The 282,359-nt window shown below is 39.2% G+C and overlaps 5 protein-coding genes across 7 annotated transcripts; 3 read left to right on the top strand and 2 right to left on the bottom strand.

Annotated features, from left to right (window-relative positions):
- Positions 1 to 33,612: 33,612 nt before the first annotated feature.
- LOC139718308 (E3 ubiquitin-protein ligase SH3RF1-like) lies at positions 33,613 to 60,676 on the top strand. Of its 2 annotated transcripts, none has more exons than XM_071629792.1 (11): positions 33,613 to 34,197; positions 48,629 to 48,690; positions 51,174 to 51,387; positions 51,983 to 52,078; positions 52,590 to 52,732; positions 53,527 to 53,893; positions 54,498 to 54,616; positions 55,473 to 55,640; positions 56,181 to 56,811; positions 58,902 to 59,206; positions 59,661 to 60,676. In XM_071629792.1, exons 1-11 carry the CDS (start codon positions 33,814 to 33,816, stop codon positions 59,827 to 59,829), a joined length of 2,658 nt encoding a protein of 885 aa, XP_071485893.1. In that variant the 5' UTR covers positions 33,613 to 33,813; the 3' UTR covers positions 59,830 to 60,676. The 2 variants fall into 2 exon arrangements, with proteins under 2 accessions (XP_071485893.1, XP_071485892.1); XM_071629791.1 differs by having other exon boundaries at positions 53,524 to 53,893.
- Positions 60,677 to 71,186: 10,510 nt separating this feature from the next.
- LOC139718293 (4-hydroxybenzoate polyprenyltransferase, mitochondrial-like) lies at positions 71,187 to 80,486 on the bottom strand. The gene is made up of 6 exons (XM_071629777.1): positions 80,346 to 80,486; positions 79,445 to 79,566; positions 78,387 to 78,472; positions 77,548 to 77,681; positions 75,982 to 76,170; positions 71,187 to 71,348 (listed from the first exon to the last, which is right to left on the bottom strand). Exons 1-6 carry the CDS (start codon positions 80,469 to 80,471, stop codon positions 71,187 to 71,189), a joined length of 819 nt encoding a protein of 272 aa, XP_071485878.1. The 5' UTR covers positions 80,472 to 80,486.
- Positions 80,487 to 82,790: 2,304 nt separating this feature from the next.
- LOC139718292 (uncharacterized) lies at positions 82,791 to 84,623 on the top strand. The gene is made up of 3 exons (XM_071629776.1): positions 82,791 to 82,810; positions 83,556 to 83,712; positions 84,444 to 84,623. The coding sequence occupies exons 1-3, from the start codon at positions 82,791 to 82,793 to the stop codon at positions 84,621 to 84,623; spliced, it is 357 nt and encodes a 118-aa protein (XP_071485877.1).
- A 67,400-nt stretch (positions 84,624 to 152,023) lies between these two features.
- Positions 152,024 to 255,395, top strand: LOC139718273 (carbonic anhydrase-related protein 10-like). The gene is made up of 9 exons (XM_071629757.1): positions 152,024 to 152,402; positions 216,190 to 216,240; positions 230,224 to 230,363; positions 234,294 to 234,482; positions 250,052 to 250,147; positions 252,413 to 252,485; positions 253,574 to 253,728; positions 254,578 to 254,752; positions 255,217 to 255,395. The coding sequence occupies exons 1-9, from the start codon at positions 152,234 to 152,236 to the stop codon at positions 255,234 to 255,236; spliced, it is 1,068 nt and encodes a 355-aa protein (XP_071485858.1). The 5' UTR covers positions 152,024 to 152,233; the 3' UTR covers positions 255,237 to 255,395.
- Positions 255,396 to 263,906: 8,511 nt separating this feature from the next.
- On the bottom strand, positions 263,907 to 273,319 carry LOC139718272 (uncharacterized). 2 transcript variants are annotated; one of them, XM_071629756.1, is made up of 5 exons: positions 273,267 to 273,319; positions 272,360 to 272,473; positions 270,235 to 270,443; positions 267,902 to 268,132; positions 263,907 to 263,982 (listed from the first exon to the last, which is right to left on the bottom strand). In XM_071629756.1, the coding sequence occupies exons 2-4, from the start codon at positions 272,428 to 272,430 to the stop codon at positions 267,906 to 267,908; spliced, it is 507 nt and encodes a 168-aa protein (XP_071485857.1). In that variant the 5' UTR covers positions 272,431 to 272,473; positions 273,267 to 273,319; the 3' UTR covers positions 263,907 to 263,982; positions 267,902 to 267,905. The 2 variants fall into 2 exon arrangements, with proteins under 2 accessions (XP_071485857.1, XP_071485856.1); XM_071629755.1 differs by having other exon boundaries at positions 267,914 to 268,132.
- Between the last annotated feature and the right edge of the window lie 9,040 nt (positions 273,320 to 282,359).

Genomic DNA, 282,359 nt, shown 5'->3' with positions numbered 1-282,359 from the left:
ACAGATCTGTCATGCTCATAAGAAACGTAACTCACAGGAATATAATTTTATACAGTAAGTACTTGGTTTGGAGGACATTTAGATGCCAACTTTTCAAGAATAATACACCAGCACTGACATTAACTGATGAAAAAAAAAAGGAATGCTCAGCTTCTTTATCCAATTAGCTCATAGGTAATTCCTTGTAGTTGAAAAAAAAAAGAGTACACTTAAAAAAATAGACTTCCCGTAACATGTATCACAGGTCATGATCTCCACATTTGCTCCTCTTAACTTAAAAGAAATGAATATATATTTAAATTTGTTTTAAATGACCTTTAAACAATATGAAGAAAAAAATTCTGTGTCTGCAAAGGCTTGACACGTGTCTAATACTGGGTCACGCTCATATTAAACGTAGCTCACAGGAACAAGGAATTCACGTGTGTATAAAATAATACTGCAGAGAGGGTGCAAAGTTGAACCCTTTATTGAGGGTGCGAAAATGTTCCCTTGGTATAATCTTTCCACCCACACTAAGTGGTGCTAGATTGCGCCTCTTCTTGAGGGTGCATCTTTCCACCCACACTGAGTGGTGCTAAGTTGCACCTTTCTTGAGGGTGCGATCTTGCACCCTTTACCTTTCGGCGCACCTTTGCACCCCGTGTAGCCTTTACATCTTGGTGCAACTTTACATCCTTTCGTGAGGGTGCAAAGAAACACCCAAAGTTCCAAGATTGTGCCTTGTTTTGAGGGTGCAATCTTGGAACTTTGGGTGCTACTTCGTACCCGCAAGAAAGGGTGAAAGTTACACCCTCGGGAGCAACTTTGCCCCCTTGAAAAAGGCGCAACCTCGTACCTTTAGGTGCAACTTTATGCCCGAAGGATGCAAGAATGTACCCTCTCGTGAGGGTGCAATCTTGTGTTTTATTGGTATGATGTTGCACCTATGTGGTGCTTATTTGCTCCATAACTGCTGCAAAATTGCTCCTTTAAAGGAGCAAGTCAGTGTCACTGCCTGCTCCTTTATAGGGGCAATATTGCCCATCATCTCAAGGTGCAACTTATCTAGCATCAAATAATCGGGTACGATTTAGTTCCTTAACTACTCTAAACCTTGAATAGTGCGAACTGATGTAAGCCTATTTGCTCAGTATATAACTTATGCTGTTGTTGCACTCTGCAAAGTAAATAGGATTAGTGTAACTTGAATCTTGTAAATCATGAAATGTGTGAGTTGTGAAAATGTTAATGTAAAAGTTAACTTAGTTGTGTTTGAATAATATACTGAAACCCAAAATTTACCCAATTACCTTTTCAATAAGGTGAGCACTATATCTATCAAACAGTTAACCTTCTCGGCAAGAGTATACATCTGCATGAAGGAAGAGGTGAAAATATGATAATGCAGTTGTCTGGATACGTTTTATTCAAAACGTTCTTGAATGCGTACTTATTCACATAATCTATAAGAATAACATATGCTTCTTACCAGTACTCAAAGCCTCTAAAACAAGAGAATGCTTCTTACACTTCTAAAGTATACACCATATCTTAAAAACAAAATGTAAGAGGATTTAAGAAGCTGTTTGTATGCATTCAAACGAATCCATATTTCTATCTAAAATCTAAAACGTGTCTTGTAAAAGGGGAATTCGTTTTATAATGACGATGCCAAACCGTTTTTGTCTTAAAGTCCTTATCTCGACATGTCTTGGAGTTCACGCTTATTGAAAACATGAAATTCTTGGCACGTAGATTACAACTATGGTTTAAAGAGTTAACTGAGATACGCATATCGTATACGGGCATTTCGATGAAAACATTAAAATACAAGGTACTGTAAATAATATGAAAATCAAACTTGATACCAGCCCTTATCGGCAACCAATACAGACTATGGAGGACTGCAGTTATAATTGTGTTCAGATATTGTTTTGGGTGATATACGCATGCCGACTGATTTGGGATTTCGAGTCCCTCGAGCTGAGATTCCGGAACTGCGATGAGCAAACCATCATTATGCATAACAAAGTGACTGAGAATAATGCATGCACCAGTTTCTGTTTCGTTGTTCTATACACAGAAAGTTGTTTCGTTTTCCAATCCTGTGCAGGCACACAGAGATTTACAGAATTCAATCATCTTTGGCTATAACGCCATGGTCGCGTGCAAAATGAATGCAGCTTATCGAACTTAACCTGTAGTTACTGAATAGGGGACTATACTGTATATTCAATTTATGCATTATTAATCGGATGATAGAACCTGTCAAAGAGTAAATTGCGGATATCATATACCATTGTCAAATTCACTTTCTGTTCTATACATAGTATCAATGGAATGTTATGAACCACTTCAGCATTACCAATCATTATCATAATTATTTCCCTGAAACGGCTGCATTTATGAGCGGGAAGAGTTTGGCATCATACATAGCAAGAGTCGTGACTACAAAACTAAATACATGTATTATACAAGGTTTTAGGACACTTTGAATCATGCCCCCCCCCCCAAAAAAAAACAAACAAACAAACAAACAACAAAACACACACACACAAAACAAAACAAAAACAAAAACCAACAACTTAGTGAAATATTGTACAATGTATGCCCTACTTCCATTAACCTATGATCTTTGACCTTTGAATACACGGCCCGCATTTTTTCAACGAATAGGCATTTGGATGCAACGTAGGTATTATAAAAAAAAAAAATGTTGTAGGAAAATACCTTTAACCACTTCAGAAATAATTATGGAACAAATAGCAAAATATTGACACGTTCACTGCTTCCGTAATGACATGACAGAAAACTTTCCTCACCGAATCGTTCTGCCGTAATTCATGAGCAAGTCATGGATATATACTTAGTTCGATTAAAAGTATACATTGAGTCACTGCAAAAGCATCTAATGAAAAGTATGCTTCAGAACTACATCATTGTCATTTATTCTATAACACTAATAATATAGAGCTATTGGTCCGCCATATTGCCTAACAGGTCGTTGTCCTCCTACCACGTTTGTTTAGCAAATAAGGCACAGAATTTAATTTTGCACTTGTTGCCAAAGACTCTAATCTTCTTTACCGCTATTCTCAGACATGACTGTATGCTGGTGCTGTATGAATTAGAAACGGAAGCTTACAAATATTCACCATCTAACAAGGCAAAAGCGAAGTGATGTCTCGTCCACGTATCGACTTTGTGATTACAGAGATTTTCAAATGGTAAAGGCCTAGTTCATTGACTTTTTGACTGTTGACGTAGTCGGACTTCACCAATATTAACACTTGACAGCAATCATTAGATGATCTCAGGAGTGAATTTGGTGGTCATACAGCTCAAAAGTGTGGAAAGTTATTGAAAGAACACCATGCAGAATACTATGTAGACAGTGTTTATCAGGTGATATACCAACATAGAACAAGTTCCAGTGGGTTTCAGGAGGTTACTTTTCCAGCCAGGGCTATAGTCTAGCTGGTAAAATTGGGTCTTTGAGGGCATCTGCCGGCTACCCCCCCCCCCCCCACTTCTTAAAACGTCTGGCAACGGCCATGCATATATCCTGTACGTGTAAATAACAAGTTCCAGTGGGTTTCATTAGGTTATATTTTCAGCTAGGCTAGCCTAGCTGGAAAAAGTTGGGTCTTTAAGGGCGTCTGGCGGCTACCCCCACCACTTAAAACGTCTGGCAATGGCCATGCATTTATCCTGTAAGTGTAACGAACAAGTTCCAGTGGGTTTCATTAGGTTACTTTTTCAGCTAGGCTAGCCTAGCTGGAAAAATTTGGGTCTTTAAGGGCGTCTGGCGGCTACCCCCCACCACTTAAAACGTCTGGCAATGGTCATTCATTTATTCTGTAAGTGTAACGAACAAGTTCCAGTGGGTTTCATGAGGTTACTTTTTCAGCTAGGCTAGCCTAGCTGGAAAAATTTGGGTCTTTAAGGGCGTCTGGCGGCTACCCCCCACCACTTAAAACGTCTGGCAATGGTCATTCATTTATCCTGTAAGTGTAACGAACAAGTTCCGGTGGTTTTCATGAGGTTACTTTTTCAGCTAGGCTAGCCTAGCTGGAGTTGGGCCTTTAAGAGCGTCTGGCGGCTACTCCCCACCACTTAAAACGTCTGGCAATGGTCATTCATTTATCCTGTAAGTGTAACGAACAAGTTCCAATTGTTTTCATGGGGTTACTTTTCCAGCTAGGCTAGCCTAATTTTGAGGGGTCCTTTTTTTGGCCCTCCTGGCCACACCCACCACCGATGACCAGCCAGACGTGCATTTCCATACTTAGGGGCATATGTACTAAATTGCTATATACATAAAAATTGGTAACCTTTTCAGCTAGGCTGACCCCCGCTGGCTCCCGGACTATAAGGTCATGATGTTAGTTATTTAGTCACATTTAGTACACAAGTTATTTTTCATCACGAGCCTTTAATCCTTAAACAGATAAAACTCTGAGTGCACTAATCTTTAATTATTCATTCTCTAACTCTACAGAGAAGATGACGAAATAATGCAATTACTTGATGTAATGGTGTATCATCCAGCTACATTGGTATAGCACTACCTGCTATATGAACATTCCTGTGGATCTTTGAAATGGTGAACAAGTTCCATACATAAAGCAACAAATAAGAGTAAACACTGTTGTTGCTTCTTATAAAATATTTTTTTTCCCCTGGAGGGTGTGTGAGATCAGTTAACAAAAAGACTCAAATTGAACAAGGTACATTATGTAGTATATCACAGTCATCCAAGTGTGTAATTACATTTTCTCATGTTAATCTGGTTAACTTAGTCTACAAAAAGGGTGCTAAGGCACATGAAGCAGAAAGAACAAAATGAAATCCATTCATGAAAACTGATAAATCATTAGGATCTCCATGGAAGCAGCTCCATACCATTAAACAAGAAAACTTACTCCTCCCATTCATTCAGTGAGGGTACATGCTGGTATTGAGCAGAAACAAAATCTTGACTGGTCATGGCTGCATTCTTTTTTTTTTCTTCTAAAATGCCCAAATTCAGCACAAATGACACCAAAATTTTATTACAAGATATGACTCATACACCTGGATTGAATTGATATTGAGGCAGCAACAGGGGTAAAAAAAGTGGGAGAGAGGAGATGGAGAAGAAAGGAGACACAAAAGGAGCTGCCTGAGGGGTTATTTTCAACTAATAATACCAATGTCTCATATCCAAGACAGAGATATTCATTTGCCCACAACATCATCTCCGCGAGTTGGCCTGGCATTGTTTGATTCTTGGGTTGACTGGCGTCCAAGATTAAGCCATTTGAGTGCAAAGACGGAGGGGGAAATTGGAGGAAATGGGCTTATTGTGTAACTCGCCGTATAGCAATCTTGCCAATTTAGGGATGTACCTGATTTTAACAGACATGTGGGTAGGCTTATTTCCACACACACACACAAACACACACAAACACAACAAGCACACACACACACACTGTGCATGAGATTAGTTTTTAGTCATATAAATGCATTGGGATTGAGTAAATATGACACTGATGTATGACTGTAAAATGACTTGTACAAACATGAAGAGATCCCTTCTAAGACAGGATTCCACTTGTTAACCTACAAAAATGTACCACTGAATTGAGAAAAATGTATGTGCCTGCCACCCTTAGCTCCTCTCCCCCCCCCCCCACAAAAAAACACACCCATACATACACATACACACACACACACACACACACACACACACACACACACACACACACATTCTTTCTTATGACAGCTGGAATTATCATCATGCCAGTATTTAATAGTATGATTTCAGGAACCCCAAGATCTACATTGTACTGAAGCAAACTTGTTTACAACCACTCTGTTGACTGTTTTTTTTTTTTGTAGAGCTATTTGATGAATGGCAATTTTTACTGTACATCTTGTATGGGTTTTTTTTTTTCAAGCACAGTTAGGTATCTAATTTTGTTTTGGTTCACTTTTTCTGTCATTTAATGATGGTGAAAATTGCTTTGTTCATGCATATAAAGATCATTCGAAGAGTTTAAAAGCAAAAACTGATATATCCATTCTTACCAACTTGAGGTATTTGACATTGATGCTGCCGGAAAAAGAAAGAAAATAATGAAATTATATGTGAAAACTTATAAAGTTATAATTTGAAAAATATTAGTTATTTAATGAGTGCAGTACCACTGAAAAGATATAATTTGTTCTATTTGGTGATGTCCTTAAATTGAAAATGGTATCAATCTTCTTCGTGTTTTCCATCCAAACTCTTCATTTAAATGAATCCAGTGAATAACAAAGGACTGTGATTGCTCGATTATAACCCCTCTCCCTTCCTACCCCCCCCCCCCCCCCATACCATCCTGCAATCTGGTGGAGATGTCAATACATCAGCCATCAGCATCCTGTTGCTATTGTTGCATTGTTGCATTGTTGGGAAGAGTTACTACATGATGGAGACACCCGACACTCTCCACAGCCTGGACGTGTTGCAGTGCAGTCTCGTCATCGGAATCTCAACAATCCATGTCACGGCTGAGTGGGTCTGGGGATCTCCGCTGCTTGTGATTATGGCCCCTGCTCATTACCGACACATTACCGTGCCAACATGAAAGTGATTAGTGAGCTTTGCGTTACGCTGTGAAGAATTCTCTTTTTCACTGTCGGTTCCTCCTTCTCCTTTCGCACAGGCAACTGTTAGTGGTAAAGACACGTCTGGTAGAGGGGCTCATGTTTATCACAATGTGACCAAATGCCTGATAGAGTCACTGAACAACTTCTTAATTCTGGTATCTTTCATTCTGCAGATTACCTGGTACATGCTTTCCAACTAATGTAGAATTTGTGTCTCTTTATTTCCAAATATAATGTATTCCAAAAATGGTCATCATTTTGATGTTTTGTTTGGTAGTAAACATAAACTGGGCCTTGTTTTATCAAGATAGAGTTATTGTTGATTGTGAAATCGCCGATATCTCTGATCGACTTAAAAGCGGCTATAACGTTCAATAGGCTAAAAGTTTCCATTTTGCAAAGAGACTTTAAGTCGATTTAAAGCTATAGTTGATTTGGGAGGGAGTAAAAAATTGATTTTGGGTCTCTTGATAAAATAGACTCATATATAGTTGATTTGGAAGTAAATGTTGATTTATGGACTTGTAGTTGATCTAGGAGAGTTATCATGGATTTTCTGGACTTATACTGATAATTAATTTTATTTTTTGGTTAAACGCGTACTTTGAAAAGTAATCTATCATGATTTTTTTTTTTTAGCTCTGATTATTTTAGGGCAATATCACATTTATACTCTTTGATCTATCTATTTTGTCCAAGTATTTTTCCAGGGGTGGGATTGGGGTGGGGAGAGGGTCAATGAAAGCAAATTGGTCCGGAAAGTTGTAGTGAACTAAAGGTTAAACAGAATAATGTCACTCCGCTTATGAAATAGAATCAGAACAATGGATAAAGTCATGTTACGATTTGAACGCTTTATTTCCTTTGCAAAATGAACCCTAACATTTTGTGTGTCACACATGAATGTTTGCAGGAACCAGCAAAAGTTTAATGTTCACAAATTGAACATCTTTGTGGAACATGACCAAATGTTCCAGCTTCAAGCTGTACATCTGATGAATTAACAAGACTTTGTATTGCATAACAGCAAAGGTAATGAAATTTTAGTACACATGTATTTCAGTATTTATGATAAATAATTTAGCTTTATATGCCCAGGCACTTAGCTCAACTCGCCAAGCTTTTCAATGAACATTAAACCAACCAAACTTGACCTACATTATAGATTACCTATCCTACTTACGTGTAGGAACACATGGCCGTCACCACATTTTCAAAAGTGGGGTGGCCCACTTCCGGGTTTCTTCAGCTGACAAGTAAAAAAAGAAAAAGAAAAAGGTCTTCAGTGAAAAAACAAAGGTCTTGCTCACTCCCAGTGATGATAATAATCCCTATAGGTAGTCTGTAGCTATGATATAATGTATGTGCATGCAGCCAATGCTTAGAAGTACCACCTGTAACATTGTGCTGATCAAAATTAAACTAACTTGCTGCTATGAACACAGCTTTGAAAATATGCAATGCAGTCCATCATACTCCTCACTTGCTTGCTGGAAATCTGTTTGCATACAAGTAAAAAAAAAGCACTACACAAAACTTCAAAGCCTTTAAAGCCTTCAACTAGCATGCTGTAAGTATGATGTCAACCACTTATAAACAGGCTGAATATTTCCTCCATGTGCTGACAAGTGCAGCTTTATAGTTTTTCCACGCACCTTTCCATTTGCTCATTAGCATATCAATTGAAGCAATGAATACATGTCACTCTACTGTCCATCCAGAATCCATCTTCTTTTATGCATCCTTACCATCATCCCCCTGTGCACACGTGCCACAAAATGCCAGCCGCAGCCGACCCATCGGTGTGCACTTTCAAACGTGCGTATAATTGGTTAAAATGCAGTCCTTTTTTGTCCTCCAGGGCAAAACATGAGTCATACAAAGCACAGACCTCTCGAAACCTTCCTCTGTCATATTCCGTACTACCATGAATAAGGGTCGACTCCACTTTCAAGCCATGTATAGATGCTGCCAAAATTAAGTGTGTGTTCAACAGCTGTTGAATGGTGGTACAAATTCATATTATTTAAGTTTACAGTGATTGACTACAAGAAGCACTGTAAAGGGGGGAAAAAGTAACCATACTTACAACTGAGGATTTTATATAGTCACAATAAAGCGTAACATTACAGGACCGTAAAATTGTGAGATATGGCTGCTATGACGGTTTAAATTAAACTTGGTGCTAAGAATCTGTTGTTTTTTTTCTTTTCTGTATTTTGTTTAACCTGTTTGCTACAAGATTCTGAATCTCCACTCTGGATTCTGTGTGATTCACTGTGGACATTGCGCGCAATGCTATGGGGCTTTTATGGTCAGGAGAAGGGTCTGGGGTATTCGTCAAGGGGGTTATTGTCCTAGAACTGGCCCTTCATGTTCTCGATGAAAATTGGCCAAAACAGGTGGCTGCATTGATTTTGATACTAGTAGAAGTTAGGTTTACTTATTAGACTGACAATGACTGACAAAATCCCACATTTGATGAGTGTTACGAGGTCATGCTGAAGTTGGTGCTCTGGCATGTAATTTTCCTGAATTTGGTACCATAATTTGCAATCAGATTTTTTCAATGCCTTTTTTGAGAGCTGCATGTAGCAATGTGTAATTAAATAAGATATGGCCCTTTAAGTAGACACTTATTCTTCAGTTACAATTCTGCCATTGCTTGGAAAATGCATGAATTCATGATTGCATCTTTTCTTTCCCCCTTTTTTTTGTGTTCCTGCTGAGACCAACCCTTCAGCAGAGCGTGGGAGTGCACTCTACTGGAAATAAAAGACTCAGATACAACATGAGACATACTTGCTTCTTCATGGTGGAATTGGCTTTCAATAAACGTCATCCCCCTCTCCCCTCCCCTCCTCCTCCCACTGAACTTAAGAAAAAGCATGAAAAGCAAAGAAAAAAGCAATCCCCTCTGTATACCACATATCACACCATACACTGGAAGACTCTTCTGAGAAAGGCAGGTGTCTACCGTTCACACACCGGTGGGCAACGTGGACCGCCCGCTATCATCAACCCCTTTCACGCTAACCAGCTCCATCTTCACACCCCAGTGGGTGTGCGAATGAGATTAGAGGGGAGAAAATTAAGATGACAGAGGGGTAAGGGAGAAGGAAGTGGGGGAGGGGGGGGAGGGGAATGAGAGAATTATATTAAAGGGAAATATTGAGAAAAGGCTTGTTTGTGGGCAGATTGATTTAAGCCCGTTACATTTTCTGTTTCTGCTATTTAAAGGTGGAACAAACAGGATAGATTTCCATTGAGATGTGATTATTGTGCATACAGTGGTGCATCTTTATTTGCCCTTATGCATTTTCAAACAATTCTAGAGTAGCCTATCTACCTGGCATGTATAGACCAAGTACAGATATCAAGGAGCAGCAATGTCACTACTACTGAAATCTAGAGATTGAATCTCCAGCTTTCATATTGCTTCAACATTGATTGTAATATTTCAGAGCACTGAAATGTGTTAGAACAAGTACAGCATTCTTTCTCTGCGTTTTACATCAACAAACTATACATGCTTACGAAGACTGGTTGTTTGGAGCAAGATTTCACTAAGACAGCAAAAGAGAGAGGGGAAAAATAACCTACCTTTAAGAAGTTCTGAATATAATTTTAGGCTATCCAAATCAGCATTAGATATGAAGTTAGGCTTATCTTCTATGAAAACACTCTTCTCTCTTTTTATGATCCCCTGTTCCTCTGTTGTGAGTGTCCTAACACTTATTGTACAGTACTTTAAATTCTATGGCCATAGTCTCCATACATATTTATTTATGTCCATGTTGTTGTCGTATTTCTCTAAGTTTATTTAGGCCTCACTAGTTATTTGCAGATAAGGTGTATATTGTTACTCTTCATTTTCAAATTGGTTCAATCTTATCAGCACATCCTCTTTAAGTAGGCCTATACAGAAATTAATCTGTACAACTTGTACAATGATACTTGGCGAATTCCATTCCAAAGACTTGTTTGGTCAATGAGAATTCATTACGGATTTAAAAATGAAAAGTTGCACACAAACATACACACACACACACACACATGTACAAGGTATGTCTATGCATTGAAAAGTACACTGTCTGAATAAGATATGATTTTTCTGCATTACAATGACCTTAATGCAATTGAGATGTCCTATCAACTACCATTTGATTCACAAATGCCATCATATTGTGAAGTGGCCTATGTCTAGTTTAGATTTCCTATGTATTTTATAAACATAAATGCTTGCACTATCACATTGTTACGGTGATCTATCTATGTCTACTTGAGTCACCCATAATGTATATCATTAACAAATTATTATATACTGCTAATGTGACCTATGTCAAGTTGAGATGTCTTATGTACATCTGTACTATCAAAATATTGTTAATATGACTTATATCAAGTTGAGATGCCCTATGTACAGTCTGTAGTACATGCTATACATATAATATAAATGTGACTTATATCGAGCTGAGATGCCCTATATGTATGTCTTTCATACATGCATTAATGTCACCTACCTTATGCCTCTGTATGGATTGAGCAGCAATTTAATATGCACACACATCTTTTCTCCTGTTCCATCTACACTATATATACATATATATATAGGCCTACATACATTGTACAGAAGGCAGAAATTGCCTTTTTTGAGGGGGTGGGGTGGGGGTCAAAAAGGAGATGGGTAGGAAGGTGTTGGTGTTCTCTTGTTTTTCTCTGTGCGTGTGTGCGTGAGTGTGTTGTATGTGTGTGTTTGTATGTGTGTACGTGTGTGTGTGCAGCAGTCCATGAAATGCACTGGGCTATCCACTTATGAGCCCCAGGGAATGAGTTGTTATAAAGATCGATTGATTGGACTGCGCAAGCTCTACTACTAGTATACTGTTCCCTTCCACAACACTGTGTCATTTCAGTTTACATGATTTGTACCGTCAGTTATAGCATAAAAACATGCCTGGGATCTAATGATTGATAAATCATCTTGCATTTCTCACTATGCATTTTTGACTGAAAAAGGAAAATCATCTCTCATCTCCACCTTTATCTGAATTATGTTGAAAATATTTTCATAATAAAACTTTATGAAAGCTGGAGATTAAGTGAGAATTCATATCATAGATTCAAGATTCAAGATTCAAGATTCAAGATCAGCATCTGGGAATCTATCATATCAGCATCTGGGAATCTACATCTTATACAAGCAATGCTTTTGATGTAGATTCCTCATGTTTCACATGTTTTGTCTTAAATGCTGTATTTGACAATTTACCCATGAAATTTTTTGCTATGTTTATGGTTTATTTCTTGAAACATGGAATATGGAACAATAAAAACAAACAAGCGATCATTGTATGAGCATAAAGCATTTGATTACTTCAGAAAGATTTCCTGGTTCAATAAAACTAGCACAAACATCCATTTCTTTATTGATTAAAAAACAGCTAAGTAGGCCTAATAAAAGACGCCAGCACCGTGAATATAAAACGGGAACTGGTAATGGAGATGTCGATCTTACATCACGGAATTTTCTGCAGAATACCTCTGAGAGCAATAGCTGTTTCTGAAATGGCATTTTGCCTGATCAAAAACTTCCAACCAGTCAACCTTCAAGATAGCTGAGGTGCTTTGCATGCAACCATTTCCAATCATTCATATAATTATTTGAATTTATATTTCAATGTTTATCATTGCGAAAAGGGGTTCGAACAAAAGAACGCTTAATTTCAAACCCGCAACTCTTCTATTTAAAGAAAACGATAAACGAGCGTCTATCAATATAATTTATCTTACCTTTTGACAGGAATTTTACATCAATCAGCAGCAAAATCATCAATGTCCTCTCCACGAGTACTCCTATTTTGACATCCGTTGGAGACACAAAAAATGTATCAGAGCACTTGATCTTCCATCCCAAATCAATTCAGTTTATCACTTCCAATGCAAGTTTCCAAATTGTTCTCAGAGGAAGTATTACACATACCAGCAGCTCGCGGCAAAGCAGGCACGACGAAAGTGTGCGTGTGAAGTTCAACAATTCACCATCACAGTGCAGTTTCACAACAGCGGCGAAGAAATCTCGTTCGCGCCAAATGCGCGCCGTTTAGAGTTACAGAGACGCGATGCGTGTGAGCGGACAGGAGAAATGAGAGAAAAAGGAGAAAAATAGAGAGTGCAAGAGAGCGCGGGAGGGGGGGGGGGATTGACTAGAGAGAGAATCGGAGAGAGGAAACCCAAAACGTTGACTCACGTTGCTACCATCAAATATTGAAGCCTCCATGCGTGGCAAATGCCATGCAGCGCTTTGAAACTCAAAATTTCTGACAAGCGGCCAGTATGCATGCATGCGCCTGGTGAAAATTCGTCCACAGTTTCCCCAAGAGAGAGAAGCTTCACATCTAAAGGTGACCGTGTTCCGATTCTTCTCTCCTCACCACGGCGCGCTCGTGCAATCTTTTGAAGCTGGGAGGGCAGGACTATCAGCGACCTCCGCGACATCTAAATTAATTGCGGGGAATTATCGGGGGGGGGGGGGGGGGGGATGGGGAGGGTGAAAGAGAGGGCTGGAAGATTTATCCTGTTACCATTCAATTTGAGAGAGCTCATCAAAACACACATCCTCTCCGTTGGGGCTCGATACAATTCTGCTTCCGATCTTCCGCGCACACAATACTCATCTCGATAATTGCTTCCTAAATCAAAACAAATACGATTTGAAGCTCAAAGTCATTGGACCAATCAATAATCTTTGAGTATTTTTCTCCAGCTGGGGAAGATTTGGATACTTCGATCTCGCGAGAATATTTTGTATTCAAAAAATCACCCCCCCCCCAAAAAAAAAGAAAAAAAATGATGAATTTCAATTTCTTTGCAGGGTAATTTCCCATCAGTAAGTAATGAAGAAAGGGTACACACACACACACACACACACACACACACACACACACATACAAACACACACAAACACACACACACACACACACACACACATATATATATATATATAATTCCAAGAGATCGATCCAGACCGACACGTACGCGGTGTCTCATTGTGAAGCATAATAGTGGAAGAAGTCAAGGTTTGAAGGCGGAGTTGCTCTGTACTTCTCCCTTCAATCTAAAAGCTTGATTAAAAAGAAAAGTTGAGAGCAACCTCCTCTAACTAGATTAATTCAATATATATATATATATATATATATACATATATATTCATATTATATATACATATATATATATATATATATACATATATATTCATATTATATATATATATATATATATATACATATATATTCATATCATATATATATATACATATATATTCATATAATATATATTGTATATATCATATAAATTGTTTATGTTGTATATTACACACTGTATATATTTCAATTTAAATGATAAATCAAAACGGGAATCTGGATTGCGGAAAAAAATCATCAAAACGTGAAAATAATCAGGATGATTACAGTGACTACGTGGGGATAATATTAAGGCATCTTTGACACCTAAAGTATGAATTTATATCATAACCATCATCATAATGCTTACAATATAAATTTATGCTATGATATGTATAATAATTGTATCAATTGTCAAATGCTTTCACGGTACATAGACTAATTTTGCAGATATTGTATTATTGGTAAATACTGTTGTTGTTTTTTAGAGTGATCCACGTCTTACAAGCATCCAGTAGATCACTTTTTTCCAACGCTATAACTTTTGTCAACATAGCAAAGTGTACATTGTTTTCTCATTATGGATTATGATTATTGGTATATATATATATATATATATATATATAATTTATGACTTGTTTCTTCTTTCAACTGAATTGACAAATTTAAATGTATTCTTTGTAGGCCTTCTACACGTTTTGTTGGATAGAAATAAACTTCATAATTGAAATGAATCGAATGATGTGCTCGCTGAAGAGTTCTATCGGATCATTTTTATGTCGCTCACGTTCTCTCTTTAAATGCAGTCTTGATCAACGTGTATGGTCAGCAGAAGGATGGGGGATGGATCTCCCACCCCCCCCCCCCCCGATCAGACATGGTTGTTGAACAGGTTCAAATGGTCTCATTTCCATTTTCTTCTTCTTCTTCTTCTTCTTCTTCTTTTCATATTTTCTTTTCTCTCGCAGCTGCAGGCACCCACATTATTTTCTACTTAATGCTGTCCCTATGACTGTCTTGGTGGTGTTTTCTCCTTCTTTTCTCCTTGTTGTTGTTGTTGTTGTGTGTAGGTGTGCCAGCGTGCTTGTCCACGTGAACTTGCGTGCGTGCAGTGAATGTATGCGTTATTGTGTTTTTGCATTGTATTTTTTTCTGGGGACCTACACCCCCACAAGCATCTGCTTTTTTGTAGGCTCCCCTGTACATCTTAATTAATCTTAATTATCTAATATGAATTTAACGTATTCTAGACTGATTTAGATTCATTTTGTACCATGATTTATTATCTAAAGTCTGTATATATACACTGAATTTTCAAATGTTCGTTACTTTTCATTGCATGATCTCTGGTCCTTGGAAGTCTGTTACAATTAAAATTTGTGCGCAAACTTGACAGATTAAATGCATGAAAATGAAATGGCAAATGGCACAAAACATAGTCAGAGTGTCAGACAATATGTTATCAAGGTACATGAGGAAATATAAGAACACCTTTAAATAAGGTCAATTTCAAACAGCTGATGTCTTAGGCTCCGCGAATACTTGACGCGACAGAACCGCTACTCAAGGCAATTTAGATAAATCTAGAAAGCTTCACTCCTTTGCTTCCCTATTCTCCCTCCCTTTTAAAAGGCAGGTGATAAATTGCGTTTCCGTGTCCTGACATCTGAAAGGTGGTGTACGTCCCGTTACCTCTTGAAGAGTGTTATGTGTATACTCTTCATCTCCACCACAACTCAATGCCCCCCCCCCCTCCCGCTCATTCCGCCCACAATCTCCTCATTGGCAACTCACACGACTTGTGGAATGCATATTTGCACAAATATCCAATATTACGAATGCTGTTTTCCTCCCTGCCTTCAGTGAAGGCCCGCCAGACAGGAACAGCATAAACTGTCATCTCCCGCCTGAGTAAATACCTCGCATTGCTGATGTTTCGGGTCTACATCGCGAGAGACCGACCGAGGCGCGAGGCAGTTCACGAAGTGATGACACACGCTTAAACACACATAGCAAGTGGATGGGGTCTAACACGCCCTTTTCAGTCAGCATATTTGGACTAGCATCTAATATGCCTCTCAAATTTCATGCCCCACGCTCACGACCAACGTTGCTACCGTTTCCATCTCACTCTTTTATATACGCCCCCAGCCGAGCAAAGGGAAAAGCCATTATGGAGTTTAAGGAGCGCCCATCCCATACGCTTTCATCGTCACATGTGATCGCATCACACGTGACAATTACGAGGGCGACATTAAACGAACATAAACAATGGTGACAGTGAAAAAACAATTCCATGCGGCACTGTTATGGAGGAACACACCGCCATCTCCATTAAGAATGTCATCAATTTCGGGGCTGCCTACAACACACTGTATGATGAGGAAACAACACATTCATGAGAAACATATGGAATGATTTAAATGAGAATACAAAAGCATGTTCAACTTTGTCAAGTTTTAGAGTATTATTGTAAAAGGGAAATATTTAACAAAATGTGAATTTGGGAAGTGAAATTGTTAATGCTTTGTAATCATGTCGCTGATGTTTATACATTTTACTACATTTTTAAAATATAATCTGTTTCTCTATGAATTTTTTTCAGTTGTAACAAGGAGGTACGTACCTCCTTGGTTGTAAACTGCCGAAAAGTGCTTGTGTGTGAGTGGGTGGGTACGACTGTGTAAAACTTTTAAAATGTTTGTGTAATATGAAGTTTGATTTGTGTTAGAATAAGATTTTGTTACTGGGCCCCATCGATACAAGCCCTGCTTCAAAGGGGTCCATGACCTTTCAATGTCTTTCACATGTGTTCACTTTCCGATATAATTACATGCATATTTTTGCTTGCATGTGTATACGTATGTTTTTACTGAATGGTTGAATAAAATTGAATTGAATTGAATTGGACTGAAAATCATTCCTGCAGTAAGTGTACACCTAAAGTCGATTAATATGCTACAATGAAACAGATTGCGCGAAACATTCATTACGTCTCTAGCACGAAAGTTTTGATGAGACCAAGGAAATACACATTATATGTCATTCAAATTTTGTATATTATACGAGCATATCATTATGATAATTTCATGCTCGTATACAAAATTTGAAGATCTGTATAATTGATGGTAGGATACTGTAATGAGGCTGCTTCGTTGGTGGTGTTTCCCTAAAGATACCAAGATCATGTTTGGTGCAATGGCAACCACCACCCCACCCCCCTCCTCCCCCCCCCCAAAAAAAAGAACAACAACTCATAGTTAACTTGAGCAGCTTCCATGACTTCGTTTGTAATGTAGAATGGGTTGTACTTATGTTATATATAAGCTGCTTGCTTGTGTATACGTGCATCAGTTTTAAATGTACAGGTGTGCATACGTACATTTTATTCATACATTATGTTATACTATTGTATGCTTATTATTATTGTATTTCACGTAATGTAATTATATTTTGTATTTGTATTTACTTCATTGTGCTACACCAATATGCCACCCCTGCTTGTACAATAATCGTCGCTGTTATTTTGCAATAATTCCGGATTGTTTAGATAATGGACAATAAATATATGAAATGAAATAAAATATAAGAAGTGGTTTTAGATGAATTCGGGCCCGACTTCATTATATTTTCATACATGTGCGCGATGATTGTAAAGTTCACTGCGATGCAAAGAAGTTGGTTGTTGACCAGGTCTCATCCAATCTCGGTAGTTCATGTTCTATGCAGTAGAAAATTCTTTTGATCGTTCTACTGTATGCGATTGGGCAACGAAATGTATTCTGATTAACTCATGTTTTTTCGATGCCAGAGCGTTTGGAAATTCTGCATGCGTCAGGGGCCGATCCAGGATTGTGGGGGGGGGGGGGGGGGGGGGGGGGCTTTAAAAAAAGGGACACACGCACCCCCTCCCCCTCCATTTTTTCTTTTTGTAGTTGTTTTGAACAAAAAGCAAAGGTGTCGCGCGCCCGGTGAGCCCCCTCCTGGATCCGCCACTGTGCGTGGATACACTTTGCGAGTAGGCTTATGTTGATTCTTGATCATCACGGAAAGCTCCAGAATTGCATGGCCTAGTTTGATAATGCTTTCAAATTAATGGATGGTACTCAACACAATACCTGACGGCGAGCTTTGCATATACGTGTGTGTGTGTGTGTGTGTGTGTGTGTGTGTGTGTGTGCGTATGTGTGGGTGATTGTGTGTGTAGATGTGTATAGGTGTAGTGTGGACATATGCCTCTATCAATTTACTGTCTGTAGCTACAAAGCGTTTCTCTCTTTTTTTTGTCCTGTACACCGAATAAAGCACGAAAAAAATTGAGCAAAGATTTGTCTAGTCTGTTTTTTCCGTTAAAGGGATGGTACAGTATTGGTGGAGATGAAAACTGGGCTTTAACATTTTTGCGAGATACTAAGAAAACACTTATGAAATAGTACAGAGCATACCATTTTAAGAGGAATTCAAAGTTTATTTGATGAAAATCGGGTTTGGAGAAGCTGAAACATCCAAAAACAAAGTAACACAAAACGATCATGATAAAATGTTGGTCCCACACTTTATTAGAATCACTCTGTTTTGGATATCTCAGCCATTTCAAAATCAATTTTCATAAAATAAACGTTGAAATCCTCATGGAATTACATGCTCTTTCATATTTCATAAGAGGTTTCTCACTATCTCACCAAAAACTGATAAAAACCTGAAGTTGAGTCTCAACCAAAACTATACGATCCCTTTAACATAATAAAAACTCGTCCATAACTATGGCCCTGTCATATCAGCTCCCCCTTTCCTAGGTCTCGCACGTCATAAATCTATATGCATGCATGTGGTAAGCCTATATTTCAGTCGTGAATGTGAAATATCTAAAGCTACTATAGTTCATGTATGACAGAGATTAATATAAGCGACACAAGCATTAGATAGGTTTTGCCATATGGTAGGTATCTTCCTGGACTTCTTCAAGGCCTTCGACACTATCAATCATGAAATACTACTCAGCAAATTACATCATTATGGAACTCGTGGGAAGGCCTTGGAGTGGTTCGGGAGCTACCTATCTAACTGAAAACAATTTGTGACTTTTAACCATATAAACTCTCAGATGTTAGACATAAATTGTGGTGTTCCACAAGGTAGTTTATTAGGCCCACTGCTCTTTATAATTTATATTAATGATTTTCACAGATCTTCGAAATTATTATCGTTTATTCTGTTTGCAGATGATTCTAATCTTTTTTCGCCCACCCTGATCCTCATACTCTTCTCCATACCCTGAATTCAGAATTGATAGAAGTTTCACAATGGATTAAGGCTAACTTTCCCTTAATATTGTTAAATCTAAGTTTATGATTTTCAGTAATTCAATAGAAATACTGCCTGGGGACATACCCATCGATAATATTCCTCTTAGAACAAGTCAATAGTATAACATTTCTTGGTATTTGTGTTGACAATAAACTTACATGGAGAGATCATGTCAATGTTATCTGTAAAACAATTTCACGAAATATAGGTATGATAAATAGACTGAAATATATTTTACCAACTTCAACATTAAAGGTCCAGTTTACCTTTGGGAGCAGTGATTTTAAAAATGTTCAAGATATCACATTTGATGCATATGTGTAGGTCTGTTGTATCACAAAACATCCTACTATATAAACTCTTCGCAATGAAGCCGAAAATATATGGAGATATCAGTATTTTTCTGAATAAACCATAACTGTAGATGGTTTATTCTCGAAGCATTCTTATCATAAGTATTGTTCACATTTTGTGTATTTAACAATACTTAACATTGATTATACGGATTCAAATTTCTACATTGGTTGTTTCTATCCCTAACTCACATTCTAGAACTATTTTAAGGCATTAATGCTGGGTTTTTGTTTCATCTGCAAATGGTAAATTATGCCTTTAACTATGCTTTACTCCAGTTTTATTTTACCGTACTTGAATGATGGGATTTTAGTGTGGGGCAACACGCATCAATTCCTTTTGGGAAAAACAAATATTATTGCAAAAAAAGTCGTTAAGAGCAATCTCTAATTTAAATCCGTGTGCTCATACTGATATTTTGTTTTGAGACAGTAAATTATTAAAGATAAATGATTTATATTCATTTCATTTGGGTCAATTTATGTTCAAATATAATAATAAAAGTTTACCACAAATATTTGATCAAATCTTTCGACGCAATGATGCTGTACACAATTATCCTACTCGACGTTCCAGTGAATATCATATACCATTACTACGAACAATTCTCGCCCAAAATACATTCGTTTTCACTAGCCCGAGGTTCTGGAACAGCCTTGATAATACTCTAAAAGATGGTCTGACTTTTCCTTCCTTTAAATCAAAACTGAAAAAAAAAATCTTTTGTCATCCTCACGTGGACAAACAAACAAACAGATAAAAAATTATTTTCACAAAAATGAAATAATTAATCAATGATGAGTATTTTTAGAATAATCAAAAGTTTGTGTTTTAAGCCAAATTTGTATAGAATTTTAAGTTCTTCCTCATGCCTTGGTGACCTTTCCAGATAACTGAATAGACATTGTCTTATTTTGCTTCCCTCCATTTCTTTATGTTCTTTGTCATGTCTATCTTTAGTTTTATTTTCTGTATGTTCCGTCCCTGTTCTTGTCCTTGTCATTATAGTCTTTTTTTATTTTCTGATTATTTCGCCTGACATCAGGATATCAAAATTTTATACATGGAGTCCTTGACGGATCTTGAGATGCCCTCACCTTCTAGAGTAATTCACAAATTTTACAAGCTATGTCTTTCTTGTGAATTCCTCTTTTCCATGTAGAGTTATAAATTAAGATTATATTGCTTACTTGTTTATTTGTCCAAACCAGAGTTGATATCATTATGATAATTGTATTCATGTTTTGTTGAAAATTACATGATTCAAAGTTCCTTTTGATGTTATGTACTCATGTAAGCGTTAAGTATATTACTTTGTATTACTTCATTTGGAAATAAAACCATTTTGAATTGAAATTGAATTGAAAATATTACCCGTTCACAGGTACGTTTGCATTTTTGTTAATGCAATGTAAAATGTACTATTTATTTTGAATGTCCATGGAAAAACACTGCCATTTGCAGCTGCATTGTCAATAATCAATAATTTACAAAGGATCAGATTGGTTCCCCGCTGGCGTATATAACACGGAGGAAATTCATGGGGCTGGACTAAGATTTAAGAAATAATATATATATATATATATATATATATATATATATATATATATACATATATATTTATTCTTTGTTTATTAAAGCGTCGATGTCGTTAGTTTTCTTATAACACGCGGTGGTTCTACTGCATTGATCAATAAACTTTTTCCAATTTTCACCAGTGCTTGATTATGTAGATTATTTTTTATTAATTCCATCAAATGAGGGTTTTTCATTGCGTGATAGCTCATAATTGCTGAGTGATTTTCCAAGTATAATGAGCCATTTGCACAACTTCTTCTAAACAAACTATAACGCTGTTATGACAACCAATACAGGGAAAACTATTTTTTTAAAAAGTAATTCTATCAACATCATGATGAAAATCACCATCAGGTAGGGAAATGATTCATAGTACAACTGTCTGTATACCTACCAGACTGCAAAACTATATTGCAAAGTGTATCGATGTGGTTAATGATAGGGAGAAAGCAATTATTACAATGTATATTAATATACCTCTGTTATGACGTCAAGAATGGATGTCTCAAGGATGGTCCTTTGGAAATCCCAACAAACCACACACCGCAGACAAGGTAATCTCGCCGTGATTTCTGTCATAGTTTGCAAGTTATTCCTTTAGATGCATATGGATTTTTTTATTTATTTTGGTTACTGTACGCGGAGATGAACACAGAAATAAAACCAAAACCTCTTTGAGAATTGTAGTGATAAGTATATAGTCTGTACTGGACTTCACTCATCATCTTTTCCTTGGGACTTTTTGCTTTGTTTTGTTTTGTTTTGTTTGTTTGTTTGGTGTTTGTTTGTTTGTTTGTTTTTCATGGGGGGGGGGTCTCTATATGTTTTGTTTGTCTGTGCGTATGTTTTCTCCCACTTACTCTACTTGACTCCTACCATACAGATCGGAGACGATATAGAAAAGTCGCAAGCTGCTTTTACTCGCAAGCTTAACAGTGAGTGTGCAGAATCAAATTTCACGATCAAATAAACGAGACCCGTCGAAACTCAGGTGACATTATTTGCCCTACTTTTAGGCGACACCAATTGTGCAACATATATATTTTGATACTGTATACCTTTGCCAAACTGGTATGGGAGAAAGATATCAGCACATTGAGTAAAATTGCGGGATGGTCTACATAATACGAGAGGGGAAGCATGCACAACCTTCCCAGGCCCGCTCTGTTAAAGTGCCGTTCACATCGTACCTTGTGCTGCTGCAAATGGGTATATTGACCGACTTCGACGGAGGAGCAGCCGTAATCGAGGTATGCAAGCCCGCCTCGCTTTTGTCTTCCATGATTGGTTGCAATCCCAACTTCAGCGAGCAACAAGGTCAAATGAAATTGGTGGAAGCTCCTCTATACAATATATTGATTGACAGAGGAACTTCAGACCAATGAACCTTAAAGCAATAGGTGGCGGCTTTTGGCGCTACTAGTATTTCACTGGGGTTTTTTTTTTCTTTGATATGACTGCACTTGCTGGTATGCTGCTTATTTTGTCGTCATTGTTTCTGGTTTGCTTTTATTTAGAGAAAGTAGTGCATCTAATGGATTTTAGTCGTTATCACAGAAACAAAGAGAAACATTGTACTTTGCTATGAGATGATTTATCCATGCGGAGAACTTTCAATTTTTACAAATGCCAGAGCAATCAAAATGTTAATGATGATGACCGCATGCCCACATTTTATTGCGTAAGGCTCTCAGAATGGGTAATGTTCTTTATTCCAATGGTTCGTTAATCCGATAATAACAATAATGATAATAATAAAGTCTTCTTTATCCAGGGTATAGCCTTTTTAGTGTTGTCACTGCTCTACCAGAGGGCCCTGCCATTATCATTACCCTATAGCTTTGCCAGCTACCCATTTATACACCTGGGTCGAGAGTGAATTGATGGGTAAAAGCATCTTGTCCAAGGACGTCATCATCATCATCGTCGTCATCATCATTATCATCATCATCATCAACATCGTCATCAACAGCATCGTCATCATCGTCATCATCATCATCATCATCATCATCATCATCATCATCGTCATCATCATTATAATGTCTTTCTTTGTCCAGGGTAGCCTCTTCAGTGTTGCCTCTGTTCTACCAAAGGGCCCTGCCATGATTCCATCATCTTTTCAGTGTGGACTCCTTAAGTACCTGTCCCACTTCAATTCCCTGTAAGTTTCCCTGCTTTAGCAAAGCTATTCAAAAGTCTGTCGGTACTTGTAAGAACTCATGAAAGGGCTCAAAAAAGAATCGCATTCGATTGGAAATAAATTGTCATATACCGGCATCACAGAATTACAAGACAAATGTAATCCAAGCAGAAATATGTAGAAGATGAAATGACATGCTATTAGAATGAAAGTCTAAATGATTATCACAATATGCCAGCTCGTAATTGCCTCATGTGCACATTCGGACAAGTGACCTTTCTTTTTTTTTCTGTTGGTTAGGAACTTCACTCGCTGTCAAATAATGCATAACCTTATTGCCCGAAGTAACAATTGGAAATTATGTTTTAAAAAAATGACCCTGCGTATAATCATACCAGTCAAAAGCACAGTGTTGACCAGGTGACTAGAACGATCCTTCAAAGTAGTTTTATGGGAAAGCATCCATTTCATCGTTTTGCAATGAATGCATTAACAAACCTTTTCTATCAATATTGCCAAATGTCACGTTAATAAACCACATTGTGCCCGTCAGGTGGACGTGCTTGCAAGCACCATCTATCTGTTATCAACATTCCTGTTGTCACATTATCATAATGACCCTTTTCTGCTCATGCGCTAAGCGAACTACGAACTGGCTTATACAATATGCACAGTATTGATAATTCATAGCATCGCTATGGAAATTAATATATCGGAGGCCGGATTACAGTTTTCTTGATTGTGAATATTGTTTCGATATGATTTAGCTATACTACGTCTATAAAGCAACTGTCGCCTATATGCAAAGCGTTTTAAACTTGTACCTAAACACTTCATTATAGAAGGATGTCTATGCCAATAGAGAGAGATAGTGAGAGAAGGGGATGGGAGAGATTATATAATATGAAAATGGAATATGGAAATATGGAAAAAACTAATGCGAAGGCCAGCAGGGGAAAATTAATGCCTTGCCCAATTTCATACGAAGACAATATTTCTGATCAACGAGAGAGAGAGAGGGGGGGGGGTGGATACAGCAGGAATATGAATGTCCTATCATATAACAAAAGGGATTAAGAGATTGTGTTGTTTTAATGGCTAAGTGGGTCTTTGGAGAAACCAGAATAATCAATTGATGATCACTGTGAGTAATACATCTTGACAAAAAAAAAAATGCACCAGGATCTTGTGTTTCTTCTTAGGAAAGTGGACTGAGTTCGGTGGGAGAAAATAGTATACCAAAAATCAAATTGTCCTCTCCCACCCAACCACGTCACCTCCTCCCCCCCCCCCCCCCCCCCGTCTCTCCCTCTCTATCTTTATCTCTCCCTCTCTCTCTCTATCTCTATCTTTCTCTCTCTCTCTCTCTATCTCTATCTTTCTCTCTCTCTCTCTATCTCTATCTCTATCTCTCTCTCTCTCTCTCTCTCTCTCTATCTCTCTCTCTATCTCTATCTCTATCTCTATCTCTATCTCTATCTCTCTCTCTCTATCTCTATCTCGATCTCTATCTCTATGTCTATCTCTTCCTCTCTATAACTGTTTCATGCATTCTCTCTCTTTCCGTCTGTCTGTCTGTCTGTCAATATCTTACTAGAACAAAGCGGCAGAAATTCCCTAACACTGTCATGTAGAGTATCACACCAATAGACGACCTTTTTTTTTGCAGCAAATGTGATGCCAGTGTTCATAATTACCGTCTTCATGTATAACGACTTTGCTGATGTTAGCCAAGCTGCTCTATGTATATTTCTCATCGTAGTCAAGGATTCAGAGAAGTTTCAAATTTACTGCTTTACACATAATTACCAAGCTTGGACTGGAAGCAACTAACACGATGCAAATAGTATAGAATGAAAATCAATGCTTTCATGAATAAACGTTCGGATTTAATCATAATAGAGTGTTTCGCTCTGTCATGCAGTCTTGTCTACATTTCTGATATCATTAATAATTATGACTCTATATGTGGGGCAAACAGAAAACATAAGCTCCAACCCAACGCCATCTATTTTATGTACTTCTGAAGTAGGCCTATATAAAACAGAATACACCGAGTCGAGTTTTAAGTCGTCTGCGATGCGTGAGCGGACGTAAAGGGCGCTATCTGGGGAAGGTTCTGGCAAAATGTTGACACTTCTAAAGCTGTGTAACGCAGAACATGACGTGTGGAGTTCGCTGTAGTCAAATCTGATGAAACCCGGAAGTGGCACCACAAAACCAAAGTGCCCCCCCCCCCCCCCCACTTTTGAAAACGTGGCGCCGGCCATGATGAGTACCTGTCACTATTATGACTCTAACGTCAGCAAATTCCGCCGATGCCCCTCAAAGAGAAATCTGTATAATATGTACAGGTAACAGACGATTCAATGTCTTGGCATATTTGTCTAAGCAAACTAAGTTATCACTCTCCAGTCCTAGAATTTGCAACGGGGCTTTCCCCTTCTCAAACTCTCCTCAGTGGTTCTAAAGAGAGGACAAAGATTTGTGCACACAAAAATTGTATCGTATTGTATCTTCTGAAAGTACGCAAAAAAAAAATAAGTCCCCTTGAAACTGAAATAATGATGACTGCATTCTGCACAGGAAATCACCTTTATTAATAGCAAGCAATTATTACTATTTTTTTCTAGCTGCTTATTTTTCATTTTATGGTATATCATTCATTTATTTGTTTTATTTATTTCAGTGTCTCTCGTACCACTAAGCATGGGAATGGGGTTTGTCTATTACAGTTACGAGACCGTTAGTATCTTTCTTTTTAAATGAAGAGTGCGTGCAACTTATATAAATATACGTGATATATTCTGGTAAAAATCGATCATAATACTCAGTAATTGAGACGTTTTGAAGCCTTTGCCCGATCTTAATGCGGATACTAGTACAATGCTCGCTGTGTGTAGTAGTGTCCCTGTATGGACACTAGTGTGTAGTAACAAAGAGCGCCACCTTTTGTTAAAATGTTGCAACTTCCCTCTCCTTTTTGCGTACCGATTACGATAAAAGAAAAGGTATCAACAGGGAGATGCAATTCCTTGTATTACTTCCATTGTGAAATATATAGATTGTAATAATGAGAGACGAATTTGACATAGTTTGCCAGGAGGAGAGAAAAAACACGTGAACATGTTAGACCCATAACTTTCGCATTACATTCGAACTTTAAAGGGGATGGCTAGAAACCGATCAGTGGGAATCAGTGGGAATGCTAGAGGATGATTGTTCCAATCCTTGTGGGGTTCATTTTAGAGTACATTATACATCTATTGTTGTGTGAAAATCATTTGTTTCAGAATCGTCTCATATTCAAGTAATGTGCAGTTTAATTTTTCCAGGTTAGCGTGCCTGGTCAGTGACGGGGCATTTATCTGCACATTACTTGAATGTGAGACCGTTTTTCAGTAATTTTCACACAACAATAGATGTATAATGTATACTCTAAAATGAATCCCACAAGGATTGGAACAATCATCCTCCAGCATTCCCACTGATTCCCACTGATCAGTTACTAGCCATTCCCTTTAATAGAGCTCTTAAAAATGTGCTTGCTATAGATTTCATTCTATTTGAACAGTTACATAAAATGTGGAGTGTCGGGACAATTCCAGACACCATGATAAAAGTTAATTTGAGTGACCTATATTATAGACTACATGTATCAGACGAGCATGCAGAATGATAAGAATTTCATAAAAAGGCAATTGATTAAAATTTGTTTCCAACCCAATACAAGTAAATTGTAAGAGGCAATGACGTCATCACCTCACACATTTTCTATCTATTTTTGTAGACACTCAAAATTATTATGAAATCATGTTTTTTGGTAGATAATATAGCGAGTTCAAAATCTTTTCCCCGTTAACATACAGTAATTTGATGATAGATATTTCTTATTCACATAAAAGCAGTGAAAATCCGTGTACAATAATTTAAAAGTGGAAGATTTGTAAGGAGATAGAATCATTGTCTCTGTCATTTTGAATAATGAGGTTGCGAGTGATATTCATCTGCAAAACATTATTTCTATGAGACTTCTTAAAGCCAGATTTTGAAAATTATGTCATTCTGTTCATCTATTGTTATCCTGTGAATTTATTCAGGAGTATACTATTCATGAACCGAACTTGAGTTCACATGAAGAGTTTGATTGCAAAAGGAGTTAACTCCATTCTTGTTAATTTGAGATAATTATTTGCCATTAATTCTACTAAAAACAAGAAATTTATAGGAAATATGGGATATTCTTATTAATAACTTCAAGAATATTCCTTGTTATGTGACAAGTGAGGTAAATTCTTATTAATAACTTCAAGAATATTCCTTGTTATGTGACAAGTGAGGTATCACTTGAAAGGATTAAGTTTGCTCTATCTTAAAATTACGCCTACCTCGTTTTGTGATCAATGTTGAGATGTTGCGCTTTAAAAAAAAATCCACTTACAGGTATAGCCTATCACTAAATACGTAGTTTCACCTCATTTTTTTCCCATTCATTAAAGCAAACTTGAACATGTTTTGAAATTACATTTTGCAATACCACTTGTTTGGTGGTTGATGGTCGTTAATCAGAAAATGGGGGGAAAAGATAATAACATGGTGCATAACGAACCTTTGGATTTACGAACCTTATTTCGTTTTCGAATTCCTGAACCTTCGAAATAACGAGCCACTTTTTGTATTCTTTTCAGAAATAACGAACCGTCAGAATAATCTTTCGGAACAAAGAACTGTAACCATTTTAGTTGTAGGCCTATCACTGTTGTAATAGAAAATACCGTCAAACAAATCACACAACCTGCTTTGAGTTTTCCTTATTTCTTAAAGAAATCACAGAATTATTTCATATACTCTTGTTGTACCACAGTATCACAGTTTTACATACTTCCCCTTATTTCAAGTGAAAAAAGGTCTTCTCAATGCATATCGATCTCAAAATGTAATTGATAATTATTGTATGTCAACAGGTTGCAATTTGTATCAGATAAACTAAATCTACAATAAAATGAAGTGTGCTGCTAAAATCGAAGACAAATAAATGTCCTTGAATTGTTTCATCTTTATGGTTTCACGACAGGATCAAATTTTTGTTCTGTCAAGTTTAATGCATATGTAGTTTCTTATCACCCTTCTAATTTTGCTTTCCTCTACTACACATTACACACTGCAAAAACATCGGTGTTAGATTAATACCATGGGTGTTAAATCGAACACCGATCAAGTGTCAATAGAGGACCACACCCACAGGTGTCGAAAGTATGTTGTGATAGTGTTGAAAAGTGTTCACCTGGCAATTCGTGGTGTTAATTTGACACTGTATAGCTGGTGCTGCGCTGGTGTCAATTCAACGATGACATCGCATGGTGTTGATTTGATATTGCTGGTGTTAAAGGGATGGTACAGTATTGGTGGAGATGAGAATTGGGCTTTTAACTTTTTACAAGAAGCCAAGAAAACACTTACGAAATAGTACAGTGCATACCATTTTAGGAGGAATTCAAAGTTTATTCGATGAAACTCGGGTTTGGAATGACTGCAACATCCAAAAACAAAGTAAAACAAAGCGATCGTAATAAAGTGTGGGTCCCACACTTTACTAGAATCGCTTTGTTTTGGATATCTCAGCCATTTCTAAACCAATTTTCATCAAATAAACGTCGAATTCCTCGTGGAATTACACGCTCTTTCATATTTCACAAGAGGTTTCTCATTGTCTCACCAAAAAACGTCAGAAACCTGAAAATAGGTCTCAACCAAAACTATACGATCCCTTTAATATCAATGGTATAACATCCGTCCAGCTTCAATGAGACCACACCAACTGGTGTTACTATGGTGTAAATGTGTTCACACTTTTTTTTTTCAAAAATCAAGTACTTTATCGGAAAATTCTTGATCGTCTTGTTGAAGTTCAAAATCAACAAGAAGAATAGTAACTAATAAACTATTTAAAAAAAAAACAATTTTATATTTTTAAATGACACCCGGAGGTGTTAACACCATAAATGAGCACAGGAAATTTAACACAAGCTCGGTGTTTCATATTCAACACCGGACTTTTTGCAGTGCAGCAATGGAAGCCAGTCAAGGCAGATACGGCATAGTAAATTTATATGCCAGGGCACCTGGTTTTTATGTATTCGTCAGTTGGTATCCATTTTTGTATTCTTAATTGGGACAAACATACCGCTACACACATGGGATGATGCAAATCTGATTTCGTAGGCCTATATTTCCTGTTTAGGCAGGGACCCTATACCTGGGCTTCAGTTAAAACTTGCAATACTAACCCCATGATCAAATTTGCTTTGAAAAAACAGAGTAAAATTGAAACAAAAACAGTGGTATAAATAGCCGTTTCGTCAAAATCGGAATAAACAAACAAATGATGAAAACCCTACTTTTTAAAACTTTTCTTTAAACTTATATATTAAACAACCACAGCTGGCATAGGAGCAATGAATGCAGACGAAATGAAATCAAACGGAAACAAAAATTGTATCTTTCGCATTATTTGCTGTTGTTGTGTTGCGAGAAACCAAACGATTTCACGACCAGTTTAGAAAGAGATAGTTGCTATACATGATGAAAAAAGTGATAGGGCCTATTCATGTATATATATATATATATTTTTTTTTTTGGCGCACAAATCAATGTGCGAAATCTTGATCTCATTACTATTAAGATATGGTACCCCTTAGGCTGTCTGTGTACATGTGATCAATGTCACAATTCGGCAAAAACTAATTCAAATTCCATTCTAAATCTGCTTTTATTTCCAATTTTGATTAAACTACTGCCATCCAGCTCGTCTAATTTCACTTTATCTGTTGAAGTCGACTTTAGACACGGTGTGAATTAATGGCACTTCATGGAACGAAAGTTACCCCCCCCCCCGAAAAAAAAGCACACACACTTGGTAAAAACAACAACAACAACAACAACAGCACCTACAAAAAATATTCTGTATTGAGTCGAAGTACAGTACTTTGAACTCTTATAGTGATTTTGTTTTCCTTCTTTCTTTCATTCACGGGAGAAATCAAAGTATTGAAACTGAATTCGATTACACATGGTTATCATAGTCTGTCGGTATCGGTTTTTTTCTATCATTCCTAAAGTATTACTTGACCTTGAATGCTCTATTAACTTAATAACACTCAGTAGGTAAGTATGATTATGTACTTAATGGATGAATGACGAGATAGCGATCAGTAAATCTTTTCTACTTCCATGCATTATCAACAAGTTTTGGCCCACAGATCAGGCCTACGCATCTAATCATTATGTTTGAATTGTGATGCTATTCATGGTAAAACACGGTTGAAACGGAGCCATGTAAATGCAGAGAGACCGGTAAACAGGAGAAAGTACTATCTTTCACAAAGTTATACTTTTAGTTTATTCTACACACTCACTTCCTTCGTATTGGGCAAAATTCGTGTTTTTTCAGAGTTCAGTGAAAGTAACCCACACTATCATGTTTGCAGGGGTTCGATAAATCACTGGGGTTTTTTTTCGGCCGTCATGTTTTTCTCAGTATAGAAGGACGTGAACTTTGAGACATTATTTTGTCGTGATTCATCATTTTCTTTTTTCAGCTACCGTAATCTTCCACGGCCTAGCCGCACGTCGTCCGTCTCGCGATCTCGCTCTTTGATTCTCGTTCTCGCTTTTGTATGGGTCTGTGTGTATGTGTGAAGCTAGCTGACCATGCACAGTTCGTACAAACGCCTTCATCGTGTGTGTGCGTGTGATATTGAAGCCAGTGATATCGCAGCGAGAAGATGATCGGAGCAGACACATACATGTAAGTTGTCAAACCCGCCGTCATAAATCCGCAATTCTTCGGAGATTCTTGGCAAGTTTACATTGTAGGACTTACTTACTTTAAGTATTGAAAAGTCTTTGGTTAATGTCGTACGGTCGGGAAGTGTAGCTTGGCTGGAATATAGGGTGTATTTTGCATTCATCTTCGAACCAACATGGCGATTTCGGGGTATTAGTCTTGGGCGGCTGCACCGTTTCCGTGCTTGGCCAAGGGGAGAGGCGCGGGGCAAGGCACACGTACCGCATACGGCTTTAAGCGAAAGACCCGAGTGTCTCATCAGGAAAGTCTGAGGAACCAGCAGACCCTTTCTTATGCTCTATCTCTCTATCTGCGTCAACGAGGAGTAAACTAAAAGTCTGTCACATGCCTATATTCACACATTGCACAATGTTGTTTTGTCTTTACTTAGATTCAGGAGCTGTAGATCTAGGCTAGACTATGTGTATTTAGCCCCTATCATTACATCCCCATGTGGCTCATCACCTCACTCAATGGAAAAGTCAGGTAAATTTAAGCTATATCATGTACAAATGCAAAATGGTAGATGCCCTAACTGTTAAGCCCTACTTTACTCCCTACTGTTAGGCTCATTCAATAGAATTCAAATAGAATTCAAAAGAACACTCATTGCAAAGTAAAAAACCACAAAATCTTACCTTGTGCCTTGGGACTTCAAAAATATGCTTTTAATCAGTAAAACCTGACCCCGAAATTTGATTACAATATGCAAGAAATTTCGTGTTGATTTTTTTACCACAAACCATTGCCGATATCGCGCGATAGCTGTGATCGAACCTTTTGCGCATCCCTAATTCACAATATGTGTTTAAACATTGACAGTAATTATGTCTATTGTACTTGTTTGAATGCAAACTTCAACATATACAACTCCTATAGACGCACGCACGGGTTTGTTCCCGCGTGCGCAAAGAAAATGCAACAACACGCAAACTTTGACACGAGATCGTCTGAAAATGGTCTTGCAGTGCCCTACTTCCAGCTACCACAGACCTGTTGCACTGGCTGGGGCAGCTTATGTTGTGCATTAAAAAATCGTTCATCACCTAAGCTTTCCAAAAATGTCAAACAAAATAATGAAGTTTGCTTTTAATATAGGTAAATAGACAAACAAAGACAAAACTTAATGAACTTTAGCTGCAAATTTGGTACCAAGTACATAACGTTATGAATCATCACAATTTGCGCTGAAATTCCAGCTTTCCGTAGGCAACTGTCACCTTCGTTGGTAAGTGAAAATCCTGTATTCTCGATACATACCGAAAAATGCCTGTTTACACAAAGTGAAAACTAATATCCTTCCACATTTCCATTGACACATGCACTAAAAATTTGCAGCGATAGAACGATAGCTGGCATACAACATGTATGCCTATGGGGATACAGTGACGCACAGCGCACATTGAATTTCAGTGCACATGTATACGCGGCAGCACTAGCTAGTGCCATTGGCGGTGCCTACTATGGATCTCTACTGTACAGTTCTATAGTATACAAATAGTGAATGGTCACGAGTGCAATGTTACGAGATTTCGCATGAGGTGAAAGATCGAGGCGCTCTATTCAACGAGGCGAAGCCGAGTTGAATAGTGGGCCTCATTTTTCACCGAGTGCGAAATCTCGTTCCATTGCACGAGTAAAGATCATACACTAATGCACTATTTGTTTTATACGACACCTCGAACGTCAACGGATTTGGTACTCACAGATTCTTGAATTTGCACAGAAATGGCAACCATTTTCCGTGAAAGACGAATGAGTAGCCTCACAGTCGCAGTCACAGTGTATGTACAATGTACATGTGTATGTACGTACGTATGCGAAACGAAGTTGTTTACAAAAAATGAGTGACAAAAGTATGTGCTTGTAAGCGCACTTGTAATTGTTGAATGCGTGCAGCACATGTTTGTTTATTGTGACATCAGAGCGCGTGGAGTAGAACATTTTGGTCGAACCAAAATTGCACGCTGAGACAGCCAGAGCGTGCAGTAGAACCTTTCACTAAATGTCATGTGATGGGCAATCGACCAATCGGATAGTTACATTCTGAATAGGTGTTGTATAATTTACTCTAGTTTGAGACTGTCAGCAGCAATAGTAGAGTTTTCTAGATTTATGTAGTTGGAACTCTATGTTCTAGACATTGAATTAACGCTAGACTCTACCATTGAATGGCAAAGCATCTAAGATTTTAATCTTCATTGCCAAGCCCTGTACATTTGTAGAGGTGACTTGCGCAAGCTGTTGGTCATGTGGTTGTTATGGTGCTTCCTTAGTAGCCATGCAAAGTACATGTATGTAAAAGCTAAACTGAAGGTAGGACTACATTAATAAAGTAAAATTGAGTCAGGTTTGTACATTTTGTTTCTTAGCCACTACCAGACCCTGCATGACAAATGCTAAATTTTTGTGTCTTTTCTACACAACATTGAATTAGCAATAGAACATACACTATAAAGCAAGCCGCCCATAAATAGACCATAATGGCATCCAAAATTCTTGCATATGAATTCAGCCAGTTTGAATTTAATATGCTTGATCTGTAGTGTGTATTTCTACAGTTTTTGTTGTTTACCTTTCAGGTCAACCTGACTTTAAAAATGGCCAGGGAACAGTGATGTGAACATTTTGCAGCGTGCTCATGGTGGACGACTCTTTACGATGCAGCGGCCAGTTTTGCTTCCGGAAAAATTGCAGTTTGCGAGAACACAACCCCCGTATGGGGAGACTCTCCAGTGCTGATACATGCATGATGATGTTGGACTGCTGAACCTTGTCCAGGAAAGATGGACGAGCAGTCCATATTCGACATCTTGGAGTGCTCGGTGTGCCTGGAGCGGCTGGACGCCACCAGTCGCGTGCTCCCTTGCCAGCACACCTTCTGCATGAGATGCCTCCAGCAGATCCTCCACACGCGCGGCGAGCTCCGGTGCCCGGAGTGCCGGGAGCTGGTGCCGCGCCAGAAGGTCACCGACCTACCCACCAACATCCTGCTCGTTCGGCTGCTGGATGGGATGAAGAGGCCCCAGGGTATGTCTTCTTTGTCCTCATCCTCCCCTTCGTCAATGGCGGGCAAGGGGAGCGGGTCGTCGCCGGGCGGGTCTGGAGGAGGCACCAAGACCAACGGTGTGGGAGATTCCACGGGAGGAGGCAGGATCGGTGTCTCTAAGGTAAATGTCTTTAAGGAAAAAAAAAAAAAAGATGATGTGTGATGCTACTCGCACAAACTTGGCCACTTTTTGGTACAATTTGCGTGCATAAAGAGAATGCAACCTGCACTGTATATCAGGGTTCTCGCCAGGAATTTCTTCACGCTTGTCGGCATTTATGTGCGCTGTTGTGGGGGTGGGTAGGGGAGGGGGGGTTCCCCCTCCCGCGCGAAGCGCGGAAGCCTTCGCTAATGCTCAATACAACACAGATAAATCGCCGCTAAAATGCCACTAAATGCGACATTTTCACGGAGATGTAATGAACGTTGTGAGGGGCATATTCTCACAGAAACAATGCAGAAACTCCATACCTTTTGTTAGCGGCAGTTCCTAAATAATAAATGAAAGAGAAGTAGGTGCCGATGGTGGAGGTTCCGATTTCTTTTAGGCCTTTCCTGTTTCACTGTTGCAATAATTAGCCGCCTCTGCATGCATCGCAACAACGCGCGCCGTGTTGCTTTCTCGCCGTCTGCTCGACCACGTGGTAGGCCTATTGCATGCAGATGCGCGAGAAGCGATCGAGAACTTTCGGGACATCGTTGCACTTTCCTTTCTGGGTGTACTGCGGTAGTTTGGCCGTGACATCAAAGAGATATCATACAAAAATGTAATGATGGTCATTATTCCGAAGGTTTGTTTAATCATAAAATGAAACAATTCATTACTGAGTACTTCGAAGGTTTGTAATCGAAAACAACAACAACACCAAAGGTCGGTACTACAGATGAATGTTCAAAATAAAACTGATTTCGTTCGAAGATTAACAAGCATTTTTAGCTCACCTGAGCCAAAGGCTCAAGTGAGCTATTGCGATCGCCCTTCGTCCGGCGTCCGTCGTGCGTCGTGCGTCGTCCGTCGTCCGTCGTCCGTCGTCCGTCGTCCGTCGTGCGTCGTCCGTCGTGCGTCGTGCGTAAACTTTTTACATTTTCATCTTCTTCTTGAAAACCCCAGGACCGATTTTCATCAAACTTGGCAGGTAGCATCCCTAGGGAGTTAGGAACTCAATTTGTTAAAATGGGCACCATGCCCCACCCAGGGGGCCCCCAGGGGGGCCCAAACCCCCCAAAATTAAGGAATCTGTAAAAATCTTCTTCTCTAGAACCAGAAGTGATAGAGCTAAGTTAATGCTATGAGTTAGTACATTGATGACTGTAGTTTCAAGTTTGTTCATGGCAGAATCAGGGGTGCCCCCCTTTGGGACCCAGGGGAGGGGGGTGGGGAAGGGTTCTAATGGGGCCTAAATTGTACATTTTCATCTTCTTCTTGAGAACCCCATGACCCATTTTCACCAAACTTGGCAGGTAGCATCCCTAGGGGGTTAAGAAGTCAATTTGTTAAAATGGGCACCATGCCCCACCCAGGGGGCCCCAGGGGGGCCCAAACCCCCCAAAATGAAGGAATCCGCAAAAATCTTCTTCTCTAGAACCAGAAGTGATAGAGCTAAGTTAATACTATGAGTTAGTACATTGATGACTGTAGTTTCAAGTTTGCTCATGGCAGAATCAGGGGTGCCCCCTTGGGACCCAGGGGAGGGGGTGAGGAGGGGTCCTAATGGGGCCTAAATTGTACATTTTTATCTTCTTCTTGAGAACCCCATGACCCATTTTCACCAAACTTGGCAGGTAGCATCCCTAGGGGGTTAGGATCTCAATTTGTTAAAATGGGCACCATGCCACACCCAGGGGGTCCCCAGGGGTCCCAAACCCCCCAAATGAAGGAATCTTTATAAATCTTCTCTAGAATCAAAAGTTATAGAGCTGAGATAATACTACAAGTTTGTTCATAGGAGATCCAGGGGTGCCCCTCTTGGGTAGGGGGGGGGGAGGGGGGGTGGTTGGAAGGGTCCAAATGGGGGCCTGAATTGTACATTTTCATCTTCTTCCTGAAAACCTCATGATGGATTTATGTCAAACTTGGCAGGTAGCATCATCCCTAGGGGTCAATATCTCAATTTATCAAAATGGGCACCATGCCCCACCCAGAGGGCCCCAGGGGGCCCCAATCCCCCCAAATTAAGGAATCTTAAAAAAATGGGCCCTTGATATTGTACATTTTCATCTTCTACTTGAGAATGCCTGGTCAAATTTTGGTAGAGCTGTGAATGATTTAGATTAGTGACTGCGTGAAAGGTGAACTTGCGATACTCAGGTGAGCGCTAGACCCGCGGGTCTCTTGTTTCTTTATTATTTTCCGATCAACGAACCTTCAGAAAGGAATCTATCATCTATCATCGTTATTGCTTCAGAAAAACAAACCTTCTGAATAAGAAAACACCCTTTTGGGGCCGTTGTTGTATTCCGAAATTATACTGGCAGAACATTCGAAATAACAAAACTGATTTCGTTTGGATATAAACGAATATTTTCTCCTTTATAATTTTTCTATTAACGATCATTCAGAATTAAGAATGTAGAGTATTATTTTGCCATTATTCTTTCGGAGTAACGAACCCTGAGGGTAAGAAAACTGTAACCGTTTTCATTTCTTCTTTATCGTTTTCCGATTAACGATCGTTCAGAATTAAGAATCTAAAGTATATTATATCGTTATTCTTTCGCAGTAACGAACCTTCAGAGTAAAAGAAAACTGTAACCGTTTGGGGCCGTCGTTTTCTTCTGAAATTTCGAAATAACAAAACTGATTTCGTTGTGAAATGAACGGACATTTTTTTAAAATCATTTTTGGATTAACGAACCTTCAGAATAAGGAATAGAGCATTATTTTTTCATTAATCTGTCGGAGTAACGAACCCTAAGAGTAAGAAAAGTGCAACTGTTTTTGGGGCAGTTTTATTCCAAATTTCACCGGCAAAACGTTCGAAATGACGCACTGATTTCGTTTTGAAATTTACGGACATTTTTCTTTATTCAATTTTCGGTTAACGAACCTTCAGAATAAAGAATCTATTGTTATTACATCATTACTACTTCTGTCGGAATAACAGACCCTTATAGAGTACGAAAACACGCTGTTTTGTGCCGTCGTTTTATTCCGAAATTTCACTGACAGAAACGTTCGAAATAACAAAACTGATTTCGTTGTGAAATGAACGGACGTTTTTTCTTAATCATTTTTTGGATTAACAAACCTTCAGAATAGGGAATCTAGCATTATTTTATCATTAATCTGTCGGAGTAACAAACCCTCAGAGTAAGAAAACTGCAACTATTTTGGGGCAGTCGTTTTATTCCAAAATTTCACTGGCAAAACGTTTGAAATGACGCACTGATTTCGTTTTGAAATTTACGGACATTTTTCTTTATTCAATTTTCGGTTAACGAACCTTCAGAATAAAGAATCTACAATTTATTATTTCATCATTACTGCTTCTGTCGGAATAAGAGACCCTTAGAGTACGAAAACACGCTGTTTTGTACCGTCGTTTTATTCCGAAATTTCACTGGCAGAACGTTCGAAATAACAAAACTGACTTCGTCGTGAAATGAACGGACATTTTTTCTTAATCATTTTTGGATTAACGAACCTTCAGAATAAAGAATCTAGCATCATTTTTTCATTAATCTGTCGGAGTAACGAAAAAAAATGAATCTTGGTGGCGATAACTGATGCTGGTGTAGAGAAAAACAAAGACAGCTCGCTCAAAAGATGCTTCCTTCTTTCAGTTTATTTTCTCCCCAGTCATTCCTATCGTTCTCCTCCCATGAACCCCTGCCATGCAGGGACGATGAACAAAACAAAATGTTACCGATGCTGCAATGAAAAAAAAAAAAAAGAAAGAAAGAAACACGTCCTCAAAGCAAATTATCTATATACACTTTTCAAGTTGAACAAATTGATGTTCGTAATGGTGAATAAAAAAAAAGCACGACCTCAAGCAGTGGGGAAACTTGATATCATGGCTTGTGGAAATTTCCATGATATTTCCACGAAAGCCAGGTGTCAGATAAAGAATGTCGCGCGTACTGCCACCTTGCTTCAGTGGTCGTAAACAGCGTGTACATAGCATGTAAACCAACTGGGAACATTGATGAATGATCATCATTTATTTTCTGCCCGTGAAGGCCCCCTAACCCACCTTTTAACAAACCAAGCCAGAAGCACGTGGAGCATTACGTATACGTTGAACTTGAAAGACCATCATGACAGAATTACTATAAATTTCGGCCCGGAGAAGGAAAATGGAATATTCACGAATGACGTTTACAAATCCATAGAAATTGAAAAGGCTAAAATGGAACGCATGGCTTTTTAGATTAAAAAAAAATAACCCACTGAAACTACTAAAACCTAAATAACAATTTGCATTTGCTTACTCCATCGCACGTTCTTTTTTCTTTTCTTTTTTTAACGAAAAATGGAGTTAATTTTCTCTCTGCGGCAATGCTTTGAACGCATCTAATTTTGCGTCATTGCCGATGGCCAGCTTCCTAAAGAATTGATACGAATCCTTTCAAATATACGAAACAAAGTCTAAAGATCCTGGATCCTGGCGGTGAATTTCGGTGGTATTATAATTTAAATCCTGCTCACTATCAAAATTTAATCATCTGTTCCTTGCACCATTTTACCAACCAACTGTTCCTGAAAATTTCATCCTAATCTGTTCCCAAATTTTGACTTATTTTGCGAATAGAGAGACAGACAGGCAGACAAACTAACAAACAAACCAAAGCAGCCAAAAAAAAAAAATACAACCTTTGGCGGAGGGGGGCATGCATTTCATATCGTTTGTTTTTGCGTAACCCGACAACAAGCGTGACAACAAGCGAGCACGTGTCAGCCTTCCTCAGCCTCCCTCGGCCTCCGACCCTCTCTTCCCGTCCTCTCTCTCCCTCTCACAATACACTGTAGCGTTGTACACGCACGCGGCTGGATAAGTGGCCGGCTGGGTGCTTGTGCATGTGTGTGTGGATCCCAAATCAGAGCGCATGTGGTGAGCAAGTGTGTGATGTGGTGTGTATCAGCAGGGAGGTAGTACGTCGCTCTGTTGAGCCGCGTTGTTGTGATCGGTGCGGTGACTGCGTGGGTAAATTTTTGCGCTTGTATAAGTATGTAAACTGCTGCTGCTTTCAACATCTAGCTTCTTTTCTAGCCAGATAATAAAGACTGAAAAAGGCGAGAAATTGGTCCGAACTTAGCTCGTCAAGCAAGTTACCCTTGTCGGCAAGTTCACGCGTGGTGTTACCCTTGTCGGCAAGTTTTACCCTTGTCGGCAATTGCTTCATCAAACCGCACGCTTGTCGGGGCCGACAAGGGTGATATACGCTGGCGAGATCCCTGTATATAAGGGATTTTTTCTTTTCTTTTCTGTTAAATTCCTTTTTTTTTTTAAAATCATGTAATTTATTTCATCAGATTTCCTCAAATTCATATAATTCTCCAGGCCAAATGCATATTAAACTTGCATGTGTGCCTGTTCTTTGAAGACAGTCTGAAATGTTTGCATTTTCTTTTGAGAACTTCTGTGTCATAGGCAAACACTAGAAAATTAGAATTGTCTGAAATGCACTTTGACGCAGGAGAGAGTGCACAAAATTTGTGGAAACTTGGTAGAATTTGCTCTGTGTAAATACAGCTGTATAAACTTCCAAAATATGTGTGGTGCTTGTTGTACTGTACATACTACATGGTATTAGTTTTTCGTGAATGCTACACGTATATTGACTTTGTGTGGATATGTTATCTTGTTAAATGTCCATGATACATACCCAGTAGTACGTGTAGACTAGTGGAATCACATATTGACCTTTTGTGAAAATGTGATAGTGGATTTTTAACAAACTCTTTTTATATGCTTTTAGGAATCCAAAGCCCAAATTCTATCATGTGGATTGAGTGAAAACTGCAATATTACTGTAGTAGAAGACATGAGTGAAAGTTTAAGGAAAAGCAGACAATCAATTCAAAAGTAATGAATTTTTCGAAGTTTTGGTGCTGTCATTGCTGGATAAGGAGATTGTTACACTTCATGATGTCATTGTGGATAACAATATAGAGAAAATGTATAAAAGAAACTTCCCCATATTTTTGCTTTTCTAGCATAATGAAAGAGTACCTGACTTACCGCTTTCAGAAAGCAGGGGTCTGTTATGTCAGCAACAAGTGGATGGAATGTGTACTTTTCATGAAAAATTACATTTTGTAGAATTCTCCTTTATCTTACACTGTATTTTATTATCCAAAATGATGTCATGTCTGAGCTGTAGTACTGGTAATCTCCTTATCTAGCAGTGACAGCAGACAGCACTGAAACTTCAGAAATTCATAAATTTTGAATTGATTAGATACGATTTTCCTCAAACTTTCACTGATGCGTTCTACTACACGTATGAACATTGCTTGCTTTCACCCAATCCACATTTTTTTTTTTAACACTGTATAATAGGCTTTAGTTTCCTTGAACAGTTTGTGGTCAGCTCTTTGAATTACAGAACAGTTGCAAATATTGTGATTACAGTATGGTACAGACTGTACTGAACTACACTTTGTATGTGAGCCACATTCAAGTATGGTATCTTCTGTACTCTACAGTTGTAGCTACAGCTGTACAATGTATGTTTGGATGGAGTGATCGTTGTATGTTAACTGGTGAAATCACTCAAGAGCAGGCCTGTTCTGACCACGCTCCTTGGTTCAGACCATATTCAAAGAAGCTATTGCCCTCTGTGTGAACATTTGACATGCAAAGTAGTGTCTGTAGCCAAGAGGTGCGTTAAGGCAAAACCACTGATGTTTCCTTCTTTGTGCGTGTGTGTGCGAGTTAACAATCTGTGAAGGTGACTTGCGAAATGCATTGTGCTTTCTTAGACCCCGTGTCGGGGCTTCCAGGTAAATTGCGAAGGGATTAGGGTGAAACCCGAGTCGGGCAGAGTCAATATAATAATACATGGGGGAGAAACAAAGACTTCTTTCGTTTTCAATATTATGATGGATCAACAACCGCAGGGCACAGATTTGTCTTTGTTGGTGTTAATACTTTCTTTTTGTGTTAATACTTTCTCTTTCATTGTTGATACTTTCTTTTTCGTGAGTGGAAGGGGGGGGGGGGATGGGGATCAAGATGTTGAATGCATGAACAGGCCTTTGCAGAATTACTGTTTCAGTTAAACCAAGGGTTATGCCCAGGACACAGGACTATGAGGCTGCAAGTATCAAACTATTACAACATGTAAGTCAATCTTTGATACATCAGTCTTCTGAATTTAGATACTTCAGAGAACATAGCAAGAACAACAATAACAACAACCCCCCCCAAAAAAAAAAAAAGACAAACTTTTCTGCTGCAGTTGCAGTGTTCATCTTAAAAGGAGTTTTCATTTTTATTCTTTGTACCTCGTAGTTAGCAGTAAAAGGATGTAAGACACTTCACAATCATTACACTGGCCTTTGTTACTGTAGGTCATAGAGATTGTAATGCTAAACTGTTGGCAGTTGAATGGTTACTATTTGATGGTCAAGCTTGCTCTCACTGGGCACCTGACAGGAATATGCTACATAGGCCCCTATGTGTATGTTCATCAATAGTGTCATTTGTGATCTTTTCTACTGTACGTAGGTGTTTCTCATGTATGAAGCAAACATTCTTTACACTTGTCAGTGCCATGCTGTGGGTGTTGATTAATACTGTAAGTACATCTTGTATGTATGTAACATTAACCGTGGATAGTTTGTGATACATTTGTAGGCACTGGTGCTGCTAGAGCCAGTCTGACCTTTCTGGGGCTTACAGTGTACTGTGAAGAGAGATGAACTGTGCACAGTGGGCAAGAGCAATCAACATTTTTTTATGTCCGTGGGATTGACTGACAAGTTGACCCACTCCGAGAATTGAGAATTGAGTATCGTGGGCTACACGTGTATGTGTGAGACAAGAGTGTAAGGATGACTAGAAGGAGGTACAGTCTAAAAGGGGAAATTCAGTCCAAAAATAAGTTAGTCTGATAAAAAAGAGTATAATCTTAAGAGTTCAACGGTAAAAGATTTGACTGAAATCAGATGAAAAATAAGGAAGTTATGAAATTTTGAAGTTCTGTGAATTTCTGCAAAACAATTCTTGTACAGTGGATATGAATATATGAAAATGAGTGAGTTGACCATGTCATAACCTCACAATTTTCCATAGATCGTGTACAAGAAATGCGGAAAATTCAATGTTTCTGTCACTGAAGTCTAAAACATCTGGTTGAATAACTTCAGAATAGTGATCAGTTAGATACATACAATGTACATTGTATATCAGGATTTGAGTCTCTGACATAAAATTTTGCGTTTGAATGAAAAACTAGAAATTTCAAAAATTTTATATGTACAATGTACAAACTATAATGGCAAGTTATGAGGGGATGACATGCTCACTTTGTCATTTGCGTCAATTGACTGTTCAAGAATTATTTCCCGAAAAATAATGAAAACTTCAAAATGTCATAACTTCCTTATTTTTCATCCAATTTCAATCAAAATCATACCATTGAACTGGTATTATGTTACTCTATCTTATCAGGATAACTTACATCTGTATATTTGGACTGGATTTCCCCTTTAATTAACTTATGAAAATCCATCCTGACAATGCAACACATCCACTGTGTATGTAACTACACGTACAAGTATACAACTCTGTATGTAAACTGAAAATGCAAAGATCAGTGAGAAATTTGCCCCCCTCCCCCGAAAAAAATGAACATATTTTATACGAAAAAAATTACGAACTGTAAAATTGTAGAGATTTAGAGAAATGTGTCACTCTGTGATCTACGATGTACTGTATGTACATTGTAGGTGTTGAGCAGCCCTCCAAATAGTCACACAAAATGTCATGATTTCATTTTTTTCCCCAAATATTTGGGCACAGACAGAATTTATCGCTAAGGAGGATAACAATGCAAAAATGTATTAATCTTACAATTGTATTTCATACTACATTGTAAGAACAAGTCTGTTGGAATGTATGTCAGGTAAGAATTCTTCTTCGACTTCGCCTATTTTTCGATTTGCACAAGGCCGACTCCATCAGGGCTTACTGTATCTTCTCTAGTTTCAACATTCATCAGAATTTTCATGTGCATATTTTGTGGCCTTGTATTATTTGGGAAAGAAAAGTTTAAAGGCAGTTATAAACAACTTTGACGAGGAGATATTATTTGCTGGTATGACATAATTTGTTTCTTTTTCTTTTGAAAAGAATTTCAATTTGCTGTTTTTTTAAGCCTTCTGTTCTAATTCCTAACAGTGTTTAACATTTTTGTGTGAAGATGTTTTTGGTGACTAACCACTGTATTCCTTACAGAGACGGATGAATATAGAGAAAGTTTAGCCTTATGATACCTGAGACATGCAAAGTTCATAGAGAGGTGCTGAAACTATTATAGTGGATAGTCATTTGAGATTTAGCCTAAATAGTCCATGGCCACAGACTGATAAACAAGTGATTTGTATTACTTTTTTTTTTAATGTTTGAAAAGGAGGAATTTGCTTGTACACGTGTAAACCACAGTTTTGTGTGTGAAAACTCCAGTATGTTGTTGTGAGTGGAAATTCCTGTTCTTACCGCAGAAAAACAAGTAATTATCAGTCAACAATGTGCGCGACACATGAAGTGAAACACGTTCTTTGTGTTCTTCAGACATTGGGGAGACCTTGTAATGGGTGCATTTTGAGGGATTTTGGTCACACTTCAGAAAGCAGCTTCCAACTGCTCTGTGTGTGTGTGTGTATGTGTGTGTGTGTGCGCTTGTGTTGCATGCACTTAGGCTTCCCTCTTTGTCCTCCATCCAAACAGATAGACACACGCTTTTAGAAAGGCCACTCCCTTCCCCCTGCGCCTCCTCCTCCCATTCCGCTAATTGAGCTGACCCTAGCCTTCCCTCCTCGAAGTCCAATTAGGGAGGTGCGCAGAGTTCTTATCACTCGCCCGATGTCCATGTGCATCTTCGCCCAGTCACCCATAATAAACATTCCTGCAGATAACATCCATGTAATTATTTATGTGGAGATGGATGTGCGGTGGTGTGAGAGAGAGCATGACCTATTTGTTTGGTGTCACCTAGTCTTTTACTTCAGACCTTCTTTTGAAGGCTTCCGAGCATCTGAGTACGGACTGTTGTGAATTTGATGAATTGTGCGATAATTCTAACTCTTCTTTCATTGTGGCAACTTTAGTGTTGCAAATTATCATTACAGTGAGCCTCTTTATCCATTTCATCATAGGAAATACACAAAAGTTACATGACCTAGTCAGTAAAAGAATGGTACAAGCTGTACAGTGTAGGCCTACATGTATATAAAGTGAAGTTTATGCAGGGGTTATTAGTTAAATTTGCTGTTCAATAGGTCTTGTGAGGTTGCCACCTACGATACGGGTGTATGCTGTTGGGTTGTACGTGTAAATACATGCAACCTGCTCCCAGTTTCTACCCTAGTGTAATGTCAGGTAATTTGTACATTGTACGGAGGATGTCTATTACATTTAGAAGGATAAGTCATATTTAAAACACATTTTAATGAGGTCTATAACCACATTCTATATGAAAGCATCTTGCAGATGTTTTTGTTTGTCCATTTACTTATACACACAAGTACAAATGTAAACATATTTTGACAAGGCATGAATGGTTTTACACAATTAAAGATTTATGAATGCAATAGAAATGGTCTTGTAATTCTGCTGATATGTCAATGATGGAGTCATACCTACAGTGTAGAGTGGGGCAACAAAAATAAGCCATTTGGGTGAAGAGGATTTGGGTGATGTGTGGCACGCAAGGTTTCACAATGTATGTTTATGTAGCTTTTATTGTAGGAGTGCTTCAGAATATTTTTCATGATTGACATCTGTCTAGAGAGTGTAACCTCAAGTACCATGCGAACCCCAAAGTGTGATTTTTGTACAATTTCACACCTTGTTCATGTTGGCTGGAACAGCGAATCAAGTACAAAAGTCAAACGAATGGAATGATAGTGCCTACAGTGCACATTTTTAAAGAAAATTTTAGAATTTTAAGTTTGACAACCACCTACAGCGGTATACATGATGTGCACATTAAATGAGATGTCATTGCTTTCAATATTTTTTAAACATGCCTATCATTGACCTTTTTGTAAAGCATACACGTAAACTAAATTCTATTTTTGATTGGAAATCCAAAAGAAAGTTGTATTCTTGCTGTTTTGCTGTTCTTCTGTGACTACAGTAAACAACAATACAGGACCAGAATAGGGCTCACACGTATGAACAGAAGTGTGCATTCTACCGTATGAAATACTAGCAATGAATATGTATACAGTGTATGTAATATGATTATGGCATCGAACGACATGTGTGTGTGTTTGTGTGTTTAGCCTGATAAAGAGGCAGAAGTATCATGGTTGTAAACAGATTGCAGAAACCCCCAGTCAGTACTGACTCATCAAAACAGATATAACTGCTACCATCAAATAGTAAAAGGTTTTATCTAAACGGACTTGACTCAGGGGTTATTATTTGATCCGAAGTTCAACATTGCTAAGAAATGGTATGCACAACTGCACGTAACCGTAAAGTGCTGATTTGCACCGTAATATTAGAAAGCACTGCATACAGTAACTCCAGTGCCAAACAGCAAAATGATCTGAGTGTTTTATGACTAATATTACACACATTTTATTTCATCATGAGAATGATCGTGCTGGGCTGTGTGTCCTCTTTTGAAAACAGGCTTTGATTATGCATAAACGATTGTGACATCATTGTTGCTATGGTAACCCCCAAGCATCAACTAGAAAAGTTTGAGGAATGAGACACGTTGACCCCTTTGAGCAATGTATGACATACATACGCAAGACACAAGTGGATCACTGTAATAGAATGTGTTATGTAGACTATTCGTCCCTACTTGAATAATGTGACTTGCACAAAAGTGTTTACTTTCTTGCATACAACTGTATATGTACATTTGTACAGGGCAAATAGTACAGATATGGTACAATTGTATAAGAATGATATGATTTACAAGGGAAAACCAACCCAACCCTAACCAAGCTACAGTGTATTTTGAAACCAAACCAAAAAAAAAAAGTAATTCAAGTGATTAAATACAATACATTGAGTATTTTCAATGACTCTGCATTTGTATATGAATAATATCATCAGCCACAAAGTATTTTTGACATTTTATCTACCTTGCTAAGTTTCAACTTTATGTTTATTTTTTACATTTTATCCACTTTGCTACATTAAGTTCTAGCTGTATGAAACATTGAAAAGAATAAAATCTGACAGTTTTGACAGTAATCATCTTTACAATTGTAGGGAGGTTGTACATTGTACATTTAATGGATATTGGATGTGATGTGTTAAACACATTGACCTCCAGTGGCAAGTGATTTTTTTCCCCCTTGTATAACACATGTCTTCAAGGTTGAGAATTAAGAAAATATCTCAAATTGATTGACATGTTTTATGACCCAATAGTCTATTGTAGTTGGATTTGATTTTGTTTAGTTTTCATTTTAACTGAATGAGGTCATAGAAACGACCTCACTGTGAATTCAGCTATATGGATTTCTCTGAAAAAGTCAGATGTTCACAAGTTCTACTGTGTGGGGAAGAGGAGGGGTTCTACATTATATGTACAATATGTATTTAGTACAGTCTGTGGTTAGACGGTGCAGTGCTAAATACATGCAGTGGACATTGAATTAATAGACCAGTTTGTAATTCCACTTTGGGCATGAGCAGAAAAAGGTCATTTGTACCAACAGGCATTTTGGTTTGTAAATTCACAGAGATAAGCGTCTGTGATGGGATGATTATTCATGTGATCCTTACAGTGTATCTAAATGGTGCTTGCCAGCACATCCACCTGATAGCAAGAATGGTATTTTGCAATATTATTAAAAGGAAATAGGCTGTTATTGCATTCAATACAAAACAATGAAATGGATGCCTGCTAAATTGTCAACTGATGGAGTATTCTGATCACTTGATCTAAACGTAAGTTCATTCTTTGTTTGAACATGAATACCATAAATTGGAACGTCAGGCAAGCTTATGCATTATGCCGCTTTGAAAACGAGTGAAGTGCCTAACCGACTGAGAAAAAAGAAAGGTCATTCATACCAATGTGTACATGAGCTAATTACGAACTGGCTTATTCAAGTAAAACTAGTACACACAGTGTATAACAAATGTGCATTTGTACAGAAATATACATCTAGTTATTGTAAGACATTGCACTTTTTGTCAGGGTGTGTGTGTGGGGGGGGGGGGGGGGCGGTGCTTGCATGCATGTGTGTGGGAGAAGCATCAATGCAACATACAGGAAACTCCTACCGAAAGCTAAACATGTCGTGATGTACATGAATGCACTCTCTTCCCAGTCAGTGCCACGTGTGTAGGAGTGTCAATATTGCAGCCTGGTAACAATGGCATTGAAAAGTTACGTCAAAGCAGCCAGGCTTTGCATTCTTTTTAAAACCTTTTATTGTCCAGTTCCTGTTCTTGGTGGCTGTTTGCTCAGCAAAACGCACACACTGACTGCACCTGCTTGTCAGTATGAGCCTGACTAGCTGCAAACTCAAGATTGTCAAATTCACAGTTCAGTCAAAACACTGTATATTTGTATACGTGCCCTACTTGGCAGCAAGATGTAGAAGATGAGAAGTTGTGTGAAGTCACAGAACTTGTATAACTTCCTCTTTAGTTGAGAATACAAAACAGCCCATACCCCACCCCATACTTCCTCTTTCAGTAATTATATGTATGAGATTGCGAATAGCAATTAACAAGTGAGGAATTTATCAGATACGTACAAAACACAGAACAACAAATTTACATTTCTAAAGATAAAGTCACTTGTACACTATAAACATTGTGTCAGTTACAATTTGATAATCAAAGTACAGTACTTCTTGGTGGGTTTTAACTCTCTCTGTCTTTAGATGGAAACTTGTGCATTGTCTGATCCAATTGTTTCAAATCATTAACTTGATTCTTACATAATCTTGTTCATTTGGCCCATAATTCTGAAAATCAATGTAGTGCATGTTTGTATTTGTCACATAAACTTGAGAGTAATGGATATATTACCTGGAAATCATGTTACATTTTGAGCTGTAAAATGATGATATTACTTCAGTAACAGAAAATAGAAACTTAACAAAAAAGTTTTTTTTTTTAAATCTAAAAAATTCATATTGTATCATGTAGTAGTGCTTCTCATCCAGTGTGTTAAATATATACCAAAAGTATCATACCGTAGCCATAATACATGTACATGTACATAAGTCATAGATAGTAGAAATAATTAGGTCCTAATGATTTCTATGGAGTGTACCATAGAATTTATTTTCCATAATTTTCAGCCCAAATCTCAACCTTACAGCCTCAGAAATGCCACAGTCTGAATGATCTAACAGCAATATCTCTGATTTCCTCTCTTGATTTAAAATGCAGATTTCTGGCCAGAGCCAGGCCTGTGCAAGAGCTCTGTACAACTATGATGCACAGGAACCAAGGTGAGTGTCAGCTTGCCACTTTATGCATGCATGCAGCGTCATATGTAATGTGTCAACCATTAAGGAATTACGTGTGAGTCATGCAAAGTCATGTCCATGTAGACCCCCTTTCACATTAAAGTGAGTGTGAGTAAGAATCATCCTGAAGACACTTTAAAAAGAGTGTGCTGTCCACCTCAATGACATGAAGTAGTGTGCATCATTTTGTGTTTTGTTTTTATCGGTAGTGTTACAGTGCAGTTCACATCAATGTCCCCCTGTTCAGACACAAACCAGTTTGTACCAAAACTTGATTTCTAAAGAAACAGTGTATAAATAATTGTTGTATAGCTGACAGACTGTTAAGATGAATAATCTCAACCATTCTGGAAAACGTGGTATAGATGCGCAGTTTCCCACTGCACGTCTCGGGGGCCTCTGTTGTGCAATCTCGCTATAAAGATTGCTTATTTTATGAATCTGAATCGGGCCAAATGTACGTCATGCATGTGTAAAAGCACATTGCTGCCGGCTCAAATCTCCTCATCCTTCTTTTCCATGTCTGTCTTAGAGTGCTGCTGTAAATTTCAGACACTTTCCCCGTCTAGTTTGTGTGTATTTGTTAGTAGTTCACGTCCTCGGAGTCATACAGTAAAACTTGAATTACTGCAAAACTAGAGAGACGGTGGCAAGCCAAGGACGGACACAGTACTGATGTAGATCTTTCAGGTCTACTAGATATATGAATTGCCATTGAGTCTGGACGAACATACACGGTGTAAATGTCCCCGTTTTTCCCACCCATAAGAGGGCTTTATGACTCCAGCCTGATGGACATGCGTGACCTTTCAGACAGAAGACTTCACTCGCCATTGGGTGGGTGTGTTAGTCTTGTGTGGTGCTCTTGGCCTGTGGTTTACAGTATGATTCTCAGAATGCATGCATTGTTAAGTATGCACAATGTGACTCAAGGTGTTTTCACTATTCAGCTGTCAAAAGCTTGTATGTTATCTCAATTTTGAGCGTAGGATGTGTCATTTCATTTTTTTTCTCCTTTTTTTTAGTTGAACTATTTATTGAGTGAAATACATGTAAAGCAATTTCAAAGAAAGATTTGGCTATCCTGAGTTCAACATTGAAAATAAAACATATTTGCATATTGTCAGATGTCAAATGAAACTTGAAAGTGACTTTTCCACACTATGGCAACAGTAGTGAAGTTAGTTCCCATAGTAGAGAATTGTATGAGAATAGAAAGGGCCTTGTCAACTCTCAATACCGTACACTCCCATACAAATACTCTGTGTGGAACATGGTCCACCATTATTAAGTAAAGACTACTGTGCTGTCCTTTTTTTATTCTATATTATTTATGCAATATAAAAGTTATTGTTTGATCAAAATACACAAGTATGTAATGATAGTGCACTCATGTACAAATCAATTTGTACGAAATTAGCTTTTTTACCTATACATGCCCTGAATGTGCATTCCTACAATGTACATCATGTTTTGTGTTCAAAGTCTTCTTAATAAGGTTTTGCTGTTGTCCAACTGACATTGTAGTCATGATACAGTATCTGGCATGAATTGATGCCACAGTGATTTCATGAATTCTGCCCTCTATAGATGATGATTAAACATCTCTGTGGTCAATCCATGACCAGACAGGTGTGTATCAGGGCTCATATGATGAGGGAACATCATTCAATCTCCATTGATCATCTAATTAACACATGGAAGGTCAGCCTATCAAGAACGTTGAAGCCTTTCTGGGTGCCCTTAAATGGAAAATGCCAGTGAAAACAGCTCTTCTGGATTGAATTAAATATGAATTCATACAAATTCAGCCACGTCATTATGCAACCTTTGGCATGGGATACTACAAGCGTACCAGAAGAAGATATACGTGTACACTGTGTACAGAGAAGACAGTGTAATCATAGAGCTCTATTATTGCAAACAAACCTTACCATGGAGCTGCCTCCATGATCGTACACCGCTGCTACAATGTATGTCTATTGAAGGCCTACACAACAATCACGGATTGTATAAAGTGTGTGTGAAAACATTAATGATTGGCATGTGTCATATATATGTTATCTAGGATATATGACAAGGATGTTTCAAGTGTATATCATCTGCTGCTCACTTTCATCCTTTATCCACTTTCACTCAACTCTCACTGCATTATACTTCCTTTCCCCTCTAATCTTCACTCATGTGTAGCGATTTCGTCTACCTGTCAATCAAGATTCTATCACATCCCTGCTCACAAGATTGTTTAAAGCTCGTCTGGGAGTTGCCCTTCATGTATACCATATTGACAGTGGCTTGTGAAAACAGCCATTTCCTTCATATCTCTGCCTGTTTTTCCATGCAAGACATGATTTGTATTCGTTGGATGTACAAATCTTTACGATTACGTCACACATCTCACAAGGGATTTAACACCCTTTCCTTCCCCTTCTCTCTCCTCCTCCTCCTCCTCTCCCCGCACTCAGTGATTTGTCTTTCAGTAAAGGTGCTATCGTGACGCTGCTCAAGAGGATCGACGACAACTGGTACCACGGGGAGCTGGACGGCGGCCGGGGGTTCTTTCCCGCCAGCTACGTGGAGGTCCTGACGCCCCTCCCACCGGATCCGCCCCAGTGCAAGGCCCTCTACGACTTTGACGTCAATGAGCAGGAGGAGAAGGACTGCCTCACGTTTTTGAAGGTAGGCACGTTTTTGCAGTACAGCTGTAGGCAGCCATGTTGTCATTGGTTAATGCAATCAAGTAATCATCACATGTTCTCATGATTGTTAAGAGTATGGAAAGTATTTCTTTTTGTGAGAGGAATTATCTATGTTTTGCTGTGATCCTATTGAGCAGGGATTTGTCAAAATTTGCTTTTCAGATATCTTAAGAACACAAAATGCATCACAAATTCAATGTCAGCCTATTTTGTTAAAAGAGTTAAATGTTGACTGTGTTTTACTAGGGTAAACATTGTTTTTGATATTGGTATGTCCTACAAATAACGAAAATTTATTTCCAGCTAGAATTTTAATAGATTCTTGTAACTTCTTGGCTTTTGCAGCTCCATTCAATTTACTTGTATGTTTCCCTTAGAAGGTGGAAACATACTTCACAAGTTTCAATTCATCATTTTATTGAATGTTCCATTTTGCCAGGAATCTCCTATGTGATACAAGAAATGTGACCGAGACATCTTTGTTGATACATTTAAAATGGCATTGATCACACAAATTGTTTGCATGCCATTTAATGTGTCGTCTCGCCTCCCACTGTCTCACTGACTCTATACAGGATGAGGTACTGAACGTAATCCGGAGAGTGGATGAAAACTGGATCGAAGGGCAGAAGGGCGACAAGATTGGAATCTTTCCTCTCTCATTTGTTGAGGTACGGTTGTGCCGCGATGAGTGCTCATGTCTGTCAAAATGACTTCCAAGAGATGATGTGTGTGATGTGTACCACAGCAAAAGTGTAGGAAGGAGTTTTCAAAGACTATGACCACATATGTTCTTTTTTTTTTTTACATATGAAAGCTAGTGAGTAATTGAATATGCTGTTATATGCAAATCTAGCATTTAATGAATACTTTTATTTTAAGGCAGTGTGATGTGCCTTAGTTCTTTCATAGGATTATGACATAAATGCTTGATGCGCACCAATGCTGAATACTGTTTTATTGAAATTTCAAATTTCACTCCTGTTTTGCAAAGTTTCACCTACATTGTTGATGGCCAACTGTTTCTTAGTTACTAATGAAATGGTATCAATCCAAGGCATTATGTAGTCCAAAGGAATGAATAAATTGATTATCACCATTGTGGTAGCATAATTACTGTTACTATTGCTTGCTCTGCTCCTCCTGCTGCAATAAGTGTTCAACTTTCATCATTCTTTGCAGCTGAATGAGACGGCAAAGAGCCTCGTGGAGGCCCATGCGGGCGCCTCGGGGGACAGCTCCAGGTCAACAGGGGGCGAGGGAGCCAGCGGCAGTGGGGGAGATGCTTCCCAGGGGACCAGCTCTGGGCATGAATCCAGCAGCAGGTGAGAGAGAATTGGGGAATGGGGGGGGGGGGGGGGGGGAGGGTGAGGGGGATGAGAGAGAACAAACAATGAGTATAGACAGCCAAAGTGGAGCTAATTGTCATATGCACCTCTGATTACATAATCACATTTTTGACATGAAGTCAAATTAGATGTTTCCTCATGCAGTCAGGTGACAGTGATTTTGGAAGTGCAGGCACCTCTTGCTTTGATGTGCACTTCTCCCTTTGTCCCTTGTATTTGTGTAGTACTTGGAACAGTTTGAAAATAGTTGGTTTGGTTGAAGTGGTTAGCGATAAATGTTTGCCTCTCGATCTGCCTAAAATTTATACAATTTGAGATAATCTTATTTGTGAAGTTTGCATGGACTTTGGATACGGACATTCTGATTTTTTCACAAACACAGTTAGAGAATAGTAATTCTTAAAAAATTATTTTAAAAATGTTGTGCTAGAGATATCTGAACAGAAATGCGATTTCACCGTCTGTCTTTTCAGTTCAAACATATTGACACAATCTCACTTCTGTGAGATACTGACGGGCCAGTGTCCTCCTAATAGGCAAACGGGGTCTGGTCAACAACAGAATATTGAGAACAATTACCATCCTTATGAGTGTCACTCTGTGATGAAGCAGTGTAACATCTTTATACCCTGTATATTACCAGCAGTTTCATGTAATCCATTTTAGCAGCAGTCTGCTGCTTATCTTATTGGCACAAGCATTCATAATTCATATGATTGATTGTTTTTATAGTGAAGTTTTGCTCTTTCTTTTCGCTTCACCTACAGCAGAAACAAGTCCTCCACAAAGAGACACTCGTTCACATCAATGCTGGGAGTGCAGCTGCGATCCAAGGACTCACAGGAGAAAGGGAACGCTGGGAGCGGCGGAGGAGGCGGGAGTAGCCCCGGCAACCGCCACTCCATGGAGATCTCTTCCCCGATCCTCGTCCGGTCCAGCAACCCCGCGGCCGCCACCCTGATCGATGCCATGGCATCAGCTGCGAGCGCCATGGCGACGGCCGGGCAGTCTCCGGCCTCCTCCCCATCTCCATCTGCCTCCCCGTCTCCCGTTGCTGGGGCAAGCCTGAATCCTCAAGCTGGGTCAGCTGGTGGCAGTGGCAGGAAGAAGCCGGCTCCTCTCACGCTACTCAACCAGGTGCGCTCATCTCTCCGAAGTATTCCCTTGCCATGACCTGGCTGTGGGCTTAGCTCTTTCCAAAAGGCATTTGACCCAGCAGAGGTCGATACACTTTGACTGAGCATTTCCACACCAGCTGGTAGAAAAACTTTTCACAAGGTGTAACGAAGGCCTGCGAGTATCTCTGGATTGATATCTCTAGTTTAGTTATGTCATGTATTTTCTGTTGTTTTATTTGCATAGTAACTTCTGAAGGTGGAATGATAGCCACGATCTGAATTGAATTAACATTTTATGAGGTCATAAGATTTTTTTTGCCCCATATCATGAACTGCCATCGTATTCATGCCTTACATTTGCCGATACAAAAACATCTGCTTCCCTGAAGGCAAAGTATCTCTACATTTTTATTTTGCAAGATTTCTCATTCCTTCACAGACAGAAAGGTGCTGATACTAAAAGCAAAATTGATTGCAGCAGTGTCCTTCTGTTTCTGACCTAGTGCGGGAGATATTATACATAAGATGACAATCCAAGTTAGATGTGTCGACAAAAAAAAAATGAGAATGCTAGTGTTTAAATGCATAACGGTATGTTGTTCAATGACTCTTCTCCCTGGCAGACTGGTCCTGGAGTCTTACCACCCCACTCTCCCACAGTGGTGGGCTCAGGGGGTCCCGCCACGCCCAATATGATCCTTACGCAGGACCCACCCTCATCTCCCAAGCCCAAGGTGGAAGTGTAAGTTGTGGTTGTGTGGGAAGCTAAACTAATTCCCATCCCTGCCTGCAATGAATATGTTAAAAATGATCATGTGTTTATTAGTTTCCATTTTGTTTAATGTATTATAGTGTACAATGACCTGATTATTTGATTTTATTTACAATCAAACTACCTCTTTTTTTTTTTGCTAAAAGTAGAAATTCATTGTAGATATAATATACAATATATGCATTGTGCACATATACATTATATACATATAATTTGAAAAACAAGGAGGATAATGTTATATTTTTTAAAGGGAACTTAACTTTTACTTCACTGCAAATAGTAACTTGTTTGACCAGAAAAGAGCATAAGTGTTGTTAGCTTACCGTTTATGGTTGTGTGAAGAGGGAAATATTGAAGTTATTTCTTCTTCCAGTTCAATCTCAAAAAGAATAGAACCACTGCACAGGGAATACCTGTGAGTTTTATATGATAACAAGTGTTTGATGTGTAGAAACTATTGTTCATGCCAACTTTGTTGGGATATATTTGATACCTGTCTGACTGCCATTCTCTTTCCTCAGACATCAGTGGTGGTCCAGTGGCCCAATGGCCCAGGGCTGCTAAAAACTGATGTCTGGCCACCACTATTCCCGTAAGGTTATCACGGCCCGATCACGCAGCTAAGATTCACATTTTATTTTTGTATTTTCTCTTATTTTGGGCCAGTGCATTTCTTTTCTTGGGGCCACCAAAATCTGATGACCCGTATGGGTCACCAGATAAAGAATCAACTGTCCAGCCCCAATATACCTATGCCTCTTTCTCATGTGTTTAATTTCTGTGACAATACTCATTTACCTGTCCCTCCTAATCTATCACACCGCAGCTTCATGGCCATGTACAACTTCAGCCCCGCCCATCCCGACGAGGTGGAGCTGCGCAAGGGCGAGTTCTACACGGTGACGGAGAAGTGCAAGGACGGCTGGTTCAAGGGCATGTCCATTCTCACCGGTCAGATCGGTGTCTTCCCTGGGAACTACATGCAGCCGTACAGGTGGGTTTAGCGTCACAGATGAGGAAAGTCCAATTCTTAAAAGAACTGCAGTTATTTATCACTGGGAGATTTTTTTTTTTTTTTTTATTCAGGGGGGGGGGGGGGAGTAATTTTTCTGGTTTTAACAGCCTAAGGACTTGTTTCTATGATGTAAGTCTGTGAATGATGAATTAGCGGTTGTCCTCTGGGCCAAATTTAAGCAAAAGGTCTGTTCACACTACATTCCTGTGTGCAAAACCAGAATATTTCAATAATCATACTTCTGTTCTTCAAAGGTTAGAATATCTTTCCCTGTAGCAATAATGTATAGCAATGTTTTAAATAATCTCTTATTGATTTCTATTAGAGCCAGACACAATTTTTTGAGATTGTATTTTCAGATTACCATGGTATCTTTACTGGACTTCCATCTTTAATGCATAGATTTACAGGCGTAAACCTTTGTTTTTGTTGAAAACAATCTTCAGAAAGTTTTAGAAATAGAGCTATAATTCATTTTCTTTCACTCTCCTCAATGATTGTGAATGTCTTGTTCTGCAGGTCAGAAAAGCAGAAGAAGACATCAGCATCATCAACAACTTCAACATTGTCTGCGTCGTCGTCAAGGCAGACGACGACAACATCAAATTTAGTAGCAGCTTCTACGGCAGCAGCCGGACAAGGCAGTGAGAGGAAAGCCACCACTGGTATGCCCGATGGACAAAAGACTGTTGCACAGCTGCAGAGTGAGCGTGCCCAGCAGCAGATGCAATACCGTGCACTCCAGACTGCCGGACAGGTTGCAGTCAGCAGGCCCATCCAGACGCCCGCAGCGAGACTCAGTGAGAGGCACCCGAGGGGAAGCCCGCCCAGCGCTGTGCTTCAGGGAGGGAGTGCATCGGGCAGTAGCTGGCCAGGAAACGCCGCCCCCATCCAGATGGCGAATCCCAACAGGGCGTGCCAGGTGCATACCGCCGTTCAAACATCAAATGCCAGTCAAGTAGGGCAGACGGTGCGTCCACGGACTTCAAATGTTTCTGCTTCTTTCCATCCTGTCGGAGCCCAGCTAATGCCAGGCTCACCCCCGATGGTGGGTGGTGTTAGGACTCAAGGGGTCATCACGACGGCGGACGGAACCATCCAACCCGGGGTGCCCGTCAGGCAAGCCTGCAGCCAGATGGTTCCCCACCAGGTAGTCTGGCACCTCAGCCATCCCGCTGATCCGTTGCACAGTGTCAATGCTGCACCTGCTAAAAGCAAACGTGTGCCAAACTCGGGCCCGTCGGGCGGGGCCATGCTGGCCACCCGGCAGCCCGTCGACAAGCCCCGCCGGTTCAGCGAGAGCGACCAGCCCGCGGCCGGCAGGGCGGGCCCGAGTGGCAGACAAGTCGCTAACCATGCCGCACTGCAGAACGCACACGTCTCAAAGTCTGGTTTGCATGCACAGTCACCGCTCTCACCGCTCCTGCACAGCACCTTCTCTTTCTCCAAGCATGCCACCCTCATGTCCAGTGACAGTGTGCATGCTCAGGTAGGGGCCGACACTGGCTGTCGGACACCACCACCCACCCTCCACCACAGCCCTCCCCAGGTCAGGGGTCATCGTAGGCGCAGTGGCAGTATGCCGTCACAATTCACTCTAGCACACAAGGCCGATAAGGTAGAGTGCTAACCAAGTGCATGATCTGAAATGTTAAATACCATGACCTTAAATTGTAAGGATACGACACAAAGTCATTTTACTGTCAACTTCAAAAACTTATATGAGTTTGATGTAGGAATGTCCCACGCTGATCTATCAAAACTCCATGAATTAACTCCAATTTCTTTTAAATTTCTTCCAACTCTACCAAGGGTGTTCCTTTTCTGAAATTACAGAACCTCTTTCAGTAAATAGTGCATGTAAACAAGAAGCTTTCAAACTCGACCATTAAGTAAAAGCAAACAAAATCAAAGACTTAAAAAAAATAATAATGCTTACTCCAGCTGCTTAGAATAGTAAAAAATAACTTCTAACTGTAGTAGATGAAATCTAGGTAGCCAAAAAAGAAAAGAAATGAAGAATAACAATGCAACAAAAAAAAGCTTATCTTCATTTTTCCTGAGCAACAAGCCATAAACATAATAATGAAAAAAAAAAAAAAACTACAATTGGCGTAGCATCAGTTTTCATTTTCCTTCATTCATATTCTTTAGTTTAGAGCCTTGATATTCTAACCCTATCAAGGTTGCCAAGTTCTGGCAGGTCCTACCTCTTTGGTAGTTAGACCAAAAAAAAAGAAAGAAGATTTAAAAAAACAAAAAGTTAACTGCATGCATAGGGGATTGCAATTACAGCATAACTGTTGACAATATGCAGAAAGGACCTTTTAAATCTGAAATCTTACAAGTTTTAGTACACTGCCCTCTACTTTCTCATATGCACAATTTCATGTTTGTTTGGTTTTTTTTTTTCTCAGCGCTCTACCCTTTCATTTGGAATGATCTTTGTGATACTCTTTCAAATGCATTCATTTTTTAATGTGTATTTCATTTTGGAAAATGCTTCTTCAAAAGTCAGATGGTGGTATTTGTTCATTTCAAAGTCCCTCAAAAATCATAACCATGAAATCATCCTGTATGAAGTTCATATATTTATATATTATGTTTGTCTGTTTTTTTCTATCATTTTGACCTGTGAAGAAATTGATTTGCAGTGCTGTGTTGTGTGTTGTTTGTAGTGTCTTGCACTTGTAGCGTTACCACAATTTTGCACGTTCTAGTTAAATTTTAACAGTCTCCATGTGGTTGTATCATTGCTTATAATTAGCCAACAAAACAATGCAGATTCATGTTTTGATTGTGGTAAGTATATGAATACATGACCAAAGTGTCAGTATACTGTGTTTATAATGTCTTTGAGAAACCAAAAATGTGTGCGTGAATTGTTGCGAACTAGTTCCAAATTTTGTGCTGATATATGGACATATTCTGTGTCTTATAAATGCCTTTCAAGGATCTGACAATGTTTTGAAGGTCAGATATGGTTCTAAATGAACAAAAGAGAAGTTTTTTTTAAAAAATTTGTTTTCAAGTCAAAGAATAAATCTGCAAATTCATGTGTGATAGTCAGCATGGATTCTTGAGATCAGGAGACATTGTGCTCCCCAGCATATGATTTAATTCAATACACAGTAAGATACATTTTTGTTTAGATTAGTATTGAATCATTTTGGGGTTTTTTAATCACTTTTTCCATTAGTCTTAATTAGCATTACATGTCTCATTTTCTGACTCGTGTAGAAGGAGAAGAAGGAGAGGAAATCCAAGAAACCCTCCACGAAGCACATATCCAACGAGGCGCCCGAGCTCAGCACACGCTCCAGCCAGTTTCAGGCGTCAAACGTGCGGACGTCGGTCTCCGCGTCGCAGTCGCCGAGCTCGTCCAAGTCGTCGTCGCCAGAGACCCAGCAGCAGGGGCCTCTCGGGGAGGCATCTCTTAGCAACGCAACGGGAGGGGAAGCCAGGGCAGCCGGGGGCAGCGAAAGGCCCGATGCAAGTAATGCCGAACAGCTCCCACCGCAAACAACTCCATTATTGCGTGAAAGGTAGGTCTGTCATTCTGGCTAATGGCTGGTAAGGTTTTCAATGTCATCGGACATCTGGGCCCCATTTCATAAAAAGTTGATATGATCGCAACTCTTGCTGGAATGGCAATTGTCATAGTAATGACAAGAATCCAGCTTCCTGATTGGCTGTTGCTATTGGAAGTTGCCATTCCAGCAAGAGTTGCCATCCTAACATCTTTTGTGAAATGGGGCCCAGATTTGTTGTATTTTAGTGTAACCGATGAATTTATACTTATGGTGCATGTGCTGTGTGTAGAGCAACACGTTTTTACTGTAATCACTTATCAAGTTACGCAGGATCGACAAAGCATCCCAGTTAACCAGTAATGATCTCGGGACTGAACAAGCAGTCTAGTCTACTAAATATACTTTCCAAGTTTTAAAACTTGTTATTAGCAATTCACGTGTGTCTGAACTATCCCATCCTTTGCAGATATCGCGTGATAGTCCCTTACCCACCGACGACTGACGCCGAGCTGGAGCTCAAAGTTGGAGACACGGTGTTTGTCCACAAGAAGAGGGAAGACGGCTGGTTCAAGGGCACGCTACAGAGGACGGGAAAGACGGGACTATTCCCAGGCAGCTTTGCTGAGAAATACTGAGTTGGGCCTCGCAGGCTCTCGACGATGCCGAGTGCAAAGAATCTAGAGTGCCAAGTGCAAAAGAGAATTGCTAGTGCTGTGTGCAAAGCGTTGCCAGATGAGAGGATAAGACAGGATGAATCCCCTCTTGCTTCTTTGCCAAGAGGAGTATGTAATGCTCACTGCAGAAACGAAGCTGTGCCGAGTGCAAAGGAACTCAAGTGCCGAGTGCAAAATTGTTGTTAGGTGTTGTGTGCTGTCTGCAAATGCTTGGCTGCCACACGCATGCAGACTGTCTGCTTGCCGAATATGGGGCATCACCTCCTCTCTGACCATGGCAACAGCACTACCTAAGAGTTTTGTTGTTGTTGTTTTTGTTGTTTTTTTGTCCAAAGAAATATTGGTACATCATGTGATGTGCTCTGTGAACTTTTCAGAAGTCTCTTATATTAGAGACAAGCCGTTATTTATAATACTCATTGTTAATATGCTCACATTCAAGTCTTCATATGTGTATTTTTTTGTCTTCGTACTCTGACCGATTCAACTGCAACCTTGGAAAAAGAGTGTTATTCAGTGGCATTATGCTCTGTATGTATTTCTGTGGCATCAACAATTTATGGATGCTCATTTCATTTTTTGAATGAAGCGTTTAGGTCATTTTTATTGGTAAAGTGACAATTCTTGAGCGTGGCAATGAGTGGTATAAATCAAAGTGAAAGTGCACAGGGGAAAAGTTCTCCACAGTTTTTGTTGGTTTTTTTTCCCTACAGAATCATGAGAAATTATGTAATTTTTTATTATATGGAAAACATCAAAGTGATAATGGTTATGTATCATGTAAGTTTTGTTCATACATCTCAAAAGAAAGAAGGAATTTGAGTAATATGCTGTGGCAGGTAAAATGCAGCACATTTTTGCATGCTAGCCAATATAAACTGGTTGATAGTTTCTATTGCCATTGTGTGTAGGGGAACGTGAGGATTATAAAGCCTTGCCATCTCAGAACAATGTCACAGGATCACAACGTAGCATGTGAGAATAAGTGTGCATTTTAGATGAGAGGCAAGGGAGAAATGTTCAACACACACGCACACACAAAACAAATGCCACCAAAAAGGAGAAACCAAAATTGAACAATTTTTAGGTTCCTGTTTATTGTCATCACGATCAATGCCTTAATGAATAGAGAAATGCTGATTTGATGCTATTTTACCAGGAAGAATCAAAAGATTATATCAAAGATTGATGTTTGGTAGTAGAGCAAGCGTAGTTGCTGATTTAGAGATGGAGGCTACCTCCGTCAAGGCAGTGCAGAGTTATTTTTTTGGAAAGCAACTGCGAATATGCGATTCGATATGCAATGGTAAGACCTGTGCCTGAAAGATGTTAGACCAAAGAACAGGATATCCTGATACAGCTCCTCAAGTCTTTGTGCTGCAAGAGACTAGCTAGAATGTGCGGTGTTTGTGGAAAAGGGGCAATTTATTTGAGGGTTAAAATTTGTCCCCCTGTAGCCAAAGTGTGATGATGCAAGACTGCACAATGAAAAGATATAAATGCTACGGAAAGATACTTCATGAGACACTCCTTGAACGTAGCATCTTTAGACTGTGGGCAAGGGACAAAATATTGGCCGATTGGGGGCAATTGTGGGAATTATGATTAGGGACGTTATTGCATTGATGCGACAGTTATAACTTTTTCCATTGCAGATTTACTACTATCATTTTTTGTTTTTTGTTTTTTTGCCATGATAATCAGAAACGATGGATAGCAATCTTTATTTTCAGGGTGTCGGAAAGTTCAGCCTGTGTGGTGTTGGCAGTATATACGCTGTACTGTATATGCTGTGCTGATGAAAGTGCCAAAGTAATGGTGTGGGTACCGGACTAGATAAATACCAATCTGTGTTACTCCTCTCAAGTAGGTATGCGAATACTGTCAGTTCTTGTTTATTTGTTCAAATCAATAGGGAAAAAAAAAAAAATCTTCTGAATGCGCAATGTCCAATGATGTAATTTTCAGAAAGAGAGAAAGGTCATGATTATGTCGTTTCAATGGGGAAGCAGTCGTTTGGAGATACAGACAAGTTGTTTGTGAAGAGGTGAACTTTGAATTGATGACACTGTAGATAGGAGATGGGAATATACCATGGATCCAGGATAAGTGGGAGATGGGACAACGTGGAAATATGTAATCAGACTTGCAGCCCTATGACACTTCAAGGACTGTGGGTTGTATGCCACACTATATCTCCCTGTTCATTTACTATAGTACCAGCATAGTTTTGCTTTTTATTATTAATAAGAAAAAAGAAGAAACCCCCTTGAAAATAGAGAAGAGAGAAATGGGCAAAAAGATTAAAACGAATGAAGTGATTTATTCCCACTTTACCATATTGAATAAGGAAAGCAGGAGATGAATTATGGTAATGTGTACAGGCGAGAACCGAGGTAAGGCCAAAACTCAGACAATCTCACCCTTTAGGGTTTTTGTATCCACAAATCATTTTCCCTTTTGTTTGAAATGAACCACAGATCTGTTTCCATTAGTCCCATTTGTATGTCTGGAATGTTGCTTTGTAATCTCCTTTTTCCAGTGACATAGATGTCTCTTCAGCTTGGCAGCTTTCTGGTGATGAAAGACTGGCTGTGACTCAAATTATCTAATGAGAAGGAAGGGCAGGGGTGTTTGAATGTGTATTCAGTCATTACAGGGTGCAAGACTACCAAAGGACTGCTACACCCCCTTGCAAATTTACTATTTTACCAATATGTGTGTGTCAGCTTTTTTTCAATACACTTTGCTGACAGCTAAACAGATGGAAATAGAAAAGTAATGTATCCTTCTTGTGTCTTCCTATCATTTTTTTCTTTTTCTTTTTTTTTTACAATCAGCAGAATCTATTGTGTCACTCAGACGTCATCGAAATGATACGAACTCAAGTACTAAAACTGCCATCAATCCTTTTGGAGGTCAGAGGGCCTGTATGTTGTGAACAATCATAGAAAACAAATACAGTATGCCTGTTTGAAGTAGTTCTGAAATGATGCAAAGAATACTGTCACTGTGCTTGAGATGAGTGACATTTATAATGTGTAGGTACGAACAAGTTCAATGCTGCCGTAGCGACTACTTAACATGAATACACGAAGGTTGACTTATGTGTGCAGTGACCATGTGTTTACGACACCAAAGATGCATGTTTTTGTTTTTGTTTTTTCTTTTTAATGTTGTATAGATATATATACATGTATATGTGAACCAGTTTCATACATGTGATGAGTGTTATATTCGTACAGTCCCCTAGGTAGTGGCTGTTCTTCCCGTCTTCTATCGGGCAGTGCAAATCAACTTTCGGTCAAGCAGAGACGGGATGAACAAGGGGAGTTTTGTTTCCATTGGGAAATTAAGGGACGGTACTGTAGAACCCAAAATGGTATAGAACAGAAGGGCAATCTCACAATGCCAGGAATAATACAAAAGTGAATAAGTAATTAAATAGCTCTACATAACTTGAAGAAGAATTTGCGGACTCGCGCAGGTGAATTTTAACTGATGTAAACCATCTGTCGGCTCGAGCAAAATAGGAAATGAAAGATGGATCATGCCCTGTGAGACTTGTCGTTTAAATAGTATTTCTAAATGCTACCAAGTCGTTAAAAATTGGTTAAATACTAATGCTATCGAGTTGTAATAACTGGTCTTTATTCTAATTTGAAGGTCTGTTTATCTGTTTCTTTCTTGGAGTTTGATAGTTGGCGGGCTCTCTTCAGCCCAGCAAGTTTTGAGGTCTCCTCAAATGACTTGCCTGAACCAAAATTCACTTGCCCGGGGTAAACTGAAGAGTGCTTATGTAGAGCTATGGAATAGTTTCTGCAAAGTGTATGCAGATGAAAAGTTGGTTGCATTACTTGGGTATTGTAGTCCCATCTATTGTTGTCCGTGTGTTTGATGTTCACATGTATGTGATAGTCTTTGTTGTTGAATCCATATTTGTCGTTGAGTCATGAAAGCAAGTGGGTTATGTAATATTAAGTGATATTACAGGAAAGTTGATGGTTCTGTTTAAAAGATTTTGCAAAGGCTACTTTGAATCTATCTCATTATTATCAATGATAATAAAGATTTTGCAAAGGCTACTATGAATCAGTATCATTATTATCAATGATAATAAGATACATTTTCTGTTAGGAAAGAGAATAATTCATAAACTGGTCAAAATCAATTGACAGTACGTTCTTAATTCACTACTGGGGCATTCTCTGTGTGATCATGTACCTGGCATGGATATCCTTTATGTGTTTCTTTTTTGTTATCACACACACACACACACACCCACACACCTTTCATAGGACATAATGATATTCTATTGTCGGGCGATGCGAGATCAATGGCTCAAGGTGTTCATGAAATGAATTGTTCGTGATAATAACACCTTGCCCATAGCGTGTTAATCAATATTTATTGGTAGGGAGGGTTTGTATTCAAATTAATATCACCTCATTCAAATAATGGCACCTTGTCAATCATCATACACTTTTCTTGGAATATGTGTGTATGTTTAGTGTGAAATGTGAATACATGTATTAAATAGTTAAGATGGTATTTGCCGTTTTGATTATTTGTACCATCAGTCTCGTGACTGCAACATCATGCCAGTTATTCGTCGATGTCAGTTTTCTTGTGCTGCAAGTACCTTTGAGAGTGATTGAAACCTTTTTTATCACTTGATATATTTTTCAGTCATCCGAATTACCAGATACAATTATTGGTGATACTACGTTTGTAATGTGTGATTGCTCTGTCTGCATCGTGGTCAGTTCATGGTTTGCTCACGAGACGTCGTCAATGTTTGATTCTTGTGTTTTTTGTACCTGAGACGTATTGATTGTGACTTATTCGTATTTTGAGTCTCATGCTTTTTTCGGTGCTTTGTTAGTTCTGTATTCACATTCGATATTATATTGCTGTCATCCAGAAAGAAAGATGTTGAAATTTTGCAGACTTAGGACGGTGTCATGAACACGTTGAATACATTTGTGCATCTGTATGCCTTTCTGTTGATCAGAACTAAGTCACTGTGCTTGGGCAAAAGCAGCCTGAAGTTCATGCCAATATAAGTGTGTTATAGCTTTCAAACCATCAAAGAAATTTTATGTCTCTAGTTGTAGTTAGTGTAAATATAGTTCTTTTTGTAATATTTATAGTAAAGGGTATATTTTCTTTTTGTAGTATTCAGCAGCGTGGTATTCAGGTCTAGGTGTGATAACAGATACTAATATATTTGTGACTGCCCATGTACATGGCTAAAATATACTGAATATTTATGGAACCTCTCTTCTTTTTAACTAAACTGCCCTGTCATTTCATTCTTAATCCAGATCACAAATGAAACACTAAAGTTAAATCAAGAAATGAGAGGAAAAAAAAAATCAAGAAACATGGCATTTGGAGGAAAGATATCAAAACTTTCATTTTCGAAGAAATTTAAAAGATTTCACTCCATATTATTGCAACTAAATCCCCCTATTTAGCAGTTTTTCTGCAATTTTATCAGAACAGTGCAGTGACAGGTCACATAATTGTAATACATTGTTTTCCACGGAGGCGTTACCATTCCAAATACTTTGTGAAAGGTCATCCCGACATTGCATTTGGTCATTACGTGATTATACCCTTATCCTGACGCTGCTAGAAGGAGATATGTCCGATGTATCTGACGTGTCAAAAGAACATGGAGGACAGTTTTGTGGAAGGGTTTCATTTCTTTAGAGCTGAACCCGTCAGAAGTTTTAGCTGAAGTTTGACTTGTCGTTTGGCCACAAATTAAATGCATTGTTGAAATCAAGTGGGTGTGAAAGGGAGCTGTCTTAGAGAGAGATGTCACCTATGCAGGAAGTGAAAAGCGATTACATATTAATTGTGAAATATTGCACACAGGGATAGATTTGTGGACATTGTTAGGTGATGATACAGCGACTTTGCAAGACGTTGGGCGACATTGTGATTTTTCATTCACTGCATTTTAATGCCTCCTTAGTCCCAACACGATGATTGGCAAGTTAGATCCACTACCTCTAAGATAAAACAAAACAAAAACGCTTTAGTCTGTGGGATTTCCACACCCACTGCATGCAGCTACAGTTTGTACCTGTACGGGGCAGTGGCTGTGGAACCAGACGTCAGTAGTAGCAGTAAAATGTTTTCAGGAATGATGCAAACACGCCGTGATATGCATTTCTTGCCACTCGTTTAGCATCTTTCTCTCATGTTTTTTATTTTATTTTTTTAATGTCCCCCAGTTTGTCCTGCTTTTCGTATGACTGTGTTATGTTTTTTTAAATCAATATTTTGAACTGCCATTCACGTATAAGATGTGTAATAGGGTAGACTTTTGTTTGAGAGTTGTCAAGATTTGTTGGTGTGTGTGGGCTAAATCCAACCACATTCAAAGATAAAAGCAGAGCAGCAGAAGTGAACAAATTAGGCAGAGTGCTATAGCTAAAGGGAAAGACATTCACAAACGGTTACTTCAGAAGGGATAGTTAAAAAAAAGGGAAAAAAAAGTTTATTGTGTTAACAGTTTTAAGACTTTTTCCATTAGAGGATAACTTAACATGTAGGAATGTTTTAAGGGAAATTGTGTTCGTGTGGAGCATATGCCATTCAGAGCAGTCATGAATGCAGGCGCCTTGGAACTGCAGCCGATACTGTCCATTTTTCTGCGTAACGAGATGTGATTTTGAACGCCCCTTTTCAGTGTTATAATGGCTGAAGCAGTAATGGTACATGTATTGTATGTTGTTATTGTTTTTGTGACGAAAATCGGTCTAGTTGGTAGAGTAGCGTGATAACTTCTGTGGTTTATAAGTGGTTACTGTTGTAACTGTCCTGGTAACTGTATCTGGTGGTGGGTTTACATTTGTGGACTGTTTTGTATGTGTTAATTGCTTTTAGGTGATTGGATTTAATGGTCACATTTGGCAAGTCTTGTTTCAAATACAGTATGATACCTAATTGTAAATTTGGTATCATCCATGCTTCACTTTTGCTAGCACCAGCAGTATATTCTGCCCCCATTCGGCGAGACATATATCTAGCTTTAATAGAGAGGTAAACCCACTCCCTCCCAGGGTAAGAAATCCCCAAGTCGTCATCTGGTGTCCATAAGTTTTTAGTAGACAATGGGTTAATCATTTTCTCACTTGCACACCAAGGTTAAATGTGCAGGATCTTTACTCCAAAATTCACTGTAGACCGATTGTGATTATGTCATTGTGCTTGTTTTATTTTGTTTTACACTTTTGAATGTAAAATGCCCATCTTGGAATGAAGTGAAGAGGTGAGATCTAGAGATGGGGGGGGGGGGGGGGGACCTGAAAACTTGTCTGCTTAGATGAAGCACTTGGTACACTTGTTTTTGTTTCACTTGAGAGAGAGAGAGAAAAAAAAAACCACCCAAAACAAAAATGTAGGGATGCTGTACGTACAACTCACATAAAATGTGTCCGAAAGTCTCTCTTACAGATGCTAATTGAACATGAATTGATACTGTATAATGTACCTCCTCGTAAGCGAGCCCTTAGAAGGGGTTTTCCCTGTAAAATAAAAGGGAAGTTTAAACTCTAGGCAACACAGGATAAATTGAAGAAATTTGAGAAAAGGGATACTCGTGTTATTACGTATATCGGGAGTCTGTCACACCAGTGTTCTCTAAAACAAGACGCTGGTGTATACCAGAAGCTTTATTAGGTTTCATATCGGAGAGATAATAAACTTGTACACTGTTAGTTTGTACTCTTAAAATTATTGTCAAGTAATTTTGTTCTTGTTTTATTCTTTGCTAGAGTAGTTTTTTTACATGAAAATTATTATTGTACTGATGTTTTGTTTCTTTTTTTTCCAAATCAGCGAGTGCCAAATCCCCTGGGAATCATTTTTTAAAAAAAAATATTCTCTTGGGACTTGTGATGGTGTACTGTTACATGGAATTTGTGACACATGGTATCTATCTTAATATTTCTCTTTTTTTCCATTTTGTAAATTTCTGTAGGTTTCCACTGAATTCCTGCAGATTCCACTGTAATAATTGTTTTCATCTACAGTCTTTCCAGTTATGTGTTAAGCTCACATTTTTTTTTTACATAGTCATCTCTAACCTGCACACATACTATCCATGTAAAATCCTCCATCTGTCTAGAGAGAGTACTGTATAAAATGGGGGATTGTGTGTAACTGCATGTTCATATGTTTGTGAAATGTTTCAACGATGAGCTTGGGTGTTCACGTGAACATGATTTTGTCCTCGTCCTGGCGTATTCGTGGTAACTAACTCGCTGCATATTGTGACCGTTGCATGTGACTGTGAATGTTGCATGCCTTTTTCGACGATTAATTTCTATTTGATCCATTCAGAAGGGGATGGTCAGTGACGAAAGGGAAAGCTTACTTACAGTCAACCTCGCCCAAGTCGAATCAGAAGGGACCTAGGAAAATCCTTTCATTTACATGAATTTCAACTTAGACAATACAACAAATAGATGTTTATGTCCATCGTGGGTAGAATTCTTTTAGACTTAGCAAATTTTTTGACTTGTGCGAGGTTGACAGTGGCGAGTTTGACAATACTTGTTAGAAAGAACGAACATACATAACTACAGTGACTGACTTTGATGAGCTTAAAGGTGAATTGATGGAAAAAATGAATGGAGTTTATATTCAGGTGTGATGGAACAAGAGCAAGCAGATTTTCAATCATTTCTTTTTTTTTTATCATGTATTCAAATATTTGTAAGTCTAATTTTGTATTTTTGTGCGTGAATGGATTTTTAAATTTTATTTGTGTACAAACGATATCATCATGTGTCTAACATGAAAAATTATGCTTGTGTATTCTCTCATTTATCAGTGTACTAACTGATTTCTGGATTGTATGCAAAGGGCATCAATTAAACAGAAATTATTCATGAAAATCAAACTCTAATCTCGTGAATTCCTTTGTATTTTCTTCAGTGAACATAATTTGGATAGTGTCCATATTGAGTAGTACATTGTATTTCATACCAGAGTGGAGTGTGGAGATGTAAGTACATGTATACATTGTATCCTTCAACACTATATCAACAGGGCATCTTGTTTTGCATTTCTGGATACAAGACTTCACTTCAATCATAGTCATATAAACTAACCCACCTAGCATCATGATTTAAAAACACAAACAACAACAAATAAACAAACAAACAAACTGTTATACACTTTATATGGACCTCACACCATTTCATTTCCAACATAATGAAACATCTATCTATAAGAGGGAATTTTATTTTGCTGCAGTACAAGTTGTACGTAGAATCTATCCTGAATATACCATGGATGTAAAAAACATGAGTTGACATTAAAAACAAACACAGCCAAACTAATCTTAACGTTCCTGAAGTTTACTTCTCGCACTTGCCCCTTTGAGGACGGTTTGATTTTGCTACAACGCGCATTTCCCATAGACGCTTGCCAGAGTATACACGAGACTTGTCCTCAACTGGTTAATGCAAATAGGAACATGAGCACAAATAAACAACCTATACAGTATATCAAAGAGGAAGTTTTGCTCATATGCACCAAAAAGATCTCAACCTTCAGCAAAATTGCACAGGGCATTCAACTTTGGTAGAAACGAGGTTCTATGACGTAAAAAAAAAAGCGCATAGCTCTAGCACACGGTATGCAAACTCTCTACCCGTCTGCCTGCCTGCAAAATCGCATGTGATGACTGGTCATGTGATGTAACGTTAACGTGCTTGCTCACGCATATTTGGGCCCCCATACGCAGTTTTTGCCCATCAGCAAGTTGACCCATGGCTTGATGACATCATTGGAACCTTGCTGCACTGTTCGCTTCAGCAGCAGCGTTAGTGCCAAATTTGGCCTCACCATGGCATCCATGCTACCTTCCAGTCGTTGAAATGTGCATTAAATGCGGATGGAGAGGACAACCACCGCAGCGACTGAATGCTGCAGGGCTGATTGGTAGATGTCGACTTGTTGCCATGGTAGCTGACAAATGATTAAAACTTGCACTCGTAAACCCTCCATGGGACAGGGCCATGAGACAAAACAGCACCAGATAGAAAACCATAATACCATGTAGAAGTGTAAGACAGAAGCATCAGAAATACATTCCACACCAGGTATGTGTAATACATATAGGCCTACAAGAGATTGATTTTATAAGTTGAAACACCACGTACTGGTTCTCATATGATGACTCAGTAAGGTCAGACATAATTTCCAGACAAAGTCATTGTCCATTCTTGCAGGGTGTCAATCGCAAGAAATCTGGGTGAAAATCTGCAGCCTGAATATTATACAAATAGTGAATGGTCACGAGTGCAATGGTACAAGATTTCGCACAAGGTGAAAGATAGAGGTGCTCTATTCAACGAGGCGAAGCCGAGTTGAATAGTGCGCCTCATCTTTCACCGAGTGCGAAATCTGGTTCCACTGCACAAGTAAAGACCATACACTATTTGTTTTATACAACACCTCGAATGTCAACAGATTTGGTACTCGACACAGATTCTTGAATTTAGCACAGAAACGGCAACCATTTTCCGTGAAAGACGAATGAGTAGACTCTTGGTCGCAGCCACTGTATAACACTACATGTGTACGTACGTACATACAAATTGTACGTACAAGCGAAACGAAGTTGTTTACAAAAATGAGTGACAAAAGTACGCGCTTGTAAGCGCGCTTGTAATTGTTGAGTGCGTGCGGCACATGTTTGTTTATTGTGACATCAGAGCGCGTGCAATAGAACATTTTGGTTGAACCAAAATTGCACAGCTGAGACAGCGTGCAAAGAGAGCGTGCAATAGAACGTTTCCCTAAATGTCACGTGATGGGCAATCGACCGATCGGATAGCTTACATTCTAAATAGGTGTTGTATAAAATAAGTTAAATTGGATTGCAGATGTAATTGTAATTTGGGAAGGGCTATGTCATCCCATACCAATTTTATCTTTCTTTCTTTTTCTTACATTGTCACTGTCATGGGAAGGACACAATATTCTTCAAAAAACTAATGCCACCGGATATATTTTCTCAATATTCTGCCTTTAGAAGAAAAATGTACACCTAAATGTACAGTTCACCTCTTCTTTGATTCTGTCAGATGCCCGTGTTTGCATCACGTAAAAACATGCTATATCGATGTCTCAAATTTCAGATTTTTTCTTTTTCACTTGCAATAAAATAGACAAAATTCATCTTATGAAAGGAGTAAAAATCCTATACACTGCAGTACGTCAATGCATGACCATACAGTGTTCATTGCAATTGCAAAATATATACAATTCACATAAAATAAGCCATACTATTTGCTCACATTATCTACATGTTCCTCTGAATTTGGCTTGTGTGTGGTCTTGGCAAGAGTTCCAGTGATGATACCCGCCAGAATGATCAGTCCAAGACGCTTGTTTGACCGGAACTTGTTCCAGCAGTCCTCTGGGTTGTTGATGTCAACGGTCCAGATCTGCTGCAACAAAGGTCAGAGTTCAAAGTTCAGGGGAGGATGTCAAAGGGATGAGGCATTGGTTGTTTTATGGTACAGTTAAACCTGTCTATAGTGGCCACCCAGGGGAGATGAAAAAAGTGGCCGTTATAGACAGGGTCTTTAGCATTGATTTCTTTCAGGGGAAATGTTTTTAGTGGCCATATACAAAAGGTGGCCACAATAGACAGGTGGCCGCTAAGGCAGGTTTGACTGTATAAACCAGTACTACAAGGATTAGTCCAGGCTAGGCTCCATAGAAAGTGCACCTAACCTTGTTTTTTGATATATACAATGTTTTTTGATGGTTTCTTGTCAATTCAAGGGTGCTGATTCCAAATCCGATTGATGCCACTCGCGTAACCTTGAGCATTTTCGGCAAAATGCAAAAATCCAAAATGGCCGCCATATATGCTAATTTGGCCATGATAATCCCAGTTATGTCAATTTTATGACCGATTATTCCATCAAAGTTTTTTAAATTTTTGTTCCTTGAATAATTCTTACACATGCAAGAAATTTTTCATTTGAAGAGGTACATTTAAAATTTTAAGCTTATTTTCAATTCAAAATGGCCGCCACTCCCATACTTATGTACTATATGAACGGCAAAAAATATGCATAGAAATAGAAGACGAATTTTCAGTCACATACCTTCACTTTTATCCAGTTTTGCATGTGCAATGCAAATCTGATGAGTGCCAATAGCAAAACAGGGAAACAAACAGAAAATCTATTATCTATAATCTTATTATATTCTTCTTAATACAAAACTTCAAAATGGATGCCACTCATATACCCCTGCACAATATGAACGGCAAAGTGTACATGGAAATAAACACATTTTCTTCTTTTTTTTTCTGTCACTCAGGTACTATACACTGTTTATCAATTTGTGTGCTGATTATAAATCAGAAGGTTGTTAGTAACAAAAGCTGTTTTATTTTTTGATGCAAACATTTGAATTTGCTGCGTACCTCAATCTGAATTTTTCCCCAGGAATTTGGAAAAATCCACCAAAGCTTGAATTGACGCCAACATCAAGATTGTTTATCAGGAATTATTAGATATGAACATTTTATACTTACTTGCCTTGAGATGTTTGACAGCATAATATTCACTCTGATTTACTAAATTAAAAGGCTGAATCCTAGATGATGACACAAATGAAAATTCCTATTACCTGTCCTGTTCTACATTATCTAAAAGCGATATTATACAAACTTTTCAGTCCCCTCATGCGAGAAAGAATATGAGGCAGGGGAAAAAGGACAAAACGGACCACCTCACTTCCTGTCGTCAAATCTCTGAAGTGAAAATAATGCCCCAAAGTTTTTCATGTTAACCCAGATGAATTCTATCACCATTTTTCGAATTGAATGTGTTTGCGTATATGATGTCAAGGGAGACTCTGAGATCTGTACAGTGCTGCCTCATTCTGAAAGCAGCGTTATAACAACTTCACACTGCTTGTCTTTAATCTTCAGCACTTGCAGATTCAGAATTGCTCTAGGTAACCAGACCAGCTGTGTTAGGACTCTGAATGATGGCCTCCTTAATGGTGGCTGTAAACTAACTCCACTAGAGCTCTTTTTAACATAATTATACATGGTGACATAACATTCGCTTCACGTCGGAAGTTTGGAGATGATCTCGCCTTTACGTCTCATAGAAAGTCCTTGGATGACATCAGCCGAGTACTGACCCATCTCAAGACAATAGAGGAGTACTTCACCTTCTGGAGACTTTGCCCCAACCTTTATAAGATTATCATCATGCCTTCCATCTTAGTAACCATCTTGCCAACGCTATGTTCAAGGTAGCCCTCTGTGGCAAGCCTTCCAAGCATAGGCTAAGGAAGTCCACCCTTCTTCACTGGCTCTCGATCACTCTCCCTCACGCTGGAAGGAAAGGATGACAAGTGTCACCACCTCACCAGTGCCGTCAACGCATACCCTGACCTTCTAAACACGATAGCATGGGGGCATTTCATGAAGCGTTTTGTCTGACAAATTTGTCTGACAAATTTGCTCTCGGCCAATAAGATGCAAGGATTTTAGTAGCTTATAACAGCTGTCAAAAAGAAAAGATCTGACAAAGCGCTTCATGCACTCTAAAAAAAATCTGGGTCAAAACTGATCCGGAACTGGGTCCGTTGGGGTCACACACCTGATGACTTGGAATTTGGTCATGAAGACCCGGAATGGGGTCACCCTGACCCAATCATGACTCTGGATGGGGTCATATCTGACCCCTTTCCTTGTCATTTCTGACCCGGAACGGTGTGTGACCCCAACGGACCCAGTTCCGGGTCAGTTCTGACTCAGATTTTTTTTTTTTAGAGTGTGAAATGACCCCTTGAACAACCTGCCATCAATGCGTCTGAAATCCCACAAACCTAGATTTCCCTCCCGTAACTTGAAAGCTTTGACCCCAAAACAGGTTGGTGCAGATGCTGGTCTGATGTCATCTCTGATACCACCCAAGTTACCTACAACTGTCTCTGGCCTGGCAACAAAGCCATAGGTCTTCAAGGGGTGGTGATCAAGCAAGTCTTCATGTCTTCATTCAGTTTCTATGGCAAATAATTGCCCTCTGACTCCTGAGGAAGTGCTGAACATCACCAGATGTGGTTGCAATTAAAGCAATTGCAGGACTAATATGCATCTTTAGCCTGAGAATTCTTCAAATTTGGGGCTGCTACCAAACATCCAATTAAAGGGTTCTTTAAAGACAATAAAAATGACAGTTTTATTTTTAAGACAAGACTGAAGGAGATCATGATGTCAAGGTGTATTATTATCAACTCCTGGGAACTGTGAGAGAACTGAAAGAGTATTTACATTGCTCCTTGGTTGATGTTTAATGAATAATTTGTACGGTATTGCGTTTGGACAGTTTCATTTATGCCTTCACCAGTTTTTGTTGTTTTAATTCAAGAAGAAAATCAAGTTTGCTCGATAATATCAAGGCGGTACTTCTAAATTATATCATATCAAAGTGATGGAGGTTATGATCCATTTCAAACTCGCCTCAGGACTCCTCCCTCCCCCCCCCCCCCAACTCCTTGCTGGTAAAAACAAAAATGTACAATGTAAAGGGTTATTAGGTGGGTCATTAATGTCCGATGTGTTTTTGTCTGCAACCATGTATCTCTGCACTTACTGTATAGGATTTTTCTGTACTTTGTTGATATGGTTTTAGGGGAACGCATATTAGAAGTTTGCTTTCTAGCTTCCTCTCCATTTTCAACATTATTTGATAAATACCATTCATGTAGACTTCTTATTATATTGTGTTGGTATTACATTTCTATATTCAACTTGCATGTAGAATGTGATGTTATATTGATTTCTTGCGAGACGTTTAGTGAACTTGAATTCGTTGTTGAGACAAAATGAAGTATATAAGAAATTGTGTTAAACATCGTAAGGTTTATGAATATTAAATGCTCAAATATACATGAAGGCCCTCTATATTGTAAGTGACACCCAACATATTTGTATTACACATGCAACACTTCATGCCAGCGTAGGTATACGGGACTGGAAATACAGTAAATTTGTTCTACCTATATTTCCATGCATATGTTTTGCCATTCATATAGCACATAAGCATAGGAATGGCGGCCATTTTGAATAAGAAATGAGCTTTAAATACTATATGAACCTATATGAAATGAAAATTCTCTTGCAAATGCAGATGGAGTAACTCTAGGAACAGAAATGTATAAAGTTTGGGGGAATAATTGGTCATATAAGGCACATTATTGTGTTTATCACGGCCGAATTAGCATATCTGGCGGCCATTTTGGATTTTTGCATTTTACCGAAAATGCTCAAGGTTACGCGAGTGGCATCAATCGGATTTGGAATCAGCACCCTCGAATTGACAAGAAACCATCAAAAAACATTGTATATATCAAAAAACAAGGTTGGGTGCCTTCTAGCCTGGACTAGATCTCATGCTAGATGGAGACATTACTGTGGGAATCTGAAAATCTGATCACAAAGATGTGACAACTGGGGCCCATTGCATGAAACTACAGTAACCTTATAGTCATGGGTAACTTTGCAATCAGTGGTATGGTAACCATCAGTGATTTCTTGGCTCTGATTATGGAATGACGGTACTATTCATTACATTTTTTCTTCCCTTCTCACAGTATTTCTCTTACACATCTTGCATTTTGTACCACTACTTTTTTTTATATGCTAGTGTTATGATGTGAATGCCAAAATATCTTACTATGTCGCTCATTTATCAGTTATGTAAGCATGATGTTTTATTTTAACTGGAAATAAACTACTAAAGTGCATTCAACTGATGATGTCAAATTGACTATGAGGAGTTCAGAAGCACTGCTTTCACATGATTCTTTTAAGATATTCATTGCTTTCAGGTACTGATTATCTAGGAAACCGAGGAGTTGCTTGATGATGGGGCCAGATCCAACAATTACAATTATAAATCATCTCATTCTTACAACAACAACAACAACAAAATAGTCTGTTGTCATTTTCATCTTTCTCTTAATTGTTACAATCATAACAATCCTGTAGTGGTTCAAATCTAACGAGCAGATCACAATAAGAAGAAACGGAGCAGAACAGACCTGACTGCCAAGCTGAGCCGCTACCAGAGATACGGCCAGGTAGTAGGGGAGAGTCTGGTCAGCGTTGAGTCCAGCCGTCACCAGTCCACAGATCATTGCCACCCCGAATCCGGTCAGCCATGGCTTGGTCCTCTCTCCCATGTAGATGGACGTCGACTTCAAGCCCAGGATCATGTCATCTTTTTTATCCTGATCATACAAATTTTGAACATAATACTTCTTCATACTACTATTCAATCAACAACAATAGTCAGTCTAGACAAGCAACTGTATAAAATCATTTGTAAACTAGAAAAGCACTCTGAGAGCGCAGACCTCCGCCAAGCAGCTACTTTCTACCAATGATCTTGCTCTTCCATATAATAGAATCTTCAGATTACTGAAGGAGGCAGACTAACCAGTTACCCGAAGAAGAGATCAGTGATTTCCACCATACGTATGCATGCTGAAAAATTGCCCGATTTCCCAATATAGAAGTCTTTGTTACGTCATAAACCCTCTGATGCAAGGCGCGCCTCGCCTCAGCAGAAACTAGGGCATGCACTTTAGTGCGTGCATGAAAACCTCAAAAATGCGCAGCTTGAACTCCCAAATTCATCGACCCTACCTGCCAAAATATCAAAAATCCTTCATAAATCCTCCAAAAATTCTTGGATCACTACCAAAATTTAATCATCTGTTACTTCTGTCATTCTCAACCTTTCCTGTAAGATTCATCCGAATCCGTTAACTACTTTTTGAGTAATTTTGCACACGGACAAACCAATGGTAACGAAAACATAACCTCCCCCCTTGGCGGTGGTAATCACAAGACAATCAGATAGCATGCATATTGATCATTTTGTGGATTTTCACAAGTCAGAAAAACAATAAACTGCAGACACAGTACTTGTATCCTGTTTTCCCTGATGTTGTTATTAAAGTAATGCCTGCATACTGCAATTTCATCATTCACAAAAAGCCAGGACAAGCGTTTAGCCATTGCAAAGTTTGCTGTATCTGGGACAGGCTTGTAATGAATGAGGAAGTCAACATTTGATACACATACCGGTAATGATAACTATCATTAGACGTAGAATGAGGCCAAATTATCATATTTGCAAGTCAGATACAAATTACCATTACCAGTTCAAACTGTAATCATATAACAAGGGCTCATAATGAAGATTACTTTATGACCTAATGGGATGTAAATGAAAGTTTAATGTATTTCCAAACAAAATTTTCAAATGAGTTCAGTCGGGGGAAAAAAACACTGCAACAGCAACAGCTAAGCAACAAGGGAAAATTCTTAATTTCTGTTTGCTTGTTTGTTTGTTTGTTTTTGAAAATTACCATCAATGGGTATAAACTTTAAAGTCTTCTGACAAGAGGAAATGTAGGAAGATGGATAAAAAGAAATTTACACAAATATTGCACTGTGTTCGGTGACAACAAAGTAACATACACTATATATACATCAAATTTTGAGTAAACTCAGCAGTTTTTGGGGAGAAGGCAAATATGGTATGTCTCACAAAAACGGATCAACATATTGTGCTGAGTTCAGTTCCAGAGGAAAATCACCTGATGTCCATAGATGGTGTCATAGACCAGCGTCCAGGAGACGCCCGCCAGGTAGAGGGGCAAGACCACGCTCCAGTCGCAGGAACCCTGTACGGCAGACCACCCTAGCATGGCTCCCCAGTTGAACGTCAGCCCTGTGCACCAGAAAAAAGATGAGGCAATTCAGTGACAGGATAGATGCACTCTGTAGGTGTCATGGGGCCCTTACACTCTGGAATGGTCATGCATGCTGATTATATCGTATTCAAACATCAATTATGATCTGCACCATGCTTTAACAAAGTCACTACTACTACTGTAGTAACTGTACTGTATAAATAAGCTGTTGATGGCAGTCTACATTGATGGCCCTGGAAGGGTTCAGAAGAATAAAGCTTCACCTCCTGCACATTAAAGTAACTCAGTATCAGTTCATTTTCACCAACAAGATTCAGTGTAATTGTGAAATGAATAAATATCAAAACACTATGAAAGTGAAACCCTGTGGGCCTAAATGTTATGATAACATTATTTCTGTTTGCCGCAGATTTAGACATAAAAATTTTGTCTCTATGTACAATGTAGTTACACTTAAATATACAAAATGTCCAAAGCAGTGTTGATTACTTGTTTACTGGTAAAATTTACTATTAATTTTAATAGAAAATGGAAAAACCTCACTTTTCGAGAGTTTGAAGTCTGTCACCGAAATATGCAAGCTGCACTTTTTTTCTCATAGATCTATTTTACCAATCACACTTCTCGCAATTTATGATGAAAGTATAGATTTTGATGATAACATAATAGTGCTCCTATGCTCTAATGGCAAATTTATACGAGGGCAATATGATTTTTCTCACCGAGAACAGCCTGAGGCCAGTATGTGATTCTCTTCATGAGGGGATATGAGACCACCAGAAACATGGAGGATGCTCCCAGTGCAACGCTGTTCACCAGCAAAAGGAGAGAAATGTAGGACAGAAATTGTATGATTTGATTTGATTCAATTTGAATTTGATTTCCAGACAAGAGGATATCAAAAGGGAAAAGCAAAGTCATGAAAGATGCGAGGTATGACCACTGTAACATTGCCAGCAAGGAGGGAAAGAAACTGATTTGATCTGATTCAAGGTGATTTGATATGACTTGACTCGATCTTCACTTTCTGTGGCGATCAAGAGTGAAGAAAAGAAAGATCAGAATACTCCCAATACAGACATGAAGTGAATGTTATGTTAAATAATTCAAGAGACAACAAATATATTAACACTCATCAAGAATATGATTTCAATAAATATATTCTAAATGTGATTACGAGCTCTTGTATCATATAGAATAGTTTGCTGCATCAAAAAATATGATCGGAGTTGCAATTGTACATAAGGACATGGAATGACGAAATTAAAAAATAGATATGTTAAATAAAGCAGCAAGGGCTGATGTTTAGAATGAGAAGAAAAAGATTGTTCATGTTGAGAAGTTCTTGTATGTGGGACAATCATTGCAGTACGAGACATGGCTATTTCTTTCTGGCATTAGAATTAATGCAATCTCCTCTTGAATTGAAGTTAATATCAGAAAATCCAAAGATTTTTTAAAGTTTCTTCTCACAAACGAAGATGGTATCTTTAAAGCTGGCAATTAGCTGGTTGACCATTCCCTTCTTCAGATAGATAAAATGTAAATAGTATTGGGGGGGGGGGGCACACTAAACCAGACATCTTCTACCTCCAGGGGAATTATTTGATCGACATTTCACACATGCAACTACCAAAGCTGTGGGGATGATAGTGTCAGCAACGTATCAGAAAGAAATGAATTGTGGACTGTTAGCAACCTTCAAAGACTATGGAGTCTTCATGTATTACCAGGTAGCCCGCTCTCATGATATTGCGGTAGATTGGCTGTAGTTTCTCACCTGTACCAGTTGAAGGAGAGGAGGATGGCTAGAGCTGCAGAGAGCTGGCATCCCAAGAACACCAGTGCCTGGAAACGAGTGATTTCACCTGCCGCTATAGGGCGCACTTTGGTCCTTTCAACCTAGATGACAAAAGAAAAAGTATAGATTGGATGCTGTGTTTTTGTTTTTGTTTTTGTTTTCACATGAAGGAGAGTGTTGTATTAAAGGAAGGAAAACATAAGATATGATGGCAATTTGGGGCTAAAGTCAGTCATTGACCAGTAACGTGTGGCAACTAAAAGTGAGCGTTAGGGAACCACAAATTCATGTCAACATATACGCCATTCCCTACTTCCTAAAATGGGAAACTAACTATCAAGTTCATAGCAAAGGAGGGGGGGGGGGGGGACGGAGGGGGATGCAATTCTCAAGATTAAGCCACATGCTATTTACAAGTAAGCCAAGAGCATGTTCCATTTTGCTACCCTTCTAGATTTTCCGCAAGCGATGAAAATACTGTACAACAATGTATTACATAATATACAGAGTACATACCTTATGGGTTAATGGGGGGGGGGAGGTTCTTAGAAATTATATTAAAGTATATCATCTGCAATGAAATATCTCTGTTGGTCAATACAAACAAGTTTATAATCAGGCAAACAAAGCTAGAAAAGCAATCACTCATTTTGCACTCAATTATCCCCCCCCCCCCCCCCCCCCCCCCCACTAAATACTGGTTAGTGATAAAGTTAGAGTAAAGATTAGGGAGGTTAGGGTTAGGGCCAGAGTTTGGGTTAGGGTTAGAATTAGGTTCAGGATCAGGATTAGGATTAGGGTCAGGGAAAGGGTCTGGGATAATTATCCAGGGGGTAATTGCCCTAAAATCGTTATCACCATGAAGGGCAATCTTACGTACAGACTTGTCAAAGTCTTTGTCCCACATGTCATTGATGGTGCACCCTGCCCCTCTCATCAGCAAGGCTCCGAGGCCAAAGATGCCCAGCATGTAGAGATCGGGGAACTGACCCGGGCTAGCAGCCATGGCGATGCTCCATGTACACGGGAGGTAGAGCAGCCACGTCCCTGTATGGGGTACATGTACATGTACATTGTATGTATCATGACACATGGACGGGTGATGGTGCATTATTGTTTAAAGTAGCGCCAAGCAAAGCCTTATTGTTTGTGTGAAAAACTTTGGGACACACAATATGCCGTGAGAAATACAGATTGAAAGAAAGATATTTAACACCCCCTGTATGCATTCTTTTATAGGAGGGTAAAATGCTAATTATTTCCATTCATACAATGACCTTAGATCTTAGGTCAACCTTGCATTGTTGTTAAGATCATATGAATTACCTTGACTGGCATAAAATACTACTCATGTGATTTCCTACATTTCATTTGTCATTCATATGAAAGGTGAAATCTACACTTTGCATAGTGCTGACTCAGGATAATTGGTAACTTTATAGGAAGACAAGTTGGAAATAGCTTTTACACTGCATTGGCATAAAGTTCTCTGATTTCTTTGTTTATCAGATATCATACCTTCAGTTCCCTCTCTTTGATCGATAGGTCTTTGTTCTAATGTATTATTCATGACTTCTCATAATTCACCAACAATAAGACTATATGGTACCAGTACCTTTATTATTGAAATAATACTGTGGACATTCACGAATAAATATTGCAGGCAAATCCCATTACCGGTATGAAAGTCCTCGGGACCAGCAGATTTTTTTTTTTCTGTTACATAAAAATGTCATTAAAGCTGAACAGTAAAAAGAGATATAGATGATAATTTGGGGACTTTAATTTTTACTTTGTTTACTTCATTGTAAAGAGATTTTTTTGGAATGATTTTCACTATATCACAAGTGCTCCGCATAACCTTTAACGTAAAAGAAAGCTCACACATCTTATAGCCCTGCAATAGTGAACGCATTCAAATTACCTATAGGCTTGTCCAGCCTGATCAGACGAAGGTACGGCTGAATTTTGGAGGGGGCTGCCTCCACAATAGCAGCTGGTCGAAGACTGATGTCTCTTCTTGGTACATGCCCTGTATATGTCCTGGGTGCTCTCTTCCCAGAGATAGGGTACCATGCACCATGTGATGCCACTGATAATGTCTGGTAACACCTTTGCATTAAAAAGTCTCCTCTGTAGAAAGTATCTGAATATTTGTGTCTGCACACTGAACTGGTAATAGTCTCACTTCCAGGCTTTCTGGCATATTGCGAGTTGTGAGGCACTCTCTTGTGAGGTGGAATTCTCTGGTTATGGCGACAATGTGATCTCACTGTTGCAAATGAGCACACAGGCCCTCGAGAAAGGTTAGTCCAGCTTGGTGCAGAATTGGCCAGAAGACGTCCACAAAGCCGCACTCCATGGTCCCACATACACATCATGATGATGTTGCTGTTACTTGCGGGTTCTATGAAAATTTGTCAGTGAACGTCCATCAAGCCTCAAGGGAAGTATGATTGAGCAGAAGATGGCAGCTAGCGTCATCTTTCACCTTGTTACAAGAGGAACAAGATATTGCCATCATGAACAAGACTAAGAGACATATTCACCTTTAAAAAGCATACAGAATTGCAGAACAGAGTTAAGTAATGTTAATAACAAATAAAATATCAAAATTTGAATCCATGATGAACAGACTTTTGTATATCTATTGACGTCAACAGATGGAGTAAACAATTACTGCCATCCTTCATACTTTCAACCATATCACTGGTAAGAAATTAGTTTGTATCCAGTAGTAGGATCTAGGACAACATTTGAGGGAAACTACGGGGGGCGTACCTAACTATAGTACGACATTTAGTTTCTATTATTTATGAGTACCACGTCAGTGGAGCGAACAGCCGACCAACACCACATACAGCGGAAACGAGTTTCTTTTCGTCGGGAGACTGCTGGCGCAGGAATCAGCAGACATATGGGTATAGACCAACACACACCCAGCTGCCAGACAAGCTCGTGTAAAGCCTCTAAAGGCAAATCGTACACGTCGAATGAACCGGGAGGTAATTAAAAACGGCTTGCCAATTCTTCATTACCATGATCTTCTAGTGCTTACCTCTGATCTTTAGTCCATCAGACGTGACCTCTGTGAGCCAAGATGTGACTAACGTTAGCGGCAGTTGCCAGCTCTCCTTGACCTTGTTCGACGGTAATATGTGTGGGAACACGTACATAACAAGTGCGAACGACACATGCGCGGCAGGGCATTGCGTAACCAGTAAAAGCCGGTGTGAAGAAGGTCACCCGTGCTGTGCCGTGAAGGAAGCGCCGCTAAGTTTCGTTCATCTTTGATGCCACACTTGAGGCTAGATTTTGTTGTAGGATGACGGCCGCTGTAAGAAGGTGACTAGATTTACTTCTGATTGATGTACACGGTTTCGTTAACTAAATTATGGTTTGTTCGAATTAGGGTGCCTGTGCTGTGTTACACTGCATTGACGATCTCGACATAGTGATAACAGTCCCACGTACATATTTTAATGGGAGTGTAATTATACACAGCCCAGTCGCTGTATAAGTTCGCACAGCGTCTGGTCGGGCTAATGTGAATGGAGATTAATTATCTCTATGTACATACTACGGTACAGTTGTACTAGAATATCATGTAGACTCCAACGTTAGATCAAGGCCCTGTATATAAAAATTATGTTTATGGAAAATGCCCTGTTTAGTTACTGTCATTATTCAAGTAGAATCCACTTCGCTGAAACCGGACACACAAGTAACCTCCTCCACATAGTTTGCATTAAACACTAACAGTACAGGTACACTGTCATTAGTACTGACCAAAACTTAAAATATTGGTTTGATTATTTGGCGATAGTACCAGAAGTGTGATTAATTAACACAAACATAAACATGAAACCTCATTACGCAGGCGCGCAAAATCACTACTCTAGGCGATTTTTTTCTTTATTTTTTTTCATTTGAAGATTCACAGCAGGAATCGAAGTTTTACACGATCTAGTATATTTTGGAAAAACGTTTCTGTTTATCTACATGACAATTTTTTGATGATTGTCTGGTACTATTAACTTTTCATTGTACGTTCTGTGAGATAAACTAGTTTTCTGTGACACTCTTTCAGCCTCGTCCAAGGGCTTGTTCAAGCCAATCGGATCATGGTCTTCTCCAAGTCGTACTGCCCATTCTGCCTCAAGGCCAAGGAAGTCCTCCAAGAAGTTGGAGTCAAGAATGCAGAAGTCTTGGAGATTGAAGAACGGTCTGATGAACAAGAGATCCAGGTTATTTCAAGGGTTTTGTCAAAATGTCCTACATAATGATTAACATTACATAGTGATTATTTGTCCTTCTGTTCTGCATCTCTTCACTTTAAAACATTATTAGCACACTTTCTAATGCTGAAACAAATAATATGCATGTAGGGTTCTATCCTGAAATGTAAACATATGCCAAATGAAAGTTCTTGCAGAGAGTTTCAGTGTTTGGCAAGTCAAGTGCTAGGTACAGTACTTTAAAAGAACATATGCTCTGTTTAGAATATTGGTGATTATAATACAAGTTCTCATATTTTAAAGTAATATGTGCTCTGTGGTTCTTCTTCCATTACCTGCGATGAAGTATGTATACTACAAATACTTACTTTTGACCCTGTAGGCCCGAACTGTATCTGAGAAAAATTATTCTTGTCAATATTAGATGGTCAAATTCTTGAATCAGGACTTTTTCTGATGAAAGCTTTGTTTTTTGACTTGAATTCATTAAACACTTCATGAAATAATAATAATAATTTTTTAAAAAAATCATTGCTCTCCAGCTATTCTTGGCTTTGATAAAAGTTTCAGATCAGCATCTTTATCATTTCAAAGGATCATTGTAAATTTTCAGGCACTGTTTAGACTGAGTTAACCTTGTAACAAAGATTAGAATGCATGTCTGAAAGAGAGAGAGAAGAGGAGAAATAAAATAAAGCAACAATTTTTTTTTGTCCTCCCAATCTCGCCTCCATTTCAAGGATGTGCTGAAGGACATGACTGGTGTGAGGACAGTGCCAAGCGTGTTCGTCGACCAGGAGTACCTCGGTGGGGGGACGGACCTCGAGAGGATGAAGGATGGGGGACAGTTGCAGACCCTACTCAGAGACAAAGGGCTCATCAACGGAAACGGACAGAATCAAACCACAGGGAAATTATGATGATGTCTAGTATTGATGTGAAGTCTGTTTTGGGGTGCTCCTAGAATATGTCAGGGTTTTGTTCATTGCCACTTTAGGAATACATGTACACTGTATGTAATTATTATGATGTGATGCTGGTGCAGTGTGCAACTTTTTATCTGTATAATTGTAACTTCTTGATAGCGGGTGTGTCAAAAAGCAAAACAGGGCTTTTGTTAATTATGTGCTGCTGCATAATGCATTGTTTCATGAAGGCAGTTTGTTATGTTTTTCAGAAGTGATTCTGTTAGAGCTAGAATAAAGGTTTTGCCTGCTTTTGTCCCTCCGATGAAATGGGTGCTCCATAAGGTGTTGAGTTATCATGGTTCAGGAAATCTAGAGGGATGTAAACCAATGTGCAGGACATCATCAAACCAGTGTGTTTGTGCATGTATTTTGGTTCTATTTTTGTTTTTGTTTTGCTTTTTGGTTGAGTATTAAGGGAAGAAACTGATATGTTACCGTACTCGGGTTGCACCTCTATAAACCTGCTGTAAGCAACTTCGTTAAAATCAAACACGCATGCATTCAAGCTGGCTTTCCTTGAAAGTTCTGACTTCTATCTTACTCAATAGTTTGATATTTACGTCAACTACAGCTGGTACAGTGCACTCCCGTTATAACGAAATGCTCGGGACCGGCAGTTTTCTTTTGTTATAACGAAATTTCGTTATAACCGAACAAATACAATATATAACGAAAACAAGGAAACCTCGTATATATATCATATTCTGTTTGCTGCATACTCATCATACACTGGAAAGCTATGTAAAATGTGATGGGATAACTGTATCACAATGATAAACGCAAGTGCCCCTCAGAAACTGTGCATGACACAAAGAGCGAGCACACAGTGGTGTGAAGCATTCACCCATGCAGAGACGCTATAAATGCTTGTTCCGCTTCGTATTTTCAAAAGCAATTCGCATTTCGTTATAACGGAGCACATTTCTTTTGTTTTTCTTTGTCTGTGGCTTGGAAAAGACTTCGTTATAACATAAATTTCGCTATAACCGTGTTCGTTATAAGCAAATTTTTTACCATAGACTTAAATGGTGATGATTTTGGGACCAGAAGATTTACTTCGTTATAACGAAATTTCGTTATAACGGGAGTGCACTGTATCTCTGAGTTAGATGCCTTCACTTTTTCCTTAATAGGTTAGACTTGACATGTGAATTTTACAAAACTTTTTCTTAAAGTTTCAAAATTTCTCTTATTCAAACAGTGATATTTATGGGTGTATATGTGTGTGTATGAAACAGACATGTGCCATATTGGTGCAATATATAGTTCGCACAAACAATGCTTTGGGACAAGACCAAATAAATGTGTATATGGTGTATATAAGATTACATTACACACAGCTACAATGGTGCATTCTTGTGGGTAAATTTCAGATTCCTGCAAACATCATTATGGTACATTATTACAAAGCAGCAGGGATTCAACAAGAAAAAAAAAAGACCCAGAAACATTGTTATTGTATTTTGTTTCATTCGTTATGGCCATGCAGTCTTGTGTCATCTTCTGAGTGTCCAAAGTTTATTCTTGCAAAAAGTAATGAATGTATCATTTGTCTTTAACTTGTTGCTCCTGTGAGCCCCCAAATGATCATTGACTCATTATTTACAATAGAAATTATATAACCGATACAATATGAATATTTTTTTTTTCTGGGATGGAACTGGCTGCAGCAGATACAAATGTTTACAAGAGAGATACACAAATGAATGTGTGATGTCTCCAAGTACACACAATATGGTGATAATTTTAGTGGGTTTAGTTTTGAATTCACCTTTGTGCTAAATGAGAAATTTAATCTTGTTAGTGTCAATCCCATTTTCTTCAGTCAGTCAAAATCTTTGGGCAACTTTTTTTTTTCCTGTAAGAGAAGAGAATTATCTTGCTTTAAATATACTGAAGCTATGAATGAATTGAAGAAATAAATATAGTTTTAAATGCAATAACAATCAGCATCTGACTTGAAATAGCTATGCAGCATTCTATTCTTATCTTTACTTTTTGTGAAAAACATGGGTTATCGGGCATTTTTTTAAGGAAATGGTCGATGCATTGTATACAAGGTGCCATACCATCATTATGTATCTATTCAGTTCAGGTAGATGGAGAGTTCAGGAAAACTGGAAATTTCATCCATCAAATCTGTTTATTGGTCTCATTGGTGTAGAGATATATTGTTATATCTACTTTACTCTTTATGCAAATACATGCACTACAGTAGTATTTTATCGATCTTGAAAGAACAAATGACAGTAAGTCACAAAATAATTATTTCAAGCTGAAATTGAAGCTCCAACATTATCAGAAATGTATAAAGATTCAGGACACTTGGAACTTTCATTGGTGTAAGTGAAATGAGTGGTGGTAAGTTGCTGGTAATTTTCTGACAGCGAAAACAACTACAGTGGATATACATGTACAATGTACATCAGTTTGGCAAGTTTTGTGTAAGTTATGGTATGACATGAAGGAATTGGAGCATGATTTTCAAGTGTGTGTGCACTTTGAAAGACACACAGGTGTATGTACCAAAATTATCTCCTCACAACCACAATGTGACGATAGAAGCAGAAGCCATTTTTTTCCCCCAAATTGATCTTCACACCTGGGTACGAAGATGTATATAGGCTCGGACTTTTAATGCCCAGCAGTGCAACAGGGTTATTCCACGCTGTAGTTATACAGACTGTACATGTAATAAAATTATCTAAAGATAGTACGTTGGAAAGATGCCACGATTGTTTCTTCAATAGTGTCGTGTGTGCAGGTAACCATGATTGACGTCTTAGACTTTGTACCAGTTTGTTATCAACTGGGTAAACGGTTTTTACACGTAGCGGCGAAACTGTGTCCATGAGTGAAACGCAATGTAATAATTGTGTGGTATATTGTCTCGAGAGGGCGGCATACCCATTTTGTTCATAGTAGCGCCAGTTCCGTGTATGCCTTATATCAGGGAGGTGTTAAAGAAAGAGAGGAAACAACAATCTCTCCTTTGTACCCATGCTCCGTACCGCCGAGAAGTTACACGCTCTGTCGCAGGTAATAATAAATTGCTTTGACGAAAGACAGCAGCAATTCGCTGTCCCCTTCAATGTTTTCAACAGCAATTGCTTAGTGTGCTAAGAATATAGGACACTGGAAGAAAAGTAGTAGAAATTGCACTTCTTTAACTGTACAATGCTATTAAACACGCAAAAACACGCGTTAGCCAATGACTTAATTCAAAAGATTGAACATTGAAGTACTAAAGCTGGCGAACAATATTATGCACAGGATGTGCGCAAGATGGTTATACAATGTATTTTAACTTTTTATGAGATACTATTTTTTTTTTCAGTCCGGGGTTTTAATGACCAAGAGATTTAAAGAAAAAACTGAAGCAGTTGTTCCGTTTAAAGAACATAACCAAGTTCCATACAAGATTTCAGCATGAATTACCTGAAATGCTGCTTAATTTTGTTAAAATCAAGAACGTCTTCTTTGGTCTCCATAATCAAAACTCTCCAGAAGAGCGGCTTGGAGCATGGGACATCAAAGCCAGTAGAATGCGAAGCATTCAATTGTCTTGCTGTAGAACCTCCCGCACAAATTTGCCCAAATTGCGAAGAGAGTCCAATCCTCTAACACCTCCCCGGTGATAGTACATTGTAATCAACTTCTGATACAGTGTATGTACCGTATGACTCCGTTTAATCCACCATATGTATAATGGCCTACATAATTTTATTCACATCTTTTGCCACTGAATATGATGGCCATGTGATCTCGAATAAGTGTCTGCTATGAGGTAGCTTTTTACAACTTATCACATCTGTCAACTGTGTGTGTTGTGGATGATTGTATCTCTACATTCTTACACAAACATGTACATTGTATACAATATTCGTATGCAATAATTATGTGCTCGTATACAAATCGGAAACAAGTCACCATTCGTCTTTTGTTGTTGTTGTTGTTGGTGGTGGTGTTGTTGTTTCATTTTAATCTTTGGTAACTCGCATAGAAGACGCGCAATTCGAGAGTTATGTCCAGTGCGATTTCGAAAACGTTTTCACGGCTGACATTTCAGCCGAAACAACAACAGCAAGAAGAAAGAAAGTAAAAGAAAAGAAGAAAGGTGACAGTGCAATTGAATTTCACAATTTCGTCGAGATATCGATCATTATGGATGAACGCAATAAAAATGGAGGTTCCATCACGTCATCTGTATTCGCTTGAGTAAATCCATCGCGGCAGAATCGATTTCCACGTGTAAAACGGGAGTGAAAATGCCGCGATGCGGCGGCGGGAGAACAATCGACGAGGCAGCCCCAAACGGTGGGGGGAAACATTTGATTATCTCGAAGTCGTGAGTTTTCGCCGGATTCCACCCTCTATAATTATTTCTCCTTCCGCAATTTGTATAGTAGGTGACCTGCGACATAGAGCTCGAGGTGGGATGGAGGTCGGGGGGGGGGGGGAGGGGTTCTTCCGCGGTTAGGAGAGAAAAACTGATTTTCTCAACGATTTTATGCTACACAGCATCGAATGATTGGCCGGATTTGAGGCCGAGGATAAAATAATTAGATGAGTGCCGCTCATTGCGCCCCCTTGTGGTGATGTCGAGAGAAAAGATTTATTTCAGTGGAAAGAATTGATAAAGAAAAAGAAAAAGAAAACAGGAATAATAAATGAGAGCCAATTGTACTCGATGTCTGCAGCCGTAGTATTGAATGAGGCTATATCTTTGAAGAATGAACGTTGGCCAGAAGAAGTTTAAAAAGGGCACCGAATAGATGTACATGGCAAATTCGTTCAAATTTTAATACACCCCCTATACAGGGGAATGCTCACGAAGTTATAACCATTTGGAATAAGGTGTTGTGCATTACAATGTAATATTAATCTCCTTTAAACGTGTCTGAGGTTTGATAATGTTATGCTTATTTATGTGTATTATGCAGAGAGGACTGCCAATAATATCCAAAAATCTACATAACAATTGCTCCACTGACGTACTGTTCTTGTCTTTTTTTGAATAGTACAATGACAAACCTGAATGAAAACACTAAAATTCACCATCCTAGGATGTGCGCCTTTTGCCGCTTCTCTGGGTACTTTTGTACAATAATGTGAGTTATTTTAATTCTTCCTTCGTGTGAACGCCTGTAACCTTTTCCTTTACTGAAATATAATTCAATTCAATTCAATTCAATTCAATTCAAAGCAATTTTCACAAACGTTAATCGTCGCTTACACTAACACGTCTTTGGAACATGTACATAATGTATACAAATTACAACAATGAAGCATGTTTATATATGCGTGGAATGTTGTGTGGCATAAAAGCACAGATTATTGAACAACGTATATCCCCCCAAATATACAGAATACTAAATGCAGATACAAATGTAAGTGAAAATGATGTATTTCAGGAGGAAGGAAGGAATGAGATGATAAACTGAGAGGAAGGTGGGGAAGAAAGAAAAACGGAGACGGTTGTGACTTGCGAATCGGGATGTAGGATATTCGGAGGACAGTGCAACCTTGGCATATTAAATAGAAATGATACACAATTGGCTATAGAAGAAATAACTGCAATTGTAAATACAAAATACACATATTGACCATTAATTGAGGTCACTATCATCAATCAACATAGGATGCAAGGAGGTATTCTTTTAGTCTCTGCTTTAATACAGACAAAATGCATAGAGGCAGATTTGACATCGATTGGAATACTAGTAAGTGTACATTTTGTACTTCGATGCCCCTTTCCGTGATCCTCCCTGGCGTTCACAATAATTTCAGCCGTAGATGGCGTGTTGCACCGTCTTAGCTTTTACACGCCGTGAGTTGGCGTTTTGAACTTCACATTTAATATGTACTGTATTATGACACTTACTATGGTTTGGGGGAACGAATAAGGCCTGCATGAATTGGATACCTGTCTGAGTAGCGCCAGTGCTTACAAAGTGAGCTAAGAGCATATGGGTACAAGTTGCGCGTAATGTTGTCATATCCCACAATACTCTTCTCTGTGTATTGTCTATTGCAACGATAAGCAAAACCCTTGTAAAGTTACTTTGGTTTAAAAAAAAATGGAGATACAGCTGTAATAACGTCAACGACAAAAAAGACTTAATAGAAGCATAAGAGTGTCAATAAACTAGTGCAATGTATTCCTATTTAATGCATACTTCCCATCTTCGAGATATATCCATGGCGACTCTCAAGCGTCCCCGAGGCACATGCCTGAAGAATGTCGGGACATAAATAACAAGATTCCGGCGACTGAAGTAGAGTTGAAAGAAGTAGGTGAGCAGTGAAAAGTTCACTTTTGTCCACCAATATCCCCTTCTTGAATAATGTGATGTAATCGCGCATAGGTTTCATAACATTCTGATGGCTGTATCGTGCATGGTATCCTTTACAAAATATGCAACATAGATTCTGTGAGATGGATTGTGGACGCTATAAATGCAAGCAAAGTTTTCGACTTGAATGCAATGTGCAGTTTCGTTTCATATTATTGATCTTTGCAATTTCGCTTCCGCCAGTCTTTTCCATGATCGCACAAGTTTCGTTCTTTCGATTTTCGTCCTTCGTAATGTAATTTCAGTGTTAAAACCTTTGTTCTTTCGCCGACCTCTACTACAACAATGAACACTCCCTTACCTGACTATAACATCAGATCAAGATCTCGTATAAGTCTGAGGCAATTTTATATCAGCTTAAATGTTTTGCCTGAGCTTTCTATCAACGCTTTTTGACCAAAGCTCACCAAAGTATTGCATCAACAACTAAATATTGCATGAACAATCCATGACTAGTCACATGTATACATACATAATTTTATGTATATACACACACATACACAAATACATGCATACATACATACATACATACATACATAGTACATACATACAAACATAATAGTAGTCAACTGCCGCAATGCATGTATGTGCCATATGAATGCACAAGACAGGTCGTTTGCTATCAACCACTGGCAGTGTAGGCCTGCTTTTTTCGTTTACTTTTGCTTGCCTATGTGTATTTTTTTTTTATTCTCGATGAATGGGCGAGTCAGCAGTACATACCTCGGAGCACTGCAATACATACGAATAACAATAATGATTTCTGTATGAAAATGACCTTTTTTTTTTGTCTGTTCAGTGATTGACTGACGGGGGCGTTATTAATGTATGTACAATAGAGATACATCGGGTGTGTTAGACGAGTTTTTATTTGGAAGAAGGAAGCAATCGATGAGCCTTTTTGTAATAAAGAATTGGGTCGGGCATGTCACGATGGGACAACCCATTACTAGATTAACATGAACCACAGATCGGTCTCCAAAGGTAATGAAAAGATTTCCGCGCTCTCCCAACTTTACCTGAGCTGAATAACAAGAACAAACAGACGTAATGTCCTTTACGCACAAAATGAGCAATAAGTCAATGCCGCTGCCCCCTCTTAAATTAATTAATGGCTTCGAATCCGAGTAATCAGACTCCCCAGAGTAAACGGAGCTTGGTCCGACGTCGTCTTTCGAGGCCAAGCGGATGAATATTGGAACTCTGGCGGACTTCCCTTATCTCATTTCTCCTAATGAAGCAATAAGACTTGCCTTGAAGAAAGACACTATGTCGTGACATTATGAAGGGGTTCTCCGTGAAGATACGGCCTAATGGCGATTAATGTTCACAGTCGTTTTGTACCCCCCATATCGCATGAAATGACTCTCTGTTTGTTTGTTTGTTTTTCCCCATTCGTAGAAAGCAATTATGACCATAAATTCATACACAGGTATACACACAGGACACACAAGTAGTCCTACTTTATTTACCTGCGGAGTCATAATGCATGTTCGCGTTAAACATCCTCGCGCACACTTGCAAGATCTTTGCTCAGTATTATGCGAAGTCCCAACTTGAGGGTGATTGAGTGGTAGATACTTAAGAGCACCACTATAAACGATGATGTTGACTAAGAATGGGTGTGGTATCAAGGCGAACATGGCTTGTAAACTGACACAGGCTCGCTGTCTCTTAATACATCACGCATGGCTGAAAAGTCACCATCTTGGATAAAAAGTAGCGGCATAGGTCTCGACATGCGGAGGAATAATTATCAGCAGCGCAGACTATCTCTGACAAAGATGAGTGTTTTACTTGCACGGAAATGTCGTCTACACCAATCGAGCAGTCATCTGTTCGTGTGATTGGAGGTGAGGAGGTTGCGGTGGTTTCTGTTTCACCGGATCTCGTGTCTGTTGGCAACAGAAGTGGGCGCCGATGTCGCCACAAAGAGTTTCGCTTTAAAGCCACGATAGACATTATCATAGTCGACGAGGGCTCTTCAAAATGGAGATGAACTGCAATTGTATCTTAACCACATTGTATACAGACGTGTATTACAACTTTTATACTCCAAGATCGTAACTATTCAAATCACGAATCTCTGCAAAGTAATACACGTAGTTATATCAGATGCAATTAAAATATAACGAATTTTCGATAAATTTTCATGCTGTAAATGCTGCAGAGACGAAAAATACAATAATCATTTTTTAATCAACGAGAGTGGACGACTGCTTACAGGCACAAACAACATTGTGACTAACCATACAGATATCAAACTTGCTTTTATATGCTTTTGTCTTTTCAAGAAGAAGCAGATTTATTTAATTTTGTCACATGTCATCTCTGTATAGAAAGTACATGTATCTCTTTATTTGAGCTTACTACGTTGATGAAAGTTAACTCCACACATGCGGGTCGGGGTGGAAATGCGCTTTAAATGCTGTTTGAGAGGAGGAGAGGCGCGGATTATTCGAGACGCATCAGTCCGTGGATCACAGTTTGAGCATCGACACTGAAGGTTTGACGACAATGGCGGGTGCGTGGTATTGAAACCAGACTGAATCCGCGAAATGAGTGGACGATGAAAGCTGAAAGGTGTGTGTGTTGGGGGGGGGGGGGAGAAGGTGATGTCGAAGAATTATGTCTCAGGGGAGTACAGGTCACAGAGTAACGAGTACCTCGGAACTTATAGTTATAATGCTGAAATCCCCGCAGATACCTTGCTAAGGGCGAGGACTTAGGTCTTAAAGGCAGCCGATCGCCATCCCTAATGGTACGTAAACTCCGAACGACCGAAGTTTGTGCATGCAATTGCGCAATGCTACCACTGAGACAAGTGTGTGTGTGTGCGTGTGTGTGTACGCATCATACACAAATATTGTCACCGCGAGCTGCGGTGATTGGAGGAGAGAGGCCAGAAGACGCGTGGCTCTTTCGGCCTCTCTTCTGTGCATGCGCACTGAGAGTGTGCGTCCATTCGGAAGCTCTCGTGGCTCGCTGGGACAGCCATTTTGGGTTAGGAGATAAGCACAGGGAGCTCTCTTGTAGCCTACCGTATTTTCGCTGACCCATTGAGCCAGCGCTATTCTCATTCGGGGGTCACTACATTTGATACAGAATGGGGGAGGCAGCGTGTTGCGTTCGTCTCCGTGCCGCACAAACCACTCGCCACGACTGAGTGTCTTTAAGCTATAGGAAAGTGCACCTGGAAGGAGCGGTCGTGAAATGGTCAGCTTCCTCAGGTGTTACGTGTAAGAGTAACAGTGAGAGTGACTCTAGAGTGACTACCCTGGCGTTGGAGATTGGAGGAACGAGGAAACGTGAGGATATGATAGAGGACAAAAGGGGCGAAAGATCAGTCCGGTATATGCCATAGTGTAAGAGGCGCTCGGTACATGTGTATTGCCCTGTGAAGTGAACGTCCTTTAGTTTCCTGATTTTACCTTGTTATGCAGAAGTAGCAGAAACCTATTTTCGGGAAATTCCCCTTTTCCATCTCTTTGCAACATACATTTTAATAGGCAACCACAAAATAGAGTAGTTTACTTTGTAATAGATAACTCACAACCCCAATCTCTGTGACATTGAGCGTGTAGATGGAGTCATAATGTATTCTCTTTCCCCCTTTTTCTTGCCTTATCCTTTGATATATTGATGAAGGAATGGGAATACCAAGAGAATATGCGTTTAAAGTCAAGCATTATCCCACAGATGTAATTTCCAAATAATCATTAAAAAGCAAATCGACGTAACTAACGAACCAAAAACCAGGGACTGTTCAAATTCCCTCTTCGTGTCTGTTAACACAAAGATGAAAATTGAAGGACAATTTTTTTTTCTCCTCAGCTGCTGTTGCTTTACTGTGCATGAATTTCACACCCTGCAAGCTGCCGAAAATAATGATTCAGAATTGCTCTATTTACTCGCTCGACGTCGAACAATTTAGAACCCTTCATGGCTGGAAAAAAAAGAAAGACATGAAATAAACTGATGCATGTTTCATGAGGGTTTCGCGTTGCCCTCCTCAAGTCGCGACGACTGCAGCAGCAGCCCATTTTCAATTAGACGTGCCACTCGTGTGGCAATAAAGATTTCTACCTCTGACGATGAGGGAGGTAGATAGATGAAATTCATCTCCCACTTGATACAAATTAGGAGATTGTTCACTTGTGTCACGACCTAAGAACGGATCGAGGAGGGAAGGAGACCAAGGTGAAGCACGTGCACTTGAGGTGAGTCGAAAGGCGATACGTTGGAAGTGAAGTACACTCTTTTTTTTTTTTGTCGACGACGATCATTAACGCGGGAGGGAAATCGATGACCCTTGGACCCGTTTCACATCGAAAAAACATCACTGTGGTCCAGAGAGTTGTAGTGATGATAGTTAGATCTTTCCGCAGTAGGATTACAGGGTTGCTATTCCTTGAAACCTCTTCATACTTTCATGTCTTAGAATGTCTGCATCTGATTGATCGATCAACAAATATAAGGGCGTCTAAGATAGACACCGACAGAGACCGACACCCACGAATCATACATCCCTCGAGTTCGACTTTGAAAAAAAAGGTCCATGAGTCATACAGCCCATGAGTTCGACACTATAGGTAAAACCAGCCCACGAGTTCGGCATTCCATCACGGAGCTTAATGTGTCGGTCTCGTGGGCCTTGTTGGCCTAGTGTCGAACTCAAAAGCTGTATGACTCGTCGGCTGTATTACACGTGGGCTGTATGACTCGTTGACTGTATGATTCGTGGGCGTCGAACTTGTGGCGTGCACCCGATAGATCGCATTTCCCATGACTTTTAACAGTGTTGTGGTGCGTGTGCCTCTTTCCCTATCAGGTGAACACCGCGACACTTATTTCCTGTCATCTATATTGATAATGACGGTCTTAGTTTATGAGTGTGAATGGTGTCTCCGTGCCTTTCAACTATTACACCATCCATGAAGGGAGACCCCAACGGGCCTCTCATTCCGCCGGATGGGTACTCATGGGAGGAGGTATGGTTCTTTGAAGACAGGTTGGAATAGATGACGTCATTGCTGTCCTATGCGAGTTTCAAATTGGTCAGTTATCTTTAAAGGAGATGATGCTCATGATCAGCCAGGAATTTAAAAGACTTAAAAAAAAACCTGACTACTCAATCAAGAGAAAGATTTTTAGGGTTCTGCCGTCTCTTGTTTTGTCGTTTCGGGATCTGACGGCTTGACGACAACGGCTACCATGACATTTGCTTCTCCAACAATTGCTGCCATGGCATATCTCCACGCTAAGCTTGACATAAAATCATACCCATAAACTTAACCCTATAACCCTAATCCTAATCCTCACATCAAACTAATTATAAAACCCATTAACCCCAACCCCATAAGTCCTTGTAGAAAATAAGACCGGAGCAATTGTCGCAGGAGCAAATGTCGTATCACGAACGAGAAACAAGCAAGCAAGAAAGCAAGCAAACAAACAAATACAGAAACAGTCAAACATGACAATATATAAACAAAACAAAATAGATTTATGCAAGGAAACAAGTCCAGCCCAAGATACGATGTAGTTCATCGAAAAGACAATGAGTTGGGAAGCAAATAGAAATCACATAGAGGGTATACTATAAAGCGGGTGAGCATGTGAGTTTCGAAAGTGTTCATTATATTCCTTCTTAGGCCTCCTGACAAGCCCCGCTGGACAGTATCGTTCCCTTTCAATCCTTATTTGTCAGTGTCAACATCGGTTCATCCTCGCTGCAGCCAAAATTTGCTGCGAGGTGTGTTTTTCGAGAAAGAAAGAAAGAAAGCAAGAAAGAAAGAAAGAAATATCGGTAAAAAAGAAAAGAAAGAAAGACAGAAAAAAGGAGAGAGTCCACATTAATTCAAGACTGCGAGTTCGTCGATGTCAGGTCATTCATCATCGAACTGGGATACCAGGTTAGGGCTGCCATGTTTTAAAGCGCTCCTCCGATCAATCACAGTCCGACGGTAAGTATGTCTCAGAGCTGGCTCTTCCAGTATTATTAGGTGTACCATAACCTCGCAGAAGCTTTCAGATCTGTTGGCCAATATCCGCTGACAGATACCCTCAGTCACAGGTCTCCGGATGACTGAGTATTTGAAAACAGGCATTTAGATAACCGTTGACGGTTTAATCTAAAGTTTGAACCTTTATTTCCCCAATATTCTAGCATAGTCTGAGAGATAGAGAGGGGCGGAGGAAAGAAGGGCAGAGAGCAAGAGAGAGGAAAAATTGTTCTCTAACCATTTATACGCCACCATTCATACTGTTAGATCACTACGTCCGCTAAGACTGAAAATTCTTCCTTTTTGTCTACTTGCCTGCAGCGCAAACCCGATATTGATAATAATTTCTATCTCTCCACCATCCTTAACTGATGATGATCATCAAAATAATGATAACAGAATACTTTTCATCATCACCATTGCCATTGTTACTTTTATTTTAACTAGTTTTCCCCAAACAGTATAATTTTATTGAGAGATAAAGTATGTTTTACTTCTCATAGCCTTCGTAAAAAATGCATTTTATATCTTACAATGATTCTAAAACATATAAATTTACTATTCATATGACATGAAAGACAATGAGCGAAGATGATACGGTCTCATCACCCAGGGTAGCCCCTCCATGCAGTGCCATAGAGTTGCACTTCCAGAGTGCCCTGCCGTTATCATCATTATTATTACCCAATGTTTTCCATAAACACCCACAAAATGAAGGGGGACGTCGTAAACGTAGATAACGTGGACAGTCGGTAGCGTTATCTGCATTTCAGTCTAATGGCTCGGGTTCGGGTTCGGTTCGAATCCACATGATTACCGAGCAATGTTGTGTGTTATTATTATATCATTCCGTCCCCTCTAGTGTCCGAGGCTAAACACTTTGTTCCTTGGATAGAACATAAAATGAAAGTCCCGTACGTACATCTAGACCCCATGGAAGACCAGCTAGTGCAGCTGTATATGAACTATCCAGCCATCTTGTCAGATGGAAAAATGAAAACAACAACAACAACCAAAAACAGTTGTCCAAGAATGCATGCATGTACCTGGACTCGAACTGAGGACCTTCTGTTTGAAAGTCCAAAGCCTTGTCCACAATAATTGGAGCATAGGTGATTCGTGATCAAAGAAGATAAAGATGGGCTTCCATTTCTGGCAAATGACAGGAAGTGAAACCTTTACGTCACTAGACTGCAGGTCACGGTGGGACACATTGGCCTGTAAAGCGCTTACGGTTCTTCTTATTTTCCTCGCTCCTGGCTAAAGTTAATACGTCGAAGTGTCGAAGCTGTATGGTATATCGCGACGATTACGTGCATGACTACAGATCTGACATAAAAAGGGATAGTGTCTTTTTCCACCAAATATGCAAATATTTCAGCGAAGAAAACCAGAAGATCCGCCATGCCCTTGCACATCACTTGTTAACATTTTAAGCGGAACATCAAACTTACTACCAAGAATAATTGTACTTTGTGAAACGAGGCTTTTTTATTAAGTAAAATTATTGAAAGAGAATCTATTTTAAAAATAAGCATGTAAGATATCATGTTTGCTGTAGGTCTAAATGCAAAACATCGCCGACTAAGATTGTCCTTAGTTAATCTTAAATCGAATTTTGTAATTTGATTTTACATATTGATTTAATTTAACAGAACGTGAAGATGGTGAAGCACTGTTTAGAAATAAGGCTCACCCATTTGATGATAAAATTTTGTGCAGTTTACAACCACGCCCACAGACACGTGACAACTTCAGCTCCGGTTTATGACGTACATAGGAATCAACTACTGATACCCTCGAACGTTTTTTCTGTAATGTTTCATGAGTTCGATATTATTCATTGTTCGTAAACTTTTAGATATTTAAGTGCTCCATTTATATACGTTACATATTGTATAAGAAGCAAAAACAACAAACGATTTAGAATGTTCCGTAGACGGTCTATACCTCCCAAGGGGTGATAAATGAACCAATGATCATTACTAAATGAGACACCGAAGCACAGAGTTAGAAGAGTCTTGTCGTGTCGAAAGGTTAAACATTAACCTGATGGGGGTTGGCGGCACTGATTGATCCCCTATCCTCCCGGTAGTCGTAGACGCCGCCCCTCCCCCCCCCCCCCCTCCCTAGCTTTCTAGATCCCTCTATAGCTCCCCTCCCTCCTTCTCTCTCTCTCACTCGCTCTATCTATCTCTTTATATATTCCACCCTTTCTCTATCTATCTCCTTATATCTCTCTCCCTCTGTTTATATCTTTATTATCTTCCTTTCCCTATCTATCTCCTTATATTTCTCTCCCTCTCTTTATCTCTTTAATAAATTCTCCCTTTCTCTATCTATCTCTTTATATATCTCTCCCTCTGTTTATCTCTTTATATGATACATATCCATTTCTCTATGTCCTTATATCTCTCTCCCTCTATTTATCTCTCTCTATATCTCCCCTTATCTCTATCTATCTCTTTATGTCCCCCTTTATCGCCAGTGGGTGTCTGATGTATTCTGCCCGTCTTTGATGACAGTCTACCCGTGTGGGTAGACTATGACCGAGAACAGTACCTTCGGGAGGTGAAAACTACTGTCTTCTCGTCCTCCGACGAAATACAAAATATCACATGTCACGTGATCGAGAACATTTTGGTGCTGGAGGGGGAAGAGCAAGATCGAACTGTATCCTCTCAAAATTCCCCTTTCCCGTTATAGATTATAGTACATCCGTTGCTGATTATTTCTTGTCCTTTTGAAGGTGTCTGAAGAGATGGTATGGGTAAAATGCGCGGGAAAATGATACATACCTCGAGTGTTCACATCCCAGCAACAAAAGGGAACATAATCATGAAAAATGAAACTAGACGGAAAATGGGAAATCGAGATAGATGGGTGGGTAAAGAAGGAAACAAAATGACAGAGAGAGAGAGAGAGAGGGGGGGGGGAGTCAACTAAAGTTAGATCGAAAATGAGAGAAGATGGAACAGTCGTCTTTTACTGTCGGATTTCAACAGGAGCAGATTTTAAATTTCCTTCAATTTTTTTTTCATACATAATGATTTAAAGCAAATAGGTTAAAAGGGTCAGTATAAGAATGTTCACCCTGATCTGTTACTATGTGTAAGCAGAAGTTTTGTGTTTTTGGAAATGAAATTAATACTTAGTATGAAATAGAATGAAAATGATATGATTATGGTAATGTTACAATGTTATTGGTCAGGACAGATGCTGGTTGTTGGTGAAATGTGGAAGATGGAGAGGGAGATCGGGAGATCAAAGGAGGGAGAGAGGAATGGAGGTAGGGACACAGGTAAAGAAATTACAGACGGAGCTATAGATAGATTTGTAGATTGATAGAGGTAAAGAGAGATGGTGAATGAAATAAGCAACGAGAGAAAATACAAGAAATCGAAGATTAGGATTATAAACACAATTGTACTTATAGGCATAAGGGAGAAAGAGAAGAGAGAGAGAGAGAGAGGAAAAAAATATTTCACTATGCTAACGTAAATTATGCTTTAAATGTAGAGTTGAACGCGAAATCAGCACATGATACTGTCATCCAAAGCTGCTTACACTTCATTTTTATGATAGGCGACGACGTGATTACATCAAGCTATAGTTAACAACCTCTACCCATCTTTGTATAATATAACTTGTGCCACGAAGATCAGGTAACGGGACAAAGTCGTTTTTGTAGTTGTTGCTGTTTTTTTTTATTCTTCTTTGCCCCACCCCTCCTCCACCCCCGACTCCGAATCAGCATGTCTAAATCTACAGCTGACTTGAGCAGCATGACCACAGCGGTGCAGGTTAGGGTTGAGGTCGAGTGCGAGCGGGGAGAGATACCCTCTTGACTGGGGAAGAATATCCGATCCTCGTTGACGAGCTCCGCTCTCTCGCGGATTTAACTCATGCGGAACGAGTGTGATATCTAATTCTCTCCCGATGAATAGTCAAGAGGAAGATCAAAAACTCGGGACACGCCTAGAGACATGGTACATGCATGAGAGTTTCTATAAGAATAAAGAAAGTTTCCATTTCAGTTGTTGTTGTTTCATCTTATCCTACTTTTTTTTCCGTCTAGGCCCTACAGTGATATAATGTGGGTTTCGCAAAGTATCATCGCTACGCTTTTCAGATGATGGGCGCTAGCTGGCGTTGGTGGCGCACTGCGCATCGTAAATTGAAATGTGAAGTACTAGTACACTGTACTCAGTATCAGTTTCATGTACCTATACCAGTGTATACAGTCTGAACCGAGGGAAGTAGCCAGGGAGTGCCAAAGCTTGGACCAATCACCTTTCAGACGATGCTGTTGCCATGGTAGATGTGTGATATCATCAGTTTTCTATGCTCCTTCACTTGCACAGCTGTTGCTAGAATAACAAACGAGTATCAACTTATGTGCTGCATTATCTTATATAGTGTGTCAATGATCATGTTATTCTGACTCAGTGGTGTTGAAGATAAGAGCTCAAGAAGTAAATTCCACGATATTACACGAAGTCTGTGGTTCGCTGTTGATTTCGCACAGTAAATGTGAACTCGGTTTAAATCAAACAGCGCCTTCAAAATTCGTAGGTAATATCCTTGCTTGCACCCTTCGGGTGAACGAACGTGGAATCAAAACAGTATACTAATATCAGATATCTTGGTCCTTTTCTTCGATTTTTGGTCTCTGTTTTACGTGATGCGTTAGAGTTCGTCCTATTCCAACGGAACTTCTGTTTGATAGAGGTATACTGCGCATCACGTTAGTGTGGGGCATGGATTAAGAGGGCCCGTTCAAATATAGCCAGTATATTTCGATAAAATCAAGGGGGTGAGGGGATGGCTATTCAAGTGATCAATCGAAAAACACACACACGGCATATCACACACACACATACACACGGTGACACACACACACGCATACATATTGAATGAAAACAGAGAGTATAGTATTCCTAATGAGAACTATAATGTCTTTGGAATCGGGTGTTTGGAATATTTCCACAATCCTTGAGAAAGTTTCGGAAAAGCAACGAATATCAGGAAACTTGTATACCTTTTGTCATAAAACTAGGAGTAAGTGTAACACACACACAAAAAAGACACCGTTTAATCTAGAAGCGATGATAATGTAGAAAAAACAAAATGAGATCTGTGAAGGTTGTTGGGAGGGGAATGGGACTTTAAAAAGATACGGATACGGCCTTTAAAAATAATGTCGGGTGAGATGTATACACCTGATATCTGTCAACGCGAGCGACAAGCTTGAGAATAGGTGAAGCGAGAAATGCGATGGGTTGCCTGCCATCCAGGCAGCTAGTCAATCGGGACGACCAGTCGTAGCGTGCTCGCTGAGGGGTGACCGCCAGCGGACCAAGTAGGGTGCTATCAGGTGAATAGAAACAGGTGAATTGGAGATGGTCGGAGGGTCTCTAGTAGTGATGGGATTGGGGCCTCAACCGGAGAAATAAGACCACTAGTATACTGTGAGGGGATTGAGGAGCGCAACCTCTAACGAGGCATCTTAAAGCTGCATTGCAACTTTCTTTTTTTTTCCAAAAACGATAAAAGTGATACGTCAAGATACGTAACATCACCTTCATGTAACAATCATTTTTACAAAACCTACAAAAAATATGAGTGGTCAACATTTCAATGTATCAAGATTAGAGATCTAATATAATAAGAAAGCATAATAGGTTTGTAAAGACAGGTGACAAGTTGTCAGTATGTTCGAAAACTGCATTACGCTGTTCCTCCTTCCGCTCACGCATAACAATCATACCGTGCAGAGTGCTTTTGGTTTGATGAGGTTAAGATTCAAACACAGTAACACACTACCTGGACGAAACACGTATTCACACAAGTACACACACACACACACACACACACACACACACACACACACACACACACAAACACACACAAGCAAACACACACAAACATGTAATGTGCATGCGTGCGTGCGTGTGTGTGTGTGTGTGTGTGTGTATGTGTGTGTGCGTTTGTGTGTGTATGTGTGTGTGGGTGGGTGGGTGTGCGTGGGTGGGTGTGCGTGGGCGGGTGATTGTGTACAAACGTATACGAGCGTTTCATAAGTCATTCCAGCGGTACCCACACCCTTTGTTTGTGTCAAATACCACGTAATCCCTCAATAGTCCTTGAGCAGCGCATGTGCGTGCATGCTTTGTGTTTCAATTATTTAGGTTTGATCTGCATTGTTATCTTCGGTGACAAAACTCCTATTCTTTACCTTTCACAAATGGGTATTATGAGTAAAGGGCTTGTTGCGTATAGCTGAAAAGAAAATAATCATTTACCATTATATGTGCATAATTTTATCATTCTGTGAAGGATTGTAGCATGCAATCGTAGTGATATGATATATAATCATACAGATAATTCATGAAAATGGATTTCGAGGAATTTAACACGAATATACATTTCAGATTCTGGTAGTGTTTGATCCATTTGCTATCTTGCCTGCATGTAGAGTTAAAAATCTAAGTTAGATGTGGATCTAGTTACATAAGGACTTTGAGATAAATGTGTTTTATCAAACAACATGATCCGCTTGATCATTTTGTATTATAAACAAACAATATATGCTATTTTGTTTGGACATTACAAACACTTGATACCTCCTAAGCAATCTAAATATCCCCAGCCATTGACTCAGCGTATTATACTGTTCAAAAGGTTACTATCTTTTTTTATATGATTCTAATGAATGACCTCAATGATATGTATCATTTGAATGCTATGCTTCATTTCCATGTACCAGATAAAGGTAGTGTTAAAAACAAACAATTATTGTTATCATCACTTTTTTATTGTGTTGTCTTTTCTAACTGTTCTTCCTTGCTTCCAATCAGGCAGTGCACGCTAAAGGGGCCCTGAAATCCAAAAGCATGTTGATTTGTGTTGATTTATGATACTCTCAACATCACTTTTGCGGTGAAACGAATGTCTAGAAACATTCTATATATTTGTAACGTTTTTTTTTTCTATTTTTCTTCAGATTACTTGGGAACACCCACAAAAAAGTCCTTCCAAACCAATATTCTTGAAATGACATCATCTGTCAATCATTGCTAAAGTACTGAAATGTTTAACAAAAGACCTTGGAATGCACCTTCCCCTCGACTCAGCATAACTTGCATGTGTAATGTGACTAACAAAAGACATGGCGAGGGAACATGCAAGTTATGCTGAGTCGAGTTCTTCTTAGGGGAAGGTGCATTCCAATACCTTTTGTTAAACATTTCGGTACTTTAGCAACGATTGACAGATGAGGTCATCTCAAGAATATTGGTTTGGAAGGATTTTCTGTGGGCGTTCCCAAGCAATCTGAAGAAAAATAGAAGAAAAGATCGTTAAAGATATGTGGAATGTTTCTAGATATTCGTTTCACCGCAAGAGTGATGTTGAGGGTATCATAAATCAACACAAATCAACATGCATTTGGATTTCAGGGCCCCTGTAAGCATAAAATGCATAAGGATCCTAATGTACCACTTAATCTCTTTTTAGCATCCTTCTGTCGAGGACATTGTGAATATTGTGACGTAATGATTCGAAATCCAAAACCAGAAGGAGAGGCATTCGCACAGTGGAAGATGCTGCATGCGTCATCCGGTTAGACGAAAACATGATTTTAAGATGTCTGCAAAAAGCTTAGTGGAGATGGGAAAGCAGATCAAGATTGCTTTCCCAGCTCAAAACATTTCCTCTGTAAATTTAGAAATTAGACGTGCTCCTATCTGGTTGGAATACGCCGAGTCCCCTCTTACGCAGTCGTGAAAATTTTATCAGGAGTTATGTTTAATTTTGCACCTGTGGTGTCGGCAGCCGGGATATCTCATCGCGCAGAACCTGTTCGCGTTTCCCAAGTGGGAGTTTGGCGGAGTAATTCGGCGGCATCCCAGCTATCTCGTGTCAAATTTTTATTTGGAGGGGTTTCAGACTTTGGAAAAAAATAATCCCCACAAACCAACACCTTCTTTGTCATTGCGCGAAATCGTGTTCGAGTTATGCCGTATTCAGACACTAAATTGAGATTCCTCGCCCACCGCGAACTGCAAACGACATTTTACATGAGAGTTGCGTAACAAACTCCACAATCTGTCAACCAAACTTTCAGATTTTGCCAGCTGGAATGCAAAACTGTACGTGTAGATCCCTTTATCACAACGGAAGCTGATACCTGTTACGACAGAATTCTGTCTCCCTTAAGTTATACTCGTCGTGATTCGAGGTCAAATTGACTTGACAGACAAGAAAAAAAAAGCAAAAAAAAAGCAAAAAACAAAACTCTGTAAGTTGAGAAAATCATCTCCCATCGCAGGTCATGGAAATGATGGAGGACGATTGGTAAACGTAATGAGAAGATCTTGATTTGGAAACGCGTGATACTATATTTTCCTATGATTCTTACTTATCATGAAACGTATTTCTATACAAGTTTACCAACGAGCTCACCTGTGCGTGTGAAACCCCTCGTATTAGTGACGTACTACGCGTGGCTCTGATCATTTCAACACTCGGTCTCAATTACCCACAAACTCTTCACGGCAAAGCCCATACTCTTCGAGAAAAATCAAATGAAAATCAATTCCATTATATGGAGCGAGGTGATGCATAACCGGTCAAGTGCATCTCGACAACCCAGAAAAGGGCTTCTTGATGACATTGAAGATGGTGTCATTTCGAAGAAGTGGGTGCAGGCTCGATAACTATGCGACCATAACAATTGAATCTGGCTTGGGATCGGTGCAGGACTTTAGATTACTAGACATGCTAGATGGCGGGAAAGAGTTACATTTCCTCTGACTAGTCCAGTATTTGACCACAACATGCTCGCACTGGGATTAGAAACCCTCACCGCGTGATCCTGGCATAGATTCTGACATACACACCGAGAAAACTGCAAAATGTGTTGATTAATCGAAAAAAAAGCCACCCCAAGAAATGTGACTCTTATTCCAAAATAGAAAGTTTGATAAATCAACTAAAAACTCCTAATTGTCTAAATTTCACGTTGTGGAAATATTTTGAAATTTTAACCTTTTGCGATTATGACGTAGACTGTTGAGCCCCTGCCATTGTGTTTTGAAACGCATTCTTGTCTTAGATTGTCGAATCTGTAGTGCAGGGTTTAATTACGTGTAAAGTAAGAATATCTTTCTTACCGATTTTTTTTATAGTAAAATGGACAGAGTTTAATATAATAACATATTGAAAGACTGTGGAATTTACACGCTATTAGAAAAATCGATGTAAAACTAATTTATACGATTATTATAATTTTTATTATTATCAATATAATAATAATTATTATTATTATTATCATTCTCATCATTATCATTGTTATTTTTTCATTATTATTATTATTATTATTATTATCATTATCGTTATTATCATCATTATTATCATTATTATTATTATTATCATTATTATTATTATCATTATTATCATCATCATCATCATCATTCATCATGCTTTTCTTTTTTCTGGTGACGAGTCACAGCGTGTGTTTATAATTAGAACAAAGATAGGTTTAATGTATTTGAGGTTATACTTTTCACGTGAAGTGTGACGGGTACTGCACCAGCTACTGTAGTACGTTTGAAAAAAAAAATGCTCCTTTCGATATGGAAAATCACGTGCAGTTTGGCTATGAATCAATCAAACACGTCCTTTTATGGATGAAGTGAGTAATTCGAGGGTAACAGCCACGTGTATAACGCTTTAGGCAACAGTGCATCAGTTTTCAGTCACGTCGTGGTCCGAATTATTTTTTGCACCATACATTGAGGAAGATCATAAGCTCTCCTTGAAGAGATTCAATAATTAAAATAAAATCGCGTGAGTCCTCGTTGTCTTTTAGGCAGACCCGTGAAGAGTTTATCAAATATATTATGACAATTTGAAGTGAATAAAGATGTTTTTTTTTTGTTCTATATTCGAATTCAATTCCAGTGATTACATGAAAAGAAGCTGAACATTACAAGCTGCCTACAAAGAAATCGTTGCAAATCACACACACACACACACACACACACACACACACACACACACACACACACACACACCGTCATGTAACACACATAGTTATAGTAAAAATGCGCATACTGAACATTTTCTTGATTTCGCAAATTGTCTCTCGTCTGTTGACAAGAAGTATCTAGGATATAGTAATAGAATTGTAACCGAAAGGGAGGTGGTGGAGGGGAGACAGACGTTAGACGATGGGCGTGGAAGCCGATACCGTAGTGAGAGTCGTTACTGTTTTGAGCAGACGACATGGTCGTGAACAAAAGCAATCAGAGCAATGTTCAGTTTCGGTCGTGTCTAGCTGATTTCCCTTCGGCCGGTTAGTGCGTCCCCGGTGTGGGACCACGTGACACCTGGCGGCAATAAGGTATGTATCACGTTCGTCAGGTTGTCTGTCATTGAGTGTGGAGGTTTGTATACAGGGAGCAAACGTCATCCTCACCCTTCTTACCGAATGACATGCACGCTTGAGTCCCATCGTGGGTCGAGCTTTACATTTCTATTCATTCTTGCCCTCCTCTCTTTCTTTCTTTCTTTCTTTCTTTTAGTATGTCTGTCTGTCTGTCTGTCTATCTATCTACCTGTGTGTGTGTGTGTGTGTGAGTATGTGTGTATGTGTGTGTGTGTGTGTGTGTGTGTGTGTGTGTGTGTGTGTGTGTGTGTGTGTGTCTATCTTTATTTCTTTCTTCTCGTCGGGCTGTCTGTCACTGCGTGTAATGGTAGGAAACGTCATCTTACTTTTGTGTCGATGTCATCTTGGGACAAACTTTACGTTTCTCCTTCTCTTCCCCCAATATTCTCTCCTCCCCTCTTTAATCATCACACTAGCTCTAGCTCTGTCTTTCTCCTTACTTTGTGACTTGCCATTCATACTTGCTTTCCCATCTTTATTCATGACATATTCTTCATAATGGAACCCACCAACGTATCAACCTATACATACTAACAGTCGCTGTGATTCTCATGCGTATATCAAGAATCAGATGAAACAGCATCGCTAAGCACAGAATTTTGCCTTTGCTTTTTTTAGTTTATTTTCATTTATATTTCATTATACCTTGTTGAGACACGTTGACGATATGAGTTTTCATGTAGCTCGTTCATCTACTTTAAGAGCAATAGGAAAACACTAAAACGCACCCGATGGCACATGACGGCACGGAAAGGAGCTCACTTGAAAATTGATATTTCAGAATCTGCGTGCCTCCATTATTAAAGGCATGACCAAAAATGCTGAGTGAGATTTGCTTTTCATACGTGAAAGAAGATCATTTGTTTCAATCGATGATATCCGTTAACTGTATAAATTTAACATTAATTACTCCTGAGACTTGGGTAAGACTAAACACTAGTATTACACATAGACCCTGAAGTGCAGTGGACATATTCTCGAACACCTGATAAGAACATGAGTCATAACGTCTGAGCGAACATTTTGTTTGAATCTATGTAGTATAGATGTTTCAATAACTATAGGGTGGAGCATATTTTCAGGAGTCCGGACTAATGTGGGGGGAAAAAAGAAAAGAAAAGAAAAGAGAAGAACTAATTAAACCACAGAGGAAATACAGCAACTGAAATGAAGGACCCCGTAAACAAGCGAATTAACAATTGAAATCAATTAATGAATGTAATTTATTTGAAACCATCATTAAAAGCAAATCAACCGCACGTCAATACCAGTGGAAATGGTAATTGCTCGTCACTGAATCCTCACGGATACAGAGAAGCTTGGCTTGATATTGGGTCCCCGAAGAATGTCCATGAGACAAAGATTAAGAATATGGTAGCTTTCATTCGCACAACGTTTAAATAGGCTGATTTCAATCTAAAAGAAGATGGATGGAACGAAATCAATCATGGCATAACACATGCTAACATTTTGATCCTTGTTTTGTCATGAGACATTTACAGCCGGATAAACCAATTTTCTCGACTACAGGCGAAGGAAGAATAATAATAATAATAATAATAATAATAATAAGAAGAAGAAGACACTCATCATTGAAGGAAGTACTTATGACTTTAGAAAAGCTGTAATCCCGTAATGCGGCATGCTGGTAAATGCACAACGTTGCTATAGTGCTATTCTGATAATACTTTGCGAGCTACACAGAGGATATCAGTTTGGCAGAATAGATACTTAGTCCTCTCATTCCTTCCCTCCCTCCCTTTCTCTCTCTCTCTCTCTCTATCTCGCTCCTAAACACGCACACACACACACACACATATATATATATATATATATATATATATATATATATATATATATATAATATATATATATATATATATATATATATATATATATATATATATATATATATAATGATCGCACGTACTCACATAATACGTATTCGCAGAATACGTGAAAGAAAAAAAAAAGAGGTCGAGAAAAATGACAGATTTCAATGACAAACAAACAGGTGGCAAAGGACGAATAGGGGCATTTTCAGTTGACTTGACGGGTGAAAATTGTGCAGAATATACGTTTGGAAAAGAACAGACCATGACGCTTCATGGCTGATGTTGTTTTGTTTAAAACCATGAGCATGACAGAATAACTAACAACACATCCAGTTTACCCTCAATTATTAATTATTGACGGAGGTTTAACAAAGAGCTCTCATCATTGATCTCACCATTATACAGAGATCGTCAAGTGGAAACAGAGCCTACCAGGCTATAAGGAGTCCCAACCCTTGATTGACATCCGACCATAATATCGTTTATTATTCTTTTTTTAACTCTTTGGTTTTCATTTGACATTTTTTTTCACATTGCATATTGTATAATCTTTCGCTTATGTTGGAGATGGATTAAAATGAACTCGAACTGAACTGAACTGACAGTGCTGATGGGATGCACCTCGCCAAGACGGGAAGGGGAGGAAAGAGACCAGGGAGGTGCCGAGGGAGGGGCAGAAACTATCGATATGGTATACACTTGTTGATGTCTGAAGGGATTGGAGTGGTAGCAGGAGACGAAAATGATTAAAAAGCAACCAATCCGATTGGCTGGCAGTTCTACTGATTCTACTGGAGAAAAATTTAAACTAGATTAAAAACACACAACACATTTGTGTTGAGCTGACAGATGGGGAACTGAAGGACAAAAACGACAGTAATGCACTGGAGCTTCTTTTTTTTTATTCTAATACTTCCCTTTCAGATTAAGGGTCGAGAGGTTTAAAAGCCTTTTGGTCGGGCAGTATTGACTCAGAAATCAATTCCCGTTGGGATGGGGGGGGGGGCGAAATGAGGACGTCCGTTTCAGTCACTGTGGGAAGTAATTCGTATCGGCGAGGCGCACGCCTGATTTGCGTGTCCGTCAGTAGGGACATTTAACCTATCCTGGCCCGCTCCTCATTCAACGCTCCCCGACACCCCACCCTTCCTCCACCCCACCCCATCCCCATCACATCTCCCCGTCGCACTTCCTCCGGACGTACATCTCCTTCTCCGTGTGCCTCGAATAAACAAACCAGCTCTGACTGGCGCGCGACGAGAAGGATTTAGCCGAATCTAACCCATCTCAATCCGCAATTATCGTATCAGTGTAACAGTCCTCCGGATCCGACGCGCTCAAGTCGGCTCAAGGGCCAATTTTTGATTCCGACGCAAATTGTGACTGGCGGAGGGGAGATGTTTACGCTTGGGCTCCGTCAGACCCACATCCGCATGGCAACGTCTCACGCGCACTAGCCGTTTGACAGGATCCATTTAATTCTTCTACTGGCTGGTGGTGCTGGTGCTGGAATGCTTCGAGAAAAAAAAAATCATCAATGTTTGCACGTCGTTTTATCGCCTTTCAATCAAAAGTGCGAAATATTGCGCTTCCCCTCTCGGGAAGGAACGTTCGAATAAATCTGCGCTGTATCGAGCAACTTACTGTAAATAAAGCGCATTCACTCATTGAGCCCTACTTATGACTGCCAATCAAACTGCGATATATCGGCGTCAAACAAGGACGTGTGCATTAATTTTCGATTTTCCCTTTCTACCTGTCCAGAACAAAAAAAAAAAAAATCTGAAAAGCTTTTTAAGCACACTAATAGTTCTTCTTTCCAGCACATTGCTTGCACTTAGCCAATATCTGGAAGGCAGTTACACCACTATGTAAGAGTAATTGATTTGCTTATGAAGAGAAATAGATGGTAATTTCCATTTTTCAGTATTATGGGGAAAAAAAGGACGAGAAGCTGTTAGTTACATGTGCGAGAGAGTGGTTGCCGAGGTAGAGAAAAAGAGAAAGACAGAAAATGTTCTTGGTGCATATTCTGTATGCATAAAAAGTGTCTTGAAAAATCTACGTGATTTTTTTAATGGGTTTTTGGTTTTTTTTTAGGTAGTGTTTCGGAATGTCGCTATAGTTTATCTGAACGCAAACTGAAAATATATGTTTATCATATCTAATCTTCTCTGAGAGTTTTTATCTCTCTCATAGCTCTTGCCCAAGATAAAATCAGTACAATATATCGTATAGCGGACGTCTAAGGTGTATCTCGTAGGTATAAAAGAAGAAGGAGCGGACGCTAGACAGTAGACTATAAATTTCATTTCCATTTAATCAAACGTCGGGCCTGTCGGTCGCATGTAATCAAGCGCCCCGGCCCACCCGCCATAAATTATCCGCATTGGTTAAGCGCTGATCAGACTAATAATGTCCGGGTTCGACTTTATGCAGAGCAATCATTGTTTGCAATTAAACCTTCACAAAAGACAGAGGCTGCGAACTACCTGCTTTCGACCGGTCTTAGTGAATGCAATCTGTGGAGAAAGGCCAAAGTATCATTCGTTCTTCTGAAAAAAAAAATAAAAACGAAAAAAGGGAGAAGTCAGCGGTAAGTCGAATGGGAAAGTTAAACAAAACGATTTGTTTCAAAACCGCTTTGGAGGAAAACGAATGAAACGGATGAAGTTAAAGATCGTGAGGGCAGAATGCCCGAGCGTAATTTTCCGTGCTCTTTCAAAAGGGTGAAACTGTCAAGTTCATGACGAATACCGAGTGTATGCTACGCCATCAACATGAAGGAAAAAGCATGCAGAAAACGACCTTCTCCCACGCAAACACGGGCAAACACGAGTTCATTGTCGATAGTAAGTAAGAAGACATTACGATAGAAACGAACAGACCGGGCTCTACCCATCATTTGAGTTTATATTGCGGCAGATTTTTTTTTTTTGTGCATCTTTTGTCTCGTGTTACCAACATTAATTGCATGATGGGAAAATTAAGGTCATTGTTCGCGTTGTTGCATGCATTGACACACAAAAAAAAAGACAAATGAGAGGGCGGGGGCGGTCTGATTAAAGTAATTCCATCAGATGTAACTTCAGTCGCAGTATATTAATGAACTTGGATGAATTACTCGTCAATGGCGCAAGTACAGTTCACATTAACGCTGACCCTTTCTACAGTCGGTCTCATTGACCCAGATATATCACGAACAAGCGACGGACCAGCGGAGTAAACTGGCACAATCTGCCAAAACAACCTTGTAAAAGATGCTAAGGTGACCGATTTCTTTGACATATTATTCCACAGCTCTGCCGCCTTCTCGTTTCCATGAAACGTTTGATTTTACGCTGGGATTTTTGACCCTGAATCGCAGTCAATTTCTCTGTGCACATTTCCACCAATACCTTATTATGTTTTATACGCGGCTTCAATTAGAGCCCATTAAGGTTTCAGAAGAAAAACAAAGCCATCCGAAATGTGAAAAAAAAATCACTTTTATTTCCTAGAGGGACATATATTTATCTCACCAGAACAGACAGTCGGAAAACAGAAAGACACGCACACACACACACACACACACACACACTCCAACGGTCCATTGCCACAAAAGGTATGTATCCGTCTGCAGTAAACAGTTTTCAGCAGGCTTGTGTATGGGAGGTCATTAAATTTTTATCTTTTTACCTATGTCTTATCAATCCTTAAAAAATGTCCGTAGTATTGTATATAATAATTCAATACAATTATATACGATTTTGGCACGCGACCATGATGGATCTTGTGCGTCATTATAATTATTTTTTTTTCTCCACCCTCCTCAACTGAATTAAAGTCGAATTCAGAGCAGGCTATAAATGACGGATGTAAAAATGCAAGGGGTGCTAATGCCAGAGTTAAAATGGTAACGTAATTATGGACAGAGAGGCTGAAAATGTAAATGAATCGCGACTTTAATATTTACCGTTGTATTTGTAATAAGTGTGTCCCGTTCCTACGACGTTTTGCTTCTGGCAGTTTTTGCCAGGTACTCTCTTCAACATCCCCACCCCCACAACATTAGCATCATCAACATCATCATCATCAACAACAAAAACGACGACAACAACAGAAACAGCGACAGTGTTTTAGAGTCTACATAATTATCAAAAACACACACACCCAACAGGTCTCTGGGAAAAGGTACGACCTGGGGCCCGTTTCATAAAACTTGTCATCAGTGACAACTGTCACATTTCTATGACAAATTTGCTCTCAGCCAATCAGATGCAAGAATTTCAGTAGCTTGTCACATCTATGACAACTTGTCACTGATGACAAGTTTTATGAAACGGGCCCCAGGGGCATGAGAAATGCACATGAGCAAGGTGACACTGGCACGCATACACAAGCAGTAGCACTTGCTTTCTAATGCTGATATGAACACAGTCATTTAAAACGCGCTTCTTTTTTTGTATTTCGACCGTACGTTGAGTAGACTATAATGCTTTGTAATGCTTTCCATCACTTGTTTATCACACTTTTCTACTTTTTCTATCTATCTAACGTGATGTTTCACCATTATCGAAATATGATGCTATTTTACAAATTCAATTCTTTCGAAAGCAAGCGGCGTACCGCTGTCAGCTGATGAAAATGACTGGAAAAGTAATCGGTTTACACAGTATCTGCCAATCCTTTTTCCCCCTCTTCTTGACAGTCGGTTGCCGTTTTGTATTGTATGTCAACTGTTCTCATACCGTAATGGAACAATTTGCACGCCTTATTGCTTCCCAAAAGACAGGGTCAAATAGCAACCGTCTGCAAATGGTGCACAAGTCACGAACACGGCGCGCCGTGAATACGTTCAGCCCATTTAACAGGCACACAACGGTTGAAAGAAAACCAAATTAGTCGAACATTGTAATGGAAATGGTTTACGGCTAATAGGGTGTGAGGAAAACGAAGGGTTGTGTGAGAATGTCCAAGCAGCCTTTTTTTTTCTATTTTTAGTTGTGAGATTTTTTCCCCTCTAATCGATTAAGTAGTAAAACCTGTAAGACTTACTGGAATAGTTGTCGTGTGAAGTGATTGTTTGACATAAGTCTTGTATCATACGTTTCATGCTTTTTGCGAAAGACGAAATTACTCACAATTGTCATCATAGAATAGGTGATCGCAAATTGATTTTGGACCAAATCAACTTCAAAGGCTTGGCAGAGCTTAGTAAAATTGATGACTTGTCTTTAATGTATTTCATCTATGATTAAGCATCCTCTCCACATTGTATACATGCACGATGCATGTATAGGAATTACGTTCATAAACGCACACACGTTGTCGATGGTCACACGTTCTCAAAAGGTGGTCAATGAATCTATACGACATGATTATTAACTTAGACTCACAGACAAGATGGCATTCAAGCTTTGCAATAATTATTTAGAAAAGAGAATCATTTTAAACGGTGTTCACGCAGACCCCTTTTCTCTTAAGTTTAGGAATATATTACATAATTTAGGCCTTTATGATAAAAGAACATATACATGTATGAATATATCAATATATAGCTAATTATCATTTACATGTATATGTGTGTGCGTGTGTGTGTGTGTGTGACTGTGCGTGTATGTGTGTGTACCTAGAAGATATTTCCACAATATATTGTGTGTATGTTGCGGGGAATCAGTTTCGATTCGATGGCTGTTCACAGAACTATGATAAAATGTTCCAAGCTTAATTAGAATTGTGAAGCTTTCAAGGTCAAATGAAACTCGCCGTTTTGCTAAAAACAGATAATGTGACACATTGAAATTGTCCATTTGATGATTGTCAGCTCAGGGAAAGGGGAAATGAAATCCACGCTCTGATAGAGAGAATGGTACACACACCACGTGATTGACAACAAATTAATGACACCGCCCTCGCTGGTCCACTCATCTGAAGACCGGAATATTGTAACACTCGGACACCTTCACGCTTCTGACAGCTAATTACGTGTAAGGGAAAGAAAATTGGACAATTTGCGAAGAGTGAAGTCCTACATTCTCGACACTTTTACTAATGTATACCTCTGCATCCCTAAAGCGATGTGAAAATACGCGTGCGCGCCAGTAAAAGTGTGCATCTTCACCAGCCACGCCCACTAGCTTTACTCATTGAATACCGGGACCCACCTGGGTCCCGTTGCATAAAACTTTTTTAGCAACCTAAAAAAATTCAGGTTGGGATTTGCCCAACCTGAATTTTTTAAGGTTGCTAACCTAAGAGTGTAAAATCCGTTGCATAAAAACTCTGGTTGGGAGCTTCCAACCGCAATTTTGTGATTTCAACCGGAAAAAAATCCGGTTGGAGTTTTACGCAACGGGCCCCTGAACTGGTTTAAAGAGGAATTTGCCAGAAAAGAAATTGCGAAATTTTATGAGTATAACGGTGACAATTTGATCAAGATAGAATACAAATTAGGGAAGTTATGAAATTGTGAGTTTTGCTAATCTTTGCAAAGTGGTTCTCGAACAGTTAATATGAATATGCACATGAGTGAGCTGATGATGTAATCACCCTGTCGACTATATTCAAGAAGTATTTTATGAGATTTTACTCCTTCTTAATAGACTATACATTCGACTGGTCTAGAATTCCCCTTTAAGGTCCATCGGTATTTCAGAATATCGTGGGTATAGAGTTAGAGGATACTTTCTGCTCTGGTAGACGAGAGCGGGATGACACAAAATCACACGAGTGAGAAAGAATGATATGATATACCATTGTGTATGGCCCACTTTAGTGAAAGAGCAGCACTTCTTTTAATTCCTTGCATTGTTGATGATCACGGTTCTCAAAAGGTGGTCAATTAATCGATACGACATTATTAAATACTCACACTAAAAGATGACATTCAGGACTTTCTCCAAGTGGTATAGAAATGTTTTAAACAATGCTCAGGTAGACACTTTTACTCTGAAGTTTAGAACACACACACACACACACACACACACACACACACACACATATATATATATATATATATATATATATATATATATATATGTATATGATATATAATATATTATGTGTATCATTGAATATGTTTGCCTATAGCCAATATAATGTACACACATACTAATATTGCATTATAAGAGCTGTTTGATGTGGTCTTGTTATGACCTTTGCTGTTAGTTCTTCCTGTTTGATGGAATTTGATGATCATTCAGCCACCCGATCTTTTGTTAAGAGGGACGTGATAGCTGAGAGTATAATATGCCGCATGTTCCAGAATCCCCTGCACTCGTTCTATATAAAAGGATCGTGAGGAGACACTCGAACTGGGTTGTCAGAATAATGTGCTGTTATGACCATCAACACACGTGCTTAATATGGTAATCATAACGGTGTTTAAATCGCACGTATGAAGTTAACAACGAAAATACCAACTGTACTCCCATTAAATCATGCTATCTTGGTTATTGGTACAAGTATACTAGTAGTTGTTTAACTGTTGATTTCTGAGCTCAACCTATGACTGTTGATGACACAGTAGTATCATTAGTAAAATTTATGTTACAGATCATGATGCAGAGATGATAATGACTACAAAACTATATTGACTATAAAAATTACAGTTGATTACCGTAAATTCGAGATATCATCATCATTATCATTAATCATAAAACGCGGTAACGTTACATGGCATAATTTTAAAAACACGGAAAGAAATTGTGGATTCCTCAGTATTGTCTCTAATTCTGTTACTTCTGCATAATTAGAAGTTCAGTCGTTTATATTTGGAATTCGCATTCGTAATCATGCGTACATAGTTTTTGTTTTAATGGTTGGATTTGAACAGTTCATAAGGACGCAAAACGCATTAAAGTAATGGGCAATTAACCTGGATGTTACGCACTGAATGTTTTATTGCAGAGAATGGGTACAGCAGAATTTTCACCCCCACCGATGAATATCCCACGATTACCGGAAAATTTATAGATTTAAATTTAGCAAAAGACTTGCCCCTTCCTCTCCCCTTCCTCTCCCCCCCCCCCCCCACACCCGTGCATTTCCGTGCTCCAACGGTAGAAGAACATGAATTAATCTCTAAACCAGGGCATCATTTGGTCCATATACAGCGTGATTACGTTTCGCACAACGAAATGGAGAAGGGACGGGGAGGCGATGGGGGAGAAGCTGGTGGTAAAAGGTGGGAAGTACATGGGAAATATGAATTCGAATATAGGTCAAGTTGGGTCTAGGGATAGATGGAAGAATGCAGGAATAATGACAAGAGACAGTCATAACGCTAGAGTACTTGTAACACACACAATATAACTTTTCCTCACAAGTACATGTATATTTATCACAATCATCCCATTTTCTGCACAGCGACTCCCCGTGGTCTCGTTTGTGTTGACCTGTTTGCTAATCGATAAGAGGTAAATATCACGTGTGGGCGAATCTCAGTGCTATGCTTGTCTTGTGCAGATATTTTGTAAACTCTTGCAGTCTTAAAATTTTCATTTGTTTTTGTCCCTCAGAAAGTGCATTTATAATCGTACGCGTGCGGATTAAAGTGATAATCTCCACAGATTGTCATAGACTGTTTTGGAGGAGACTACATTATTCCTTTTAGATTTTGTCCTCCCCTAAAAAACAGCAACACACACTTAAAGAAAAGACACGAAAAACACAAACAGTCATCTCTCCAACTTCCCCACCCCAAAAGGAAATGCTCACTCCCCAAGCTTATTTCAGGAAAGGGAATGAAACAGATATTTTAGCCGAATGAAAGTTGTCCAAGTTTCACCAGCGTTGACAAAGAATCATATTCTTTTCTGTTCTCTTCTGTTTGTTTGTTTATTTGTTTGTTTGTTTTTCTGCATCTTTTCTTTTTATTGTGCCGACTTGAGTGTAGCGTTTCCGTTTCCGGTTCATTATAGTATATCAATTTGCACCACCGCCGGCTCGAATGTAAAGTTTGAGAAATAAACAAAGCACAGAAAGGCATCTGACATTTATTTCTGCTTAATTTTCGGTGTGCACTATCGCCGGCTTGAACGTAAAATTTAAGAAATAAACAAAACAAGAAAGGCATCTGACATTTCTTTCTGCCTAATTTTCGGTGTGACAAAGAGCTTCAAAATGGCTAAAGCACTCCAGTGTGATTAGTCTCCCCTGACAGTCGTTATTTTATCAACCTGCGTTTGCACATCCTGGAATTCGCGAATCATGATGGATTCTTTAGTTGCTATTTTAAAGTGATAATTAAAGGCTGGAAATGCAGCAAGTTTTTATTCATGATTCGGTGTGTATTTCTATTGTGTCCCGCCGTTTCTTCTAGGCTATATCTCTTATCCAATTATTCAGCGTCTGATGGCTGTTAAGATTCACTCCGCCCGGCTTTCGTTCCGCCGCGCGCCAAGGGAAGAATCTCCCGAGCCGAAACACGATACTGATGACCGAATCGGAAGATGCTCTCCTAGTCTCGGATGACCAGACTTTTTCTCGCTCGACTGCGATCTATCTCGGTTGCTCCTCAGATGACTCAAAGTGAAGATATCAGTTGCTTGCCTTTGATGATTTTGTTTTTTATAAATCGCGTCATTAACATAATGAACGCGTTTGGAGTGATAAACTTGTGAATCCCCATACGTTCCTACTACACCATAAGTCACGACTGACATTTCGACAACTTTTTTCCGAAGATAATGCCCCAAGCAATTTACTTGGATAATTATAAATTCTTTTTTTTTTCAATTTTTTTTTAATTGCTTGGACAATAATATAAAAATGGATACTCTCAGTGATGGAAAATTAATTTCCTGACAGAAATGGCCAATAAATGAATCCATTCGGGCTTTTTGGGACGTAGGCCTAAAAATCATTTTTTTTTTTGGGTACATTCTCAACGATGCCATGTATGCGTCACCAGAAATTTGCTGATCATCCTATACTGCATTATCATAGTTCGCGAATGGTGTCTGAGGAGCGAAAGACTATCTTTGTTATCGATGTAGAAATCTACCAGTTCGAGCATATCGCTTGGTCTCTTTGGATGCTTTTATGACAAGACTGGCGATCGGGTTACGTTGTTGAGCTCTCTTCACATCTCATTCTGACGAAACAAAAATCAACTATTCTGACAGAGTGCAAGCAACTATATTGATGATTAACTTAGATAATATGATCATGAAGGCGGACCCAAGAGAACGCAGGAAAGAGGCGAAACTGTGCAACAGTTATTATGACACTGAAATTAGAATTGATCAACCCAGATGGGGAGTGGGGGAGTACATTTTTCGACAAATCAGACTTATAAATCTTGTAGTTCTTTTCAAGAATTGATTTTGGGCAAAGAAGATAACTGAAGGTGTAACTGAAGAGCTTGTCTCTTTTTTTTTTTGTTACTCCAGACCTAAATAATTAATCACTGTAATTATTTTAGTTCACATGATAGTGTAGGCAAAAATCCAGTTCCTCAGCTTCACCGGATATAATTTCTTATAGTTGCAACTTGTAACTTACAAAGACAAAAACAGCGCAGGCGGACTTCAACGAATGTCACTTTAATAGTAGACTTCTTCGATGTGACGCTAATTTTGTTGGAAAATTAATCATTAGATGCATCTATTTATATATACTTGAGCTATACTGTATAAAAATTAAAAATAAAGAGATAGATATGTAAAAAGATCGATAGAGTGGGCGTTGTGTGTGTGTTTGCACGCGCATAAGTGGGTGTGTCTCAGTACGTGTTTATGTGTGAGTACACATCTTTCATCATAGGATGAATGATTTGATCTCAGTTTGGGATAATGTCTTTTACTGCCAAACTCTCAGTTTTGGAACATGCGACGATTGCTCAATCTCGTTCATGGCTAATGAGAAGGTTTCTGCTCTTGCCTCGAAATACCCGCACTGGGTGTCATCGGCCAAATGTTCTCCCCAGTCCCGGCTGAGAAGCCCTGTCTCTGTCAATACTGAGAGACAGATCGGAAAAAGTTATCTTTCACCATACTTTCGAAGAGGAATTGAAACGTCCATTATCACCCGGTCATTAACATTTACACGAGAGAGAAGTATTCGACGCTCTGCAAGCAAGGGAAAATACCGACTGGTTCTACAGATGCGCAGTTTCGCAAGACGCTTCGTGCGATGATGAGTGCCAGTGGGCTAACGGCGATGATAAGCTAGTGACAGGGGAGTGAAAGATAGATAATGTAGATGGTGGGTGGATTAAAACGCGAGGGTTAGTCATAGTCCCTGCCATTGACATTAGTGGGGGGTTCTAGAGGGGTGAGCGAGGAAAGGTATCTGGAGGATCACAAATAAACTTGCGAAAACATTACCGGGGTTTTGCTTCCCTGGACGGATGGACGATGTTGTCATGATAGATCGTGACTGTTGTCTTTATTGGACTCGCCTTGTATGTATTCGTTTACAATAACAATCTTATCACCTCGATCATTACGCAACAGGACATTGATTGATTTCAAGGGCTATAAAATCAAGAATATGAAGGTTCGAGTATGTATTTCATTACAAGCTAATCCTTGTGTAACTTTACGAACGGCATTAAAAAAATAACATAGTTGATGAATTAAAGGTCATTCTTGACATTTCCGTTGATAGACTGAAAAAAACACACACACTCAATTGAATATTGATGTATCATGCAATTTTATTCTACAGGCAGCTCGAGAGGGGAAGAAAGTGCAAAAAGCAATATATCTTTGTATAGGTACATTATTGTTGTCTATCCGAATATTTTGGTTAAAGAGAGTGTGATACAGTTTTACTAGTATTCACGCAGCATACCCTAAAAAGAAAACTTTCTCTAAACGCAATAGAATTTCACGTATACAAGCCGACAATGAGAAAAAGTGTGATTGAGGTGGAGGGATCGAGGGATAGAGAGAGAACGGACTAAAAAAAAATGGTGTAGCTCATTTTTGTTAATGCTGACCATTAAGCTTGTCGGAATTGATTGTCATGCGATCTAATGATTGTACGAATATGTGTGGAAAGGTATGTGCGCGACTGTGGTGACTTCGTGACTGAGATGACGTATTGTATACATAATTTCTTCTGTTTATGAGGGTAATAATTTTCCTACTGTCTTCGAACAATTGAATATACATATATATATATATATATATATATATATATATATACATATGCATATATATATATGATATATATATGTATATATATATATGCATATATATATATATATGATATATATATATGTATATATACATATATATATATATATATATATATATATATATATATATATATATATATAGTTCTCATACAAAACTGCTCTCGAGGAAGAAATGACTGAAAAGTTTTCTTTTTCCCCAAACAGGAAGTGAGCAAACATGGTATGCTTCCCTTGTCCTTCTTTCGTCCCTTTGTAATCAATTTGCATCACCCGTTGCTGAATCCCATATTCTTTATTACCAATCATCAAGAAAGAAAACAAAGGCCATCAACGCAATCACAGGGTGAAGAAAGAGAGAGAAAGAAAGTGTTGATTGGGAACAGCCGATTATTGCAGAATATGGATTGAAAACACCTGCTGCCCGAAAAGCTCACAGAATAACACGTATGCTGCCTTAATAAGAAGTGTCATCTTAGTCATTTCAACAGAACGGCCTTTCAATGTGTTTAGGAAATGTGTTCATGTCATGTCAGCTGTTGTTGATGTTGTTGTTGAGGTCATGGTTTCATAATATGACGAAGAGGATCGGACTCTTTTTAAATTGATATCTACTGTATATCTCACGCATTGGCTGACTGTGCAATGGGCAGTCTCGCAATGAAATGCAGCTCTGATTCTACGCGGGAGCTAAACGTGATGTAAGTTGTGCATGTCGAACTCACCAAACGGAGCGCACAGTCTGTGAATTAAACTGGATGGACATCCGTGACGATGCTCACGTTTTGCTTTGTCCGTGTTTGGGACAGAGTGGATCTGTCGCCAACACGATCAGTATGGCGTCTTCTCAGAGAGAAGCTCAGAGAAAGGGAGAACGGGTGAACGGCACGAAACCGACACCCACGAATCATACAGCCCACGAGTCACTAAAGAGCCCATGAGTTCGACACTAACCAAACAAGGCCCACGAGACCGACACATTAAACTCCGTTTTGTAATGTCGAACTCGTGGGCTGTATGACTCTAGAGCTGTATGACTCACGAAACTTTTTTTTTCAATGTCAAACTCGTGGGCTGTATCACTTGTGGGTATCGGTTTCGTGGGATGACCCAGGGAGATTGAGGGTGATGAATCATATAAGTTAATATTGGAATTGATGTGGTATGTGATGACTAGGAGTGGAGCAAACAACTTTTTTCATCGTGATCATATTCTGTCTTCAGTTTCTATTAAACGGATTTCCAAGTTATCATTAAGGCTAGTATATTCGTTTGTTTGTTTGTTTTCCATCTGACAAGATGGCTGGATAGACCTAATTTAGTTGTACCAGCTTGTCTTCCATCGGGTCCCGTTGCAGGTCAGTTTAAATCAGCATAGATATTCTAAAACTGGAAGTACGTCAGAGTGAAAGCAGACCAAAGATTAATTCACCAGCCAATACCCTTTTTCCTCATGGAAATCTATGAAAAAATCATATTTTTCCTTACTTGTGACCTTATAGAAGCCGTAACTTTGTATCATGTTTGTCCTTTGACCTGTAAATAGCATGATTGACATAACTCCTCCTGCTATAGGTTGTTAACAGGCAGTGAAGTGACTGATAATAAGACGCTCTTTATTACCCCCCCCCCCCCCACCCACCCACCCACCACCACCATCACCGCGTGTCATTCTCCACAGAAAGGCGTCGAAGTTCCCATTTGCGAGAGGCTAAAAGAGTGAGAAGCTGATAGAATGAGGGAATGAGGGTTAATCCACCTCCACCTCTCTCAATCCCTCGGAAGTTCCGGAAGCGTCTGGCCCTACCACTGGAGCCAAGGAGCAAGGGGTTGATGGGCTGTGGCGCTGTGGCGAATAGATTCTGTATTATAGCCTCTGTGACACTGTTATACTCGAAAGAGGTCGCTAACCCCGTGCCGCCGGGCCTTTGACGCAGTTTCCCTTATTAAAGCAGATACAGAATGGTAGGAAAGACAGGAAGAAGAAAAGGAGAAAGGGAGAGAAATGAGACGGTGAGATGGAGAGAGGGGAAGATAGAGAGATAAAGATAGATGGATAGAGCGAGGGGTGGATTGGGGGAGAAGGAGAGGGGAAGAGGGAGAAAGAGGCAATCTGATGCCACATGATAACATGAATGAAATCGTATATAGGCATCCTGCAGGCACAAGTAAGCAAGTTCACGTGATGGGCCAACAGTATCGCCTCGGTCGAGTCCTGAATGACACATGCAAGTCGCGTAGACACTCGAAGACGTGACTGGAGAGGTTGCGAGAATTTTTAATCATTTCCTGCCTGAGATATGGAAATGTTAGCAAAATGAACAAACATATCGCACACGCTGTGACGATTGCAAATCATTCAGTGTTGTTCAATGTCGACGATATTACAAAGCTGCCCATAAAACACCAAGGCAGGCGCGAATCGCATCGTACGTGATGCAGCAATTAAAACATCCATTGTTGTTCAATGTCGAAAAACATGTTACCAACGCTATCGAAGATAAAGTTTACAAGAAGCGCATCCACTTTATAGGTGTGGTAATTGAAAAGACACGGTAATGATGCTCAATGTCGAAATGCACGAGGAAATCCACAAAAATAGCCCCTTTTCTCGTCTTATCGCACTATAGTGTGCCTGGCTGAAATAGTTTGGTAACTACTGCTAGTCACCTGGGGCGAAGTACTCGGGGTCCGCTTCATGCACTGTGTTTCTGATTTTGTGTGGGGGTGTGTGTGGTAGTCACCCTACTCTTTGCGAGGGAGTGAAGTGGGATTTTTTACGCGCGTGACGAGTCGAGAGGAACAGAATGTTTTGCCTCCTACGAGAGGGAACGGCATATCTCCACACAGCAGAGCTCAGCAAGACTCGCTGGAACTCAAACCCGAACTAGTACAAATTGCGAGCCAGAATCTTGGCAATCTCGGAAATAGATGGACAGTGTCAAATACTATCTACAACCCTTCTCTAATAGCTCGAACGACTGCTCAGAAATATCAATATTCACGTGAGTCATCTATCACTATCCACTCACTTCGAGCAATTTAAAGCGTTTTGTGTCTAGTTGTTACATTGTACTTTCATTCAAGCCAAGAAGCATCATTTCTGCATTGTTTATTTCATCGTTTTTACACCTTCCTTTTAATTGTCTAGACGATTATGACGCAGAGAGGGTTATAGGTAAAAAAGAAAATAGCATTATTTCATTCAGTCAATTGCAAACCACGGTCAATGTTTAAATGCAAGCTACAATATTGAGATACTGGTGACAGTTCGTTTTTACGATGGTTCGCTAATCCGAAAATTAAATCAGGTTCGTTATTCTGAAGGTTCGTTAATCCGAAATTGAAATACGTTTCATCACTCCGAAGGTTCATTAGTATACGCACCTTCTTGTCGTTTTCGGATTAACGAATCTCATTAATTTTCGGATTAACAAGCCTTCAGAATAATGAACCTTATTTCATTTTCGGATTAACAAACCTTTAGAATAACGAACCTGAATGAGACCAATAATGCCGGGGTTAAAGAACCCTATTTAATTTTTCAAATGAACGAACGTCTAGGTATACGGAATTTTTGTGTTTCGGAAAAAAATTAACCTTCGGAATAACGAACATCACCCGAGATACTGTCGAGAGTGTCTGCGCGAACGGAAGGGGTTTTACGCGCATGACAGTCTTCGGATTGTTTGTGCGTGGCGTGCTTGTTGTTAATGTGTATACAATATTCGCTCGGCACGGGGTATCTCACTGAGAGGTGAATTTTTGCAAATTTTTAGCAAATTTTGTATATCTTCATGGCTTGTAAACAGTTGCAATCAAAGTCGCAAACAGTGTTCATTGTTTCAAACAGTTTTTCTTGTTGCAAATTTGCGAATTTTTGAGACTATAAAAACTGCGACTGTGAAAACTGTTAGCAAATTTGATTGCAACTGTTAACGAACCCTGACGAAATATAACATTCATTAAAATTCGCTACGTTGGCAAACATTTGCCGCTCAGTGAGACACCCCTTAAAGATTACTGATTTTGAGATCATGAGTTTCAGATTTTGTATTCATGAGCTGAAAGGAAATTGTTGAAAATACCTGATCCAATGATTTTTTATGAGCTAACAAAAAAATAACAACAATTATACACTACTGTTGACCGCTACAGAGAAGGTAATCCCATTTCATAAAAGATGTTAGGATAACGACTCTTGCTAGAATAGCAACTTCCCGTAGCAACAGCCAATCAGGAAGCCTGATTTTTGTCGTTACCATGACAATTGCCATTCCAACAAGAGTTGCCGTCATAGCAACTTGGTCAGTTTCACTCTGCCAGAACTAATAGTGACGTCATATTTGTGAACAATGTCAATAGTGTATTTTTGTACGATGGTCACGAAAGGGTCAAATTAGGTTTTGCCATGGCGTTGGTAATGTTATGCACTTCGAGCTTGAAACCTCGCACCGGCAATGGCGACAGATCAGAGAGATTAGGGGGAGAAAATCCCTGTCCTATTACCTAGTTCGTCGACCAAGCGTGCATAGACGGTTCAGGCTGGTAAACAAGAATTGTGTTGTGTGTTGTGCGGACGTATGTGCGTATGTGTGTATGTATGTTATAGGAGTTGGATATGTATTTATGCATGAGAGCGTATGTGTGCGTGTGTGCTGATGTGATTCATGTGTCTTTGCATATAAAAGAGCAAGTCTCCATAGTAATATTTTTGTTTGTGCCACCAAAATCATTAACATTCACTTTGTAGTGGCCCGACAAAGAAATTTAGTGGCCCGAAAATTAAGGAAAGCATGAAAAATAAAATCATTATAATAAAACATAAAAAATAATATAATTAGAATGTAATTAAATTAAAAGATAAAATAATTTCAGATAATGAAGTGAAAATTGGCAGGTATGACGGTGTGCTTCAAATACCACGTACTCTAAGTAAGAAAGAAAATTATTGGAAAAATAAAATGATTTAATATAATGTATCATTAAAATGATTATAAACCATTGCAATTTTGTAATTTTGGGCAGGTATTATAAAGGCCTAAAAATACCAAATGCTGGACTAAGTACTATATATCTGTAACATACTCGATATTGAATTGCGGCATACACATAATTTGACTTTGCACGACAATACATATTCATAAAATTATCATATTTAACATTAGGGATTATACCTAGTTCTATTATCGGATAGATCGATTTTGGCATTCAAATATGGCAGAGAGAGGAAAAAAAAACAATGCGGTCGACTTAGGCCTTAAAATAGACTGAGTTCGGCCATGAAGATTAGTGGTGATCCTGCCAACCTGCTCGCGGCTCAACTGAAATGCGTGCAGTTATCAAGCACTGAGTCGTGAGCTATTCTCCCCATTCTGAATGAGAACAAACACACAAACAATGTAAACACTCTAACAAAACATATCATTTGTTGAAAAGTGGTGGTCCGACATCTATTTCGGGTGGCCCCAGACCGCATGGCCACTGCTACAAATTGTCAAGCCTTGCATAGAGCAGTATATGGGAATGTAATGTCTTTACAATTATGTTCCCTTCCGCAGATGCAAGGTAGTTTTGTGAACGATCATGTATGATTGTTGATCATGCATTACAGACATCTGTCTTCCTAACGCTGTACATGGCACTGCACTGTAACACGGGTCAGAAATCTCAACCTTATATCGTACTATGGCTGATTGTATACGACGCCAGTTCAATTACAATGTTCTTAATGTGCCATGGTATGAACAAACGTTTCAAGTTATCACGGACACATCTTATCGTCAAATTCGTCGTAAATTTAGCTTTCTACTGAGTCATGGAAATGACATCAATTTCTATACAGTCTGCACCCACGCCAAGCTGCCATCATGGTACGGGTTCATTAAAATAATTATGATGATAATAGCAATGAAATAGAGACATTATTGAAAGTATTAGTAATAATGATTACACCAATTCTAAATCTATTCAGAGAGAAGCTTCATTAGTGTGAGCAGGCACTTCCCCTCCAATCGTCACACTGTGTCAAAGGGGTCTTATTATGGCCCTATACACATGCACTCATTATCATACATCTGGGTTTTGAAGAAATTGATTTATCATCAGCAGCACATTAGTCACCAATGTAGCTTTCCACTACATAAAGCTTGGACTGAAAACATACGAACAGGAACAACATACCATAGTGCATTCTGCTTTCAATTTCCCCATAGGCGCCTGTGCAAACTGTAGGACAAAGAAAGACGCTTTTCTCCAAAGTCAACAAAATGAAGCTAAAACATTTATTTGTTGTTGAAAGGAACTCTTCATTGTTTTACAACGTTTTGTACCATTTACCTGTAGTTCAAAATTGCCTTGCTCCGTGGTGCACGCAAAGTAATCTAACATAGTCATTTCATATCTTACACTGCCGTCCTTGCTTCGGAGTTAATCGAAGAAACGTTTTTCGTCACTCGCAATGCACTTCAAAATCACTTTTTTTTTCTTTCTTCTTTTAATAGTAAGACCCATCAGGCCATTAAATTAATTAGGCATAATGGCGGCAGGGGGTACGGCATGGAATCGATAAAAAGAAGCGAAAGCCGAAATGACAGACAGAAAAAGCCATTAAGTGAATTAGGGTCGGATAAAGATGAATGTGCCGAAAGAGTTGTCATTATTCGCTTAATGCTGATGCTCCAACCACTGCCACTAAACTCGGCTTTTAAAGGAACGTCTTAAAAAAAAGTAAAAAAAATCGACCCCATTACGTAAAGCAAGCGATTTTACACACACACACTCACACACACGTACACACGCACACACGCACACACACACACACACGCACACACACACACACACACACACACACATACACATATATGTAAATCGCATATTTATGCTTCTACGTAAATGTGTGCAATTATGCATTTGGATATTGGATATCCTATCATTTTACCGACATAAACATCTTGTTCTATAAACTCAGTCTGTGTATAGGCCTATAGGCTTGTCAAATACCTTCAATTAAACAAGTAGATTTTAGCGTTTAATCCGCAATGCTCGTTGCATCTTATTTCTAACAGACAGACGACTTCTTGATTACCAAGTGACATTTCTAACCGCGATTTACTTACAGCAAAAAGCATGAACCTTTTTTCCTTTTATTGTCCTCTCTGATGACTTCTAATATGAAATATTTGACGCGTTAAGTCAATTTTCCGGGCAATCCTAAATGCCGTCAGATTTATTCAGTCACCGCCCCTCTTCTCCGTACTCCAGCGGTAATTCCACCATTTCCCGTTTCTTTCTATCTTCTCCTGTCAAAATAAGCGAAGGCAGGATCATTGCTGGGGCACATTGATTTTGTGCTTTGTGCATGTGCATTTTGTGGTGGCGCCTACACATAATAATCTGGAGCAATACTGTAGAGAAAATAGTCTTGCCATTAATCATGGACAAAGGATTAGTTTCGCCATCTTATTGCGTGCTTTCCAAAACAGATGATGTTAGCGGTTTAGGTATTTTATGTCCCAGATACGACGTGAATGTGTGTTTTCAAAAATAGATCAACATGTCTATAAAAAGGAAATGAGAACATTAAAGAATCATCCCTCTTTATTATTCTTTTTCAAATGCCACGAAAGGATTTGAATCGTGGAGAAAAAGAAAATTGATAAACACATTTCGTTTTCAAACAACATTATCTCTGCATTGGGGTTTTTCTCGGCGGTCTACATTCGTAATTGCGACGTTATAAAATACACAGTGCGGTGGTGCATTTATTAATCTACTGAAGATTGTGTAACCTATAGTGTTATGGTTGACAAAGGAAGTACTTCGCAGATTATGGAGGACTATTATTAATCGCCATCAATCAATTAATACGTCACAAAAGAGGTGACGGTATAAAAATCATCATAATTATTTGTTTAAAGGGTGTGTACAGTTCTGGTTGAGGTAAAGATTTAGCTTTTAACCTTTTGCGAGATATTCAGAAACCACTCTGTGAGAAGTCAAAGAGCATGCAATTCTAAGGGGTATCAAAAGTTTATTTGATGAAAATCGGTTTTGAAATGGCTGAGATATCCAAAAACAAGGTGAAACAAAGAGATCCTAATAAAAGGCGTGGCCTGTCGTCTCTAATTATTATCGCTTTTTTGGATATCTCAGCCATTTGAAAACCAATTTTCATCAAATAAACATCCTCTTAACATTATATGCTCTTTCATATTTTATAAGAGGTTTCTCATTAACTCACTTAGGAATGTTCAAAACATGAATCTTCACCTCAACCAGTACTGTACAGTCCCTTTAAAGACTGGTAGCCTTCTGGTACTTGTCGTCATCAACCATGTGTTTTATGTTTGTTTCATATCCCACATTTTACAAGCGAATAATCATAAACATAAGGAAATTGAACATGTAAAATTTTCGAATAAAAAAAGAGAATTAATACATGCGTAATATGGGGAATCTTTACGTTGAAGCACTGTCTTTAAGGCGTAGATTCCCATAAAGTAGTTAATTCAAAGTGAATTCCTATATGAACTTTAATTATATAAACAGTTAAAGAAAAAGAAACCAAATTATGACGTGAGAAATATGCATATGGTCGAAGAATATGAAATAAAGATAATAACAGTCGTACCAACGATAAATGTTCACTACATTACTTAAACATTATAGTAGGCCTTAAATGCAAAAAAAAAAAAAAAGTTACGTATTGACTCGAAATTAAAATAGTCACATTCTAACGCAAGGTCATAAATACATCAATGCGACCAGGCGCTAAATTTACATTACACGAAAGAAAACAACAACAACAACAACACATATAATGTCTATAGGGAGACCGACAGCGAACCAAGACGTAAGTGCGCCCCCCCCCCCCCTCGATACCTGTTACATCTTAAGTTTTGATTGTATTTGAAATGTGTAGGAATAAACAATACAGGACCGCTGTATGCCATAGATGGCCTCCATCATTTACACTTGACATAATATCATCTGTCAAAAAAAAAAAAGAAGAAGAAAGAAATGACACGCAACCATCTTTTATCGTATTCGAAGATGATTTGTGTTATTTGCTCAGGTTCCGATAACGACGTGAGTCGAAATGTCAGAGGAGAATGTTGCCCCCTCTGTAGGTGTGTTCAACCGCGAGACCAGGGGGGCGTTTAATCAACGAGTTCGTCGGAGGTTTTCACCGACAAATTTGCTATCAGCCAATCAGACGCAAGGATTTCAGTAGCTTTTAACATTTGTCAGTGTAAATCACCGACAAAAAGTTTCATGAAACGGTCCCCAGATTTTCGAATCCTCATTCCCTCTACTTTTTTGACTAATACACACACACACACACACACACACACACACACACACACACACACACACACACACACCAGCAGATTCACACACTCATATTCTATCCTTCCTTGTTGCTTTGGTCTATTTCTTTGTCGCATTTTTTTTTGTTTTAAGTAAAAACAGAGAACTAGATAGTACAGATGCCATGGTACCAAGCTACAATGCGATTTCAGAGTTTTAGGATTCTCCACTTGAGTCCAACGTTCGTTCCTCACTTTTGTTTATATCATTTTATGTTGAGGGTGGTAAGGCGCATGGTGGAAACAGATATCATAAACTCATAGGAGAGGGGTGCAAAGGACCGTAAAATATATCCCCACGCAAGGGAATGCGAGTGTTTTTCCTCAATTACCGGATAAAGGTCTGAGGAAAAATGAAATGCGCTAGGGATCCACTTAGATAACAATCGTCCGGCAATCCATCATAAAGCCCACCCTCCCGCCGGTAATTAGGCACAAGCGCTGATGTATATATGGCCCTCCAAAAATATCCAGTTCTTTGGCCTGGAGACAACTCGTACATCGTTTGTCTTCCTTCCACTTTCTCTTTCTCTATCTCCCTTCCTCTCTCCCCCCTCTCTCTCTTTGTCTTTGTATTATCTGCATGTCTGTCTGTCTGTCTGTCTGTCTGTCTCTTTTCCCTCCTTTCCTCCTTTGCCCCCCCCCCTTCCTCCCCTCTATCTCTACGCCTTCCCGGATGTAAGCATTGCGTCGATAAGATACGTCAAGAAGAGTCAGGGTACGGCGCTTCTGAGCTCGCCCAGACTAATTAAAACCGCGAAGGATTTACTGCCGAGGAGAAGTACCTATCTTCAACAGATAGCAAAGTGGCGAGGGACTGGCAGAGTGGACTATATACACGATACGTAGGATGATCCGTACAGCCTGGGGGGGGGGGGGGGGGGGGGGAAGAAATAGAAAGCCCGATATCGCGTTGGCTTGCAACGCAATGCAAATGAGATTCATTGTGACGTGACGAGGGGAAGACTAAAACAAAAGGAGTGTACTCAGCGTTCTCTCGATCAATATTTCTCACGGAGCGGATACTATGTACATAATGCATACGACTTTCGAAGTTTGTGATGTATGTGAATTTCTGAAATGAAGAAACATTCCCTTGCATTTAGAATTCTAAACTAACCAGAAAAGACGAGAGCAAGCAAAACAGTTGAGTAGGAATTGTATTAAAGTGTACGTATTATATAAATCATTGACTCTTAAAAATCCCTGAGGAAACCATGCGATGGCAACTTGGCCCGATTCGGATATAGTCGGAAATCCTCGTAACGACGAATTGTGTACAGCTTTCATATCACTGGTCTCTATGTAAATACACACACAGCCGAAGAATCTCGACTGGCCTCGACCGTTACCGATGGGCGTACGCTTCGATGCACAATTTCCTATTGCTATTCGTGGTTTTTATGAATGTACGCCGCTGGGCAGCAAATGAATCGGGCCACCAATGAAACTCTACGTCACCGGTCTTTGAATATTTATTCACTTTCCTTTTCCTTTATTTTCTTTTTGCTTAATCATGACACTTTCTCTTCACGTCACATCTTCGGTCAGCAACTGACATTCATACCCCCCCCCCCCACAAAAAAACAAAAACAACTTCTGTTTTCTGTTTTAATTATAATGTTGTGTTACCCGGTAAAGATTACTGCAGCTCTCAAGAAGTAGAACTCTATCGGTTATTCCACCCAGCGGGTATGTTCATCTTAATCTGTTTTTTTTTTTCTTCTTCTTCTTTCCGCTCAGGATTTTCCCTTACTGTAAAATTCGCCTGAAGGCATATGGATTCCGTACTTAAGTTCTTAGCCAGGACTGGTGAACTTTGGAGTTTGATGGATTATAGAGACGACGATACACGAAAAAGGTGAGCCGTCCTCAAATCGGAGCGAGATTCGAAGTGGCGTGAACTCGGCGAAGCGACGGGCAATCTCCACCCAAGCGTGAACCGCCCTGTCGATTCCTTTTCCTCCCAAACGAACGTCATCTCATCTCTACTTGGCACGCTAGGGAAACATTAATAGGATTAAAGGCCACTTATAACTTCTTCTTTTTTTGGGGGGGGGGGATCTATTCAAAACAATAGTTAAGACTTTCTTTGTGTAATACAAAGTATATCACCGACTGTTATTGATACAGAAAAACAAATTATGCACTCAGTAATACCACTCCTATGACGGACAAGACTGAGAGAAGATAGTACATGTATTACTAACACCAACCAACCCTCAACGTAAGATACGCAGCTGGTAAGTTTGATGTTGTTATTCTGTTAACAATATTATATGAAAAGAAGGTTCCATTGATCATTATATATATATATATATATATATATATATATATATATATATACATATATAACAAAATATATATATATATAACAAAATCTGCAGTGATCCAATAGTTCTCTTGCTGGTTGAAAAGTGTACTGCTGCTGGAAGCACCGAGGAAGCTGTTACTGCATATAACTCCACCCTTTCTGCCATCCTGGATAATTATGCTCCAGTAAAACGTCGCTCTGTAGTAGTTCGCCCCATGACTCAATGGTACAGTGACAAAATACGACAAGAAAAGTTAGTTCGAAGGCAGTTCGAGAGGAAATGGAGATCATCTAAACTTGAGATCCATAGACAACTGTATTGCCAGCAACGACAGCGGGTTCAGGCCTCCATCCGTGCAGCTAAAGTAGCATATCATTCAAAGAGAATTGAAGACTGTGGGAAAGACTCTAGACAGTTATTTAAAGTTGCAAATGAACTTCTGCACAGAAAGAAAATGTCCTCTCTTCCTCAGCATGAATCAAACAAAGATTTGTCTGATAAATTCAGCAAATACTTCGTCAGTAAAATCATGGACATTCGTTCATCTCTTCCTGTTGTCCATATGACTGACTTCACTGTGAAGACCTCTGCATGCCTGGAATATCTTTCTCCCACATCTATTAATGAGATATCTCAAATCATACAGAAATCACCATGTACGTCTTGCGAGCTGGACCCAATGCCTTCCACTCTTCTGAAGAAATGTTTGCCTGCATTTGCTCCCTGCATTGCCAAAATAGTTAATCAGAGCTTTTTAACTGGCATCATCCCACCTGCCCTGAAGACAGCTTTGATTCGTCCAACCCTTAAGAAGCCCAGTTTAGACCCTGAAATCCTGATGGACTATCGTCCTATATCCAACTTACCTTACCTCAGTAAGATAATGGAACGTGTTGCTTTCTCACGGCTTCTTGGGCATCTACAAGACAACAATCTCTTGGATTGCTTCCAGTCAGCGTATAGGCCTCATCATAGCGTTGAAACACTTCTTGCAAACCTTAGTGATCATATTTTGAAGCAGATGGATAGTGGAAACATCACAGCGCTTGTCCTCCTTGATATGTCTGCCGCCTTCGACACTGTCGATCACCGAATCCTCATTCAACGACTAAGATCTGTCGGGGTCTCTGGTACTGCATTGCGCTGGTTCACCTCCTATCTATCTGGCCGTCTCCAGTACGTCAAGATTGATGACGCAGCGTCAAAACCTGTAGCCACCGAGTTTGGAGTTCCACAAGGATCGGTTGGCGGCCCACTCCTCTTCTCACTCTATCTTCAGCCCATTAGTCAGATCATTCGGAAGCACAATGTTCATTATCACTGCTATGCTGATGATATTCAATTGTTTGTTTCCTGCCCGCCATCTGAAACTGTAGCAGCAACAGTGTTAAAACAACTTGAAATCTGTGTTGATGAAATCAAAGGTTGGATGAGCAAAAATCAGCTAAAGTTGAACGACAATAAAACAGAGTTTTTGGTACTTGGGTCAAGACAAATGCTGACAAAGGCTAACATGAAGAAATGTCAATTGAGAATTGGTAACAGTGTCATTAACTCTTCTGAAAAGGCACGCAATCTTGGTGTTGTTTTTGATAGTACCATGTCCTTCAAATATCATGTTGCGCATGTATCACAATCTGTAAGATTCCAGTTGCGTAATCTTGGTTTTATTCGGAAATATCTCACTAAAACAGCAGCGGAACAGTTTGTACATGCTCTTATTTCCTCTCGTATAGATTATTGTAACTCTTTGTTTTTCGGCATGTCACAACAACAAATCAACGCTCTACAACGTCTTCAAAACTCTGCCGCAAGATTACTGACCTATAGTAGGAAAACTGCTCACATTACGCCAGTGTTACGTTCTCTCCATTGGCTTCCTGTTGAAAAGCGAATTATTTTCAAAATTGCTCTTCTTGTGTATCATGTGGTTCACTCAACTGCACCCGAGTATCTCCAGAATTCTTTATATTGTTATAACCCTCCTCGCAGACTTCGATCATCTACTTCCTTTTTATTTCAGATACCTAAGGTTAAGCATTCATGGGGAACTCGTTCTTTCTCCCACATTGGACCAAAAGTTTGGAAAGATATCCCTGTCACTGTTCGCCAGTCATCCTCTGTGGAATCATTTAAAACATCCCTAAAAACATATCTGTTTAATATGTTGTAGGAAACAAAACAAAAAAGTGAAGATGTCACATAATTCATTTTTTTTTCTTCTTCGTCTTCTTCTTCTTCTTCTTCTCTCTTTTCTTTCTTCTTTCTTCTCCTAACCTTAAGACTAAAAGCGCCATGAGCATCTTTTGATGGACTGTTGCGCTATAAAAGTATACATTATTATTATTATTATTATTATTATATATGGTATAGTTTGTTAGTTTGGGGTGTTTTTTTTTTTTTTGGGGGGGGGGTAAGGGATATGTCATAAACAATAGTGAAGACCTTATTATATCCTCACGCATATAGAGACATATTGATACAGAAAACTATCCACAGTAAAACCCCTCTTAGGACAGGTACGGTTCATCAGGAAAAAAAAAAAGTTAGCACCAACCCTCAACGTCAGATACGCAGCTGGTATGAGGTTCAACGTTGACATTCTCTTGAAGAATGTTAAATGAAAAGAAGATTTTGTTGACCCTTACCATCCAGAGTTTTGTGAGACATTCAGGTCAGTATATCCACACCAGAAGTTCTCTCGAAATAGCCGTGTGGGCATTACCAAAAAGATACATCAGAAGATATAGAGAAGGACAATCGTTTAATGATAACAATATTGCCCAGAATATAAATCCTCTTCAGTGTAAGCACTGTTCTTCCAGAGGGTCCTGTCATTATCCCTATCCCCAGAATTGCTCCGTACTCAATTTCACACCTAGGTGTGTCGAAAGGGACACTTTGTCCAAGAATGCAAGCACTTGGCAGGACTTGAAGTAGGGACCTACATTTCAAAGTCAAGCGTCTTGTCCATTTTACCTCAGTACCCTCCCCCCCCCCCCCTTGTTTGAATCTCTGCGATCAACTATTTCCTTTTAGGTTCTAAGTAAAAAAAAAAATGGTTCATTTCCATATGAGGACAATGGTGAAAACCTTGAAGAAATATCTGGAGAAGGAATAGGGGTGTTGGAGATGGCGTGGGTTATTGGATCCCGACGCCTCCGATATTTTTATGCTAATTTTCATGCTATGTACACAGGACATAAAATCTGTGTCTCGTGTGCGGTGTGTATTCTTTCGGTCCCCTAGTGAATAACAACATATTATTGTGCCTCGTATGAGGGAAACTGGACACACACACACACACACACACACACACACACACACACACACACACACACAAAATCGGTATAATCATGTCAAATTTTGAGGCTTTCCATGTACAATGCTCTCCCCTAGTCCTCCGCCAAAAGCGTTTCGAATGAAACCGACTGCCATGAGCATTTTGGGCAGCGTTTACTGTTCTAAATCCTTGCATCTGATTGGATGAGAACAAATTTGTCAGAGAAAATCACTGACGAAATGCCACCCTGGACTCAACCTCCGAATGAATTTGTCTGTATCCAAAATATTGCATCACAGGTTCGCGTTTCATCGCAACATGATATTCATTCATGGATATGTGAATGAACTTGAAAGAGGATGGGAAACGAAGGACGGTGAACTTGATTAAAGGACGGGGATAGGTTAGGACCTTTTGATGCTGCATTATATTGTAAGAAGGACGGGGATAGCGTGCAGCGGGTTACGTGGCCGATGAGCATTGGTTGCTTTCTTTACAGGTTTACCGCGCACGCTCCCCTAATCTGAGTTCTATACGGGAGATTACTCCTCCCCCTTTTCAATGTTTTTTCTGGTTATTGTCGTTGATGTGTTTCTCTTTTATTTGGAAGGATGGCGAGGTTCTGTTAGCTTCATTTTTTTTTAATCTTAAAGGCTAGACGTGGAAGAAAATTGTTTTGCAAATCGAGAAGAGGACAAGATCTCTCTTAAGAGGATATGTCAGATATCAATGATGCGCTCCTTACGGGGATAAAAAGGTGGTTGTCAGAGGAAACAAAACCTTCCGATCTTTTTACAAAGGGACAATACAGTGGGTTTGATATTCAATTTCAGGATTATCATTGTATCAAGAAGATCATTAAATAAACAGTTTCCTAGACACAGTGTGGAGGGTAACTTCATAAGTTTGCATGTAAGAGATATAAAGTTAAGTAAGTATTTCTTTTTTGTGATGGGCTTACAATATATCAATCACACAAAGTGTAGCTTCGCAGAATCTCATGTAGCAATAAACACGTTCGTTTTATCTTGTTGCTCTACTCTTCTTGAAATAAGTATGTAAAATAGCAATTTATAACATGGTTTCGAAGATGACAATGTTGGAAAGACACTCACGTTTTCGTCATTCTTCGCTTCGTTTTTTTTTTTTTTTGTTGTTGAATACATAATACAGTATATGTGTGTGTGCGTGAGTGTGTGTGTATGTGTGAGCGTGTACACGCCTGTGGATATGTATGTAATAGTTCGTGGCTGTATCTACGGTGTCTTTGTTGCACTCCCTCCCTCTCCCTCTCCCTCTCTATCTATCTATCTATCTATCTATCTATCTATCTGTCTGTCTATCTCTCTTTCCCTTTCGCATAATTCAAAGATGGCGTCGTTTTGGGAAAACTCCTTCTTGGCGCTCGACAATGTAGGGTAATTTTGCCGCCTCCACACTGCACTCTTTAAGTCCGGCAGCCATTGATTTCACGTGTTGATTTTCCCATGGAGGACCACGGCTGTCCCTGCGAGAGAGACGACATCAAATGCTGATGAATATTCGGTCGCAGAGAAAAACAGAACATGGACCTCCTACTGGCACCTTCCTTGGAGCCTGATATCTTTGTTTTTGCTGTGTTTTTTGTTTTTTTGTTTTTGTTTTCCCCGAGGGCGCAATTCGTAAACATTTACGACTTCGGAAAAACACGTAAACCTTTCATCCTCCTTCCTACCCCCACCTCACTTTCGCACACATCCCCAAATTACCTTTCGTTTTTTTTTTTTCACAGTGACACTACAGATTCTGTCTCTTCCCAAAAGTGAGATCTGATCACTCAAAGGGACGCGTGGGAAGATAAACTGCAATCTCGGAGATAGTGCCTTATTTATCACTCTCTTCCCATTTTCTATCACATACATTTGCACCTTTACCAGTCAACATTGAAGTGGCGTGCCCCATTATCATCTATGAGACATCTGCCACCCAGTAAAACTGTTTTCAGAGTTTTCAGAACTCGACATATTTCCCATCCATATACATTTTTAGGTGGCAACGCAATGGGTGTCATCCGGTCAGGTTTGAAACGCTTTGTTTCTTCTTCTTTCTTTCTTTCTTTCTTTTTTAAGCCAGCTCTAGATATAATTATTACTTATTAATATATTTTTGTAATGTTTGTTAATTCTTGTAATTTTTATGACTTTCACATTCAAATTCAAATGAATTTATTAGGAATTTTCTGCATCGAATATATATTACAAAAATGAAATACAGTAATTTCTTTTTGTTTACAAGACAATGGAACATACAGTGTGTACATCCGAATATAAAACTGAAATATACGTGTACAGATTAAAGAAAAGAGTAAGAGAACACGTCAATCGGGAACCACTCGGGATAAGGAAAATCAAATGATCAGACTGAATTATGGCACATGTATTGGGAGTGTAAATGCAGAAGACTGTCGTCAAATAAGCATATAGCTTGAAGATACAACAGCCTTGAAAGAGAAGGCAGAACAAAAATGGGCAAAACATGCATCTTGTATACTTATCGAACATTCTGGCATCACATTGCAACAACAAAAATTGTAATACAATAGACAATATATATACAGAGAATGAGGTGAGTGAGGTGCGAGTGCTGGTGCAAGTGCTGGTGTAATCTTTATATACTTGACCGTAAATGCCTTAAAATTTTAGATAGATACTCTGTTAGAATGAAGGATTTTACGTGTGGATGACAGAAAAATTAATGTGCAACTATTTTGGAGTCCTTTGTGATGTAATATTCCGCACCGTTAAAACGTTCTTGAATTTGTAGCTCATTGATTTTAATCATGACTTATCATATCCAACACTAAATCTATGCCTCGATAATAAATTCTTCGACTTCTTCGAGATTTGATACAGTGTCTTTTGAAATACCCCTTTTTAAAACCAAAACCGCCTTGAGGACTTGAGTTTTAGAGCCTATTCAATTTCTTGATTAATAGTGCCATTACAAGCGTAACAAAGAAAAAGCATTGTTTTGACGTGTTTACGTCGCATCAAAGTCGCTAGTTATATCCATATACGAAAGACACCATCTGTTAGACACTCTACTGCGACAATCCCCTCAAAGCTAACCCTTTCTGTGCCGGGACTTTGAACAGTGTGTACAATGCCATGGGGATTTCTGCGCCAATCAGCACTCAATGCACACAAAGGGTTAACGCTCATTTACCTTTGAGAAAAGCTTCGCTTCGTTCCTTGTCACTTGCCGTTGAAGCTTTTTGGCGCTTGTTACAAATCAGGCTCAATGTCAAACACATTTTTTTTTTTCCCTACAGCCGGTTCGTTATAAACATGGAATGCTCTTATGTGTATTGCATTTCTCAAAATGGACTTTACGACGTTTGATCTTGCTGAGTGGAATAAATTTTGGGTCGGACTCTTCAGAGTGCATGCCCCGATCGAAGCGTTTTATCGGATAGGAGTGGTTCATTTTACATCACAGACATTCTCATCCACATGACATGAAATATGTTGGAATTCTACAGGGTTCATTTGTTACAAAGAGAGAGACTTTGCAAGGACAAAGAGTGTTTGGGGGAATATATTCCTATTCAAGTGTCCAGTAGCAAGTCTTTAACATAAACGCACGCAACTATTTTGGGAAACTCACATTTCCCTACGTGTATATTTTTTCGATCAATTCAATTAGGAAACTCAATATCAACCTGCTATTGATGAACTTACGGTTTGCATTTACATAGGCTAGAATATTGAAAAGTACCTAAAGTAAACAAATGCACTTTAAACAATTCAAAGATGACCATGTCCGTGTTGTGGTACCATAGTTTCACGACAGCTATGTTTATGTATGTATAATTATGTGTGTGCGTTTTAAAGCATAAATGCATGATACAGTGTCATGCCTACGCAGAGTTTATGTAGGGAATTCTGATAGTGTCAACCTGCCTAAGGTATAACTTTTAAAGGTGGTGGAAGGCAGAAATCGTTAGTTATAGAGTTCAGCTAGACCCCAAGGAACTGCCTTCTTTTTTTCTTGTCTTTTTTACGTACAGAGGACAGTGTTTCTTGCCCAGTCACCTCAAGGCACTCCACTCGTCAACAGCCAAACACCTCGCCGGCAAATGAATAAATAGACTCTTCTTGACGCGCAACTCGGTTCTTCAGGATCGGAAGGATACACCACAAGTCAACGACGAAACCGCCACGATAAACCGGCCTCGTTTTCCAAATTAGCATTGGATCGAATCGAATACGTGTGATCTTCCTGAAGTGCAAGTCTGCACCATAATCTTTTGATTGTTGCCAAAATAATTATGGCTTCAGTTTGTTCCATCTACTTTTTGTTTGACCGGCTTTTTTTTTTCTAGAGATGTAGCTTATGATGATCGGGATGATGTTTTAAGTGGAATAGAAATGACAATAAAAAAAGAAAAAAAATATTAGAACATAGCAATAGCAGGATTCTAGCTAGAGAGCTCGATGTGATGAGGCTGATGACGATAATGATGATTATGGTGATAATCATACAACAATAGTGTTACATCCTATATAAAGCATACTTGTACGGTTTGAACCGATGTTTCTAAGCATATTCTACATTTCACCAGTTACTTGCGTGATCAAAACCACATGCATGATCAACGAAATGAATAGCAGCATTTTTTCCCTCGTCTGTCTGTATTTATCAGGACAGTTTGGCATTCATGAATGCATAAATTCATATCCCAAAACGTCGTCTAGAGGCGGACGAAAAGTGACGAAAAGGGAACATTAGACGCCTGTGGCTTGCCATGTTATCTAGTCTTGAAACAGTGGGGATGGAGGTGTTCAGAGGTGAGCTAATTTTGTCATCTCGCTCTCTGTGCGAATATGGCAACAGTAAATGGTCACATTATTTGAAGACTTCATAACCTCTGATGACGCCAGTCGGAATATATTTTTGCATTTCTCTGTGTTAAATTGGTCTGTGACGTCATAGGCACATCTAAGAATACCTTGAACACGTTTCCTGAAATTCTTTGATGAGAGAAGATAGTTGCGAGTTGAATTGGAAATTATGAGGGAGGAGCTCCTCAGAGAGACACTAAAAAGATTCCTCGGAATGTTGGTACATTTACTTATAGCCGACATTCGCATGACTTCAGCGAGACAGTATAAGGTTCAATATCCCGCCGTATCGACTCGGGATATTGGGGCGGGTTGGGGTATCACGGAAGGGGGAATGATGAAAACAGGGAATCGCATAAAGCGGCGACAAGAAATGTGTCCTTTCGAAGTGGCGACTCGCTTGGAGGGGAAATTTTCGAGTTTGGGGAGCCACAGGACTTCGGCCATACGTCAACGACCTAACACCTCGACACCGAGTGAATCAACAGAGCATTTTGGAAAGAGCAGCCCCAGCAGAGTGCGTGCGTCAATGTGACTGCGTGAGCGTGTGTGTGTATGTGTGTGTGTGTGTGTGTGTGTGTGTGTGTGTGTGTGTGTGTGTGTGTGCTTGTGTGTGTTCTCGTACGGGATTGCCCCCCCCCCTCCCCCTGCAATCTCAAGGGCTAACCATGTACCGGGTCCACACTTTTTGTAATTACTCTTCCTTGGCATATTCGAGGGTTGGTTGTTGGCTCTGTCGACAGCTCCTCGTGGGCTAGCGACGACCAAGGTTCTTATTTCTGCCTTCAGAAAAAAGAAGAAGAAGAAGAAGCCCGAAACAAAATAAAAACTCGGCTGCAATGTTTGTTAAGGTTCAATCAGGAGAAACGTGTGTTTATCGAGCTTCTTGCAATACTAGTAAAAAGAAAAGGATGAAACCTTTGATTCCACTATGTGCTTAGCTGTTTGGGTATGAGTAACATGATAAAGCGACCGTCGATGTTAACTGATCACCCACGCAATCGGCAAGATTACACTTTCGATCACCGAGGTACTACCAAAATACGTGAAAGTTTTTCTCAACAGATCTTCTTTCATCTCATCTTTTTTTTGCGTGTGACAAAGATCCAAAACCAAATAAATATTGCAAAACTCATATGACTGAGAAAGATGATCCCACTCTTATCTAATATTTTTGTTTAGGACATTGAGTAAACAAGTGTAAGCCACAGCTGATATCTATAACTGATGTGTATTTGTAAAAGTGAGTTAGCCACATGGTTTTCTTATCCGAATCGTACTCGCCTCGAAGATAAATTTCGATTACGCATGGACCCGTTATAGGCGGGTCTAATCATTAATGCATAAGTTAACACTGTTCACTTTTCATAATGAATGCATCACAAAGCCAGTCCTATATACGTAACGTTCGATTATGCTCGGAACGCACATAGGAATGATTGTTGGCGTGTTCAAGCTCTCCATGGAGCGGGAATACATTTAAGGTAGGCAGGTTTGATGTTGCCCATTCGTCATGACATCATTGTTTCTACACAGACGGTCCCAACACTATGATAAACCGGACTTGATCTCAAACAGAGCTCCGGCATTTTCACGGTTTATTTTCCTCTCCTGGATGACACAAACATTTCGACAGTTCTCTGGGCTTCAACGCAACAGTGAAAAGAAGACGAGCTTTACATTGCATGCGTTCATGTCAAGATTGATTCTTCTTTCAACATGTGTTGCAGATGGGACGACTATATCCGCATAGGCCATACACCTAAGCATGACTAAACACAATGGGACAGGAATAATAAACTTTCAATGTTCAAGCGAAATGAGCCGGATGTTGTCTAACATCGTAGTTTCATCCGTTCTACGATTCACCTGCAAAACAGTTCAACGACATGGTATGGGTTAGACCGCAGACCATGTCAGATTATTACATTCCAAATGTCTTTGTAACATGCACCCGCAGTATTGCGATGACGTAATGTCTTGCGTAACAGTTCATCTGAAATTTGCATATTTCCAATTAGTTACGTTCAAACGGTGATCCTTAACTTCGAGGATAAACTCGTATTTAAGTATGGGGCGCCAAGATTCGCATGGTCTCTTCCGTCACGAAATGACAATTTAGTGATGGAATTTTTTCGTTGACAAAATGACAATTTCGTCTACGAAAGAGCAATTTCGTCGACAAAATAAAAATTTTGTCACGAAATTGACGTTGCCACTTGTCAAAGAAATAACAATTTCGTCACGAAAGAGACCATGTGACACTTAGCGCTCCATACTTAACTAGAAGCTCAATCTCGAAGATAGCTTATACCCTCGAAGTTAGGGATCACCGTCTGAACGTAACCACTAATGATTTAAATCTAGCATAAATTGATTTCGAGCTTTAACACAGCTTTAACCCGTTGAGGACGGACTGATTTTGCTACAACACGCATTTCCCATAGACACCTACCTGAGTATACTCGGGACTCACCCTCAACCGGCCGAACGTCAATTATCGTAAACAAACTGTCTAGTTGAAAAAGTAAAGTGTCATTTATTGTGATGGGGTCGGGCGATGGATTTTGTGTGTGTTTGTTTGTGTGTGTGTGTGTGTGTGTGTGTGTGTGTGTGTGTGTGTGTGAGGGTGTGTGTGTGTGTGTGTGTGTGTGTGAGGGTGTGTGTGTGTGTGTGTGTGTGTGAGGGTGTGTGTGTGTGTGTGTGTGTGTGTGTGTGTGAGGGTGTGTGTGTGTGTGTGTGTGTGTGTGTGACTACCTTCAATCTGTTAGGCTTCGCAACCACCCATGTAACAAAAGAACAGTTCCAGTCCATTTTATCAGATATTATATGTACAATGCAGTGTAATAATGATTGATACGACGTCTGCTGGCGAAGGTATACACAAAATTGAATTGCGCGACAAAATTGTCCTACATGTACTATTAAGAATGCGATATCACCTGGTGATTTCATTCCGTCTCGAATTTCTGTTTTCTTTCCCATTGCATCTCCTTTCCACATAACATAATTAGGCCTCTATATATTGCATTACGTGTATTCGGTCGTCTCTTTGCCTCTACAGATAATTAACTGTAGAAAATACTTTCCAGTCGTCATAACAGTTTAAGCAGTCCATCGATTTAGCTATCCTTCCGAAGAGAAGATGATGCTGATCGCTCTGAACTTGAGTGAGATTTACACTTAGACGTATCAAGTGGGTAATAAGTCATCGTATAGCTTTATTGGGTGTCAGCAATGAAAAGAACGGGTAAATTGTTCTAGACAAACGCGATCGTTTTCCCAGTGCCGCGACATGTCTCAACCTTCACGTTCGGTAATCATTTATTGCGGGAAAAATATGGAGCACCCCACCTAACCATCACTAAGGAATTTTCCATCTACAAGAGGGTTCTTATAAACAAACAGTGATGATCATATGATATGAGCGCCATCTGTTGTTTTTCAGGATGAAGATTGAAAGTTGAAGTATAAATACACCGCGACTTCATGGAATCTTCTTCAGCACTTCGCCAGCAATTTTCTTTGCTGTCGAGCGTGACGTCATAAAACATCTGACGAAACCAAAAAGAAGAAGGGAAAAAAAAGAGCATACGCAAAGAGTTCGGTCTGGAAATATCCCAGTCCCGCCAACGAAATGGAGTGGTCGAATCGATGCATGGCCTAGAAACATAGAGACGACTGCACGCGCGAATCCATCATCTGGGACGGGGTGTTTCATCTACCGCGGAGGCCTGGGGATGACTGACTTGGTGGGTGCTCAAAATGCTCGCCTAATTTTAGGGGTACAGCCAAAAGGTGGACCTCAGTGACCCTTCAGTTAATATCTTGCTTTTTTCGTGTTGTGTGTGTGTGTGTGTGTGTGTGTGTGTGTGTGTGTGTGTGTGTGTGTGTGTGTGAGTGTGAGTAACGTGTGTACCGCAGAAGTGGAACATCATTTTGGTCAGACAATCGAAGACCGCGATAATGTAATAATCCTACTGCTCTTTTTTTGTGTATGTATGTATGTTTTTGGAACTCGGGACCTCCGACTAAAAATCAAGAGTCGTGTCCACTATGCCACTATGCCCCACACGTCTTCGTTAAATTCAACTTTTGACAGGGAAATTTAGGCAACATAAAAATTTTAAAAAATGATCAAGAATATACATTTATTCATATACTGTATACAAAAACGCAAAATTAGCATTGGTAGTGTTATCAACACTACGCGATATCTCCTCGTGATTCTCTCAGTACGATTACTGCAACGAAAAAGTGAGCATGTACTTATATTTATCGAAACTACTATTTAGCAAGGAAATCAATTTGTCGAACAAGAAAGAAATGTGCAATGCATTATCTTTTTATCAAGAGTATGTTGGTAATGATAATGGCTATCTTCTGATCTATCGATGCACCCTTCTATAGTGAGCAATGCCTCTTTTGTTACTTTTTGGTGGTATAGGATAGATCATAATTACGCAAGCTTTCATAAATCTCGTCGTTCAAGAAAATGAGTATTTTAACACCGTCACTCTGTGCAGTGTGTGATTAAAGTGGATTATACAACCACATAAATGAACCTTTATTCTGTATGCGGTGACATATACTATAAACTATATAGGAAAGAAACGGGGGGGGAGCATGGGGTTGGGGAGGCGTTGTATATACAAACGAACGATAAGTATACCAACACGTTGCTGTGACGTCTTTAAGCTTGTAACCCATTATTATTCTTGTAAGGGAATACAGCTTCACAGAGAAGCCCCAGTCATGCACATGTTACTGAATATATCGTCTTACCTGATCAGTTTATGCGATGATTATAATGATGAATACTGAAATAGCATCTCCCAATATTCGTTTTTTCGTTTGAAGTTATGAAGTGTTTAGGCACGAGATACATACACTCCACGGAACCCTTGCGCACGCGCGATTGCCTTCGATATATTAAACACGGTAACTGATTGCAAATGTCGTGACTGGTGGCTGTTGTAACGTCTGTGACGTCATTCGTGACGTCTGGGCGATGGAAGATTTAGCTCATATTGATTATAGAGAAAACATGAGGCAAAGAGCGGTATGTTAGAAATATAACTTCAAGCAAGTCTGCACAGATTTTGGGGACATATCTCTTTCACTCTGAGCGTGCGTCAAAGATGAAGAAAAATAGCAGAAAATTAATGAAATAATAGGTGCAAACAAAACTCTAATGGCCTCAACAACGCTCCCTCCTCCACCCAAAAAAGAAGAAGAATTAAATGAATACTAGTAGTTGAAAATACAGATAATCTGACAAACCTTAATTTTTTTGACTACATGACAAAAAGAAGGAAATTCTTAATCATGAGAATTGAAGAAAAAGATAATCAGGCACTGTTGAATGCCATCATCTTATGCCAGTCCGAGCACGCTATGATTTAATGAGTAGAGCTAATCTATATCGTTTCTGCCTTGCCATTTCTTTCACGCCTTTTTTTTTTCATGCTGCGCATGGGGCGGTATGAAGCCGAAGAACAGAGACAAATGATATCGATCCGCGACGACTGCTTCTCCGCGTCTCTCTGTATTCTTTTGTTTTCTCATATATTCTTTCTTTGCCGGTATCCCTTTTGATTTCACGCTCTCCTTGAATTCAAACGAAGCGCTTTATTCCATGGGAAATTTCCGTCTTTGTCAATGCCGGCGATTAAAGTTGGCCTCTTTATAAGGCACGTCGCAAAACGCGCTGCAATTCAGGGACTTGCTCTGCATGCCGTATTCCTTCGCAAAGTCTAGAACTGAATACTGACGACAAAGAAGAGATATCATAAGTCAAAAAGGTACAGGAAAACCCACAGATGAGCAAATTAATCACTTAGTCATGTCCCTTCTCTCTTAAAATGTGTACTGAATGAAATAAGAAGTGGAGAAAATCTGAACAACAACAATAAATCTCAACAAAAAAGAATAAATCTTTCAGCCTCAGGACAGCATAAAATATGTTCTTAGTATTCTGCATTCCCTTATGATGTACAGACTTCAAATATTTTTCCCCAGAAAGAGAGTCCGTGGCATATTTGTTAAGGACAAAAGGCGGATATGTTTGATTTATAGACATGGCTTACTGAACTATGTGCCGAAATTTACTGTCAGCTTGAGCTATAACTTGTACTTTATACATGTACTCATGTTGTGTTTTCTTGTATTATTCCATCATACAAGAGCTAACGTCTACGTAATGGAATGATAATCCAGTGGTTGATCCAGAGGGGGCTCACCGGGCACGCGCCCCCTCTTTATCTATTCATTTTTTTTTTTGGTTGAAGCAAAAGAATTAAAAAAAGAAAAAAAAGGGGGGGTGGTTGCGCCCACTTTAATTTTGTAAAGGCGCCTCCCCAATATGGAATTCCTGGATCCGCCCCTGTAATTTCTCATTTCCTATCATTTCTCGTGTTATTCCGGCAGTGTTGGTATTCTTACTGTTTCTCTCCTTTATACAAGCTTTATTCTAAAAGAACAATCACTATCAACTTCACTTTCCCAACTGACATCTTCTTACATATCTAACAGGCGAACGCTGTCTCATTCGATGTTTTGCGGAAGGTAGCCCCAAGATGAAATCATTCCATTTCTCGTCATCTAAACTGACAGTGGTAATTATCCATGTCTCATACCAATAGCGATCACCCAAATATAGTCCTCGTGGCTGTCTGAGCAAGCTCGAGCGGAGGAAGTTAGCCTGGGGGAAAAGGGCCACTATCGAGTATTCTAATCGACCTAAAATCCTTGTCCTTCGTATTATCCTGATCCCTCGATTAGCTTGATCTGCGTCCTTGACACACGAAATGCACCAAATCCGTTGGTGCGGCGCCATTTGGTCAGAGTTCTCCATATTGCCGTGCGCTCTGTCATGTCGGCGCGAAAGAGTGGGCCGATGCGAAAACCAGCTGCCCTGCGTACAGCCGGCATTAAACGAGTTCAAAGGATTTCCCGATTGAAGAGATGAACACGACCAGAATTTTTTTAAAGCTTTTACTCCACATTGCTCATTACAAAGCAGTTATCACATTGGTACGGTTCTTTCCAGACGCATGGGGATATTAGTGACTATATTAACCATTGTCAATATGATATAAAGATGCTCTTTCTTCGGGAAGTGTGGCAGTTTAATGTTCCATTCTCGAAATGGTTACCAAGTATGATAGAAATTCGACGACTTCATGCCAGCGCTTAAATCAATATTGCTGTCTAGAAACGCGTAAGAAAAGAAGTAATCGTCTGCTTTGAAGACAGCGTGCGGTGTTCCGTCAGCATTAAGAGATGAATTTACCTTAGACAGAAAATACTTTAGATGTAAAAAACAAAAACAAAAACAAAACAGAGAAAATTTCACTGAAGACGAATACGCGTTAGGAAAGTATTCATCGCTTGAATGTCGGTAGATTAACCGTCATTGCACCATAGGCGCACGTTTAGAGACTCTTGTCTGTTTATGCTGGTAAAATCGTTTGACTTAATTTCCTCAATACAATTTGGACAAAACTGTCTCAAATATATATTTGATATTATGATCATTGTTCACGATTCTGCCCCAGATAAAGTGATGTCATAATGTTGTCATATTATCCACAGTTTGTCACCATGATTTTCAATAAAAAACGGTCAATGCTCCCTTATACCCCATGTTAGTGTTCGTGCAAGATCTTATTGTCCTGCTACGTCTATCACATGAAATCGTTTCAAAGTGACGTCGCTTATATGAACCGGTCTTGTTCTATTCACGATTAATACATGAACGATCCTGAATGTTCCTGAAAGGAAAAAAAAACACCAACAATCGAATTCCAATACTTTCGGATAGTTTGGCAATCAATCTCTGACTGACTGACTGACTAAAAATAGAGTAATGAATATCTTGATACATGTAGTTATTGAGGAAGGAATCCTGTGAGATGGGGATTCAATGTTACCCGAGAGTACCCGCCCACCATGGCATACTGTGTACAAATTGACCGACGCGGAGCCGAATTAGCTGAGGCGTTTCCAGAAACCAATTTACACAGGTGATGGATATACAGCCCATTCTGTTTACTCATGGTATTTCATGGGGCGGAGATAAACCGCATCCCTCATTTTGCCCACACTGACGGTAGTGAAAGATGAAGTGTGGTTAAGGTTCGATTTAGAGACCGTACTTTGCTTTCACGAGTATGTTTTTATCCTTCACATAATAGGTTATCCACCTGTACATTCGGCTTTTCTTTGTTCATTTTGCCATTTATTTCTCTACTATAAGATGCATTATTGTTTCATTCGTATGCTTCCAATGCAAAAGATTTGATGAAACTTTTCTAGTTTTTTATCTTCTTTCAGAAGAGTAGAAGAGAAAGAAGTAGCCCTATCGAATATTCAAAACACAACTATTTTCATTCATTTGTATATTCAGATTGAGTCGTCGTCAAGAATCCATGTTTTAATGTTGTTTGCTTTTTAGTTTTGCAAAGTATCATTGTGTTCGCATTTCCCGCGTATTTGTTCCCCTTTTGGCAACTCATTGCTAAATGATATGTGGATGTCCATCATCTTCATGAAAACGCATCGACGTAACACAAGAGTCTCAAATGTGATGACTCCTTAACCGCTGGGTATTGTCAGTCTTTGAGAGTAGTTAATATATCAAGAGTCATTTTTGTAACTAAAGCGATGCACTGCACCATCGTACTCAGCACTCATTGTTTATGGTGGGGGAGGGGGGGGGGGGGAGATGCCCCCGGGCAAGCCCGTAATGGTTCGGAGATGCGCGTTTTCAGAAACAAGTTGCAATGTGTGTTATACAGCTTACAGGATCTTTACTTACTATGACACGAAAGAATCATGAATTCGCAACCTCCGAATATCCTCCTACACTCTTTCTTTCCCCTCGTCCCCCGCCCACTCTCTACATTCATTCTCTTTCATGAAATTTATGCGACCAGCTGACACTCGATGAAAAAGGTCGTAAACAAACCTGCAAATAAGGTGATTTCACCCAATAACACAAAACAGCTACTGGCCAGCATTCATTCAAAGTCTTAACGTTTATAGGATTAAAAGCCTACAAAATCCAGAACATAGGATTTTCGATTATTTTTCCATTCTTTCTTTTTAATCGGAAACATATTACCATGGTATATTGAAAATACCTTTTGTTTATAAGCACATTACCCCCCTGCATTTGAAAATAATACCTAAACCTCAAATAAGTTTATTTTTGACAAAGCCTTAAATCATGCAATCTGGTGGACGGCTTTCACTACCGCTTTTGTGGCAGCTTTTTGAAAATAAAGTTTATGGAATAAATAAATGTATACTATTCGAAAGCTTGAACTCTTGAGAATGTGTATAAAATCACACACACACACACATACATATTTATATATCAACTGATTACTTATTTATGTGTATTTACAAATGAATTTATATATATATATATTATTGTATATATGTATGTATACATATATATTTATACTTAATTATATATATATATATATATTATTGTATATATGTATGTATATATATATCTATACCTATTTATATATATATATATATATATATATATATATATATATATATATCATTTGTGTGTGTGTGTGTGTGTGTGTGCTCACGCTTAATGTGCAACCATGGTTATATCGAAAAAATAAACTTGCAAACAAGTGATGCTGCAAAATTTCAAATGTGTTTGATTAGAATTTGTTTTAGAGATGATAATTTTTAGACAATTCGTTTGGTCTGTTGGCGGTCGATCTGACTTCATGTGGCAGATATTGACTTCAAATTACAAGAGCCATATTGTAATCGTGATATAGGTTACGAGTTTCCTGCCCATGCGCGTTTGTTCCTTACAATTTCGTCATTCCGAGTGGTACATGTAAGCGATACAGGTTGCATTGTACATTATACTACCGACGGCTGCGACGCACCTTCCCGCCGAAATGGAAGTGCATCGGTGGTAGGAGTTGCTGACGACTTCTCATTTGTACGATAGTCAGAGAGGAGAGTAGTTAGCCTTTGGGATTCCACGACTTAACTCTGACATCAATTTGAATGAACATTTCTGGGATAAGCAGACCTAATTACACCAGCTGTTCTTGACACATTTGTAATTACCATCACCAGACAAACATGCAGCTGTTAATTCTCAAACACAGGATAATAAACAGTAGAGATCTTCATTAGATATGAACAACATCTCATCTGATTTTACTGTGAAGCTTTTGGTACTCAATCTTGTACAGTTAATTTGAAATCTGAGAGAGAAAAGTAAGGTGAGCGTGTCAGCAAAATCCCGTGTAAGTACATTCAGTTTGGTGCTGCTCTTGGTGACGCTAAAACAGTCTTCTACATTATCAGCCGGACGGCACAGCGTGTGATAACACGCAAAAGTGTTTTTTGGGGCGGCGCTGTGCCAACAGTTGTCAGATTCTTGACTTTCGAACTCGCGCCACACACTCGCCGCTGTTCAGAAGCACTCGAACACGCCCCGAGGGCCCAGGCCTCGGCCTTATGTCATTAATAAACCAATGAGCGAGTGTTGCGGCGTTGGCGAGAAGGCTTCATTCGGTTGGTATAGTAGCGAAGAGGGGTTGGTGGTACGCACAGCGCATCACAGAGTCATTTAGCTCCGCGACGCAGGCCGGAGCGCACACACACACATGATACACACACGCATCTCGTATAGTAGAACACACGAACGCATCGCATCTCGGAGGCGTGCTCCCAAATAATTCATCGGGCTTCTCCAACTTTTGCTCGCACCCCCAATCTCATCCCCGGTTCCTGCATCAATTCCGCATCATCCTCGCCTCATAAACTACCGCACTGATCTCGGAGCCATTTGGGGACATTCTAGACCATCTTAGGCGGAAGCATTTTCTTGTTATCTAACTCTTTGCCATCTTTTTTTTTTTCTCACGAGTTACTGACGGCAGATGTTCGACATTTTAAGAAAGAGGAGCTGTGTAGACAAGGAAAGTGTTTTCCAGGATTTGATTTATCTTCGTCTCGGAGGTCGTAAAGAAGAAAAAGGAGACATGAAGGCGGCTATTTATGCCATGCTGACACTCTTGTTTACAGTAATTTTGCCCATCACTTGTAAAGGTAAGTGGGGCTTCTCTTTCTCTTCACACTTGTGTTGCATTTCATGATTTGAGAGCGCTAAAGGGGGTAAGAGGGTTTTGGATTAAGGATCGCACTGTCCGTCATCAATGTCCAGCGTGGAACTTACACTATTGACCCGGCTATCCGTTTGGTCCGGGTCTTTTCACTGACTGGATATGAGCAGAATATCAGTCTTAAAAGGAAAAAAAACACGTTTTTGTCTTTTCTGAGGATAAACTTAATCAAATTAATAGCTTCTTAAAAGGGGCAAATTATGTCCTCGCCCTGAAACAACAGCAACAACAACGACAACAACAACAACAACAAAAGACTATGACGAGAGTAGGTTAGTCATCAGTCATTTAAGTAAACAAAAATATGAATGTCCATCCAAATGTAAATGTATGTAACTAAAGTGTTACAACTTCACCCAGTATAGCAATATCATGACTTTGTAACTTTAATGAAATCATTAAAAATCTTATTGTCATTTCCTACATGATAGGGAGTTATCGTGTAGTTGACACGTCTCATTCAACTGTGGGAAGATTACGAAATATAACCGGAAATCGTCATCTTTTATCCACCACTAGACAAGGATGGGAAATAGATTTATGAGATCGTGTGTGATTATTTTATAAAAACGAGTCACTTTTGGCCAAATATTGATTGAACAGGGGTTCATTTTTCTTCTTAATTGAGAAGATTTTTTTTCCAAGAGGTTTAATTGATACACTATAATTTCGTAATTTCTATAATGTTCGTACTTCAAAAAAAAAACAACAAACAAACAAAACAAACTGAAGGCTACGAGATAAACCAGTCAATTCATAAATTTACATTCACAGACTTACAGACGGGCAAAAAATACACACCTTTTTAAATTTTGATATTTAATTTTTGTGAGTTATTCTGAGCCAACGGGTTTATCCCATTTCCGATTTCCTCTGTACTCGTGTCCCGACATCTGCGTTTAGACTGTGACGTCATCTAGTCCTCAAAATCACCCCTGTCACGCAATTTGAGGAAAGGACTTTTTAGTTTATTTAAATTCCATTTATTGGTAAATGAAGCCATCTTTGCTATCCCTACAGTTTTTTTTTTCTTTTTTAATGTTTTAAGTCATGTCCGCCTCGTGGGCGTTGGAATGAAAGTCGATTAATTTTAATGCACCTTTTCAATACAATTGACCTCTGTTCTAAATGAAAGCGTCCTACACAAATTAGTATCTCGGGGGGAAAATGATGCCGTATGACTTTATGAATGGCAGAATGCGTGAACTGGCTGCGATTGCTACCTTCCCGAGCCCCAAATGCAAATACTAATGCAGTGGTATATGCGAGGCGTATTTAAACGCTCAGATGAATGCTAAATAAGTACAAGGTAGAACAAGACAACGGATGAACGCTGTAGGGACACGGCTACCGGTTCCACTCATAATCATTACGTGTACAGCTCGGAGTGTGACATACTATAGTAGATTTTTTTTTTCTACAGCAACCTTTGATGCGAGTTCGAATTCGAGTTATTCAAAGACAAGATTCGCGTTCAGGACACAGAGCCGCGCTTACCGATTGCATGCCCCTGTATCGATCACTGGGATGCATTTCCGCTCGAATCAACGTCTCCCAATCCCAGATCATTACTGTTCTTCTTGTTGTTGTCGATGTCAGCCTTTTGCGTGTTTGTTCCGTTCCCGGGATTTGCCGGCTGAAGCGAACGTCTTGCGGCAGAGAATCCGTGTGCCGTCATGCGCGCTGTTTTTTGTGCATTTTCGTTGATTGATTGCAAGTGCAGACTAACGCGAAACCTTTTCGCGCGCCCACAGTTCACGACTGAACAGACAGATGGATATCACATACATATTTTCAAACACCTTCGACAGCAATACAGAGAGGGAGGGGAGAGTGGGCGCTAACTGCATTTCAGAAGGAGGCAAAGCTGAAAAAACCCTCATACAATCCCATTGCACGAATATATGACGTTGGAGAAGATAGATAGATTGATAGATGGAGAGAAAGAGAGATGAGAGAAGGGGTATATAGGGGAGAAAAAAGTTTAATATGACTTATAGAGAGAAGAAGTTACGGTCACTGCTCCCTGAACTGTACGTCGCATGATAAGGCTTCCCAGTTTCGAATAGCAAATAGTAAGGACATTGTAGGCCTACATAGACAACTGCTTCAGATTGGCGAGTCAATGAGAAGGAATAGGTATATTATAGAAATAATGAAAAACATCTAACGAAGCCAAAACACAAACACACACACACACACAGTCCGAGCACGTCACGAACCAGGCTAACATGGCAAAGATTTCCCTCTGCCTCCATAGCAAACATTAACTTTCAGGTCGCAAAACTTGACATGCACATCGCAGTGGCATGTGGATTTTTTACCCCCTTCTCTGCATGTAATGAAAATGATACAGAGATCTCTGTCGTCACATATTCTTCTGATGGCCTGTGAGTACTTAAAAAAACAGCAACCTAGAAATAATACAATTAAGTACAATATCCCCTTAACTTCATATACCTCAATGATGATGTGATTGAAGTGTTGCCCGTGGCATAGTGTGTGTGTGTTTTTTTTTCAATCGCAGTGGAAATACTGTTCATATCATCATAATCTGCACAATAAGGATTAATTCCACCCTCCCCCTTCGTAAAGCACATTCTGTGCTAACGAAGTACACACCATCCAATTTGTTCTCATGTAGAATGGAAAAGATTATACCCTTCTCAAGGCGTGATCCATTACCATAAAGCTACTCACGATTCTTATTTGGATGAATGCCGTGATGGCGGCAGCTGATAAAATGGTAGAAAAAAAAATAAACATGAGGATTATCTACCGGCCTAAGGCACAGATTACCTGCATGAATTGATGTGACGAAAATAGAATGCCACACCAACATTTCTCCATGTCATCTACATCGCTCTGTTACACGTCTATATTTCAATGTGCTTAAAAAAAGGTCGTCTTGTCTGTATTTCAATATGATCGGCTTTTACCAATGGCTTCACACAGTCCGCTTAAAACGTATGCGCTCTCGAATAAATGTTGCCCTTTAATGTCAACACAATAACGTGATATATAAATGGAAGCAACTTTCTCTCTCTCGTCTATCTCTCTCACCCTTTCTCTCTATCTCTCTTCTATCTCTCTGCTCTGTCACTATATATATCCGCTGTCTATATCCTTCTCTCCCTAGCTCCCAGCATTCCCTACATCAACAACCAATTCCTCAATTATCTTCCTCTATAATCCCATCCCCACTGCTGCGTCAGAGGGAATTTGGAATACAAACATCAACACGTGGCTCATTATTATCATTTTTTTCTTTCTTTGCAATGATGTAGCAATTTGGCAGAGAGATATAGATAGATAGATAGATAGACAGAGAGGAAGAGATAACCCGCCAAAATGATGGAATGATTGAGCGTTCTCTACACTGCCTCGGATCTTATACAGCACAGTGAAGTATACCAACCGATTCATTTCTATGTTTGACTGAAGCCACAACGCGAGGGTATACTGAACGGGAAATCTCCACGTCTCTGTACCCAGCTATTGATATCTCTCCCATGTCTTGGATCGAGGGGTACGGGGGGAAGTCATCATATTGCAATTTTGACTAGGCCCCAGTCATTCGCCGAACATGATGCGAATAGTATTCGGTAGGTCACCCAGGATTCATATATATACAGGTATAACCAAGAACAAAAACAAAAACAAAAACAGATCACCAAAAAAAAAAAATGAAAAGATTTATTAGCCCAGCCGATGAAATAAATATCTTGGTTTTCTGTCCCGCATTGCTGTCGTACACAATTCACATGGAACTGATTATTTTCTGTATCTGCGTACTGAATAGGAGGAGAGGGAGGGGGCGGGGAGGGACGGGGAGAAAGGGGTGGGGTAGTGAGTGTGGAGGCTGTCAATGCAAAGTTCACGCAACCTAAAGACGAGCCGGTTGGTATTTGTTGCGGCTGACCACAGCTCACTACGTTCAGTCTCCTCGTCGTCGTTGATACCTAGCACTGTGCCTAAGCTCTGATTTCTCGATTATCAGTACTTGAGACGTTCACATCACCTTGTATCTGATAGGAAAATTCCAAAGAAACCTGCAGAGGAGATCAAGGGAAAAAAAGCTCGAACCTTATTCTGTTGCTTCCTTTGAACCCGAGGTTCTTGACGCAAGCGAGAAAAATTCAAGTGAATGCGAGTTGTTGTTCTCCATCCGAGTCGCTAAAAGTAAACAGACAGGCCCTTACCACACAGTTCGAAATGATAGAGGCCTTTCTAAACAGAGACCTTTGACTTGAGTTCAAAGAGCCGTGAAAGAGCATGAACACAGTGTGGTACATAGCTCAGCGTTTCTTCAGAAAGTGCTGTCTTCAATTATGGAAATAGATAGGCTATCTGAAATGCCATCATGGAAAAAGAGTTCGAGATTTTCAAAGCAATGATTCATCAAAGCGAATTTCATGACGAAAACACTGTTTTCTCGCATGATTGGAAAAGGTCTGAGATGAACACGGGACAATGCCACAGTATACAATAGGTGCACAAAATCATTTTATATAGTGCAAATTGTACACAGGCAATAAAGGGGTAGGAAAGGAAATAAGATGAAGAACTACCAAAGTATACGTAACAAATTTGCGATTTACCATTTACAGAAAATGCGCATGAAGTTAATTTTCAACCAAAAAAATTGGACATGATTCTATGCGTACAATTGCGGAAACGGTCCGTTGATCTATGAATCCCTATAAAAACCCCGATTCCATTCACACCAGTTCCTTCAGACGGGCTGTGTGTTTGCAATGGCAGAGTTAACTGAAGTCGCGAATTTGTAGAACACCAAGAGATATGTCGATATCGGAACTGAACAGTAGTCACCTCCCACGCTGCTCTTCCCCACTTTCCAAAGGCGCCATTTCAGACCCAAATCCCTCCGCGGACCTGGGAGAGGCGTGAAATCGCTCGCGATAATGGTGTCTTTTTAGACACGCTCTTATACATTGACACTTCCACGTATAGGCTTGGCGTGTAAAGATTTATCCCGTGCTACATATAGCAAATGTATCTCTGCTGCCAACTCCTGCTCCCCCTCCCGCTTCCGCCTATATACTGTCCAGTGTTCTGCAGATTCAGGGGTATCTTGCTGCGAGAAGCTATTCCAAGCACCTTTCTTTCTCTCTGAATAGTGTCAATTCATTTTGATACAGATGAACAATTTTGCATATAGCTCACTCATTGTAATAGTGAGACAATGTTATGGCACAAACCCTGAATTACAATGAAGCATTGTCAATAAAGGGTAGAATTTCAAGGAAGTGGAATTTCTAATGTCATCAGGGATGTGATGATGATTAGAGCGAAGATACGCGACGGTTAAAGATTTATATTATTTTTTGATAAGAAAAAAAAGTAAAGATAAGAAAAGAGGTATATTTACATTGAGCTAGACCGGCTTATCCCCCTAGCATCTGTTTGAGAGCCAACCCTCAGCGGGAATGTATGCATGACTCTTTGAGATTGTTGTTTTGAAATGAGCGCATCTGGCGTATGCCATCAAATGTTATCAAAATATCTCCCAACTCACATTTGGATTATGGTGTCATATCTACTATCTTGTCGAGAATATGAACAGAATAGAGTGAGCGTCGTCATCATGCCAATTGCTCTTAATATAAAGTGCCGATTTCTTTCATTTTGCTCCATGAACTAATTAAGGTCTACTGCACGCTGTCACTTAAACGTAACCAGTGAATTTGTTTTGTGTGTGGGGTGTGTGTGCACGTGTGTATGTGTTTGTGTGTAGTGTACGTGTGTGTGTGTGTGTGTGTGTGTGTGTGTGTGTGCGTGTAGTGTGTGCATTTTAAGTTATTGCTGATGTTTCCTATGCCCAAATTGATGTGACTCATCATGGTTTGGCAGCATCCACGCTGTGAATTGTTTCCAGAAAAGCGTAATGTTATGCAATTAGTCGAGATATTACATTAAGGAGGGAGGGTGCAGAGAAAGCTCATATGCCGGTCGTGATTCTTTTGCAGACTCGTAGTCACCATAAACTGCGATAATCATCCGGTTGGCATTTGGGTAGGAGAAATGCGAGCGAAATATGACGCGCTTTGTCGAGATCAAGCGGCTCAAATGACATCTCGAGTGTTTTCCCGCGATGATGCAGCCGAGACAGAAAACAAAACAAAAACAGAACACAATCTCTACAAATATGTTAATTTATATTTCGCATGAGTTTTTTGGGGGCGTACATACACACTAGCATAGCACATGACCCTCGTAGTGTTGCATTAATAAGCTTTGACGCTCTGCGTGTGTGTGACTTGCATTAGAAGTCAAGGGATACGGAGAGGTGACGAAGATAGATGAAACGATAAAACGACCGAGTGTCTACATTCCGAAAGGGAATTTACGCTGCATCCGGCTAAGGGTGGGCAGGTAGAGATGGGCTGAGGTAAGGGAGAAGGACGGGGGGGGGGGGGGGGGGGAGGACGTGGAGTGGGCGAAGTGTAAGTGGAGCAACAGTGACCGTGCATTGTTGCCGTGACTCTTGGGACAGGCGTCCGCGGGTAAATAGCCGGAGACGACACTCGCTCGGGTGTTGTTGCCAGACGGGTTAATATTGTTCTTAACGCTGCAACATCTTAGACACTGTGCCTGAGAAAACACGGCTAGGCACTTGCGCTAAATGACATATTAATCCATCGCGTAGACATCGCATGTTGGCTGGAAGTAGACTTGCTCGAACATACGACAATGATATACTTGTGCGTGGGTATAACAAAATGACAATTTCCTACGGTAATCAAGAAGGAATGATAATAACATTATTGATGACAAAATGAAAATCCCTGCGTAAAAACCCACTGCTGGGCAAGAGTCTTATTACTCGAGATCTGCAGTTTATAGAGTACTAGTAACACGAGTCAAACATATTCTCATTTACAACACAGAGCTCGTACAAAGATTACACTAACACATACACACACATACACACACACAGACACATTATTTCAGGTATATTCTTGGGTATTTTGTTTGTACGGTACCTCTGTTTTTAAAGGTGTTTATATAAACATATACACCTATATGAATATCTACTTGCTACACGTAAATACATATTTATAAATCATATACAATATATATATGATTAATATATACATATATATATATATATATATATATATATGTATGTATACATATACATATTGGTACATTGTATTGATGTATACATGTATATGTCTAATAATATTAATACTTTGCTGTTCGACTGGACCTATTGTGACTCAAACTATTCAACATGGCATACTCCTCTTCATGATCGTTGAGGCGTAGGTATGAGCAGACACGCTATTCATTTTCCACGTCAATCCTTTTCACAGAGCATTGCCAGAGTCGAAATGGATAACCCCTTCTCCAATATAGCCAGGGCAGAAAGAGATACCAAAAGAAAAAAAAAGTCGAGAGAGAAATAATATACATAGCCCATCAATTATGGGCGCAGTATTTCATATTCTCTCCTCTATTTATTCGCCGAGCTAATTTTGATGAGTGGTTGACATATCCTGTTTATTTCTTGTCCAAATACATTCGGAAGTACCATCCATCTTTTCGCACACGTTCGCGTCGATGGATGCGGGCTATACGAGCTGAGTGAAAAGGGAGATCGTCACTTAATCCCCCACAGTTAAGAGCTCCGTGCTCTCTAACATGCCTAATGCTTTTAAACTCATACATGAATGCATATATATATATATATATATATATATATATATATATATATATGCATACATAAAAGTTTAAAGCCAATGTTAAACAATGTTTCTCTAGTTTGAAAATGGGACTGCAAGGTCTATCATGCTCCTAATTTCTCTCACATTAACGTGCAAAGCGGAGCCGTCGAGAAACGATAGGGTTAACATTAATATTTGAATGCTGTCATATCATAAGATATCTGTGAGTAATGGATTAACTACATTAAATTTTCCCGATAGAGTAAACAATGCTGAAGCAATGGACAATGATAAAAACCGGGGGAGTTAGAATTATGATAAAACTACTAGATTAAACAGAATGTTTCTTGCAGCCATAGATAAACAGATTCAATAGCTGTGTCTGCCTAAGTGTTTTTCCTCTATCGAGCATCATTCTGCAGCCAATACATTGACAAAAAGTGTCTTTGAGATACACACATATACGCACAAACACTCATATACTAATATATTACATAAAACACATGTACGTGTGCCTACATACATACATACATGATATGTGTGTGTTTCTAGGGTAATAAAGTAGTGATAATGATAACAGTATTGATGAGAATAAGACCATCCCTTGACAAAATGAATACTCAGAAAAAGTCTCTCCATTCTCAAGACTCTAGAGTGTTCAGTATCTTTAGTACATGTACCTTAACATGCAAAGAAGTCATCGTCTGTAGATATGAACGTCCTATTCCATCAGACATTAACCCGTCGACCCCCTGCAGCTATTGTAATCCCTTGTGCAGGTATGGTGTGGTAGGTCCTATAGTGTCTGTTTTCCGCGATGGGGAAATTGGTAGTCCCATGTGTGTATTATTCAGGATGCATCTTTGTGTAACCAAGTCGATCTATTCCATTTATATTCCTGTCTTTATTAAAGATTTCTCCTTGATGTTTCCTATACATGGTTGTAGAACGTGTCATACTATTGCAACCTTTTATGCAACGTAGCCGTTCTTATCCTCGGTACAAAGGGAAGGTCATAGGTAGTATAGACGCAAACAATGTCAGCCGGAAAAGAGTGACTTTGAGAGCATCGGATATAAACGGATACACATTGTCACGGCTGCCAACACCTGCAAAAATCATGCAATTTTAATTGTGGCGCATTCAAAAACTATGAGATAGATAGAAAGAGAGAAAGAGAGAGGATGATTTATCTATAAAGAAATATATAGAGAGATAGACAGAGAGATGATTAATGAAAAAAATCCCCTGTGCGTTCAGACCACCAACTACTTGGTGACAGTGGATTTTTTTTCTCCATTTTTTTTTCGTTGTGCATGTCGCACACTGTGTAAAGTTTGGATAACCCTGAATTAGGTATTCAGCCTCGGATAGTAGCGCTTCAGGGGTTAAAATGTCCTTACAGCCAACCGCGTATAATATTGCCAGTGTTCGATACTAAGAAAAGAAAAGTAGGAAAGAAAAAGAAGAAAAGAAGTTGAAGGAGAGAAGGGAGACGAAATCGCATGTAGTTAAAAACATTGCCGGAAAAGTTAATCATATTTTAAGCATCGATCCATTAGAAGTAATCTTTCTTGCTTATCTTCCCTTGTGGCGTCGTTTATTGTATCACCATCTTGCAGTGATGCAATTCAAGGAAGCAGAAATTGCCATTTCCCTGATCGATCGCAATCGATTAGTATTTCTCTTTTCGAAATGTATTTGCACAGTGAGTCATTATTCATTTGTCGCAGAAACGGAAAATGGGACGCTCATTGAATTTGGCTGGAGCTGGCGTAATCGAGCAGAAAATACTCCCCTTGATGCATCAAAGAAGAAGAATAAAAAAAGCTCACCCGCAACTCAACAACAACCAGACAAAAGAGCAGATAAATTGCGGAAGAGCATTAACACAGAGAATTCATATCTACTCAAGATGAATTCTGCGTGTGAATGGTAATATTAGTCAAGTTGTAAGCATGTATAATGAAGGGGAAGTTGATATATCCTTCTGTCGTGCATATTTTAGCATCATGGTCTATAATAATGGCGGGAGGACCGCTTGTCACGTGGTTCTCTGCAGGGAACCGCTACACAAAACGAGCGCACATCATTCTTTCCGAGATGGAACACATCACTCACTATGTCACGAGCATCATTGCTCCTCCTGCATGGTTCTCTATCCTCCTCCTCCTCTCTCTCTCTCTGCCTGGCAGCCGAATTCAGAAATGATCGCATCAATTTTCAGAGGAGATGCCATTTTATTCGGCATGATGACATCGAAGCCGATGTACGTCACAAATATGTGCACATTATTCAAAGGCTTTTATTATTCATCTATCATACTAGCAAAGAAAGAGCTAGAGAGAGAGAGAGAGAGAGAGAGAGAGAGAGAGAGAGGAAAAACTTACACGCATAGAATTGTCTTAAAATAGAAGTGAACTTGCACTTTCTACCTAAGGTTGATGATGATTATTTTAATGTTTTCTTTCTACGTTTCTTCGGGGCAACAGGATTATGATGATCATTTAATCTTTCGCAGGAACAGTTTCCCCGTTTGAGGCCGTTCGAGACCAGTGGTAGCGTTAGGAGAAGGGAGAGGGATTGTTATATCAATCATAATAGCGTCTTTGATGTTCTTGACAATAATCCACGTGTAGCTATCTAATATTGAACACTAATCCGCTTGAATCCGCTTGGATTTTAGTTATGAAAAAAAGAGCATTTCAGCTCCCATTCGGCATAATCTGATTATCATTTTGAAGATACTCAATCTTTTATTGATTTTTATTGACTCCACAAATGCGTTTTACGGGAGTGAGCCTAAGACCGCGTCTGAAAATACTATGGTAAAGCTCTCCTATATCCGCTGGCTCTCGTGTTTATAGGAACAGAGCGTACTGTGTCTTCATTGGTGACCTTACTGGGGTAAAGTCTTAGGGCTTTGGCCAAAGGGACTACCAAAGAATAAAAAGGAAACAAAACAAACTTGTGCATGATAATTGTAGATTATGTTTGATAAGTGGCTTAAGTGTTTCAATAAGCTAGAACGCAACGAAATCGTTAAGATCGATCGTACCAATTTCAGTTTCATTTTTTTTTCTTCTACAGAACATAATATCTTTGTAGTTTCAACCCAAACTTGTTGCTTTATTTACTAGTATGTTCTTTGACAAAAAAAAAGAAGGTTCCACGGGAAAGAGTGCTTTTAAAGGCCTATTTGGACAACTCATGCACTCGACGCAAAAACTTTGACTTCTCAATTACAAAAGTAAGAGTAATAAAAAGCAGGACATACATTTGCTAAAAGGAACACACAATGAGAACATGATCAGAGAGTTGATTTGATAAAATTGGGTAGGCTCACATTATTGTTCTACCCCCTTCCAAAATTCGCTGAAAGCAACATGCAATGTGTTATATGTCATGTATATGTAGAGGGGCGGGAAAATTGTCTCCAAATTGTGGAAGCAGATTCTCTTAATAACAAACATGCAAATGGGAAGCTACCCGCGCAAGATTGAATACGTATAGCGAATAAGGGGTAGTCCCTCGTATAACAGAATTAGGAGTTTTCTAGACTGGGGGCCATTAGCTTTGCCAAAGTGTCCTCTTTTGATGCGAGAACGACGAAAATGAGAACACGCATGCAATGTTGCCGGGAGGGGCAGCCGGCCGCCCGGGATTGGACGGACCCGCCGCGCCGCTGCGAACCTTGCCGTTTCGTCTCTGGGCGGATCGTATTACCGCCATGTGATTCATGGCCGCTCCATGTGACGGCGAATTAGCAATGCATAGTGAGGTCATTCAGGAAACTTCAGACCCTTTCCCGTTCTTTTCCCTTCTGTCTTCATCTTTTTTTTTTTGCCTCTTTTCCCTATTCTCTTTCGAATCCGACATTTCATCACTCACGCTTTTGAGTATAAAGGGAGGAGATCAGGCCAGCCAATTTGAAGCAGCTTTTGGAGAAGCTTTAGAAATGGCCTGCCACAGTCATTAGTTAGCATTATGATATCGGTTTCTTTCTGCTGAACGATTCATTATCGAACACGTGATACGGGCTTCGCCGCAACAAATACCACAGAGATGCCGTCTCGATGTATTCTAGGAAGCACATCTATCGCCATTATTATCGTTATTGTTATCGCTATGTATCTCGTCACGGTGGATTAAATCCAACCGTTGCGGATGAAACGACCATGCAACATGTAACGCTCCCTTACAGTATTGCATTTCTACAGCTACGTTAGGACGGTGTGACATCGCTGGCCTCGGAAATTGATTAGACCCGTCGCAATGCATATCCAGTGCATTTTTTTCTTCATTATTCTTTGATAAGTAAGGAAACAGATAAAATCTTATGTTTCCACCTTGAGTGATTTCATGCATGTCGCCTAAGTAATTAGGAAAGAAAAGCACAAAGACAAAAAAAAAAAACACGAAACGAAAACATCTTCTAAATTGAGCGCCTATTTTAGTTGTAATTTACACCACTGTGTAGACATGGGTATTCAGTGAAACAATTTAGGGATTTCTTTTGTAAGAAAAGTACCTGTCAATTTTGCTTTATTTCAACCTTCATCAAGTTGGTAAAAAAAAATTCTTATGTATACTTTGAATGGAAAACTTCTTCTTTCGAGCAGTCAAAATTGTTTCGTCGATGATTGTATAAAAATCGTGTACATTGGTTTTTCATGGAATTCTAACTTCCATGAACCTTCTGAAGTTCTATCAATTTTTACTCTGCAGTTATTTTGATGAAGAATGCTATGCCTGTTAATTGTTGACAAATTTTAGACAAATTTAACATAGTTAATCACAGGCATAGGATATTCGGAATGCTGTTTTATTGTTCTACCAAGCAATCAACATTGAAAACCATGTTTGATGTTCATGATTTTATCTTTTCCAGCAAAAAAAAAAAAGAAATAAGAAAGAAAGAAAGAAGAAATAAATGAAGAAAAGTCTTCGAACGCGTTCCTCAAATGGCAATTACATCTGCGCCCACGCGATCAATTTTGAAACTGCCCGGGCTCAGCCGATATTGTGGTCATAATCCTGTCATTTCCATGCTTTTTTCTCTCTTTTTCTTCTTTCCCCGAGTGCCACAACCAGATTCATCTTCAGACCCAAGATTGCTTCCCACCGGGACCAATAACTGTCTCATTACGCGCGCTAAGTGTCGCGCGAATTGTGGACAAAACGAACTTTTTCAGGCGTCTCGTTGGGACCATTATTACGAAGAAGCAAAATCTGCGCCCTTCTCCACACACATGCACACACCATACATTCCTCTACCCATGCTGTTTACTCGCTCCTCGTACACTGCCTTCAATACCGATAATTACGTGGCTATCATGGTCTCGGGGGCACGGAGCTGTGGCCAATAAATACGGGCCCGAGTCCGCGAGAGCGCTCCGGAAGGATTAATTAGACCAGCAACGCCACCCGCCTGTATTAACGGGTTCGATCTAATTACTTATGCCTAAGCGAACATCACGCGCAGTGCGCTGGGCGGGCAGTGGCGGCTGCGACGATACTGTAGATCCGCTGTGTAGATACCAACACTTTTTTTTTTGGTTAACACTCGAGGTGTTTTATCTTACAGAAAGGGAACTTCAAACAAAAAATAACGATTAGTTATTAAGGCTGTACCATACCGTGTTAACTACAGTAACAAAGAGAAGCCATTGTGATTCATATTCAATGAGACTTATTGATTGGGAACTGTGCGGCGGTGGAGAAAAATACTTCGCTTTCTATTATATTCATCGCTCAGAGATCTTCAAACCATTTTCCCCTTTTTTGTTTGTTGGTCTCTCCAGTAGAGTCTGATATTGACACTGCGCTGTTATTCAGTATGAAGGCATGATTATGATGCAAAATGACAGGCATAACAACTCAATGAGCTAAGCTGCCCTACTATAGAAGAGTGTGGCCGTAGCGCAGTATACTTTACAGAGCTACAACACGAAATGCACGCAAACACTTACGATGTTTACAATGTTGATAGTAATTTGAGAGCGCGTTTCATGCTTCTACAAATGCTAAGATGCCATTAGCTATGAATTTGCACTTTCCAATTACGATTGCATGAGTTGTCACGCGTGTGCGAGTGAGCGCGTATAAAAGATACTCGGCAGGGTGAATATCAATTTAACATAAGCAGTTTCAGAAAAAAAAAAACACTTATCCTGTTTATTGTGTGATGAATGCTTTTGTTGTTCAAAATAACCCATTCAAAAGCCAGTATTCCATCGCTGAAATATGAAGAAACAGAGTTTCAACTTCAGATTTTTTTTTTTGGATTCAGATGTGATTGTAGGACTGAGCACAATAAACTTAGCAAATTCTAAAAATTTTACCGTGCTTCGTTGGCTCCGTCGGCTTTTGAATCGCTATTTTGTCGGAATGTTCATTCCCAATTTTCCTCTGAATTGGGCTTTATCCCTGAATAGAACTCGTGAAGCGTAGACATGACGTCAGAATGAAAGGTCTGGTCAGTTAGTCCAAATCAAGCATCGAAGCTAAGCATAAGTGAGGATTATAGCGATCTTAGGCGGAAGCCAGCAGCAAAAAACAGCTGCCTCGGAAATTCGCCCCACAGTAGTGTTTGTTCCTTTAGCTTAAAAACTCGCCTCTTCGCCTTGTGGTGCTGAGAAAGTCCTTCAGTCCATAAATGCCATAGCAAAGACGATGTCAAAGAAGTGCTCAAAAACAGTTGTGGTATTCGCGACAAATTGAAAGCATGGCTGCAAACTGCCTGCCATCTTCAAGGTCAAAGTGACGTCATTTCTATCTAAGATTGGTTAACACATGACTGATTAAGTATGTCATAATCGAAGATGATCTGTATAGATGATCTACGGACGACTTGCCATTAATATTCGGCTACCAGTAAAACGGTAGCAAAAATTCACGTGAATGATCGCTGGGTCTTTCAAAACCAAATATCCGATTGGCTAGTCTACTCTAGTGTGCTCAAAGTTCTGACTGAATTTCCTGCAAGGACCTCGTAGCAAACTATTCCATCGACTCGTACATACCCGATGCATTCAGTGCTTCATAGGAACGCACTCTGCATGCATTATTATTTATTACTATGTCGGGAAAACCTCGGCGAGCTTTTGGATCCTGGAAGATAGTATTTTGTTTCAAAGGTACACTGTATGCGTTAGACTTGAATAGGTAAAGCAAGCTGGTATTATTTCAACTTAAATACAAGTAGAACGATTCACGGATGTGCTCAAATTTGTGGATTTTTCGCCCTGAAGACAAAGATACTGGTTTTTTCCATTCCCCTGTTTGCACTGAGCTTGTGTTGACATCTCGAATCATATACATATACGCACGCATCAGGTACCCTGTCGGACATGGCTTGGGTTGGCTTTCAGGTCAGATATAGCAAACTCCTAATGATATGAAGGTATGCATAAATTTGCATAATTTTAAAAGAGATGTGTGCACAACAATAGTCTATGCTGACGATAATTTGCATATCAAATGAGATCAAGAGTACCTCGCAAAGAGGTCAAACATTCCTTCCACCTGCCCTCCGATGAAACGGAAAACTACTTCGCATCTACCTGCACTGTAAAAAATTTGTTTAGTTTCTAAACACCTAACTAAACACTTTTCTGTGACAGTTTAAAAACACTGCGACGCGTTTATATATTAAACATGTTTAGAAACTAAACACATGCTGTGTTTATTTTCAGCACACCCTAGGTGTTTATCACACACACATGTTTATGTTTTAAACGGTTCTGATGTTTAAAAACTAAACACCTGCTGTGTTTATAGCCTAAACACCAAACGTTTACACCATAATCACTCACAGTGTTTAAATACTAAACACCGCACAGTCACATAATCACCCACAATGTTTAAAATCTAAACACTGAACCAAAAAATAAACATGACGCACTGTTTACTATGTAAACACTGCGACATGTTTATTCGCTGTGACAGATTAAAAACACTGCGACATGTTTATTTGCCATTTTAGTGTTTATTCTCAGAACACATGTCTGATTTTTAGATCGATCACAAAATTGCATACACTAAACATGTGACATGTTTACATATTAAACATCGCAATTTCTCAGTGTTTATATGATACATGTTTACACCTTATACATGCTGAGTGTTTATATGAGACATGTTTACACATCATACATGGTAATTTCCACGTGTTTATATGAGACATGTTTACACATCATACATTCATACATGATAATTTCTACGTGTTTAAATGAGACATATCATCATGCGTGTTAATTCCCATGTATTTATTAGTGTACAGTGGATTGTTTCCACTTTTTTTTTTTTTGCATGGAATGGGATAAACGCATAACATTATATAGAATTTACCCAGTATGTACCAAATCATCAGCACACTTATATCGCATAATACCAGGGAAGACCTGGGTTAGCTTTCACAAACATTTTGGCTACAAGAGGCAAAGGCAATTCTCTGAATGCAAGTTATCAAAACACTTTCAGTCAAACTTGGGCAATATCTAATGAATAATAAGTTAAAATCCTTTAAAGGGGAAATCGAGTCCAATATATGAGATAGTCTGATAAAAAAGAGTAAAATCTGACAAGTTTAACAGTAAAAATTTGAATGAAATCGGATGAAAAATAAGGAAGTTATAAAATTTTGAAGTTTTGCTAATTTCTGCAAAGCAGTTAAAAGTGGATATGAATATGCAATGAGTGAGTTGACCATGCCAAAACCTCACAATTTTTCATTGATCGTATACAAAAAAATGATGAAATTCAATGTTTACTCTCTAAAAACAATCGAGTGAAAATTTTCACTCTAAAAAGAGTGAATACAAAAAAGAGTGAATTTCGAGTGAAATTGGAGTGAATTTTGAGTGAAAATGCTCATTTTCACTCATTTTGGAGTGACGTCAGGGATCACTCGAAGATTTTGGAGTGATCCCTGACGTCACTCTAAAATGAGTGAAAATGAGCATTTTCACTCAAAATTCACTCCAATTTCACTCGAAATTCACTCTTTTTTGTATTCACTCTTTTTAGAGTGAAAATTTTCACTCGATTTTTTTTAGAGAGTATGTTAATGAAATGTGAAACATTATGGTATTGCTGGTTGAATAACTTCAGAAAAGTGATCAGTTAGATATATCAGGACTTGAGCCTCGGGAATAATTGCGTTTGAATGAAAAACTTGAAATTAAGTAAGTTGTGAGGGAATGACATGCCCACGTTGCCATTTGCATATTCATATCAACCATTCAAGAACTGTTTCCTCAAAAATTAGCGAAACTTCAAAATGTCATAACTTCCTTATTTTACATCCGATTTCGATCAAAATTTTACCAATGAACTCTTGATATTTCACTCTTTCTTATCAGACTAACATGTATTTGGACTGGATTTCCCCTTTAAATATTGCCATGTTTTGCTATACGACACCATACTGAGTTAAATGCAAGATACCTGGGAGTCACTGGCCTGTACACGAAGACGTAAATGAAATTATCTCCTATACACACAGTAAAATTTGTATATGCAGGAAATGGCACACAACTCATTTTGGAGAAAAACAAATATTGCATTTAACAATTACTTTTCAGTCACATGTAATTCTTGGCCTACTTTCAAGAATTGCCGTCTTTCTACTGTATTCAGAACTAATTCTTAGTATTGTAAAACAAACTAATAAACTTGTTGATTGTGAATTGCAACTCGACGCTTCGGAACCTTGACATGTATGTAACACCTCCAGGAACATAACTGCAGTCTGTGAACAAATACATGCCGACCTTAAAGATTGCATCAATTATTGGCAAAGTGCTTTGGGGTGTACCCGAACCAGATTAGGCTCACGGCAAATTATACCATGCGCAACACTATGGTCGTATTGGTACTGATCAGGGAGTGTAGATGATGCACTCCATCATAAAGAGACCAAAAAAAAAAAAAATGTTTTCACTGTATTTAGCCTGTGGTGAACATCTGCACTCCCTGATCAGTACCAATAATGGAACTTAAATACATACATGATATCGTTCTTTTCACTGCGACGATCACTGAAAGTACATGTAGGCTAACAGTACTGTACGGATTTTTCACTTTTGCTATTTTGAGAGAAATATTAGAATGTGAGTGGATATCAAGGGGTGAGTGAGAAAAAACTTCTACCTTGCTAGAACCTTGGAGAAAGAAGTGAAACTCAATGGGTATACATGAATAGTCTATTAGAGTCTAATCAGTCTCATCATACTCCACATAATCATGGTATGGAGGGCTACTTTCAATCTCGACACAGCAGAATTTTTGGTAAAGACAAGAGGATATGAACAAAGAAAAAATAATGCATTGCAACTGGAGGCGGGAGGGTATGCAAGGCTGTCATGAACACGCGATGTGATCAGCAAGACTCCTCCCTTGTCAATTTGTCAGTCAGTTGCAAGACTCCTCCCTATTCTCCACACATGTTGTACTACATTTCTAATACCTCTCTCCATGTGACCGATTTCAAGAATATCTCAGAAAGAAAATATTAACTACCGAATACTGCATTTCCTATCAGGTCTACAAGAAAATTGCAAAGAATTCCAAACAAATGCAACTACTGGCCTCTTATTTGCGTCCAATATCTGCTGATTGTATTGGAAGCACCTGAGGGGAAAAAATGAAATGGCGGATATTTTGATTTGATTTGTTTTGATTTCTATATTCCTTTTTGCACAAGAATATAACAGAAAGCCAATCGAACAAAGTTCTTGAGTAATATCTTAACAGTGAATTACAAGGACATTGGTTAATGAATAAAATGAAGTGAATAAAACTGTTTTTCTTAATAGTACAAAACGATTTCTCGAGAGTGTCTTTACATATTAGATAAAATTACAATTTTACGTACCAGCTATTAAAAAAAGACAATTACACATATCTATGAGCAATAAGAATGCAGGTGACCATTATCGTAAGCACAGAGGACAATAGAATCGCTTTGTTTTGGATATCCCTGCCATTTCAAAACCAATTTTCATCAAAAAAGCATTGAATTCATCTTCGAATTATATAGGCCCCCTACCTTCATATTTCTTTAGAGGTTCGTCATTATGTAACACACACGCATTTACACACACACGGAGAACTGAAGCCCCATCGCATACAAAACCCTATCATCCCCCATATGATTTACTTTATTCTAGTATACAGGTTTAGATGCACACTGTCAGTGAAGAAAAAAACAACAATAGAAAGGTTGCTCTAACAGGTGGAATGCCTCCTAATAGGTCTGTAGTGCATCATGACGATGTGAGACATCACATGGCTAGCGGGAAAAAGATTATTAACATTCAAAATTATTATCCATGGTTCATTTCCTTCATATGGCATGCAGGCCTATAGATATACTGTATATCAGTATATTTTGCGATGTCCTTGTAATCCTCATATGTTTGCACTTTTACACGGGTTGTATAGAAGTAAGCGCATGCATCTTTCAGTCTAATCCAGACAGGTTTGGCGTGATCCCTGATCAATTCTTCCATGACGTACTGGTGCTGGTAAAAAGAAATGATTACACAAGGAAAACAAATCAGGTGGCTTTGCAATACAATGGACTTAACTGCTCCCATAGATTCTGAAAATGAATGGATAGCAAAGAAGTTGACTGAATCCATAAGCAAGTTCAAATTAAAAGGAATGACAGAATCCCTTCATCACATTAGCATTTAGTGTCTTGCGTCAGTTTTTACTTACTTTGCTGAATTTTCTGGAAATAATTCAAGTCTTTTTGTTGTTACTGTTGCTTCTTTCTTAGTCATCATCATTATCAAGCAGAGTTACGACCATTACTGTATCCTTTGTCTCTTGGGTGAAGATTTTCACATCTGTAAGTTACACTTTCAACAATATTTGCAATAAATCAATTTTCCATATTTATTTTAGCTAATGGATTGGATTCAGGAGTCAGGAGTACATAATTCCCCCCCCCCCCAAAAAAAAAAAAAAAAACACCAAACAAACAAACAAACAAACAAACAGAAGAACTTAAAGCATCTAAAATCTGCATTTTATAGAAACTCATTATACATGCCCTTTAAGTACATAATATTCATTGATTTGGCTCTGCAATTTTGAGTAGATTACTTACTTGATTTCCACTTTCCACATGGGTAGTATACAGTGATGTACTATCCCCAGTTGATTTACTCTGCTGACTGCACCATGCCTCGTTCTCTGCCAGCAGAGGTAATGTCTTGCAGAATTTATACAGTCGTCAGGACATCATCGTCACCCACTTTGGTGCCATCGGCATCCCTTTCCAAGACATCCTAATGGGCTTTACATTCAATTTTCACCACCTGTTGAGTTATGAAGAATTTACAGGGAATAAAACTGAATTTCACTCAAAATATAGAGTCTAGTCACTAACTCATCGTCATTCACATGAAAGATACTTCATAACTTCGTAAAATTAAAGTTACAGTGAGTTTGCCCGCTTGGCCGAGTTTACCCATAACTACGGTACCGGTAATCTGTAGAGTGTAGGCCTATTGTATTGATTGTAACGTTAACAACACTAACACGTTACAGTTAGAGCGTTCCCCGTTCTAACGTTAGATTTAGAAATAGAAAACTAAAACAAACGAGCAAAATCTTTAAGGGCGTAGCCTATTTCTACGCCTACTACAGTTTTACATTAAACGAGGGCAATTTTGCAATAAATCTTGTTATTCACCGACTTAGCAGACTTACCGCTTTCATGCAGACCGGCCAGGCTAGAACTTTATCGCTTCGACGCCATCTTAGCTAGATCCGCTCCTTTATGCAGTAATACAACAGCAGTGCAGTCGATCGAGTCGTATTGTACAGTGTATGTAGTGGACAATACCAAGCCTAGAACGAATGCGCACGTACTGTAGGCCTACGCACATCACGCTGCTAGGGCAGCACCAGCCAGCCAATCAGACAGATCCATCCGTACAGCTAGGTACGTACGTGCACATCTCCTTTCCCGCCAATTGTGCATTGATTATGGTCATAATTTATGCATAGCACGAGTGTGCGCTAGAAGCGCACGCACAGGGCACCACTGCGTGCGTTGTGGCCGCGGCCGTCATGTCACATGCGCTGCTGACTTGTAGAGTACGAGTATCACAGTGTTTATGTTAAACATGTGCGGTGTTTAGAACGTGTTTACGAGGCGTTCTAAATGTAAACGCGTCTGTTTACCCTGACAGTAGAAGTGTTTAGGCCTAACCAACAAACATTTGGGTAATGCCCTAAACCATGAACGAAATCATTAACAAAGGCAACTCCCATTTTTCTCTAGCAGTTAAAATATAGGACTGTACATGCGAAACAAAAATTTAGATTTATTACAGTTGTATTACATATTTTTAGGTTATCCTTTTTCCTTATTGATTAGGCATTTCCATGAAAGGCCTAAAACATGAATTATTTCATAGTGCATCTTGATGTCGTAACAGTTTCCACTTTCTCGTGATAAAAGGAAACTACGAAATTGCAATTCACACGCCATTTCCAACACTTCTCCATATATATACGGACATATTGAGATTAACATAGCGTGACCAGAATAAACACTCCAACTAAACACTCCAAGCTAAACACTTTAACTCTCAATACTTTACACGTGCTATACACACCGGGTGTTTAGATGTTAAACAAAGTGTTTAGATTTGTAACGCTGTGTTTAGTTCATAAACATGTCGCATGTCGCATTTTTTACAGTGTGTAACCTGAAATTTTAGGTACGCTTTCAAATCAATACAAACCTGTCTGCGAATGCGGTCGCGGCATCGGAGCAGTATTGTGTGTTCCACTCCCAGGTTTGTCGCTGAAATGGATTATCCTATACAGTTCCCATAGCTATATAGGGCCACATTCTATTATAAACCTTGCTCTGTGTAGGAATTACCCCCACCCCCACCCCACCCTCCATGCACCCCGTCCCTCCTGAATCATCATACGACTGTGTCTGTTGAGCGAAAACTTTTCACGCAATGGCCCCATTTGCTTTCATATTCAAATTTTATGCATGCCTTTCTGATAATAACACATCTTGACAACCTGAAAGCTTGCCTGAGTTTTGTTCGACGTAGCAACAACGAATGCGTGCAGACTGAATTTGAAATATTAAAAAGTGTTCTTGAGGCACAGGCCAACAGATTACCGTAGCTCGTCACTGCGTCTGGAAGGAAGAACAATCCATATAATGTGAATATGTTAGTAAACCGGTCTACTCATTAGACGTCAAATATCGAAAGAATGGCAGCGAGAGAGAATGAAGGGGGGGGGGGGGAGACGGGGGATTGGGGTCGGGAGGGAGGGGGAGAAAGAGGAAGATCGTCGGAAGTAACGAGGGGGAGACGATTCGGCTCGGCAATTATGTAAATCTGTTCCGAGATGGAGCGGCTTGAAATGGCTCAAATCATCCGCCGTAAATAGTTACGTCACGCAGACTGACGGGGAAGATACTTGTTGTTGTTATTGTTTGTTCTGTTGCTTTATTGTTGTTATTTTATTATCATTTTAGGTTCCATTCATGCATGCCCCTAGCAGACCTCATAATAACATTTATCGGGGTTGAGGAGCGGACAGCACGCATAACATCAGGGCGTCATTTGTTGCCTATCTAGGCAGAGGAACAGAGGAAAACATCAATCCGGGAGGTACGTTGCTTCGCTCAAAACCAGGACGCAAAAATTTGGAGGCGCTGATAAGCTTTCTTTTTCCGGTAAACCTTATCCTCAACCTTTTCTTTTCTCTTGGCAATGTTTAGAGGCTGAAAATACTCATAGAAATGAACACAAATTTGGCATCTTTATAGAAGATGACTCCATCCTATCACTCACGTTTGGCTATTTGGGTTTGCATTTTCACAAACCCACATTACTGTATGTCTAGTAATTTGACCATATCGCTGATCTTAGCGAACTATCCCTGAAAAAAAAAAAAAAATCCCCCGAAGAATGTCTCAAAATTCTACTTGTGTGTTTTAGGCGATGTGAAAAATTTTGATTTCGCAACTTAATATCATCCTAAAAGTTTTTTTTTCTGCAATTTTTCTGAGGCAATGAGTCAAACGTGCACAAATTCCACACACAAACCTATGGACGAGATGGCACGCACGGGGGATTGGCCTTATTGTTACTACGAGTCAAACCTTTAAGCGCGAAACTTTAAAACATTAAGCGAGCGAGGAGGATGACGATAGATCATCCGTGCAATTGCGACTAAAACAATATTGTCTATGGCATCACCAGAAGGTCACAGTCGAAAGTTTCGGATTTGCTTGACTAATTGTGATTGCCTCCGTTGCCTGGCAACCCCTCCAGGAATGATCATTCGGTCCTCCCCGTTGGCCCCATCGGACGCGGGCAAACAGCGCCATGCGGCCTATCCTGGAGGGACATTCCTCATGCAAATATTTAAGCCGCCATTTAGATGTTGGTTGCCACAGAGGGCATGTGGATGTGTGCCAGCTTGGGCTTGAAGGGCTGATCGCGCCCTTGATTCATCCAGTCACCTTCTCAAGGGGGTCCTACCTTAACAAACACAGTCGTTGATGCCTGCATCGAAATGGGTGTCATAGGAGTGGAGGAAAGGGGGGAGGGTCTTTTGATTGTCTCCTTGTGTCGAGTTTGTCGATAGTACCGGTACTTACTCTGTGTCGATAGTGCCGGTATGGTAATAATAGTATCGTTATGGTAATAATATGGTAATGCATAAACTGAACTGAACTGGTAATGATATGCACCCAGTCTTCCTTGCGCACCTTATGTCACATTAATCATCTATCAAATGTGGGTTTCCGCACCAAGAGCTTGTGTCCTCGAATTCAGTCTCATTAGAGTGTGTCACAACCATCTTCAGCAAGTACGCGGAAAGTCGATGGTGTCTCTGAATGTGTCCATACCAGTGGCTGCAATACCTGCATTATTATGAAGACAGTGAATCGAAGCAAAGTCCACAGTACACTACAACATCTAATAAAAGAATTGTCAATCTGTCTATTGCCCGTTGCGACCATTCCATTCTAGGTTGCTGGAGATGACATAAAGAGAGAAAGCCATCTCGGACACCCTTGGTGGCCTCTCTTTAACCATCAACATTACATCGTAGTTAATTGTCTTGGCCATGTCGTCACCGTCTGTCACCTCAGAGGGCACAGAAGCTGTTACATTGGATGGTATAGTACTGGTTGACGTGAAGATTCAGCTTTAAACTTTTTGTGAGCTACTGAGATACCACTTTGTAAAATGTTAAAGAGCATACCATTTGAATTGGAATTCATAGTTTATTTGAGGAAAAAATGGTTTTTAAATGGCTGAGACATCCAACAACAAAGTAAAACAAAGTGATCCTAACAAAAGGTGGGTCCCACCTTTTTGCTTTTTTAGTGGACCTCTCAGTTCTCTTTTCCCCTTTAAGCATAACTTAGTATTTTGCCAGTATGTATGTATTTCTCTATTATTTGTTAATTGTCGTTTCACACATTCTAATGTAGATATATATGCTTATGATATAATTCCTGATTCATTCTGTGTTCAGTTCTGTTGGGAGAAAAATGAGAATGAAAATAAATGAATTGAATTGATTGATTGAATGAATGAATGAATGAATGAATGAACCAAAAATATATCATTCCTAGGGAGTTTACCCGAATTCGGTGATGTTGGCCAGAATGGTAACCGTTTGTACAACAATCGCACCTATATCGTCATCACTAGCTAGCTGCTGCATCATGCTCTTCAATGACTTCTCACTGCAGCGAAGAACTTCATCCTCAAATGAGAGAAAAAAAGAGGGGGTAGAGAAAAAAAAGAGGGGTCATGAAGATAGTGAAGTATAAACCGAGAGCGAGCAAAATTGGAGTTAGTTTGCATCTGTCAAAGTAAATGACAAGCGAAGATGTCTCGAATTTGGCAGGCTCTAAGCGGCCGGGCCAGCTGAGGAAGCAGAAACCACCTTAAAGTCGGTCGATGGGGGCGAGCAGGTGGATTCCCTTACACACCCCAGCAGACGCATTATGTATGTTGACGCTGCCCTCTCGCGGATCGAAAGCCCGTTATCGTCCGAATGAAACAATGAACAACAAATACAACAACAAGAACATAATGGAAGAGAGGGGGAAAACGTTTTAACCTTGTGGACTCCAGAGTGGGGCTGACAAACTAACCCGAGGTCATGCGAAAGAGCCCTACCACTTTCCCCAACTATTTGCCGAGTGTCTACAAATAATATGTGGACGGTTATCGGCAGAGAGAAAGAGAAAAACCCCAGACGTATATTCATGTGCATATACAAACGCTGATACACGGAGATGAATAGAAGAAGGTGGTGGGATCGAGAGGGAGAAAGAGATAGAGAAAGAGAGGGAGAGAGAGAAATATATAACATATAAAGTGAGAGAAAGTGCGAAGGGGGAGTGGGCAAAAAGACTATAGAAGTAGTTGGCGCCAATATTATTACTCTGGTGTGATAACATCAGGCGTATATAAAATATCTGCGGATCATGTGGTTGTTGTTTAACTGTGGGCTCTTTATATTTCTTTGTTTTAGCAATCATTCCTTACTTTAAGGACTGCATGCGTTCATATGTATGCAGTTTTCCTCATGAAAGCACGTATCTTTGACTCGTAAAGTTCTAGTGAATTTCTAACCTGCAGTCCGTAATATACTCTACTCGCTTAGATTTTTATCCAAATAATTGCCTGTTTGTAATAAGCGACGTATCACTGTAACAATAGACATAGCCATCATAGACATAGACATCAGGGATTGATACTTTTCCCAGAAATGCAACAATAGTTTGTCATGGATATGCATTTGTACAAAGTGGGTGTGACCTGTTCGGCCTACGTTGGTGAAGAAGATTGATCGACACTGGGACAGTGGCGCTTGAGGCGAGGGAAGAATAAAGTTTTCTTGTTGCTTTAAGTCTGATATCATGGTGGTGATGATTTGGTTTGTTGTCAGAATGTGTGACACGTTGTTGTGTCATCAGTATTTCCCTCCCTTCCGTAATAAGTTTTATATCACTTTCACTTAAAAAAAATGTGTTTCCTAAAATAAAACTAAACACTACTCTCGTTTGTTGAAGTGTCGTGCATTGAACTTTTCCCAACGACATATTATGGCACAGTTTACACACACTTTGGACAGTAAGAGTTGCAGCGATCTTGCAAGATGAAACTATACTGCCTGTAACAATACTGAACAACAACGGCAAACACCCCCAAATCATGTAATTTGATTATGAATTACTTAATTCTATTTATCTGCAATGTCATTTAACCATCAAGAAAATTATGCCACTTCAACAAATTTGAGTACTAGCAGGTGATGGTTTCATGACTCTATACATGTATATTGGGGCTCTTTCTATCATTGCTGCTGTGCCGTTTTAAGGGAAATCATAGGGTATATGTTTCAATTTGTGTCGAGTTCTTCGTCTAGATAAAACCTGCTTAATAGACATACAACTTCGAGCAAGCTACAATTAATACCTACAAATCCCCTCCGTAGCCCATGTCATCATCGCAATCAATGATCAATGTCAAGATTTCAATCTATCAGTTTCAAAGTCGCCAACATCCTGCTAGCTCATGAACAACAATCAAATTACCAGAGCTAAGCTTCGTACACAAGCATCTTCCGCCCATAATTTTCTGTATTAAGAAAACGTAATCCGCAAAGGATATTTCTAAGCACCAAGCATGCCAAGGTTATTGCAATGACCAATCAAAAAGCAGCCTTCATAGTAAATTCATAGGGAGTGTCGCCATATCACGTACATCTCATCAGACTATACCGCGTCATTTCAAGCTTTTCACGGGGGACGGGGAACACTTATCTTTCATGATGCACATGTCGTGGACCAGTCGTGGGAGGATTATTTTTCATTGACAAGGGACGGCGGGAAAGTGCCGGTAGGGCACGCAGACGATCGGGAACACCTGGGACTATTGTTCAGTTCAGTTCTTTTAAGGGGATCGTATAGTTTTGTTTGAGACCTAATTTCAGGTTTCTAACATTTTTTTTTTTTTTTGGTGAGATAATGAGAAACCTCTTATGAAATATGAAAGAGCATGTAATTCCATGAGGAATTCAACGTTTATTTGATGAAAGTTGGTTTTGAAATGGCTGAGATATCCAAAACAGAGCGATTCTGATAAAGTGTTGGACCCGCCTTTTATCATGATCGCTTTGTTTTACTTTGTTTTTGGATGTTTCAGTCATTCCAAACTCGATTTTCATCAAATAAACTTTGAATTCCTCTTAAAATGGTATCTCTGTACTATTGCATAAGTGTTTTCTTGGTATCTCGCAGAAATTAAAAAACCCAATTTTCATCTCCACCGATACTGAACCATCCCTTTAATGTGTGATACGCCATCATCAGCCGTTTGTTTATTTGTTTGTTTGTTGTTATGGGTAGATTTGTATATATATAGTGACTTCGATATTGGCGCTGGTTTTTAACTGTTCCTATTCAAATCTCAATGAGTTTTGTAAAACAAATTATTCCATGACGCGTCTCAGTTTGCTTTGCCTCATTGTAATGCGAGGAGTCTAAGGAGGAATTTCAGTTGCATAAGCAGTGGCTTATAACTTTATCATTTCTTTATTTCGATTTCTGTTGTTGGGATCACTGGAACGCGGATGATTGATGATGATGACATATTCTTTTTATAATTCTAACCGAAGATCTGGAGTTGTGGAGTTGCTCTGCTTGAAAGAGATTACTTGAAGGTTTCTGTCTTGGATAGTGTAATAATTTCATGTTCAAATTGTGGAGTCTTTATTCTTAAGTATTGAGTATTCCCATCACAGAAATATTGTTGTATGGGTTGTAGATATAATCCTTTTAGCAACCTTCAATAACAATAATAATAAAATTAAAAAGAAATAAAATAGACACATCATGCCTCTCAAGGATCATAATCGCAGAAGTCACGGAAATAATAAAAAAAAAAAGCTCATTTGAATTTCATCAGAAAGACAAGCGCCCTTTTGAGCCATTTCATTCTTGTCCCACTGTTGAGAAAAAAAAATTGAGCAAAAAAAAAAGCGTAATAAACTTAAAATGTTTTTGCTATTAACTGAAAGAAATGATATTGATAAACTCCGTGCATTTAAATGTATTCTAAAAATGAAAGGAATACACTGACATCTTCTCGATAAATTACTCTGTAGAAGTAATGTGAAAACATCAAATAATGAAGTCTTTCATAATGGTGAATTGAAAACTTTGAAAAAAAAAACTAAAGGAGGTCTCTATGCTCTCAGTCATACATACAAAACCCATTAAGAGTGATTATTCACAGCAATTCAAGTGCGAAATCAGAAAGGCGAGAGCTGTAATACCTGTCTCTGGAGATTCTGTATTGCATTAATGATAGTAGCGTTGTAACCAATATAGATACACACTGAGTGCTTGTGTCACAAATTGTAAATGCGCGTCAGCCCCCCTGGGCCGCGTTGGCAAAATATGCTAAAGCAGTGATAGTCGCAGTGTATACTGGTGTACTGGGATTTCGCCAGCCGACTCAGTGTGAATAATACATTGTTTTCGATCCGACTTCTGATGGATTCCTCTTAACTGGGTATAAATGGCGGATGCAGAGTGGATAGGCAGTTCTTCCTGAACCTCTGGGCATGCTTTTATACAAGTATCATATCTCGTGATTCAAGCAAATGCTGCGAACATTTTTTTTTCCATCTCGCCATCTCGCTTTCCTTTGATGGTCGTCGGATTTTGCCAGGTTTTTTTAATGCGCATTGATTGTCGGACCGTTTACACACGAATGGTATTAATGTGCGTATTGAGCATTGACTTAATCATACTTAAATAGGCACCGACGATATCGAGAGAGGCGGCTGGGACTATGGACAAGATCGGCCATACTGGACGTAAATGCCGAAATTGTAAAGTCTACATTAGTATTGATCAGCGGCTTTTCTGTTTGTTCTACACCCTTCGCCACGCTTGTCGGACCATTAGTCAATTTGACAAACAAATAGGAGTAATGAGAAGTGACAGAATCGTTTAGACGGGAACACACGGGCAATCTAAGTAGATGAAATTTATTTCACGAATACAGGCACGGAGTTGTCAAAACACGCGGGAAACAAGAGCGGCAGACTATGAACCTCAAAGTGATGGCATTTTAGCATTTCTCTTTTTATCTCCCCTACCTCTCTCTTTCCCACTCTGTGTAGGCCCTATGTCTGTATATGTGTATACATGTGCATGTGTGCGTGTGTGTGTGTGTGTGTGTGTGTGTGTGTGTGTGCGCGAAGGGGGGAGGGACAAGACCATCTCTGGCCCCCGAGTAAACTGGTATTGTCGGATTAGATGTTGTCGGTAGGTAATTAGTTTCGACCGGGCTAAAGCTTCAAGTTTCGGCGAAGTATGCCCGCGAATGATGACTGAGTTTATAACAAATGAACGCTACTCTGTAGTCTCGATTGCAGCACGAATGCTTCACTTCTTTCTTCTCCTTCAGAACTTTTTATATGTTTGAACTGTTCCAGATAAAACTGAGACTACAGAATGAGGGCGCAAGAGCATGATACAATAATTACGTGAAGCTTGTGGCCACAAAACATCATTTCATGTCTTAATTGCGCAGTTAGCTAGTCAGTACCGCCCACGTTTCCCGGGAAATAGCTTTCCGTCACAATTCTGTCTCGGGGTCTACGTGACACAGCAGCCACTGTCTTGGCTGTTGACGAACCAAGAGCGTAAAGCAAGTTACCTTGCATTTGAAGTTCTGAACCAGCAGTACGGGAGTTTAATCAGCATCGTGAGAAAGGAAGGTGATTCGTATCAATTTGAATATGACAACCTGTGCACGAGCGGATGTACTCCTGAGAAAAGAAATAAAAATATGCGGTCGAGGAGAAAATGTCCGAAGGCTAGAAAAGCGGCACTTCGGCGTGGCGAGCTGTCCCATTGCTGCAAGCAAGCATAAATTGATATTGACTATTTCACACATCAAGCATGAAAGCCGAGCCAATGGTTACATGCAAGATATTAATAAGCAGCGGGAAGCGGCGTGCGGCTAATATTCTGTCCCGAAGAAGAGAGGGCACGTTAGTCAGTCGCGTGGAATTCGCGCCCCGGCTGGAATAGCACGGCGGTTGCGGCAGACGAGCGTGCAACCCGAGAGAATGAGGTCTTGCGTGGAAGTCATCGTATTGCCGAAGATTCCCGCTAGGAGATACATTACCTGAGACGATCCCTGGCGTCTACTTTGCGCCGCGATGCCGCGAATTCATGCATACACAAAAGAACAACAGTCCGCAGCAGCCACTGTCTTGGCTGTTGACGAACCACGCCAGAAATCTACGGCACAAACACCGCGTACCTTTCAATGCAAACACACAAACCAAATCGACAAACATGCAAGCAACAACATTGGAACACGCTCTCATGAATTCACGCGAACACATTATACACGTGGGGGAAAACGGCGCCCAGCCTTTCACACACGCATCATGCAGTATTACATCCCTCGGAAACAGACATTGACATCTTGAGTATGCCTGCTCTCGTCTACATCTGTATCAATGATGGTAAAAACAAAAACAAAAACAAACTTTCGTCTCTGCACATATCAATCCGCCAATGACCTCATGCACTCACGAGTGAATTTCGCACACTGCTTTTGTCCCATTTCTCAATTTCTTCCTCTCCATTCTCTCTCGTCTTTCACTTTGTGTCAACGTCATTCTCCGCTTGATTGTCCACCCACGCATTCATTGTTTATTTTCTACCATTCCAACTCATTGCATTGTCTCTGCCCTTTAGTCAGAATTTTGTGTATGTTAGCTCGGACCTACTGGTATATAAATCTCCGCCGAGAATACCATGTATGAAAAATCTCCCGTTTCGCTTTGTCCACACACACACACACACACACACACACACCAACAAACACACACACAAACACAGAGGTACATGTTTGTTTATATAATACAATATACATGCGAGTTAGATATACACATAAACACACACACACACACAAACACAGAGGAACACATTTGTTTATTTATTCATAGGTCTATATGCGAGTTAGATATACGCATACAGATACAAACACGTAGTATGTATGTATACATATCATATACATATACATATAATGTCTGTGTCTGTTATTGTGTGTGATGATGTGCTAGTTTACGTTCATATCTTACAGTATGTTTTTGTGTGTTTACAGCATAGAGTTAAGTTCCTAGTATGTGTCACTTTTTTATGTAGGTGAGATAACTAATTCATGAAAAATGCATGAATACAGTGTTGCGTATTTTCTCAGCATCTTTCTAGAATAGCATACACGCCAAATCCAATTACTAGTAATCCTTTGCTTCATTAGGACTGTATCTTATAAATGCCTCAACGCTGACGATAACTAGGTAACAATACTTCTTCTAAGCTTTGTGGTTGCTATTGCAATTATTCCGACTTTAGACAATAATAAGTTTCTTTCTAATGTCCTTGTATACGTCTCTACATAAAACATGATAAAGGTAAGGTCATAACAGGAGGCGATGTTCCTGGAAGGTGTTGTTACCCTTGGGCACTCAAAGGCATCTTTCATAAATATTTTGATTTCATTTTCTGCATTCCTCTTTCATACAGAAATATAACACAAAGTCAATTGAACAAAGTTATTGAGTAACATTTGAACAGAAGAAATACACAGAAAAGGTAGATGATCGACTTAAATGCACGACATTGTTTTCCTTGAAAATACAAAAAAAAAGATGAGCCGGTGTTATGAGGTGAATATTCTCTTTGTGAGTCGTTTCCATCATAACTTTAATCGAAGCTTGCTGAAGATATCAAAGCACACGCACACACACATACACTCACACACACCAGCATTATTTTGTCGACTTTCATCCTATAATAGTTCAACGAAGTATGTAGCTTCATGAGATTGTTAAATTCTGCGGTGACTTCGGTGTGCTTTCTGAGAGTACCTACTGAGGTGTGGCTCTGAAGATGCTCACTCATTTCCATAGATCCTCTTCACCAGGTAAATACATGTATAAACTTGGCAAACAGGAACATCATCTTATATTGACATGTCCACAACGGGGTCATCCCACGAGACCTACACCCATGAGTAATACAGCCCAGGAGTTCGACACTATTAGGCAAATAAGGCCCATGAGTTCGACACTATCTAGGTAAAAGCAGCCCACGAGTTCGACAACACGGGGCTCAATGTGTCAGTCTGGTGTGCCTTGTTTGCAGTAAGTGTCGAACTCGTGGGCTGTATGACTCGTGAGCTGAATGACTCGTGGGCTGAATGACTCGTGGGATGTATGACTCGTGGGCTGAATGAATCGTGGGATGGGGCTGTATGACTCATGGGTGTCTGTCTAGTGACCTGTACCCGTCCACATCACAGATTGTCTAAAGTTATGACGAGTCCGTTTCTCTTCTAGACCCATGCACTCAATGACCTCCTCGCCGTTGTTCTTTCTGGCTATATCAAGCCTGTAAAAGAAGACGGTTATAATCTCCATGCATCCAGTCTAGCACATGAATGTGAATAATGATGCAAGATTTATGTTTATATTAACTGCCTGAGTGATATAATGTGTCTGTTCCTGTTCTCTGTCTTACTGTTTTTCCGAGGTATAGATACCATTATCGTAATAAGACAAGATGAGTAATCGGGATATATATTGTGAATTGAGAGATAGAGAAAGAGATAGGAGACAGAGATAGACAGAGAGATAGATGGAGAACAAGAGAAATATTTCTTATATTCCCTCCAGCTCCAGGCAAACATGTCGTCGCTTTGAAAAACGAGCAATCGTTCCTTCCTAGATGTATATATTTGATGAGAAGTGACATAAAATATTGACGTATAATCCTCCATTTCGAGATAGTGGCGTGGCGCTTAAGTTACTGCGTCCCTTACCGTTTGTCGGATATTTGAAGTATGAACTCCCATGGTGCTCGCCATAATATCTATCACATCTTTTATGATATCTCGCCATCTGTGCGCCTTATATCTGCCATGCGATTTTTTCCCCACGTTTATTCTTTCTTCTTCCTTTTCTATCTCCCTTCTCTATAAACCTCGCTGAGCTCTTTCCATATTCTCTCACCTCCGTTTTGCCATATCTTTACCGAGGACCTGTCCTCGTTTTTTTTTTCTTTCTGTGTGTCAGAGAGAAACCTGCAGAATTTCACACGTTTCTGTCGAGTCGATGGCAGTCAATCACTACGGCACCTGAGGTAGAGGGATCGTGTCAGTTTTGTGCGAACCGTCCACTCTGTCATGGCGCTTTAAGCCCGCGCGAAAATATCGGAGGCGCCGAAAAAGGGTGAAACCCTTTTTTTTTTTCGTTTTCTCCCCTCACAGATCCTGCATATACAACAGATTGTTGTAAGACGATATGTGTGTGTGTTTCATTACTCTCGTCTCCCGACATTTCGAAGGAATTCGAACGCTGAAGGGGCTTCAAAATGCGTCGTTTTGTGGCTTCCAGGCGTTTAAGTGTCAAGGGTATGGAAAGCCAGTCTTTTCATTTCTTTTAATCCATCTCACCAGAGTCGTAACCTGTCAGAAGATTGGGCCCTAATATTGCTCTCCTTTCAAGGGGGAGCAGAGAGTGTGTGTGCTCAGAAGGCATGAAAACTTGGCAAATCACAAACGATAAAACTGTGTTTGAGACGATTATTTCAGCAGCGCGTCCTTGTCGGCTGCGAAAGATATCAAAGAGCGCGAAACCCACATTAATGACGATCAGTCGGCGGCATGGTAGTGATGTTGAGGGATGTGGGGCCAGCCATGCGTGAACTTGGAGCCCGCGCCCTTGTTTGTATGTTTGTTTGCTTTTTTCTTTCTTGCTTCAGTTCCTTTTTCAACTGCAGTCTATGTAATCTTTTCACATGCACTTTCGGGGAAATCTTAAAGGGTAGATCAGTAATTACCTGATAGCCTTGTCGTCAGTTGAGCTCTCACTGAAGGCTTGTACAAGATTATACTCCGTTCAGCAATTATTGTAGGAGTATAGCAGTGGTGGAAGTATATAACAAAAAAAAGATATGATTATGTAGAAGTTGTAGTAATCATAGAAAAATTAGTAGTTGTAGTTGTAGTAGCAGTAGTAGTAGTAGTCGTCGTCGTCGCAATAGTAGTAGTAATAGAGGTGGCGGTGGTAGTAGTAGTAGTAGTATAGAGTAATAGTAATACTGTAATAGTAGTAGTAGAAGTGGTTATAGTAGGAGCAGCGGTAGCAGCAGTAGTGGTAGTAGTAGCAGCAGTAGCAGCAGTAGAAATAACAAGGAAATTGCCACAAATTGAAGTAAAAGTATAAATCAGAAAAGATGTAGTATAGCCATGAAAATAGGTGTACAGGTAGTAACCGTGATGCAGTGTTCGTAGTTTGTCATGGAAGCTGTATTAGTCGTAAGAAAAGCAGATATGCACGTAAGAATGTAACTTATTGATACCGTGGCTATGATGATGCAAGATTGATGAGCATAATGTGGCTTAAAATACAGGATTCCACACAAGGGATACATCAAATACATCGTATGAAATACCCTCCATCAATTTTACGTTACAAAGTAATCGTTCAAGCTTTATTCATCGTGTTCAGACAGTCGAATATCATGTAAAAGCCGTTGGAAACTGTATGTTTTAACAGTCATTTGCTATCAAAATCAAACAAATACTGCTTTCGTTTCTATAGTGCATCGCTCAGACAGCCTTCTACAGTTTGCGCAGTCAAATGTATGTAACAAACATCGACAAACACATCTCGTCTCGAGTCAAACGCTAATTTTGCGACTGCATTGATGTAGAACGTACGTGGCGCCATATTTACGTCAGTTATTCCAGTACACCATTGCTTCTGATCTGCAAATAGCAATGGCAGGTTTTTCGTATCTTTGCAAACATGTACTCACCGCTCTATTTGTTTGATCATCTCCTATTTCAAACACTGATTAGGCGGAGATTGAAAATCTTTCTTCGGCGCGCAAAATACACGACTCAAGACCTTAATCAACAGGCGGTATTGGTTTCAGCCGTTGACGCTAGTGCAAAGAATATAGTCTGCAGTGTGGAACCTTTTTGATGATATCTTGGTGGAAAATACGGAGACGTGAAAAGGGGGTATAATTTTTGTGTACGTGCATGCATATGACGGTGTCTGTGTGCGCGCGCATATTTTGTATGTGTTTAACAAGAATAAACGATGGGCTGACTTTCTTTACGGGGGGGGGGGGGGGCGGAGGCGCATTACCGGCTAAATCTAGCACATTTTCCCTTTTCTTTAATGATGTATCAACTGTCCACCAATATGTAGCACACGCGTTGTTTGAATTAAACGAAACGACATGGATGGTCCCCAATGACTTCAGTAAAATATGGCTTGTCACGGGTCCAAGAATGATTATTGCCTGCTGAAAAATGAACTTACTAAAAGAAAAATAGCTGGCTTTTAAAATTCTCACGATTTTGATCTGAATGTGTGCAAGATTTTCAGTCATTTGTTGTTTCCTAGAAATCCCAGTCTCTTAGCAACGGCAGTCCTTCGAATCTTCAAAGGGAAAAAGCAAAGGGTATGACCGGCTAAATTTCCTTCTGTTTCAAACAAAAATAGGAAATCCTTCGATCAACACCCGATTATTATTGATCTCTTCTGACAGTCACATTCCTCACATTCTATTCCCCTTTTTTGAAGTTGGTGGGTGTATATGAATATTTGGACTTACAGCGCTTGGTTATTTTGTCGAGAGCACCCGATAGTAATTATCCCAATAAAGTTGCGGCGGATTATAATTAAATGATATTAGAGTGAATGTCTTTCATGGTTTATCACTATTTTGTCGGCAACTAATCAAATGAGATAACTGATGTGGGTGAAAGTCATGTCATGGCTGTTATCCTGAAATGGACGATGACTGACAATTATTTGTCTCACCTCGAACCTCTTTTGAACTTATGACTCAGTCTTCATGATTAAAGTCTTCATGTAACACTCTCATTTTATTCCTTGAATTAGCGTGATTGTTTTTTTGCGAATTTTATATGTGACAACTTCTACTATTGTAACTACCGATTTCATGTTTGTTTTGTTTCTTTTTGTTTGTCTTTGTTTTGTTTTGTTTGTTTGTTTTTGCTTTCATAACTTTGCATGTATAGGGACACTCGTTTCAAGAAAGGGACTTTTACTCTTAACTTTACGAAATATGAACTCTTCCAGTTGTACGCTTTCTCTATTGTACTCCGTCATCAGATTGTACCAATTAATTGAGTTATCCATTAGCTTACTTTAGAATCGGTACTCTTATGAGATGGTGTAACTCTTTATACTCTTCTCAATACTTTGGTTTTAATATCGTTAAAAATATCGCACAGCAATGACACCTTTCGCAGTATGTTCGTACTCTTCTCATTTCAAATCATTGAGTGATGAAATTGTAACAGCGGGCGCTATTTCCATTCCAAACGGTGTAATGGCTCCGACACGGAAAACATTGATTTCTTTGCTTATTGTTTTCCCCTTCAACTCCTGTATCTTTAGATCAATCATCAAGATAATTGTTCATTCAAAATAATTGCCTAACTTGGAGTTATTATAATGTCACATGTATACACAGACAACATGATCATCTTCAGCCGCAAAACATAAAAAACACAATAAACAAACAAACAAACAAACAAACAAACAAATTTACAAAACTTTGTAAAGTTCGTTCGATGTTTTCCTGTTCTTGACTGGTTTTTTACTCAGCATTAGCTGAAGTCATAGTGTCTCGACAGCCTCTTGGCGAACTCGCATAAAGATCCAACAAGGCCCTGCATTGTACACAAAGTGTCGCCGGCACAGTGGCCGCATGATAGAAGATGGATGGTGCGTGAAATGCGACTGGACCAGTGCTCAAACTTTGAGCAATGGTGATGTTAATACCGTACATAAAACTGTTGTCGTGCGAAGTAATTGGCGTGAGGCGCGGATCGGGTTCCGTCGAAGGGTGGCGTGTTGCTGGCGTGTTTGTTTTCCTTATCACTGCGGGACGACACACAGGCAAGGGCCACAAACACCACCCCCTAAAAAGAAAGCAGGGCTATGAAGTGGGGAATATGAAGCTATCATGACTGCCGTATTTTCTTTATGACGGTCTAGTAATATTGAATTACGCTATGCCGAGATGGAAAGAGACAAGCTTATATCCGGAGTATGAAGAATGTCTGCATATAGTTTACTGACCCAGAATGACCGTTATAGCCAATGAGGTTAACATGATCCAGTGTGCGATGATCATGGGAAATATTACAATTTTTTTTTTATGTTTATAAAAAAAGAATGGAGTAGAGGTAATGGATCTTTGACTTTGTACGTCCTCTCTCAGCCGGTACATTAAGTGCTTTATCCTCGTCTACTAAACGTGCGTTACGGTCGGCTCCTAATGCAATTTCTCTTCTCATCAGGGTCAACAGAAGCGACGGGGAGACCCCTCTCACAGGGGGGCGTGTTCCGCCTCGGCATAGTGATTCATGTGACAGAGACGGATCGGACTGATTAGGGGCTTGTTACTCTCAGAAGTACCCGTCACGGATCGCTGGCATCCGAGGGAGGTGGCGAGGATGGTTATAACAGACAGCACCGTGCTGCCGACGCCATGTCGCAACATCGGCAGTGGAGGAAGAGGGGGGGGGGGGTGGAGGAGGGGGTGGCAAGATAAGGAACGAACCACCCGTCGGGCTAAGTGAAACTTGACGGGAACACGGGACATGAGTTGGGTGGTAGTTACATGAGGATGATAGCGATGAGCTTTGCCCGTATCCGAAGCACTTAAACGGCAACAGCATCGATGAGCAGACACATCACTTTCCCTCCGTGTTGCTATGGTGACCACAGGGCCGTAGCAAAGTGCATCCCATTCTCCGAAAAGAGGGAGGCCACAGACAACAAAACAAAAGAAAACCCCAATAACCTTCCGCAGCAGAAAGGCAATCATTCCGACGTTATTTTCGAGAAACATTTAAGTAAAATGTTATATTTTCACCCGTGTATAAAACAACAACAACAACAACAACAACAACAAACAAACAAACAAACAAACAAAACAACAATCTATACCCTCGCATGATATCTATAAACCAATCTTATTGGCGATTTCTCCAACAGACTCAGAGCGGAAGAGAAAAATGAGAGCATGAAAAAGACATTGACGACGATAAAATAAATACAAAGGAAGAAGAAATTAACAATTTGAAAATATTTGAAGAATGATTGCGCTTACAGTTTTCTTTTTTTTTCAAGAAGACATCATCAATCAGTTCAATGTGCATTTGACTGAGGTGTAACTATATTGTCATACAAGAGTAATTGTCCTCTTTTAAGTTAGCTATTTTGTTGTGCCTATATATTAAAGATAAATTGCGAATGTTCAGATAACTCGCGTCACTCAAAAAAAATCTGTAGTTTATAAAATAGGAATAGTTTAGAAAATAGTCGAAAACACAAAACTACTCGTATAACATGCTTCTGCAGCAGCTTTTGATACTCTCACAATATTAACGAAAAAGATTTCTCTGAAATATGATGCTCAAACAGATTGAAATCTGTTCGGAATGTAATGTCCTCAGTGTAGACCTTAAACTAATCATATCCCCTGTATAGTTTGTATGCGTAGTAGGAGTGAAAGATGGCATGCATTCAACAGCGTCTGCATGCCATATAATAATCACATCTATCACGGCGAAACCACATCACTAAGTTGATGCCAAAGGATATATATGACGATGGCCCACAGTGCACTTTTAAAGATCAACCGGCACTCTATAATGACTTGATGAGGAGCCAGGAACCATCCCCTCCTCAGCCTATATTCCGTTTCTAGCCCTCCGTCCTGGGAAGAAACAACTTCAGCCCGAAAGATGATGCGATTCGCAGACCGCGCCACCACCATCACCACCACCCATATATTAACATCTTCATAAGATTACGGGATGGAAGAGCGATGCCGTTATAATCGTAATAGATCTCGCTGCGCTTACAAGATGGCGGATGATAATGTGCTCGCGCAATGCTTGAGCATGGGTTATTTTATAACACAGGGAAAAGGGGGATGGGTTCTCGGAAAAGTAAGACATTATGGAAAGGCATGGTTGAATAAGTCGTATGTTAGAATGACAGTGTTCACCACGTCTTTGCTTAGTTTGCGGATGTGCGTGTGCGCGAGAGTGTGTGCACGCCACTGTGTCCAATTGTTTGTTATTGAATGTATTAATCAAGCGCTCAAAATGAATACACACAGGGCTGTGTTGCATAAAAGTTGAGATCAAACATATAAGTCTCTGAATACTCAATTCTCATTGGCTGATACCTGACTTATGTTTGTTTTTTCTGACTCATGTTTGATTGCTTGTTTCTATGCAACAGGGCCAAGATTGGTGTTCACGTAGGGATATTAGCAGCGCTATTTTCACTACAAAAATAGAATACTCATTGACGAAGTACAAGTATGTATAGTGTTGCTTTCAAGTTGTTGGTTCGGTGTTGCAGTGCACACAATGTCTTTGCTATCACTTCATAATCTATGAGTGCAATTTAATATGCCACTTCATCTTATTACTAGCATTATTATCGAATCTTCAACGATCGCATGAGGGAACACATCAAGTAACATGTGTGGCAGAAAACATTGGAAGAAAAAAAATCTTCACAATTATATAAGGACTCCATAAAGAATAGTTTGATATGTTTGAAGAGTTCATTATCATGGTCCTAAGTACGTTGTTCTTGCTGTTGCTTTACTTCTATTCATTTCAGCGTCGTCATTCTATAATCAGTTGGTAAAAATGTATTTAAATTTTCGTTTTTCATCAGATGGAACAAGTCTGTGCAGCTTCTTTTAACACCACTTTTTCGCCTTTAAAGGGGGGGGGGGGGAGTTGGCGGAAATCTATTTGGCAAGCATTGGCGAAAGTGTGTTTGGGGGTGGAGGGCATAACATCCCCACAATTTGGGGCATATAGTACCCCGATAGACGGATTAATCGGTGCAAAAGCGGCTGAATAATCGATGGCCTCCCGTAGCGGGGCCGCGGGACACGACCCTGCATATATTTTTCAGGTGAAAAGCAAGTTGATGAAGCGCCGCGAACACGTTCGCGAAACTCTGCTGAGGATTCGAGGAACACGTGCCCGAGCATCAACACGGTGTTCGCCAGTCAGCGGTCCCGGAGAATGGTGCACGAAGCCGAGCGTGCTCTCCCCCGTGGCTGCAACACTATCTTACCCCCCACCCCGTTTCCTCCTCCTCTTCCTTCCTGCGTTCACATTGCACCCCCCCCCCCCCCCCCCCCCCCACCTCCCCTTTCACTCCTCCACACAGGGTTGGCAAACATAGTACAGCGTACAGGGGGAGAACCACTCATATTGTTTGGTGCAACAAACATGCCCCCTATGGTAAACACTGTGTGAGGAAGAGGGAGATAGAAAGAGAGAGAGAGGCCTTTCGCCTTTTTTTTTCTTAACTCACCTGTTAGAGCGTCTAATCTCAAGCGTACAGTTGGACCACGCTGGAAGGCGAAAATTCACGTTCTTCTAGCCCTCAACAAAAGAATGAACTGCATGTAAACCAAGACCACTTTTTGTGAGAGATTTGAAGGGACAAAACACATCGACAAAATGATAAAGACTCTTCATACAGTTTCTGAATGGATACACATAACTCTTGATCGTTTAGTCCACTATAAATTCTGCAACCCGCTCGTTGGACATTACCAATACCTATATAGGAATGGAGTGTCTGAGTGTATAGATCGCATGCTACATGTGGAGGAGTTTAATAGATCCATGTGTGTACTCGTGAATGTATAGTTTATGGTCGTCCATTACTGTGAGCGAAGGCCTGTCTGGTAACTAGTTGAGCAATGTCTTCGTTGTCATTAACGAGAGATTTCGAAAAACACATCTACAGCAGAGTACAAACAAAAAACTACCATGCGATAGCACGTACATTCCGCAGCGAAAAAAAAAAAAAAAACTTTTTTCGAGCATTTTTTTTTTTCGGGCAGGCGTCGCTATGCATAATTCTTCTATACGAAATCCTGTGAATGTTCCTAGATACCTCTGTGGGCATCCAAAATGAAAAGTCCATGAAAAATGAAAAACAAACAAACAAGGCTGTTCTCATACCGTAGCAAGGTGGGAAGGACGTCGGCACTGCACTAAGAGTGCAGTATGTGCAGGGATTGCTGTTTATAGTATGTTGGCCTGAAGAGTTAAGTAGTTTCATGCTAACATTCTAGCAACAGAATATAAACCACGCTATTTATCACAGTATGCAGCCAAAAAGGAAAGGAATCAACAATAGGTGACAGTAAAATCAGAGAAAAGGAGAGGGGGTGGGGTGATGATGGAGACAGTTAAAACCACAGACATAAGTCACACCGAGAGAGAGAGAGAAATGGACAGCGACACTGCAGAGATAACTTCCTCTCGACATGCCGTACATGTTCCTATGCTATGCCATGAAGTTCTTTTTTCCTTTAATACTTGCGACAAGTCACTGCGGTTGCTGTTACCATGGCTACAACTTAAAATCCTTAAAGCTGATTAGCGTTTGCCATTGTTAATTACCATTCGCTAATGCTGTAATATGCAACAAGACGTGAAGTCGTCGTCTCATATACGCCACTGTACCGGGAGTTACTTGCGGCCAAGACTTCAACTTCTATGATGTACAATTATGATATAATTTGTCAAAAGAATATTATCAATAATATTTCCTATACCCCCATGCGAACACATCTTGATGATATATTTAACAGATCGACTATGTATGCCCATGCGACAGAAAGAAAAAGGATAATGTTCCTAGACGTTCCATGCCTATTCGTCATCTTTCGACGTACTGCAAATAGCTCTGAGTATTATACATACGATTGTAAAGTTTCTCAGATGCATAATCAATAGTGATATACCAGCCCTATTTAAGGACGGGATGGCGCAGTGATATTATCCCCATTGCAGGCTTTATCTCCCCTCGACAATTAGACGTCATCTTTCATTGACAAATTTGTCGTGAATCATTACTTTTAATGGGCCCTCGCTTCCGTTTTATCTTAGGCATGTCAACGACTAAACACTGAGTTTATCGTTAACCCGCAAAGATGGACCATTTCCTGTCCGGAGTATGCGCCGATTAATCCTTGAAGGCTTGGATTTGCCCTCATCAATTCTACACAGCTTTTTAACTGCAGCTTTCTTGTTTTTTTATTGAAACTTTGAAACACGTTAATACCAGACTCTGGTAGATATCATTGATGTAAACTCATGCAATGCATTTACCCACACGTACCACACTCGACCTTGGTTGTTATTTATCCCGCAAGATGGGCATTAGTCATATCAGTTGTCACATTAGGTATAATGAGGTTGTTTTCATTAGGCAAATCACTGTAGATGTCATTTACGAAAGGTCTATCGAACGGACTCGAACACATCGTGTGTCCAAATTCCACCGAGATATCTTTTTATTTTCTCAGACAGTACTGGGTATCATTAATTTTTTTTTTTGATAAACCAGTCACCATTTTTCCATATCTTCCCTCTGCGTCTATATATCTGTCTATCTATCTATCTGTCTATCTATCTATCTATCTATCTATCTATCTATCTATCTATCTGTCTGTGTGTCTGTCTATCTATGTATCTATCTATCTATCTGTATCTCTATCTCTCTGCCTATGTATATATACACACGTTTATATATTTGCACTGATAGATGGATAGATAGATAGATATAAAGGCAGATAGACAGATATGTATGTGCATGTGTGTGTGTGCGTGCGTGCGTGTGTGCGTGTGTGTGTGTGTGTGTGTGGGTGTGTGAGTGTGTGTGTGTGTGTGTGTGTGTGTGTGTGTGATATGGGTCTTTTATGCAATTTTTGGAGCATGATTTTGAACACATTTTGGACCTCTGAAATTGAAATGCATTAATTTCCGCGCATCAAATATCATTTGATTTAAATACTTCCTCTTAGCTGCCCCGATGGTCTCAGTTCTTTCGCCGTTAATTGTACGGCATCGCTCCCGCCAATCCGGTAGGCCCCGGCTGGCGGAAATACAGGCGGGGAATTCGCCGAGTCATTAGTTAGCAGCCGGATCTGTGGCTAATACTCTGGAGATGTTGTTAGCGTTGAACTGATGGTATTATTCTGTTAATGTTTCTCTCTCTCTCCAATACGGATCTGTCTATCTGTCTATCTGTTTGTCTCTATCTCTCACTATCGCTCCCTGTGTTTGTTATTATTTTTCTCTCACACTCGGCTATGATACCTCCCCACGTAGCATATAGCCAGAGGCAATTTTGGGAGTCTCTCTCTGTATTTTTACGCCTGAAGTCCGGTCGCCATCATACTTCCTGTTGATATTTCGTTACCGTGATCGGATGCTATCGCGGCAGAAGGCCTACATCGTTATGGTCAATGTAGACTGAAATGTACAATGGCTTTGCATAGCATCCAAAGGCCCTTTATCTTGGCATATTTGTCTTGTTCTTTAGTTTCAATGGAATGTTCGTTGACATGGAGTTGATTGATGAGGTCGACATGGGTTTGATCACTTTTCAAATTGAAAAGGAATATGTAAATAAATAAATGAATAGATAAATAATGAAAGAAAGAAACAAAGAAAGAAAGAATATATATCTATCCATCTATCTATCTATCTCTCTCTCTCTCTCTCTCTCTCTCTCTCTATATATATATATATATACAAATATATACCCATGTATCATATACACTATATCTATAAAAGACATTATATATAATTATATGCATATAATATTCATATATTCAGCGTGTTTGCTGTATCATTTGTGTATTTCATATTTTGATAGAGGGGAGGGATAATGAAGTGAACTGCCAAATTTGTTGGAAATTTATTTCTGCATCTCACCGTCACATGAATAAAAAAATGATATTATTATAAGGTTCATCAAGATTCAGCAGCTCGAATATACAATTTTACTCGTAATTTCCTTTAATAACAATAATAAAATGTAGTAAAAGGTAGAGTGCAAATGTGTAAACATTGATCATGAGAATGGTGTCTACATTACAGGTGTATGAATCTCAGTAGAAATTCAATGCATTACAACGCAGAACACAAACGTAATGTCGTGATATCATCCGATGCAAGGTTCGTTCTTGTCATATATCTAATGTTTTCAAGCATATAACCCTGTGATAAATGGTTGGTGAAAACACATGAGTATGTGGTTTTTTTTTCAACAATCTTTATTGACATTCAAATCAACGCAAATATAATATTATCAGCTGATGCTGCTGTACAAACAGAAAAATCACACCTTATTTTGACGCAAATAACAACAGCTAAAAGTGCTCTTCCAAGAAGGTACTACCTTTATACTATCTTTATAAATATATACATTTGTACACACAGAGAGAGAGAGAGACAGATATATACATATGAAATTGTAGATAGATAGATATACGCAGTAACTTTATGCTTAAAGCAATAGAGAATATACATATACGAACATAAATTGCGTAGATACAAGTACAATGTTTATTTTATGTGTCTATGTGTGCATGGTAACATAATGCTTTGATTTATTAAAACATTTACCTAACCATCTGGATAGGTAGTGACTAACAAGCTATGCGTTACACATTATTTGGATGTAATGTTCGTAGTTAAATAATTCCACCCACGTAATAGGGCATGATATGAGCGCTATTGATGTCTATGAATAACCGCATCGATATGATATTATAGATGTATCACGCACAACGCAACGCGCGACTATTCATCAATCGATCGTTAATTAGCATTCCTTTTATCCAAACCACCTCTGTGGCTGACTAGCCGTCCATTACCCGCCAGGTTTGATCGGTCCGATAGATTCGCCCTACATCACCCATTTACCTTTCATTCCCATCAAGCTGTTACCCTCCCATTATCTAGCACAGACAATTTTTTCTCTCTCCCCTCCTCCTCCTCCCCTCTGCCACAATTGCGGGGTAATCATTTAATTTTGCAATTATGATAATTTCCCCCTATCCTTTCAGACTATAATCGTAGTTCATTTCAAACCCATCCCTCCCACCCACCCGCCGCCTAGTCCGTACATTCCGTTCAAAGTGTCCTCAAACGGCATTAAGTGTATCAACATCTCATTTTCAGGCGAGGCCCCGTCCAGGCTGGCATTCACCGCACTGGTTTGGCTTTGATTTACGTGCAAACGTGATCAAATCCACAGCATCGAAATTTACCAGTTTCCAAGATAACACACGAGCACTCCGATATCATTTTATGAAATTTGGCCCACTGTCCTCAATGTTTTACATATCCTACAGCATGTTGTGTTATCCCATAGAGTTCTAATGCTGTTGGTACTGTCTTTTTATTGTTTTGATCATCCGATGAACCACAGTGATTAATTAATATCGAATCTGAACGCATTCTTTGGGATTCCCAGGAGCATAGCGATGAATGGTGTGTGGCGGTATTCAATAACCTTCAGTAATGTTGACACTGTCAGACTGCTCTGCACTTGACATAACTCGTGTATCGCGTGATTAACGCAGTTTCTCTGAAAATGACTTTACATAGCAGTTGTAATTCATGATCCTTTGACAGAAAAGATAAATGTTGTTGTTGTTATCCAGATTCGTTAGAAACCCCTACGCATCTTTCTCCATAAATATTTATTGTATAATGCATGTGTCTTCAGAAAATTATCTTCAGTAGTTTCAGTGCTGTGACTTTTGCCGTCATTTTGTCAGTTGTAGGGATATGGTGTGTTGGGAAATATCAAACCATGATGCTACCGCACGCCAGCATATGCCATTTGACCCTGTAATTGACCGGCAATCACCAGTCACGTGGGCTACAAAGAGCTCCCATTTCTGGAGGGCACGGCGCGCGCATAGCAGTCACACCGGGCGGACCCTTGTTCCCTGTATGCCGTAATAGAACGTTACAACAGTGTCGCCTGCTCGCTTTCGTCACCCATTTCCCGCCGAATTCGTCATTGCCAGTGAGGCATCGGGCGGGAACAGGGTGAACATGCCACGAAAGTGATGGAAAGAGGAAATGAAATGATTGCGGCCGATGATGGGACCGCGTTACTTTTCCTTCCCATTCGTACCTAGTCGCGGCCCTCTTTTTTCTGATAAATCAGACTTTGGGGGATTTTAAAGGGTCGCCTCAGTTGCCATAGTGATTCTTTCCGTTCTCAGTTTGTCTCGGAACCTCCCAAAAATAGCATACCAATCATCTTATTGTTTTCTATAAAAAGAAAAGAAAAGAAAAGATAAAGAGCCAACCATAAAAAAAAAACCAAACACGGCATTAAAGAGCCAATGTATGCAAGTGTGCAACACGAAATGAAAACAATTGAAGACAACATCGTGTAATTTGTCTGGGGGTATTGAATCACACGTTATTGGGACCGGCTGTATGCCATTCATGGTTTCACCAGTGGTTTTGGTATGAAGACTTACGCTTTACGGAATTCTAATTTAACTCTTCTGTTTACTGAAAATCCCCCTACATCATTTTCCGATGTTTTGATCGCATTTTTTTTTTACCACGTTTAGTCATTTTCATGTATCATTTACAAAAGAATGCGCCTGTGTGCATTCGTTCATACTAGAGTGTAACAATAAACCAAAACAAAAATATCATCCATCGGGGTTATCAAGGTTTTCATAATTATGGGTAGAGTCCTTTATCAAGAGATGTCAACCACCTACCAGTTATGTCGGCCAAGTCGTGGGAATGCATCCATTGTTCGTGACGGGTAATGAAATTCTGCCTAAACGCAATATAAAAATCGAGGTTAGCACGTCGTGCTTTTTAGCTGATGTATAAAAGTTTCCATGTCCTTAACCGTTGCTTGCTTCATAAAAGCATTGACCAAAGTTTCTCAGTATTGTCATGTTGAAGACCTATTCTTCTCTGATTTGCTATAAAAAAAGAAAGAAAAACTTTGCCACAATTCAGATAGAGGTCCTGTAGGCATCTCTTTAATATTTCGCCACCGTGTAGCTATATACAACGTGTCAGTAAGGCCAAGTGGCAAAGCGCTATTGACAAGTGTTCCACACATACCAAATACCTATTCATCAGGGTGACCTTAAACTTGTCGCACTTCCGTCGCGCCAGAACGCAAAAAAGGAGAGAGAAAAAATACCAGGCAGTAACATCCGTGAAAGTAACTCATAGCATGCCGATGATGGCCTGCGCCCTAGGCGTAAACCCAATTACCTCGGGCACGGGAGGTTGAAGGACTTAAAGCCAAGGATGATGGGTGAATGTTAATTTCCGCGTCTCGAGCGCGAGATCGTATGTTGTGTGTGGACGCCGTGAAGACGCATATTAAACTGGGATCGCCGAAGTCGGACACGTCATGGACACCCAATGTCACAAGGCCTGGACGGACGGTTATCTAATTTGGCCCAAGATTGATGGCATTGTGCGAGGAGCTGCTTTGACAAAAACACCTGTCCAAGGCTGTCGAATATTCATATCCGACAGAGTTTCCAGCTTCATACGGGCGACTTTCCTGGTTTGTTGTTGTTGTTGTTGATGATGTTTTTCGGGGGGTTTTTTTTCCTAGCGCAGAATGATGATTGCTAGTGTTTCGCAAAAACAGTAAAACAAATGACTTTTCTTTTCCGTTAATCGCAATTAAAGAATCTCTATTGTATAATCATTTTCGACACCATTCCTTTTTCTTGCCGTCTCTCTTTCTCTCTCTACCTTCGAATATCCATATCCGTCAGAGTTTCCAGCTCCATACTGGCGACTCTCCTTTTGTTGTTGTTGTTGTTGTTTGTTTGTTTGTTTGTTGTTGTTGTTGTTGTTTTGTTGAGCACATTGATGATTGCTAGTGTCTCACCAAATCAGTAAATAAAAAATGATTTGTGCGTGTGTGTGTTCATCACTATTAAAGAATCTCTATCGTATAATCATTCTCGATACCTCGATGCCTTACCATCTCTCGTCTTCTCTCTCTACTGTTATGTCTGCTCCCAACAACAACAACAACAACAACAACAACAACAAAATTAGGCACTGATAAAACATAAAGATATTTTTCTCCTTCTTATCATCATTATCACTCTTATTTGGGCTGGGGAGGGGCGCAAATATGCGCCTTACAGCATTAAGCTATCCATGCATAATGATAAGATTCTCTCTAGCTTGATTGGTGTCAGATTTCAGCTCCAAATATCATAAAGCCTCCTCCCCCCCCCTCCCCCCCCCCCCATCACCTACCCCACCCCCTCTTCTCCGGCCCTTTCCCCTCTCTCTCCCCCTCCAGTCTGGTAGAGAGCTAGGAGATAAAAGTGTAATCCAGCTCAAAAGTATCGGAACCAGTAATTCTTCATCCCTGAAACGGATACTTGGTGTGCCAAATCTCCAGCGCAGGAATTTCCAGTCCGCTTGAATATGTAGGGCAATCTCCAGCATGTGAAGGACTCTAATAGCGGCATGTCTCATTGTATGCTTTTGAACCACAAAATATATTCACTTGGTACGATATTATTTCGTCATTATCTTTAGATCATATTTTCTTTCTTTTTTTTCTCTCTCTCTCCCTTATCTATCTATCTATCTGTCTATATATTCATTCTATCTCTTGCCATAGGAGTCATTCATTTTCTCTTCATTGTTCCTCTTTAACCCTCTTTGACAACTTCAAGTTTAAAGGGCTTTTGATATGTGCATATAAACCTAAACCACGTAAAGTAATAATGTTTAACAACGATTGAATAGGACATAAATTATTTATACCGCCATAATTGTCAGACTGGCACTTGTGACGCTGTTAATTGTTGCCTGTGTTTGGGTGCCTGCTTACATTTTGGAGAAAGTACTAGTAGGTCTTTGATCGCGATTTTAACTGAGACTATAATGGACTGTGGTAACTAAGACTGGAAAGGACGGTATTACACACACACACACACATACACATACATGAAAATTATGTGTATGACTATGTTTGAATATATAATATATATATAAAATACCCATATATGTATGTATATGATATATATAACATTATACATATATATATTTATATATATATATATATATATATATATATATATATATATACATACTTGTGCCCTTGTGTGTGTGTGTAATGTCTAGTACACATATGGAAACATATAGTTTTGCACAGTATGAGTGTATTTTGGTCACATCCGCGTTAGCTCCCGGGTATGGTGATCCTCCGTTCAAAATATGATACATCGCGGTAGAGGAATGGGGCTCTGTGGAAGGCAGGAGGTGAAATGCAAGCTGTGAACCCTGACTCGTAACGTGATAGGTCTACGTATTCGCCTTTCATGCACTATCAACAGGTCTGCACTCTTCAAAGCACTATGCGTTGTCGAAGGTGAGATGCTGAAATACAACGCACTGCTTGTTGTCGCGCACATAATTATTATGTCATGATGATTATTGTATTCAGTATACTTCAAGAAAAAAAACACACGAAATAGTTCCTATTTAGACGGTATACATGTATGCTGCCAATCGAAGAGTTCGAACACTTTAATTCATTTGAATACTTTTCGTTTGCTGTGTTATGTTGTTGTTGCTGTTCGTTGGAGTCATGAAACCCACACTTCCTTCTTTTTCATGACGTCATTAGATTCCTTCAGTAGCAAGACAGTGCTTTGTCCCAGTTTCGTTCAGATCTATTAATTACATCACCTCTTTCTCTCCTTATTTTTCGTTTCCGATCTTTGCTGATGGCGGTGAGTCATCGCCCTTCTTCGATTCAGAATGCTTTCCGTTTCAATCGCCACAAATCTACAGTGATTTCATATCTAAACAAGGAAGCTGAAAAGTCGTGCGTGTATTCCCCCAGCACAGCCGACCGTGGATTATACACGTGATATGAGCCGAAGTCCCAATTTGCTATGTCGCGCGCACGAGAAGGCTATGAATCGAAGTGCCTTACCTTATGGGCCGCGGTTGCTTTGTTTTTTATGACTGGATAATTTTTGAGGGGAGACTGGATATAATGGGTACTTATCTATCTGGGACCCTTGCGGAAAGTGGAATGGATATGTTGGTTGATGCACCCGTTTGCCGAGGGCAGAGAGAGAGAGAAAAAAAAAAATCCGCCCCCGATATAACACTGATGCTTCCTTCTGGATTGGATGTGTAGGAGTAAATGTATGGGGATGTGATCCAGAGGGATCAATTGCAGCATGTTACTTCGTAAAGTGAATACACAGACATCAAGTACTATAGTGCTGGAAGGAAAATAATCGGTGAAATGAGGCGACTACGTTTTCCTCGTCATTAATGTATAATGATAATTTGAGCTCTGGTTTTGAGTTGGACATCTTCTGTCTGATTTGCAAGCCAACTGTCCGACAAAAATAGAATTTACCTCTTGGAGATGTATTACATTTCTCAATTCATGCCATACAGGCATCGAAATAGAAGCCTCAGTATGGTATACTTGTGGGATTTCTATTTCGGCGCATTCCATATCGAAAGATTCTCTAAAGATGTAAAAGAAAAACGGAAAGTGATAAATATCATGATAATGTATAAGTTGTTATACACAACAACCGAATGTGTCATTCAAGCTGTACATCGACATGATATTGATGATGATAATGTTCTCACGTTAAGTCATGACCTTATTGTGGATTCAAACTGGACATTGTATCCTCTATGAACAAACCAAAATTCTTACTTTTTTCATTATATGACCAAAATATTTACTCATACTAGTGTGTGCACTAAAGATATAAAACAATCGTGACCACACCACGAACATTTGACAATTAAGCACTCAACAGAAACAGCAGCAACACACACACACACACACACACACACACACACACACACACACATTTTACCCTATGAAACAATGGCATATAAACACAGTCATGCAAGAATGATAGGGCAGCACGCCCTCAACACAAAAATATCCATGTGAATTAAAAAAACAGAAAAAAAAAAAGACCCGACTTGCGCACATATTTTCATGAAGCCAATAGGTGCCGAGCATCGACTACGCGCGGGCTGAGGACAGACTTTAATCTCATTCAGGGCCCGTCTGACTATTCCCGCCAACAATTGAAAAGATATTGCATAGATTAATCTCATCATCATGCCTTGCATTTCGCGATGATTTAGCCGGCACAAGAAGGCTTTGCGAGGTCACCAATTCATAAACGCACATCAGAGGGACTCAACATGGCAAAAATAATACGCTGCTCCAGCATTGAACTCCGGCTAAAACCCGTTCTGTATATAATGAGCGGTATACGCCCGCCAAGTTTTCCGTGTATGTATTCCTAGTAGCGCATTCAACCTTTACGACAGTGTTTGCTCCGGCAAAGAGTGCCTACTTGTGTAGTGCTCATATTTGCACCAGTCTGATCTATAAAACTTCAGCCACATAATGACATCAAAGTGAAACAATATTAGTAGGACATGTCTATTAGATTACCACGTGTCCCGAAAGGGAAATTTGATTTCAGCGTTCCCTAATTGCTAAGGTGCTCCTTGCCATACCCTAGTCTGGAATTGTGTATGCTCGTACAGAGAACTTTGCGATAGTCCCACTCTGGTTTTGGTGCGCTGCGTTTCTGTGCTTCGATGCATGGCAAAAAATTAAGTTTGACGACAATCATATCATTTCACTGCAATGAAACATGCTTCTCCCCCCCCCCCCTACCCAGTTTTAGCGCTTGAGTGTTGATAACGATACATAGATGCGTAGGCCCGTGGGGGACGTGTCACACCGTGATGCATATGAATTCTTGGCGGAGGCAGCCCGAGGGCCCATCAACTGCAGGTGCTCTTCTCTAGTGACCTTGGGGAAAAAATCCCCAACAACACCGAACTGAAAGCCGTTCAAAAATCCACAACAACCTGTTTCCGTTACCCAGGGAGCTGGATTGATCGCGTTTATCTCCTATCATTCATGTTGTCATTCATCTTTCCAGTATTGCCATCATAAGAACAAGCCGTTACTCCAATTGATAACATCAGCTGTAATAGTGAGCAAAAGCATCATTTTTGTCACCGGTAATATGATCATTTGAAAATTCGTTCTTGTGAGGTTTCTTTAAAAGGTAGATGATGAATAAGCATGGTTATCATTGAAACAGAAGCGCCCTACCATCATAATATTATAACATAATCATGATGAAAGCAATAATTATAGTTAATAGGTTTATAACGTTATGACGTTGTTTCCTTCACAACAACAACAACAACGAATATATCAACACACTGTATCTTGCATCCATGATAACAATCAGTTTTGAGAGTAAACACTTCTTAGTTTAGTTCGCAGTTTCTTCCGTTCATATGCAGATGCGCTAATGATAATCTCTCTCTCTATCTACACACAACACACACACACACACACACACATTGCATATATGTATGTATATATATATATATATATATATATATATATATATATATATCACGTGATCTCGTACCTTTGGATAGAGCTCTTTCACTTTATTAGCGACAGAAATTAGACTGACGAGACCTAACCTATATAAACCTTCGTACAATACTTCCATTGCGGTCAAGGAAGTTCACATATCAAAAACAAACTCGCCTGGCCGTGCAATGAACATTGAACCCATAGGGCACATAATATCTATCAGAGCTAAGGAAAGTGAATGTATATTGAGTGAGAACATTATAGTGTAAGTTTGGATGTATATTTGAACAGTCTAGAACACTTCAGTCAAATATAACGGAACCAATGGGTTAACTCGGTCCGATCGAATCCACATGCATTCAGACATTACTAATCAAGTAATACGATTCATGTTGGTAGCAACACAGTATTGATCGTGATGATCTATTATAAGTAGATCGGAATGAATGAAGGGCGATGACTGTTATTACCCGATTGTTATATCGAATGACGTGACTGCTATGGTTGCGTTTGCTATATATACGTTTGATTTCGTCACCGCCGCTGACCCGATATTTTCCGTCGGATCTCTCATTGAAATAACCTTGCTTGGTAAATTCATTGGCAGGAATTCGATCAACAGAAACTGTGATTATTATTGTTGCTCCACCTGAAGGACTTTACCTGTGACCGAGCGCCCTTTTTTGGACGCCCCGTCAAATTACGTCAAGCGGAAGGTGAAAAAGTCAAGCAGAAAATCACCTTTACAAAACACCTGTTTTCATTTCTTCCTACTTTAAGCAGGCCTTATACATTTGATATGCCATGAATATACATGAGGAACCCTCGGAAACGTAATAAACAGAGCCTGGTAGAAAGAAACACAATGAAAAGATAGAATGATCTTGGCCGGGTTCTCGTGACAGATTTCTGTCAGTTTTTTGTTTACGGTCTATAATCGTGGAGTATATTTTTGGCGCGACGGTAATAGAGTTTGGCACGTTGCTCATTCGACCCGTGTGAGGCTTTTGTAGCTTAAATAGGGTCTACCCAAATCATGACACTCTCAGCCATCATGTGAAAATTTTGAGAGCGAAGTCATCTTTAATCGCACATAGGATGTAAATATAATTAAGGCTATTTATGATTTGATCTTTCGATACAACAGACATACTGAAAGCCTTTCGAAACGAGATGAAAAACAAGACAAAAACTGTTGGGTTTTTTTTTTTTTTTTGGGGGGGGGGGACAATCAGATCTTAACTCAGTCGGTTTTTTTATTTTGCTTTTTTTTTATAAAGAGATTAAAGTGTAGCAAGTTTTGAAAAAAAAAATACACTTTTTTCATGATAGAGCACCGCGTCTATTGCAGATTGTACTTTCGGCAAAGCCACATGTATGGATATCATTAGCGTTTGGCGTCAGTTCAATTACCGTTAACACTGATAATACCATTCCTCCAAAATGTTGTAATTCCGCATCAATGAATATTTTTACACAAACGGGGATATCATCATGTTCCTCTTCCCTCCCCCGCCATCTCGTTTCTTTCTCTCCCTCTCTCTGTATCTATCTATCTATCTATCTATCTATCTATCTATCTTTTTCTTTGTTTCTGTTTGTTTGTAACTTCCTGTCGCATGATAATAGGTTTCTCCCTCTCTAACTTTCACTCTGTGGGTCCAACAATCTAAGTCCATAAAAATGACAAATGCATCCACTTTTCTCAGCAAGCTTCGTTCAAATCGGCTGCTTTAACAAGGATATTATTTACACAGCCGCCTTCGTCTTTATGGAGAATTTCCTTCAATTTCGGAGACCTTTTGGTTGGAAATTAGCTAAATAAGGAAACGATTTCAAAATCAGACCATTCATCCCCTTCCATTCAATAAAGGAAGACTGGTTGGCTTCGAATTTTTCATAACCTTATTCGGTCTTTTACGGTCTTTCGGTCTCCTTTTTCTTCGTTTCCGCTAGTACGTTAATTGAAATATGTATGTGTATGTATGCCGTATTAATATGATGTTCCATGCCCCTATATATCTGATTATGAGAGTGTTTGGCTATTAGTGTTTAATGACGAATCTGCTCAACAAACAAACCGATGGCTTATACAAGCGATGAAAATGTTATTTTGCTATATATGTTGCGCGAACATTCACACAAATTACAAACACGGAATGCCCAAAGAGAACTGCGATTGCAAACGTTATCGGCGACATGTCATGTCTAGAGTTATTCATCCTGTGCATTGCCGATGCGTGCATCTCTGTAATCACTATTAATTGATTGATCAGGCACGATATTGCACTTAGACGCATTTAATTATGTTTCGTACAATCACCCCATATGGTGGCGCAGTTATATCATGAAGTGCTTCATTTGAGTGTATCAGTCACTCTTAGTGGTGCTCTTTCCTTCTCCACTGCACGCGAGCAGCGATAAAGATTGCTTGATCTTCTTTTTGCCAGTATGGTCTGCTACTAAACTCTATCGGGCGGGATTCGTGGGTATTCAAAGAAAAAAAAATGTTCGGTTCCTCACAGCAGGCCGGCCGCATGCAGATATCGCTCGTTTCTCGTTTGTCATCCCGCTTCCTCCTTCGTCTGTTTACATGTGTACGAGATGCCATCAAATTTAATCATCGCGGTATTTACCAGTCTCCAACACGCTGGTCAGAACCAAGTCACGTCTCATCCAGCCAATTGCCTTCATCGTGTTTGCCCATTTCATTAAATGAAGCAACAGTTTAGCGAGACTCCCTTCGCGGTAGATTTATAATCTGTCAGCCGCCTATCAACAGACGACAAGTACTGATCACGACCTTTGTCAGTATTAAAAGAGATTCAGAAAGAAAGAATTAATAGAAAGAGAGAAAGATAGAGAGAGAAAGAGAGAAGATAAATAAAGATAGGAAGAGGGAGAGAGGGAGAGGGGGGAGGGTGAATGAATACACCGGATACAAGACAGTGTGCTCGGGGTCATCCCACGAATCATACAGCCCACGAGTGATACATCCCACGAGCTCGACACTAAGTTAAAAGGCCCATGAGAGCAACTGTAGCTCGTGGGCCTGTTTCATTGATGTCGAGCTTATAAAAATGAGCCTTGTTCACTAGGTGCCTATACCTCGTGGACTGTATGACTCGTTGGTTATTTGTTTCGTGGGTCGCGTGACTCGTGGGCTGTATAACTCGTGGGTTGTACGACTTGTGGGTGTTGAGTTCATGACGTTCATCCGTGTGCCCTGGTAATGTTGAGAGCACACTAGCCAACTATAAGCGATTAAAGATATTTCTTTACTTGGGTAATTGGATTCTCTATAACGAGCCGACAAAGTTGGGATTGATTTATCCTGTTTCTTCTTCGTTGCGTGGCTGTCATAGTGCATCATCCGTCATTATGTGATATATCGGTGCTACTTTTGTTGCTGCTATGCATTGCACTTTCCTTCTATGATCCGCGACAATAAATTCCTCCAATTTGTCCCTGGCGTATGTTACAAAGTACAAAATTCTATAATTAACAGTAAATCAAATCAGATAATGTGATAGCTTCCTAATACCGGAAATTCTCTACCGTCTTAACCTTCTCTCAGTTTCTCATATGATTTTCCCAACATTATTGAGTACATATCCTGTATTGCTAGATTTATAGCAAAGTATAACCTTTTGCAGCGAGGGGCAAACGAGGAATTCTGGCGTCTCATTCATGATCAATTAATTAAAAAGTTCTTGAGGACGTCATCTTAAACTGACAGCATTCCCTCACCAACCGGTGGAGGCGCACTTTCTTTAGTCACTCTTTTATCGCCAGCAGAAGACTTCACAAGCTTCCGACGCTCCTGTCGGAGCCATTAACGGCGGTATAAAAAACAGTGGCAGCTAGCTACTGCAAAGGGTCGTACTTTCTCGCCATTATTCACGAAAGTGACGTGTAACAATTAACTCCTCATTAGACATCCTCATAAATTCTTCTTTGTGCTTTCATGAGCAAACCAGGGGCATATGTAGTCCGTGAACCTTCATGTTGTTCTCATCACACACAATATGCTTCTGTGATTAAGCGCTGAAAAGTGCATCAACATCGCCCTTATTTTTCTAAATAAGTTTATGGCGTACTTTTAATTAGTCGTAGATTGACTGTTTGCGTAGTTGTTGATAAACTAGTTGATGAACAATGGCTCTTTAATCTGTGAAACAAAAGGACGGAAAGTAAATATAATCGGCGGACTGCAGTTTAATGCCCTCAAAAAAAAAAAACCTGAATAGATTATGAAACGCAATACAGCCGTACAAAATCATCGCCAAGCAGTTGGCTCGAGTGTTCGTCAAACGGAGACAGCGAAACATGTTAAACACTCATGTGTTCTGTCGGCTACTTGCTGCGTTGTCCGAGTGGACTCTAGTTGTTTTGATACTCTCTGACCATGTGCGTGGTTGTTCGAGTGGCTCGGGTATGGTCGCCTGCCGTCCGACAGGTTCAACACTTCATTCAATGTCAGGACCAATGGCATCTCCTTTCCTAGGTAAGATACACTAAATGGTGTCTCGTCTGACTGATAATCAGTGAAAAAAAAGTAATGAAAACGTGCAGAAAATACTCTTTTGTTTTCTCCTGAAAGAAACAAAAAGAAAGTTGGCGGCTCTTCGAATATGTTGGTATTTCTTTAGTCTTAAGGACCTTTTCTCGATTTTCTTCTTTTCCTGTCCCTCAGCCTATATTACCTATTATGCACGCCTTCTTCTCAGCGATTCCAAGAAATGTATGTTTTTCCCCTCCCCTGTCTTTCTCCCCGCTGAAATTGTGTTTCTACGAAAACGACGATGCCTTGCTAACAGGGCATAAGACAGAATGCGAATGTGTCATTCGCATTCACACCTACGCATGAGCTATATATGAAGAGCTTGCTTCCAAAAGGCGCTAAATCCGTTGAAAAATGATGAATTTAGCGCCTTTTGGAAGCGAGTTCTTCATATATAGAGAGAGACAATGATACAAATGTAGACACGGATACACTCTAATCCTATCCGTACCCACAGAAGCACACAGGACACATTATACATAGAAAGACATAACAACTGCGTAACATACAGATTTCGCACGAAAGATTTCAACAAGTTGAAATAACTGATGAATATTGCGCGTTCAAAATAGATCGATGCCTTCTTTATGAAGAGCATTTCGAGTCTTTCATGAATATTGATTTCCTCCTACACGTCCTATCTCTTTCGAGGAGAAAAACATTTCTTGTTACATGTATGCATTTACAATGCCGAATTTTGGTTAAAGACCCAATCATCTTTAAGATTCAAGTGCAAAGTGCAAATGGTAGTCCCATACATTCATGTTTGCGTCATGATTATGTTCACCTTTGATGCGGTTTTAATCCTCAGAGCTCAGTCATGTTTTGTGTATTTGAAATCTGTGTTAGGGGTTCATGTGACTCTTGAAACTGTCAAATTATTGAATGACCGAAGATGATGGGTATATGAAACATGATTTGGCTTTGAAAAAGACGTATTCACCACAGATATGGAAGTACAATATTGTATCATCAAGAATCAATTATAATTAGAATTAATTACATAAGAAAACAGCCATTTAGGTTTAAAAAAAAAGAAGAGAAAAAACAGGCCACGCTGATTGGGTCTGTAACAGGAGTGTGTCATAGATTTTTTTTATACCGGATCTGGATGGAAACTTGTAAAAACAAAACAAAGTTCTTATTTTACGAAAGGACCAATAACAGTCACTGACCCCAAAGAGCACTTGGTTTTAGAAATAGAAGTTACGCTGAAGAATTATCGATTCTTGGAAAGCAGTCATGCGTTTAGAGAGAGACGAATAATATGCTCAGGCAAATAAAAATCTCAGAAGAACTGGAAATTTTGAGTGACGAGCACGCTTTTGAGCAGTGTACACAAGGGAATGTTGCGCTGGACTCGCTTATTATACTCAATTGAGTTAGTAATTCATCCCAAGAAAATCGATGGCAAGAAAGTTCAAGTTAGGAGGGATCGATAAAAACACAAATTCCATTCGTGTGGAGAGAGACAGAGGGAGAGAGAGAGAGGAATGCACGTAATGATATCGAGTGGTCACGTTTGTCCTGTCGATTTCGTTTTAGCAACACTTGGCAGACGTCTCCGAGGTTCTATCCCGTTGTGATTTCTCCGCGAACATCAATAGCGATGAGTATGCGTTGAGAATGATTAAACAACTTGCTTTATTGCACCGAAACATTTCACATGCCATAGATTGTCTATTCCTATATGGCTGCATTCCTGTATTTGCTCCACTCTCTCTCCGTCTCTCCCTCTCTGCGAGGGATCAATAACAAAACTTTCTTCTTTTCCTGCGGCAGGCCGGTCGCTTCATATCGAGTAATAACCGATATTGCTACTTGAATTATGACTATCGCCTCTGGTGAAGCGATATCCCTTATATTTGGTAGAATGTATTGGGCATTCTCCGAACTGGATAGACAAACTGTCCTTGCGATCACCACCGATTCCGAATGAATCGTCTGCATAGCTTTATATATACAGCATCAAGAGACCAACCAAACGTTGTCGATTCGTTTGGCTTGGGCACGGCCGTCAATGTACTCATACTGTCATAACCTTACCAGAAAATCCGTGCGATTTCCGGCTAGTATGATATGCTGATCTCTTTCTCGACGGCGAGGCTAAATCTCGCCCATAAGGGATCGTCTCGAAGGACATTAGTGGAGTATTTGAATCAGATCTACTCGATGTGTCTTTCAATCAAAGGTCACACTTGAGCTGATACATTTGCCTTGACCTCGGCTTGGATTCTAAAGTGAGTTAATGAACCTCATTTGGAATCGTCCCACTATGGCAAAGGTATGCTTTTCTTCTTATTTTTTTCTTCATGAGTGCTTGCAATGTCGACTGAAACCCCATTAGTTCATTTAGCCTGTTCGTTCTATCAGAAATGTCCCTGTGCATTGATTACACTGAAAACATATTCCCATTAGGGGAGGTTACAAGGGCGCCCTCGATCTATTTAAAGTGGTATTCGGCATCAATTTCCTGTTGGCTTTAATATAAAAAAAGTAAAGTCACGCAAACAGAATAGTGGAGATTTCTTTAAAATACGACCTAAAAATAAGTAAGACCTGGAAATTCAAGGTTTCGCGTATTGTCAGGAAACGATGGTTTGAGTAGCAACCGCATTTGATATGGAAATTGGAGGAGTTGATGATAATTATCACCTATACGCACAACATCATTAAAGCATACATATGTATATACTAGGTGTTTCAAAAAACATTTCCCACTTTTGATTCTTAATAATTCATAAACTATTTATCAGATAACACTGTCATTGATATGAGTGATAGCTGAATAGTGTACAATTTGGTTGGAGGTGGTTTAAATATGAAAGCATAAATCAGTTTCATGAAATTCAGGATTAATTTCACAGTTAGGTTCCAGATTTTGCTCTATTTTCAACCCTCTGTACAAAATTTCACTTTGCACAGGGGTCAATAGGTGTGTATGGGAGTGTGTGGTTAACACCCTGACAATGGTCCTGAACAATGGCCAGGCTTTGAATGCTTCATTATTTATTCATGAGAAATTCCACTATCACAACTAGTCTTTATTCAGCCTCTGGCAGTATCTGTGTAAAGTCAAACGCCTGCCAATACTGTCGTTGAGTCGCGACAGTGCTCTCCCTACTTCTGAAAAAACGAAATTACAATGAATACCTTCTGTTCTATCGTAAACATGGTGACACGAAGCAAAGAAATCAATTGGACTATACACTTGTGTATATGGAGCCTTAAATAAATCTACTGTGAAACAAATCGCCCCAATGATAAATGCTGCTGAACTCTTTACCTAAAATAATATCTTTTTATCAAAAAAGCGAAACATTTGTCAACTATCTAATTAGTAGACAATTGTATTAAAATGAGGAACTTTAAATCATTTATGCTTATTTATATCCCAAATTTAGTGATATGTGAAGCAAAATTTGAAAATGATTGCCAGCTGGAATGAAATGTGGTGTTTGCAAGCACATGGAAACATGTGCTTACTTTTTCCATGTGCATACATTTTACCCTTTACCGTGCATGAATTCAGACTAGCAGTGCCCAGGGCAATCCACATGAATTATTGATTAAGCATTCATGTGCCAGGGAGCGCGAGACTGACGCCTAGTAAACAGGTGGTTCAGGCATGTCCATTGTTCATGGCCATTGTCAGCACACACTCACATACACATCATTGGTTCTTGTGCAAAGTTCAATTTTTGTACAGAGGGTTAAAATTTGACCAAAATCTGAAACCTTACTTCAAAATCAATCTTAGATTTAATGAAACTGATTTATGCTTTCACATTCAAATTACCTTCAACAAAATTGTACACTATTCAGCTATTACTCATATTAATGACAGTTTTATCGGATGAATAGATTTTGCACTATTAATGATCAAAAGTGGGAAATGTTTTTTGAAACACCTAGTATATATATATACAAACATTTATATATATATAAATAAATAAATAAATAAATAAATATATATACATATATATGTGTGTGTGTGTGTGGGTGTGTGATACATAAATGAGTTTCATCTTTGACATCAAATCATGTAGTCTCGTAATAACTTATCAACAACGATGAATGTGAAGAAAGGGGTTAAAGGGTTAAAGTTAATTATATGAATACTATTATATACTATAAAATATCATTATACGAACAAATGGTTTTCCTGTCACTTCTGCGTACAAACCATTGAGAGAGGCGTGAGATGTGATAATTATGAAAATGATGATAATACTACTAGTCAAGAAGCAATGATAAAAACAACAATGATGATGATGATAACTGTATGGGATTCGTATATATACGTATATAATACATCGCACATTTAACGCAGATACAATTATTCAACACTGCCCCTTGTTATTTGTGTGATATTCACTATAAAGTGAAAAATGTACAACTTAGATGAAAATTTCAGGTATACATCGACTATTCCGTTCGTCTGTCTTTAACTACAAAAATCAAAATAACGCATGGTGTGCAGCTAGCCTTTAAATTCTCAAAATCATTTCAGAATTCGAAAATTACTCCATTAAAGGGTACTCACATATCTGTATGTCCGCATTTGCATGATAAGTTCCTCAGCAAAACAAAGATTGCTTTCATATAATTCATATAATTCTACTACATCTTGTAGAGAAGCTATAGGTTAAAATGTAGTTACTGTTGTTTTTAACGTACAAATTTCCAAGGGCAAATTAAGCAGCCTTTGTTCTAGCATGTCTATTGCTTGCATAGGGTTAGAAAATGTTTTTGTGTATTTTTTTTCGTAATTCTGAATTCATTAATACCATAAAGAAATAAATGATTGTAAAATGACCGCCAAATATCTTGCTGTTTTCACTTAATTCTCCAGAATTAATATCTCTATATGGATGTTTCAGGGCACAACTTAACGCCTTTAATATCACGTGGCTGAGATAGGTCGTCTGCGCGGCGGTGAGCGTCACTGGTCATGCACTTTTTGCGTTTGTGTTTGATTTTTGTGTTTGAGCCACTGGGGAGCGAATATATTATTATGAAAATGTCTTTCGTCATCAATTTCGCGAAATAACAATACCTCATATAGGCTGCCCAATGAGAATAGATAAGACTGCTCCGATGAAAGGAAAGAACGCTTATTCAACAAAATCAGTATTACCTGTCCCGTTGATTATGAATAACCAATGCTCATCCTCCCTTTCCGAATAATCTAATTACACACCTCTTGGTTATATATGATTTCATATTTCTTTTTTTTTCCGCCCTCCCTCTCATATTATCAGAGCAATGCACTTTGTGCTGGAGAACCCATGGTAACATTTAACATTATGTCCCCGCCGGTGTTTATCTTTCGCATAATTGGCAGTCCGGTGTGTTGCTTATTATTCTGTTGTGTTTTTCTTTTCTCCACGTTATTTAGTTTCCGGGCTTCTTCCCGTCGCGAGAAAATTGATAGAGATCCGCGGCAGGTGTTCCCTGCCGCTCCCGTCTCCTCTTGCTTGATGAGAGTCAACCCCAGACTGATGCGTGCAGACGCCTGGGAGTTTCGTGGTCCAGTTGGACTAGAGTCGAGCTACTCTCGCTTTGTACTTGGCCGATTTTCAAGTACCGCTGGTCTTCCAGCGGACTAAACTTTATGCTTGAGATTAAAGAAGATGACATACCAGAGCACTGGAGGATGCTCACGGCGTCAGCTGGAATCCACATTGCCGCTCTTTTTTTTTTTTTTCAGTGGGGTCTGACGTACGATTTGATCGTTACCAACACCCAAGCGTTTTTATTGTTGATTTCGATATTGCTTATGACGGGTAAAAGCATCATGATTCGGATCATCGCGAGTGATATCGGCCGTGACATCGAGGCAGAAATTATCGAATGCCGATAATTGCTCTCGCTATAATTAAAGCGAGATCTTTCGCGCCTTTTGTAGATGCAGCATCATTTCGTGTTGAACGCCTATACACGCGATCCGCCATACAACCCCAGTTCTATTTATCCCCATAAATAGGAAATTTCAGAATAGTGGGACCTTTGTGTATTGTTTGACTGTTTTCACAATAAATTTGTGTACGTTTTTGACAATACTTAACCATCATTTTTTTTCTCATGATCTTATAATATAAACTAGTTCAAAAAATATGGAAACATGTTTGCAGATTTTTGGAAAGATCAAGAATCATAATCAATATAACATAATTATTATATTGATATAGTACATATAATTATGCAAACATGATATGAATAATTGTAGTCTTAGTAGATATGGTAGATAGGATGGTGTGTACACAAATAGATAAGGACAATGATAATATAAGTAGAAAAACTAAATAACAAGACTTACGACTGGAAAGGAGACTAATCGTCATCATCTAGAAACATCTGTGCGATCTTCCCTTGCGGAATGTCTGGCATTAGCAATCCCGCCCATGGTATGGCTTGAGGTGCAGTATCATCACAAACATATTTTCATGTTTATCGACCATTTTTGTTGTGGTGATGAGTGAGACGGATTGAAGGAAATAGTCTGTCATTCACACTCACACTCATACACACACACACACACACATCAAACAACACATGTCAAACAACACATGTCATGCAGGCAGGGAACGGAAGTCCAAGTGATTATCAAGTGATTTTTTTTTACTCTGTGTTGATGAAGAAAAACTGACGCTAAATGATGCTTCGTATCTATTAAAAAAAACAACAACCAAGTTTAGATTGAGATTGTATTATCATACGCAGCAGGATGGCTCAAAAGATCATGGATAAGTCATAATTTTCACTTACATTGGTCAAGCGTGTGTGTGCTTGCCTTTTCAAAGCCCTCATCCCCTCTCTCCGTCTTTAGACATTATACATAAGTGATAAAGGTATATATATATATATATATATATATATATATATATATATATTTCAAGCAGCTACTACTACTTTTCCACTAATTTTTATCTTTATGGTCACTTGATTAATATCTTTTCTTGTTCCTTTTTTCTTCGCTTCAGCCGACGATGCAGATTCATGGAAGGATGTGTGGTCATACGACGGCTTACAAGGTGAGATTACTATTTAATGACAACTTTTCACACACACTCACACACACACACACACACACACACACACACACACACAAACCCACGCACACAAATATAAAGAATATTCTGTATTACAACCACAAAATATGTTTTACAGTGATTTTGTCATGCATGTAGTATAAACTGCACTTGCACTGCTCCCTTGTCATAAATTGGTCATGTTTTGTGTAAACTTGTCACACCCATGTGATTCACAATAATGTAGCTTGAATTGATTTGAGAAGCAGAACATATACGAACGAACGAACGAACGAATATTCACCTGATACCATGTATCACTAACTCTCACACATTATAATGCAGCGAATATGATTATGTTTGTGTATATTGCTTAATAGTATTCATACTATTATGTATAAACGTATCACCCCGATGATAATGAATTTATCAAAAATTCATTACGTACTGATTTGCCTTTAATATTTTCATATGACAAATTGACAGAGAAAAAAAAAGACTGACAAGGGCTCTCCCTCTCTTCAGTGCTCTTTTAATAATGAGAATTTGTGTGTGCATTTAGTTTTTATGTGTGTGCATTTGTGTGTGTGCCTTTGTGTACTTCTTCCCGTTAATATTGTTTGATGTGATGCAAACAACAAAACCCTAATATCTTCTGGCGGGCTTAATAGACCCAGTGTAAAAGAGTGCGTTCAATTATCTAAGCAGTTACAGTTTTAAGCTGAGTTTGGATTATTAGCTCTTATCGTTTAATCGTTTGTGTAATGTGTGTGTGTGTGTCTGTGTGTGTGTGTGTGTGTGTGTGTGTGTGTGTGTGTGAAACTTTTTCGGTGACGTCATTATGATTTCACGTACATAGTGACTTTTGTCCTGATTAACTGATCGAAAGGAAAAAGACAGCTGCAGACAAACAACAACAAAATAAGTCGTTAATTTTGCTCTTCCATCTCTTTTGTAATCAAGAGAAACTATGTGCCAAGAATTGCATTAGTGCCCCTTACTCCAGTGCCAGCACCCCTTCCTCACCACACTAACGCACACACACACACACACACACACACACACACGTACTCACTTACAAACAAATGCGTTCATCACACGTTAGGTGCTGCATCTAATGGCCTTACTCCCATGAACATTGTACAGAATGTCAAGTGCGACTTAAGCGCCATCAGATTCGATTTGAACAACAAATAATTAGCTGAGTTTTGCAGCTGGAAAACGCGTTCCGCCATTATCATAACGTTTTCATTCCGCGGCACGCACCCATTCCAATGGAGTTGATTTACTCCGCACAGCTCCCCCGCTCAGCGGAGCCCCTCGACTTTAATGTGTAGAAAACTCGCTCGCATATAGCGTGATAAGAGAGGCGGTAGATTGATGTTGATCGCTTGTGAAATAAGGGGTGCGTGGATATACAGTAAACTGTCCGATACACAGTCACCTAATGAATCACCATGTGTATGTACTTATATCTCTCTTTCTCTCTTGCTCTAACTGCATATCACACAGTCTTCATCCATGCAATCTTTCAATGTTATAATGTCGTCACTTCGTACTGGCCAGAAATATTTGAACGTCTGCGTTTATCACTGTAGCAGCACGCGCTATCTCGTCTTTGACGCCTCATACCACATCAGCTAGCGGAGCTATTTTATCATTTAAACAGTGTTTAAAGGATTAAACCGCCGTATAGAATACTCAAAAAGGTATAAGTAGGTAATGCTAAACTGTCTGGGTAGTACAGAGGTGGTCTTGACAAGATAAACGTTTCAAAATGGGCTCAAGACTATACACCGGAGAGGATTTTTATTAGAAAAATAGTGGATGCAACTTGTATTTTGCCCCAAATCTTCTGCCCGCAACTCCAGTCTGTCTTGGGGCTTACCAGAATCTTGCCCATTATCACTTTCAAGTTTAGACCTTCTTCACAAATTTTCTTTCGCATTTCTGCTATGACACTGGCAAAACAAAATTCCATTAAAATACTTACAAGGACAAAATATTAAAACCTTTCGGATGGGGGGGGGGGGGGGGGGAATGAGTGAACTCATTTTCGTTCCTCAGAGTTAACTTAAGCTACGAGCTAGCATTTTTCCCCCGAGAAAAGTTACTTTTCTGAGGAGTCAAGATAGTGTTTGTAGCTTTGAAAATGAAATAAGTATATCTTAAAATCGTATAGCAACTTCGCTGGTGATCTAAATTGACATTTACGCGATAACAAACGTCTATGGAGAAATCAAACCCGCCTTCCGGACGTGGCGGAAGGCGCTTGTCACGTTTTCAATGTACATCAGATAAGATTGAATGCCAATTTTCATTTTTTCACAGCCTCTCGAATGGAATCTATCTCCAAGATGTGCCGGCCGAGCCGAACCTCTCACCGGCACGCATGCAAGATTAATGTCCAAATTCCCCTCCCACCTTCCATCGTGGAGATCGGGGACAGAATGGCGGCCTGGCGTATGCAGACAAGAGTATAGCTTCTTGTCAATGTAAGCGGTCGTACCACACCTCGCAGATAAGAAAATACAGCCCCTGGCGAGAAATCTGCACCGCAGACACCGTGCCATTTCCCTACCGTTACCTCTTTTCCCTCAACGTAATTTTTTGGCGTTAACACAATTTGCGCTTTGCCGGAAAAGTGGTGCTTGCTTTGGCGCCTGTGGAAGAAAGATCCCGCCAAACGTTGCACATAACACGCCCTCGGCGTTCCCCTTGGGCAAACCGCATTCATTTGATAGTTTTGCATGTGTTCTTGCCAAATTAAGGAGCGGGGCCCCAGGAATAGACGCACTCTGAAAAGACGAAGGAATCAGGCAAAGTGCTGGTAGTTAGAGGTCACTTTTAGGAGCTTAGTTTTGACTTATGACATATCCCCCACGAATTGTAATCATACACATACTGTACTCTCTCGTAAAATCGTTGTTTCTCTCTAGTCACTAGTGAATATGATACTATCAAAACGAATGATCTTTCAAAATGACGTTATACCACAACGTACAGCGTGTTGGGTGACCGACCCAGGATGAACTGCATTCACTGACTACAGCATAAATTATTCAGTCATTTCAGTACAGTATACCCTGTATTACACATTAAAGTGTGCATTTGTGCGTAGCAACAAGATGGCCTAAATTGACTGTTAACTCAACACCTTCCTAGCATATAGATCTGTGAAATTTCACAGTTTATGGTGTCCTTTAACAATATGTAAGGGAAATGGAGGAATGACCTTACTGACATGAAGTGATGAACGATTCTGTTTCGAATGTAACACACTGAAGCATCAACAGGGCTTTGGCAATTTAAGATATCATTGAATAACATGGTGGCTCCCTTAAGAAAAAAAAATCGTCGCACCTTTCTTTTCACGAGGCTTGAAAATGACATTCGAAATGGATGAAGAAATAGTCAATTCTATACAAAATCTCTAAGGATTATAAATTGTCATCATCAAGACATCTTTTAACACATATCTACCATGCCATGCTAGTCAACCTCTAAAAGAAAATGTTTATTCTGACGCTGCTCTTTTGTCTGCTGTCATGTTTTAGAACTTTTTCATGAATGATTTCAACAGGAATTTTAGCATTGAAATGTGAGCATTAACGATGCGTCATAACGAATTATAGAAAAAAAAATCCGTCGGCGCCAGCTGATGAAATGGAAAGAAAAGCCACTTCAAACCAATATTCGGAAATAAAAATATTGCGTTTCCCGTATCTATTAAGAGCCCGATCAAATCACACCCACCGCATCCCCTAATAATGTAGGCCGGCGCTCCTTTTAAAGCTTGACGGGATTAAAACATGGATTGGAGAGTGTGGGAGTGAGTGCGTGTGTGTGTGTTGTGTGTGTGTGTGTGTGTGGGTGTTTGTGAGTGGTGTGTGTTTGTATATATTGCCCTGTGGTGGCCAACGGTCAGAAGTAACCTAAATATGAGAAAGAGTGCTTTCACCCCCTTGCCCGACGTTCAGACCAAGCGAGAATCCAGCTGTACCCTGGGGCATGTTTAACAATCACGCATACCCCAGCACGCCTTTCTCGCCATTGATACTATTTATACTCCATATTCATACTGCTACTAGATACTTACAAAGCCTATGTTGCCCCCACTACGAATTGTTGAAGTGGTGCCAATTGGTTGTTGTTATCTTTAATGCTGTCTTTATATCCCCTGTGTTTAGTGTCTTTCATATTCTTTTGTTTTGTTTTTGTTTATTCTTCCTTCATGAAGAAAGTAGCGTTTATTCACCGCGCAGATGCATAACACTTTACGATCTACAGTAGATCGTTACTTCGCCCCCATAGGACGTTCTCGTAGATTTTGCTAACTGCGCAGTATAGTAAAGCAAGAAAACGTGCCAATGGTAATTACAGGACGGGAAAGAGGGACTAAGTGGGTTGGTCTGTGGAGTCATTAGCCTTTCTGTCACTACTTTCACTCTCTCAATGGTCACTTTTGCAAACATGTCAGATTACCCCATGAACTTTTTGATGGAGTGGGGAATTACAGGTTAGCTATGACTCGTATTCGCACTTTATAAGTTACATAGGGCATATAAAACAAGGTACCATGTTCTCTGTGGCAGTTTATAGATGTGACGTGGCTTCTCTATTGACATCCAGAGTTGAAGCTTTACTATATTATACAAATGATGCACAGGATAGAGTGTGTTAGTGTAGGCGTGGTGCACTCGAGGGTATTTACAATTGTGAAACATGCACGAGGCGAAGCCGAGTGCATGTTGCACTACATTGTAAATACCCGAGAGTGAGCTACGCCTCCACTAACGCCACGAAATAATCCGGTGCATCATTTGTTTTATAAAATGGGTCGAAAATTCGAAAACTAACATCATTTTTCAGCGTTTTTCACGTACCTTTGTGGGTCAAGACGTCCGAAGATGTTCGTCCCAATCATTTACGCACGTCGCACTCGCGGAAGTCCCGCACATACAGTATAAGTATAATGGGGGGTTGGGTTTCCGGACACTTAAGTTCCCGCATGAAAACTTACTTATTTTACATAGAATATGCACCCTTTACCTTAAAGACTTAATATAGACTCCTCATATAGGCCTACTAGACAACATACTCTGAAAACGGCGTGAGAATTAACCTGCTAAATCGTTGGATTTGCTCTTCAAAGTGACTCCATGTACGCGTCCGGTCCCATAACGCTTGGTCTACTGTACTGTACAAAGTGTACGTATATAGTAGAGTATACGTACGTACGCCACACATGTTATGCACAAGGGAAGACAGGCCGGCCGGCCGGCAGCGTTTTTTTTAAAGACGTCACAGATTGGGGCATGGCGTGTGTTAAACCTATGGGAAAATGTTGGGTTAGGGTTTTTGGCTATGGTTAGGGTTAGGGTTAGGGTTAGGGTTGGGGTTAGGGTTTGGGTTAGGGTTAGGGTTAGGGTTTGATGGTTAGGGTTAGGATTAGGATTAGGGTTAGGTTTAGGGATAGGGCCCCCGATAGATTTTTAGTTTCCCCAATCTGCGCCGTCTAAAAAAAACACGCCGGCGGCAGCCCGAACTAGAAGTTGTTTACAGGATTGACAGCGCGTATGCATGCAATTCATCAAAGGAGCCGCCGCGCGCACAGACGATCGGCAATCTACCATAGGATTACAGGCAGTGCAATTGTACTGAAGTAAAGGAAGGAGGTGTGTCTCATTTCAGCGCTTCCTATTGGCTACATTCTTGAACCCATTTTATAATTAAGCTTTATTAACTCATTGAATACACATCGAATACGCGCATGCGCATAGACTCGATCATTACGAGGAGATTAACAAACCACAAATGTCAAAATCTTGATATCGCGGCTTTTAGCTCTGAGTCATGAAAACAGAGATGGCACACTGTCATGGCAAATCTGCCAAAATTGTCTTTTATTCAGCGGAAAGAATACTGCAATTTCCTTTGAAAAAAAAAAGGTGCAAGTGGAGGTGACTAATGCATAGGACTGTGATATCTATGTGTGATTTACATTCATGTACTTTCTGTGAGTGACGTTTTTGTACTGATACCTATTACCACCTTTCGAAGTCTCTCTGTGTCTAATATCTCCTATTTACTCCCCCCCCTCTCTCTCTCTCTTTGTTTCTCTGTATACTCTTGAGGGGACCTAGTTTAGACAAGCTTTTAGCTTTCCAGTATGTTCCTCCCGCAAAAAAAGATTAATAAATAAAATTGTAAGTTCCAACGATTTGCAAGACATTCTATCTCTCTTTTCTTCCTCCTCCGCATGGCTATATTGAACGTCATGTACCAATGAAACGAGTATTCGACTCCTTTTACTGTTAGTACTCTAATTACCCATAAGTTGCATATTATGCAAATTTAAATATTATGTTCAGTTTATCTCATGTAATAATGTGAAAAGTAAATATAAATGTGGAACAGGAGTTTGAAATGTAACAATAGGGTATAGTGACATACAAGTAAGAAAATGCAATTTAAAAGTAAAATGCTCCCAGATTCTGCAATGGCTATACATTACTTTTAGGGGGAATAAAAAATAAGAAAAACTATGGTGATAAGTAGATGAATGGGGTCTAAAGAAATAACTAGGTATAGGGACGCAAGAACTGAATACAATAAATACGTTCTTAAATGTTCTTTTGGCTCATGTCTTAAAGGAACTCAATGAGGAAATTATGCACAGATGATGCAACGTATAAACTGCATTCAATGACTGGTAGTAAAATTGTACCAACCACTATCAATTATAACGTAAATGTTTGCGCCCTAATTACATCGTTTTACTGAGATGAGCACTGGTCTTTCTAGGGAAACCAAGAATACCAACTAATGTAGCCAGCTGTTCCATGCAGCTATGCTGCCCGTGATTTGCTCTGCTTAAGTCTTGAACATCAGCTGGGAATGTCCATCTCATACCAGAATCGCGATAACACACATGTCTCCGGAAACCATCCTTCCTGGATTAGCGTCCTTATGACTTTCACTACCTATGACTTCTTCTATCCCTTGCTCGCTTCCTCCCACTCCCCCTCCCTTCCTCCCCCCTCTCTCTTTCTGTCTCTTTCCCTCATTTGCGTCCCGTCTGTTAAGTCTCTACTTATCACACCTTCACACAGGCGGAAATATAGTGACTTAGTTTTAGCGTTGGTGCGGGTTGGTATAGCTGTCATTTTTTGGGGCAGACGGGGTTCTCATTCCAGCCGTTGCCATGTTCACATGAGGCCTATCCCAAGAAGGGAACTGACAACACTTCGTAAACTGAATGCTAATAGTATTTTGAGTACAATAGTACAACGGGAAATTCAGATACAATACATTTCCATCATTATTATTGTGGATAACCTAATAATACGACCATTAGTTAGGGGCTAACATTGAATACATGACATACAAAAACAAATAAAACATGTAGAACATCACAGTCGTTGAATGTTTATCGTGTTTTTGTTTTTGTTCTTTTGAAAAAAATATTGTTGCGGTATTATAGCAGCCATAAAGGCATTGAATGCTAAATACTGACACGAGAAAATCGTCTATCGGCCACTGCAGCAATTTGACCAAAGCGCGCGCACGTCTAAACACACATCCCGTTCTCTCTTATTTTCACGTATAAACCAATACACACAGAAGGCATTGACGCTCTGTACTCTTGAGAACACTGAACTTTCCGTCTCAAATGCAATTTCATGCCAATCTGATCTTTAAGCGGCAAAAAAGGAGTGACATAGATCCCTCGACGAAGTTTCCGAACCATCCAGTATATACACGCGTCACTACCCCAGTGTCGGGATACGCACTCGCATCGTTAGAAGCTAACTAGTATATCATGCCTCGTTCCCCGCGCACACACATCGGTCGTAGCCAATATTTCACCACCGCCGTTACTCGCTGAGTTGCATGATTGGCATGACAATCAAAAATATTTTGAAAGTAAACATCGGGCTAGCCGAGACTCTTCATAATTGAATCTATGTACGTTGAGAACGTGCCAGCATTTTCCCGCCAAATAGTACCAGCCAAGCGAAGCGGAGTCCGAAGAAGAACAGTAAATGTCGTAACCTTTTTCTCGTGGAAACTCCTGTCCTGTGAGTCTATCAGATGTCTGTCATGATCAGTGAGCGCTTTAGCCACCGTTACGTAGACAGTTGAGCCGATGACGAGTTGATCACTGAGCAAACTCGATATAAATCAGCGAAACTAGGAGAATACAGAACGTCTCCTCTTCCAAAGTGGACATGCGCGATTCAGACCCTTTTGAAAGAGAGAGAGAGAGAGAGACACCAGTGTGGCTTATATTGCCCGATAGAGGAGAGATCATTATTGTATAGCAGATAGTGTTGTTGTAACCATGGTAACGATTGTAACCAGGAGATCATTACAGGAACCTAACTGTAGAACAAATAAAAGGAGTCTTAAAATGAGAATCTAAAACTATGTCTTGACGTTCAAACGCCACTTATCTGTGAGAAATTCAGTATAAAAAAAAAGGAGTAGCCGTTATTCTTTTATCTTTAAAGCGATATAACTGATGAATGACGCACACGCGACACAGGGCAATGCGAAAGGCTGAGCAGATGATAATACGACAGGTGGAACTATGTATGTATGTATTCCACCTTTGGACTTCCCGCGTTCCGAAAAAAAGAGCTATACTCCAGCATTGGCGCCACATATACACTTTGCCAACGCGAAAGCGATATCTGCAGAGAGAGAATATAGGCGCGCACGTATGGCAAGCCATATTACTTTTTAAAAAGATTTTCTGATATCACGAATTCCCTTTCGTGATATCAAAAATTCGAATTTCTGATATCACAAATTCAATTTTTGATATCACAAATACCCATTGGTTTATCACGTAAAACCAATTTTTGATATCACGAAATCGAATTACTGATATCACAAATTCAATTCGTGATATCACGAATTCAATTCGAGATATCACGAATTCACATTCTTGATATCAAGAAATACATTTTGTGATATCACTAATTCCAATTTGTGATATCATTAATTTACATGGAATTTCAGCACATATCTTTCGCAAAGAAATCATTTGATTTCGAGCATTAGTTTTGCGCTGAAATTCAACCGTAAATTCTAGCGTTAGTTGAGGGCAGAAATACACAGGGAATTCGAGCTTTAGTTCAGTGCACAAAACCAACGGGAATTTGAGCGTTAGTTGAGCGCAGAAATACACACGGAATTCGAGCATTAGTTTTGCGCTGAAATTCAACTGTGAATTCGAGCGTTAGTTGAGCGCAGAAATACATAGGGAATTCGAGCATTAGTTTTGCGCTGAAATTCAGCTGTGAATTCGAGCGTTAGTTGAGCGCAGAAATACACAGGGAATTCGAGCATTAGTTTTGCGCTGAAATTCAACTGTGAATTCGAGCGTTAATTGAGCGCAGAAATACACAGGGAATTCGAGCATTAGTTTTGCGCTGAAACTCAACTGTGAATTCGAGCGTTAGTTGAGCGCAGAAATAAACAGGGAATTCGAGCATTAGTTTTGCGCTGAAATTCAACTGTGAATTCGAGCGTTAATTGAGCGCAGAAATACACAGGGAATTCGAGCATTAGTTTTGCGCTGAAATTCAACTGTGAATTCGAGCGTTAGTTGAGCGCAGAAATACACTGTGAATTCGAGCATTAGTTTAGCGCAGATATTCCTGTGGAATTTCAGGTGTTATCTTTACATAGTATATAACGATAGATACAAAAAAAAAAACCTAAATGAAGAGTTTTGGCAACTCGTCTTCATTTAAAGTGATTAGGAATTGGTTTTAAAAGAATCGATAAAAAAAAAAATCGTTTAGCAACATATCTAAAATGCCATTATTGATATGTTGTCAATTACTTCAAAGTCACAAGGATCATATTCTTATTTTTCTCCATTTCTCGCCACTGATTTGGCAGAGACTGGTTGACTTACAACTTTTGTTTGCGTTTCTCTTTACTGTGTCACGTGAAAGATAATCTCTCCCGACCTCCCCCTGTTACTCCTCCGAGTTAATAAGAGAGATTTCTCATTGCGCAGAGTAACACAATTGAAGTCCTTCGTATCACTGCTTTTTACTTACTACAAATTCTAACTGTTTGTTTGCCATGCATACTGCTGCATAAACTCCTCATAAGATCTGTATAGGCCCTATCTTCACTCTTCTTTCTCTGGTCTGAAGACTTTTGGGCTTGTGCATTCCAGTTTTGTTCTCCCCGGTTTTGGTTCTTGAATAAACTTGCCTATAATAAATTACACTTTAAATCATTTTACAAAATCATGAACATATTGGGGCAGGCAAACTGTACACCCAACGCTATTGGTCTTAATGGATACACCCCTTTGTTCTGGAGGACTGATTTTGAGGAGTGAGAAAATGTCTTTAGGAGAAACACGTTGCTTTATGTGACCACCAGCCGACACCAGTGGTGGACATTTGGCAAGTTTACGACTCCCTCTCGCACCCTGCATGACTCACAGTCTCTCTATCTTATTCTCCGCTGCTGACATACACAGACCAGAGGGGTGATTGCCCTTGGTCGGTCCTCCGCAATACAAACACATGGTATGCTTTTATAACACACATACAACCACACATGATTATCATCGATTTGGTGGAAGAGTCTTACTGTAAAGGGGATTACCACATGAAAAATGAATTATGATTAACAATAATGTAGTAATAGATGACAATTTGAGGACGAAACGATGAATTAAATGTAGGCCCTAAGTGAACATAGTATCATTGAATTCATGATAACATGTTGCAAAACAATTGATTTGTATCAATAATTCATCGAATATACCTTGATGATCATTTAGGGAATGATGGATGTGTAAATCTCTCATTATAGTTATTTGTATTTTGAACATTGTTCTAAAAAAGTTAGTAGTAGTATACATTCAATCTGAATATCAGCTCAAAAGTAATGTTCCAATTCCCTGTGTATTTCTGCGCTAAAAACAAAAGAACGCTCGAATTCACAGTTGAATTCCAGCATGAAATTAACACTCGAATTCCCTTTGTATTTCTGTGCTAAACTAATGCTGGAATTCACAGCGATTTTCTGCACTGAACTGACGCTCGAACTCCCTGTGTATTTCAGCGCTCAACTAACGCTCGAATTCACAGGTGAATTTCAGCGCAAAACTAACGCTCGAATTCACTTTGTATTTCTGCGCTAAACTAATGCTCGAATTCACAGCGATTTTCTGCACTGAACTAACGCTCGAAATCCCTGTGTATTTCTGCGCTCAACTAACGCTCGAATTCACAGTTGAATTTCAGCGCAAAACTAACGCTCGAATTCACTTTGTATTTCTGCGATCAACTAACGCTCGAATTCACAGGGATTTACTGCACTGAACTAACGCTCGAATTCCCTGTGTATTTCTGCGCTCAATCAACGCTCGAATTCACAGTTGAATTTCAGCGCGAAACTAACGCTCGAATTCACTTTGTATTTCTGCGCTCAACTAACGCTCGAATTCACAGGGATTTTCTGCACTGAACTAACGCTCGAATTCCCTGTCTATTTCTGCGCTCAACTAACGCTCGAATTCACAGTTGAATTTCAGCGCAAAACTAACGCTCGAATTCACTTTGTATTTCTGCGCTCAACTAACGCTCGAATTCACAGGGATTTACTGCACTGAACTAATGCTCGAATTCCCTGTGTATTTCTGCGCTCAACTAACGCTCGAATTCACAGTTGAATTTCAGCGCAAAACTAACGCTCGAATTCCCTGTGAATTACTGATATCACAAATTCGATTTTGTGATATCAATAATTCAATTCGTGATATCACAAAATGGAATTTGTGATATCAGAAATTCGCATTTGTGATATCACAAATAAGAATTCTTGATATCACAAATTCAAATTAGTGATATCACAAATTTATTTCGTGATATCACAAATTCGAATTTGTGATATCAAAAAATCATTTTGTGATATCACGAATTACCATTGGTTTTTCACGTGAAACCTATTTTTGATATCAAGAATTCGAATTTCTGATATCACAAATTCATTTAGTGATATCTCAAATTGAATTTTAGATATCACAAATTCGAATTTCTGATATCACAAATTGAATTTGTGATATCAAGAATGGATTTTGTGATATCACAAATTCGATTTCTTGATATCACAAATTAAGTTCATGTGCTACACTTACGGGAATTTGTGATATCACAAATTTAATTCTTGATATGACAAATTGAATTCTTGATATCAAAAATTTGATTTTTTGATATCACAAAATGGAATTTACATGGAATTTGTGATATCAGAAATTAACTTTAAATGTAAAAAAGGCTTGCCATACGCACGCACGATTTCCGCATGCGACAAGCCCCCCGCGGTGGCCTGCCGCAGAGGTAGCCCAGTGTTTGTTCAGCCTGTGTTTTCGCCATTAGCGGGGAGCAGGCTCCGTTATATATTATACGGTTCTCGTCATCATTTTGTGAGCCTGACTGATTAAGCCGTATACATTATATATTATAGAGACAACGTAGATGGATGAATGAATGGATGTGTGAAGGAATAAGAGCATGATTGGATCGGATGAAAGGAAGAATGCCATGAATGGCCGAATCTCTGACCTTCTCATACAGCCCTGACTCATTATAATCTCCCTCAACATTGTGTGCATGCTAAAATTGACATTTTCGTCTTTCTTTACGTCGTGTGCATGCCAATATCGACGTTCAAATTTTGGCTACCAATGCTTCATGCACCTCATACTGATCACTTAAGGTCGGGCAAGAAAGAACGAAAGTAATAATGTGAATGATATAAGGAAATGAATGCTATTATTGACTTTTAACGAGATTAATTCTAAAGAAGTAAAATCACATGAAAACAAAAGTAATCGTACTTTCATTATTGCTTGATTTCTGTGCGTTCTTTATTTTACATTAAAAAAAATGTGATAAAAATATCGTATACATCGATACTTGTTGTTTTTTGAGTGTTCGGTTTCGGAAACCATCTTACTGCCATAGGGACTTTCTGGATTTTTCGATCGTTATCTCCTACAGAACCCAGTGAAAAAGAGAAGAACAGAAAGACAAAAGAGAATGCACAGTCCAAATTAAGGCGCATGCAAGGACAGAATGAGCTTCTATACCACTTGTTGAAGACATTAACATGTATCATGTCTACAGAGCAAAAGGCGTTTGGATGTTATCTTTAAAAGCACACAAGTTTTACTGTGAACAACAAAAACACACTCTCACATCTCTATACCCATTTCTCTCACTTTCACTACATTAAGTGTGAATGTGTATGATATATGATTATGTATATGTATATAATAAATATCATAGATAACTGAAGAAATGTATCATGCTGTCAATACCATTTTTTTTAAAGAACACAAATAAACTGTTGGTATATTGACAGCATGATAGATTTCTTGAGTTCTGTTCTACTTTTCATATAATTGTAACCACACGTGGACTACGAACTACACTTAGCATAATATATATATATATAATATATATATATATATATATATATATATATATATATATATATATAACAGTACGTTGTGCATGTATACATTAACATAATAATGTATAGTTCTTGTATATGATATCAGTACATATACGCATATAGTACTAATATGTTTGTATTTGTAGAAACACAAAGAGAAGGATGGATTTATGGATAGTGCTCAAAGAGGAGATGGAATTATTAATCTGTGTTAATCTTCCCGTCTTCATGATCGTGTATATGATAGCTGTATCTCGCGTGCTTATCATAATGCTGAGTATGATGTTATCAACACACACTTTCCGGTACCATATCATATTATCATTTTATCATGACTATCAAAAAATCATATTTTGTTTGTTTGTTGGTTGGTTGGTTGGTTGGTTCTGTTTTTGAGATGCCCATGATCCCATTGTTGATGAATCTATAATCTTGGATTTTGTTCTTCTTTGTTTTGTTTTGTTTTTTCTTTCATTTGGACAGGTCCATTGTACTGGGGGGATTTATGGGACGCGTGGGCGCTCTGTTCAATAGGGAAAAGGCAATCTCCGATTGATCTCCGAGATGACTCTCTACTTTACGATCCTAATCTTCCGCAACTAGAGATCGACTCCCCGTTGACTGTGAGTATCCAACTGCTTTATGTATGCGAATCTGTAATTAATGGTCTCCGCGGATTTTCCGACACTATTGTCAACACTATACGAGTTGCTAGACAAATATGTGTTTAATCATATATTACAGTCGGTCTAATTTTCCTTTTCCGAGTTTATGATTTGACTGTTTCGTCATGTGAAAATGAGCACAGTGTTTTGAGTGTCCATACACGTATTATTATTATTATTATTATTATTATCATTATTATTATTATTATTATTATTATTATTATTATTATAATTGTTATTATTATTATTATTATTATTATTATTATTATTATTATTATTTTCTATTATTTCATTATTATCATAATTATTATTATCATCATCATCATTGTTTATCGACCATTTATAGAAAATTGCAATAGCCGTACAGACAATTTATCAATACATGTACATATTTATGTTCAAGATGTTATATTAGCGACACATGGACCCGGGCTCACAAAAGTAACATTCTTTATTCTGTTACCCGAAGACAGGTGAGCCCTTATGTTTCACTCCCTACCACATAATAAAGATGTTCATACCAACGAAACTAATGATTCAACATTATTGATAAAACAATGAATAAGACATTATTTAAATGAATCAGTAATAACAGTTATAAGTGTAGTGTCCCTCCCTACCTCTTGATAAAGATGTTCATACTAATAAAACTGATAATCACCAACTGAAACGATAAATAAGAAATCATTTCAATACATCAATCATAACAGTAACGGGGAAGTGGAGTGAGGATTGGTGTGCGTATGTCCCTTCCCAGCCCCCCCCCCCCCTTGGAACTACAACATAATACATGTACCCTTAATCTCTCCCTCTCTATATATATATCTTAGTCCCATCTGTGCTTTTTAAGCCCGTATCAACGGTAGTGGGAACATAATTATGTTCGAAAATTCGAAAACACTGAACAAAATGGCGATATCTTTCTTTCCGTGTTCCACTTAAAAAAGTTGCAACATTTTGTGGCAAAAGAAATCATCTCGCGTTGATTTTAAAGTGTGAAATAGTTTACCCAGTAATGTTTAGGATGTTAAATCTTTCAAAGCATTATGCCATTCGTATAAGGGAAAGAAGCTGCGCTGAAACTAAAGACGTATGTGACAGAGATTTTCTCGGTCGAGCTGTAACTCATCGGCCGTTGTAAAAATGAAAACAAGCTGTTTCGCAAACTGAGGATTATGTTGTAATTCGGACTTCGTCCTCCCAGTTTGTGCCATTATCTCCTCTCTTCCTCTCTCTCTCTCTCTCTCTCTCTCTCTCTCTCTGTCTGTCTATCTATCTCTTTCCTTCGTCTTTTTTCTTTCTGTTGTATACACTCCTGCCTTGCTCTATTTAATCGGGTTAGCGCGTAATGAAATGAAATCAAACTGAGAAATCGTCGCCTCCTATAATCCGGCCGTGTGAGATGATATGCCAAAGATCTGCTGAGATGTCTGTTTAGACGGCTCTCTGTATTATTGTGTTCACTTTTAGAAAGATGAGATCAGACTGGCTTAGCCATAAGAAAATATGACATTTGCTTTCCTTTCAAGTATTTTTTCTTCTTTTCTTTTTGTTGTATTCAAAAATAGAAATGTGACATTTTGAAAGTGCCACTATAGCAACTTCAGGGAGATTATGTTTTGTACATTATCCCAGAAAGGTCAATGACCAGAAAAGCAACATGTATCTGTGGTCAGAAGTGACACTCTGGGGAATTTTCGAATCCTCTTAAAATGGAACGGATACGGCATAAAGCAGAACAATGCGAAATGTTTAAGATGATGACGGGATTACGGGATTAACTAATGTACCCCCCCCCAAAAAAAAAAAAACAACAACAACAACAACCAACCAAACAAACAACAAAATAAACAACAGCAACAACATATCTTGACATTTAATGTATCATGTAGGCCTATACTTTGTCATGCTGTAAAGTTACAATAATAGGCAAAGGGGGACAATGATCGCAATATTGCTTATGTGTGTGTTGCTAAAAAAAAAATATTTTAATTACTTTTTTCGGGAAAAACACATGGATTATTTTTAAGGTAAAATGGCAACTTTCTGGATGATATGGCAATTTTGTTGGAGGATTGTACGAAATCTAACTCACATCCTTTGCATTAAGTAGTTAACAAATATAGGGTTATATTCGATTTGCACTCTGCAGTTTCATTTGATGTGTTCTATAGGTAGATTTCATAATATTAGACTAAAATGAAAGAAAATTGGCACAAGTATTATATCAAATTATATATTATACCAGAACTCCTATACAAACAAATAACAGGTGCCTACATACGAGCATTAAGCTGACTTTTCCAGTATGCCGTGTGAACACAAACTTTTGTTCCCTGGACAGCTCCGTGCACCATTTCGCTCCTCCCTTAACTGTGGAGTTAGCATCACTCAACCCGGCCTTAGGGGTGGAGCAGCCGATAGCGGGGATTGTATGGAGTGTATCCAATTACCTTATTAATGAGTGGATTTACACATACACACAGGAATGGCGGGCTCCCGTTGATGGACATCACTGCAACGAGAGAAGACGGTTTATTTCTATTTGGGCGGCATCTTGTCAGTACGCATGGCGGACAAAAACAAACTTCTCCATGGATGAACTATACTAAGTGACAGAAATCACACAGCAGTCATAGAAGCACATATCTCTTTTGATTCAGAGGAAGAATCCGCGATATATGTTGCAGTTTGAGCGGAAAAGAGTTACAAAGTTTGAACTAAAGGGAAAACTACTCTGCCCATATTATATTTTCAAGTAGGCCTTTGTTAAATGCAATGCCTGTAGTACTATTAAACTCCATGGTCTCTTTTTTTGTATTATGTGATTTTTCAAATAGAATGTCATTTCCCGTAAGAATTACTTCATTCTCGTGCTTATATAATAAATGCTATTATGTTATATAAATCATTCATATCAGAAATTTCCTACTAATCACATCTAAACTATTCACATCTATTTTCAGAAATATGTCTCATTACAACACAACGATTCAATAAAAGGAAAAAAAATGTCCTGCCTTTAGACTCGCAACTGTAATGGTAGCCCTGCAGTGAAACTTACTTCTGTCATACAGTAAATTTGTGATATTGCATGGTAGTTGCTGGCAGTCTTACCCTTGATTTGACTAAGAAGAACATTCATAGACTTCAAATATGTCAAAATAAATATTCTCGTATGGTATTAAATGCAGATTATAGAACATCAACAGTTAGCTTATTAGATACACTTAAACTGCAATCCATTGAAAAGAGATTAGAATATCAGTATTGTATATTGGCCTATAAAATAGTTAATGACGCAGCCCCATTTTATCTTTGTAGCCTTCTATCCCGACGTAATGTTATATATCCTACCAGACATAACAAATCAGTTATATTTACCTAAGCCAAAAACAGACAATAAGAAACGTTCCTTCTCATACTCCGCTTGTAAAATGTTCAACTCACTACCAATTTCCGTTCAATCACCCCCTTCATTACCAGTTTTCAAGAAACGTCTCCGGCTTCACCAGTCTATCTTTTGATTTAGTTATTATTTCACATAACCACCACTTGTATTATGTCGTACTATGTTTTCATTTGTTGTTTTTTTTTTCTATTTGTATATATGTTACCCAATATTATTTGTAATTCGTGTTTGATTTTGTAACCTTTGTATGTGATGCAATGCTCCCTTGCAAAGCAGGCCATTGGGGCTCTGAACGGGACAACCCTGCTTTTAAAGAAAACATGAATAAATAAATATATAAATAAATTTGTTGTTAAATCCTTGCCTTAGGTAATCAAAAATGCAGAATAAATGATGAACCCACCACGACTTTTGATTCACACTTAGTTTTTCTCTTTTCTCTCGATTACCTTCCTTCCCCCTTTTTTTTTATATAGATAAATGGAATAGTGAACAACACAGGCCGCGGGATTTCGTTCTTCCCGGACCCGCTGATGAATGGGACGTACATATCGCGCGGCCCGCTGAGCTATCGCTACCGGCTGACCGAGATCCGCCTGCACTTTGGCGAACAAGACAGCGTTGGGTCGGAACACACCGTCGGAGGGAGGGCGTTTCCGGGCGAGGTGAGAACGGTGTTAATTATGCATTCATTGCATGCACTTGTTGTAGCGGGCAATTTGTGGTCCATCAATTATTTGCAACATCACGCCACGGCGTTGCTCTAATTGCGCATGCGTAATTCTGCTGTTTGTAACTTCAAATATGTATTATTTAGTACCGCATGCAAACGTGCCTAGAATACATAGAGAGTACTTTATGCGTCATCCTCCAGCAAAACTATTTTTATTTCTTATTTAGAGCCCGAGCTTTCAATCGTATCACGTAAGTAAATTAATCATTCAAACACTCCTTAAGAACCTAATGATGTATATTCAAACAATGCTATTTGGATTACTGTGCGCAACTATCTTCCAGAAAAAAAAAGAGAGACTGTTATCGCTAGCGAGGTCCTTCTGCATTTCATACCAACATTTATTTCTGTGTATTTCGAATTGTACCTTTGTCATTTTTTTTTTGGGGGGGGGTCTATAGGTAACATAAAATGATACAAACACAACCTGAATGACAGACACATACAAAAAAATAGACATACACACAAAAATAGACATTAGTGATGAAGATATTGATGAAATATCCATGAATCTCCGTTTTCTAGACTGATGAATATACACATTTTTTGTTGTTATTATACATACATTGATTAATATTCATATCACGAATGATTGTTTGCATACTCTGGCAGAAAATTCAATTCATCTAGGCACATTTTCCATGCTTTGGAAGTGAATAGGAATACTTGTACTTTTTATATTGAGTATTTTTATTTTTATTCTTGTTTGTTGTATACAGTTATTTATGTAATTTGTATTTATTGTTTTACCCTGTAAATCATTGTATTTTTACGTGGACCCCTTTAAAAATCAGTCTTGTGCTGAAAGGGCTATCCACCCTGTGAATGGAAATAAATAAATAAACAAAATAAAAAATGTATTTCCCTGTCAGACGTTTTCATCATTACATCTAATCATGTCTCGACAACAAATACATTTTGTATTTTTAGGCATGTAGACGACTTGCAGTCGTTTTGGATCATTTTTCTTTTTTTCTTGATCAGTGATTGAGCCATTATACACTATTGGAAGTTATGCTCTGTTTATTGTTTTCTATATAAGCTATAGTTGAGCCCGTTTTGTGGTGATTTTGCTTGCCTCATTTCGTTATGCATTTCCAGTGTTTAAAAAACATCATGATTGTAACGTATTGCAATTATTAAAGAAAATGATTAGGCCAGGAATAGTGCAATCATAATATTATGTGAGCATAATCTTCCTTCAAGGAATGTCGAATATCGCGTATTGAAGCACACACTTATGCCTTATTTGTGACGTTTTGCAGTTGAGATAGAGAAAAAACGAGCATATCATGCTTTCATCCATGGTTTAATCCGCTATGACGCACGTCTAATCCAGACAACATTTTGCTATCCTGTTTGTTGGTAACCCTTTCTCTGGGCCCTGATTTCGTTGGCGCCTTCGAAGGAAGAGCTAAGAAAAAAAAAATGGAGAAAACGACGCGCCCAAACGAAACAATGTGTAACCACAAAGTTCAGGCGTCGATAACGACATAGGCTGCGATGCCCTATGAATATCAAATGCCAGAGGCTGGATATACAGTAATCTCTTAGTATGTGAGCAACAGTGCCATGAATGTACAGCGGAGATTCAAACTGTTACGAGTACTGTACAAAAGTCGTATCTCAGTGACCTGCACTAACGCAACGGAGGCGCTTGCGCATTTTACGGGTTTTGCGGGGAATGCTCATTATTTTGTCGAAACAAACCGTACATGATTTTTGATACGCAGGCGTCCAAGTGGGTCGATTAAGACGAAAAGAAAAAAAATGTGGATAGGAAGGGAAAGTTTCTTCATTTTACACTTGTCGTGTGGCTTTCCATTGGAATGGCGACAAGAGCGCGGATAGCTATCGACGCCTCATACTGATTACGGCGGCTCTCTCGTGGCTAAGAAGAGCAATGATGAAGTCTCGGCTAAGACGGGCAGAGCAACTCATTGGATTTGACTCCAGTTCAAATCAAATCCTCGGCAGACGCTTTGTCAAAATTGGAGGATCTCTCTCATCCACCTATCTCTATCCCACTCAGCATCATCACGGAATCAGCTTTGAGCTCCCCCCCCCCTCTACCCTTCTTCCTCCTACTCTCTCTTTCTGCCACCTTCGTTCAACAAGACATCTACTCCTCCGAGCTTATGCGGTGTCATTGACTGTGTAAGAAAAGCCTTATAGTTTGTGGCTGCGGAGCTGCGGCAGCGATCTAGTTTAGCCAAGGAGGTATCATACATCCTTTGCTTTAGCTTTAGCTTAGTTAGGGATATTTCTGTGCGAGACGGCAGCTTGTCCATCGGGACTGCATCTTCAACGGTCCATCACTAGGATTTAGTATAGAGGCTGGAGGCATTTCTGCATCTTCTTTCTTTTTTGTTGGTTCGAGAATAATGACAAACAAACCAAAAGATGTACTAACCGTTATCACCACTTGACGTCTATCTATGACTGCATTAAAAAGAGGAAAAGATTGTTTTCACAAACAACAAAGAAAGTGTTTTCCAAATATATAAAAGTTGCTATGAGTTCTCAAAGAAGGTAATAGCATTCCCACCCCGAAATGAACTACCACGGCTCAATTTCCTTTCGTTGTTGTTGTTGTTGTTGTCCTTATTGTTGTTGTTGTTGTTGTTGTTGCCATAATTGAGGTTTTGCGGTGAAGAATGTGGATATTTGAAAGGGAGCAATAAGCCTACTCAACATTTTACATCATTCCGCCTGATCTTGCTTGATGTGCTAAAGAAGATTTCGTGGGTAGTGATAGGACGTATCGTTTTCATTATTTGACATTGGTATATAATGATGGTGAACATAGCTTCTTGAGATCCCGAGACGGGTGTGTTTTTATTCATATTCCAGGGTTTGACACTAAAACAAAAGAAATTATAATGAAAAGAAGAAGTAGAAGAAGAAGGAAGAAGAAGAGGAAGAGGAGGAGGAGGAAATGGAAGAAGAAGAAGAAGAATATATTCCAAGAAATAAAAACAGGAAGGAAAATAATGAAAACAAATTGATTCGTTCTAAGCGCCGAACTCTCTGCAACCCAAAGGGACGTCCCCCTAATCACTCCCCCTCTAGTCACTCGACTGAAATGGCAATGCATTGTGATATTTCATGGGGAACAAAACACTCGTGGCACGTGACGTTTGATCGTTTTTCGAGGGCTTTGCGACACGGGGGCCCTGCTTCCTCATTAAAGTGTTTCTCAGAAGGGGTCTCCTCCCGCCCGTCATTACTATTCGCCCCCGTAAACAATTCGTGCTAGAATTCAAAAATTAGGACCCTCCTGATTTACGGCTTATGGTCACCGACGAGCACTAGCCCGTTTCTGGCTAGATTCATTATAGACAATCTCAAAACATCTCGTGTTTTATTTATTTTGTTTATATTTTTTTGCTTTGTTTTATTTTGTTTTGTTTCTTTCCATAAAATCTCAGATCCAAAAGCGCGAAAATAAGACGATGTGATGAGAGAAAGGGAGACAACAGAATTGAATTCCCTCTAAGGAATTATGTCTGAGAATAGAACTGCACTAGTAATTCTTTACTCAGTAAGAAAATGAATGTAATGTAGACATTGCTTACATTCCTCTGGTGGCCAAGGCAGCACCGTGTCCATTCATCACCATGGAAACTGGTTCTAAACAATCTCACTTGGTCCGAATATTTGTAAACACTATTGCTGCTAACTATGCTCGCGCCTGGTTCTAACCCAGCTGCTATTGTGACATCATCACTTCGGCCGTCTCTATAATTCAATGGGATTGTAAGAAGGCAATGGCGCTAAAATAATCACTGGAAACTGAAACGTCTTCACGACTATCGCTTGTTTAAGTGCGTCTGCAATAAGCAGAAAGACATTTAGAGATGTTCGACACTGTTCGAGTTGCTCTTTCTAACCATGTATTTTTTTCCCTAATCAATACGTGTTTCACTTCAGCGTTTGACTGCATTTCTTTTTCCTTTATCATCATTCACACCCAAACTCAATGAAGGTTTGGAGTGCGTTGTTTTAACGACCAACATATTTCTGGAGTTCTGTTTGGCGTGTAAAGAGGCACATGATTGCCAATTGTTGACAAGCTTAAGAGACAACGTGGCAAATGATTTCCGCCTTTCAGTCAGAACAGCCAAAAAGTGCGACAAAATGGAGCGGGGGGAAATGTAGCGAATGATTCGGTTTACGACGAGCTATAGTAGGTGGCAGATACTCGGGCGTTGACATTGTGTGCGGCTTTAATTTAACTCTTTTAATGCCCTCCGCCCTGAGATGCCGCTAACATTACGCACTTATGAGTTCCCGATGGTAATGAGGGAATTAATACCTCGGTCGTCGCCAAATTAGGACTTTCTGCGCGCATTTCGTCGTGACCACCGGTCGCCTATCGGTATACGAGTCAACTTACCTCATAGATGAGGAATCGTGTTGCTAATGACAAGAGTAGTTAGACTGCTCGGAATAACATGAAGAAAACAAACACCAAGCCTAGGCTATTAGTACAAGAGGAAAAGCTGTAGGGGTAGTGTAGCCATCACTGACTAGGATATGAGGAGTAAATAATATCTTTACAGATAAAAATAAAAAGGATAGAACAAGAGCTACAGTGAGTACAACATGGCGGAAATATCCAACCCATTACAAAAATTGCGACAGCCATATCGAGTCATACGCCTTCCCTACACCAAAAGAATATTTTTATCACGGGGGACTTTAATTTGAATTTGCTTCATTACAATGAAAATGTCCACTGCCAAGAATTTTTAGACCTGATGTTATCCAAATATCTTATACCGTTAATTAGAAAACCTACCCGTGTGACTGATACATCATCCACCTTGATAGACAATATTTTTTCTAACGATATTTCGTTTGTATCATCTGGTGTTATAGTATCTGATATATCTGATCATTTCCCGATATACGCCAAGGTTCCTCTTGTGAAAAGCTGCTGTCTTAAGACTCAAAGATTTACTTTTCGTGATTTTTCTGAGAGCAACATCGATAGACTCAGGGAGAGATTGTTGACTGCTAACTGGGAAGAAGTTTTTGGTATTGATAATGATGCAGAAACTGCATTTCACATTTTTTTGGATAAATTTTCTAGGCTTTATGATGAAATTATTCCTTTACGACAGTCCACCCGTTCTACCTATAAAAAAACACCAAGAATGCCTTGGATCACCAAATCCCTCCTTAAGTCTATCAATCATAAGAATAATTTATTTTGTAAATACAAGAGGAATCCGAATGAAAATACGAAAGGTAAATATGCACGTTATCGTAATATTCTTACAACAACTTTGAGATTTGCTAAGAGGAGGTATTTCACGAGGCAGTTTGACCTTTACAAAAATGACACCAAGAGTACGTGGAAGGTGATTAATGAAGTTCTCAGAGTTAAAGATAAATCGGAACAAGTGAAGGAAATATCTCAGCACGGTATCTTGATTCAAAATCCGGTGCATGTTGCTAATGCGTTTAATGATTTTTTTGTTGATTTAGGCCCCAGTCTTGCTAGTAATATCCCAGTAACAGATAAAGCATTTCATTATTTTCTAACTGATCCAAATCCTCAATCTGTGTTTTTTACTCCCATCCAAGAATACGAGGTCAGGGATGTAGTTCTCAAGTTGAAAGCAAAAAAGAGTGCTGGACATGATGGTATTACAAATTTTTTACTGAAAAATATTATATCGGCAATATTGTCTCCTTTAACACATATATTCAATCTGTCCCTTGTTACTGGCATAGTGCCTAGTCAAATGAAAATTGCTAAAGTTGTTCCGATTTACAAAAAAGGTAAAAAGCAAGATGTAAGTAATTATCGTCCAATTTCTCTTTTGACGGCGATGTCTAAGATTCTTGAACAGTTGATATATTCTCGTGTAATTAAGTTCCTAAACGAATGCAATATTTTTTGTGAGTCTCAATTTGGATTTAGGAAAAAACACTCTACTACTCATGCTGTGCTTGCTTTTATCGATAAAGTAGCCCACGCTATTGACGACTCGTCACATACTGTTGGTATATTCCTGGACCTGTCCAAGGCCTTTGACACTATCGATCACGGAAAGGCCTTGGACTGGTTCAGGAGCTACCTAACTAGCAGGAAACAGTTTGTAAATATCAACGGCTTCAGTTCCAACTTAAAAACACTATCTTGTGGGGTCCCTCAAGGATCCCTTTTAGGCCCACTTTTGTTTATTCTTTATATAAATGATTTCAAAAATTCATCTAATGTTTTATCTTTTCTTCTTTTTGCCGATGATTCTAATATCTTTTTTTCCCATCGAAACCCAACAACCCTTTTAGATGTAGTGAACAGAGAATTAAAGTCGGTTCAAATGTGGATCCAAGCAAACAAGTTGTCTCTTAATATAAACAAAACTGTTTATATGTTATTTAGTAATTCTGTGATCCATTTGCCTGGCGATATAAAAATGAATAATGATTGTTTGATTCAAGTTGAATCGTTTAAATTTTTAGGTCTTCATATTGACCATGAATTAACATGGAAATATCATATAAATTATTTATCTAAAATGCTTTCGAGAAATACTGGGATTTTAGATAAGCTAAAACATTTTTTTCCAAAGTATATTTTGAAAAATTTATATTCAACGCTCATTTTACCCTACCTCTGTTACGGAATACTTGCCTGGGGAAACTGTGCCAAATTATACATTGATAAAATTTTCAAACTACAAAAACGGGCTATTCGTTCAGTAAATCTAGCCGATTATTATTGTCACACGAATGATTTCTTCTTTGAAAACAGACTCCTTAAGGTTGCTGACTTGTTTTTATACAACTTAGGCACATTTATGTTTCAGTTATCAGCCAACGGCTTGCCTGACGTATTTACTCATATGTTTCAGAAAAACTATGCCGTCCATGCTTACCCCACAAGACAAAGAGAATCATTTCACCTTCCACGTACCCGCACACTCCTTGCTCAAAAAACAATTGTTTTTACCGGACCTAAATTCTGGAATGATCTTCCCGCCGATTTAATCAATTGTTCTAGTATGTTTACATTTAAACAAAAATTGAAATTAATGTTAATAAATGAATATAATCAGTCTGATTAGAATATTTCAATATGTTATATGCGCAGTATCCTCGTTCAATGTATATTTCTGGTTTATGCTCCCGTTATATAATCACTGCATCCGTATTTGTATCAACATTTAGAACTCACTATGAAGTTGATTATAGATAATGTGCACGTATATACTTGTGTACCTATATGCCATATTTTCACTCAGTTCTTATTCTTTGGGTTCTTGTTTTTTGTTGTTTTTTTTTCACCTTTTCTCTTTATTCTCTTATTTCTTTTTCCCTTTGTACTTTAATATTTTAGCTTTCATATCGTTTCGTCATTATTACTTTGTGTCCTATCTCCATTGATTGCATAGCAAATTTACACCGGTATTTTTTCATGGAACCTGCGCTTACAAGCTTTGCTTTTGCGGTTCCATCATATTTCACAAGTTATAGAAAATTAGTCTTATGTACATTATGAATGCTGACGCACTTTCTGTTCATGTCCCGACGTATGACATGTTTTGTATCTTGCTTGGTTTGTATTCTTTTTTGGATGTATTTTGATGTCAAGTGAAATATGAAAATAAACGTGCTGGAACTGTTCACTGTGTCTCGAGTGCAAGACCAGTGCAGTTTCAGTTATTCAATTCAATTCAATACTGTCACTCTATCAAAAAAAAAAGTTAACTCGTTTCGTTAGAGCCAAGCAAAGCTCCTTCGGTAGTATTCTATTTCCCATTTCTTTACCTTCTGTTGGCGAGAAAGTTGCTTATCTGTGCAGTGAAATATATCTGCGTTTCCTTTCATTTGAGTTGTGGGGGAAAAAACCCCGTAAAACCCCAACAACTGATGTTTATTTTAATCACTTTCTAATTAATTACAATTCAACACGCCGCTGTACATCAAATTAATGAGAAGTGTAGGATATTACACAAATTAAGTTACTTTGAAAGTGCAAAGGCAAACGGAACAATATTTGAGGGAAAAAAATGAGGATTGTGTAATCTGCAGCATATATTGTGCTTTCAAATGCCGTTTCACACCCCGCTCTCAAACACAAGCGAGCCGCCAGAAGTCGCTTGCCGGTCGTTTTATTCGTGACATTGGAGACATATTATGCGTGATCCGTTTTGAGTTAATTAAAAGCGGAATTAATGAACCGGTCTGTGGTGTTCATTCAGCACAATTGTATCTCTTTTTAAGCACGGCTTTATATTGTGAAACCATTTTACGGCGTCGGCCTAATCATTAATTCGTGATTCATAAATGGCTAATTGCAGTATATTTGATATCAATTGTAGACTGGAAGGTGTGGTTTATTTTTTTTTTGTCAGCAATGGAGTGAGTCATGTAGAAATGTTTTATCCATAAACACTGTATTGCACATAGTCGATGACTACAACACAGAATAGATTATATTTTACATTCATATAGTTACTTGTAAATTGTTATATTATGTTCAATTTCGATAGCATTTTGGGTGTGGTATGCACATCACTCAAAACATAACTCATGTAAATTCAGCGTTGTTTCATTAGTACATTGTACTTGTACATTGCACTTGTTTGGGTCACACGGAACAAGAAGTGCGATACACATTATATGCTGGTCGATTAGGATAACAGTACTTGCAAAGAATGGTTGATTTAGCAACCAGTACGTGCTTTGAATGAATATGAATTGTTTGAAATTTTTGTTCACCTATTGCTAGAGACTGTATTTTCCAATTCGCGCCCAGCCAAGTGACATCTGTCCAGTTGCTCTTTGCGAATCAAAACGAGCGCTGAAACTTTCGAGCGCGCCGTTCTGGATATCTTGGTTTTGGTATCGATTACGCGTTGGCGATACCAGAACGACGTCTCTGACAAGGGAAGAAAGAGATGAAAAAGAAAGAACGAAAGAAAAATAGAAAAAAAAAGAGAGAAAAGGGGGAGAGCGAGAAAGACATGCCGTTCCCTTTGTTGTTCTGGCAAATCTTTCTCTTCCTTCATCACGGCCCGAGCTGAGAAAATGGATCCGATCCATGACGAATTGAAACAACACCAACGGGGAATGCGTTAATAGCACTTTGGATATAGGTTCTTCTCCTTTTTGGAGTGGGAGAAGGGGGCTTTGGCAGCAGAGCGGGGACAGGGAGGTGATGAGAGAACAGAGCAGAAATCGTCTTCGTCTCGTATCTGGTGAATAATAGATGTGCTTTTAAATCAAACTCGGTGACAAATAGCGGGAATTAAGCGCCCGATGTCAGACATAGGCCTTTTTCTCTATGTGTGTTTTTATTTTCGCGCGCCGCCTAAATTGCCCGCGCCGTCTCGTAATAGCGAATTCCAAACCCCAAAAGTTTCCAAATGTAAATAATTGATCATCTTCGTATATCATATCTCAACAATCTTTTCCCGTCACGAAGTGTGAAAATATGATAAGATGAAGGGAGAAACTTATCTTTCTCTCCCTCTCTCCCTCCCCCTCTCTCCATATACCTCTGCCTATCCAAATAACCATCTATATCTATCCCTCTATTTCTTTCTGTCTTGATACGTGAACTGTTGTTACTTCCAACAAGGCACATAATTATATAAACACTCTTTTAGCTTGCATCAGTCCACGACTGAGTCTCTTTCTCTCTCTCTTATACCAATTGAAGAAAGTATAGATATGATCACAAGGTTAATTATGGATTCCATGACAACACGGTGTGACTCTGAGTTAAAACAGTACAGTATATACACAAAGACAAGAACAGTAAGTGCACGAGTCCGTCACTCAATACATCACGGGGCTTAATGTGCGCTGTGTCGGTCTCGCGGGCCTTTTTTGCCTAGTGTCGGACTTGGGAGCCTTGTTTGCCGCTGGTGTCAGACTCATGGGCCTTATTTGCCTAGTGTCGAGCTCAAGGGCTGTATGACTCATGGACACTATAGTTGTTGTATCATCACTATGATTAATAAATGCAAGTGTCTGAGGTCGGGCCTGAGACGGAGTTCTAGGAACATACTTTTTGGGTCTGGACACATGATGGCGTTTTCCTATGCACATCACAATGTTCACTTTGCAAGGGGGGGGGGGTGTGGAGGTTAAACCTCTTCCCATTAAAGATCTGCCACTGCTGAAATAAACATGTGTGATATCATGACTTTTCGTGTAAATCCTTATAATTAGTGCCTGACTGTACATCCACCTAACAGTAAGCCTGGTATTTGGCAATGTTAATAAAAAAAGGTTTGTCAATGCATTCAATACAAAACAATGAAAATATGAATGCCTGTCGAAGTGCCGATTGAGGGACCATTCTGGTCACCCGGTCTATGCAAGTTCAATGTTCGCTTGGACATGAATTCCGTAAATTTTCACGTCGGGCGTGCAAGCCTATGCATTATATCACTTTGGAAAGGAGGAAAGTGCGTAACCATGGCAACTGAGAAAAAGAGAAAGGTCATTTGTACCAATGTGCACTCTTGAGCTGACTCCGATCCGGCATATTGATATCACTGCCGGTACTTCTATGCCACCCATCAACTCGATATATGGCCGTATACCTTCATGACTGTTTAATCAGCATTAATAGCTTCAAAAATGCACTTTACGGCTGTCTCCTACTACATTAGTTCGCGTCTAGAAGCAGTTATCTCTCACGGCATTTTGATTCGTATTCCTCATACCATTTTTGTTTTTGTTTTCTTCTAACCGTCTAGACGATGGAAACAATTTATTCTCATTCCCATTAGTTACTAAAGTAATTGACAACTATGGCCGTCAATATGAATCTTTTCACTCTCTTGTACACCCTTTCAATATCAATTCAAATATCAATTCACTTCAATTCGACTTTATTTCCATCCAACATAATTAAATTCAAATACAAAGTATATATTAATAAATCATGTTGTTAACAATTTGTGAGAAATACATATAAAATTTAATACAAAATATTGTACGAACGAGTGAATGTGTAATGACAGAAACAAGGCGTACTTTGCAATGGTGACAAAAACTAAATATATTGATTAGAAAGAGTGATCTATTGAAAAACGGAGCTGGTAAATCCAATATCAGATCTATCCTACATCTATTTATGTACAGTTAGAACATTTTAACCGATATGACTGTATGATGCAGATTGTATGATAAAACATGTTGTAGATAGTACTTGTTTTAAAGTATAGAGGACTTACAAACTACACTTTCCACAGATGGCTGCACATAGATAAAGGAGAGAGATGGAAAGATATATATATATATATATATATATATATATATATATATATATATATATATATATATATATATAGGGACTCATCTGGGAGAGAGATTGAGAGATGACAATAGTCATGTCCTGCCGTTGACAAGTATCTCCAATCGTACATCTTCCCAGTATTATATCCATAGCAGGACCATGTTTCATTCTGCAATACAGATAAAGAGAAGTGGGAGGGGAAAAGGGATGAACGATACTATAAGCATTTCGCATCAGTTGAGTTGGTGTGTTGAAATAGGCCTATTACGGAACCGCGTCTCTGACTAGCAATTTCAACCGTTATCCCAAACTGCGCAATTGACATTTCACTAGACGCGTCTCCGCTGGCCGAAAATGGACATTTGTGGCTCTTGCCGTTTTGAATTCCAACGACCGCGTGTTGGCTGGTCTATGCGCGTGTAGGAAAAAAAACAGAAGTTCGTTACGAGCTTTCTTTACGATTAGGAAACGGCGTATTCCGAGACGTGCAGAAATGGCTGTTGACTTATGATGCATCCTAATGAGGATCGCTATTAGTTACGCCAAAATAGAAGGACGTTGACACTTATCGCTTCCAATTTGTGACCTTAATGTGGTTGTTGACTCTCATGCATAGTTCCGCTGTATCAGATATTGTGAGGAACTCTGTAAGGGAGAAGTAAAAGTATCCTACATCATTCTTATTCGGCTAATCACAAACCCCCTCTCGGTTCACCTTTCTGTATGACGTTAGAAGCACGACCCCCTGTTGAAAAGACTTTTCTTATCATTAATGGCTCTATGTTATCATCCACCATTAGCACGGTGACGAGAATAACACACTCCAGCGTGCTTATGGTGATAGACTCTTCTCCATGTTCATCATAACCAGTGTCATGAAACCTTGGGAGATGTAGCCAATGTGTCAGTAACAGCAGAAGTGCACGACAGTTTCAATGGACTCCCCCCCCCCCCCCTCAGTTTTTTTTTCTCCCGCAGATGCGATTTCGACAACAGTGGTTTTAATGTTGCCACATGGTAGCCGTATCCGAAGACAAATGCCATAGGGGAAATGCCTCACGGTAAGAGCAAGAAATCGATGGCTACTATGAAAGCGAATGTTAACCACTGAATGCACTTTTCCCCCTTTTTTTTTCTCGGAATCGATGAGACACGATGAAATCACCCCCAATAGCATCTTTTCTCCAGATGCTCGGTACTGTATCTCTTCAGGTTCCCATATGGCCCGCGACCCCCTCACAAGCTAGGCTTGACTAATGACGTTCTGTCGCCGCCACCGCGACACCCTCCCGTAACACCGGTGGAGATCCTAAGAGCTGAGAGGGGGATGGCGGGTCCCCACTTTCAATAGCCGCAGCCGGTTGGTTGCAGCGATGAGATATAATATCTATCTGCAAACTGAAAGTGCCGCTTTTCCTATCATGCGTCGATAGCATACGGGTGTCTATGATCTATTTGATTTTATTCCTTTATTTCATTTTTCTTTCTGCAAGTGAGTTAGCAAATAGAATGTTAAGTTTGCAAACGTATAAAGAGACAGGAGACAGCATTGTAAATATCAATTTCACATCATTGTTTTCATTGTTCTTTCTGGGGGTCTGATCAGACTATGATAGTGTCGAGAAAACAGTAAATCTTTCTATCTATATTATCTACCTATAAACAATCATATGTTTGGATAATCTGTATAGTTGTATACATAATAAAATATATATACTTTGTGATGATCTTCTCATGTACCCTCACCTTTTGTTCAGCATAAACTTAATGAATCTATCCCTTGATAAACGACTTAACAAGAAGACGTATGAAATCTGATAGTAAAGTGTAACTGTCTGCCTCTATACCTTGTTTATCTATCTACCTATCTCTCTCTTTTCTTTCTTTCTTATATACTGTACTATTCTATCTTTCGTCTGACTTTTCATTGATCCATTCATCCACCTATCCACCTTCCCCCGTAGTTCCTGTCGAACACCGGCATCTAGCACCAACATCTTTTTGCTGAAGGGGAAAAAGAAAGAAAAAAAAAAGGATCTTCCGCAAAATGTGTAATGCAATCCATAATGGTATTTGCACGATCGACCCGAGGAGCAAACATTTCCGCGCGGGCCCCGGTGGGATCGGCAGACCGACAACACTCTCATTCGTCTATATACCGTGCTTTTTCGGATCTCTGTTTGAATGTTTGACGAGCCGAGGCAAGGGTTTTGCTTTCGAGGGTCACGCCATGGTGCACGACTGATCGTTGCGCGCCAGACCGAGGAAATGTTCCAGCTCGATGAATTATACATCACATTTTCTTACTTTTTGTTCTTTTGCTTTCTTTTCTTACAGTTTGGGATATATTGACCAGAGACAATGTGTGCATTTTCTATCATTTCATAAGCAGATTTTTTTTTTTCCAGAGGACTGTGTTTCTGTTGCTAAAGGCTTCAGCAAATTCGTCGAGATAGTACATGTATTTACAAATGTGCGTTTAATAGCTAGTTTGGAAGAAAAAAAACACACTTTGATACTTTGTTTGGTTTCCAAATTTCGACAGATTGTCTATATCATATAACCAAAAAAAAGGTAAGCAAACAACTTTCTAAAGTTGGTAATTCCATCTTGCTTCAGGTGGTGTAGCACAATCATGAGTTGTTCTTTACTTTAACATGTAAATCCTAGTAAAGTATAGGTACATTGTAATATCAGTCCGATTTCAGAATTGGAAGGCAAAACCCTGACATCCATTCTTTTTTTGTGTGTGTGTTGGTGAAACGTTTGAGTGTTTCAAAAGTATGAATGCTAAAGGAACCTTGGGTCCGTAAGGTACTTTGCTTTGCCATATGCGCTTAGGAGGCGTTTTTTTTTTTGTTTTTTTTTTTTGTAACTTCCGCACACATTTTGATTTCGAACAATAGTAATAACGATTCTAACTATTTCTTAATGAGCGCTTTTACAGAGACCAGGGGGTGTTTCACAAAGCTGTTCTTAAAGTTAAGAAGGACTTAAGAACGACTGGTGATCAGTTCTTGTGTGCTATGCTTATCAGAATCTCAATAATTTAGCACAAGATAATTTAGCACAAAATCTCAATAATTTAGCACAAGAACCTCCTCTTCCCCTCCTCTTCCTGCTCATCTTCAACCCCAACCCTCACTCCAGTCGTAAGATGTGACTCGTGCTGCTTTGGGATCGGGTCTACGAAGTGTTGTGACCCACACGGCGTAACACATAAACCGTGTGGACCTCGTCATTCCTGCCAAGTCGTATATCTGATCCTAAGCGAATTCACATTATTTTTCGAGAGATACATTTAGTGGGAAATATTGAGGTATGCATATGTTAGAGAGTATCATGATAGTTTATTATAGATCAACAAGAGTTCTCCCCCCCCCCCTCGAATCTTATAGGACGATCCTGCACAATTGCGTAAGTTCGCTCGCCAAGCGCATGTTTCCTGGGGGACCGAAACAGATAGTATTTTATATACAAACTTTCCTGTGTCTGATTTTCTCATTCAGCATGTATCAAAATAGAGCATTGTTATACAAACGGATCGAATCAACTCAAGCTTGTATAAAATGTCGGCGCAGGTTGGTTTTGAAATATTTTATTTGTCAATGCGATATGTATATAGCAATTCAATATTCAGATACCATTTTCTTTTCCCCTAATCGGAGAATGGTATGTGGAATGATTATTACGTTCATATTTGTGTCATGATGATTACACCAATACGCAATACGCAAAATCACTCAGAGAAAGTGACAGTAAACTAAAGTATGAATTGCTCTGGCGTAAACTACAATTTGTGTGAGTGAATTACATGCATAATCTTTATTTTGAATTGCCAGAAAGAGATATTTTGCCATCTACGCTATACATCGGAACAGCTGTGATGTTGAAACAAAAATGATCATGAGAAATTCAAATATTGTTCATTCCTTCATTCATTCATTTCTTTTCCAACAGAAATGCAATTCCAATAACACATTTGAATATACACAATTAGCACAAAAATCAGTGCAACATTGTAATCAAGGAAAATACTGTGGACTGAAATACACTAAATCTTTTGACTTATATGACAAATACCGAATCAAAATGGTTGAAAGTGGAGGGGAATGTTAAAAAGTCAAAGCTTAGAGTTTACAGTCTCTTCAAATATAATTGTTGTTTTCTCTGCCCTTTTTAAACACTGAATATCTCTTTTCTTTCTTTGTTTGTTCTTTCGACAGTTACAACTGATCTTTTACAACGAAGACTTTTATCAGAGCTTTGAAGAAGCCAAAACATCACCTAACGGACTGGCTATCGTTGGACTATTCATTAAGGTGAGAGCACTTTAAACAAACCATATAATCCAGTATACAACATTTTGTCAGTTGTCATTATCTCTTTGAAATTCGAAGTCGTTGATAGTTTGTGTTTTATGATACTCAATGTCCAATTTGATTCTTCAGTGGTAACATACCTACTTATAACATTGCATATGCATTTTTAACAAGTCCTCATAAAGAATGACATGATATGTCCAAGATTTATGTCTCTTTGTCGGTGTCTCTTCAGCTAAATTTTAAAATCTCTGTTTTATACCACTTGTGAGGATTCGAAAGAAAAAAAAAGAAATCCTTGCTATTATTGACTAGCATAGATTTACACCTTAAAGATTTGTTTTGTATGGAACTAGTTTTCAGTAAAGCTTAGTTAAAGCGTCACAGCAATAATTTCTTGTTAAAACTTTCAGACTAGAGTCACTCCAATGTAAACCGTTTCTAGTTCATCATCATCATAGCGTCTTTGTGGCATTTGAGATTGACATGCCCTCGACAAAAGTAGCAGCGAGTCCGAAGTTTTAATGAGGCTCTCCGCTGACAAAAACGTTGATCAATCGAATCTAAAACCCCCTTGTTTCATCCATCAATTAAGCCTATGATACCTTCCGCGACATCGGAATGAGAAACGGGGTACACGCTAATGGTGACAGCTGGACATGATTCAATATGGAGCTAATTCCATTGTATATTGACTCAGTCAATTCTATTGTAATCGTTTCCCTTTCGAGACGTGCCACGCTAAAGCGATGTTCGATCACAGCAATCGATCATTACGTCCCAAGGGACTGGGGGCAACCTGGTTGTGAAGTACTTTCTTTTCTCTCCTCGACCGGATGGTACTTCAGGGCGCATAGATTCCCGAATCTGTCAGTTTGTTCTTGTAATGATTTTTAGACATCCATGGCTCCAAAGTGCTGCACTCCCCGCTGAGGGCGCCGTATTACCTATCGACTTTTTTCTTCTTCTTCAGCGCTCCTCATATCGCGCCAATCAGCTAATGAGTATCGGTCGTCTGTTGTCTAGAAATTGTTTAATTACAGGGTACGGTTATTATACCCTTGTTCACCAGGTGAATGATTAATTAAATCCCAGATGATGAGATTAAGAAGGGAAAAAAGTAGCCCCCGGTTTATCGATTTTGGAAAGTGGGTTGCCAGTCTTTCTTGTAAAATGAGCGTGTCATTCTTAATTAGCAAAGACGTGATTTGCGCTCTGCAAACAAGACAGTTCGGAGTTAAAAGTTGTTATTGATCGCTGTGACGCTGATACGGTACGTGTATGTTTTTTCCCCCTCTGCTGAAACCAAAGGTCAGCCAATAAAGTTAAATACAGCTGATGTCATGTCCCATTAACTCCGACCCGGTTAGTGATAGTAAAGCCACCTTCCTGCCTCTCGATGTCTGTCGGCATCGTCCTAAATGCTGCCGGGACGGGTCTCCGTTGTAAAAATATTATTATATCCAACACAGGAAATGTTACAGCACACAAAGAAATTCTGGTGCCCATTTTTCCCTTTTAGAGCATATAAATTTATACGAGGTCAAGTGTGTCAAAATGACAGTGTCTTTTCGAATAACAATTTCTCAGGTCCTTAACCGACGAATACAAGAACTTAGTCCCTTGCTGGAGGTGGTGACGACTTAAACAATAAAAACTATGATCCACTTGTGTTGTTAATTCGTTACACAAAACTATACTTTTGCAACTCTTTGACTTGAAGAAAGAAAAAAATAAATCTTCAAGGTTAAAATGATGAAGATCGTCATAATACCATTTGAATGAAGATATGAACTGAGCGTCGATAGGCAGGATGGTGGGGGTGGGGTATAGGGTGAAAGAAAAGTTTGAATGTCAAAACACAGTGACAATCTTCGGTGCGTTAGATACTCACACTTTGTACATGTTGTAATTCTGATTGTCAACGCGATCAGAGATGATCGACCGGCATTTTCAAACTTTGCTCAAAACATTGCACAAGGCTTACTTTGTAATAAAAGAGGAAAATTTATTTAAACTTCGCTAGAAGATGCATCGTTTTAATTTGGCAAAGAAAATGAGAGAGCACTCAAAGAGACCGTGCAAGTGTTTGTTTGTTTGTTTGTTTGTTTTTTAAATGCCCAAAGGCGGAGACTTCAAGATTTTGACATCGGGTATTTAAACGCCACCAGTCGCCATATATTTATTGTCATGCAATACATGTTCACAAGACATGCACTTTAGGCAGGCATACGGGATTGTGATTCCTTTTTTTCCTTCGTACAGGAAGGAAATATGACGGGACGTGAGCTTGGGAAATTAACAGGAATTCGAGTACTTCAGCGTCTTGTGTTTAAAGGTGCGTTGATTTGTGAGGATTTGTACTCAATGATAATAATCATCATCACTGATATTATCAAACAAAATTATCATTATGATTTGTATTTCAATAAAGGCATCAGTTTTAATGTACCGCTTTAATTAATGTCAAATGTGAAGAGTCTTAAACAAATAAGGCGTCTTGAGCATGGCACTTTGTCATCAATAAATAGGGGACATTTCATGAAGCGTTTTTTTTTTCAAATATTTTTTCTGACCAAACTGTTACAAGCTACTGAAATCCTTGCATCTGATTGGCTGAGAGCAATTTTTTTTTCCCCGACAAATTTGTAAGACAAAACGGTTCATAAAATTCCCCCTGGTTCCTCGGAGGGGACCTAAAGATGAGGTTGTGTGCTTACAAGCACTACTTGCCTCCTTATTGAGGCCATATGCAACTAATTATGATTCAATTTGATTCAACTGAGTTCAATTCGATTCACGTCAATGCAATTAAGTTTGATTCAATTCAATTCAATTCAATTCAATCCAATTCATTCTATTTCATTTAACACGTAGAGAGATCCTTGTCATTTGACTGGTTGTTTGACATTGATCATTCGTCCCATTTCACTCTGACGTCATCATTCGTGCAATTGTGGCTCCATTTATCGTGCAATTTTGGATCCATACGATTTGCTCCAACCGACTGCACGCACGCCGAGAGCCTGGATACGCATGTAAAACGCTTGCGTTTGCAGTGTGTATGCCAGACTGCGCGCGAACGTAAAGTGCTCAGTGAGCACTCTCTCATCTCAGATCCCGCACATTCTCTCTTGTTTCTAAATTCATGAAATATCAAATGACAAGGATCTATCTTAGGTGTTATATAAAACAAATAATGAATGTTTTTAATTCGTGCAATGGACAGAATATTTCATTCGGTGAAAGATGACATTTTTGATCCATTCAACGAGGCGCAGCCGTGTTGAATGGATCATTTCATCTTTCACCTCATGAAATATTCTGTCCATCGCACTCATAAACATTCATTATTTGCATACCATTCCATTCCATTTCATTCCATTCCATTCCATTCCATTCCATTCAATTCAATTCAATTCGCAGGAAGTGCTCTGAACGTTACGGGTCTGTCCGTCCCGCTTTTACTTCCGGAAACCAAGGAATACATGACGTATGAAGGGTCACTGACCACGCCTATGTGTGCGGAAACAGTAACATGGATCCTCTTCAACAAGCCCGTCTATCTCACACACTATCAGGTACGAAACTTAAAGGTTATAGGCTGTGAAATCTTAATATCGCTACAATAATATGATAAGTTTTGTATTAATGTATTGTAGTAATATACCGTAAGTGATGGGACTGCATTATACAAGTTCGCTTTTTATAGCAGATCCTCAGTTTCCATTTCAAATGTTTGTACATTGGGAGAAAGAGAGGGATGCGAGGGAGGGACGCGAGGGGGCGGGGTGAGAGGTAAAGAGGGAAAGAAAATGTGTTTTTAGTAATAGTAGTAATGGTACGTTGTTTGATTTATGTCTGCATTTATTTATACTTTCGTCGAATCCTGGTGCAATATGCTCATTATTTGACTTTTGTTTATCTAAATGTAAAAACTGAAACAAAGCAGTAGATTTGAAACTGAGTTGGAATGGCTGTACGGCAGATATACCGCATCTGTAAGGAAAGAGCAGATGGAGCAGAACTTGGATAGTGTATGTTAGCACTCACCCCCTCTCTCGGCAGTCGTAAGGATAACAGACCATGATCATGACGATCGAGTGACCACTGATGCGGTTACTGGTCTACATGCCTAAAGACTCCCCTCACTTGTTGTTTATGACATTTTGTGGCAGCTTTTAACTGCAAAGTAATAGACAAGCATTTTGTGGAATGTCGTAATCTTCAATAAAAAAAGGATTAATCGCTTCCTTACAAGTGCCTAAAGCATCGTCCCAGCCTACTACAGACATCAACTCACATCAACTGTACATTATTACTGTTATACTGAATAGGGCAGCCCTTTAGTGGGGGAAAAACATACAACGTAACATGTGATATTGGGAAGACATCTCCTTCATTCCTCAACGTTCTTTCTGCGCTTTCAGCTCGAGTCATTACGAGAACTGCTGAGGACGAGAAGATCCGAGCCCGTCAAGAGGATATTACGCAACTATCGTCCCCCTCAGAGGATCGGGACGAGAACAGTACGGACAAACATCGCTCTGGAGTACACGGGTGGCAAGGACTGTCCTCTGCACAGAAGGAAATACTCGTACAAAAGTGAGTGGCGGTCTGGCCTAATTATTTTGAAATTTGAGCAAAATGATCGTCATCCATATTCTATGTAACATAATATTGTACATGTGATTACAGAAAGATGGATGTGTCATTGCCGACTGACATGAGCTAAAATATCATAAATGAATTTACTGAGTCTGTTTTGTGCAGAAACTTCTCTGAAGACAATGTGATGTTTCCTCGCTGATTCTTGATATGCAGTCACATCGTCTTACCTTCAGCTTATGACTTATTTAAACATTCAAAGTGGCAAAATGAACATATTATTAAACATTGAAGTATGTGTACAAATTAATATGGAAGTCTGATATGTGTCTATGTGCATGTCTGTGTGTGATTGTAAGGCATTTGAATCAGCTTGCGCTTGAACACTTTGCTCCTGTCATTGAGAAGCCTTTTCCTCATTGATCTAGTCCTCTAATGTTGCTTTCCCATTTATTTTCCAGCTCTCATCTCAAGAAGGTGAAGCCGGGACCCTTCAACAGTCGCAACGCAACGTCCGCCATTAGGTTAAAAAGTCCAGAACACGCCCTCTATTGGCTCTTACGGAGACAGTGTTATCGACTCGTCGCACGTCGCACGACCCTAATTTCAAGGCGATCGATCGTACGATGTCCGACTTAATGTCACTGTGGAGACATTGCTGAACCTGAGTCGAGGTTGGTCCACATATCTTCAAGTGTGGCAATGAATCGTATGTCACCTCCCATTATTGGATGTTGCACTGAGTGTGTGTTCTCGAACAAGGACGAAGTGAAAACTTAAAAACAGTGCTCTTTCATTTGAAGGAGAAAATGCCACGCGACGTTTCTGGAACACTGCAAGAAGTGAATGAGCATTCTAGGTGCATAAAAGGTAGTGCTTATTGTGTTACACAGCTCTCTAAAGCCGGTTGTTTTAGCTGAAAGTAGAAAATATCAAGCAACTTCAAAATCCCCTCCTAGTAATTCCACCTTTACTCCCCAAAAGTAACCATCTATAGATTGCAGCTTTGTTACTTTGCTATATTAATGGATTTCTAGGACAGATTTTTGACGCACTACAATATAATTGTGCACGACGTAAATGTAACCATGGAGCGTCCAGTCTTGATGAATAGTATTATGAATGGGAGCATCATGATATGTTCGATTGAAATATTCTTCTCCTACCGAAAGAGCGATGACTACACAGCTCTTATTCAAACATATCCGTCGTCTTCATATTGTTGACCGTCACATTCTCAATAAACTTCACTGTGACGTCCGGAAGCCGTGAATAAAACATCGACGTGCTCTAGTTCAAGTCTGTGCTAGAGATTGTTGGAAGATATTGGAACAAGCTACCGCTGACTTGGTGTTCATGGAATATTGACCCCTCCGCTTACGTCATCTACTCCCCCCCCCCCCCCTGCACCCATGATCACCATGATCACCACCACCGCCACCACTTCGCCACCCAAAGTCGCCTGGTTGTGGCCTATGGGAAAATATGGGGAAATGTATTGGAAATTACACAGCCTTCCCCGAGAAAAGACGTGCGTGGGACCAGCCTCTTCAGAATTGTGATGTCTGAACGCGGCAACGAATGTACAAAGATACTCGTGACGGCTTTCTGATCCAGTAGAGCCCGTGGGTCGGTGTCCACCGTGTAGTCGGAACTCTTATTGTTTGGTGGAGAAGAAAGATAGACGCCCTCTTTTGCTGACACTCTTTTAATTCCACCAGCTCACATGTCTGTGTATATCAAAACGGTGTCAGCTCGAAGTAGTTAGAAGTGTAGGACGTACTAGATCAGATGGTTTCTGTTTCTATCTCACATTATGTTCCCTCAATGCCTAAGGCAGGATACGACACTAACATTTTATTTTTCTCTGGTGCCCAATTCGGGCCACTAAAATCTTCGAAATGATAGGAAATATATATTTCAAATATCAATTCGATTTTCAGCTGCCCGATCGGGAAACGAAGAGATAATTTTTTTTTTGAAAATTTGGTGGGCCGATATCAATTCTTAGTGGCCCTGGGCCACCAGACTACCGCTGCTGATGCTGCAGCCCCGCTGCCTAGTGTCGAGCCCTGCCTATAAAGCGCACTGAAGTCACTGTAAATGAAAGTCTACCCAGTTTGATACAACATGGGCATCATCGCATCATCGAGACGCCACAGCAAAACATATATATATATATAATTATATTTTTCGGACTGTTATCATAGTCAAAATGTGAACATAAAATCTGCTCGTGTCAAATCCACTTGATGTTTCGCGGGTGTCTGCTATCTGTCGAGTTGCTTTTGTAAATCGTAGACAGCTAGCTAATCAAGAGAAGTGCCGATGGAGCGTGTATGGAACAAAGATTCTTGTTTACAATTTTGCTCTTATTTGGGATTTAACTGACATTTTATTTAGTTCATATGATATGATTTCAAAGTCTTCGACAGGAAGCTGTTATAAGACAAGACAAAAAACCTCGATCTCTTCGACTGGCAGAAGATGAAATAAGTGAAGAAATACGACATTTTTGCTTACGTCAGAACAATTTATTTGCTGTTACTCAATTATATACGTCATCTACGAAATATATTTTCCCATTATATCTGTGTAAAATTAGAATTCCCCACTCACTTTACTCTTTTTCCTACATGGACTTGATGGTACCTATGCAAAATACCGTGAGGACATCAGAATCTCGTAGAAGAGCGGTTAATGTTCTTTCGATGGAGGGCAAAATATGTTCCCAAGGGGTGATATAATTTTGGTTATGGTTTTGATAAAAGATTCGTCCCACCTCTTATTAGGATCCACTTGTTTTGGGATATCTTAGCCATTTCAATACCGATTTTCATCAAATAAACTTTAAATTCCTCTTAGATTTGTATGCTCGTATCATATTTCATAAGTAGTTGATTATTGTCTCACCCCCCCCCCAAAAAAAAAAAAAATGAATCAAAATCTGAAACCCCATCTCAACCAAAACTATACCATCCCTTTGACGTTTATTGTTACTCAGTTGATGCTCTCGTATTTTTTCTTTCATTATAGATATCACGTTCTCTTTCCTTTCGAAATACACTGGTGCTTATAAATGCTAATAGGAACATGAGGCCTGGTATATTTTAGTAAGACAGCACTGTAGTGTAGTAGTAAGTGTAGAAAGGAGGGTTAAAATTAATATAGAGAAGTGAGAGGAAGAGAGAAGGAGAGAGATACGAATGGGAGAGAATGATAGTCTTTAGTGTACAGAAGGGAAGAGAAACAAAATGAATCAGGAACCATGACAATGTTCTCCACGTTGTATCTCTTATAAGCGTCAGGAGACTTGATGTTTCACACAGGAAGCAGATGTCTTGTCTTCTAAACGTATACCATTTTTTTTTTCTGCATGAAAGGAAAACTCGCATTGCTTTTGACGTGAACTTGAACTTGAATGAGTAAACTAAATCCGTTGAAAAGCTTAACAAAATCAGGCAAGGAATATAAACGTAGCAGTTTTGAAATCTATAGCTAATCACCAGAGGGTTGCAATGAATTAAAAGAAAACACGAGAAGTTGTGGACAACCCTCGAAAAGATTTATTTGTGAATTTGTGTTTTTTCACATTTTTGCGATTACCATTATCTTTGTGACTCGAGGAAATGTATTCTTGTTGACATGATGATAACTTTGAGGTTGGACCATGTAAATAGGTGATTTAGGAGAAGTTTACTGCAAATTTATGTGCAAGACGGATTCAGAGTGGTCCATTACGTGTAGCGAGTTTGATTACGACCCTTTGATGATCCTATATTTTGTTTTGTACTGTAATTTCCTCACTCCTTGCCGAATTTGTTGAGATTATCACTGATCAACGTGAACGTTTTAAGATCTAACTATGAAAGTAACTTGACATGAGAGTTTTTGTTTTTATTAAGCATTGCATTAGAATCATTTTTTTTTCGTGAATGACAGTGTTCCACATTTAGCGATTGCAGCGTTGCACCGACTTGGTAACAGAAGTCTTCATTTAAAGTGGTGTCCCGCGCTTTGATATTTGAACTTGTGTTTGTTTGTGTGTTTTTTTTTTGTGCGCTGTCGAAGATTTTTTGAAACAATTTCGCTGTCTCTTATAGTCCCCCCACCACATACACACCCACAATAAATGAAGACAGTGATTTTATAATCTGTGACATTCAGTATCTCAAATCCCGCAGCCTTTGTCACCTCTGCCGGTGTTTTACTGTAGTACTTTGCGCAGTGTAAATTTTGTAAATAGCAATTTTAGAATATATCCTGTATCATTATATTATAGTACGTATTTATTCATTACACATCGAGCAATAACAATTACGTTACGGTTAATTTATTCATGCAAAACTAATTATTAGATATTCGCTAGTATTTCCTCTTTTTAAAGAATATTTTCTTTGTACCGACCATTCCAGTACTTAAGCTTCAAGGGCGAATTATTTTTGAATGCGCTCTTAACATTAACTGCGGTTTAAACGGGCATAAAGCTTGTTAAGAAAAAAAAATGTAAGCATATTAAAAATAAGGGATTCTGTGATTATGTTTCCGCGAATTAATATGTTCATTTGAGTCAAGCGTTGTTTTATTTTCCTATTAGTTTGAGTGTGATTGGATTGACTTTGGATCGTATTTTGCATAGCAGTGGGCTTTTTTATCCATTTCACATCCATCAGCCCATCTTTTATCAAATCACTTTGATTTTGCAGTTTAATTGACACAGTGCACCAAAATGTGTAGATGTGATAGTATCGAGTCCTTAATCACACACATTCATATCCTTTAAAGTTACGATCAGCACTATCTAATTGTTGTGTCGTCAGGTAATTATCTTGAATTTACGTCAGAAGTGGTGGATTTAAGGAGATGTGCTGTGTAAACCACCGTTATGGAGGAGTAAAGCAGTATCATTACACAATCACTTCCCAAGCCACTTTTGCCGTTTGATATCCAACGGATAATTATGATTCCTGCACTGTTAAACGCATGTATTTGACAGTTTACGAAGAGTTTTTCATTGGGTCAAAAGATATTGTGAAACAATGATATTCTTAGGTAAGAACTAAGCTTGCATTTATTTATTTCTTAACTTATTTTGTTTGTTTTTTCTTTACAAATGCGGCCTGCTTTAGAAAAAAAAGATACGCCGGCTCTCCAAAGCTGATCATGTTTGTTTGATAATTTTTATACTGGTTCGTCCTCATTTTCCTTTCGGCAAATCATAGCTTTACAGTGCACCTATGTACACTTTCTTTTGACAGGTTGATTTCCGCAATAAACGTTAACGAAGAAGCACTCGGTGTATGATAATGTAGATTCAAGGATGAAATTCTTCTTTACCGTGGGGAAAAAAAAAGTTATTTGGACATTAAAATGGCGATTCGTGTGATACGGCCTTATATTAGTGAGGTATGGAAGTCTGCATCGGGTTTGACGTGATTTTGAATGTGTTGCACAGTATCGGCAGGGGATGAAAAAAAAAGAGAGAAATATTAAAGGAAGGAGTAAATGAGTGTTTAGAATGACACCACATAGTTGTATAGCCATGACACACTTTGTGACGTCATAGCCATAGTCTGTCTTCACACGCACATGGTTTGTACATACCGATTCCAGTGTATTGGTCGTTTGCAACTGTTAACACGGATTGGTGAATGGCTTCTTAGTATAAAATAACACTCAAGACATAGCCGTAGTTCTGGTGTGATGTCAAGTAGAATGCTACAAGTCAGGATATCAAGTGATTATTCTATTTTTTTTTGTCAATTTATTAGTTTTTTAAAGCTGTTTTCATACCTTCCTCTACATATTCTTTTTTTTTCTTTTTATGATCTAATAGCTACTGAACATTTTCGTCCTGATGGTCTCTTCGGTGTTTTTTGCGAGGAAGAAAAAAAGAAGAATATGGAACTAAAATCATTGTGAAGAACAATCGCCTTAAAAAGCAGCATTCATGTACAGAATTTTGTCTGTGTAACAAAGAGATTACCTTTATCTATTTGCGTCTTGTCATGATTATGTATTCCTGGTGTGTTGCCCTTTTTTCTTTTTCTTTTTTGTTTAAGGAAGTAGCAGTCCCTCTGTCCCGTTTACCCTTCCCCCTTCTAGACAGTGGTATGTGCTGGAACACTATCCTCCACCCCCCCCCCCCCCTTTACTGTCCAAACCAAGGTAAATCACGGAATTTTCATTTACAGTAATGCAGTATTCATTCGACCAAAAGATCCTTTGCTCGAGTCAATGGAGCAATGCGATCCATTCAGCTATTGGTTTTACTTTGATTCGAAGTTTGAGTGATTTGTACCTGTTTTCATGCAAATAAATAAAGACAAAAATCGAAATGTATGATACACGACGGTGTCATTTTATTGCCACTTGACTGAATAGGTGATGGGCTGGGACTATCGGTGACGGTCTTAGTGATGTTGCACGCAACTGATTGATAAAATAATCAGAGCTTTGATTTGACAGCTATATCATCGACAACGGCTAGGTCACAGAAAAACTCCGCAGTTGTTATAATCATTCGTTGATTAGTGCTCCATGGGTAACGGTTGACCAAAACAGATGCTATCTTTCTCCTTCTATCTTCTTAATATAATGGTATATATATAATATATATATATATATATATATATACATACACTATATATATAATAGTGTATATAAATGACAATTTTAGGACCTGAATTTTTACTTCGTTCTATGGAGAATCTCGTTATGACGGGATTGCATTGAATGTATATATGTATATATGTATATATATATATATATATATATATATATATATATAAACAGATAAGCAAATGTAAACAGATAAGCGCGATCCTTAAGGTTTTTAAAGCTGGGTCATCATCAAATAAAGAGAAAAAAATTAAATCTTTGCAATGATACTGCACTCATAACATGAAATACCTTTGAAGATGTCATTAAAATTTTCCCCATATATCTAAATTATTTCCTTCGTTCTTTTAGCAGATTTAATCACAAATAATATGATAGGCTTACAAAATAGATCAACTTATTTTTGCATTTAAACTACTTATATATATAATATATAATATATATATATATATATATATGTATATAGTATAATTATGTTTACATCTCCTCCCAGCACATAACATCATACATCGTACATGACACAATGTATATTTTGCAACAACACACCACACCCATACAAACACACAGTGCAACGTACAGCCATGTAAACTATATATATATATATATATATATATATATATATATATATATTCCTTTTTTAACTTGCATTGGTTTTTTTTTTCTTTCCGTTCATCTCACGAGTAGTTATGTGTTGAGAGCCATTTTGAAACTTTCCAAACTTTCCAAACTTTCCAAACGCTGATAAAACTTTGTGTCTTTCCAATTTACCAAGAAAAAACTAGCAGTTTTACTCATAATGAAATTATTGTATTTTTTTTTTAGAAATACCTCATTTCCTGTAGAAATGAGAGATGATTCTATGCATCTCAAAATGAAAGAGAAATATGAAGTATATAATAGTTACCATAGCTATACGTTCGTGTAGAAAGAATACAAGGCAAACACATTGTATTTAATTAATGAAATAAACCAATCATATGTATATTTACCAAGAAATAAAAAAATGAATGATTACATTATGCACGACTATATATATCTTTTACTACAATGTTTGAAAATAATCATACCAAAAAACAGAGAAAAACAGCATGAATTAAACAAAACAGAGAGAACTGTTCTACTTGAGTGAATCTGGAAAAAAAAAGAAGAAAAATCAAGGGAATACCACCGTCATCTCGTGAACTGTACATTTTAGAATCGGTGCCTTTATAATCTGAGAAATATTATATTACAAATACTCGATAAATCGTGTGCAAAATCGAAATTTAACATGCACACAGAAAATGCCTTTCTCTACACCTCTTAACGCTAGATCTATTGTATCGTGTGAATACTCAGCATGGTTTAGATGTCTCGATTCCGTAACATTGCACTTTTTGCCCGGCTAACATTGCTATATTTCTACAGAGCAATTGAATACTTATATACCTTTTTTTATTGATTTCAAAAAAACAACCGACAGAATACATGATTTCAAGCTTGTTTATAACATATCCATACATAATACTATGCATCCTATATAGATCTCGCGAAAGGAGATAATTATCATTTCATGGAGAGGATCAAAGAAGATTATGGCTAGCTGAAGGCAGCATTAAGATCCATCATTACCAAATCACATGGTGAAATTATTACGAACGATTGAATTGACATGAAATTTGCAATAATAATATGAGAATGCTGATTCCATCCTTGAGTTGACTGGCATTACCTGCACTAGACCGAGCGGGGGTGGCGCTATAGCTCGAGGGAGGTTTGCAGTATTGTCTTATCGATACGAGAATAAGCAGCTACTCATCGAAAGTAAGTGACCTACACTTTAAACTACAAATCGTTGTTCAACGCCACGAAGGCTGGATATTAACGGGGACGTCTACGGTCGGAGTAACAAAGTCATGTTTTCGTACACACACACTCGCACACACACACGCACACACACACACAAGCACATACAAAAGAAAATCGTGCGAATATCGTGCGATTTAGGCATCCGGAACCTAAGTTCTACCCCGCCCTTGGGCCATATTCGATGAAAGATAGACAAACAGGAAAATGTAAAGCAAAAAGTTAACTCGATGCAATATACACGTTGGCGCATGCTCTGTGTCTGCTAGAGATTTCGGTGAACGGACGCGCACACGCATGCGAAGAGGAGGTTGATGCGTGCGCGCCTCTGCAGCAGAATATTGCAAAATGAAGAACGGACGAATCCAAGTTGAAGAAACTCGTTGAATGTTGCGAAATCTGTTTTCCCCTGGTAACCAATAAGTCCAATCCCCGGCACCTACTCCATGGGAGCCTCGTTTTGCCAATGAGAACGGATGTAGACCATCCTTGCCCATCTCGCCGGCGATAGAATGTATTGCAGAGTTGATGTTGGCAGCTTTTACTTGTTCATCACATGACGACAGCAGTACCACCATCTTGTTAGTGTAGTATCAAGCCCAGTAGTCTCTCCTCCATACTGTCCCATACATATTGTGTGCACAGATGCAGAGTGTTTGTTTTAATGTGTTTTCTTTCTTTTTTCCTTTCCTGTTTTTACTGTTGAGTCGTTCGCCTCATCAGTTACTGTTGAAACGCAAAAGGCTTCGTCGTTCCATTACCTTCGTGAAATGAAAGAAAGCAAGACTGATGTATAAATATGCAAAGCAAGGAGATGGTATTCTTATGGAAATTTCCACAGGAGGAAGGAAAGTACAAAACTTTGAATCTCGTTCATGCATACAAGCAACAATCCCAGTAATACGGTATTGACGTAATATTTTGCCTCTTTTACCTCTAAAGGCGTCTGATACAGTGCATCCCCGTTATAACGAATAAGGTTATAACGAAATTCCGGTTACATCGAAATAAGAATACAGGTCGCAACATTATCCTCTCTGTTTTCTTTTTTGTTTATTTGTTACGTTATAACGAAAGAAAATTGCTGGTCCCTCGGATTTCGGGAGTCCACCGTAGTCGTTCGCGACATGACTTCATACCGCAGTTTAAGATTTGTGTGCTGTAGAAATTCCAAAAAAGACAAATCATTGATGATATCAACCGGTCTACTTCACTGCAAAAAGTGTCATCATAGTCGGCCCAGGCTGTACCAGTCTCTAAGAGGTTGTTTACCCAGGTCGAGTTCTATAGTGAGAAAACTTATTTCAACATGAAATATCTTACTGTGTTCATTAATTCCCAATCATTGTTGGAAAGGGGGATACTTTTTGCAGGGAATCACACAAAGAGTAGGGCTTTATTTTGGTGCATAATTAAGCTTGCTTTTTATTTGTTTTTTTCTATGAAAGCGTTCTGTGATGCAGTTTTTTTTTTTGACGTTTGCAGCGACACAGGTTCTAGAGATAACATATTACGAAGTAGCAGAAAGTACTGTCAGTTGGCCCAGAGAAATCCAGGTCACGGCGGTGTCGAGCGGACGTGACTCAAAGTCTTATTATGGGTGTGGATACACAGACAGTTTCCTCCCTTCAATATGCTCCCCTCTTGGATGTCGAAATTCGACAAAGATCTTTTTTTTTATATGTAAGAGCTTTTTGGGAGGATAATCTGAAGACAAAACATGGGCTTAAAAGGGGTGGTACATGGTTTTGGTTGAGATGGGGATTCAGCTTTTAATTTTTCACGATCATATTGGGAAATCTCTTATGAAATATGAAAGAGCATACAATTCCAAAAGAAATTCAAAGTTTATTTGATGAAGATCGTTTTTGCAATGCTATCCAAAAACAAAGTAAAACAAAACGATTCTAATAAAAGTTGGAACCCACCTTTTATCAGGATCGGGGTTCTCTCTCTCTCTCTCTCTCTCTCTCTCTCTCTCTCTCTCTCTTGGACTGGGAGATGTCTCAGCCAATTCAAAACCATGTTTACTCATGTAAACTTTGAATTCGTCTTAGAATAATATATTGTATGCTCTTTCATGTTTTATAAGAGGTTTCTTATTATCTCACAAAAAAGTTACAGACCTGAAGTCCCATCTTAGTCAAAGCTATACCATCCCTTTTAACAGTGAAGTAACCAGTAACACGGATGAATGAATTGATAGATTTATTGACTGCATAATCTTTATGAATCAATGGATGAAGAAGCGATTTCATTATCAATATGAATAAATAAACATTGTTTCACAAATAAGCAATAATAGTTAAATGAATAGATAGATTTTAGCGTGAAATACGGATATTTTTCAATCCTTGGCAAACGCTCCGATAGAATTTAGACTGAAACCAGGATTTTTATTAGCTGGATAGGATCACGTTGCATGAATTTAGCGTAAATCATTTTATATAGTGAATATATAGGGTCTCACATAATGTTTTGAGCTGCAAGTACGTTTTGACATAGCAGGAAAATCCCAAATATGTGCAGTCAAATATTAAAGGGATGGTATTGTATTGGTGAAGATGAGGATTGGGCTTTTAACTTTTTTGTGAGATACCAAGAAACCACATTTGAAATAAAACAGAGCACACCATTCTACGAGGAATTCAATGTTTATGAGATGAAAATCAGTTCTGGAATATCTGAGACATTGAGTAAAACAAAGCGGTCCTAATAAAAGGTGGGTCCCAACTTTTATTGGGATTGCTGTTTTGGCGATCTCAACCATTTCAAAACCAATTTTCATCAAATAAACGTTGAATCCCATTTGGAATTACATGCCCTTTCATATTTCACAAGATGTTTCTCACTATCTCACCAAAAATTTTAGAAATTTGAAATTAGGTCTCAAACACTAAACGATCCCTTTAAAAACAGCGAAAAGAAGACGAATGGACACGCTATTGGAGACATAGTAGGATTAATCAGCAAAGATATTTTTCAGAGATGGTACATGTTTGATCCAACGATGATAAAAATAGGTAATCTTAATCGTATTTTAGTGTAATGCTAATAATACTGAGTATACTATTCCATACGTGACACAATGGCGACTACAATGGCCAGAGCATTATGTTATGTATGGTTAAAATGCAAAACAAGGACCTTATTGCGTCATGTGTCTATCCTTGAAAACTTGTTAAAATCATAATTCTTTACTCCCGCTTTTTTTGGTGAAAGCAAAGAAAAAGCAACCCCCCAAATTTATCATATGCATATAATATTGTCTGATAGATGAAAGTCACCTACATTATCTAAAAATTATATGAAATTATTTATTGAGTACTTGTTTCAAGTCCATGAGAAAACATTCTCAAACTATTGAAGTATTATTTCGACACAGTGATATAACATCGTTAATTGATATTTTGCTGTAAGTTTCAACGTTTCAACGTGGATAACGAAAAAAAAAGTGAGGAAAGTGATTGTAAAATATGAACATGAATACAACTCGCTCTCGCTACTAAAGGAAGTCATGCTTTTGGTCTACAGAGAAAAAAAAAGGACTACACATGTAAACAAGGAAACTGGTGGGCATCTTGAACAAATTGATGAATAAAACAACCAAGTATCAAATAATCATATAAATCAAACGAATCACGGAATACATGTGTACAAGAGATTTGGTTTCATGTCATTAGTTTCCCTAGAATATCAAATTAATTTACTTTGACTGCAAAACACCGTCTGTGTAGATGTTGTGGCTAAACTTACGTCAAAGAAAAAAAAAGAATGCGGGGACACCTGGCAATTTCTATATCAAACAGGGGCGGATCCAGGAATTCTGTAAAGGGGGGGGGGGTGACTAATATTTCTGGTGTCACTTCTGGGTTTCATTTCCATTTTTTTCTTTTTATTTCTTTTGTTTTGAACGAAAAATAAAGGGGGGGGGGGGCGTGCGCCGGTTGCGCCCCCCTCTGGATCCGCCACTGTAAAGGACCTTTGAAATAGACTTTAATTGATTAGGTATAAAGGATAAGGCTAATAGATTATGCTCTGCTGAAGCCAAGGAAAGCTTGACGTCGAAGTCGTCCATAATCCACTTCGCATAGATGTGACACAAGTAATTGAAGAGTTATGCCGCATTTTCCCAAGCAATGACAATCCTCAATTTAGCGATTCTAACACTGTTACAAGTGTCTATCTATTTCGATTTTCATACGCATACCCTTGACTACTTTGTTTACAAAGACTCGTCAGAATTTTTTGTTTATTTGTTTCTTGTGTGTGTGTGTGTTGTGTGTGTGTGTGTGTGTGTGTGTGTGTGTGTGTGTATGTGTGTGTGTTTTACATCCTATCAAAAAGGTGGAATATTGAGAAAGTAGCGCAAGAAAAGTGGGTATCTAGGCAACAGTATCTAAGAACAAAATCAGCAAGAACTCACTGGGCCTGATAGGGGCTAATGGGGGCAAGATGGGGGATGGGGGGATGAAGACTCAACCAGAGTTGTAACATACGAAAACATTGACTAACTAGTAACAAAAACCAAAACAACAAGTGCAAACCAACCCAATTCGCGTGGAGGAGAAAAAAGGAGGGAAAACAACATACACAAAACAATGATAAATATGCAATAACCAAATTAACACAAAAAATGGAGAAAAAAACAAAGAAGGGAGTGAGCGAGTGTGTATTTACCATGTCACTGACCTTCATCCGGCACCTTGGTATCCGCCGTCTCGTCCCCCCTCTGCACGGACGCCTTCAGCTTGTCCATCTCGCCCCGCATCTCGCCCACTTCCTTCTCCAGATCGGAGATCTTCCTATACAACGTCAGGCGGTCATTCAGCTTCACCTTCTGCTGCTCCAGATCCTGGATTCGCTTTTGCAGTTCCGCGTCAACCTCCGCCTCCGTCGGCTCCCGGTCTTCTGAGGCAAAAAGAAAAAGAAAACACCAACAACCGGACAAATGGTTAGATAAGTCGACATCCGGATGCTTATACTCAGACATTACATTATCAGACATTCGTGGACTGTTGACCTGCTTGTTCAACTTGACTTGTAACAAAAAAAAAAGTCACTAGGTATTCGATTTATATCGTGTCAAAGTGGATCATTCATAGTCTGCTCAACCTGACTATGACTGAGGATGTAGGACGACCAGAAATACCAAAACAATTGAAAATACATAGGCAAAACAAAACAATAAGAGAAGTGTGCATGTCGCTGTATTACAGCGGCTCTAACGCAATTCACTATAACACCATATCAAACTAAAATGAGAAGACTTTGCTCCAGACGGTCGGGCTGCAATGAACGCGTTTACTGCACACCCAGATAGCACTAAAGTCTTGAGGAACAGCGAAAAGCATCAGCTGCTTATCAAAATATCTTCAACTCTTCATCGTTGTAAAGAAATCAGCGGCAGCCCGTTTATCGATGTTCCACACGTAGGAGGCAGGCATGCACATTTGAATTTAGTTATAATTTTGTTGCGCGTATATTATGAAGCTGTGATAATAAACTTCTCCCCAAATAGGCATAGTAGCTATATTAAGATTTTTAAACATGTTCAGAGCTCTCGAGATAAAACGTCAATATCAATACGTCAATATTCCAAATTTTGGCCATTTGTTTGTGTGTGTGGCTACGTACATGGCATACAAGCTGGAGTATGGTATAAGTGCATCATTGGCTTGTCAAAAGTGATTATAGATTCGGATAATCACACCAGACTCTGTTTGACCAACTAAAAACCTGGAGGTATATATCAACTGATTAATATTTTCCGTCGAGAGAGCGCGACGATGTTTTTGGAAAGCGCGAAAATGTCTCAAACCGCTGACAAGAGAAGAAGAAGAAGAAGAAGAAGAAGAAGAAGAAGAAGAAGAAGAAGAAGAAGAAGAAGAAGAAGAAGTCATTAAAAATGGAGTACAGCTCTGAATGTCAAAACTCTCTAAGAATTCTTTGAGCTGGAATTGATCAGTCTTTTCTGAAAGGATTCCGTAGTTTCGAATAGAGTTTTAGTAGTACTCAGTATCACCAGCAAGAATAAATGAAAAATATCGTTATAGATTCCGTTTTCTTTTTTTTTTTCTTTTTTGTATATCGGAGTTAAGGAGATGGTTTCAAAGTTTGTTTGTTTTTTTCATTTTGCCGAACAAGCAAAACATTGATGCATAACTACTGCCCTAATCTCTCACGATTTCTTTTGAGGGAAGAGTGTGTGTGTGTGTGTGTGTGTGTGTGTGTGTGTGCGTGTGTGCGTGTGTGAGACAGAGAGAGACGGAGTGAAAAAAATAAAGCAGCACAGAGTGCAGAGAGGGTAAGAAGAGAGGGGAGTGAAAGGGTGGATAGATAAGGGGAGGGGTGAACGAGGGTTGAGTTTGACAGCTGCTCACACAGGATAGTGGGTGGCTGTGATAATAATTGGTGGGGCCTGCCTCGAGTCGGCAACGTCGCCAGGAGGATTGGCGAATGGGAAGCACCTGGCTGCGAGACTGGGCAAGGGCCCGCCACAGCCAATGACGGACCGCGCCATATGACAACCTTCGAAACCCCCGCTCCGGTTCCGGGGTAAAGCCAATACCCTCCCTTGCTCTCTTTTTTGTCTTTTCGCCCCTACTTGACTTCACTCGCACTTTTGACCCAGGACATTGCTCCGTAGCTCCAAGAGCTACCCATAAAACATGTTTGGTGGGCTTGTTGTTATTGTCATGGCTGTCATTGTATTTGTTGTTGTTGTTGTTGCATTGATGGCCTCAATGACAGTTTGTTTTCCTCAGAAGAAACTCTACTTAAACCTTCCCATGCTATGATATCCATATCAAAACATTTTTGTTATCTCCTCGTGCTTGCATCAACACGAAGGACTTTCTCTAATTTGAGGGAAGTACGTGTCATGTATGTGAAGTGTTACGACAAGAGAAAAGGATGATCCCCTTCTCGGAGACATAATATCATTAGCTAATCTCTGTAGAACGGTCGGTCGTTGCGGACAGTTTCTGCCCAAGTTTATGACTCCTGCGTACCTGAGCTGTTGGGCTGTTCGGTGGTCGGGCTACTCGCTCCCTTCACGCTGTTGCCGTCTCGCCTCTGCCACGGTAGCCACTTCTTCTTCCTCGTCGACGTCGTGGTGGTTTTGCCTTCCGGTTTCGACTCGTCAGCCTTTCCTTCCTCGGCCGTGCCCTCGTCGCTCTTCTGGCCTTCATCCGACTTGGTCTCACCCTCTGCCTTGGGACTGCAAAGCAAAGCGAGCAAAAGAAGAACAACATCTTTAATCAAATATAGATCGCACTAAGCATTACGAACGGCTGTTCCCTAGAAGGGAGGAGGGGTGATAACTTGCCAAAAACACCACAAACAAAGGGATGGTAAAGGTCTTAGATTGGCAGATACGAATTTGATGAAGGTTATCTATTCCAACTAGACAAAGCAATTAGAAAAATATCCCTCAGTTTTGCAATACCCCCCCCCCCCCGCCAGTAAAAAGAAAGAAAATATTTAAAAAAACGGTCGGTAACTTCGTTATTATTGATGAGGAGCCATTAAATATCTATATTAGATATAGACACACTGACAAGACTACGAGGAGACATGACTACTTGTCAAGGGCATCGCTTACTCTAGCACAAAGTGATATATCTTGGGTAAAGATAATTGTGCTTTATGAATATATCCTGTTATCTCCTGAAAGTCTTGATGCTGTTATTTTCTCTTTCGTGCGTGTGTGTGTGTGTGTGTGTGTGTGTGTGTACACGTGTCTTTGGCGCAAGGCTGCGAGCTGTCTGAAAAATCTGGGTCTAGGTTAGGAACAACAAGACGTGTTTGATTTTGCCAGAGCCTGTCGTAAACAAGATTCGGTTGGGCGGGGTCAGTGCGAAAGTCCTTCCAGAATGGGGGGGGGGGGGGGGGGGGGAGACCCAAACACAAACATAAACACAACCAAGAGCGTGCGCAAGCGCGCACACACACATGTACACACGCACATACTTGAATACACAAGGTAGACACACACTCTAGACACACGCACATAATGTAGATTCAAGCACGCACGCACACACGCATGCATCTGCCCCACTTCTGGCGGCAGCCCCTGACGTTGGAGGCAACATCACAGGTGTCTAGCGGACCCCGGAAGAGCTTGGCGACCTTGCATAATGGTGAAGGGGAAGAATTTGTCCCAAGCTTGTTTGTGCGATGAGTGACTACGGGGGAGGGGGGGGGGGTGGATGTTCGGGTGCTGTGAATGACGGGATGACACTCCAAACCAATGCTGTGAACGTGGTGAAGGCGACTTGCTCCCTCAAAATAATGGAGAGCGCTGGGGTGAGGTACCTTTACATGAGATATGACTCGCCATGACTTGCCTATAGCCTGGGGGTCGGGATTGGGGGACTGTAACTACGGATTCTCGGCTCGCCAAATCTTGCAGCGATGTTTTTACATTGCTGCGGAAATATATCACTGCGCGATGTGAAGATCTTTTTGCATAGACAGGTTTTTGTAAAGCCTGCATCAGAACAGGACTCTTTTAAAACTGTATTTTTACCCAAACCGTTTTGTGTTTTTTAACAGTTTTAAGTCACATATTCTGTACAAAGATGATTCCATATGCCTCGACTTTGATGTTCTCGTCAAAATCGTCGGAACAATAAGGAAATACCATTTACAATTTTTTGAGTGTACAATTATTTGCACCCAATTGTATGAAACATGGTAATCTTTAAAGAATTGATTTACGGTAACTTATTCATCAATGATAATATCATGCATAGCATTATTATGATGATTACTCAACCTGGAATGTTCAACGCATTTTTGTTACCGGCAATTACAAACACTTGACAAAACTTTTTTAAATCTATTTAACTTCATTGTGCGTTGTTGAGAAACAGCTAGATGTTTGAAATAGTAAGTATTTTGTTGTCCTTTTAGGAAAACGCAGACTAAAAAGTATTTTGGTAGAATAATGAGGGAAATTTATGGAAGAGCATGACACGGCGATAAAAGGAGGGAAAATAGTTTTATGAAATAAACTATGAGGGCGTTCTATTCGATTGAGGTCTCTTCTTTGTCAAGCTATGTATCCAATAATACGAAAGACTGAGAAGGTGAAATCGTGAAAGAGAGTTCGTGAAAGAGAATTTGACTTACGGCGTGTCGGGTGCAGACTCGGTCTTGGTCTCTGGCTTGGTCTCCTCCGTAGCTGCCTCTTCCTTAGTCATCTTGACTTGTGTCGGGTGATTCGAGAAAGACTCTTAAGAAAATCTGGAAAGACAATACAAAAAAGACAATAGGCAATTAGGTCTTTAGTCACAAGCCCATCAACCCAACAAACACTGGACGGTAAGCTTGTCCTTGAAATCACCCTTCTGGGGTTCAAGTCCCACTACGTAGAATTACCCAGAGAAGTAAAGAAGCTCCTGTAATTACAGATACGTCAAATGTGCTCAATACGTCAAATGTGCACAATGTTCACGTAGAACTACCCCGCGACGCAAGGATCCTTGAAGACCACGAATCAAGACAAGCACATAGACGCGCGACACGATTTCTTTACAGCGACGTCACAACCTTGCGCAAGGCCACGCCCTAATCTCGTTTATGACTCTTCAAATCCAAACAATTCGTTGAGAAGAAGTGTGAAATACGCCTCAAAATTTCCTCAAGGCGAGTGATCGATGGAAAGAAGCTGAAATTTGCTGATATTTCCAATCGCTAATTGTGTTGAAGAGCAGTACTTTCCACAATGTGGGGACAGACACACCTTAATGCTGGTGTATTGCTATAAACACAACACTTCAGCAAGTACTGGGCGGCGTCACGTACTTAATGAACAGTCCTCTTCCTCAACGGGTAAGGAAACTGCCGTGCTATACTAATAAAAAATGCAACAACAGTTTTATCATCGTGAAATATGGATTGTTGCCGCTTTCGTTTAGAAATAAAACCCCTTAAAAAGTTTTGATCCGATCTGTGATACACTTAAACAAACAAATAAACAAATAAACAAACAAACAAGAAAGAAAGCAAGTAGACGCAACTTGCGATGTGGATCTACCTGCAGACGTTGTTGCCACCGTACTATTCCTCACCGCTTCTAAACGCAGAATGACAAGGCTGCGGAGTAGCGTGCAAGAAGCAGAGCTGTAAACCTGGGGCACTCGCTCGCGGAATACTCCAACCCCGACGAGAACTCGGGGCAGGAAGTCTAAAGTCGATGAGTCAACTCCGAATCCCCTTGGTTCTCATTGGGCCCGGGTTATCACCGCCACCCTTCCCCGCGCACGCTGGCCTGGGGATCCGGGAAGTTATACTGTTTTGCACATAAAGGCACATAACGTTCAAACTCTTTCGTGCCAAGTAGGTCTGTATCCGATATACCGTGGGGTTCCCATCTGGATGTGGAAAGTTTCGTTAACTTTCGGAGCGGAAGTGCTGTCAGAGAGCCAGTGTATTATACACTGATTTCTCCTCGGGTTTATTCAATGACAAGCAAGTCCCTGTATTCAAGATCGCATCAGTGACCTTTACAAGCGCGTAAGAAAAACATAAAACAAAAGAATTGAAAATAAATATGGAAAAAACAAGTTCAACAAAAAGTGGAGATTCACGACACGGCTTTGTCACTATCAAGTATATTTGTCAGCAGTCGTCACAGAATTAAATTATTTACAACTGATGTGTTATGGAAAGGTTTTAAGTGCAGAATAAATTTTGCTGTTTCGTTGTCATCATTAATACCAACTCCTTAAAATACGCAAGTGAAGTCCCGTGGTAAATTCAGATTCACAAAATGCCATGTCACACCAGTTACATCATCAAATACTTTGTGTGAGTGACAGGAATATTATGATATGATAGATTGTGTATATAGAAATCGAATGGTAAGGCTCGGTCGTGATTTTCCAATTATATTCTGTGTGTGTAATCATACAAAAGAGTTGTGACTCTGTTGTGTCCTGGCTTTCTTCGACACCACTCCCCCGCCTCTAAATCAAGTGTTTCCGTGATCTGAACAATTTGTTCGAAGATGGGGAAACGCGATATTAACACTGAAACATTCATGACTTCCTCGTGTAATAATCTGGGCAGGAACAGAGAATTAAAGGGATCTCAGCGCACTGCATGCGATTTCGTTTCCATCCGACAGGTTGTTGTTGTTGCCGTTGTTTTGTTTTGTTTAGATACTTCCTTAAGTTTCAGTCCATTGTTGTCTACTACCGTGGAGGAAACGGCACGTTGAGTCGTAATCGGGTCGCACACCAATGTGGCAGAAAAAAAAAACACACCAAACGCTTACTGCGATTCACCCTTCTTCTAGAACTGTGTCACTAGGTATATATCATGTCTGTACTTTGAATACAAACAGGATATTTCTGATGTCATCCTGCCAGCTCCACTCTGGATGGAGCGTACAGCCAGTAAAGGTAATCGATTATAGTTAAAGTTTGCAGGATGCAGCAATTAGGGAAGTTATCAAAGATTTAATCGTTTTCAAGCGGGAAAGATCGAGCGGACGTTTAGCAGTCATTCATTTTCACAACGTACGTGATATATCGGTACGAGTCTACTGCTTGTTAATTGGATGTTGCTTGGGAGGTTGATGATCACACACGATCTTTTCAATAAAATGTTTCGTTGTTGGTACCGTGCCTAAATTTACGATAACGAAACATGTCGATAAATGTCATTAACAATGATGCTGATGTGATGAGTTAAAAGGAGATAAAGCCGAGAACAGGAGGAATACAGGATGATAGTGACGATGAAACTGATAATGGTATAGGTCTAGGTGAAGATGACGATCATGATGAAAGTACTAAAGATGATGAATATGAATATGATTATGATCATGATTACGATGATTTTTTTTAGATACAAATCAGTTGGTGTGGTTAGGTACGAAGAATGAGATTTTAGTAAATAAGTGTCACTCTCCAAGAAAATGGTAATGAGTAAAAAGCAAAGCAAAAGCAGAAACAAAACAAAACACCAAAGTAATATCCTCTGAGTATAACCAGAAAAAAAAAACATGAAAGAAAGAAAGCTCCACGCCTAATTATTCAGATTGCACACAGCAACGGAAATGCATCATCTTAGATATCGGATGGCGGAGAGGAAATGGTGTAGGAGGGGGAAATTTCGAGTGGGCAGTGGTCACGGGGAAAAAGAGGGGTGCGGAATTCCACTGAGCGGGGGACTCTCGGTCCTCAAGCTATGATTATTCCACTTTTTTATACCCCTTGAAATCTTTTGGCAGGTAAATGCTTAAAGTCAAGGATACTGATATCCGTGCATAAGGTCGCTCCGCTGATCTAATTTCTTCTCAAGGTTAAACTTCTTTTTTTTTATTGATGACATTGGGCATGTCCCCTGGAAATGGGGCATCTATAAGGGAAAGTGAGTGTTTTTTAAATACATCTACTTAGAATGACGTAACGCACATCTGGTGAGCCATAGATACTATCAGAACTATTGAACTTCAGTTTTACACGAATCATCTTAAGTCGTCTGGATCCTATCAGGACAGAGAATCACCAAAGGAACGTATGATTATTGTAAAGGTGAGTTTCTGTCACCAAACTGAATATACAGCACCCATCACAGATATAAACGTTTCGAAAACTTGATAATCAGTTCTTTCCCCGTTGAGTCAAACTTTAATAGAAAAGGCAAACTTTTTAAGGACATGTTTTTATAAGTAAAGGTCAAAGCCGTTTGCACTTGAGTGGAAAAAAAAAACATATCATAACAGTTTAGTCACAACAGAAAAGTCGTCTATTACGCGTTTATGATAAAGCGCTGGCGAAAAGGGGTAAGTTCCGATGTGACATCGTGTGAATGTAAGACGAACGGGGGGTCCAAAAAGTTGCAAGATGGGAGTGTGGCGCGCAGCCAAGAGGAACTCATAACCATATATGGAAATGGAGAGCTCAGAACCCGGATCTACTTAGCGACACGTCATGGATCTGGAACAAGCTGAGCGCAGGCACCCTTCTCGCTGACGTGCCCGCCCGCAGCTTCGGCGCACGTCTTCAGTATCAGATGCCTATTAGTCACTCTCACGAAGGGGTTTTAGAAAGTCTGAATTGATCACACGTACGCGTGGAATATACCATTGACAAGTGCGAAATATCCTTTTTGCCTAAAAAGTTTATGTTTTATTTCACTTCACTGCGATCATTTGCATTTCTTGTCCTTTTGAAGTAAAAATTAAACAGCTGAATGCGATTACCTGTTGTAGAATGAACGAAGAAGTTTTAGGCGTTTAAGGCGTTTAATCTCTACCTATTTATGTTTCAAGGATTGTCTCGCTCTCATTGATTAAGAAGTAAGAAGTCACAAAAAAAAACACTTAGCGTAGCACGAAAACATTGTAGGGATTTTTACCTTGAATGATACATTAGATATCTTAGGTAGTTCAAAATTATATACTCTACACATAATCTATGACCTTAAATGATATCAAAGTTTATATAACCCATTTATAATAATAATCATCTCATAGAATGTTTTGATGATTAGGCTTTTCTTCTGTCATTGCCCCAAATCAACTCCAGGGATAAGATCACAGTGAACATTTTAACATAGTAAGATTTGTTTGACAAAATCACAGACAACACACACAAACGTGGCATCACGAAATTACGATGATCTATGGCTCAAGTGAAGAAAAGAAAATTATATGCATCACACAAAATTTTGCAATATAAATCACCCTCCTTTTGATAACTTTGGAACGGTTCGACACACACCTGGGGTATAGTCTTGTGTGTTCATTTTGTCAAAGGAAGTTACTGTTATGTGGTCAATAACCGCAACTCTCAATGTCGATCATCAGTAATGATATCAATCGCTGTTTATTCAGTACACTGGTTGCGATTGATACGATCTAAATTTGAACAGCAACCCAGACACCCTACTATACACCAAACCCACCAAACGATAAGAGACTATAGTCCAACCTAATGCAAAGGGAGGGGGGGGGGGGGTGGGGGGGGAAGAGAAAGGCACGCAAACAAACAAACACACAAGAAAACAAAATTTACGGTTTAACCCCCCCCCCCCCCCTCGTGCTATATCATTGTGGGATTTGCCGAAGTGACATCATACCCTCGGCTCTGAGTAACACGACTTTCGACTGCAACCTGCCAAATTGTCGGTTTTGTCGCTTACTGATCCACTACCATGATTAATCTACCGGAAGTCATTTATTGCGGCTCATGATTCTGTACACAAGTGCGCCATGCATGGTTAAGATTCTTTCCGACACAGGTTAACAGTCAAAATGATAATAACGATGATAAAGATGTATCGATATTGTTATCACTGTCAAGTATGTCAACATTACCACAAAAGAACAAACGATATATTCAAATTCATGGAATTCTTTCGTCGAATTGTTTTTATTACAACTGATTTACAAATTGCCTTATATCGACGTAAATGAGCACTGAAATGATCAGTGTTTTAGTAGTAGCCATGACAATGTAGGGCAGTTTGCTACTCAGTTGCAATACACATTGTTGTCACTATTATCATTATTATGATTTTATAATTGTTTTTTATCATGATCAATACCACCACCATCAACATCGTCATCACTTTCATCATCATAATCATACTAATAATGGTACTACTACTACTACTACTACTACCACCACCACCACCACCATCACTATTTCTACTACTACTACTACTTCAAATAATGAAAATTATGATGGAAATCTATATATGAAGTTACAATTCAATCTTATAAGATGCTAGTGAGATGACTAACACGCACAGTAAACATGAATGCGAACATTGCTATTATTTCTCTATTGTTATTATCTTTATCATTGCAATCGTTCTCATTACTATTGTATCACTGTCATTACCATCACCATCACCATTATATACATTACTGTAATCCTATATGATACTGTAGATAAGACTACTAATAAAAAGTAAGAGTAACAAGAGCGATGAATTAAAATCTATAAAATGCTGACTTCACCTCAAAAAATACTGAAACAGGGGACATGGGCTACTCGGATCTTGAACGAAACAACGGAAGAAAAAGTTTTCAGTTTCCGTCATGTCAAAAATCATTTCATTTTCAGACATTATAGATTCTACCTATTAACCAGTGTCGGGGGTCACGATATAAAACGATGCGCGATCTCCGGCGTAGTTTCTACAGACACCGGCTTAATACAACAGGATATTGAGAATAATAGTCTATTCCACACTCTATGTTGGTAGTGGGGACCATGAGGGGAAGAGTCTATTATCACCCTTGTACAGGAAAACAGGACGTCTCTATTATTGGTACAAAAACCAGGCTCTGGTATATCGGGTCAGCAAAAATGAAAATGGTATGGGGAATGTATTGCCCATTCAACATGTTCAACCGATAACATTGAATAGAGTCTAACTTTCTTTTTAATGTAGACATCTCTATCCCATTCCTTGTATATATATATATATATATATATATATATATTCCCTCTCTTGTTTCAATTTATATATATATATATATATATATATATATATATATATATATATATATATATGAAATATAGAACATAGTAAAATATAATATGATATGATATAATATAATATAATATAATATAATATAATATAATATAATATAATGACATCAAATCTTGCACATTAATAGACGTGGCTGGTGTTGGGTAGCACCCCTTTAATCATCGAGCTATTAATGTGCAAGATTTGATGTCAATAGATTTACTGTTCTTGCACCGCCCGCCATGTTGTGGTTAAGTCTTTTGATGCCAGTAATATAATATAATATAATATAATATGATATAATATAATATAATATGATATGAAATGATATAATATGATATGATGTAAAGGAAGAGAGAGAGGAAGGGGGAGGGAGAGTGTATGTTTACACTCAAATGCTGTCGGAGCAAAATATAGTGCACGATATTTGAATATTATCAATAAACAGTAAACGATTATCACATTCGGTGGTAAATGAAGATGAATTTTCTCTATCATGTCATGGAGGAAGACAGTGTAAATGTCTCGTTTTGCATTGTCTTTGTGGAGAAGTCAGTCCGTTGACTGCAATTAATTCAAACAGCGTGCTCTTTGTGTAATGATAATGACTTCTACTCCATTCTTGGAGTCTCAGAAGCATCTGCCGGAATTCGGTATTTGGGTTAGAGTGGAACGAAGACAGAATGAACGAAGCATGAAATCATGAAAAGGACTTGATGAATTTCATGTACCATTTGAGTCTACATCCCACACTTTTTTTTTATCGATAGTTGTTGTTTTTTTTCTTTTAGACCCTTCCATACCACGAGTTTCTGATGTTAAGTAACAGGCGGTAACAGGTGATGCGGTGAACACCATTGCACACTGAGCATGAATAACATTTAACATGTTTTATAAAAGACATTACCAAGTCTCAAGAAAGCATTCTAATGGCCGAAAATTTATCTGATGGCAAAGCACTATCTGTGTCCGCCAATGAAGGCGTTCCTTTTTGAAATGGTGATTTACAATTAGACTCATAACATTAAAGATGAGCATTTTGAGAATGTTATACCACACAACAGTGTTAGAAAGCACGCATTCCGGCTGTTACAGCAAAGGATCAAATGACTCACTCAGACGGATTACTGTACGACATACAAAAAGATTGACAGACACAACATAATGTATACATATAAAAGAAAAAGAAGAGGGAATCAAGTGCACTTAGCGGCTAGTGTTCTTTTGTGTTTCCTTTAAATAATTGGACAACTAGAATAGATGTTTCACACCCTCGGGCGCTGCTGGTGCCCAACCGGTTCGTGTTTAAAAATCGCCAATCGCATGGAAGCACATCACTAAAGAGCAGGTGTGTGTGCTTGAGGGAGAGGTAATATACGTATCATGCATTTTCTTCTTTTTTTTTTCGTCAAGATTGTGACTATTGGCAACATTTCAAAAGCGTTGTGTCAAACTGAGTATGAATCGATGTTCCTAGTGTTGGACTTTTTATTGTAACACGGCAAGATCTCTTTTATCCTTGAACACTGGTTTATTGAGGTATCCGAAAAGTAAAGCGTAATGGAAAGAAAGGGTCTCTCCTTTAGAATAATGCTCCATCCATTGAGGTTTTTTTTTTTTGAAGATCTGCAATAAGGAATGCTTTCCCCCGAATTCATGCTCTCTCGGTAGTGTTTTATTTCTAATTTAATTGAGCTGTGCATATTAGATTTCTTAATTCACCTTGAGCGTCGTAACTAAATAGGTGCAACATAAAATTCTTATATTTCTGTTATCTAACTCTTTTATTCCAGGGCTGAAAAATAGTTTATATATATATATATATATATATATATATATATATATAATTTTACCGCAGTCACGTCGCAAGCAATCCACCTGCTGCAATACACTTCCAATCGTTTTTCCTGGATAAGTTAAACTCGGTACGAAAATCACAAATATTTATCATGGACCTACTTTAGGTCCATGATATTTATTAATGTTACTCACCAAGGGTTTCTCCGGTGCAGCAGTCTAGAGTAGGTCCCCCTTAGGTCCTGGTTTACTCTCTCACGAAATCGCAGCTAACGAGCGATCGATCCCTAGTATGAGCTGGCGTATTAAAAGTCTGTCACCTTTGATCCTGCACAGGTCCAACCTTGTCACATGTGGCTAAGAAGGCCCCGACTGCAGGTCTGCTTTATATATGTACCAAGAGGAATTAAGAGGAAGTACCTATTAGCATCTCCCCCGCCATGGCTTTCTCCCCCTCAAAATAAAGATCTTTGTATGTAATGGCATGGGGGTGAACTTGACTTCTGGAAGGAGAGAGTTTACAGGGTTGAAAGTAATGGCGATAATGCTATAGAGATTCAATTCAAATGATTTCTTTTCCATATAAAGTAATGCAAAACAATATAACGCTTAAATGAGTATATAATATTTTAACGAACTTTGAATCACATAATTCAACAAAACAGATACAATTATGATAATAATAATTGATCAATTTACAGTTGATAACAATAATGATAATGATACAGTTGATGATTATGAAATTTATGATAATTTCAACTTATAACAGATTACAGTGTAGTACTTGACTGTATTGACATCTACAGCATTAAACGCATAGCTATGCCATAATCACTTTAAACACAACCATGTAAATTATTTTCTTTTTAAGTAAAATAAAGCCAGGGCATTTTCTGTTTCCCCTCCCAACTCCTGCGCTTGCACCCTCTTTTGCCCTTCTGTAATGGAGTGTTTATGACATTATGCATCCATGAGTTCATACAAAATAAAAGGCGACAACATTTGTTACTCTACCATATGTGACATATGGTGAATATAGCCCCGCACACACACACACACACACACACACACACACACACACATATATACTGAGTATACTGTATGAAATGTTGTCATATAAGAGCGATGCCTAATGTAAGCTATATGCCAACCCATGTTAAAGGGTCAAAGTAAAACCAGCAAGTAAAAGATAAAAATCTTACATATTATTTTTATGGCATATCTTATATTTAATTAATGAATACATAGTTTCCTTTTATCAAAATTGTCAAAAATTTGGCCTACATTCAAACTTAAAAGAAAAACAAAATACAAATATACATCAGCCCATAACATTTGTATTAACGCACACACACGCACACACACACACAATGATTTCAAAACAGCACAATAGAAAAATACAATTATTACAATTGAAATTTCTACAAAATGAATTCATAACACAAATAGTACATAATGGCATTTAAAGAAATAAACATACCTCACTTGGGATTTACAAAGAAAAAATAAAAAAAAGTGGAAACCACCAATTACTTGACATAACATACACTCCCCCAATCATCCATAAACACACATAGGCCTACCTACCTACCTACCTACACACACACACCTACCGACATAAAAACACACACTTCACTAAACACTCCTCAGCCTTACCTATAATGTACCACATATCCCAAAATACCCACGCCCCTTCCCTACCTCCTGACCCTATAGGCCCTATCTGCAATACACACACGTGGATATACTGTACCTCTCGCACCTTACCTCAAACACCATCTAATATACATTAGAACCATCCTTTTTTACTATTCACATTATGACATTATGTGTTAAT

Source organism: Diadema antillarum, unplaced genomic scaffold (genome assembly GCF_040938485.1).
Source record: "Diadema antillarum isolate AM-2024a unplaced genomic scaffold, OU_Dant_1.0 scf00000092, whole genome shotgun sequence".
Classification (NCBI taxonomy): domain Eukaryota; kingdom Metazoa; phylum Echinodermata; class Echinoidea; order Diadematoida; family Diadematidae; genus Diadema; species Diadema antillarum.
The sequence above is the reverse complement of the archived record's forward strand: the minus strand, read 5'-3'. Positions and strand labels throughout refer to the sequence as shown.

Coding starts and splice junctions, on each gene's coding strand:
- LOC139718308 (XM_071629791.1), top strand. CDS start 33,814: ATGGACGAGCAGTCCATATTCGACATCTTGGAGTGCTCGGTGTGCCTG. Junction 55,641..56,180: donor AACTACATGCAGCCGTACAG/GTGGGTTTAGCG, acceptor CTTGTTCTGCAG/GTCAGAAAAGCAGAAGAAGA. Junction 56,812..58,901: donor GCCAGATGGTTCCCCACCAG/GTAGTCTGGCAC, acceptor TGACTCGTGTAG/AAGGAGAAGAAGGAGAGGAA.
- LOC139718293 (XM_071629777.1), bottom strand. CDS start 80,471: ATGGCTGCTAGCCCGGGTCAGTTCCCCGATCTCTACATGCTGGGCATC. Junction 76,171..77,547: donor ACACCATCTATGGACATCAG/GTGATTTTCCTC, acceptor TTGTATGATCAG/GATAAAAAAGATGACATGAT. Junction 71,349..75,981: donor CGGCTCAGCTTGGCAGTCAG/GTCTGTTCTGCT, acceptor TTGTTGCAGCAG/ATCTGGACCGTTGACATCAA.
- LOC139718292 (XM_071629776.1), top strand. CDS start 82,791: ATGACGGCCGCTGTAAGAAG. Junction 82,811..83,555: donor ATGACGGCCGCTGTAAGAAG/GTGACTAGATTT, acceptor ACACTCTTTCAG/CCTCGTCCAAGGGCTTGTTC. Junction 83,713..84,443: donor CTGATGAACAAGAGATCCAG/GTTATTTCAAGG, acceptor CTCCATTTCAAG/GATGTGCTGAAGGACATGAC.
- LOC139718273 (XM_071629757.1), top strand. CDS start 152,234: ATGTTCGACATTTTAAGAAAGAGGAGCTGTGTAGACAAGGAAAGTGTT. Junction 252,486..253,573: donor TCAGCGTCTTGTGTTTAAAG/GTGCGTTGATTT, acceptor TTCAATTCGCAG/GAAGTGCTCTGAACGTTACG. Junction 254,753..255,216: donor AAGGAAATACTCGTACAAAA/GTGAGTGGCGGT, acceptor TTTATTTTCCAG/CTCTCATCTCAAGAAGGTGA.
- LOC139718272 (XM_071629755.1), bottom strand. CDS start 272,430: ATGACTAAGGAAGAGGCAGCTACGGAGGAGACCAAGCCAGAGACCAAG. Junction 270,444..272,359: donor GAGTCTGCACCCGACACGCC/GTAAGTCAAATT, acceptor TTTGCTTTGCAG/TCCCAAGGCAGAGGGTGAGA. Junction 268,133..270,234: donor CGAACAGCCCAACAGCTCAG/GTACGCAGGAGT, acceptor TTTTTGCCTCAG/AAGACCGGGAGCCGACGGAG.